Raw genomic sequence first — 288,358 nt, forward strand, 5'->3', positions numbered from 1 at the left:
ATTGCTCTTACTCTTAGACTCGCTATGGCTTCCGCCATTACCTTTGTAAAGGTTCTTGGAGCTGAGGAGATCCCAAAAGGGAGACACTTGAATTGAAAATGTTGAATGTGTCCTTTTAACTCTATTGCAAACCTCTTTTCTTGATGACCTGTGTAATGGGACATGATAATAGGCATCCCTTAAGTCTATTGTGGCCATTACTGCGTCCTTTTTTTATAAGCTTTACTGCCGACTTTAGAGTTTCCATTTAGAATTTTTGATACTTGACAAATTTGTTTAGGTATTTTAAATTTATTATAACTCTGGATTTCCCGTTTAGTTTTTTTTTATTATAAAGAGACTGGAATATAATCCTAGTCCTATCTGCTCTTCTGGGACAGGTTCTATTGCGGCCAAGCTTAACAAATCTTTGATGTCGTTTTTTAAGGTACCAATTTGACATGTAGGAAGGGTAGTAATAACACATTTTTGTGGAGGGGGAGAAACTAGCTCTATTCTGTAACCCTCTTTTACAATGTTTAATATCCACACATTGTTTGTTTTGTGCGCCCAAGATTTTTGAAAGGAGCGGAGCCTTCCCCCTACTGGTATGGCGTCATTGTTTGGTATAAGTGGAGGAGGATTCTGCTCGATTGGGGTTGAAAAGGAAATTCCTTCCCCTGCATCCTTTTGCATAGCTCCACCTTCCGGACTTCCCTTTATCTTTCTTATTTTCGGGTTGATAATGTCGGTCACGAAAAAACTGCCTTTTTTGTTTGTATCTTTCTTCTGGGAATCCCCTTTTTCTATTAGTAGCATTCTCTAAGATTTTGTCAAGGTCCGTTCCAAAGAAATATTGACCATGGAAGGGGAGCGCGATTAGTTTATTTTTGGAAGCAATGTCTCCTGACCAAGCTTTGAGCCATAGAGCCCGTCTCGCCGTGTTGGATAAAACGGCTGTACGGGCGGACTATTTGACAGACTCTGCTGCTGCGTCTGCTAAAAAAGAGGTCGCCATCTTCAATAAGGCAAGCTTTCCAATATCTGGTCGTGTGGAGTTTTATTGAATAGGTGGATTTCTAGTTGCTCTAGCCATAAGTTTAATGTTCTAGCTACACAGGTTGAAGCTACTCCTGGTTTGAGAAGGGCTGCTGTTGCCTCCCAGGTTTTTCTTAAAAGACTTGCTATCTAACAGGTCTTTTAGTTGTGCTGAATCCTCAAAGGGTAGAGCTGTATGTTTAGCCACCTTAGCTACTGGTGCGTCTACTTTAGGGATGGTTTCCCAGTCAGTGCAGTCATCTAGGCTAAACGGATAACGCCTTTTAATCCCCCTTGGAATAAAAAATCCTTTGTCTGGTTTCTCCCACTCAGAACGTATCAACTTCTGGACATTATCTGGTACTGGAGAGACCGCGTTTTTCCTTTCCCCTAGGCCCCCAAAAATCTGTTCTTGTGTTGACCTAGGTTTCTTTGGTATTTCCATTTGAATGGTAGCTCTGATAGCTTTGATCAGCTCGTCAATGTCATCCGAATTGAACAAAAATCGTTTATATTCGTTATCTTCATCTGAGGATGCAAATTGTTTTTGTAATGATTCAGAGTCTGAAACTGCCAGACCTTCGGAGTCTGAGTCAGAAATAAGTAAACGATTTCCGCAGATGTCTTGAGGAGGAGTGATTATTTGGGGTGTTGGTTCCTTAGATGTTAAGGCCAACTGAACCTCCTCTTTAACTACTTTTCTAATATCGTCAAGGAAGCTGGAAGATTCCGATTTAACAACATTGGATGTGCATTCCTTACAAAGGGGTTTAGTCCCTGTATTGGACAGTCGTTTATAGCAGATACCAAATTTCCTAGCTTTCTTAGTGGTAGTAGCTGAATCCTTTTCTCCCTGAAAGGTAAGGGAGGGAAGGATGAGCAGACCAACCCAGCATTACATAGTCATGTGCCTGAGAGCAGGCTACTCACAGTCCCTGGATTTGTTGCAGGCTAGGTTCCAGAGCCCGGCGTGAGGGGGGTGCTCATCTTGACTCCCGACCGCTTTCCAGAGGTGCACTCCTGATAGGGAAAGCTGCGCTGTGCAGGGCACCATTCTGCAGGTCCTGTAGGTTTTTATAGCTTCCTTTGCCCTGCCAGGGACTGCAGCGCATGTTAGTGACGTTATGATGCTTTGGTCCCCTCAGCAGCGGCAGGCAGCCTCAGCTTTTTGCTTGCAAGACTTTGCTGCCTGCCGCTTCAGTAGGAAGAGCAAAGCTACACAGCCATACAGAAGATGACGAGATGATCTTGATCTCTTGCCTTGCAGTGATGCTGGCGGCTGGTGCTGCCATCTTTTAGTGGGCGGCAGGACCCGCCTCTTGATACATGTGGTGCGGTGCCTGCGTTTCCTTCTCACTCCCTGCGCTGCAAGCACGCTGCGTCCTCACAGAGCCCTGCTGCCCGCCCATATTCTAGAGTCTGCAGAGCGCTGCGGCGGGCTTTTACTGTGCTCCTGAGTGTGCAGACGTGCTGGTGGTGCTGAGTCCCCCATGAAACGGAAGCTGCCTGTGACTCAGTGGTGGACATCACAGGCTGCCGCTAGTCCCCCAAGACAGTTTAAAATATAGGTAAATCTATAGTTTAATAAAAATATTATTTCACATTTTACTGCATTCTGGAAATTACAACTCCTAGCATGCAATGTGAGATGCAAACCTTCAGGACCTGCTAAGAAGTTGTAATTTTTCTGCAACATGCTGTAATTTTATATCACAATTACATGCTACACAAATTTGAATAAACATTGCTAAAAAAAAAAATGTAATAAATTTGTATAAAATTATAAATAACAGAAAAAAAAAGAAAAACTGACATATATTAGGTATCGCTGCGTCTGTAACAACCTGCTCTATAAAAATATCACACGATCTATCCCCTCAGGTTAATGCCATAATAAAAACTGTGTCAAAACAAAGTCTAATGCCAAGTAATCTAAAAATCAAATGTACTCCGAAATAGTACCTATCAAATTGTCACCTCATCCTGCAAAAAACAAGCTCCTACATAAGTCAATCGCCCCAAAAATAAAAAAAATATGGCTTTCAGAAAATGGTAGCACAAAAAGATATTTTTCACTGTGTAAAACCTAAAGGGATTGTCTTATCTCAGACAATGGGGGCATATGGCTTGTCTTATCGATGTGGCTCCCACCTATATTAGTAATGGAGCCCCGCAAGGTGGTGGCTGGAGGACTCCGGTCCTGCCACCACCAAGCCGTCTGCCCATAGAAGTGAATGGGAGCGCACTGCTCAGGAGCAGCCACCGCTCCGATTCCCTTCTATGGGTCCGACAGAAATAGCCGAGCCAGCGCGCGGCTATTTGTGGTGGCCCCATAGAAAATAAATGGAGGCCACTTTCAGGGCTTTGTTCTCAATATAGGTGCGGGTCCCAGCGGTGTGACCCGCACCTATAAGACAATGGGGGCATATCCTAGCAATATGCCCCCATTGTCTGAGATGATACAATCCCTTAAATAGAAATAAAAAAAAGATAGACATATTAGGCATCACTGCGTCTGTAACTAACTGCTCTATAAAAATGACATGACCTATCCCCTCAGGAGAATGCCATTAAAAAAAAGCCATATTTTAGTCCCCTTGCCCCAAAAACGTGTAATATTGAACGATCAAAAAATCATATGCACCCAAAAAATGCAACAATAAATATTTCAACTCTTCCTGCAAAAAAGGAGCCCCTACACAAGATCATTGGCAAATAAAAAATATATGGCTTTCAGAAATGGAAACATAATTTTTTTTAAATGCTTTATTATGTAAAAAATATAAAGATAGACATATTGTCACAGTTGCTCGCTTTAGTAGCTCTTGGGCGTAATGGCTGCGGTATATGCAGTGTAGGCTGATTGCCTGACAAACGAAACGCTCATTCATTGGGTACCGTAATTCGATCGTTTGTGCGCACATAAAATTTAGCATTTACTGGAAGTAGATTGTGCTGTGTAATTGTGTTCACTGCCCCCCATACAATAGAGATCACTGCATGTAAATACAGCGTTCTCCTCCGTTAAAGAGCAGGCAATTGTCGGGAAGGAACGCTTCCTTCCCAACAATCTCCTGCTCTGTCGCCCTGTGTAAAGGGATCTTAAGGGTCCATTCACACGTCCGCAAAATGGGTCCGCATCCGTTCCGCAATTTTGCGGAACGGGTGCAGACCCATTCATTTTCAATGGGGCCGGAATGTGCAGTTCGTATCCGCATTTGCGGATCCGCACTTTCGCATCCGTGTTTCCGCCAAAAAATAGAACGTGTCCTATACTGGCCCGTAATTGCGGACAAGATTAGGCATTTTCTTTTATAGTGTCGGCGATGTGCGGTGCGCAAATTGCGGAATGCACGTTGCCAAAGTCCGTGTTTTGCGGATCCGCAATTTGGACCCTAACAGATTAGGTTATCAACTACAATAAGCTGCTTAATGAGAGACAATTTGATATAGTGCAGTGCACAATACTGTTCTGTTTTGCACACTGTATTGTGTGCTAAACTGCAAATATTCATGTGCATGAGCCCGAAAAATGAACAAGTAATATTTATTTTTGGTAGCTGTAGGGCGGGCCCCTTGAATAATTTCCAATGGTGGGCCCTAGACACCCCAGTCCGACACTGAGTGTTACATTAGTGTAACGAGCCCTTGTAAGGCCTAGTTCACACGAACGTATGGCTTTTATAGCTTTTTGCGGTCTGTTTTTCGCAGATCCGTTGTTCCGTTTTTGAGTTCCGTTGTGTTTCCGTTTCCTTTCCGTTCCATTTTTCCGTATGGCATATGCAGTATACAGTAATTACATAGATAAAATTGGGCTGGGCATAACATTTTCAATAGATGGTTCAGCAAAAACGGAACGGATACGCAAGACATATGGATGCATTTCCGTATGTGTTCAGTTTTTTTGCTGACCCATTGACTTGAATGGAGCCACGGAACGTGATTTGCGGGCAATAATAGGACATGTTCTATCTTTAAACGGAACGGAAAAACGGAAATACGGAAACGGAATGCTTACGGAACACATTCCGTTTTTAATGCAGAACCATTGAAATGAATGGTTCCGTATGCGGACTGTATACGGAACACAAAAAAACCGGTCCGTACACTCGCAAAAAAAAAACGTTAGTGTGAACTAGGCTTAAATCTGTGGGACCTGAAGAAGGTGGGCAAATATTTTCATTCTCACTGACAGAATGGCATCTGTATTGTGTCATGCAACCAATTACCAGGGTACATTTCTGGCAGCATGGCTTGTACAAGTTGAACACAGTTTCAACATTATTTGACCTGTACAAGCCAAAAAGCCCAAACCACAAAGCAACAACACAGTTTTAGAATGCACCTAAGGCTAATTTCACACCTGAGTTAGGTGCGGATCCGTCTGGTATCTGCACAGACGGATCCGCACCTATAATGCAAACGCTTGTATCAGTTCAGAACCGTTTGCATTACCATGAACAAACGGATCCGTTTTGACTTGCACTGAAAGTCAATGGGAGGCAGATCCGTTTTCAATTGCACTATATTGTGTCAGTGAAAACGGATCCGTCCCCATTTACTTACATTGTAAGTCAGGACGGATCAGTTTGACTCTGCATCGTTAGGAGGACATCAAAACGCTGCGTCCACCTCCAGAGCTGAATGGAGGCTAAACGGAGGCAAACTGATGCATTCTGAGCGGATCCTTATCCATTCAGAATGCATTGGGGCTGAACTGATCCGTTTTGGGCCGCTTGTGAGAGCCTTGAAACGGATCTTACAGGCGGACCCAGAAACGCCAGTGTGAAAGTAGCCTTATATGTAAAGTTTTTTTTTCTCATTCAAAAGTTTTATTGTATTTTAAGAAACATTACAAAAAGTACACGTCAAGAAGGACAGGAAGTAATAATAACCTATACAGCTGAATAATGATAAATACTCATGAGAGAGCTCGCCTGCTGATCCATGATGGACGTGACTGAGAGAAAAAAAACATGCAGGAGAGATCTCTGTGTGTTTCAGACACAAAAACGTAAAATGACGGAGTGAATAGGGCGGCTCACCTGTTCACCAGCAGGATGCAGGTGCTCAAATCAGTATGGTTCACCCACACACAAGGTTTAGAATAGTTCAGAAAATGATTGGCACTCTCTCTGGATTCACACCAAAAACCTATGTTCTTAAAATATAATCAAATTTATTGTTTTTTGTGTGAATCCAGAGAGAGTGCCAATCATTTTCTGAACTACAAAAATGTAAAAGGCAAAACATAATGAGTCAAATAATGTAGATGACAAAGAGAGAAGTAGGTGTTGGAAAGAAAAGGGGGGGGGGGGGTCCAGGGGGATTCGGCCTACCGATGTTCCCTCAAGTCTGGGTGGCGAGGGGATGCACAAAATGTGTCTCAAGTAGGGATGAGCGAACTCGAACTGTATAGTTCGGGTTCGTACCGAATTTTGGGGTGTCCGTGACACGGACCCGAACCCGGACATTTTCGTAAAAGTCCGGGTTCGGGTTCGGTGTTCGTCGCTTTCTTCGCGCTTTTGTGACGCTTTCTTGGCGCTTTTTGAAAGGCTGCAAAGCAGCCAATCAACAAGCGTCATACTACTTGCCCCAAGAGGCCATCACAGCCATGCCTACTATTGGCATGGCTGTGATTGGCCAGAGCACCATGTGACCCAGCCTCTATTTAAGCTGGAGTCACATAGCGCCGCCCGTCACTCTGCTCTGATTAGCGTAGGGAGAGGTTGCGGCTGCGACAGTAGGGCGAGATTAGGCAGATTAACTCCTCCAAAGGACTTGATTAACTGATCGATCTGCAGCTGTGGATCATTGAGCTGCTGATCCTCAATTGCTCACTGTTTTTAGGCTGCACAGACCGTTTGTCAGTCTCATTTTTCTGGGGTGATCGGCGGCCATTTTGTGTCTTGTGGTGCGCCAGCACAAGCTGCGACCAAGTGCATTTAACCCTCAATGGTGTGGTTGTTTTTTGGCTAAAGCCTACATCAGGGTGAAGCTGTCACACCAAGTGCATTTAACCAGCAATAGTCTGTTCATTTTTTGGCCATATACAAAATCAGGGGCAAGCTGCGCCTGTCACCAAGTGCATTTAACCCTCAATGGTGTGGTTGTTTTTTGGCTAAAGCCTACATCAGGGTGAAGCTGTCACACCAAGTGCATTTAACCAGCAATAGTCTGTTCATTTTTTGGCCATATACAAAATCAGGGGCAAGCTGCGCCTGTCACCAAGTGCATTTAACCCTCAATGGTGTGGTTGTTTTTTGGCTAAAGCCTACATCAGGGTGAAGCTGTCACACCAAGTGCATTTAACCAGCAATAGTCTGTTCATTTTTTGGCCATATACAAAATCAGGGGCAAGCTGCGCCTGTCACCAAGTGCATTTAACCCTCAATGGTGTGGTTGTTTTTTGGCTAAAGCCTACATCAGGGTGAAGCTGTCACACCAAGTGCATTTAACCAGCAATAGTCTGTTCATTTTTTGGCCATATCCCAGTCTAATTCTGTCACTAAATCCATACCGGTCACCCAGCGCCTAAATACTAGGCCTCAAATTTATATCCAGCTAAATCTGTCCCTAGTGCTGTAGCTGGGCGAGTTATTTAGTGTCCGTTCAAGCACATTTCTTGTTCTGGGTTGAAATACAATTCCCAATTTAGCAATTTCATAATTTAGTGGTTCCTGCTATATCAGAGCTCTTTGAAATCTATCCCAAAAAGGGTATATAATATTGAAGGTGCACATAGGGTCATTCAGAGTAACTTCACACACACCCGCTACTGTGTATTTCCAAGTCTAATTCTGTCACTAAATCCATACCGGTGACCCAGCGCCTAAATACTAGGCCTCAAATTTAATTCCCTCTAAATCTCTCGTTACCCACCGCTGTACTGTTGTTGCTGGGCAAGATATTTAGTGTCCGTCAAAGCACATTTTTTGTTCTGGGTTGAAGTACAATTCCCAATTTAGCAATTTCATAATTTAGTGGTTTCTGCTATATCAGAGCTATTTGAAATCTATCCCAAAAAGGGTATATAATATTGAAGGTGCACATAGGGTCATTCAGAATAACTTCACACACACCCGCTACTGTGTATTTCCAAGTCTAATTCTGTCACTAAACCCATACCTGTCACCCAGCGCCTAAATACTAGGCCTCAAATTTAAATCCCTCTAAATCTCTCGTTACCGTTGTCCTGTTGTAGCTGGGAAAGTTATTTAGTGCCCGTCAAAGCACATTTTTTGTTCTGGGTTGAAGTACAATTCCCAATTTAGCAATTTCATAATTTAGTGGTTCCTGCTATATCAGAGCTATTTGAAATCTATCCCAAAAAGGGTATATAATATTGAAGGTGCACATAGGGTCATTCAGAATAACTTCACACACACGCTTCTGTGCATTTCCAAGTCTAATTCTGTCACTAAATCCATACCGGTGACCCAGCGCCTAAATACTAGGCCTCAAATTTAATTCCCTCTAAATCTCTCGTTACCCACCGCTGTACTGTTGTTGCTGGGCAAGATATTTAGTGTCCGTCAAAGCACATTTTTTGTTCTGGGTTGAAGTACAATTCCCAATTTAGCAATTTCATAATTTAGTGGTTTCTGCTATATCAGAGCTATTTGAAATCTATCCCTAAAAGGGTATATAATATTGAAGGTGCACATAGGGTCATTCAGAATAACTTCACACACACCCGCTACTGTGTATTTCCAAGTCTAATTCTGTCACTAAATCCATACCGGTGACCCAGCGCCTAAATACTAGGCCTCAAATTTAATTCCCTCTAAATCTCTCGTTACCCACCGGTGTACTGTTGTTGCTGGGCAAGATATTTAGTGTCCGTCAAAGCACATTTTTTGTTCTGGGTTGAAGTACAATTCCCAATTTAGCAATTTCATAATTTAGTGGTTTCTGCTATATCAGAGCTATTTGAAATCTATCCCTAAAAGGGTATATAATATTGAAGGTGCACATAGGGTCATTCAGAATAACTTCACACACACCCGCTACTGTGTATTTCCAAGTCTAATTCTGTCACTAAACCCATACCTGTCACCCAGCGCCTAAATACTAGGCCTCAAATTTAAATCCCTCTAAATCTCTCGTTACCGTTGTCCTGTTGTAGCTGGGAAAGTTATTTAGTGCCCGTCAAAGCACATTTTTTGTTCTGGGTTGAAGTACAATTCCCAATTTAGCAATTTCATAATTTAGTGGTTCCTGCTATATCAGAGCTATTTGAAATCTATCCCAAAAAGGGTATATAATATTGAAGGTGCACATTGGGTCATTCAGAATAACTTCACACACACGCTTCTGTGCATTTCCAAGTCTAATTCTGTCACTAAATCCATACCGGTGACCCAGCGCCTAAATACTAGGCCTCAAATTTAATTCCCTCTAAATCTCTCGTTACCCACCGCTGTACTGTTGTTGCTGGGCAAGATATTTAGTGTCCGTCAAAGCACATTTTTTGTTCTGGGTTGAAGTACAATTCCCAATTTAGCAATTTCATAATTTAGTGGTTTCTGCTATATCAGAGCTATTTGAAATCTATCCCTAAAAGGGTATATAATATTGAAGGTGCACATAGGGTCATTCAGAATAACTTCACACACACCCGCTACTGTGTATTTCCAAGTCTAATTCTGTCACTAAATCCATACCGGTGACCCAGCGCCTAAATACTAGGCCTCAAATTTAATTCCCTCTAAATCTCTCGTTACCCACCGCTGTACTGTTGTTGCTGGGCAAGATATTTAGTGTCCGTCAAAGCACATTTTTTGTTCTGGGTTGAAGTACAATTCCCAATTTAGCAATTTCATAATTTAGTGGTTTCTGCTATATCAGAGCTATTTGAAATCTATCCCTAAAAGGGTATATAATATTCAAGGTGCACATTGGGTCATTCAGAATAACTTCACACACACACGCTTCTGTGCATTTCCAAGTCTAATTCTGTCACTAAATCCATACCGGTCACCCAGCGCCTAAATACTAGGCCTCAAACGCAGCCGCCTGTCTACAGCCAATGTGGACAAGCTGACGTTCATAAAAATGAACCAGGCATGGATCCCACAGGATCTGTCCGTCCCTTGTCCAGATTAGACATTAACTACCTCCCCTTAACCATATATTATTGGACTCCAGGGCACTTCCTCATTCAATCCTATTTTTATTTTCATTTTACCATTATATTGCGAGGCTACCCAAAGTTGAATGAACCTCTCCTCTGTCTGGGTGCCGGGGCCTAAATATATGCCAATGGACTGTTCCAATGTTGGGTGATGTGAAGCCTGATTCTCTGCTATGACATGCAGACTGATTCTCTGCTGACATGAAGCCAGATCCTCTGTTACGGGACCTCTCTCCTCTGCCTGTGTGCTGGGCCTAAATTTATGAAAATGGACTCTTACAGTGGTGGGTGACGTGAAGCCTGATTCTCTGCTATGATATGAAGACTGATTCTCTGCTGACATGAAGCCAGATTGTCTGTTACGGGACCTCTCTCCTCTGCCTGGGTGCTGGGCCTAAATATATGCCAATGGACTGTTGCAGTGGTGGCTGACGTGAAGCCTCATTCTCTGCTATGACATGCAGACTGATTCTCTGCTGACATGAAGCCAGATTGTCTGTTACGGGACCTCTCTCCTCTGCCTGGGTGCTGGGTAGTGTTGAGCGCGAATATTCGAAAAGCAAATTTTTTTCGCGAATATCGCAACTTCGCGATTTCGCGAATATTTCGAATATAGTGCTATATATTCGTAAAAACGAATATTCGTTTTTTGTTTTTTCCCCCCCCCACAAAATTACAGTACACATATAATTGATTGTTTCCCAAAGGTCCAACAGCTCAGATCTTACTCACATTGCCTAGAAAGTGATTGAGGCGCGAATCTTCGTAAGGCGATTTTATTAGCGCACATGCGAATATCGGCACGTCCCAGAACAGAGGCAAAGGGCTTTGCATTCATACATTAGTGAATTGAGTTGCGAATCTTCGTAAGGCGATTTTATTAGCGCACATGCGAATATCGGCACGTCCCAGAACAGAGGCAAAGGGCTTTGCATTCATACATTAGTGAATTGAGTTGCGAATCTTCGTAAGGCGATTTTATTAGCGCACATGCGAATATCGGCACGTCCCAGAACAGAGGCAAAGGGCTTTGCATTCATACATTAGTGAATTGAGTTGCGAATCTTCGTAAGGCGATTTTATTAGCGCACATGCGAATATCTACACTTGTCCCAGAACAGAGGCAAAGGGCTTTGCATTCATACATTAGTGATTGAATTGAGCTGCGAATCTTCGTAAGGCGATTTTATTAACGCAAATGCAAATATCTACACTTGTCCCCAGAACAGAGAGGCAAAGGCCTGTGCATTCATATAGTATAGCACCATATTCGCGAATACGTAGAACTTCGTAAAATTCGATTTACGAATATTCGTATTTTTTATTTTACTTTCCACCTTACAGATTACATTGATCTGTACTCTGTCAACTACTGTCATCACCCCCCACTGTATCTCGATTGATTCCCAAAAGTCTCACATTCCCTAGAAAGTGATTGAGTTGCGAATCTTCGTAAGGCGATTTTATTAGCGCACATGCGAATATCTACACTTGTCCCAGAACAGAGGCAAAGGGCTTTGCATTCATACATTAGTGATTGAATTGAGCTGCGAATCTTCGTAAGGCGATTTTATTAACGCAAATGCAAATATCTACACTTGTCCCCAGAACAGAGAGGCAAAGGCCTGTGCATTCATATAGTATAGCACCATATTCGCGAATACGTAGAACTTCGTAAAATTTGATTAACGAAAATTCGTATTTTTTATTTTACTTTCCACCTTACAGATTACATTGATCTGTACTCTGTCAACTACTGTCATCACCCCCCACTGTATCTCGATTGATTCCCAAAAGTCTCACATTCCCTAGAAAGTGATTGAGGTGCGAATCTTCGTAAGGCGATTTTATTAGCGCACATGCGAATATCTACACTTGTCCCAGAACAGAGGCAAAGGGCATTGCATTCATACATTAGTGATTGAATTGAGTTGCGAATCTTCGTAAGGCGATTTCATTAGCGCACATGTGAATTTTGCATAGCATATGTATTATGCGATGCGAAAATTCGAATTATCGCATATGCGAAATAATAACGAATTTGAATAATCGCGAATATTTTACGAATATTCTTTCGAATATTCACAAAATTTCGCGAATTCGAATATGGGACATGCCGCTCAACACTAGTGCTGGGCCTAAATTTATGACAATGGACTGTTGCAGTGGTGGGTGACGTGAAGCCTGATTCTCTGCTATGACATGCAGACTGATTCTCTGCTGACATGAAGCCAGATTGTCTGTTACGGGACCTCTCTCCTCTGCCTGGGTGCTGGGCCTAAATATATGCCAATGGACTGTTGCAGTGGTGGCTGACGTGAAGCCTCATTCTCTGCTATGACATGCAGACTAATTCTCTGCTGACATGAAGACAGATTCTCTGTTACGGGACCTCTCTCCTCTGCCTGGGTGCCGGGGCCTAAATATCTGAGAATGGACTGTTCCAGTGGTGGGTGACGGGAAGCCAGATTCTCTGCTATGGAACCTCTCTCCAATTGATTTTGGTTAATTTTTATTTATTTAATTTTTATTTTTATTCATTTCCCTATCCACATTTGTTTGCAGGGGATTTACCTACATGTTGCTGCCTTTTGCAGCCCTCTAGCTCTTTCCTGGGCTGTTTTACAGCCTTTTTAGTGCCGAAAAGTTCGGGTCCCCATTGACTTCAATGGGGTTCGGGTTCGGGACGAAGTTCGGATCGGGTTCGGATCCCGAACCCGAACATTTCCGGGATGTTCGGCCGAACTTCTCGAACCCGAACATCCAGGTGTTCGCTCAACTCTAGTCTCAAGTAGATCGGGTATGTAAATATTTAGACATGTCTGCACGGGTGGTAGGTTTTTTTCCACTGATGCCTTTCTGAGAAATGGACATTAAAACCGGTCCGCTGCAATTGTATGGGGGCCACCTGTCTGTGAAAACAAACAAAATAGGTCACGTCCTATTTTTTTACATCCATTATTCACTGGCCATCAAAAAAACATTTGTGTGAATAACCCCATGAACTATCATTGTTCTTTAAATAGACGTTTAACAGCTATTAAAAAAAATCCATTATACGTAGGTTTTTTGTGAATTTAGCCCTAATCTGCTGGCGTCGGCAATTTCAGCAGGCTTCACTTTTAAAGGCTGGATTTCTGCCATACATGTACTGCAGAGGTCTGGAAAGGGTTAATCTAGTCCATTATTATAAACATCTGGGGTCATTTATCAAACTGGTGTAAAGTAGAAGTGGCTTAGTTGCCCATAGCAACCAATCAGATTCCACCTTTCCTTTTCTAAAGTAGCTGTCAAAAAGGAAAGGTGGACTCCATTTGGTTGCTATGGGCAACTAAGCCACTTCTACTTTACACCAGTTTGATAAATGACCCCAATTGTTTGTATTTACTCTTGTAAAAAATGCTTATATCCACAAATATTTCAGAAATAATTTTAGTATACCGCCACTTGCTGCTTCTAGTGCACCTCAGTGCTACAGTGAACACACATTCTGTGGTGTAGCGAGGAGGATGCTTCTAAAATTGCAATGTCTTCTGTTTCTCAGAGGAGATATTGAGCAAGTCCAATTACAGTAACTCTGTCTCACTTTAACTCTGTCTCACTTTCTTTGGCTGTTTCCCATGTTGCAATAATGTTGATGGTTTTGCCACAATTTCCCCAACTCAAAGCATTTTCGCTGCATTTTTGATACTCACTTTAAAAAACATCCATTACTGCAACGTGTGAACACAGGGGGGAATTTATCATGAGGAGAAAATGTGAAGTCAATTTTGCTTTTGCACTTATCAAATGTCTCATGTTACTTGTTAAATTTGTCTTAGGCCTCATGCACACGACCGTTGTTTTGGTGTGGACCCATTCACTTCAATGGGGCCGCAAAAGATGCGGACAGCACTCCGAGTGCTGTCCGCCTCCGTTGCTCCGTTACGTAGCCCCACAAAAATAATATAACATGTCCTATTCTTGTCCGTTTTGCGGACAAGAATAGGCATTTCTACAATGGGTCGCCTGTTCCGTTCCTCAAATTGCGGAATTCACATGGGCGGCTTCCGTGTTTTGCGGATCCGCAATTTGCGGACCGCAAAAAATGGAACGGTCATGTGCATGAGGCCTTATCCTTAGACCTAAGTCCCCTTTCAGACTAGCGAGTGTCACGCTCTGGTCTCTCAGCGCAGCTCTCGTCCTGAACTCTCAGCACTGCTGGGTCACATATCATTATATTGATTTATGATGTATGTAACCCTTAGAGGTCTGGAATTTACTGGATAACAGTGACATAATGCTGTCAGTGTTATCTAATACATTCCAGAACGGTAAGGGTTACATAGCATCATAAATCAATACAATTCTATGCGACCCCGGCAGTGCTGGGAGTTCAGGACGAGAGCTGTGATGCGAGTTCGGAGCATGACACTCGCTCGCCTGAAAGGGGTCTAATACTTTTGTCTAAAAAAGCTACTCCAGTTTTCTACTCCACCCTCCTACTGGAGTGAGATTGCGACTTTTAAAAAAAGTCTTAATGATAAATCTGGATTGAAACTCATCAACATAGCTAACCACCCCCACTTTTCCCACCCACATTACAAAACTGGAGTGAGTGTTGTAAAACTGCAAAAAGTCGCAAAATTTTGCGCAAGTGCAAAAAATTTGAGCAATCCCTTACATTTTGTGCAGCTTTTTGACAAAAGAATTCTGGAGTACGATAAATCAGGTCCAAAGTCTTTTCATTTGCTCAACATATCCTCTAAGGAACTTCAGAGGCAGCCAGCTCACCACACCAGGGTTCCCTACACAGACCCTAAGGGCTCTTTCACACGAGTGGATGTCGTGCGGGTAATCCGCTGCGTGAAAGAATGCCAAGCCCCGTTCCGGACAGCAGAGACACGGAGCATTAACATGATTGATAATGGAAAAAACGAAGACGGTGCACTCATCTGGCTATAATGTAGGAGGAGGCATGGACAACGCCGGGAGCCAGGGCCGGTGCTACCATAAGGCAGACCAAGCGGCCGCCGGAGGGCGGAAAAATGTGACATGGAGGGGGAGAAATGTGACATGGGGGTCTGATGGCAGACATTGGGGGCTGATGGCTGGGGGATGATGTCTGACATGGGGTTTTGATCTGAGGTCTGATTAACATTGGGTCTGATTGCTGGTCTGACCTGAGGTGTAATGGAAAATATTTTTTTCTTATTATCCTCCTCTAAAACCTAGGTGTGTCTTAGAGGGCGAAAAATATGGTCCTTAAACCAGCCATTGTCTGAAGCAGAGAGAAGATACCAGGACCACAGAGAGGAGAAGCGAGGGGGGGGGGGGGGGGGGCGCCAAAATGTGGCTTCGCTTGTGTTGGCAAAAATCCTTGCACCGGCCCTGCCGGGAGCCTAGGCGTCAAGGTAGACATCCAAGCAAAGCAGAGAAAAGTCCAGCTTCCAAAAAATTGTAGCAACTTTATTAATTCAGTGCATTAAAACCCAAAAAGACAGTCCATGTCTACGCGTTTCGGATCTAGTAGTGTTGATCCTTAATCATGACAAAGAAAAGACCGCATGAGCTCGGATTAAATATAATAATGGCCTGCTGAAAAGAAACAGGTGGCCATAATTAACCGTAGCCACACCTCCGTACAAATTTTACTAGAATACATAGAGCACATAAAAGCCATAATAACATGATTGATAATACTCTGTGCTTCTCTGTGATCTTTTTACTACAAAATCACAGTGAGATAAAGTTGTCACCGTGATTTTGTAGTAAAAAGGTCACAGAGAGGCACGGTACATTATCAATCATGTTAATGCTCCATGTCACTGCTGTCCAGAATGGGGCTTAGCATTCTTTCACACCCGCACAGCATCCGCTCGTGTGAAAAGGAACAGACACAGAGGCTAGACTGAGCCCCTCAGCACATTTACAAAGCTTGACACAGACGTCTATTCAGTAGAAACAGCAGGGGGTGCTATACTAACATTATTCCTGAAATATCTTTGGTAGAAATACAAAAAATGTTTGTAAGTATGGACTGGATTTGTTTTTAAGTAATATTCTTTTTGGCATAAACCCTTTAAAGGAAATGTATCACCAGAAAAGTACCTATTGTTTAAATCACGCTTTTATGTAACATATTTTGAAATAATTGTTGGTGATGTTATTTTAAATTTTCCATGGCAGTATCTGTATTTAAAAAATAACCATAAAATCCTGCAATTTTTGTGAGGGGGGGGGGGGGGTTTATATTAGTTATATTATCATATATTTGTGATTCCTGACGGTATCATATATGGTGTGATATGGAAGCTTCTGTACTCATCTTTTGTAATGTACAATGATTGACATTGTTTGATACTGTATGTCGATTAATCTTTCTAATAAAAAAAAAGCTTATAAATTATTTTCTTGTACAATGACCTCTCCACAGATCACAGAGCATGCCTAGAAATCAATGAGGTCCCCTCCAGACCATTGCGTCTATGAACCATGGGACATTTTTCTAATGCTTTCTAAATGCTGTTAAGAACAGCTCAGGCAAGATGGCAGCTCCCATAATCATGTTCAGAATAAAAAAAAAAATCTACAATCAAAAAATAAAAAGAGAATTGATAAATATAAAGTAATGTCGCACTAGAGTGGGGTGGAGATCCAGCAGAGGTGCTCCCACTAACAGACAACACCCAGTCTGACAGAAATAAATATAATAAGAAATAGAAGTGAAGGGATCTTTTATTGAACGTAATACACAATAAAATTGGCAATAGTTATCACAGTAAAAATCAACAATATGGTAAAAGTCAGCAGAGGATAAATGGTTAATACTAATGTAAAACAATAAATGCGAATAATATACGAATATTTAAAAGCAATAAGTTTGAATATTCAATGATAATCGAGAGAATGATATTATTCACTGGTGATAAGTCAATGCGTTTTTCCAATGCAAAATATTAATGATGTAGATAGTCGCTTGCTGCCGAATATAATAATCAACTTGTGGCCAGCCTTTGACACATATAAATAATTTTTCCAATGCAAAATATTAATGATGTAGATAGTCGCTTCCTGCCGAATATAATAATCGACTTATGCCCAGTCCTTTAACACACATGAATAGTGATAGCCGAAGTTCCAAGCATATGCAGCCTTAAATGGTTTATGCAGACAATGTTTCAGCTGCTTATATGCACAGCGGCGTCCCGCTGTATTTGTTTAGAAAGTGATCGCCTAAATAGGATATGTGCCATCTTACCAGAAGGTCTTTACACTGGACAGTAAGCCCTCGACTCGGTGTGCTTTCCTTTAGGATTCCGGTCTCAAGGGCTATTTGTTCAAACTCGAATTTGGCGCCAATGAGATTGTTAGCTACACGTGGTCTTGATACCTTTCGTGTAATAGTGATTTCTTGCTTTGGCACTTCGTTGTTCTTATGATAATGTCCAGGCCTCCTCAGTCTAGCAATATCCTTTTTCTTGATGGGGGGATTAATACCAGACGCGTTTCAGGGATTTAAGACAATAGTAGAAACTCCATAAAAGTGACCCCATCTAAGAAAATACACCCCTCAAGGTATTCAAAACGTCGTTAACCCTTTAGGTGTTCCACAAGAGTTATTGGCAAATGGAGATGAAATTTCTGAATTAAAATTTTTGGGCAAATCTTCCATTTTAATCCATTTTCCCAGTAACAAAGCAAGGGTTAACAGCCAAACAAAACTCAATATTTATGGCCCTGATTCTGTAGTTTACAGAAAAAAACCATATGTGGTCGTAAACAGCTGTACGGGCGCACGGCAGGGCGCAGAAGGAAAGGAATGCCATACGGTTTTTGGAAGGCAGATTTTGCTGGACATTTTTTTTTTTTACACCATGTCGCATTTGAAGCCCCCCTGATGCACCCCTAGTGTAGAAACTCCAAAAAAGTGGCCCCATTTTAGAAACAACGGGATAGGGTGGCAGTATTGTTGGTACTAGTTTAGGGTACATATGATTTTTGGTTGCTCTATATTATACTTTTTGTGAGGCAAGATAACAAGAAATAGCTGTTTTGGCACCGTTTTTATTTTTTGTTATTTACAACATTCATCTGACAGGTTAGATCATGTGATATTTTTATAGACCAGGTTGTCACGGATGCGGCGATACCTAATATGTATACTTTTTTTTATTTATGTAAGTTTTACACAATGATTTCATTTTAGTGTTTCCATAGTCTGAGAGCCATAATTTTTTCAGTTTTTGGGCGATTACCTTGGGTAGGGTATGATTTTTGCGGGATGAGATGAAAGTTTTATTGGCACTATTTTGGGGTGCGTGTGACTTTTTGATCGCTTGCTATTACACTTTTTGTGATGTAAGGTTAAGATGAGGTGTAAGGTGACAAAAAATTGTTTATTTAGCACAGTTTTTATTTTACATTTTTTACGGTGTTCATCTGAGGAGTTAGGTCATGTGCCGGACGATACGAATGCGACGATACCAAATATGTATACTTTTATTTTAGTTATGTAAGTTTTACACAATAACAGCTTTTTTAAAACAAAAAAAATTATGTTTTAGTGTCTCCATATTCTGAGCCATAGTTTTTTTATTTTTTCGGCGATTGTCTCAGGTAGGGCTGGATCTCACAGGCTCTTCTTCACTGGAATGCAGCGTGATGCCTTCCTTAGACATCGCGCTGCCTTCCATGCCATCGTGTCCCCCCTACAGCCGCATGGGGACCCGATGGCACCGCCGCCGCAACCGCAGGTAAAAGCTAGGGATCGACCGATATTGATTTTTTAGGGCCGATACCGATACCAATAATTTGTGAACTTTCAGGCCGATAGCCGATAATTTATACCGATATTCTGGGAATTTTCTTTTTTGAAAAAAAAATAAAAATTCCCACAAATCTGCTGAAAATTAATGTTTATTGTTAATGTGTATTTTTTTGTAAATCTTTCTTTTTCATTTATATTTAATATTTAGGTGTTTTTATTTTTATTTTTGTATCTTTTTTTTTTTTTTAAACTAACTTTTAGCCCCCTTAGGGACTAGAACCCTTGTCCTATTCACCCTGATAGAGCTCTATCAGGGTGAATAGGAGCTCACACTGTCCCTGCTGCTCTGTGCTTTGTGCACACAGCAGCATGGAGCTTATCATGGCAGCCAGGGCTTCAATAGCGTCCTGGCTGCCATGGTAACCGATCGGAGCCCCAGCATTACACTGCTGGGGCTCCGATCGGAGGAGCAGGGGAGAGGGGATCCTATTGGGGGGGCGCACTGCGACTGGGGTGGGGGGGCCCTATGTGCCACCACTGCTTAATACTGGGGGGGAGGGGGGGCACACTGCGCCACCAATGCTTAATACTGGGGGGGCTGAGGGGGGGAGGCGCACTGCGCCACCAATGCTTAATACTGGGGGGGAGGGGGGGCGCACTGCGCCACCAATGTCTAATACTGTGGGGCTTGGGGGGGCGCACTGCGCCACCAATGAAGCTTAATCTCTAATTTATTCATATACAGGAGGCGGGAGCTGGCTGCAGGATCACATAGCCGGCTCCCGACCTCTATGAGCAGTAGCTGCGATCCGCGGCACCTGAGGAGTTAACTACCGCAGATCGCATCTACCGCTCATAGAGGTCGGGAGCCGGCTATGTGATTCTGCAGCCAGCTCCCGCCTCCTGTATATGAATAAATGAGAGATTAAGCTTCATTGGTGGCGCAGTGGCCATAGCTCCTCCCCTCCTCTTGTCCCCTGTCCTTTCATTGGCAGCAGCGGCAGCCAGCACAGGGGGAGGAGACACTGCTCCTTCTCCCCTGTGCTGCTGCTGAGGGAACACGGAGAGCGCTGTCAGCAGCGCGATCTGTGTTCCCCATACGCTATCGGAATATCGGCAAAATAAATGCCGATACCGATAGCGTTCAAAATCCTGAATATCGCCGATAATATTGGTAAATCCGATAATCGGTCGATCCCTAGTAAAAGCCGCAAACCGCAGGTCTGAATTGACCTGCGGTTTTCAGCAATCGCCGATACGGGGCGGAGGGTCACATGACCCCCCGGCGTTGTGACAGAATGCCCGCTGAAATCATTCAGCGGGCATCCTGTCACAATTAACCCCCGCCGCAATGTCTGTTTAAAGTTAGGACGTACCGGTACGCCCTGGGTCCTTAAGGACTCGGGAAACAGGGTGTACCGGTACGCTCTAAGTCCCTAAGGGGTTAAGTAAACGTGGCATATACTGATACTGCTCAACCTGGCTTGTCAATCTATCAGTGGGTCTGGATGCTCAGTCAATCAGGTCCCTGGCTCATTGTCCAATCCCAGAACTATGCAGGGGATGCAAAGGGCTTTTGTTATTTACTTTCTGTTACAAAAATGCTCCAGTCACGTCTGCAGTTAGAAGCTGTGACAGTTACAGAGAGAGAGCTGCAGCAGAACGGACACATCTCCTTAGAAAGGACACACACCCTGAGCTGCCAGCCGGAAGAGAATCTAGCTGAGTAATTACAGCAACTAATGAGGGAGAACTGTGGATAAAATGAGTGAATCAACTAGACTAATCAGATTAATTATGAATTTCACAAAAAAATTACACTGCCAAACAAACCTGAACTTTTGACAGATTGCACTGGCAATGAGGAAAACCTGCCAAAATCCTGCCAAAATCCCCCCCTGATTTTGGCAGGTTCATCTCTGGGCTTGCCCAGAAGCCAGAGACCCCATTCTGACCTTAGATTGTGATATGAGAGCAAGTGTCTTGGATGTGATGAGTAGAAAGCAATTACAGACACAAGCCAGCAATCTAGGTGTTGTAGGGACAGTATAGGGACATACTTAGTTAAGTAGATTGAATCAATTAGTAGAAAGTCAGGGTTTTATCAGGGAAAGCATAGGGTAGTCACTCAAAGTTTTGTGTGTGTGTTTCATACTGAGGACAGCTGCTGGCAAGTGAAAAGTTCATGTATGAACTGCAAATTCTGCACTCACCATTTTTTTTTGCTGTACATGAACGACCATTTATAAAGAAAAAAACACGCAAGTTTCTACAATTCATAAATGTTTTAGGCTTTTTCTCAGCACCTTCAACACTAGCTGCATACATTTTGCTAAAAATGCTATGCAATTGCCCGTTTTTTTTTCTAAAAGCAAGTTTCAATTTTCTTACCGTTTATAATTAAGTACTTTAGCACACTTAAAGGGTGACATGTCTACCTGCTGGGATACTCAGCAGCATGATGTATGTGTGGGACTACAGTATCTTCTCCCTACCTGTTCTTGTACAGAACTCCTCTAGTCTCTCAGCTCCTGTGCCCAACATTTGTCTCCTCACTGCTTGCAGCTACTCAGTAAAGCATTCAGCCCATTGGCGGATCGGAGGGGGGGGGGCAACGGGGCAATTGCCCCCCCCCCCCGAGAATATAGTTTCCCGCTGGCTGATTCCCCTCTAGCGCTGGCCGCCACTGCAGCCGCACTTTAAATTACAATACCTGCGAGGCGGCTGCAAGCACCTAATTTCATATAAGGGGGCGGACTCGGAGGCAGAGCCGTGAGTGCGCTGTGTAGGTGCATGCAGCCAGGAGAGGGAGTGGTCCCCGTCCCGTCTGGGCGGCAGAGTTGGAAGGAAGAAGAGCTGAAGCTGCTGCGTGCCTGCTAGTGAGGTGAGGGCTGCCGGCGGCGGCGTGATAGTGTTCGTGACCAGATGCTCCCTTAACTACAAGAACTGTCTCTCCTCTGGATATATATAACAGTAAACGCATATAAAGTATGTACCCTGTTAGGCTGCTACCCCTTCTCGGTTATATTACCACATGTATAATGTACCCTGATACCCCTCAGTGATATCAAGGTACATTATACAGGGGGTAATATAACTAAGGGGTATCAGGGTACATTATACAGGGGTAATATAACTTATATTACCCCTGTATAATGTCCATGATAGCCCTCCTCAGTTATATTACCCCTGTATAATGTACCCTGATAGCCCTCCTCAGGTATAAATAAAGTTAGAGCTGTACGATAGGTTAAATAAAATAGTCAGTTCTATAAGTACCACATTATTTTCTGTCAGCCCCCACAAAACAATCTGGAAGTGCCCCTCCCGAGATCAGGCTCTGGTTCCGCCACTGATTCAGCCCTGAGTCTGTGCAGCTGAAGGGGTTAATTTTTCCTGAAGTATCCAGTGGGAGGGAGACACAGGGCAGGGGGGGCGTGGCCAGCCCAGTGATGTCTCTGTACAGACACATATCTAATCTCTTAGGATTTGTGCACGAACATCATCAGAGCAGGGAGAGAGGCTGACATCACAGGTCATTTGACCCTCAGTGAAATCTGAGAAACCAGCCACTGGAGATAAAGTGAGTCAATTGTAGTCCTTTCATTTGACTAGTTAGAAACATACAAAACACACAAAAAAAACTCAGACAACCCCTTTAAGTACATCTATACCAGGGTGTTCGTAGAAACGGACGTACTACAGTTTTTCTACAGTGTATAATTACAATATGCTAAGCATTTTATCACAATTTACCAGTGTGTTCGTATCAGGGCACGTTTAATTGTGCCTCTTTTTTTTTTACCGAAAAACCAGTTTAAATTTGGCTACCATTTGTAAATGGGCATCAGTGCATCAATATACTAGTTTCATTAAATGCACTGTATTGAGTCAATATAACATGCAGTTTTTTTTTAACACCTTATACTTCATTATTACACTAGTTTCAATCAACGCATTGTATTGCATCAATATACTGTGCAGTTTTATTTAACACAATATACTGCATCAATATACCAGTTTCCTTCAATGCTTTGTATTGTGTTAATATACCATTGTAAATTGTCAATACCAGTGTCCAGTGTGTTTGTAGAAGGGGAGGTACAAACCGGATTCCAAAAAAGTTGGGACACTACAAATCGTGAATAAAAACTGAATGCAATGATGTGGAGGTGCCAACTTCTAATATTTTATTCAGAATAGAACATAAATCACGGAACAAAAGTTTAAACTGAGAAAATTTACCATTTTAAGGGGAAAATATGTTGAATCAGAATTTCATGGTGTCAACAAATCCCCAAAAAGTTGGGACAAGGCCATTTTCACCACTGTGTGGCATCTCCCCTTCTTCTTACAACACTCAACAGACGTCTGGGGACCAAGGAGACCAGTTTCTCAAGTTTAGAAATAGGAATGCTCTCCCATTCTTGTCTAATACAGGCCTCTAACTGTTCAATCATCTTGGGCCTTCTTTGTTGCACCTTCCTCTTTATGATGCGCCAAATGTTCTCTATAGGTGAGAGATCTGGACTGCAGACTGTCCATTTCAGTACCCGGATCCTTCTCCTACGCAGCCATGATGTTGTGATTGATGCAGAATGTGGTCTGGCATTATCTTGTTGAAAAATGCAGGGTCTTCCCTGAAAGAGATGATGTCTGGATGGGAGCATATGTTGTTCTAGAACCTGAATATATTTTTCTGCATTGATGGTGCCTTTCCAAACATGCAAGCTGCCCATGCCACATGCACTCATGCCACCCCATACCATCAGAGATGCAGGCTTCTGAACTGAGCGTTGATAACAACTTGGGTTGTCCTTGTCCTCTTTGGTCCAGATGACATGGCGTCCCAGATTTCCAAAAAGAACTTCAAGTGACTCGTTTGACCACAGAACAGTCTTCCATTTTGCCACACTCCATTTTAAATGATCCCTGGCCCAGTGAAAACGCCTGAGCTTGTGGAAATCGCTTCTTCTTTGCACTGTAGAGTTTCAGCTGGCAACGGCAGATGGCACGGTGGATTGTGTTCACTGACAATGGTTTCTGGAAGTATTCCTGAGCCCATTCTGTGATTTCCTTTACAGTAGCATTCCTGTTTGTGGTGCAGTATCGTTTAAGGGCCTGGAGATCACGGGCATCCAGTATGGTTTTACGGCATTGATCCTTACGCACAGAGATTGTTCCAGATTCTCAGAATCTTCGGATGATGTTATGCACAGTTGATGATGATAGATGCAAAGTCTTTGCAATTTTTCGCTGGGTAACACCTTTCTGATATTGCTCCACTATCTTTCTGCGCAACATTGTGGGAATTGGTGATCCTCTACCCATCTTGGCTTCTGAGAGAAACTGCCACTCTGAGAAGCTCTTTTTATACCCAATCATGTTGCCAATTGACCTAATTAGTGTTAATTGGTCTTCCAGCTCTTCGTTATGCTCAAATTTACTTTTTCCAGCCTCTTATTGCTACTTGTCTCAACTTTTTGGGGATTTGTTGAAACCGTGAAAATTTGAATCAACGTATTTTTCCTTTAAAATGATACATTTACTCGGATTAAACGTTTGATCTGTCATCTACGTTCTATTACAAATAAAATATTGACATTTGCCATCTCCACATCATTGTATTCAGTTTTTATTCACAATTTGTTTAGTATACCAACTTTTTGGGAATCCGGTTTGTATATTTAATTGTGCCTCTGTCTGTGAATTACAGAAAAGCACTTGCAATTTACCTACCATTTAACAATGTGTGTACCAAACCTGTGACTTTTCATTTTTAGATTGCATAATAAAATGTCTGGAAAAGCAGAGACCCGTGCCTTGTTGTCCATTAATCGAAATGTTGGTTGCTGTAGTAGTGCAAACAGCAGTAACAGCAGAGTAGGCACCACACATCCTACCAGTAGCATTTGTAACAGCAGCAGGACACAGTTCTCCACATTATTATTGAGGACAAAGAGGATGACATTGTAGGATGGATTGCTCAGTCACATCAGGATGATGCCAATGTCACTTCTGAGTCTGACACCGTGCCTCTTAGCCAGAGTTCCGTGCATTTCTTCTGCTCCTTTCTCCACCCAAAGAAGTCTTTAATTTCAATCATCTCGGGCGTCACTGCTCCCTCCTAGTTGGGCACCTTTTTTTTCCCTAAGAAAAGGTAAGAAAACTCTGTGCTATGGAAGATACTTACAATAGTCTTCCGGTTCATGACTTGTGTGAGAAGTATCAGTGTCTGGACTGCCATGAGGAGAATGTCTAAGTGGAGGTGGGGGACCTGATGCATAGCTATGTTGGTGGAGGTGGTAGTAGTAGTGAAACTTATAGCCATGGTGATGGCAGTGGTAAGTCAGTAGTAGCTATGGGGACAGTAGCACTTGGGGCAAATACAGAGGAGAAAATTGTGAGTGGGGCCAAGGAGCCCACAATGACATATCACAGTCTGAAAAAAGTGTAGGGAAGAGTAAAGACTATGGTTATGATTTTGTGTTAGGACATGGAAGTTGGATTGGGATTCTGAGGAGGAGGTAACAGGGGAGGAAGGTGGTGGCAGTGGCAGCAATAAAGAGTACAGGCAAAGTATGGCTAAAACCTCCAAAAATACTGCCATAGCCAGATCTGCTTCTGTACTGTGTGGTCAGCTTGTGAACTGGTGATGCTGTTGATACTGTGGGTGTAGGCTCAAAAAGTGCCAGATGTAGGCCAAGCTCGGCTGCTGCTAGCTCTGTAGACATTATTGCGCGGATGAAAGGGTCTGGTACCCCAAATCTATGTAATGTATGTTGCATAAAAAGCCAATTGACTGTCGAAAGCTGTTTCCGCATCTGTTCCGAGAAGTATAAGAGGGAGTTTTTTGTCCGTAGCAGTTTTTATTGCGTTGATGACCCTACAGGGTCAGAAAATTCCCCTCCCTGCCTGCTACAAAACCCGCCTGGTCCGGGTGTATAACTTTAGGGATTATCCTGTTTAACCTAGTCTCTAGTAGTTTGGCCCAGATCTTAAAGGGAACCTTTGATACATATGCAAATGAACCTTAGATGAATCCTGTCCCTGACTCATGTCAGGGATAGGACTCATCTCCGGTTCATATGCATATGTATCAAATCTGGTTTTTTTTACACAATAAAAGCACATAGAGCTATGGGAACTGGGTATTGCGGATGTGCTAGTAGCCATCTAGCAACCCATGTCCTCAGCTCTATACACAAAACCCCGGTGACAGGTTCCCTTTAACACCCAAGTTCAAGAGCGAAATAGGCCTATAATTTCCACAGATCTTTTCATCCTTGCCCTCTTTAGGCAAAATTGTTATACAGTTGCAAGAAAAAGTATGTGAACCCTTTTGAATGATATGGATTTCTACACAAATTGGTCATAAAATGTGATCTGATCTTCATCTAAGTCACAACAATAGACAATCACAGTCTGCTTAAAGGGAACCTGTCACCGGGATTTTGTGTATAGAGCTGAGGACATGGGTTGCTAGATGGCCGCTAGCACATCCACAATACCCAGTCCCCATAGCTCTGTGTGCTTTTATTGTGGGAAAAAAAACGATTTGATACATATGCAAATTAACCTGAGATGAGTCCTGTCCCTGACTCATCTCACATACAGGACTCATCTCAGGTTAATTTGCATATGTATCAAATCGTTTTTTTAAAGCAATAAAAGCACACAGAGCTATGGGGACTGGGTATTGTGGTTGTGCTAGCGGCCATCTAGCAACCTATGTCCTCAGCTCTATACACAAAATCCTGGTGACAGGTTTCCTTTAAACTAATAACACACAAATAATTAAATGTTACCATGTTTTTATTGAACACACCATGTAAACATTCACATGCAGGTGGAAAAAGTATGTGAACCCTTTTGAATGATATGGATTTCTACACAAATTGGTCATAAAATGTGATCTGATCTTCATCTAAGTCACAGCAATAGACAATCACAGTCTGCTTAAACTAATAACACACAAATAATTAAATGTTACCATGTTTTTATTGAACACACCATGTAAACATTCACATGCAGGTGGAAAAAGTATGTGAAGCCTTGGATTTAATAACTGGTTGAACCTCCTTTGGCAGCAATAACTTCAACCAAACGTTTCCTGTAGTTGCAGATCAGACGTGCACAACGGTCAGGAGTAATTCTTGACCATTCCTCTTTACAGAACTGTTTAAGTTCAGCAATATTCATGGGATGTCTGGTGCGAATCGCTTTCTTGAGGTCATGCCACAGTATCTCAATCGGGTTGAGGTCAGGACTCTGACTGGGCCACTCCAGAAGGTGTATTTTCTTCTGTTTAAGCCATTTTGTTGTTGATTTACTTCTATGTTTGGGTCGTTGTCCTGTTGCAACACCCATATTCTGTTGAGCTTCAGCTGGTGGACAGATGGCCTTAAGTTCTCCTACAAAATGTATTGATAAACCTGGAAATACATTTTTCCTTCGATGATAGAAATCCGTCCAGGCCCTGACGCAGCAAAGCAGCCCCAAACCATGATTCCCCCTCCACCATACTTTACAGTTGGGATGAGGTTTTGATGTTGGTGTGCTGTGCCTCTTTTTCTCCACACATAGTGTTGTGTGTTTCTTTCAAACTTAACTTTGGTTTCATCTGTCCACAGAATAATTTGCCAGTACTGCTGTGGAACATCCAGGTGTGCAGCAATGTTTTTTTTGGACAGCAGTGGCTTCCTCTGTGGTATTCTCCCATGAAATCCATTCTTGTTTAGTGTTTTATGTATTGTAGATTCACTAACAGGGATGTTAGCATATGCCAGAGACTTTTGTAAGTCTTTAGCTGACACTCTAGGATTCTTCTTCACCTCATTGAGCAGTCTGCGCTGTGCTCTTGCAGTCATCTTTACAGGACGGCCACTCCTAGGGAGAGTAGCAGCAGTGCTGAACTTTCTCCATTTATAGACAATTTGTCTTACCGTGGACTGATGAACAGCAAGGCTTTTGGAGATACTTTTGTAACGCTTTCCAGCTTTATGCAAGTCAACAATTCCTAATCGTAGGTCTTCTGAGAGCTCTTTTGTGCGAGGCATCATTCAAATCAGGCAATGCTTCTTGTGAAAAGCAAACCCAGAACTGGTGTGTGTTTTTTATAGGGCAGCTGTAACCAACACCTCCAATCTCATCTCATTCATTGGACTCCAGTTGGCTGACACCTCACTCCAATTAGCTCTTGGAGATGTCATTAGTCTAGGGGTTCACATACTTTTTCCACCTGCATTGTGAATGTTTACATGGTGTGTTCAATAAAAACATGGTAACATTTAATTCTTTGTGTGTTATTAGTTTAAGCAGACTGTGATTGTCTATTGTTGTGACTTAGATGAAGATCAGATCACATTTTATGACCAATTTGTGCAGAAATCCATATCACTCCAAAGCGTTCACATACTTTTTCTTGCAACTGTAGTTGCCTCAAGAGCTTGTTAGGTAAATGAGCTTGACACCAGAATGCGATATGTTGGAGAATGGTTGGTAAACGTTTTTTATAGTATCCGGCAGGCAAGCCATCCGGACCCGGCGCCCTGCCAACAGGCATGGAAGTCATAATTTTTGATATTTCCTCCGGTAAGATTGGGGAAAGGAGATAAAAGCTCTCCTCCTCTGTGAAGGACGGTAAATTTAGGTTTTTCAGGAAGTTATCAATCCGGGAGTGATCTGTTGTTAGTTGCGTTTGAGGCTGAATATTGTATAATTGGTGCTAAAAATTGTTAAATTCCTTAGCAATATGACTGGTTTCAGTGGTTATAGAACCTGAGTGGGTTTTAATACTTTTTATGAATTGAGTTTCTTTTCTCTGATTAGGTAGGTCATCAATTTTATTTCTCTTATTTCCGTGAGCGTAATATTTAAACCTCACGTACTGATATGCTTTAGCACACCTGATAATAAGTAATTATTTTAGCTGTTGTCGCAGGACGAGTAATTCCTCCTCTTTTTTGTCCGCTCTGGATCATTTTTGGATAGTTTCTAGCGTTGCTATTTGTGCCAATATTACCAGGGTAAAAGCAGATTCAGCGTCAAAGTACAATCCGAGAGTCAATACCAGGAGAAGCAAGAGTATAAAAGGAGCAAGCAAGAAACTAAGTCAAATAACAAGCTGAAATACAAAAACCAAGTCAAAAGCCAACAGAGTATTCACAAGGCATAGGACCTTAATCATAGGCAACCTGTGGCCAGCAGGCTGTTTGCTAAATAGGGGAGAGAGGGAGTCATGTGACGTGGCCAGCATCACATGACTCATCCCCTGCATCCTGCTGAGCGTCTAATGCCCAGTTCAGCGCTCAGACTTTTCGCTCAAACTACGGGAGCGGAGAACGCCGACCACCCTAAGAAGGCGTGCATGGCGGGGTCCTCTCCGCCCCCCCGGTTGCCCTGGAGACGAGGACGCAACGCTCCAAAGTTATCGCAGGGCGCCGGCAGCACCGAAGGGAAGGAGCACGAAGTCGGCGTCCTGTGACAGATGGGTTATTGTCTTGAAAATAGTGAGTTAGTTTATGTTTGATGTTAATCAGAGCTTCATGATGTTAATCAGAGCTTCATCTGAGTCCAGCAGAGTCTAATTTAGTCTCCATGTCCATACTCTAACAGGTATGGCTGAAAAGGAAAGGGTAGTAGAAAATGGGGCATGGTCTGAGACTGTCATAGGACCTATAGGAGCTCAAAAGCATCTCTAGCTGATTCTCCGAAATAAATACATAGTCTAACCATTGGAATGTGTGGTGATTGTGTGAATAGAATGTAAAGTCCTTAATGGTGGTGTTTAGCGCCCTCCAAGAGTCTACCAAGTGAAATTCCCTAAGGACTTTTTGTATGCCCCCAATTGTTTTTTGGGAGGCAGTCAACATATCCACTGCCGGATTTAGGGAAACATTTACAGTTGTGTTCAAAATAATAGCAGTCAGGCATCACTAACCTGATCAATCACTGTTTTTGGTAGAAATGATATTCTACATGGCAAATAATTTACTAGCAGGTGTAGTAGAGTAATAGATTTCCAACAGACCTAACAGTCATGACATGCATGCTGCTGATTCTGCGTAACTGAATCACTAATTGAAAGGGGCATGTTCAAAATAATAGCAGTGTGGAGTTCAATTAGTGAGGTCATTCATTCTTTGAAAAACAGGTCAAAATTATTGCCCTTATTTAAGGAAGGAAGGCAGCAAATGTACATGCTGGTTACAGTGCATTTCTCTTTGAAATTCTGAGGAAAATTGGTTGTTCTAGACATTGTTCAGAAGAACAGCGTACCTTGATTAAAAGTTGATTGGAGAGGGAAAAACATATAAAGAAGTGCAGAAAATATATATGCTGCTCAGCTAAAATGATCGCAAATGCTTTAAAATGTCAACCAAAACCTGAAAGACGTGGAAGAAAGCAAAAAACTACCATTCGAATGGATAGAAGAATAGCCAAAATGGCAAGGACTCAGCCAACAATCAGCTCCAGGAAGATCAAAGAAGGTCTAAAGTTACCTGTGAGTACTGTTACGATTAGAAGACGCCCTATGTGAAGCCAAGCTATCTGCAAGAAGCCCCCGCAAAGTCCCACTGTTGAAAAAAGACATGTGCGGAAGAGGTTACAATTTGCCAAAGAGCACATTGACTGGCCTAAAGAGAAATGGCGCAACATTTTGTTTTCTATGGCCAGGTGTGTGTTATTCCCTGGATCTTTCCTTTCCAATCTTGACCATAATAACTGGAAGACAGGCGTTTTAATGATTATTAGCGTGGGTCTGTGAAGCGGGAGCACTGCCTCTGACCTCCATCACGCTCAGCGGTCAGGCTCCACCCCGGCTGCTGCTAACTCTATGAAAGTATCTCCTGTATGGCATTTTTTTTTTCTCCGTAAGATCAGCAAACAAAACCACTGCCATGTATTGCTGCACATGAGGCAGCATCACCGGTGAGACAATAGAACTGGCCTGCATTCAGAACATGTTTTTCCTGGTCTTCTTTATGGCAGGCCTTGTCAACATCATCAGCAACATAGACTTTTCTCCTGCATAGACTCATCCTCCATCCTGAGATGCAATTGCTGCCATACCTCTGAGTTTTGGCAAATGTGGTGCCATTCCGCCCCTTTCCCCAAATTTAAAGGGAACCTGTCATACATAGTGTCTGAGCTGACAGCAGCATGCTAAAGAGCTGGTTGAACTGAGCAGATTAATGTATCATTTTATATGAAAAGATTCAGTAAGACTTTTAATTTACAAATTTATATCATTGCTCATTTGGGGTTTTAAAGTCAAGGAGGCAGTCCTATCAATGATTGATACCTATCTCTGTATGCCCAGTCATAGAGGGAAGGCTATACAACTCAACAATCCAGTTGTGAGCAAGCTGAACTCCCACTTGGGCAAGTTGCTGGTGGTGCAGTTGCTGCCACACCACCTAGTTGTGGAAATTGTGGTCCAGTTACACGCCTTCACCCAAATCTTATTCTTCTCTATAGCATTTACAGTGCTGCCCATAATTATTCTTACCCCATGTAAATTTTTACTGAAAGTTACTTTTATTCAACCAGCAAGTCATTTCTTTACGGGAAATGACATGTATCAAGGCCGATTTATTGGCCTGAATTTGTGGGAGGGGCGCCATGCCCCTATATCAGCTGTTCACCTGACATACAGGGGCATGGACGGTAGCAGCGTTCCTGTGTCCAGCCGGCAGTATCAGCGTCTAAGGAAGAGCAGTTCGTCACTTCCGGTTAGCTGTTCCTCCTCACCTCTGCAGGTCGGCGTCCTGTCCTCCTCGTGCGGCGGGTAAGTCACGGCTGCCTCTCACTGCAGCATCGCTACTATAGTCCGGTCGGTGGGGTCGGTCCCTTTAAGGTATGAAAGGGACATCCCCACACCGGAACGGCAGTCTGGCAGCACGCCCCGCTCCCACGTGACTTGCACGCAGGTAGCAGGAGTCAGCGCAACTCTGTTCGCATGTTTCTTTTTTTTTCCGCATAAGGCTCTAATTCTTAGCTGTTGGGGGAGGCATATAGGGGGTAAACTGGCTTACTTTTATCTGGGGGCAAAGTCTAGCACGGGCCGCCGTGCTATTAGCTAGGTAGGGTTATAATGCCATACAGTTGTTTGAGTTAGGGAGATGTGGTGGAGAACACTCTCAGCACCATGATATGTGAATAAATGTGCACATCAGATACATCACATTGTTTAGCATCATTTCATTCCGTTGTCATGGATTCTCATTGGCAGTATTCACATGGGCGTTGTTAGACGCACTTGTTACAGTTTAGCAGTATCTTGTTGACACAAGTATCCGCCATTTTGCATGGGCCCCTTTTCTTAGCTATTCTGTGGACATCGGATGCACCCCACAGTGATGCTCGGTATGTCCGATAGCTATGTAGGTTACTTATGGGTGGCTTGTTGCGTCCGCGCCTAAGGTTACCTGCACTGTGGGCAGGTCTTTTTTAAATCTCAGACACTTGGTACTAGTTACTCAGCGTAAGGGTCACACGGACTCAGGCAGCATCGGTTGTCACTTTAAAAAAATAAATAAAAAATTTTGATGCTTAAATCCGATTACTTTGTGTGGACAGGTCCATTCCGCGGTTGTTACAGAGTCCGTCTTATACTGGCATTGTGTCACGTTCGTCTGGTAAGGTCCTCTCTCAAAGACTTTACATGTTTCTCTGCTTTCCGCAAACACCTTATGTCCGTTTGTTATCCCTCAGCTGTCAGGTTGTCACCAGGGTCGCTTACTCCTTTCTTGCATGACGGTTTCTGCAGTGACAGTGGTGGTGTAGATTCACGAGTATTAGTCAGCAGGTCGTTAGTCTGTCATGGTGACGTTCCGTCAATTTTGCTTGTCTCAACAGTGTGGTCTGATGTCGTGGATGCTTCTGGCGAAGATTTTGGTTCCAGGGTATCGGAATCTGGGAGTATTCCTTTGCGACGCAATTGGACTGTGCCCAAACGTTTATGTCCGAATTAACAAAGAGAGGCATTCCCTTCCCGGCCGCCGCCCGGAAGGCTGAGTTGTATCGGTTACTGGTGTCCACCCCTGTAGAACCTCGTCAGCAAGTGGTCTCCATGACTATGGTTCAAACTTCCTTGACTCAACTCCACGTCATGCTCAATAGTCTGACATCTTCTGTGTCTAATGTACAGTCTAGGTTGGAGTCAGTGGAGTCAAGGGTTACTGGCTTATCCTCACCAGCCACACAGTTACCGGTCGCAGCTGCACCAGTTGCTAGTACTTCAGGTAACTTTGTTACAGTGCCCAATGTCACTCCAGCCCATTTCATCCCGGCCAATATCAAAAAGGACATCCTCGATGGGAGAGACGTGAACCTAGCCTCCCTGTTAATTGACACTCGTGACCTATCGGGCAATAGGGTCATCGCTTGTGGCGATGTCTCTGTCGTCCTGAAGGGTCGCAATCTCAGGCTGAGTAGAAAATTGACAATACCAGAATTTGTACTTGCTTTCAGTCTGTACCGAGACATAATTTGTTCAGTACGACCTGATAGGAGGGAAGAATTTGACCTGTACTTGTTTAGGGTCACGGAGCTGGGGTATAAATACGGTGGGTTTGGGTTTTATGATTATCATTGCTCATTTTCCGCAAAGGCAGCAGCGGCGCTCAGCTAGTTTCAGTTTACCACCAACTGGGCGAATATTGATACAGAGATTTTCTGTAGACACTTCGCAGGGCTGAAAGCCCCCGCGTGTTCCTCATGCCAGTCTATCTACCACACAGACAAATGGTGTCACAATGCTGCGAATACCCCGAGGTCCAATCCTTCTGCTCCCGTCCCAGGTTCGTCAGTTGTTACCCAGCAGAATTCAACTGTAGACAAACTCGGCCGTCCTATCAAGTACCTGGACAGGTCACAAATCTGCAACAACTATAATTTTTCTGCTCGCAATTATAGTCAATGCCGTCTGTTGAACATTTGCGTCAACTGTTTCCGGGCTCACCCGAAGGTTGCTTGCTCATTAAAGACGGATAAACATTGCATGAGCGTTGTGAATGTGGATCTCCTGCAATTTTACTTGCAGGGGCACGAGAATGCTTGTTTTTGCAACTTTCTTGTATCTGGTTTTACTGATGGTTTCCACACAGGCCTCGTGGCTTTGCCGGATGACACCTATGAGTGTAGAAATTTGCAGTCCGCGTTGCATAACCCTGGGTCCATAGATAGACTGTTCCACTGGAGTTAGACAAGGGTTACATTATCAGGCCTTTTTCAACATCCCCATTCGAACGGTGGAGGGTCAGTCCTATAGGGGTGGTCACACCTAAATTTAGTAAAAAAGAGAGACTGATATTCGATTTGTCTGCACCTCACGGTACACATGCACCTAGTCTGAATTCACTCATACCGGCTGAGGAGGTCAGCATGGTATACGCCTCTATCGATCAGGCAATTGCGCTTATTCTAGCAACAGGTCCCGGGGCGGTTCTGTCCAGAGCGGACATTTCGGCCCTTAGATTTTCGATCAGCTGGCAAAAGCATTGCATTGGATCCTCGAGAACAAGTTCGCTTGCAAACATATCATACATTACTTGGACGACTTTCTGCTGATCGAGTCTCCACAGGGCTCGCGGGTGATCTCCAAAGTCTCTTAGCGTGTTTCGCGCAGTTAGAGATCCCCGTTTCCCCCAAAAAGGCGGATGGTCCTGCTACCACCATTACCATCCTGGGCATTGTTTTGGACACCGAGAGTATGTCCGCCAGGTTACCGGTAGACAAATTGGTCAGGGTCAAGGAAATCATTTACACGTTCACAGTTGGTAGGGTCACCACGAAGGTGGAGCTACAATCATTATTAGGCATGCTTAATTTTGCGATGCGCGTCATTCCTCAAGGTAGGTCCTTTGTGGCTAGGTTGTTACCACTCCTTTCAGAAGCCCCCTGTCAGGATAGTCCAGTGTTCCTGGATAGTCAGGCGCAAGCAGATTTAGGTATGTGGGACCTACCTTTGTGGCTAGGTTGTTACCACTCCTTTCAGAAGCCCCCTGTCAGGATAGTCCAGTGTTCCTGGATAGTCAGGCGCAAGCAGATTTAGGTATGTGGGACCACTTTTTGAATCACTGGAACGGTGTGTCTATGTTCGTTCCAGCAGTCTCAGAGAACTCCCCTATTATATTTTTGGCCCCCATTGGCTGAACGGGACATGGCCAGTGGAGATGTTCGTGGCCACAGGAGTTTTTAAATCCACGGAGGCGAGGGACTTGTATCCCATGGTGTCAGCAGCTTGTGCTTGGGGTAGCCATTGGGCCAGCCGTACCGTGATCTTACCCTCCGATAGTTCCTCCATCGTCGGTGTCCTGAGCAGTGGCAAATCAAGGTCTCAACTGGCCATGTCTTTTTTGAGGCGTTTGGTGCAGTTGTCGCTAGTACATAACTTCCTGTTCTGTGGCTCCCTCATACATGATGCGCAGGTGGTAGCAGTTGATGCCCTAGCTAAGCATAATTACTCTCTGTTTTCCCAGGTCTGCCCCGAAACCGATACGTCAAGAACTCCGTCTCCTCATCTTGCCTCGCTAATTCTCAACTAAGCAAACACTTAGCCGCTGCCCATGGGCTGTTTTCCAGGTCTCTCTTGGCCAATACCACCAGAGCGTACAACACCAGATGGAAGTTGTACTGTAAATTCCAACAAGAACACGCACAAGGCGGTCTTGGTCATATTGACCACATACTGTCTTTTATCGGGTACTGTCATGTGCACATGCACCTGTCACATGGCACAGTCAGAACTTACCTGTCGGGGGTCCAACACCATTTGTCACTCTCCCATCCAGAGAGAATATCATTATTTTCCAGTCATGTGGTCAAGGCCACGTTGAAAGGTTTACAGAAAAGTACTCCAGGTTTAAGCTCCCGTAGACAGCCCATTACGACCCGGTGTTTAGAGGAATGTTCGACTTGTTGGATTTGAGTCCTTTCGGGGTGCGACAAAGCTTGGTAGTCAAAGCTGCCATCTATTTGGCATTTTACGGCTTCATGAGGCCAGGAGAGTTCACCTCTTCATCACCTAGTAGCCCATTCCTAGCCCGTCGGCAGTTGATCCCCAGCTCAGAGGGCTTTGTCCTGTGGTTACCCGTGACTAAGACGTCCCCCCACTCAGATTAAATTCTTCCGCACGACGCACAAATGGTGTCCAGTTCAGGTTTTACAGGAATTGTCAGGGGCATTGGCCGACCTCGGCACCAACACTCCTCTTTGGGGCAGCAGCGTTGTCCACCTCCCAGTTCGTCTCTCATGTGCGTATTTTGGCGGTCAATTTAGGTTTAGACCCTCTCACTGTTTCAGGACATTCTTTTAGGATAGGTGCAGCGTCAGCTGCTTCCAAGAATCGAGTCCCAGCCCACATTATTCGTAAGTTGGGCCGGTGGCGCTCGTCTTGTTTTAATTGGTTGGGGAAATTTCATGTGCCTTCCAGTCTTTGGCGTTGTAATGTGTCAATAAATATGTTTTGAACTTCATGCTGGGTTTTTGGCCTCTTTCAGGTGTACTCTCGACGGAAACGGTTATGGCACAACTCAAACAGTTAGCATCTGTTATGATTAATTGAGGAGGTAGGTTCTTTTACACATAGCCCCGATCACAAGTATCAAGGCCAATATATTGGCCTGAATTTGTGGGAGGGGCGCCCTGCCCCTATATCAGCTGCTCACCTCACATACAGGGGCACGGACGGTAGCAGCGTTCCCTCCCTGCCCGCCCTTTCTCTTTACTCTCCCACAGGGTATGCCCTCTTTCAGGTGTACTCTCGACGGAAACGGTTATGGCACAACTCAAACCGTTAGCACCTGTTATGATTAATTGAGGAGGTAGGTTCTTTTACACATAGCCCCGATCACAAACAGTAGTTGTCTCCCAAAAGATAATAAGACGATGTACAAGAGGCATTATTGTGGAAAAAAAAATTCTCTGCTTTTATTTACATTTGAGCAAAAAGTGTCCAGTTGGCATAAAAAAGGAGAAGCCTTCAACCCAAAGAACACCATCCCCACTGTCAAACATGGTGGTGGGAACCTAATGCTTTGGGGGTGTTTTTCAGCCAATGGACCAGGGAACCTAATCACAGTAAACGGCACCATGAAAAAAGAGCAATACATGAGGATTCTCAACGACAACATCAGGCAGTCTGCAGAGAAGCTTGGCCTTGGGCATTTCAGCATGACAATGACCCCAAACACACAGCAAAAGTGGTGAATAAATGGTTAGCAGACAGCAACATTAACATTTTGGAGTGGCCCAGCTAGAGTTGATTGCTGCAATAGCCAATAAAGGCTTTTCTATTGATTATTGAGAAGGGTATGAATAATTTTGCACTGGACACTTTTTGCTCAATTGTAGATAAACGCTGCAAATTTTTTTTCCACAATAATGCCTCTTCTACATAGTCTTATTATCTTTTGGGAGACACCTATGTAATTTCCCGTCAAAAAATTACTTGCTGGTTGAATATAAGTAACTTTAAGTCAAAATTTGCCAGGGGTATGAATAATTATGGGCAGCACTGTATACTTTTAGACAGCTGTCCATAAAATGTGTCTTGTCATTTTGCTAATGTGGTACACTTCTTTGCCTTCACTAAAATTTAATTTAGCAGGTATGACTATCTCTGGCCACGGTTTTGTCATTGTTTTCCTAATGTTGCACAATTCCATGCCTTCAACCAAATTTTATTGTTCTCTATGGCATTTATACTTTTTGCCAGCTGTCTGTAAAACTTATCTAATCATTCTCCAAATGTGGCACAGTCCCACGCTTTTACCCAAATTGTATTCATCAAGCAGCATTTCTCCTGTACAGCAGTCTAGTAAAATTATCCCATTTTGTAAATGACTGTGGCGTTTCTGCTCAACATACCCTATTCCCTGACACTATGGACTTCTGTGGAGACAGATTGGAACAGTGGCTCCAGTTTGCTATTGCAGGACTGTCTTGTGCAGGCTCCACTGAACTATCAGAGAGGGTTTTCAGCACAGCAGGTGGCATCGTCATACCTAAACTGACAAAGCTGTCCTCCACAAGTGTACAAAACATTACATTTGTCAAAAGGAATGAGGCATGGATCTGAGAAGCGTTTCACACACCTCCAGCTGAGGCCAATGAATAGATCTGCAATTACTGACTGCGGCTATTTATCGCCAGCACGATAATGCCAATGCTGCAGTCTGTCTGCCTACTATGATGTTCCATGTTGTATGGCTGCTGTTACCACTGCCGTAGCTGCTACCCCCTCTACTGCCACTACGATTACCCCTACACAGCTACTACTACCACCCCTACACCAATATAGACAAGGTTTCTGCATGGTGGAAAGTCATAAAACTCATCCATCTCCTGAGTGGGCACCAACCCAGGTAACATCACAACATGACCAATACCACTAAAAATCCACTGAATAATGTTACCATTCTGCTTCTGAACAGAACTCACAGTACATACAACTGTCACTACATAGTTGCTGAAGATTAACACCATACTATTACTGAATAAAATCTACTATACAAAGACTATTATTACCCCCATACAATGACCACACAGTGGTAAATATTGGTGTTACAAAGGCACTCTGCAGACTGTATAAGTGAAGGCAGTGTGTCGTGCCACCCGACAAGTGCAATAAAATCAGTGGCTTACAGTTGACACACGTTATCTGGAGTCATTTACTTTTCCATCTGGCCCAGACCACAGTGATGACATCTTCCATGCACGACTTCTGCACAGTTTGCAACATCTTTGGCTCCTCACTTTGCTATAATCCTCCCTGCCTTTTTTCAACCTACATCCTCCCAACCTGCTGATATCCCCCAGAAAGTAACAATGCCCCTGGTGTCAGTGGTGTAGTGTAGGTTATCAAGCCAAGTACTGCGTCCCCGTAACACATGATCGCCAGATCAACCGGAGGATGGGGCGTAGCAGCTTCCTCCATTCACCACATAGCACTCATTAACCACTTAGTGACCACTAATACGTCTTTTTACTGACGTAAACAAATGGGGTTTTAGCTAAACAGCTGGCTTTAATCAATCATTACATATACCCAAAATAACTTGTCCTGCAAAAAAATAAATAAAAAAAATCATACAAGTACATTGATGAGAAAACACAAAAGTTATAGCTCTTGGAATGCGATTTAAAAAAAAAAGGTGTGTGGTCACTAAGGGGTTAAGCTCTATGCACTTAGCAAAGGAGAGGGCAGAAGCAGTAATAAACCGCTTCTGTCTTCTCCTTGGGTTCCCTAACAGCTGGAGACCCAATCTGCTAGATTCCCCTGGAAGCAGTATTGTCCCCTGAAAACTGCTATCCCACGAGCAGCAGTATTCTCCCCATATGTCTCACCACTCTTGGAGACTTGTAGGACAGGAGCAGTGAGGCTGGTGTTAGAGGGAAAGAGTTTTCTCTGCGGTTCTGGTAAAAGTTAGAATGGATTAGGTAAAAGGAGGTGTGATGTTACTGTTCACATATCTCCAATGGTTAATGTGACCTATAAACTGTACCACTCAATTGAAAAACAAACTGAAGGCACAAAGCGGGGGCGTGGCCAGCTATGCAGGAGTGAGGACGTGTGTGCTGCGAGCTCCTCCACAGCACCGGAGATAATCCACCGCCAGCGACCCTCTAACGATGGGCAAAATACCTAAAAAGACCAGGACCCGCTCCGTGGCCCCCCTCACAGGGGGACATACCCAGGCTTTTCGCCAGGCAGCCTGCAACACCGAGCCCCGACATGTCCGAGCGCGCCGAGCGCTTTCAAGATGGCGCCGCCAGCCCTGATGTGACTCCGCTGACAGCGGTACTAACGGAGCCTGGATCTGGGCAGCACTTACCGGATTGACTGAGAGCCCGGTCCGCATCCGTGCCGTCTTTGGGCAGCAGCCCCGACCAGTTCCAGGTGCCTCATGCCCAGGAAGAAGAAGGCCCTGGACCGCACGCTGATCCCTCACCTTCGGCCCAGGGAGGAGGCCTGACAGCCGGCACAATGTCCCCCGGTTATCTGGCGATTCAGGTCAGTGAGGAGGAGTTCCACCCGCTACAGAGGGCTCCTCAGTCAGCCTCTCACCTCGTCGCCTGGGGGCATGGAACCCCCAGCCCGTCTGCAGCCTCATTGCATCCAGGGGTGGGATCTCCCACTGGGTCCCCCTGGTCGGGCGCCCCAGCCAGCTATATGGGACATTCCCTGTCACAGGGAGACACTTCTCACCGGGGGCAACCTGGAATGGCGAGTAAAACGGCCCCAAACTCACCACAGGCTGTGACCTCTTCCCCGTGCACGCTGCGGGAGCCTCCCTGACCCCGCTCTCCTGAGCCGTCCCCCGCACTGGTCCACAGGCTTGTTATGGGACGGATCCCATCCATGCCATGATGGCGCTGCTTCATCAGGCACACAGACCCTGGCCGCCCCTGCAGCGTCAGCCTCCTGGGGCTCTCCACCATTGCCCCAGAGATCTGTGTCTCATGCTCCTCTGTCCGACAAGGACTCTCGGCCACCTACCATGGCAGACTTGCGCAACCTGATGTGCTTGCTTCCCACCAAGGCAGACCTCTCTAGCTTTGAAGCTAACATTTTACAAGAATGTAAAAGAGAATTCACACAAGTGTGCTCTGAGATGGCCTTGATTGATACAAAGGTGGACGCTGTTCAACAGGAACATGATTCCCTGTCTGCAGATGTGCAGGTATTGAAAGACAAACTACAATCCCATGATGCGCAGCTATACGCCTTGCAATATCATCTGGATGACGTTGAGAATAGGAGCCGTCGCAACAATATTCGGATCAGAGGCCTCGCTGAGTCAATAACACAGGCGGTACTTCTACCTACCATTTTGAAAATTTTCAATGACCTCCTGGGACGTCCGCCAAGCTCCAACATCGAAATCGACAGAGCCCATAGGGCATTGAGGCCCCCTAATCCTGACCCCTTAAAGCCAAGGGACGTCATCTGCAGAGTCCACTTTTATGCCATCAAGGATCAGATTCTGCTCAAAGCCCGACAGATGTCGTCTCTGTCCTATGACGGCGTCCCCTTTATCTTGCTACAGGACTTATCCCACTATACCCTAGCCCAGCGCGCTGCTTTGCGCCCACTCTTGCACCTCCTCAAAGAGCGCAGTATCTCTTACCGCTGGGGCTTTCCTTTTGCCCTACTTGCGGGCCCCAAAGATCAAGTCGTCACCCTGCGGGACCCTACAGATCTTCCCCACTTTCTGCAGCAGCTGGACTTGCCGCCGGTTGATCTGGGGTCCTGGCCATCTCTTCTCCCACCTGCCTCTGAGTCGACGGGACGACAGCGTTCATCGCCTGCTGAAAGAGCGTCCAGATCTTCTGCTCCGACCTCAAGAGGACGACGCCAGAAAGGACCAGGCTACTCAAGTCACAGATCCCCACCTCGCCCTATAACCTGAGGGGCTTCCTGCTTAACCTGTCTGGGACTCCTAAAGCCTTAGCTTGCTGAATGTTGCTTATTGGTTCTTAGTTGTTTTCCCATCCTCTTTCTCTGTCTTTATGCTCTAAACCTGCTGGTGCTTATAAGTTTCTATTTGCATCCACCGGTGTTGTGGAGGGTCAGCTCTTGTCTGGCTGACACTTTCTCCCCCAAATAAGTAGAGACTTTCCCTTGGGGTGTCTGCCCCAAGTGACAGCCTCTTTGGACCTTTGGGTCACTTAAAACCACTCTACCTTCCCTTCTCCCTGGTTTCCTCCTACTTGTTTACTTCAAATTGTTTTTTCTCTTTGTTTTTTGTCGGTCGTTTCCCCGTTCCTCCCTTGTGTTTTTTCCCCTTTCCCCCCCACAGCAATGGGGTCACTGAAGATTGCATCATTCAACGCGAAGGGTCTCAACACTCCTGAAAAAAGGGCCCAGGTACTTCACCACTTCCATCGACAAAAGGTACATGTTATCTGTTTTCAGGAGACACACTTTAAAGAGGGTAGCGCCCCGAAAATACGAAATCGACACTACACCACCTTGCACTTTGCAAATAATGTGGTAAATAAGACTAAAGGAGTCACCATAGCGATCCACAAGTCTTTACCCCAAGTGATGGGATGTACTGCCGACCCAGATGCGAGATATCTGGCCCTCGCATTACTTATTGGAGGCCAAGAATTAACCTTCCTTAACGTGTATGCCCCCAATCAAAATCAAGCTCCCTTCATTGTAAACCTTATTAATAACGTCATACCGTTGCTCCGGGGGACTGTTATCTTATGTGGTGACCTTAATCTGACGCTTGACCCGACACTTGACAATTCGACTGGACATGCCTCCCTCACATATTCCACCATTAAAAAGGTCAAACAGGCACTGCTCCAATTGCAATTGCGAGACGCCTGGCGGATCCAGCACCCAGCTGATAGGGATTACTCCTTTTACTCTGCCCCCCATGGCTCATATAGTCGCATTGACCATATCCTTATTCAGCAATCGGCCCTATCCTGGCTTGACTCCCCACAAATAGGAAACATCCTTTGGTCGGACTACGCTCCCATATACTGTTCCCTGAATTTGCCCTTCCTCTCTAGGCAGGAGTGGACATGGCGGTCAAACGAAAGTCTCCTTCTTGACGCGGGGTGCGCTGCTGACTTCGCTAGCAGTATAACGAACTTTTTGTCAGATCACAAGGAGGATACTACCCCAATACCGATCTAATGGGCGGCCTTGAAGTGTGTTCTTCGAGGCGTGCTCATTAAGCATTGCTCCCGTCTCAAGAAGGAGAAAGCCCACTCACTTAAACTCGCTCTTCAAAAAGTCACCTCCCTGGAACTTGCCCACAAACGAGCACTTACCCTGCAAACCCTTCGTGATCTTCAGAATGCGCGTATGAAAGCTAAACGCCTCTTAGATGTATCCTACAAACGTATGGTACAAATCTGCAGGAGTAAATTCTACGAATATGGGAACAAAAGTGGCCGTATGCTGGCAGCCTCCCATATTCCCGCTATCCAAAACTCCCAGGATCGTATGATTCACACAACCACTGATATCGCGGCTACTTTCCATTCCTTTTACTCAAAGCTCTACAACCTGCCCCAAACATCCCCCCCAGTAGTGGATAAGTCTCCCGGCCTACCTCTCCTACTTCCCAAGCTTTCTGCACTTGACTCTGCCACTATGGAGGCTCCATTCACAGACACTGAACTTCATACGGTACTTAAGTCGCTCTCGGGTGGCAAGAGCCCGGGCCCTGATGGGTTTATGGCTAGGTTCTACAAAACCTTCTCTTCCAATCTTTCTCCTATTATGCTCCAGGTCTTCAATGGAGTGTCTCCTGGGCTCCCCTTCCCGGCGCAGACCACGGAGGCGCATATTATGGTCATCCTGAAACCGGGAAATGACACACACCTGTGTGCCAGCTATCGTCCTATCTCCCTTTTTAAACGTTGGTCTCAAGAGCTTCGCCAAATTAATGGCGAATAGATTGAACACTCATTTGCCTTCCCTGGTTTGCGCTGATCAGGTTGGGTTTGTGCCGGGAAGGGCAACACTCTTAAAACCTTAGACATCATCCACTATGCCAAATCTAAGAAGGTCCCCCTTATGGTGCTGTCCCTAGACGCAGAAAAGGCCTTTGACCGGATATCTTGGCGCTACATCCATGAGGCTCTCTCACATATAGGCTTGGGCCCGATATTCCTGTCAAAGATCCTGACACTGTACCAACATCCCACCGCTAGAGTCAAAGTAAATGGTACCCTCTCCCCCCTCTTTCCAATCCATAATGGGACACGGCAAGGCTGCCCATTGTCCCCCTTACTATACGTTCTAGTCATGGAACACCTGCTGGACTCCATACGTGCCAATCCAGACATAACAGGAATAAAGATTGGATCACAAGAGTATAAGTGCGTGGCGTTTGCTGACGATCTCCTTCTCTACATAACCAACCCACGTATCTCTCTACCATCCTTACTTCGGGAGATATCTCAATTTAGTGCTTGGTCCAATTTCTAAGATTAACATGTCCAAGTCAGAGGCCCTAGACATCACTTTGCCAAGCGACCTGACCCCCGTTCTTAAGGCTTCTTTTTCCGTTTGCTTGGCCTCCTAGAGGCATAACATATTTGGGGATTAAAGTGACAGCAGATCTCTCGCGACTTCATAAATTGAACTTTGCGCCCCTTCTCCTACAGTTCCAAAAAGACTTAGACGGATGGCGTAAACGAGACTTCTCTTGGTTTGGTAGGATTAGTATATTAAAGATGACCCTCTTGCCAAAACTACTGTACCTTTTACAGACTATCCCCCTCCGCATCACATCCACATTTTGGTCCCAACTCCGTAGATGCTTCACACAGTTTGTATGGGGCCCTGGTCGACCGCTGATAAAATGGGAGATAATGACTCGCACCAAGGAAACAGGTGGGGTGGGTCTCCCAGATTGTCGACTGTATTATCACTCTGCAGCCTATGCCCGACTGTTGGACTTGACACGTACTGATACTTCCCAGGCGTGGGTGCAAATAATAAAGAAAAACAAACCAAAATCTTTAGGTAGAGGGAAGAAAAAATATACAAATAAAATAATATGGTTGCATAAGTGTGCACACCCTTAAACTAATACTTTGTTGAAGCACCTTTTGATTTTATTACGGCACTCAGTCTTTTTGGGTATGCATCTATCAGCATGGCACATTTTAACTTTGCAAGATTTGCCCACTCTTCTTTGCAAAAACACTCCAAATCTGTCAGATTGCGAGGGCATCTCCTGTGCACAGCCCTCTTCAGATCACCCCACAGATTTTCAATCGGATTCAGGTCTGGGCTCTGGCTGGGCCATTCCAAAACTTTAATCTTCTTCTGGTGAAGCCATTCTTTTGTTGATTTGGATGTATGCTTTGGGTTGTCGTCATGCTGAAAGATGAAGTTTCTCTTCATGTTCAGCTTTCTAGCAGAAGCCTGAAGGTTTTGTGCCAATATTGACTGGTATTTGGAACTGTTTATAATTCCCTCTAGCTTAGCTAAGGCCCCAGGTCAGGCTAAAGAAAAACAGCCCCAAAGCATGATGCTGCCACCACCATGCTTCACTGTGGGTATGGTGTTCTTTTGGTGATGTGCAGTGTTGTTTTTGGGCTAAACATATCTTTTGGAATTATGGCCAAAAAGTTCAACCTTGGTTTCATCAGACCATAACACCGTTTCCCACATGCTTTTGGGAGACTTCTGATGTGTTTTTGCAAAATGTAGCCTGGCTAGGATGTTTTTCTTTGTAAGAAAAGGCTTTTGTCTTGCCACTCTACCCCATAGCCCAGACATATGAAGAATAATGGAGATTGTTGTCACATGTACCACACAGCCAGTACTTGCCAGATATTCCTGCAGCTCCTTTAATGTTGCTGTGGTGGCCAGTGCCACGTTCTGTCCTCCTACTCCTGTTGCCGCGGGATGGCAATACAGTTGAATTTAGGAAGTCAGAAGGGCACCTGTTGCTGCCAGCCAGGTATACTTACCAACATTTCAGCTGGTAAGATTCAGTCATATAAGCCTGGAAACACCCACTTATGGGTGGAGTTTTTGTTACCCAAGCCCATTTTCGACCCAGGACAGTGCAAATTTGCCACAGGGGCAGTCCCTGCAAATTCGAGACAGTAAGTATGCATAGGTACTTGACACTCCCAGCTATTGGATGGCGGTCATGAGGAGGGCTCAGGTAGCCTCCTGGGCATCGGCCCACCAGGAAGTTTCCCTGGCCAGTCCGCCCCTGGAGCTGGTCACCGCTGTTTGGCACTCGGCTGTTGACTGTATATAGCCACCTTTAGATAAAATTTGTCAATTTGCCTCCATGCTTAATACCATGTAGCATCTACATAAACGTTTGGTGGCCATCCTCATGAAGATGGACCCACAGCCACAAGTAATGACCCCCAGGAGCCTACTATATATGCCTGTGCTCAGCATTGTGTGCCGTCTGCCACCTTCCCCCTGTCAGTCACAGACTGTACCACATCCTTCTCTAGCACAGGCTCCCGCGCTCTGCTGCTGAGTAGTAGACGCGACCACTTAGAGATAGGTGGTTGTCATGGTTTCTGGGGTCACATGTAGCTGCGGGCTCCTCTTTGGCGGATACAATACGGCGGTGACTGCGGTAGGCGGAGGACGCTCTGCCCTGAACCCCGACTCTCTAGTCACTGGGCTGTGTGTGCAGCGGCCGGGATTAGGAGTACAATGGTGAGGAGGGCGCAGTGTGCAGGCGGCTGCTGATTACGGGTTGTCGGCGCCTCCCGCGGCTTTTCTTTAGCCACTGTCTCCCCGGGAAGTATGTGAGCCGCGGCGTGTGAAGGTGGTCGCTCTATTACTTGTGGATTGGGCCGTCCTCCTGTGATGCAGCGCGGCCTGCTTTGTGTCTTCTAGAGCCCATGGAAGTTCCGCACATCTCCGGCATTGCACTGATTAGAGAGCATCGTGCTTAGGTGTATGGCGAGCAGGTGACGGTGCCTGCACCATTGCAGTGGTCACCCCCGTCTGCTCACGCTCATTCCCTGGACCAGCTGCCATTGTGCAGCCGCCTCCCAAACCCTACACCCCCCATCACCCCCACTGACCGTCGCCCCAGGGATGAGTATAGAAATCCCAGAGGGGCTGACGGAGCTGCTGCAGAGCTTTACCGTGGAGGTGCTGAGGAAGCAGCCGGAGGACCTGCTGGAATTCGCCCTGCAGTACTTCACCCAGCTAAAGGAGAGCCAGGGGGCTGCCCTCAGCCATGGCACCCACCTACCCTTCAGGCATGCCAAAGGGGTCAACTTTGCTGAGGAGCCCATGCAGACCGACTCTGAGAACGGGGACGAGGAGGATGACGAGGAGGAATTTGTCGGTGAGTCTCACTGCTGATGGAGGTTAGCAATTCAGAGAGAGCCTGTGTACTGTGTATGAGATGTGTGTATATTATATATGTGTACTGTGTATGAGATGTGTATATTATATATGTGTACTGTGTATGAGACGTGTGTATATTATATATGTGTACTGTGTATGAGATGTGTGTATATTATATATGTGTACTGTGTATGAGATGTGTATATTATATATGTGTACTGTGTATGAGACGTGTGTATATTATATATGTGTACTGTGTATGAGGTGTGTATATTATATATGTGTACTGTGTATGAGATGTGTGTATATTATATATGTGTACTGTGTATGAGATGTGTGTATATTATATATGTGTACTGTGTATGAGGCATGTGTATATTATATATGTGTACTGTGTATGAGATGTGTGTATATTATATATGTGTACTGTGTATGAGATGTGTGTATATTATATATGTGTACTGTGTATGAGATGTGTGTATATTATATATGTGTACTGTGTATGAGATGTGTGTATATTATATATGTGTACTGTGTATGAGATGTGTATATATATATGTGTACTGTGTATGAGGCATGTGTATATTATATATGTGTACTGTGTATGAGATGTGTATATTATATATGTGTACTGTGTATGAGATGTGTGTATATTATATATGTGTACTGTGTATGAGATGTGTATATTATATATGTGTACTGTGTATGAGGCATGTGTATATTATATATGTGTACTGTGTATGAGATGTGTATATTATATATGTGTACTGTGTATGAGACGTGTGTATATTATATATGTGTACTGTGTATGAGACGTGTGTATATTATATATGTGTACTGTGTATGAGACGTGTGTATATTATATATGTGTACTGTGTATGAGGCATGTGTATATTATATATGTGTACTGTGTATGAGATGTGTGTATATTATATATGTATATTGTATATGTGTACTGTGTATGAGATGTGTATATTATATATGTGTACTGTGTATGAGATGTGTGTATATTATATATGTGTACTGTGTATGAGATGTGTGTATATTATATATGTGTACTGTGTATGAGATGTGTGTATATTATATATGTGTACTGTGTATGAGATGTGTGTATTATATATGTGTACTGTGTATGAGGCATGTGTATATATATATGTGTACTGTGTATGAGATGTGTATATTATATATGTGTACTGGTATGAGATGTGTGTATATTATATATGTGTACTGTGTATGAGATGTGTATATTATATGTGTACTGTGTATGAGATGTGTATATTATATATGTGTTACTGGTATGAGCATGTGTATATTATATATGTGTACTGTGTATGAGGCATGTGTATATTATATATGTGTACTGTGTATGGAGATGTGTATATTATATATGTGTACTGTGTATGAGACGTGTGTATATTATATATGTGTACTGTGTATGAGACGTGTGTATATTATATATGTGTACTGTGTATGAGGCATGGTGTATATTATATATGTGTACTGTGTATGAGCATGTGTGTATATTATATATGTACTATTGTATATGTGTGTAAGTATAGATGTATATTTAATATGTGTACTGTGTATGAGATGTGTATATTATATATGTGTACTGTGTATGAGATGTGTATATTATATATGTGTACTGTGTATGAGATGTGTATATTATATATGTGTACTGTGTATGAGATGTGTGTATATTATATATGTGTACTGTGTATGAGATGTGTGTATATTATATATGTGTACTGTGTATGAGATGTGTGTATATTATATATGTGTACTGTGTATGAGATGTGTGTATATTATATATGTGTACTGTGTATGAGATGTGTATATTATATATGTGTACTGTGTATGAGACGTGTGTATATTATATATGTGTACTGTGTATGAGACGTGTGTATATTATATATGTGTACTGTGTATGAGATATATGTGTAATATTATATACAGTCAGGTCCATAAATATTGGGACATCTACACAATTCTAACATTTTTGGCTCTATACACCACCACAATGGATTTGAAATGAAACAAACAAGATGTGCTTTAACTACAGACTGTCAGCTTTAATTTGAGGGCATTTACATCCAAATCATGTGAACGGTGTAGGAATTACAACAGTTTGCATATGTGCCGCCCACTTGTTAAGGGACCAAAAGTAATGGGACAGAATAATAATCATAAATCAAACTTTCACTTTTTAATACTTGGTTGCAAATCCTTTGCAGTCAATTACAGCCTGAAGTCTAGAAAGCATAGGCATCACCAGACGCTGGGGTTCATCCCTGGTGATGCTCTGCCAGGCCTCTACTGCAACTGTCTTCAGTTCCTGCTTGTTCTTGGGGCATTTTCCCTTCAGTTTTGTCTTCAGCAAGTGAAATGCATGCTCAATCGGATTCAGGTCAGGTGATTGACTTGGCCATTGCATAACATTCCACTTCTTTCCCTTAAAAAACTCTTTGGTTGCTTTTGCAGTATGCTTTGGGTCATTGTCCATCTGCACTGTGAAGCGCCGTCCAATGAGTTCTGAAGCATTTGGCTGAATATGGGCAGATAATATTGCCCGAAACACTTCAGAATTCATCCTGCTGCTTTTGTCAGCAGCCACATCATCAATAAATACAAGGGAACCAGTTCTATTGGCAGCCATACATTCCCACGCCATGACACTACCACCACCATGCTTCACTGATGAGGTGATATGCTTGGGATCATGAGCAGTTCCTTTCCTTCTCCATACTATTCTCTTCCAATCACTCTGATACAAGTGGATCTTCGTCTCATCTGCCCATAGGATGTTGTTCCAGAACTGTAATCTGGCCTTCATGTTTTTGAGGCTCATCAGTGGTTTATATCTTGTGGTGAACCCTCTGTATTCACTCTTGTGAAGTCTTCTCTTGACTGTTGACTTCGACACACATACACCTACTTCCTGGAGAGTGTTCTTGATCTGGCGAACTATTGTGAAGGGTGTTTTCTTCACCAGGGAAAGAATTATTCGGTCATCCACCACAGTTGTTTTCCGTGGTCTTCCGAGTCTTTCAGTGTTGCTGAGCTCACTGTTGCCTTCCTTCTTTTTAAGAATGTTCCAAGCAGTTGTTTTGGCCACACTTAATTGCTATCTCTCTGATGGGTTTGTTTTGTTTTTTCAGCCTAATGATGGCTTGCTTCACTGATGGTGTCAGCTCTTTGGATCTCATCTTGAGAGTTGACAGCATACTGATGTATATGAGATATGTATATATGTGTATATTATATACCGTATTTTTCTCCCCATAAGACGTATCTGCCCATAAGACGCACCTAGATTTTTGAGGAGGAAAAAATAAATAAAAAAAATAAAAAAATTGGGAAACAAAAGGTGTGCTTTTGATGGGTTTTGAACTATGGACACTATTATAGGGGATCTGTGGATGGCACTGTTATGTGGGGGAGGATCTCTGGATGACACTGCTATATACACTACGTGCAGAATTATTAGGCAAATTAGTATTTTGACCACATCATCCTCTTTATGCATGTTGTATTACTCCAAGCTGTATAGGCTCGAAAGCCTACTACCAATTAAGCATATTAGGTGATGTGCATCTCTGTAATGAGAAGGGGTGTGGTCTAATGACAGCAACACCCTATATCAGGTGTGCATAATTATTAGGCAACTTCCTTTCCTTTGGCAAAATGGGTCAAAAGAAGGACTTGACAGGCTCAGAAAAGTCAAAAATAGTGAGATATCTTGCAGAGGGATGCAGCACTCTTAAAATTGCAAAGCTTCTGAAGCGTGATCATCGAACAATCAAGCTTTTCTTACAAAATAGACAACAGGGTCGCAAGAAGCGTGTGGAAAAACCAAGGCGCAAAATAACTGCCCATGAACTGAGAAAAGTCAAGCGTGCAGCTGCCAAGATGCCACTTGCCACCAGTTTGGCCATATTTCAGAGCTGCAACATCACTGGAGTGCCCAAAAGCACAAGGTGTGCAATACTCAGAGACATGGCCAAGGTAAGAAAGGCTGAAAGACGACCACCACTGAACAAGACACACAAGCTGAAACGTCAAGACTGGGCCAAGAAATATCTCAAGACTGATTTTTCTAAGGTTTTATGGACTGATGAAATGAGAGTGAGTCTTGATGGGCCAGATGGATGGATTGGTAAAGGGCAGAGAGCTCCAGTCCGACTCAGACGCCAGCAAGGTGGAGGTGGAGTACTGGTTTGGGCTGGTATCATCAAAGATGAGCTTGTGGGGCCTTTTTGGGTTGAGGATGGAGTCAAGCTCAACTCCCAGTCCTACTGCCAGTTTCTGGAAGACACCTTCTTCAAGCAGTGGTACAGGAAGAAGTCCTTCAAGAAAAACATGATTTTCATGCAGGACAATGCTCCATCACACGCGTCCAAGTACTCCACAACGTGGCTGGCAAGAAAGGGTATAAAAGAAGAAAATCTAATGACATGGCCTCCTTGTTCACCTGATCTGAACCCCATTGAGAACCTGTGGTCCATCATCAAATGTGAGATTTACAAGGAGGGAAAACAGTACACCTCTCTGAACAGTGTCTGGGAGGCTGTGGTTGCTGCTGCACGCAATGTTGATGGTGAACAGATCAAAACACTGACAGAATCCATGGATGGCAGGCTTTTGAGTGTCCTTGCAAAGAAAGGTGGCTATATTGGTCACTGATTTGTTTTTGTTTTGTTTTTGAATGTCAGAAATGTATATTTGTGAATGTTGAGATGTTATATTGGTTTCACTGCTAAAAATAAATAATTGAAATGGGTATATATTTGTTTTTTGTTAAGTTGCCTAATAATTATGCACAGTAATAGTCACCTGCACACACAGCTATCCCCCTAAAATAGCTAAAACTAAAAACAAACTAAAAACTACTTCCAAAAATATTCAGCTTTGATATTAATGAGTTTTTTGGGTTCATTGAGAACATGGTTGTTGTTCAATAATAAAATGAATCCTCAAAAATACAACTTTTCTAATAATTCTGCACTCCCTGTATGTGTCATCCACAGATCCCCCCCTATAACAGTGTCCCCCAATACACAGGGCCCTCTCACAGCAGTCTTCATATCTAAACTGTAATCCTTAAAGGGTTTCTTTCACCTATACTGACCATTATAGAACACTAACACCATTATCAGCATTATAGTCCCATATGTGAATGCTACTTACTGTTTAGCTGTCTGTCGCTTATTTTCTTCAAAAAACACTTTTATTCAATATGCAAATTAGGCCTGAAGGTGCCCTGGGTCTGCGTTCAAGCAGCCAGTGCCCAGGCCCCTCGTCGCTATTCATATGAAACCCCTCCCCTTTCACCCCTCTGGCCCGCCCTAGGTTCTTCAGAAATCCAGCGCCGTTCACAAGATTTGCAGCTCCTGCGCACTTCATTCCCCATTATGGGCAGAGGCACAAGAGCGTTTAATGCGCAGGAACTGCAAATCTTGTGAACGGCGCTGGATTTCTGAAGAACCTAGGGCGGGCCAGAGGGGTGAAAGGGGAGGAGTTTCATATGAATAGCGACGAGGGGCCTGAGCACCAACTGCTTGAACGCAGACCTAATTTGCATATTGAATAAAAGTGTTTTTTGAAGAAAATAAGCGACGGACAGCTAAACAGTAAGTAGCATTCGCATATGGGACTATAATACTGATAATGGTGTTAAGTGTTCTATAACCTGTCAGTATAGGTGAAAGACTCCCTTTAACATCTTGGTAACGTTAAAGTAGCGCTATCCCGTGTACTAGTACCTACTATCAAACTCCCGTAGCATGCAGGGCGGCCGGCAGCGTAACGTCACTCACGTCATGTGCCTGCTCCATCTGCTTCATTAAAGTGGGAGGAGCAGGCGCATGACGTGAGTGACGTTATGCTGAAGGCCGCCCTGGATGCTACGGGAGTTTGATAGTAAGTACTAGTACACGGGATATTGCTATTTTAACTAATGTTACCAAGATGTTAAGGATGATTACAGTTTAGATATTATACTGATGTGAACGGCAGGGCCCGGAGTAAGAGTACAGTGACTGCACTGGGCCCCTCCTCGATTCCAACAGCAGTTTCCGGCCTCCAGCTTCTCCTCCCTTCCCGCTGATACTGCACTGTGCAGCATCACAGCCGGCGATGTATCAGTGTTGTTAGCATAGTAAAAATGGCAGCATTCGCCCCATAAGGCTGAGTTCACACGAGCGTGACAGATTTGGTCCGGATGCGTTCAGGGTGCGTTCAGTTAAACTCGCACCATTTTGCAAGCAAGTTCAGTCAGTTTTGGCTGCAATTGCGTTTAGTTGTTCAGTTTTTTCCGCGCAGGTGCAATGCGTTTTGACGCTTTTTTCACGCGCGTGATAAAAAACTGAAGGTTTACAAACAACATCTCCTAGCAACCATCAGTGAAAAACGCATTGCATCCGCACTTGCTTGCAGATGCAATGCGTTATTAACGCAGCCCCATTCACTTCTATGGAGCCAGGGCTGCGTGAAAAACGCAGAATATAGAACATGCTGCGATTTTAAAGCATTGCAGAAGTGATGCATGAAAAAAAATGCTCATGTGCACAGCCCCATTGAAATGAATGGGTCAGGATTCAGTGCAGGTGCAATGCGTTCACCTACTGCATTGCACCCGCGCGGAAATCTCGCCCGTGTGAACGCAGCCTAAGGCCTCGTTCACACATCAGTGTTTAGTCAGTGATTTCCATCAGTGATTTGTGAGCCAAAACCAGGTACAACTCTAAACACAGAACAGGAGCAGATCTTTCCCTTCTACCTCATGTCTGTGTAGGATCCACTTCTGGTTTTGGCTCACAAATCACTGATGGAAATCACTGACCAAACACTGAAGTGTGAATGAGGCCTAAGACACACTGCCATTCCCCCCCCCCCACACACTTTTGTGCGTCTTATGGGGCAAAAAATACGGTATGTGTATTGTGGACATACTTATGTGTATGAGATATGTATATGTGTATGTGTATATTATATATGTGTATTGTGGACATACTGATGTGTATGAGATATGTATATTATATGTGTATTGTGGACATACTGATGTGTATGAGATATGTATATTATAGATGTGTATTGTGGACATACTGATGTGTATGAGATATGTATATTATATGTGTATTGTGGACATACTGATGTGTATGAGATATGTATATTATAGATGTGTATTGTGGACATACTGATGTGTATGAGATATGTATATTATATGTGTATTGTGGACATACTGATGTGTATGAGATATGTATATTATAGATGTGTATTGTGGACATACTGATGTGTATCTGATGTGTATGAGATGTGTATACACTGAACAAAAATATAAACACAACACTTTCGGTTTTGCTCCCATTTTGCATGAGCTGAACTCAAAGATCTGACACATTTTCTACATACACAAAAGACCCATTACTCTCAAATATTGTTCACAAATCTGTCTAAATCTGTGTTAGTGAGCACTTCTCCTTTGCCGAGATAATCCATCCCACCTCACAGGTGTCGCATATTAAGGTGCTGATTAGACAGCATGAATATTGCACAGGTGTGCCTTAGACTGCCCACAATAAAAGGACACTCTGAAATGTGCACAGTTTTGCCTTACCGGGGGGGGGGGGGGGGGTCAGAAAACCAGTCAGTATCTGGTGTGGCCACCAGCCTCACGCAGTGCAACACATCTCCGTTGCATAGAATTAATCAGGTTGTTGATTGTGGCCTGTTGGTCCGCTCCTCTTCAATAGCTGTGCGAAGTTGCAGAATATTGGCAGGAACTGGAACACGCTGTCGTATACGCCAATCCAGAGTATCCCAAACATTCTCAATGGGTGACATGTCCGGTGAGTATGCTGGCCGTGCAAGAACTGGGATGTTTTCAGCTTTTAGGAATTGTGTACAGATCCTTGCAATATGGGGCTATGCACTATCATGCTGCAACATGAGGTGATGTTCGTGGATGAATGGCACAACAATGGGCCTCAGGATCTCGTCACGGTATCTCTGTGCATTCAAAATGCCATAAATAAAATGCACCTGTGTTCGTTGTGCATAACATACGCCTGCCCATACCATAGCCCCACCTCCCCCATGGGTCACTCGATCCACAACGCTGATGTCAGCAAACTGCTCACCCAAACTACACAACACACGCTGTCTGCCATCTGCCCTGAACAGTGAAAACCGGGACTCATCCGTGAACAGAACGACTCTCCAACGTTCCAGAAGCCTTCAAATGTGAGCATTTGCCCACTCAAGTCGGTTATGATGACTAATGAGGAAGAAGAGCATGCAGGTGAGCTTCCCTGAGACGGTTTCTGACAGTTTGTCCAGAAATTCTTTGGTTATGCAAACCAATTATTGCTGCAGTTGTCCGGGTGGCTGGTCTCAGATGATCATGGAGGTGTACATGCTGGATGTGGAGGTCCTGGGCTGGTATGGTTACACGTGGTCTGCGGTTGTGAGGCCGGTTGGATGTACTGCCAAATTCTCTGAAACGCCTTTGGAGATGGCTTATGGTGTAGAAATGAACATTCATTGCATGGGCATCAGCTCTGGTAGACTGCACATTTCAGAGTGGACTTTTATTGTGGGCAATCTAAGGCACACCTGTGCAATATTCATGCTGTCTAATCAGCACCTTGATATGCCACACCTGTGAGGTGGGATGGATTATCTCGGCAAAGGAGAAGTGCTCACTAACACAGATTTAGACAGATTTGTGAACAATATTTGATAGTAATGGGTATTTTGTGTATGTAGAAAATGTGTCAGATCTTTGAGTTCAGCTCATGCAAAATGGGAGCAAAACCGAAAGTGTTTATATTTTTGTTGAGTGTATGTGTATATTATATATGTGTATTGTGGACATACAGATGTGTATGAGGTATGTATATTAGTATATTTTATATATGTGTATATGATATGTGTATTCTATACAGACTGATGTGTATATATGTGTTTAATATGTAAAGTCTGTACAGATGTGTATTAGGCCTGCACAATATATCGCCAAAGCAATCGCAATTAATCGCCATATCGCAATCGCCAATTGGCCGACCCAAAAATGCTGCAATTATATTACCATATTTTTTGCTTTATAAGACAAACTCCCCCCCCCCCCCCAAAAGTGGGGGGAAATTGGCAGTGCGCCTTATAAAGCGATGGTTGACTTTTTACATGGCTGACACGGATGTATCATCGGCCGCTATGCTGCACAGCGCGGCCGGCGATACATCAGTTACAGTGCGGGGAGGGAGGAGAGGGGCTGGAGGCAAGTCGTTATTTTAATGAACAAATGTTCTTTTATTTATTCTATTTTATTTATCTGTTCTGTGCAGCGCTATTAAGAAAATGGCAAGTTTTGTATTTTGTACTTTTGCAGTAATGCAAATATGTTATTTACTTTAGTAAAAGATTTTTTATTTTGAAAAACACTGTGCATTTCAGTTCTTGAGTTAAAGGGGTTGTCCGGGTTCAGAGCTGAACCCGGACATACCCTTATTTTCACCCCGGCAGCCCCCCTGAGCCTAGCATCGGAGCATCTCATGCTCCGATGCGCTCCGTGCCCTGCGCTAGATCGCGCAGGGCACAGGCTCTTGTGTTTTCAATAACACACTGCCGGGCGGTAACTTCCGCCCAGCGGTGTGTTCGGTGACGTCACCGGCTCTGAGGGGCGGGCTTTAGCTCTGCCCTAGCCGTTTTACTGGCTAGGGCAGAGCCAAATCCCGCCCATCAGTGCCGGTGACGTCACCGGGCTTCCTGTCAGCCCCATAGAGAGCCCCGGTACGTCACCGGAACTCAGAAAAATGCCTTTGCCCTGCGCGATTTAGCACAGGGCAAAGGAGAGCATCGGAGCATGAACTGCTCCGATGCTCATGTCAGGGGGGCTGCCTGGGTGAAAATGGAGGTATGTTCGGGTTCAGCTCTGAACCTGGACAACCCCTTTAAGCATAACTAAATTTCAGCATTATCAGTAATTTGTGTGTGCTTTTGCCTTGAAAATCCAAGCAAATAGACCTCTAGCACAATTCCCTTAAAATATCGCATCGCATATCGTTATCGCAATTTTTAGGGCCCTAATCGCAAAATTCCCATATCGTGCAGCACTAATGTGTATATGTCTGATATGTGTTTTCTATACATACTTATGTGTATGAGATACGCGTGTGTGTGTGTGTGTATATATATATATATATTGTATAATCGACACTAGGGCTGCACGATATGGGAATTTTGTGCGATTGCGATTAGGGCCCTAAAAATTGCGATAACGATATGCGATATTTTAAAGGAATTGTGCTAGAGGTCTATTTGCTTGGATTTTCCCATATGAGCCGCTGACGCGGCTGGGTATGACATAGTTATGGGGGATCTGTGGAGGGTGCTGTTATATGGGGGATCTGTGGAGGATGCTGTGTTGTGGGGGATCTGTGGAGGACGCTGTGTTGTGGGGGATCAGTGGAGGACGCTGTTATATGGGGGATCAGTGGAGGACGCTGTTATATGGGGGATCAGTGGAGGACGCTGTTATATGGGGGATCAGTGGAGGACGCTGTTATATGGGGGATCAGTGGAGGACGCTGTTATATGGGGGATCAGTGGAGGACGCTGTTATATGGGGGATCAGTGGAGGGCGCTGTTATATGGGGGATCAGTGGAGGGCGCTGTTATATGGGGGATCAGTGGAGGGCGCTGTTATATGGGGGATCAGTGGAGGGCGCTGTATATATGGGGGATCTGTGGAGGGCGCTGTTATATGGGGGATCTGTGGAGGGCGCTGTTATATGGGGGATCTGTGGAGGGCGCTGTTATATGGGGGATCTGTGGAGGGCGCTGTTATATGGGGGATCTGTGGAGGACACATAGGGCCATGAGGGGGGCCAGCTTAAGACATATAGCATCCCCCTCATGTGTCCTAAACTGGGCACATAACTGCCTTTTGCGTGTAAAGTGTTTTACTAGTGTGTGTGTGGGTGAAACAATCTCTCTCCTAACAGGTCCGGCCTCTGTACTCACTATGAATGCAATGCACTGCAGCGAGCGGCAGCGAGGTGGTCGGCCGGCGCGTGACTGACGTAACTTATTAACGCTCCTGCTTCCTGAAGTGGGAGGAGCGTTACTAAGTGACGTCAGTCACGCATCGGCCGGCCACCTCGCTGCCGCTCGCTGCAAAGCATTGCATTCATAGTGAGTAAAGAGGCCGCCGGACCTGTTAGGAGAGAGATTGTTTCACCCACACACACACTAGTAAAACACTTTACATGCAAAAGGCAGTTATGTGCACGGGGCCCCTTTTATATATTATCGCGGCATTTTCCGGTCGGCCAAATCGCCGTATCGCATTTGCAGATTATCGCGATTCGATTATTTTTTCGATTTATCGTGCAGCCCTAATCGACACATGTGTATATGATATATATGTGTAATCTATACATACTTATGTGTATGTGACTTTGTATGTATATGATACTTTTTTTTTTTTTTTTGCATACCCATAGAAATTAATAGGTCTGGACACAGCATCCCAGTGTCCGAATGCCAGTCAGACACAGATAAAAAAAAAAAAGTGGTTGTGTCCGTGTTGTGTGCAAAATATATGTACTATTTGTGTATTCTCTATACAGTATGTGTATAAGGTATTTTTTTTGGGGAGGGGGGGCTTGTAAAAAATTAAATAAAAAAAGCCATTCATTTCGTAATGTACATTCTTTTTTTTTTTTATTCTTCACACAGTCTTTGCGTGTTTATTTTAGCCATTTTTCAGTCTAGTTAGTATGGTTGAAAAATGTTTGTCCATCAAGTTGAGCCAGGACATAGGAAAGGGTGTGTATACGGGAAACAGGTATGATTACATTTTCTAAATTTTCTTTCCTCTGATCCAGGGGAAGGTAAAAAGAATAATATAAGGCTCAAATTAATCTCCCATAAAAGAGACACATTCCCTTACTGAGTTGTGGAAGAGATGTAACCTGGTGCAGACATTCCTGGGAAACCCTTGTGTGTGGGTGAGCATTATCCTGCTCCATGATGCCAGTTGGATGCCCTGCTGTAAGAGGCAAGACAAGTGGCCACAGGATGTCTTGCACATATTGTTGAGCGGTTAGTGTTCGTTGAATTACTACTAGGGGTGAGCAGGGATGCACCTAGCCTTTGTGCTGCCTGTGGGGAAAACTGAAACGGCGCCCCCCCCCAATGCCAATTCCTTAACCTAACCCCTTTGCCACAATGAAATCGCTCATTGCCCATGGCCCTTCTGCTGCCCCCCTCTTGCCCCTACCTGGTGCTGCCTGAGGCGATCGCCTCACCTGGCCTCATTGGTGGTGTACCAACTGTAATATGTAATGGTTTCCCAGATCATCACACCAGCATTTGGACAGTCAGTCACACCACAGCAAAGGCAGGATTGAAGGACTCACCACCAGGCCTCCATACTTGAAACTGACCGTCGTCGGATCCTAAACAGGCGTGTAATGAAGTGCCACCTGTGTCTAGATGGTTGGCAATGAAATTATAGGATCTGCTTGTGCTTATTGGTGGGTAAAAGATCCCTGAGCCTGTTCATCGTGAGCGAGTACTCTCATGTAACCACTGCTCCAAAAACTTCCTAACAATCTTTATTACACATAATCATGTCCACTAAATATTGCACAGAAAGTATACAATGTAAAATCAGCAGGTAAGATCTATGGAGCAAGAATCCTTATCCGTTCAGAATGCATTAGGGCAAAACTGATCCATTTTGGACCGCTTGTTAGAGCCATGAACGGATCTCACAAACGGAAAGCCAAAACGCCAGTGTGAAAGTAGCCTGAGAGAAAAGCAAGTTGTGCAAAAAGTACTGAAACATTTGAACATGTGCATTCAGACGTTTAGAGAAGGTCTCATTAAGTTCATCTGTAAAGATTAGAGTGCATTTTAGTTTCGTCCTGAAATTTCAAACACAAGAGAAATATCCCAAACTTTTTGAGTGGTGTTTATAGAAGGTATAACTAAATTATTTGCCTATGATCCATCAGAATCATCTACATTCACATGGGCCCACAGATCCCTAGCAGGAGGCTCTATCTAACATCTTTATCAGGTTGGTCAGAGTTTGGGAGATTCAGTTCATCAAAAATGTATTTATTATGAATATATTGTATATGGCACAGCGGGTGGTCATTACATTTAATTATATGGGATCATGAGATATACTGTGTTCCATGTATTTTATGCTATAGGATTTTATAGTACAGTGCCTGTTACAATGGACTCATGGTATAGCTGTATGGACTATTTTGCTGTGCATGTATTAAAAATGCATATTTCCATAGCATCATCACGACGGCATACAAGGAGATTGACCCCTGACCTCTGTAGGGGCAGGAACAGAGAAAGGTTAAATACCCTCCTCCCACCACCAACACCAGTGTTTCCTGTCCCTACAGAGGACAGGGCAGAGAAAGGTCTCCCTGTATGCAGGGAGATGAAGCTAGGAATTCAGCGTGGATACCTTAAGAAATCGCCGGCATCCTGCATGGCGTCCCCCTGCCCTCCCGCGGTCCAGTACTAACGCTGGGCAGGGGTGTGGGGCTCTACCTCGTCCCGATTTTCGGGGCCTGTTCCCCGGCGCAGTCTCCCCTCCGGCATCAGCGGCAGCTGGGTGCGCGCCGGCGCATTGGGCGCATATGTATGACGTCACGCCCGGCGACCCGGAAGTGACGTCAGTGGCGGCAGCATGGAGCCTAATTTAAAAACCGAGGCCTGCTCCGGACAAACGCTCCCAGGATCGGTCCCCCACTGTGCGGTACCCTTACCTTTTGGGAAGAAGCGACCATGTCGGTACCGGAGCGGTCCCCCAGAGCGGAGCCGCCGCCAGCACTGCTAACTGTGAGTCCCCTTCGGGGGTATTTATGAATGGGTCAGGGAGTCTGTTGATCCCCCTCTCCCACGATGATATAGGGGGGGGGGGGAGAGGAGGAGGGGGCTCTTGCTCCACGCTCAGTGCAGCTACGGCAGGGCGCAGGCCCCTACATCCACCCGCGTGCCCCCCCCCCACCCTCCTCTTGGTGGGTCATATTCCTTATACTTGCCGTTTCATCTCTTTTAGGCAAAAGAAACCCCGAAAAAGATGGGGAAGTCACTCAAATGTGTCTCCTGCTCTAGTAGACTCCCTGACGGCTACCCCAAAAAATTGTGCAAACCTTGTATCTCAAATATCGTACGGGATGAGGCACCCTCCCTAAAAGAGGAATTAAAAACTATGATTCAGGAGGAGATCCGTTCATCCCTGGCCCACCTGTCCGCTAATCCCCCCGATTTGCCGCAACCAAAGAAAAAGCGGGCTAGATCCCCATCCCCCTCTGATATAGAAGTCGTTGCGGAGGAAAGTGCCCACTCTGTTAAGTCTTGGGAGGAGGGGGAGAGAGTCTCTGACTCAGACGACGATGGACGTAGATATTATTTTTCTACGGAAGAAATATCCGACCTTCTGAAGGCCGTAAGGTCGACCATGGGTGTGGAGGAGGTACAACGTACCCATTCGGTACAAGAGGAGATGTTTGGGGGCCTGAGGGTTAAGAAGACCCGTGTGTTTCCCATCAATGAAAACATTAGGGATATGATCCTTGATGAGTGGACAGACCCAGAAAAACGACTGGGAGTCCCGGCAACGTTCAAAAATAGGTTACTATTTGATCCGGAGGAATCTAAAATTTTTAATGAAATTCCCAAGATTGATGTGCAGGTGGCCAAAGTGAACAAAAAGACGTCCCTTCCATTCGAGGATGCCTCCCAACTCAAAGATTCGATGGACCGTAAGGCGGACAGTCTCCTCAGGAAATCCTGGGAGGCGTCCATGTTTAACGTTAAAACCAATATTGCGGCTACTTCAGTCGCCCGGTCCATGTATCTTTGGTTGGGAGAATTGGAAACTCATATTAAAGACAGAGCGTCTAGGGAGCAGATTCTGGAGTCTCTTCCCCTTTTAAAATCGGCCACGGCTTTCCTGGCGGATGCCTCTGCCGAATCAGTTCGGTTTTCCGCCAGAGATGCAGCACTCTCCAATGCAGCTAGGAGAGCCCTCTGGATGAAGTGTTGGTCGGGGGATAAGACATCTAAGCTAAAGCTATGCTCCATCCCCTTTTCCGGAGAATACGTGTTTGGCCCGGTGCTAGATAAGATCCTAGAGAAGGCCGCGGATAAGAAGAAAGGGTTTCCGGAAGATCGCCCTTCCAAACGCCGGTATCCTTTTCGCCCCCCCTCGGGTCAAGAAAAGAGCTACAGGGGAAAAGGGAAATCAGGGCGTTGGAGTTACCCAAAAGGAGGAAGAGGAAGAGGTCAGTCCTTCTCCCAGCAAAAACCTTCAGATAAGCAATGACGGCCGAGTGGGGGGAAGACTCTCAAGATTCCTGGGGTCATGGGAATCCATCTCCCAGAACCCCTGGATTTCCAAGGTAGTCGGTACAGGCTATCAGATAGAGTGGTCTTCAAGACCCCCAAACAAATTTTCTCTGACACGGTTCCAAATGAACCTTTGGCAAGGAGTCCAGAAACTTCTTCAGATGAACGTAATCTCTCTGGTCCCACCTCTAGAAAGAGGCAAGGGTTTTTATTCAACTTTATTTTTAATCAGGAAAAAAGAAGGTACCTTTCGGACGATCATAAACCTGAAACCTCTAAACAAATTCATCCGTTATCAGAAATTCAGGATGGAGACCCTAACATCTACAATCCCTCTGTTAAGCAAAGACGTCTTCATGTGCACTATAGACCTGCGAGACGCTTATTACCATATTCCCATTCACGCCAGCTCCCAGTGTTTTCTCCGGTTTGCAATCCGGGATATATCAGGAAACGTCCATCACTACCAGTTCAGAGCCCTTCCCTTCGGGATTTCGTCTGCCCCAAGAATATTTACCAAAGTGGTGGTAGAGATGGTTGCCTTCGCCCGAAGACAGGGACTCATGATAATCCCCTATTTGGACGATTTCCTTCTGGTCAGCGAAAGTCGCAGACAAATCAATTCAAATCTGAAGGTCTTTCTCTCCATCCTAGACGACCTGGGGTGGATCGTAAACGAGGAAAAGTCCGTCCTCACCCCCTCAAGGGAGGTTCGTTTCTTAGGGATGATCCTGGACTCCCGAAAGCAAGCAGTGTTCCTACCTCAGGACAAAATATCAATTCTCCGACAAAAGGTCAGGTCCTTTCAAAAGAGAAGATCTTGCTCTATCAGAGAGGCGATGAGCATGCTGGGTCTGCTGACATCTTGTATTCCGGCAGTCCCCTGGTGTCAAATACACTTCAGACCCCTTCAGTCCTGGATACTGAGTGTCTGGAACAGGTGCCAATCCTCTCTAGATCGCCAAGTAAGTCCTCCATCTCGGATTCTGCAGTCCCTGAATTGGTGGAAAAACCACGAGAACCTATCTCGGGGAAATCCCTGGCAGAAGACTCCCCAGTTGCAGGTAATAACAGACGCAAGTCTGTCCGGCTGGGGCGCAAAGGTCGGGGACCGTATATTTCAGGGCACTTGGCCAGATTCGATCAGATCCCAATCATCGAATTTCAGGGAGCTGAGAGCAGTCTGGGAAGCATTGAGGGCGGCAGAGGAAATGTTGTGTCATCATCATATAAAGGTACTATCGGACAACACTACAGCCATTGCCTACCTCTCCCATCAAGGGGGAACCCGGTCCGTAACCCTTCAGGCACTGGCAACAAAGATCTTTGCTTGGGCAGAACAGAAGGTGGCCTCTGTGTCGGCAGTTCACCTGAAGGGGATACTAAATCAAGAAGCAGATTTTCTCAGCCGCCACAGGATCGATCACACAGAGTGGTCTCTAAGTCCAGAAGTCTTCAGGTTAGTGGTAAGGAAATGGGGGTTGCCCGACGTAGATCTGTTCGCCACCAGGGCCAACTCAAAAGTGGAAACATTCTGTTCCCTAAACCCCAGGGACAGGCCTCATACATTAGACGCCTTCGCCGTCCATTGGCATTGGAACCTATGCTATGCCTTCCCTCCACTTCCTCTAATCCCGAAGGTGGTGCAGAAAGTTCTCCAGGACAAGGTCACGGTGATTGTGATCGCTCCCCTGTGGCCAAAGAGAAGTTGGTTCTCATCTCTCCAGAGACTTTCTCTACAGGATCCATGGCCCCTTCCGGTACGGGAGGACCTACTCCAGCAGGGCCCAGTTCTACACCCAAACCCGCAGTTTCTGAAATTAGCAGCTTGGATCCTGAGTTCCAAACCCTGAAACTTCAGGGACTATCAAACGAAGTTATTGCTACTCTGAAAGCTTCCAGGAAGAAGGTAACGTCAGCGATTTACCTTAAGATCTGGAGACGTTTTTGTTCTTGGAGTGGGGATGAATCGCCACATTTACATAAACCTAACATCCAAAGAATACTGGACTTCCTACAGCGAGGTCTAGATCTGGGACTTAGGCCCTCTACCTTGAAGGTCCAGATCTCAGCCCTGGCTTGTTTTTTTGACCAAGATATAGCCGGTCATCGTTGGATCAAAAGATTCATCAAGGCAGCGACGAGGCTCCGCCCAACGATCACCGCTCGTGTCCCTTCCTGGGATCTGAACATCGTTCTTACAGGCCTTACCTTACCGCCCTTTGAACCCATGTCTGACTGTCCTATAAAGTTATGGTCCTTGAAAACGGCCTTCTTAATTGCGATAACTTCGGCCCGCAGAGTAGGAGAATTGCAAGCCCTATCGATCAGGGAACCCTACCTCCGTATTCTAGATGATAGATTAATTCTCCGTCTGGATCCGGGGTTTCTCCCCAAAGTGGTATCAAATTTTCATCGGAGCCAGGAAGTTACCCTACCTTCCTTTTGTCAACACCCTGCTAATGACAAAGAAGCCACATTTCACTCTCTGGATGTTAGACGGGCAGTCTTAAACTATATCTCTGTGACGAAAAAGTTTAGGAAGTCGGACAGCCTACTAGTTCTCTTCGGAGGAAGACTTAAGGGCCAGAAAGCCTCCCGGTCATCTATAGCCAGATGGCTCAAAGAAACTATTAGTCTTTGTTATCAACTACAAAATCTTACATGTCCAGTCCACATTAGGGCCCATTCCACCCGGGCCATGTCCTCCTCTCAGGCTGAGAGAGCTGGGGCTTCTCTGGAGGAAATCTGTCGTGCTGCCACTTGGTCCAGCATTCATACTTTTATAAAGCACTATCGCCTGGATCTTTCCAGATCATCTGATCTGTCCTTTGGGCGGAAAGTCCTCCAGGCTGTAGCCCCCCCTTAACTGATATATTTTTTATATCTCCTTGTATGCCGTCGTGATGATGCTATGGAAAAACCGGAATTAGACTTACCGGTAATTCTATTTCCATGAGATCATCACGACGGCACGTTATTCCCTCCCTTGATTCAATTTATTTGACCTACCCAGGTCTCTAGAAGGTATGGAGTAATACCTTTTTTCTTGTTTTTTACTGTTCACCACCACCGGGTTGCTCTGTGTGATTTTGGAAACACTGGTGTTGGTGGTGGGAGGAGGGTATTTAACCTTTCTCTGTTCCTGCCCCTACAGAGGTCAGGGGTCAATCTCCTTGTATGCCGTCGTGATGATCTCATGGAAATAGAATTACCGGTAAGTCTAATTCCGTTTTTTTTTGCGTGACAAGTTGTACTTTCTAATGGCACCATTTACGGTTGTATCCCATGTAGTAGGGAGCGGGAAAAAAATTCCAAATGGGGTAGAATTGAGAAAAAACGCAATTCTGATAAAGTTATTTTTTTTTCTTTTCTTTACACTGTACGCTTTGTGGTACAATTGACCTGTTATCTTCATTCTCCAGGTCAGTACGGTTCCAACGATGCCACACTTGTATAATTTTTCTTGCGTTTTAATACTGAAATTTATTTTTTTAACCTTTTGAAGGAAACATATATTTTTTTTTCATAACCATATTCTGACCCCTATAACTTTTTTGTAGCTATGTGAACGGGGCTGTGTGAGGGCTCATTTTTTGCGGGAAGATCTGTTCTTTTCAGTGATGCCAATTTTAAGTGTGTGCGACTTTTTGATCACTTTTTATAAAAAAATTATTGGGTAGTTGAAGTGACAAAAAATGGCAAATTGGCTTTTTTTTATATTTTTTGCCATTTGCTGTATGCCATTAATATTGTTATCTTAAAGAAAGGGGGGTGATTTGAGCTTTTAGTATTTTTTTTTTAGTTTTTGTTATATTTGTGAAAACATTTTTTTTTTTACTTTTTTTTTTAAATTTTTTTACTTTAAGTCACCTTGGGTGACACGGGCGTTGCGGGTGACGTGCGGGAAAATGCACAATTTTTTTTTCTCCACGAGTGCAAAGCCTTTTAATGTGTTTTGCACACGCGTTAGAAAAATCGGCATGTTTGGTACCCAAAACCGAACCCGGACTTCTTCACAGAAGTGTAGATTTTAATGAATGCTTAGTAAAATAGGGATGGAGGGGTTAAAAAAAATAATTTAACTCACCTCATCCACTTGTTCTCCCGACTTCTCTTCTGCCTTCTCCTTTGATGAGCTGGGAGGAAAAAGACCTTTGGTGAAGTCACTGCGCACATCACATGGTCCATCACATGATCCATCAGCACGGCATCTGCACAGACCGGAACCGGAAGTCGCTCGCTTCCGGTCCGGTAACAACGTTCCCCAGCTGAGATCGGGGGACCTGTTACCTCCATCTAATTGACTGAAGCCTCAAGCCGGCTTCAGAGTCAAATAGATGTTCATATCAATACTGGCCACTAGGTGGCAGCCTTGTATTGATATAGTGCAAATGAAGTCTTCAATGATGGCTATTTAGCCATCACTGAATACTATGAGCAATCGAATGATTGCCAGTTAGGCTGGGTTCATACGGGCGTTGCGGGTGACGTGCGGGAAAAGATGCGGGTGCGTTGCGGGAAAATGCGCGATTTTGAGTCGGTGCGCTCGGCTATTTTCGGAAGTCCAACAGAAATGAATGGAGATCGTACAGCGCAAGCACAGCTGCCACTCCATTCACTTCTGTGGGACTTCTGGAAGTAGCCAAACCAATGCTTTGCTTTTTTTTGTAACTCCCATGGTCAAAGAGATGGGACCTGCACTTGTCTGACATTGGTGGCATAGCCTAGTTATATGCCACCAAAGGCCGAGTTGAGATAACCCCTTTAAGAAAGACTTTTGCTGTTTTGATTTATATTCTTGTTTTTATGCTGTGATACTCATTGTGGTGTTCTACTGTCCTGTTTTCTATAAAATCTGATACACAAATAGACACATACAGACATATACTCTTAAGAGAAATCCCCTGGGGGGACAGTTTGGGCCCCTTTAAGTCTCTTCTTAGTGATAACTGGGCAGGGAACCACACTGTCCTCCAGTATAGCTGACATCTTTCTGCAGAGCCATGTGGAAAGAAGACAGAATATTCAAGATGTGCACACCAGCAGGTACCCTAAAATTACAAGTCCCAAGCTATGTTCCACTTACATATTTCAGTACAGCCATCTGCAGCGGGTGCCCCATTCAGAATTCTTCTTCTCCTTGGCTCTTCCATCTGGTAGTTATTTTAGTAACCAGATCTGCAAAACCTTGATTCCATTTTGGAGACTGTCATTTGTGTTGTTAGGTCTGGAGACGGGCCCAAAAAAGGCTGGTCACTAAGGGGTTAAAGTAAACCCTTTTCACAGTTGGGGCTCATGCGCGCAAATTAATTTTTTTGTCCACATCCAATCTGCATTTTGGACTCATTCAGTTTAATAGGGGATGCAAAAAATGCAGAAAGCACACCATGTGCCATATGTCCGTTCCATGACATCTGCAAAAATATAGCACATATCCTATTTTTTTCCACATTATGGACAAGGATAGGATGTTCTATTATGGGCCGGGTGGCACACGGCTGGTATCCGTGTTTTTTCGGATCTGCAATTTGCAAAACGGCTATGGCCATGTGCATGAGCCCTTGAAGGGAGTCTGAGTAGTTTTAATAATGCTAAACATGTGACAGCAAAGAGTTTGATAGAACAGTACAAACAAATATTTTGTGGGGCTTTTAGTATAAGGAGTAGTGAGAAATATATTTTATTGTGGAAAAAAAAGTACACGTAATTCCCTTGATGGTCTCAAGCCTGGCTTTGATATTTGTACAGTAATGAAATATGGCTGGTGGAGTAACTAAATATGCTCCATGTTGGGAACATACTTTCCCTGCCATGAGCAGTGGCCTCATAGATGTACTGTGAATGCACCTTAACCATAATTTCATGACTCCACATGTGCCACCGCCCTTCTTAGTGCTGGAGACAGCAAGATAGCTGAACAGCAGAGACATCCATCAAGGGCAGAGTGTCTTCTCCAGGTACCACGCTGTACTGTTCAGGATGTATGTAGTGTGCTCTCTATGACCTGATGCTGCACGCACTCAGGTGACAGTGCAGCGCGTGCCAAAAGAAGATTAGGGAGCGTTTCTGCAGCAGAAACCACCGGACCTGGAGAGTAGTGGTGGGGCAGAAAAGGTAAGTGAAATTATTTTATTTCTGATGGGCATCTGATGTGAGGACTGATATGGGGTGTCTGATCTGAGGTCTGACATGGTCTGATCTGATATGGGAGTCTGATCTGAGGTCTGATAAGAAGTCTGAAGATTAAGGGTTTAGTTTAGGATGTGCTGAAGATTGGGGGCCTGTTCTGAGGTCTGATGAAAAATATTTTTTTCTTATTTTCCTCCTCTAAAACCTATCATCATGTGTGTCTTATGAAGAGAAAAATACAGTAATGAATTTTTCAGCAGGTTGATACAATTATAGTTTTTTTTTTATGTTTTACTACTTTTGCATCATAAAATCACCTTTTTTAAATAAAAAATCTGTTGTATTTTTGCATCGCCATATACTAACATGTGAAACATTTTTATTTTCCATAAATGCAGTTGTGTGAGGGTCTGTTTTTTGGAGATTTTTCGCTATTTTTAAAATGAGAATTTCTTTGCTTTTAAGACGGATAGTGATACTTCATAAAATAGTTATCACTTTATATTCCCCATATGTCTACTTTATGTTGGCATCATTTTGCAAATGTAATTTTTTTTTTTTTTTTAGGAAGTTGGAAGGCTTAGAATTTTAGAAGCACATTTTTTACATTCGTAAGAAAATTTCCAAAACTCACTTTTTTTAGGACCATTTCAGTTATGAAGTCACTTTGTGAGGCTTACACAGTAGAAACCACTCATAAATGACCACATTTTATAAATTGCACCCCTCAAGTTATTCAAACCTGATTTTATAGACTTAAGCCTCATGCACACGTCTGTGAAACACGGACCGTGTGATACCGGCTTGAATTTCTTCTGAGTGCAGGAGCGCATGGCATCATACCAGTGTATTACTGTACTGTGGCGGCAGCAGGAAGCGCACTGCGTCATAGCAACCAATGACTCCGTGCGCTCCTGCACTCAGAAGAAATCCAGGCCGGTATCACATGGTCTGTGTTTCACAGACGTGTGCATGAGGCTTTATTCAACTATTTAGGTGTTTTTTGGGGGATACATTAACCATTTAAATCCAATTTTCCTGTAACACAGCAAGGGTTATTTGCCAAAGAAATCTCAATATTTATTTCCCTGATTCTGCATTTTACAGAAACACCCCATATGTGGTCCTAAACTGCTGTATGGGCGCACTGCCGGGCACAGAAGGAAAGGAGGGCCATATTGTTATCTGAGGGCAGATTTTGCTGGAATGGTTTTTAGGTGCCATGTCACACCTTCAGATTTATACGTTTTACCCTTTACAGTATATAATTGAAGAACATTTTAGGGTTAGTTTTACTTTCTTTGGCAATGAATCTCTCTAGTTTGGCTGCTTTTATTTGTCTTTTACATATTTTTTCCTTATTGAATTCAGTGCTTCCTTGCTAACCTCCTGTTTGAGTCATTTATTGCTTCCTTTATGTATCAACATTGTTATTTTTTCTTGTTCCTCACTCTTTTATTCTCATAAGGTATCTACTTCTCACAATTAGGCCTAGTTCACACGAACGTTTTTTTTGTGGGTGTACGGGCCGTTTTTTTGTGTTCCGTATACGGTCCGTATACGGAACCATTCATTTCAATGGTTCCGCAAAAAAAAAACGGAATGTGTTCCGTATGCATTCCGTTTCCGTATTTCCGTTTTTCCGTTCCGTTGAAAGATAGAGCTTGTCCTATATTTGGCCGTAAATCACGGGTCGTGGCTCCATTCAAGTCAATGGGTCCGCAAAAAAAAAACGGAACACATACGGAAATGCATCCGTATGTCTTCCGTTTCCGTTCCGTTTTTTCTGAATCATCTATTGAAAATGTTATGCCCAGCCCAATTTTTTCTATGTAATTACTGTATACTGTATATGCCATACGGAAAAACGGAAAGGAAACGGAAACACAACGGAACAACGGATCCGTGAAAAACGGACCGCAAAAAACAATAAAAGCCATACGGTCGTGTGAACTAGGCCTTAGAGTGTAGAATGCTTTTTAAAAATATCGCATTTTGTGGCTGCATTTTTATTTTTGAGGACATTGTCCCAGTTAGTGTGGCAAATGGCTTCTGTTACCTGGCCAATTATATATTTTTTTTTTAAGTTTGGTATTTTTGTGCCTCCCTGAAGAAACACTAAGTCCAGTGTGGCTGTCCCTCTAGTCGGGTCCTGAACCATTTGGGAAAGGTAATTGTCTTTGGTTATTGCCAAGAACCTGTTTTCTTAATAAGATGTACAGGTTTCAGTTTCCCAGTCTACTACTTTGGGTAGTTAAAGTCCCCCATAATAACGACCTCCATTATGATTTGCTGCCTCGTCTATCTCCTTTAGGCCTCATGCACACGACAGTATTTTTTCACTGTCCGCAAAACGGGGTTCCGTTGGTCCGTGATCCGTGACCGTTTTTCCGTCCGTGGGTCTTCCTTGTTTTTTGGAGGATCCACGGACATGAAAAATGAAAAAAAAATCGAAGTCAAGTTTGCCATTGAAATGATAGGAAAAAACGGACACGGATCACGGACACGGATGACAATCTTGTGTGCATCCGTGATTTTCACGGACCCATTGACTTGAATGGGTCCGTGAACCGTTGGCCGTGAAAAAAATAGGACAGGTCCTATTTTTTTCACGGCCAGGAAAAACGGATCACGGATGCGGCTGCCAAACGGTGCAGTTTCCGATTTTTCCACGGACCCATTGAAAGTCAATGGGTCCGCAAAAAAAAACGGAAAACGGCACAACGGCCACGGATGCACACAACGGTCGTGTGCATGAGGCCTTAGGCCTCTTTCACACTACAGTATGTTGCATTCAGTGTTTTGCGTTCCGTTTTTCACGGATCCGTTGTTCCGTTTTTTGCTTCCGTTGTGGTTCCGTTTCCGTTCCGTTGTTCCGTTCCGTTTTTCCGTATGGCAAATACAGTATACAGTAATTTCATATTAAAAATTGGGCTGGGCATAACATTTTCAATTGATGGTTCCGCAAAAAACGGAACGGATACGGAAGACATACGGATGCATTTCCGTATGTGTTCCGTTTTTTTTGCGGCCCCATTGACTTGAATGGAGCCACGGACTGTGATTCTCGGCCAAATATAGGACATGTTCTATCTTTTCAACGGAACGGAAAAACGGAAATACGGAAACGGAATGCATACGGAACACATTCCGTTTTTTTGCGGAACCATTGAAATGAATGGTTCCGTATACGGACCGTATACGGAACGCAAAAAACGGACCGTATACGGAACGCAAAATACTGTAGTGTGAAAGAGGCCTTAGTAGTAGATTTTCTTTGGATTCTGGTATATTAGGTGGCTTATAATAAACTCCTATCAGTATTTTATTACTGTTTTTGCCTCCATGTATTTCTACCCATAGTGACTCTACATATTCATGTCCCCCACTTATAGCTTTATAGGAAACGATTCAGTATAACTAAGAATTTATTCAGTTAATTTCCTGCTCATTCTAGGTTCTGAAGTTCAGGAGGTGGTCCCATCCGTAACAGCCTTCCCTCTAGGACTGTGTATACAATCACTGATAGCACCGCCTCCTCAACTTCAAAGACCAGAATAAGCAAGACACACAGACCAAACATGGATCCTTCATAAACATCTTCACAGATTAAACAGATTTTTCAATGGACGTCAAATGGACACAGAAATGTGAATGAGGGCTTACGGCCAGGTTCCACACAGCTAGCAGATGATCATCAGAGGACCCAGCAGAGTCATACTTTGTGATAAGATTTTGTCTGGAATTTTTCAACACTTGGGGATTGTCCATAGTGTAGAACTCCTTTGATGTGTTTATCCTCTTGCAACGTTTGTGCACCATCTATCCCAGTTTGTGCCCTTCTGTGAAGGAAATAACACAAACCTTTGTAATATATCTTCAGTTTCTTGGCAATATGGATTCAATCTTCAACAATAGAAGATAATTTTTGTGACTCTAATCAAACCCATAAGAATTGATTCTCCAAAAGAACATTATTTTGTTCTTGCACTTTTATTTCTTGTTAGATACTACGGTTCAGTGAAAAGTGTGTGTGTAAAATAAAATGCACCACCTGGACTTTATCCTTTTGGAAGGCTTGTCAAGTTCAAGTGTTGGGGAGATGACAGATTTTTTGGCCCTTCTTTAAATCAGTGCTCTTCAAATCCTTCCATTAAAAGACTTCATCCTGGATAAAACAGTAATGACTAGGACTTCGGACCTGATTTATTATTCCTTCACTTAGAATTCTGGCGTCAAAAAGTCACGTAATCGGGCTTTTGTGACTTTTTGCACTCGTGCAAAAATTTTGCATTTTATTTCACCACTCACTCGTGAGTGTGGTTAGCTGTGTTTAGCTATTTTAAAGACTTTCAATCCAAATTTATCATTGAGACTTTTTTATTAAAGTCGCAATCTCACACCAGTAGAAAGGTGGAGTAGGAAAACTGGAGTAGCTTTTAAAGACGAAAGTGTCGCGTTTAAGGCCTCATGCACACGACCGTATGTATTTTGCGGTCTGCAAAAAAACTGATCCGCAACAAATACAGATGACGTCCGTGTGCATTCCGTATTTTGCGGAACGGAACAGTTGGCCCCTAATAGAACAGTACTATCCTTATCCGTAATGCAGACTACAGTACCCTGAAAGATTATTAAAATTAGGGCTATTCACTTTAGGAAAAAGACGACTGAGGGGAGATCTAATTAATATGTATAAATATATCAGGGGTCAGTACAGAGATCTATCCCATCAGCTATTTATCCCCAGGACTGTGACTGTGACGAGGGGACATCCTCTGCGTCTGGAGGAAAGAAGGTTTGTACACAAACATAGAAAAGGATTCTTTACGGTAAGAGCAGTGAGACTATGGAACTCTCTGCCTGAGGAGGTGGTGATGGTAAGTACAATAAAGGAATTCAAGAGGGGCCTGGATGTATTTCTGGAGCTTAATAACATTACAGGCTATAGCTACTAGAGAGGGGTCGTTGGTCCAGGGAGTTGGGGGTCCATTCACACGTCCGTTGTTTCTTTCCTGATCTGTTCCGTTTTTTGCGGAACAGACCTGGACCAGATCTGTACCCATTCATTTTCAATGGGTCCTGAAAAAAAATCTGACATTGTGCTGTCTGATTTTTTTCAGGACCCATTGAAAATGAATGGGTCCAGATCTGTTCCGCAAAAAACGGAACAGATCAGGAAAGAAACAATGTGTGAATGGACCCTAATTCTGATTGCCTGACTGGAGTCGGGAAGGAATTTATTTATTCCCCTAAAGTGGGGAAAATTGGCTTATACCTCACAGGGTTTATTTTTTTTTGCCTTCCTCTGGATCAACTTGCAGGATAACAGACCGAACTGGGTGGACAAATGTCTTTTTTCGGCCTTATGTACTATGTTACTATGTTACTAATAGGACGTGTTCTATTTTTTTGCGGAATGGAAATACAGACATACAGAAACAGAAAGCACACAGAGTAACTTCCGTTTTTTGCGGACCCTTTGAAATTAATGGTTCCGTATACGGAACAGACATGGAAAGAAAATACGGTTGTTTGTAGGGCAGTTAAAGAATAGTCTACTGCTGTGAGCAGCGGGGCCGCGGCTGTTATGGGGCGGGAGATCTGTAGATGGCACTGTATTGGGGAGGGGGGATCTGTGGATGGTGCTGTTATTGGGGATCTGTGGATGGCGCTGTTATGGAGGGGATCTGTGGATGACACATATAGCATAGGATGCTATATAGTGTCATCCATAGATCCCCCCCCCCATAGCATGATCATCCACAGGTCCACCTCCCCATACCAGTGCCAGCCACAGATCCCCCTCCCCATAACAGTGCCATCCACAGATCCCCCTCCCCATAACAGTGCCATCCACAGATCCCCCTCCCCATAACAGTGCCATCCACAGATCCCCCTCCCCATAACAGTGCCATGCACAGATCCCCCTCCCCATAACAGTGTGTCATCCACAGATCCCCCATAACAGTGTGTCATCCACAGACCCCCCCCATAACAGTGTGTCATCCACAGACCCCCCCCCCATAACAGTGTGTCATCCACAGACCCCCCCCCCATAACAGTGTGTCATCCACAGACCCCCCCATAACAGTGTGTCATCCACAGACCCCCCATAACAGTGTGTCATCCACAGACCCCCCCCATAACAGTGTGTCATCCACAGACCCCCCCATAACAGTGTGTCATCCACAGACCCCCCCCATAACAGTGTGTCATCCACAGACCCCCCCATAACAGTGTGTCATCCACAGACCCCCCCATAACAGTGTGTCATCCACAGACCCCCCCCATAACAGTGTGTCATCCACAGACCCCCCCCATAACAGTGTGTCATCCACAGGCCACGACCCCCCCATAACAGTGTGTCATCCACAGACCCCCCCCATAACAGTGTGTCATCCACAGACCCCCCCCATAACAGTGTGTCATCCACAGACCCCCCCCCATAACAGTGTGTCATCCACAGACCCCCCCCATAACAGTGTGTCATCCACAGACCCCCCCATAACAGTGTGTCATCCACAGACCCCCCCCATAACAGTGTGTCATCCACAGACCCCCCCCATAACAGTGCGTCATCCACAGACCCCCCCATAACAGTGTGTCATCCACAGACCCCCCCATAACAGTGTGTCATCCACAGACCCCCCCCATAACAGTGTGTCATCCACAGACCCCCCCATAACAGTGTGTCATCCACAGACCCCCCCATAACAGTGTGTCATCCACAGACCCCCCATAACAGTGTGTCATCCACGGATCCCTCCCATAACAATGTGTCATCCACAGATCCTCCATAACAGTGTAATCCACAATTTGTTTTAATATGGCCTTTGAACCAAACTTTTCAAGTAAAATCATATAAACCCCCTTTTTGGTGTTTTTTTTCCCTGATAAACCGATGAAATTATCGACAACTAATCGAATATTCAAATAATCGTTAGCTGCAGCCCTAGTCGTGTGCAGGCCTAAGGATAAGACAAATTTATCAAACAACTTGTGACATTTAAGAAATGTGACTTAAAATATTATTCTCATGATAAATTCCCCTCTATATTTTCTGTACCTTACAAAAGCTTTTTGGGAAGATGGGTTGTGACATTCTGCCTACAGTTCTGCAGCATGTTGGTCCTGCTAAAGAAAAAATGGGATTTCATCTGAAGGCCAGGTTTGCTTGGAGCTATTTGTGGCAGTATTTTACTGGAGAGGCTGGATGTGCACTGTTGATAAATGGGAAGGCATGAAATCCCAATGACAGTTTGTATTACTAAAAACCCTCACTTGTGCAAGTTGCAGTCAAAATTGTGTGATATTTGCTAGAATGAGATGGAACCATTCTCTTTTCCACAGAAGAGTAGAGTGCTTGGAAAAACTAAGATGCTCCTGAACAATTGGATTTTTACAGACAAAGTCCATACCACTGGAAAATCTAAATGTGGCAAACATGTCTAGAAAAATAGATCATGTCTAAACTTTTATCTGAATTCAACTGTCCAAATTAGGGCTGCAACAATTAATCGATGTTATCGATAATTTTCGATAATGGGATTTTATCTCTCCAATGTATTTACTGAGTAAATAAACTGTCAGATGACATGCAGAATGTAAAAATAAATTCCCCATTAAAAGTGTCCTTTCTGACCCAGGAAGAAGTACAACAGCGACTTAAAAAGATTAAAATAGATAAATCGCCAGGTCCAGATGGCATACACCCCCGTATCCTAAGGGAATTAAGTAATGTCTTAGCCAGACCCTTATTTCTAATATTTGCGGACTCTATACTGACAGGGAATGTCCCACAGGATTGGCGCATAGCAAATTAGGTGCCAATATTCAAAAAGGGTCCAAAAACAGAGCCTGGAAACTATAGGCCGGTAAGTTTAACATCTGTTGTGGGTAAACTGTTTGAAGGTTTTCTAAGAGATGCTTTCTTAGAGCATCTCAACGGAAATAAGCAAATAACGCCATATCAGCATGGCTTCATGAGGGATCGGTCATGCCAAACTAATTTAATCAGTTTCTATGAGGAGGTAAGTTCTAGACTTGACAGCGGCGAATCAATGGATGTTGTATATCTGGACTTCTCCAAAGCATTTGACACTGTACCACACAAAAGGTTATTATATAAAAGGAGAATGCTCAGACTGGGAGAAAACGTCTGTATGTGGGTAAGTAACTGGCTCAATGATAGAAAATAGAGGGTGGTTATTAACGGCACACACTCAGATTGGGTCACTGTCACTAGTGGGGTACCTCAGGGGTCAGTATTGGGCCCTATTCTGTTCAATATATTTATTAATGATCTTGTAGAAGGCTTGCATAGTAAAGTATCAATTTTCGCAGATGACCGTAAACTGTGTAAAGTAATTAATACTGAAGAGGACAGTATACTACTACAGAGGGATCTGGATAGAGTGGAGGCTTGGGCAGAGAAGTGGCAGATGAGGTTTAAAGGGAACCTGTCACCGGTATTTTGGGTATAGAGCTGAGGACATGGGTTGCTAGATGGCTGCTAGCACATTCGCAATACCCAGTCCCTATAGCTCTGTGTGCTTTTATCATGTATAAAAACCGATTTGATACATATGCAAATAACCCTGAGATGAAGATCACACGACTCTTTTATGTTAATTTGCATATGTATCAAATCGTTTTTTTTGACACCATCAAAGCACAGAGAGCTATGGGGACTGGGTATTGCAGATGTGCTAGTGGCCATCTAGCAACCCATGTCCTCAGCTCTACCCCCAAAATCCCGTTGACCGGTTCCCTTTAACCCCTTAAGGACGCAGGGCGTACCGGTACGCCCTATTTCCCGAGTCCTTAAGGACTCAGGGCGTACCGGTACGTCCTAACTTTACATCGGGATTCCGGCGCCCCAGGGGTTAATCTGAACAGGATGCCGGCTGAAATCATTCAGCCGGCATCCTGTCACAACGACAGGGGGGGGGGGGTCATGTGACCCACCCGTGTCGGCGATCGCAGCAAACCGCAAGTCAATCAGAAACTTTTGAGGTGGGGGCGTTGCGGGAGGCGGGCGGTGCAGCAGGCGGGATCGCGATCCCCCGCCCGCCTCCCCTTGAAAATTTGTTGGTGTCTAGTGGTTGTACCAGGGTGTCAGCACATTGCTGACACCCTGGTATAAACGGCTGACATCTGTGCAGATGTCAGCCGTTTAACCCTTTCCATACCGCGGTCCATACGGAAAAGGTTAACTGTCATCGTTAAGGGAGCCCCCCGACAGCCCCCCTTAGCCCTGTGCTTACCCTTCCCCGTCTGCAAAGTTGTGGCAGACGGGGAAGGTTCCCATGGCAACAGGACGCCTTCTCAGGCGTCTTGCTGTCCATGGTGCTGAACAGATCTATGCTAAAAGCATAGATCTGTTCAGTGTAGGTAAAATACAGTACAGAACCCTATATAGTGTTCTGTACTGTATTATACAGACATCAGACCCACTGGATCTTCAAGAACCAAGTGGGTCTGGGTCAAATAAAATGAGAAAAAAGTTAAGATAAAAAAAAAACATTTATCACTGAATAAAATAAAAATAAAAAAATACACTACACATATTGGGTATCGCCGCGTCCGTAACGACCTGATCTATAAAACGGTCATGTTACTTTCCCTGCACGGAGAACGCCATAAAAATAAAAAAATAAAAACTATGAGAAAATTGAAATTTTGCCCACCTTACTTCCCAAAAAAGGTAATAAAAGTGATAAAAAAATAGTACCAATCAAACCGTCATCTCATCCCGCAAAAAATGAGACCCTACTCAAGATAATCGCCCAAAAACTGAAAAAACTATGGCTTTTAGACTAAGGAAACACTAAAACATGATTTTTTTTGTTTAAAAAATGAAATCATTGTGTAAAACTTACATAAATAAAAATAAAGTATACATATTAGGTATCGCCGCATCCGTATCGACCGGCTCTATAAAAATATCACATGCTCTAACCCCTCAGATGACCACCGTAAAAAATTAAAAATAAAAACGGTGTAAAAAAAGCAATTTTTTTTTTTGTCATCTTACGTCACAAAAAGTGTAATAGCAAGCGATCAAAAAGTAATATGCACCCCAAAATAGTGCCAATCAAACCGTAATCTAATCCCGCAAAAAATGAGACCCTATTCAAGATAATCGCCCAAAAACTGAAAAAACTATGGCTCTTAGACTATGGAGACACTAAAAAAATTTTGGGTTTTAAAAATGAAGTTATTGTATAAAACGTACATAAATAAAAAAATTGTATACATATTAGGTATCGCCGCGTCCGTGACAACCTGCTCTTTAAAATTACCACATGATCTAACCTGTCAGATGAATGTTGTAAATAACAAAAAAAAAGTGCCAAAAAAGCTATTCCTTGTTACCTTGCCGCGCAAAAAGTGTAATATAGAGCAACCAAAAATCAGATGTACCCTAAACTAGTACCAACAAAGCTGCCACCCTATTCCGTACTTTCTAAAATGGGATCACATGGTGTCAAAAAAACCAGTCTTCCAAAAACCGTATGGCATTCCTTTCCTTCTGCGCCCTGCCGTGTGCCCGTACAGCAGTTTACGACCACATATGGGGTGTTTCTGTAAATTACAGAATCAGGGCCATAAATAATGAGTTTTGTTTGGCTGTTAACTCTTGCTTTGTAACTGGAAAAAGAATATTAAAATGGAAATTCTGCCAAAAAAGTGAAATTTTGAAATTGTATCTCTATTTTCCATTAAATCTTGTGCAACACCTAAAGGGTTAACAAAATTTGTAAAATACGTTTTGAATACCTTGAGGGGTGTAGTTTCTTAGATGGGGTCACTTTTATGGAGTTTCTACTCTAGGGGTGCATCAGGGGGGCTTCAAATGGGACATGGTGTCAAAAAACCAGTCCAGCAAAATCTGACTTCCAAAAACCATACGGCGCGCCTTTCCCTCTATGCCCTACTGTGTGCCCGTACAGTAGTTTACGGCCACATATCGGGTGTTTCTGTAAATGGCAGAGTCAGGGCAATAAGGATACAGTCTTGTTTGGCTGTTAACCTTTGCTTTGTTAGTGGAAAAAATGGGTTAAAATGGAAAATTAGGCAAAAAAATGAAATTCTCAAATTTCATCCCCATTTGCCAATAACTCTTGTGCAACACCTAAAGGGTTAACAAAGTTTGTAAAATCAGTTTTGAATACCTTGAGGGGTGTAGTTTATAGAATGGGGTCATTTTTGGGCGGTTTCTATTATGTAAGCCTCGCAAAGTGACTTCAGTCCTGTAGTGGTCCCTAAAAATTGGGTTTTTGTAAATTTCTGAAAAATTTCAAGATTTGCTTCTAAACTTCTAAGCCTTGTAACATCCCCAAAATATAAAATATTATTCCCAAAATAATTCAAACATGAAGTAGACATATGGGGAATGTAAAGTCATCACAATTTTTGGGGGTATTACTATGTATTACAGAAGTAGAGAAACTGAAACTTTGCTAATTTTTCCAAATTTTTGGTAAATTAGGTATTTTATTATGCAAAAAAAAATATTTTTTGTTGACTTCATTTTACCAGTGTCATGAAGTACAATATGTGACGAAAAAACAATCTCAGAATGGCCTGGATAAGTCAAAGTGTTTTAAAGTTATCAGCACTTAAAGTGACACTGATAAGATTTGCAAAAAATGGCCAAGTCCTTAAGGTGAAATAGGGCTGAGTCCTTAAGGGGTTAACACTGACAAATGTAAAGTTATGCACATGGGAAGGAATAATGCAAGTCACCCATACATACTAAATGGTAAAACACTCGGTAACACTGACATGGAAAATAATCTAGGAATTTTAATAAACAGCAAACTAAGCTGCAAAAAACAGTGTCAGGCAGCTGCTGCCAAGGCCAATAAGATAATGGGTTGCATCAGAAGTGGCATAGATGCCCGTAATAAGAACACAGTCCTACCACTTTACAAATCGCTAGTCAGACCACACATGGAGTACTGTGTACAGTTCTGGGCTCCTGTGAACAAGGCAGACATAGCAGAGCTGGAGAGGGCCCAGAGGAGGGCAACTAAAGTAATAACTGGAATGGGGCAACTACAGTACCCTGAAAGATTATCAAAATTAGGGTTATTCACTTTAGAAAAAAGATGACTGAGGGGAGATCTAATTGATATGTATAAATATATCAGGGGTCAGTACAGAGATCTATCCCATCATCTATTTATCCCCAGGACTGTAACTGTGACTGAGGGGACATCCTCTCCGTCTGGAGGAAAGAAGGTTTGTACAAAAACATAGAAGAGGATTTTTTTACGGTAAGAGCAGTGAGACTATGGAACTCTCTACCTGAGGAGGTGGTGATGGTGAGTACAATAAAGGAATTCAAGAGGGGCCTGGATGTATTTCTGGAGTGTAATAATATTACAGCCTATAGCTACTAGAGAGGGATCGTTGATCCAGGGAGTTAGGCCTCATGCACACGACCGTTGTGTGCACCCGTGGCCGTTGTTCCGTTTTCCGTGATTTTCTGCGGACTTTCAATGGGTCCGTTGAAAACTCGGAAAATGCACCGTTTGTCATCCGCCTCCGTGATCCGTGTATCCTGTCCATCAAAAAAATAGGACCTGTCCTATTTTTTTGACGGACAACGGTTCACGGACCCGTTCAAGTCAATGGGTCCGTGAAAGAACACGGATGCACACAAGATTGGCATCCGTGTCCGTGATCCATGTCCGTAGGTTACTTTCATACAGACGGATCCGAAGATTCGTCTGCATAAAAGCTTTTTCAGAGCTGAGTTTTCGCTTGGTGAAAACTCAGATCCGACTGTATATTCTAACACAGAGGCGTTCCCATAGTGATGGGGACGCTTCTAGTTAGGCCTCATGCACACGACCGTTGTGTGCATCCGTGTCCGTTATTCCGTTTTCCGTGATTTTCTACGGACCCATTGACTTTGAATGGGTCCGTTGAAAACTCGGAAAATGCACTGTTTGTCATCCGCGTCCGTGACCTGTGTTTCCTGTCCGTCAAAAAAAATTTAAGTCAATGGGTCCGTGAAAAAACACAGAGGCACACAAGATTTTCATCCGTGTCCGTGATCCGTGTCCGTTTTTTTCCTATCATTTTCAAGGCAAACTTGACTTAGATTTTTTTTTTTTTTTTTTTACTTTTCTGGTCTGGTGATCCTCCAAAAAGCAAGGAAGACACACGGAAGAAAAAACGGACATGGATCACGGAACATCGTAACCCCATTTTGCGGACCGTGAAAAAATACTGTCGTGTGCATGAGGCCTTAGAATATACAACGAACTGTGTACATGACTGCCCCTTGCTGCCTGGCAGCACCCGATCTCTTACAGGGGGCTGTGATCCGTACAATTAACCCCTCAGGTGCGGCACCTGAAGGGGTTAATTGTGCGTATCATAGCACCCTGTAAGAGATCCGGGGCTGCCAGGCAGCAGGGGGCAGACCCCCCTCCCTCCACAGTTTAAATTTCATTGGTGCGGCCCCCCCTCCCTCCCTGTATTGTAACATTGGTAATAACATTGGTGGCACAGTGTGCGCCCCCCCCCTGGCCCCCCCCCCTTCCTCCCTCTATTGTAATAAGAACATTGGTGACAGTGTGCGGCCTCCCCCGGCCCCCCTCCCTCCCTCTATTGTAATAAGAACATTGGTGGCAGTGTGCGGCCTCCCCCGGCCCCCCATCCCTCCCTCTATTGTAATTAGAACATTGGTGGCAGTGTGCGGCCTCCCCCGGAACCCCCGGCTCCCTCTATTGTAATTAGAACATTGGTGGCAGAGTGCGGCCTCCCCCGGGAAGTCTGGAGTCCCTTTTATACCATCGGATCAGAGTTTTCTCCAATCCGATGGTATATTTTAACTTGAAGCGTCCCCATCACCATGAGAACGCCTCTATGTTAGAATATACTGTCGGATATGAGTTACATCGTGAAAACTCATATCCGACAGTATATTCTTACACAGAGGCGATCTCCCCCCATAACACTGCCATCCACAGATATCCCCCATAACACTGCCATCCACAGATATCCCCCATAACACTGCCATCCACAGATATCCCCCATAACACTGCCATCCACAGATCCTGACAATTAAGACAGTTCCGAAGGAGATAATGTTGTGCAACCTAGACTTTGGTAAAATCTTTTTTTCTTTCTAATTGTATGTTATTTCTTTTATTTACTGGGTGGCTCCAAAATGAATATTTGAATTACTCTGTCACTGCAGTATCTTCTGACTCCTGATATTATTTTGCTGATGAAAGTGGTTTTCCATGCTTATAAAACACATAACGGTACTTAAGTCTGGCTGAATGCTCACCAGATGATGTCATTACCCAGTAGCTTAGAAGTAATCATTTTTTTATTTTCATTATCTTGCCCAGCTCTGATTAGCTGCTTTGTTTCGATGCTGCCAGGGCTTGCTGTGGCTTTTATTACCTATGTGAAGAATTGCAGTCCCTTACACAGATTTTGTCTGAGGCCCCTTTCAATTCCGCGCGGGTGCTATGTGTGAGGTGAACGCATTGCATCTGGACTCATTCACTCCAATGGGGCTGTGCAAATGCGCAGTGATTTTCACGCATCAATTGTGCGTTGCGTGGAAAATCGCAGCAAGCTCTACTTTTTCACGTAACGCAGGCCCAATAGAAGTGAATTAGGCTAAGTTAAAAACGCAAGCATTCGCAAGCAAGTGCGGATGCGGTGCGATTTTCACGCATGGTTGCTAGGAGACGATCGGAATGGGGACCCGATCTTTATTATTTTCCTTTTATAACATGGTTCTAAGTAAATTAGGAATGGATGGGTTAAAAAATGTTTAATTAAGCTCACCTCATCCACTTGTTCGCGCAGCCCGGCTTGTCTTCTTTCTTCTTCTTTGAGGACCTGGAAGGAAAAGGACCCTTTGGTGACGTCACTGCGCTCATCACATGGTCCATTAACGCATTAAAACGCTTTTCATTCGCGCAGAAAAATTGTGCATTTTCCCGCAATGCACCCGCATCTTGTCTGGCCCTCACACGCGACGCCCGTGTGAAAGAGGCCTAAGGGTACTTTCACACTAGCGTTATTTTTTTCCGGTTAAGTTCGTCCTAGGGGCTCAATACCGGAAAAAAACAGTTTTATCCTAATGCATTCTGAATGGAGAGCAATCAGTTCAGTATGCATCAGGATATCTTCAGTTCAGTCACTCTTAGGCTGGGTTCACACCTGAGCGTTTTACAGCGCGGTCCTACGCGCTGTAAAACGCTCAACAAGAAGAAACCAATGATTCCCTATGGGAATGGTTCTCACCTGGGCGTTTTACAGCGCGTACGATCGCGCTGTAAAACACCCGACACCCCAAGAAGTACATGAGCTTCTTTGGGGCGTCTTGTCACGCGTTCCCGTACATAGACTTTTGGGAACGCGCGACAATGGGCGTTCGCTTGTCTCTGTATGCGCGATTGCAAACACCGGTACAATCGCGCATGCAGAGCGCTCCTTTCAGAACGCTCAGGTCTGAACCCAGCGTTAAGGTATTTGTCCGGAGAAAATCTGGCATTATTTTCCATTGAAATGCATTAATGCCAGATCCGGCACTAAATGTTCCGGCAAAACGGATCCGGTTTTCCGATCTGCGCATGCGAGGACCTTTAAAATGAAAAAAATAAAAATAAAAAAATATAGAAAAAATTGGATCCCTTTTTCCGGATGACACCAGAGAGACGGATCCGGTGTTTCAATGCATTTGTTAGACGGATCTGCATCTGGATCAGTCTACAAATGCTCTCCGTTTGCACATGGATGTCCAGATCCGGCAGGTAGTTCCGGCGACAGAACTGCCTGCCGGATCTTCGCAACGCAAGTGTGAAAGTACCCTAAGCTGCCAACAGGCCCTTCTATTAAAAGGTGTAAGGTAGTGCTGTAAGTACTCACAGCACCAATCTGGTGCACCAGGTATGGCTATATGACTGCACATGAGACAATAACTGTACAGCTTTTATCTAGGGATAATGTAATACGTTTTTATACAAAGAATAGTTATGCTTATTACCTTCTTCTATTGTCTCTGTTGCCCCATGTCATTGTTATAGCACATTTTCCCCATCCTTATTCCATTAAGCCACATAGAAACAACACATACATAACTATATCAAACAACTTCCTAACATTTAAAAACCCTTAGTGACCACTAATACGTCTTTTTACTGACGTAAACAAAGGGGATTTTAGCTAAACAGCTGGCTTTAACCAATCATTACATGTACCAAAATTGGTGCATTAAAAACCTTAACTTTTCCTGCAAAAAATAAGACCTCATACAAGTACATTGATGAGAAAACAAAAAAGTTATAGCTCTTGGAATGCGATTTTAAAAAAATGTGAGTGGTCACTAAGGGATTAAATTATTTTCAACTTCTTAGGCTACGCTTACATCTGCAGCAGCGGATCTCGCAGGCAGCTCAGGCAGAGATTTCTCCATATCCAGCATTGCCAGATTCCTCAGTTTACTGACGGATCCCCATTGACTATAATGAGGTCGGGTGGTGATCTGACCACTTTCCGGCTTAAATGCTGGGTTTTGGCCAGACAAAAACCGATGTATAAAACGTTTTTTTTTTTTTTTGTCTGGTTGACAGACAGCATTTGTGCTGGATTAGACTGCCAAGTCAGGCATGCCACACATGTTAACATAGCCTTAATGGGTTTGTGTCACTTCAGCAAATAGCATTTATTATGTAGAAAAAGTTAAAGGGGTTGTCTAGGGGTGCACCGAAATGAAAATTCTGGTCCGAAACCGAAAATTCAGGATACCCCTTGACCGAAACTGCCTTTTTGCCCAAATACTTTTAAAAGACCCCCCACCCCATAACAGTGCCATCCACAGACCCCCACCCACCCCATAACAGTGCCATCCACAGACCCCCCCCACCTCATAACAGTGCCATCTACAGACCCCCACCCACCCCATAACAGTGCCATCCACAGACCCCCACCCACCCCATAACAGTGCCATCCACAGACCCCCACCCACCCCATAACAGTGCCATCCACAGACCCCCCCACCTCATAACAGTGCCATCCACAGACCCCCACCCACCCCATAACAGTGCCATCCACAGACCCCCCCCATTGTACAATTAATAGAAAATAGCGGGGAGGGACTGGGAGGAGGAGCTGGGGGCCGGTGCGTTCACTGTGCTCCGACCGCCAGCTCCAGTAGTTATAAAAAGTGTGCAATTAATACGGATTCTATTCATGAGGCCCCCCTCTACATCCTACTCACAGGGCTGTTATCTTAATGCTGGCCGGCCGGGCAGACGAGCGGCAGCGTCACGACTGACGTCACATGCCTGCGCCGCCTCCTTCATTCAGAAAGTAGGCCGGGCACATGACGTCAGTCGTGACGCTGCCACTCGTCTGCCCGGCCGGCCAGCACAGCCCTGTGAGTAGGATGTGCGTAGAGGGGGCCTCATGAATAGAATCCGTATTAATTGCACACTTTTTATAACTACTGGAGCTGGGGGCCGGAGCACAGTGAACGCACCGGCCCCCAGCTCCTCCTCCCAGTCCCTCCCCGCTATTTTCTGCCGATATGTACAAATATCGGCCGAAATGGATTAGGTGCATTTTCGGCCGATATTTTCGGCTGCCGGAATTTCGGTGCACCCCTAGGGTTGTCTCACCTTATAAAATGGCTCCCAGAATGTCCAACTTGTCAATAGAAGCCACTTCCTAATATAGATCCTTTAGTCAAACTTCCTACTTTTAGCTAATTTCTTAATTATTCTACCCCTTTATTGATTACTTCTTGTCAGGGGTTATGGCCACTGCCAGACATGCCTCTGTCCTCTATAGTGGCCGGGACACACCAGCTCCTGCCCCGCACTGGGATTCCTTGTAGAACTGCTTCAGGGTATGGGCAGCAGTACTACACAGCTACTTCCCCGGCAGCTCTTAGCTGCTCACAGACAGAAAGCATTGCAGGTGCGGGATCTGTAATACACATTATCATGTGACTGATGACATGTAATAAACGCTTTAGCCCTGGAAGTTTACTATACAGCAAGACAGAAGGATCGCAGCTGCTAGTATCAGGGGTCCCTTGGAAGCACCGTTATCTCTATGCAAATGTAGAGCTAAGTGTGCACTTGTGTTACACTAACCACTAGCCGCTCTGGGAACGCGCAGGCACAGCTTTGCCTCTGCCATCAATCAAACTAGACGTCTCCGCTGCAGGACACAATATCGCTCTGGCCGCCCGCCCAAACCACCCAATAACAAAGCTCCTTGCTGTGCGGTTATTGTATATTTCAGGCACCAGCCGCATCACTGTGCTGCATGTGCCGTCCACAGCGCGTCCTGCACTTTTAAATGGCAGGGAAAAGTCTAACATGTATTGGTACGCATTAGACTTTTTTTTTAGGGAGTAAAAGGCGTCTATGATGCTTGAACAGGAGTTTTTGAAATCTCTGCTTGACCTCATACAGATTCATTGTTTGTTGGCATCAGAGACCCAGGGCAGTGTGCTGCTCACAAACAATAATTTTGGGTGTTGGCTGAAACATACTATCACAAATGACTTATCCCCAGTATTTGGCCTGATGTTGGGCTCGTGTAAAGGGCTTAGGGTACTTTCACACTAGCATTGTTAGAATCTGGCAGGCAGTGTACAAACAGGTAGCTTTGTTTTCCGGATCCGGTGATATACTGGGTCCGTCTCATCCGGAATAACGGATCCGGTATTTACATTTTTTTCAAAGATCAAAAGCCCGGCGCATGAGCTGACCGTAAAACCGGATCTGGCGATGTGGCAATTTCCAGAAACTTGGTACCGGATCCGGCGTTAATACATCTCTATGGAAATGAATGCCGAATCCGGCAAGTGCAGCATTTTTCTGGGATTTTGTCCGGTCAAATACCGTACAAGGGATGGAACGGAAGACATCCTGATGCATACTGAACTGATTGTTTTTCATTCAGAATGCATTAGGACAAAACTGATGCGTTTTTTCCCGGTATTGAGACCCTTTACCGGATTTCAATACCGGAAAAGAATAATGCTGGTGTGAAAGGACGCTTACTTAATGGTCATACAGAATTTGTATAGGTTGTCAGGCTGGAATGCAGGCACGATAACATCTCACTTTAATGGCATGAGGTTGACCTTCTCCTTAGCATGGTAAATAAGGTTACATGTGTACTATATAAAATAGCAGGTCACAGCAGATATTTCACTTCCAAAAATGGCTTGTTCTAGATCAGGGATGCTCAACCTGTGGCCCTCCAGCTGTTGTAAAACTACAACTCCCACGATGCCCTTCTGTAGGATGATAGTTGTAGGCTGTCAGGGAATGATGGGTGTTGTAGTTTTGCAACAGCTGGAGGGCCGCAGGTTGAGCATGCCTGTTCTAGATGGAAGACACTTGGCATGCTGCATCTTCTAGTACTCATATCATCTTCTTTGAACTGCTGGCCTTCAGAAAAGTCGGAATGTCTGCTACAGTTCTACCTACAGTGATAAGTAGCCGACGATTTTACGTATTTTAGACCAGTAGATATAAGTCAGCATTGTCATATTCTGAGGCCTGAACCCTCCTAACAGCTGGAAAATTGTAGCACTTTTACAACCTCCATTTAGTTCATATGATAATCCTTATGAGAGGATACAAGATGTCCAGGCTTCACAAGATGTATCATCCCATTGTTATTGATGTGTAACCTGAGTTCTCCTTGGCTAAAAATACATTTAGTACAGGAAATATTGAACAAGCCATACTTGACAGTTTATGCTTCACAGTGAGACAGGCAGATTCTTCAGGCTGCAAATTGCTCCTGTATTGTCATTGTGTTAGGTATGTAATTAATGAAGATCCCTAGCTTTGGATTGGCTGTAGGATACGTGCCTGGTGATCCTAGACACAGTTAGGTTTGAATACGTCACAGTCCATGCAGTCGCAAAACCTGATACTGACATTGAAGAGAAAAGAGTGATGATCATGCTTAGGGGAATCAATGCAATTGTCCAGTTTTACTGTTAGAAATGACTTCTAAATCTGGAATTAACAACATGAAAAAGGACACCCCATCAAATGGTGAGTGTGGAGCGATTAAGGGTCTCCGGGGAGCGTGGTTATTCTTGATGCAGCCTTTCAGTTGTTTCTTATCGTCATTTTACATAATTTACTTCCGCATGAATATATCTGTGTATGTTGGGAAGAAAGAACAGGAACTTTGCTGTCTTCTTATGGTAAATGTGTATAATTATTATTTTTTATTTGATTATTATGTAGCTATACTGAATTAACCCCCTTTCTATATGTTAAAAAGAGGGAAAATAGTGTATTTTTCCTTGTTTTTGTTTTAGTATGCTTTCCTTTGTTTTATATATTTTTTTTCTACAGTGCCATGTTATTGTTTTAATTTATTTTGAAAAAAATATATAAATATTTTCACAACTTTACTATATTGACTATTAGTGTTACTGAAATAGAAAATTGTATGTTCTGCTAGTATTAATTGAGCAGGTAACTAGTTAGCTTACACGGATTTTGTTGGCGTAGAAGTTGGATGCATCGTGGTCTACTTTTTCTGATCAAAGCCAGCTCCTGTGAATTATCAGTAGAAATTTATGGAGCTTATTTTGGTGGCTTAAAACAATAGATTTTTTTAATCTGCCACTTTGCATCATACCCAATGCCCATGTGTATTTTCATACTGCTATATTCTTGTTCATTTTTCAAAGCTGATCCCATATTTGAAGCTGCGTTCTCTACGCGCTGTGTGTGTGCTCATCCGGTCTTTGAACTAAAAGGCGTAGAGCTAACACTGTTTGTATTACCGGCCTCTATAAATTGTCTTGTTGGGGAGTTTTCGATCACCAGAACATCCACAGAGTTCAATTAGTTAAGACAAGATTATTTGGATTTTCTCTGTAACTCATGTCTTTTCCTGTCTCTTACTGCCATAACATTTCTCGGTTAGTTTCAATTATACATTGTTTCAAAATCAAAATGTATAGTAAGTATATGAACAGATGATACATATGCAGAGAGGGGGCGACAAGTTCATGAATGGTACCAAGTAGTACAGGGAAATGTTCTACATTTGAGAAGGAAGGTCCTTCCAGGGATGTACCTACAGCATATACCGTATCTTCTAGTGCAGAGGTTCACAGATGGTTTCGGTCCAAGGTCCACCTTGTCAGATTGAACCACTCCCAAGAGTTCCAGTAAAATGTAAAGGTTTCCTACCATCATAAGACATGTGTTATAAATGTCTGAACCCTGACTCTCCTTCTCCCCCATTTCTTACCCCATAGAGGAGGAGATCATGCATGCTGCAGGAACAGCCTAGCATTTCACGACCCCCACAATCATAGATGGCTATTCTGGACTGCTAGTGGTGTGCCCACTAGACATTCCCTATTTTCTTTCTTTTTTTTGCTGTCAGGTACTTGCAAATTTGTACATTTTCTGGAGCAACCCTTCATTTTTTCAGTTCTTTACACCATTATCATGGGATTGTGGATTGTTATAGACATTTACAGCGTTTCCTCTAGACATGGCACTGTTACTGTAACACTACTGGTATGTATATTTTCCTTATTACTGACAACCAAGTGTTTAACCAAACTTCAGCTTCATTAAAAGATGAATTGTCAGTACCACATTTGCATATTAAATAATTTGATTTGCACGAAGCCACAAGTAGGTCTGCTTCAAAGGAGGATTATCACACCATGAGTCTCCACTATGCTTGCTGTGAGAGTCTGTAAATGTCACTGCCTATATTTGCTCCTCAGTTCTTCTATGCCATTATGTTCTACTGCTTCCTGTGCGCCCGGCATGGAGGAAGGTGCTTTAAAGTATAAGCTTCTCTCTATGTGAACCACCTGGCTCTGCTTCAGCACAAGGCACAGACTGCTCTATTCTCTGTGACCCCACGTCTTAGTAACATAGTACATAAGGCCGAAAAAAGACATTTGTCCATCCAGTTCGGCCTGTCATCCTGCAAGTTGATCCAGAGGAAGGCAAAAAACCCCTGTGAGGTAGAAGCCAATTTCCCTCACTTTAGGGGAATAAAAATTCCTTCCCGACTCCAATCAGGCAATCAGAATAAATCCCTGGATCAACGATCTCTCTCTAATAGCTATAGCCTGTAATATTATTACGCTCCAGAAATACATCCAGGCCCCTCTTGAATTCCTCACTCACCATCACCACCTCCTCAGGCAGAGAGTTCCATAGTCTCACTGCTCTTACCGTAAAGAATCCTCTTCTATGTGTACAAACCTTCTTTCCTCCAGACGGAGAGGATGTCTCCTCGTCACAGTCCTGGGAATGAATAGATGATGGGATAGATCTCTGTACTGTCCCCTGATATATTTATACATATTAATTAGATCTCCTCTCAGTCGTCTTTTTTCTAAAGTGAATAACCCTAATTTTGATAATCTTTCAGGGTACTGTAGTCCCCCCATTCCAATTATTACTTTAGTTGCCCTCCTCTGGACCCTCTCCAGCTCTGCTATATCTGCTTTGTTTACAGGAGCCCAGAACTGTACACAGTACTCCATGTGTGGTCTGACTAATGATTTGTAAAGTGGTAGGACTATGTTCTCATCACAGGAATCTATGCCCCTTTTGATGCAACCCATTATCTTATTGGCCTTGGCAGCAGCTGCCTGACACTGTTTTTTGCAGCTTAGTTTGCTGTTTATTAAAATTCCTAGATCCTTTTCCATGTCAGTGTTACCGAGTGTTTTACCATTTAATAAGTACGGGTGACTTGCATTATTCCTTCCCATGTGCATAACTTTACATTTGTCAGTGTTAAACCTCATCTGCCACTTATCTGCCCAAGCCTTCAATCTATCCAGATCCCTCTGTAGTAGTATACTGTCCTCATCAGTGTTAATTACTTTACACAGTTTAGTGTCATCTGCGAAAATTGATATTTTACTATGCAAGCCTTCTACCAGATCATTAATAAATATATTGAAGAGAATAGGGCCCAATACTGACCCCTGAGGTACTCCACTAGTGACAGTGACCCAATCTGAGTATGTACCATTAATAACCACCCTCTGTTTTCTATCACTCAGCCAGTTACTTACCCACTTACAGACGTTTTCTCCCAGTCCGAGCATTCTCATTTTATATACTAACCTTTTATGCGGTACAGTGTCAAATGCTTTGGAGAAGTCCAGATACACGACATCCATTGATTCGCCGCTGTCAAGTCTAGAACTTACCTCCTCATAGAAACTGATTAAATTTTTTTGACATGACCGATCCCTCACGAAGCCATGCTGATATGGCGTTATTTGCTTATTTCCGTTAAGATACTCTAACATAGCATCTCTCAGAAAACCTTCAAACAGTTTACCCACAACAGATGTTAAACTTACCGGCCTATAGTTTCCAGGCTCTGTTTTTGGATCCTTTTTGAATATTGGCACCACATTTGCTATGCGCCAATCCTGTGGGACATTCCCTGTCAATATAGAATCTGCAAATATCAGAAATAAGGGTCTGACTATGACATTACTTAATTCCCTTAGGATACGGGGGTGTATGCCATCCGGTGCTGGCAATTTGTCTATTTTAATCTTTTTAAGTCGCTGTTGTACTTCTTCCTGGGTCAGACAGGACACTTTTAATGGGGAATTTATTTCAACATTCGGCATGTCATCTGACAGTTTATTTTCCTCAGTGAATACATTGGAGAAAAAAATATTTAACAACTTTGCGTTCTCCTCGTCGCTCTCTGCGACTCCCCCCTCATTACTCTTTAACGGGCCGCCACCTTCAGATTTATACTTTTTAACATTTATATAATTGAAGAACATTTTAGGGTTAGTTTTACTCTCTTTGGCAATTAATCTCTCGGTCTCTAGTTTGGCCGCTTTTATTTGTTTTTTACATGTTCTATTTTTTTCCTTATAGTTTTTCAGTGCTTCCGTGCTACCCTCCTGTTTTAGTGTTTTATATGCTTAAAAAAACACAAAAACAGTGTTTATTACATATAGGCTAATAAGAAGGATTAAATGTAAGTGAGAAGTGGCTTAGGGTACTTTCACACTGGCGTTTTGACTTTCCGTTTGTGAGCTCCATCATGGGGTCTCACAAGCGGTCCAAAACGGATCAGTTTTGCCCTAATGCATTCTGAATGGAAAAGGATCCGCTCAGAATGCATCAGTTTGCCTCCGTTCAGTCTCTGAAGGCGGATACCAAAACGCTGTCTGCAGTGTTTTTGTGTCTGTCTGACGAAGCAGCGCCAAATCCTGGCACACAATGTAAGTCAATGGGGACGGATCCGTTTTCTCTGACACAATCTGGCACAATAGAAAACGGACCCGTCCTCCATTGACTTTCAATGGTGTTCAAGACAGATCTGTCATGGCTACAGAAGTCATAATACAACCGGATCAGTTCATGACGGATACATGCGGTTGTATTATTGTAACGGAAGCGTTTTTGCAGATCCATGACGGATCCGCAGAAAACGCTAGTGTTAAACTCGCCTTATTTGATTGTTAAAGTTTTCTGGACGTGTTTAACCAGAAGAAAGTCCACATTTTGTGTTACCAACTCTTCAAATCATGGATGTAATTACAGTTCGATTGGTATTTCATCTTTCGACCTCAATAAGGTGCTGTACGCAGCTCAGCTTTCCCTTCGGAGTGGTTCTCCAATGCAGTTTTCAGCATGGGGCGAACATGAGAGTTGTAGTTTTGCAACATCTGGAGTGTTGCAGTTTGGGTATGCCTGTCCTAGAGGCTTTGTTCTCCCTGCTGCTGCCCTGTCCCCTGCACTTTGACAGGGCCTGGCAGTGTAAACGTCATCACACGCAGTGTGCAGCGTTTTGTGTCCAGCTGAATCTCAGCATATTTGCCAGGTATCATCTGGATCTCTGTGAGCCCCCGTTATAGTCAGTAGAGTTTGGTAGACAGGCAGCAGTTTCTGACAATGCCAGATCCGGAGAACTATGGCAGCCGAATCACCGTGACTATTGTGCAGTTGGCTGCTGAAAGATGTAACTGTATCATGAACGGATCAGGTTGTATTATGTCTTCTGTAGCTATGACGGATCCGTCATGAACACAATTGAAAGTCGATGGGGGAAGGATCCGTTTTCTATTGTGTCAAAGAAAACGGATTGGTCCCCATTGACTTACATTGTGTGTCAGGATGAATCCGTCTTGCTCCGCACCACATCGGGGGGCTTGCAGCGTTTTTCTGTCCGTGATGGTGGCGCAACCAAACGGAACGGAATTCATTTTGGTGCGTTCAATTCAGTTTTGTCCCAATTGACAATGAATGGGGACAAAATTGAAGCGTTTTCTTCCGCTATTGAGATCCTATGACGGATCTCAATAGTGGAATTGAAAATGCAGATGTGAAAGTAGCCTAAGATTTAAAACTGGAGATATACTGTAAGACAAAATCACTTACATGTATTTCCTGTTGTACTTACTGTGGATGTATAAACAGTACTGTCAACTGCAAGGGAATAGATTACTGGCCTTGAAGGGGTTGTCCAGGATTTTGATATTGATGGCCTATCCTCAGGATAGTTGGGGGCCTGACATCCCATACTCCTGCCAATCAGCTGTTGCCTTGTAGCTCTGGCACTACAGAGTTCTGCCCATTGTGTAGTGGAAGGAGCTTTTACCTGCAGCACCGCTCCCATTCGAGTGGATGCTCGCAATATTGGACCCCCACTGATCTGGTGGTCATTGTGTGCAAGTCTTCATAAAATGTACGATCTCCACAGCATGACGTAGTAGTCTAATTACTGAAGAAATGTCATTAGGTCTGTGATTAGAAGACAGCACAATTGTTTCAACAGCTGTACGTGAATTACCACTCTGATGCAATTCTTGATTTTTTTAGTTTTACAGATCTAACTTCTTAAAGGGACAATAAAACTATAGACCAGGGGGCGCACAACCTGTGGGCCGCAGAGCCACGGTTTGCGGCCCCGTCCCGTCCTTGACAGACACAGCTGATCATCTGCCTGCGTGTTCAGCTGTGTTTCTGAACACAGCATCGCACAGCGCTGGACTAAAGCTCCCACAACTTAGCAGGTTGGGTCCTCGGCTTTAAATTAAATATTGCAGTTCTCCCCAAATAATCCGAAAAACATATTAAAAAGTCCTGTACGTAACGGAAAAATGTTGCTAAATTATTTTGGCAGTCGAACAAATAAAAAAGTTAATACCATTAAACCACCACATGTGCTAAATCATGAAAAAGTGCTTGTTCATTAAGGCCTTTTCAGACCTTGTCATTAAAGGCTATGTACAGGGCCGGCTCCAGGTTCATGTGGGCCCTTGGGCGATAAATCTCAGTGGGTCCCCTTGTGGCATTTGTCAAATGTCACCACGGCATCTGAGAGTGTTAAAAAACAGAAGCGCAGGCTTTCTGCTCAGACGTGCCTTCCCCCAGCGGAGATCAGGGAAAGCACCCTGTTCTAAAAGTGAACCCCAGCCTGTACTAGTGCCACTTATGATAGGGCGTCACGTGAAATCTGAGAGATTTTCCCCCAAAAATGCGGTATTCTTCTACTGGACCCCGACTTGAGAGAGGTGGTGTGTGAATATCCACACCTCGCGTATCGTCGTGGCCGTAGTCTCCGTGACAGGCTGGTTTCCACATGGTTAAAATCTAATGTGAAAGGCTGCTATAGGGGCAGTGGTTGTATCGGTTGTATCAAAGGCTGTACGTATATTATGGCTACAAACCTCAGTAGTAGTTTCCCACATATTATGCATACATATATATCATATTTTTTTTTTATTTTTTTTGTAATTACACTTTTATTTTGTGCCATAAATTTTTTTACAATTACAAAAAAAAATATAACATTATACTTCTGCTGTATAGCAATACCTAATACATGAAAAACTACTATGAGGTTTTTCTAGCATAGTTTAGCATTAAGCTTCATAGCTCAGTGGTTAAGGTTCTTGCCTCTAATGTAGAAGGTTGTGAGTTTAAATCATGGCAGAAACATTTCAGAAATAGAGGCTAAATTAAACTTAAATACGCTGGGTGTCCCCAAGCATACTGATAATGCTTGGCGATATCCCCTTCATGTTCATATCACTGACTCCATATATGGACATAGCCATATGTGGAATCAGAGCAGAGACTCCTAAGCTGGGAACTAGAGTCCTGACTTTTCAGTAACACTGGGGGATTCCCGATACAGCGGATCTTCAGTAGCACTGGGGGATTCCCCGTACAGCGATCCCATGTTACATATGTGCTCGCTATGCTGAGAAAAATGAAGTTTTAATATATGCAAATGAGCCTCTGGGAGCAACAGGGACTTTACCATTACACCTAGAGGTTCTGCTCTGTCTGCAACTGCAGCACCCTCTCCACTTTGATTAACAGGGCTAAGCAGGTGTGATGATGTTTTCACTGCCTGGCCCTGTCAATAAAAGTGGAGAGTGAGTGGCAGTTGTAGAGTCAGCTGAGCCTCTAGGTGTAACGGCAACGCCCCGATTGCTCTTAGAGGCTTATTTACATAATTTTTCTTAGCATTGGGGGCACATATGAACATGGGACCAACACAGATACCTTCATCTGCCAAGCGCACATGTAACAGGTCAGCCAGTTTCAGGTACAAATCTGCTGATGCACTTTAACCCTTTCATGACCAAGGGTCATTGATGTCCCAGTGTCAAGGTCAAAATTTACAAATCTGACATGCGTCATTATATGTGGTAATATCTTTGGAACCCTTATTTATCCAAGCCATTCTGAGATTGTTTACTCGTGAGACATTGTACTTCATTACAGTCATAAAGTTGAGTCAATATATTTCACCTTTATTTATAAAAAATAAAAAAATTAGCAGTTTTCTACATTTCAATTTCTCTGCTTTTAAAACAGAAAGTGATACCTCATAAAATATTTATTATTTAACATTCCCCATATGTCTATATCATGTTGGCATCATTTTGTAAATTTCATTTAATTTTTTTAGGACGTTAGAAGGCTTAGAAGTTTAGAAGCAATTCTTAAAATGTTTAAGAAAATTTCCAAAACCCACTTTTTTAAATACCAGTTCAGGTCTGAAGTCACTTTGTGGGGCTTACATAGTGGAAACCCCCCATAAATTACCCCATTGTAGAAACTACACCCCTAAAGTTACTCAAAACTGATCTTGCAAACTTAAACCCTTTAGGTGTTCCACAAGAATTAAAGGAAAATGGAGATAATATTTCTAAATTTCACTTTTTTGGCAGATTTTCCATTTTAATACATTGGCTGTTAACCCTCAATGTGTTAAAGAAAACAAACAAAACTCTATATTTATTACCCTGATTCTGCGGTTTACATAAACACCCCACATGTGGTCGTAAACTGATGTAAGGGCACACGGCTGGGCGCAGAAGAAAAGGAGCGCCATATGGTTTTTGGAAGGCAGGTTTTTAGATGCCATGTCCCATTTAAAGCCCCCCTGATGCAGCTTAACTGGCCCACACCAGTTCCCTAAAAATAGTTGATTTTCTGGAATCTATCTATTGGTATCCATATCAGAGCATTATGTAATACATATAAAAGTTGAGGCATCATCTTTAAAAGATTGACTCTCCCCACCACTGACAAAAACTACTTGTACCATGCCCTGGTCTTTTGTCAAAATTTAGCGAGTACTCTGCTATTTTTATGTTTATTGATGCCCCCCTTACGGCACAATTCTTACTTTTGTAATATGTAATTTGCCTTTGGGAGCGGGCATTGCTCCTTTTCATAGAGGCTCTGTTCTCCCACCAAATTCCACGCCCTGCCGTCCTTGATTGACGGGCCAGCGTTTGTCTTCTCCTGCCAGTCCTGTGTGCTGGGTAAGTCTCTTGCCTGCGCAGTGCTGTTTAACCAGCACACAGGGCCGGCAGGAGAAGATTAACGCTGGCCTGTCAATCAAGGATGGCAGGACGTGGATTGAGGTGGAAGAACAGCCTCTAGGAGCAAGAGCAACGCCCCCTCTGCTCCTAGAGGCTAATTTACATATTACAAAAGTAAGAATTGTGCCGTAAGGGGGGCATCAATAAACATAAAAATAGGAGAGTTAGATTCTGCTGACATTAGCACATCGCTAATGTCAGAAAGTTTAAGAGGGTTAATTCTGGTGACAGAAACCATTAACCAGTGGTCCCAACACCTCCTAACAGCTAGGTCAGAATGGCCTAGATGGTGGACAGTTCATCAAAATGACAATCCTGATTCTATCATTCCAATTACTTGCCCCCTCTTAAAGTCGGTCAGCTGGGTAAAATATCTTGTGGTGCGTCGTAGAGGCATGTCTACCAGTCAACCATCTCTCACCAAGAGGTACGCTACCCAAAGGTAGCCTCTAAGTGCCTTTTTTTTATACCTCTTACCCATTTCTTTTCTTCTGACATAGGACCCCTCTATTCAAGAGAGGAGCGTTTTAATGGTCATATCCCATATTTTGCAGAAGTGCTGGTTTCCTCCTATAGAATATGTTACCTTTTAAATACTAAAATGACGAGTTTTTGAATTATATGCCTCATTTGTGCATATGAAGGTGGTCCAATATTCCCATCTTCACTTTGCTTGCATTCATGTAGTCTGAATATACATATAGTCAGAAGTTACATGATATTGTATTGCGTCCAATTTTACATAATAATTTAGTCACCTCATATAAACAATTTGTTAGCATTGGGCGATACCACAATCCTTACAATAAATCCACCTTCTGTTTACTAGAGGTTGTCTGGTTTCAAGAGGAAACTGAACAACTCGAGATCAACCTGTAATAAAGAATAGATGACTACTTATCTGACAGATCCTGCACCACAGCTTTGATTATTCTGGCAGGGCTCTGTTCAGTCAGCTGCAGTGGTGACAACGTATGACCGCAGCAGCCAGTCATTGGCCTCAGAGGCGCACTGAAATGCGGCGGCTCGGGATTTGTCAGGTAAGTAAATATCCCTTTTATTGCTTTAGGTTGAGTTTCTGAGTTGCCTGGTTTCTTCTTGAAACCGGACAACCCCTTTAAAGAGAAGTTCTCACCACAAAATGCAGTGTAATCTGCAAGCAACAGGTTATAGAGCAAGAGAAGCTGAGCAGATTGATGTATCGTTTTGTGGGAAATGATTCAGTAAAACTTGTACTTTGTACATTTAGATCTTTGCACTTTCTGAGCTCAAAACAGGCCATTCTGCTATCAGTGCTTGATAGCATTCTCCGTGCAAGTGTGTATAGAGAGATAACTGTTAGTCACTGATAAGACGACCCCCATGTACTCTCAGAAAAAGCAGAGACATCAAACAGGCATGCTCAACCTACGGCCCTCCAGCTGTTGCAAAACTACAACTCCCAGCATGCCTGAACAGCCTACAGCAGGGCATGGTGAGATATGTAGTTTTACAACAGCTGGAGGGCCGCAGATTGAGCATGCCTGGATTAAAAGATCAGGCATACGATTTTCGGGAAGGAATTGTTCCTTCCCGGTAATCGCCTGCTTGTTAGTGGAGGAGACCAGTGCATTTACATTCAGCAATCTCCTCCACAGTATGGGGAGGAGCGATCGCTAATGCCATTGCTTGTCCCCATACTGGCTAGTTGTTTGCCAGAAGTGGATCGTGATGTGGCCTCGGGACCACTAGTTGTGCATACCTGCATTAAAGTCTATGATAAAACATAGAAAGGTACATTGCATAGCATTTTGTTTTTTTGGGCGGCATTTTGTCGAGTTTTTGGCCTTAATGGTGTTTTTATCAAATGCAGCACATCCTAGGCATGACATGTTTTCTGGCATTTTTCACTACAGGCTTTTCTCTACAGTATTTTATTTTTAAGTGGCTGTACAAAAAGTTTAAAAATAAAAAAAAAATCTCCAAAAATGCATATAAAAATGCCAGAAAAGCATTTCAAATGCTTGGCGTTTAAAACGGGGAAAATAAGCAACTTATTCTTTCTGTGTATATTTATTAGAAAATATCCCAATGTTCAACAAGGCAGATAACTGAAGAAAGATAGTTGTTGTTTTGTATGTAGAGGGACAGGGAAGTGTGTAATCAGGTTTTTTGTCTGAGCACTCATAAATAGGACACAAATTACACCACTTTGTCAGCGAGGTTTGCAAATAATGGTGTGTATAATTATTGTAATGGCCTAACAGCTTCTTAATTATTAATATTGCACACTGCACCAAACTATTAGCTGCTGTTATCAAGATTTAAAGTCTTGGAGCGTCTTTAGTTTAAACGGCACCTATCTGTGCTGATTTCTGCAGTAAGGCTCCATCCTTCACCTCTCCACCAGATAGTACAAATGGGATTCTTTATGGAACGGTGGCTTACATTGATTGTGGCACAAAACGAAGCAAAGCGATCCTGTGGTTTTACCATGTAGTCAGTCTCTGTTTAGTATTCTGGTCACACAAATAGAGAATCAGAGAACTGTACACTAATCAGTGTATTTTGGAAAATGCTCTGGTTTCTTACAAAGCACCAGTAAGTACTCTATAAAGGGCTTGTTTCACTTCAGCAAGTGGCTTTCATCATGTAGAGGAAGGTAATACAAGGCACTTACTAATGCATTGTGATTGTCCATATTGGCACCTTTGCTGGCAGGATTCCTTTTTCCATCACATTATAAACTGGCCGTTTCCATGGTTACGGCCACCGCTGTGGATCAGATATGAGGTGACTGGGACAGGAGCTGCGGCATATCCATGGCTATAGGGAAAACCACCAGCTGCTACGGTGGCCGGGACAGGGAGCTCACATATTCATCTGTGCTGCAGCAGTGGTTGTAACTGGTTTATCCAGCTGGCAAAGGAGCCAATATGGACAATTACAATACATTAGTAAGTGCCTTGTATACATGCTAAATGCCGATGGTTGAAGGGAGACAACCACTTAAAATTCTGGCTTAAAACAATATACTTACAGTATATTTGCAATTGGCCATATATTTCTTTTCTTTTGTCTTTGAGGCTAGCAGAATGTAGATGAATCTAGACCAGGGGTCGGCAACCTTTTTTGGATGGAGTGCCGATAAAAAAAAAAAAATCTAAGTTGAAGCACTCAGTGTGCCAGACAATACAGAAAAGTCTTATAAAACAAACTGTATGTGACAAAAAACAAATAATCAGTTTACCTTACTACTCAATGCGACCCTTGTTCCTGAATTTCTTTGCAAAGACGATCCAGCTTTAGTTCAAATGAGAAGACTTTTAGGTCCCTTTGGCAGTCACATATAGGCTCACTAAAGTGTCAGAAGCTTGCTGCCCATCCCCCCTCAGCAATAATATGTAGGCTCACCATTCTCCCACTCCCCAAAGTTGTCAGAAGCTTGCTCCATATTGTCCCCCCATAACCCCTAGCAGTCACATGCAGACTCACCATCCTAAACCCACTGCCAATTTAGTCACAAAGCTTCTCCCATTCTCCAAGCTCCCTATCAACTTTCCATCTGACTGCCCCATCACACCATCCCCTGCTGCCACCTGTGCCACTACTACTCCTAACCCTCTGCTGTCACCTATGCCACTACTACTCCTAACCCTCTGCTGTCACCTGTGCCACTACTACTCCTAACCCTCTGCTGTCACCTATGCCACTACTACTCCTAACCCTCTGCTGTCACCTATGCCACTACTACTCCTAACCCTCTGCTGTCACCTATGCCACTACTACTCCTAACCCTCTGCTGTCACCTATGCCACTACTACTCCTAACCCTTTGCTGTCACCTATGCCATTACTACTCCTGCAACAAGCAAAATTCTGGGAGTTGTAGTTTCCCAGTCGGCAGTGCCCTCTGCCAGCCGGCCTCTACATCCAGTCACACACACCATAATAATGGTATCTGGCGGATGACAGTCCGCTTCCAGGCTGCACATGTGGGCTCAAGTCACTAACAGGAAGTTCCAAGGGGAGACAAACACACATCCTGCTGCACGGGAACCAATGTCACAGTCAGAACGGCCCCCTGGAAACAACATACGGTTTCTCTAGTTCCGCGGCCAGGAGTTCCCAGTGGAGTCTGGTAGCTGGTTGGCACTGCGGGAAGCATGTGGGGCGGGCCTAGTAGACGCACCTGAATTTAAAAAAAATTAAAAGGTGCAGTGCGTCGTGGTGCGTGCCAGTCAAATATGACCTGCGTGCCATCTCTGGCACGCGTGCCGGGGGTTGCCGACCCCTGATCTAGACTAAATCCCAAGTTTTATACTCTTGTTTAAAAAATCCCCTAAGTGTAAAGCACTGCGGAATATGTTGGATTTATATACCATATTTTTCGCTTTATACAATGCTCTTTTTAAACCCCCAAAAGTAGGGGAAAAAAATGGACATGCTCACTAGTATGTATTAGGTGCAGGGAGTGAAGCGCTGTGAGCACCTCCTGTATTCACCCTCCCTGGTCTTCTTCCCTGGGGCTGCACTGCACTGCAGGTCCTGACTGAACCAGTGCTGCACGCAGTCAGATGACAGTGCAGCGCGGTCCTGGAGAAGACAAAGGAATGCAACTTCTGCAGAGACCGCCGGACCTGAAGAGTAGCGTTGAAGCAAGAGATGTAAGTGAGGTTATTTATTTTAAAAGTCTGATGGGGGTCTGACATGGAGGTCTGAAAGGAGTCTGATATGGAGCTCTGATAGGGGTCTGGCATGGAGGTCTGGTGGGAGTCTGATCTGTGGTCTGATGGAGCCATAATTACAAAGACATACTGGGGCTTGTTTTTTGCGTGACATACAATGTAGTGGGAAGCAAGAAAAAAATTCTAAATGGAGTGGAATTGTAAGAAAACACAATTCTGCCACAGTTTTATGGGTTTTATTATGCGGTAATTACAGCGTTTCCTATGCGGTAATACTGACCCGTTACTTTCACTCTCCAGGTCAGTACAATTACAACGATACCACATTCGTATAGTTTTTCTTGTGTTTTAATGCTGAAAACAAAAAAACTTTGGAAAAAATGATTGTTTCTTTGCCTCGCCAAGACCCCTTAACTTTTTTTATTGTTATATCTACGGAGCTGTGTGAGAATCTGTAGTTTTCATTTATACCATGTTTATACCATGTTGGAATGTTTTTCGGGAGGTGATGTGACAAAAGGTGGTAAATTGGCAATTTTGATGTTTTTCCATTTGCCATATGGGATAAATAGCACTGGAGTCTATGAGAACTTTGCTATGTTCCTGTGGAGCCCTGCCACAGGCAGGATAACAGTGGCAGCCTCGGATCGTTCAGGAGGACCAGGGCTGGCACAGACACCGTCCGGCTTTCCTGATCCTCGCTAGAGAGAACCGGTGCGTGGCCAGGAGCGTGCACACCCAGTTTTTGAGCTCTCAGATGCTGTGGTCACATTTCACCACGACATCTGAGGGGTTAAATCCCTTGTAAGCAGGTGCCATCTTTAACCCCTTAACGCCCAGTGCCGTACAGTCACTGATAGCTGGACCCCTGCTATATGCACCAGCGCATTAACCCTTGCACGGCCGTGCTGTGGCGCGTGTGGGCTTCAAACAACGTGTGCAGTGTGTCCATCGGGTCCCCGCGCTGCTGTGATGGGGACCCGATGGCATTGTGGTTACCTTCCGGGAGAGCCACCTGGATCTCACAGGCAAGCAGGCTGTAAGTGTATTACGTTCTGTAATACACTTACAGCCAAAGCATCACCCCAAAAGTTGAAGTCCCAGAGTGGGACAAAAAAGAAAGTGGGAAAAAAAAGCGTCTTTTCCCCACAATAAAGTAAAAAATAAAATAAAAATAAAAGAATAGGGGAAAAAAAGAAAAGTAGACATGTTAGGTATTGCAGCGTCCATATCAACTGGCTTTATAAAAGTATCACATGACCGAACCCCTAAGGTGAACACTGTCAAAAAAAATTAAATAAACTGTGCTAAAAACTTTTTGGGGTCACCTTACATCATTTAAAAGTGCAACATCAAGCGATCAAAAATGCATATGCCCCCCAAAATACTACCAATCTAACCGTCAACCTCATCCTACCAAAAATGAGCCACTACTTAAGACAATCGCCCCCCAAAAAATAAAAATAAATATGGCTCTTAGACTATGGAGACACTAAAACATGATTTTTTGTTTCAAAAATGCTTTTATTGTGTTAAATGTCAAAATATATTAGTTATCGCCGCATTCGTAACAACCTGCTCTATAAAAATACCACATGACCTAACTCCTCTGGAGAACACCGGAAAAAAAATAAATAAAAAATGGTGTAAAAAAAGCCATTTTTTGTCACCTTACATAACAAAAAGTGTAATACCAAGAGATCAAAGAGTTATACGCACCCCAAAATAGTACCAACTAAACCGTCATCTCATCCAGCAAAAAATGGTAGCCTACCCAATAACCTCAAAAATGCTGTTATTGTGTAAAACATAAAAAAATAAAAGTTAACATATTGGGTATCGCCGCGTCCGTAACAACCTGCTCTATAAAAATACCACATGATTTAACCTGTCAGATGAACGTTGTAAATAACAAAAAATAAAAACTGTGCCAAAACAGCAGTTTTTTTGCTATCTTGCCTCACAAAAAGTGTAATCTAGAGCAAGCAAAAATCATATGTATCCTAAAAATAGTACTAACAAAACTGCCTGTAGTTTCCAAAATAGGGTCATTTTTGGAGGGAGTTTATACTTTAGGGGAGCATCAGGGGGTCTTCAAATGTTACATGGCAGCTTAAAATTATCCCAGTGAAATCTGGCTTTCAAAAACCATATGGCGTTCCTTTCCTTCTGCGCCCTGCCGTGTGGCTGTACATCAGTTTACGACCACATATGGGGTGTTTCTGTAAACTTCGGAATCAGGGCACTAAATATTGAGTTTTGTTTGGCTGGTAACCCTTGCTTTGTTAGTGAAATTTTTTTATTAAAATGGAAAATCTGCCAAAAAAGTGAAATTAATCTCCATTTTCCATTAATTCTTGTGGAACACCTGAAGGGTTAACAAAGTTTGTAAAATCAGTTTTGAATACCTTGAGGGGTGTAGTTTCTAAAATGGGGTCATTTTTGGATAGTTTCTATTATGCAAGCCTCACAAAGTGACTTCAGACCTGAACTGGTCTTCGAAAAGTGGGTTTTGGAAATTTTCTGAAAAACTTAAAGATTTGCTTCTAAACTTCTAAGCCTTCTAACGTACCCAAAAAAATAAAATGGCATTCACAACATTATCCAAACATGAAGTAGACATATGGGGAATGTAAAGTAGTACCTATTTTTGGAGTTATTACTATCTATTATAAAAGTAGAGAAATTTAAATTTGCAATTTATTTTTATTTTTTTATGAATGAAAATGAAGTTACCACAATATTACCACATAAAGTGACACTTGTCAGATTTGCTAAAAATGGCCTCGGCAGAAGGGTGAAAAATATCTTGGTCCTGAAAGGGTTAAATTACCCCCCCCCCCCCAAAAAAAAAAAACAACTAAAAAAAACGTGTATTTACGCTGGGCTGTGCAAAGTGGTTAATAAGATTGGCGTTTCATATGCCAGCTTAACCAGAAGTGCTTTGGAGTAAGGGCTTGTTCACATTTGCATCAGAGGCTCTATTTGCAGCCTCCGTCACAGATTCCGTCAAAAACAGTGGAGGGAAACCTCCTGCATTCATAATAAAGCAGACTCCTCAACTGAAGCAAAACTGACCCATTATAGTCAATGGGATCTGCTTGTCTGCGCTCAGGGCGTGGTGGTGTGCCTCAGCCTCAGATGTGCCAGATTTATCAAGAGGCTCAATTTGCTGCACTTTCTGGCAATCTGTGTGCCAGAAGAGCAATTCTGCATTAGCTTTGAGCTGGCATATATTTGTGCTATAATTAACGCTAGTTTCTGGCTTAAATTATAGTACATCTGTTGAGTTGTACGAGACCCTGCCCCCTTTTTTTTTTTTTCAAAGTGGCGAAAACAACATGAAAATCACAAAAGTCGTACATTTCTGCACAAAATGTGCCACGAAACTGTCATACAGCCCTTGACATATTCCCTCCATTATGTCAGCAGTTCTGTCAAGCAATATGTGCTTACAGAACTACGTAAAGTGTACAAGTGTACACAAGCAGTGCATTTGCTAAAAATAATGGGGGTCATTTATTAAACAGAAATACACCTAAATTAGGTGTATTTGTGGTGTAGACTTGCTTTGCAAAGGTCCTTTGCACTGCAATCTGTGACTTTTCCCCGCTCACATCAGGTCTAAAAAAGTGTGTGGGTGTAGAAAATGGGAAGCTGTTTTACATCTAGAAGCGGTGGTGGAAGTTATGAAGAGGCCAGCGCCTGTACATAACTCCGTCGGATCCACCACCAGCTATAGGGGTTATTAAAACACTGATCTTAATAAATGTGCCCCAATGTTCTGCTGTGTTTTTTATAGGGAACCTGTCACCTGGGTTTTGTGTATAGAGCTGAGGACATGGGTTGCTAGATGCACGGCTAGCACATCCACAATACCCCGTCCCCATAGCTCTGTGTGCTTTTATTGTGTAAAAAAAATAAATGATTTTATATATATGTAAATGAGGCAAGTAAGAAGCCCAAGGATCTGTTACTAATGTTTCTGGAGCCCAGCCATGCCCACTGTGAAGAAGCCCAGCCCTGCCCCACAGTCTCTGAATCTCCTCCTTGCTCCCCAACGTCACAAAGCTAGAGCGCCGTAATTTTTTTTTAATTAAAACACAGCATTCAAAATGTATCATGGGTTCAGGAATAGAGATTTTCTTCCATAGAGATTTTCTTCTGAAATGTTTGGAAAAACACTTGTACAAAAAGATCCAATAAAAAACACTAAAAGCGCATGTAGAAACCATAGAAAAAATGCTTCCTATATGAAATCTGCTCCAAAACAGCATATGATTTTTTTTATTTAAATGGAAGCTGTCAGCTGGATATTTAATCCCCCCCAGCCCTTGAGCCTGGTGGTGTCCTTAAAGGGGTCCACCAGTAATTAAGAAAATAAAATTACAAAAAATAAATTAAATGTCTTGTTTTGTCTAGGGAGCAGTCCTCGGGAGAAATAAAATGGCTGCCGTCCTATTAGTACACACAAAACCTGTCTTAGGCTACTTTCACATTAGCGTTCGGGGCTCCGCTTGTGAGTTCCGTTTGAAGGCTCTCACAAGCGCTCCCGAACGTATCCGTCCAGCCTTAATGCATTCTGAGTGGATGCGGATCCGCTCAGAATGCATCAGTCTGGCACCGTCTGTCCTCTGCTCCGCTCAGCAGGCGGACACTTGAACGCTGCTTGCAGCATTTGGGTGTCCGCCTGGCCGTGCGGAGGCAAACTGATCCGTTCAGAGTTACAATTGAAGTCAATGGGGGCGGATCCGTTCGAAGGTGACACAATATGGTGCATTTTTCAAACGGATACGCCCCCATTGACTTTCAATGTAAAGTCTGGACGGATCCGTCTGAATACAAATTGTACTTAGACTTTTTTAGTAAAATATAATGCAGACGGTTCCGTCTGAACGGATACCATCGTTTGCATTATAGGAGCGGATCCGTCTGTACAAATACCAGACGGATCCGCTCCGAACGCAAGTGTGAAAGTAGCCTAAATCACACAGCCTTACAGGTTACTTCAGAACACTAAGTTAAAGAGCCGCCACAGCCTCCTCTTTGCTCTGCTTGTCAGGAATTATGTTTATGAATACAGCTGATAGGATCTTCAGTTGAATCTCTGTAGGAGTCTGTTGAAAATGGAGTACCGCACACCATTGTTGCTGGTGCTAGAAAGGACTTGTGAGTCATAATCCAATAGTAGAAAATTGCAGCACACAGCTTTTTTTTATTTGCCGTTAAGTTACGTTTTAATAGTATTTCATCATATGAAAATCATGATCTAGTGCAATTACAGGATGTGTAGGAAAGTCATATACCGTACATTTCAATTTGGCGACCGGACGTTTCGGCTCGTCAGGGCCTTCTTCAGAGGTCTATGATCTGGGGATGGCTTCCTGTCAAATGTATATGACTTTTCTACACATCCTGTAATTGCACTGGATCATGATTTTCATATGATGAAATACTATTAAAATGTAACTTAACGGCAAATAAAAAAAGCTGTGTGCTGCAGTTTTCTACTATTGAATCTCTTTAGGAGACATGAAGTACAGAGAGGACCGTGGGGATGTAGATAATGAGCAGCAGCACTTGTATGCAGTCTCCGTTCCCACAGCCCTGCATTACCACAGTCTGTCCTCTCTGTACTTCATGTCTCCTCATGAACTCCATTCCTACAGAGATTTGATTGAAGATCTTATCTTCTGTATTTATGATCATAATCCCTGACAAGTAGGAGAGGAGGATGAGGCAGATCTTTAGCTCAGTGTTGTGAAGTAACTGGTCCTCATATGTGATAAGGACCGATTCTGAGAATGCAGCAAAGCTCGCAGTACCACTGCAGCCTTCTCACAGCTTTCCCTATGCCACTGACGACACATTCATCGGTCACGTGGCCTAGGCACACCTGCGATACCAAGCACAGCCACTATACAATGTATGGCACTGTGCTTGGTAAGCAGAGAAAAGGCAGCGGCACTCACAGGAGCGCTGGTGCCTTATCGAACAGTTGATCGGTGGGGGTCCCGGGTGTCTGACCCCATTGATCAGATGCTGATGGCCTAATTCATCAGTATTAAAATCTCAGAAAACTCCTTCAGGAAAATGAAAATACTTAAATATTACTTTATGCCTCATTTCATGAAAAATCCACTTTAATTACAGATCACATTGTTTGCAAATGAGCATTTTGGAGTAAAAGGCATTCGGGTAGATTTATCAAAATTGGTGTAAAGAAAAACTGGCTTAGTTGCCCATAGCAACCAATCAGATTCTACCTTTTATTTTTCAGAGATCCTTTGGAAAATGAAAGGTGGAATCTGATTGGTTGCTATGGGCAACTAAGCCAGTTTTCCTTTTTCACTAGTTTTGATAAATTTCCTCGGTTGAGAAATCAGGCCAGGCTTGCTGCTCCCTAATCCCTCCACATCATTCATGAGGACAGGGAACGTTATCAGCAGCCCTCTTGAGATCCTGCATTTGTGCCTTTGTGTCCTATACATGGTGCATGCACAGTAATGCAGCGGCACACGGCACATGTGCTGTAGAACAGGCCAGTACATCCTCCTTCACTGCGCATGTGCTTAGAAGAGGACACAACAAGGCAAACAGGAGATCTCGGGAGGGTTGCTGATGATGTTCGCTGTCCTGAGGGATGTCAATCAATGGATTTTAGCTCATTAAGGGTACATTCACATCTGTGGCATGCCTGATCTGGCATAAATGCCTGTTGTTGACTAGACAAAAATCGTTGTGTGCAACGTTTTTTGTCCGTTGGAAACCTGCCATTTGTGCCAGAACGTGGGCAGACCCTGTTATCATCAGTGGGGATCTGGTGAACTGTAGAATCATGCAGTGACAGTGTACCTGGAACATCCTGCCGGATATGCTGCCGCAGCTCGCAGGGCTGTGGAGTCGGTAGATAAATGCTCCGACTCCGACTCCTCAGTTTTTTGTACTTCCGACTCCTCTGTATTTAATATGCGAATGTATTTTATACATTCCTTGAAGGAAAGAAAGGCAACATACATGTCATTACCAAATGACTACTGGCTGAGAAGCCAACAGTCTACTGTATTGAACAGTTTAAGCAAAAGACAAACACAATGAAAACAACAGTTTTATTCATTTTTTTTAATCAAGTGGCTGGATAGTAGCAGCAGGCATAAACATCAGGAACTTTACAAGTTAAAAAATACAAACCACATTATTTGGTTGTTTTAGAACAAAAACAAAGCTTATCTATATGAACCAAAAACAAAATCTGTAAAACCTAGAAATGGTTTATATTAATCTTAAAATGTAGTTACAGGCTTAGCAAATGCAAATCAATTCAATGTAGAGTTCTAAGGAAGAGAATTGCCTCTGCCAGATCTTCTTTCATAGAGGCTCTTAAGTCAGACTTTATTATTTTTAGACCGGAAAATAATCTTTCGACACTGACTTGGGTGGGTGGCATTGCAGTAACAATTCTGGCCACATCACTAACGTTCTCTGGATAAACAAGGATGGCTTCTTCAACAGTAAGTTTTGATGAGCGATCATACTTTTCAACTTTTTTTAATGCTTTATAAAACTCCTGTTGGAATTTTTTTATTTGGACATTTACTGGTTCTCTCACGCTTATGCGACGTCGCTTTCCTTTAGCAACTTCCAATTTGTCCAAGAAGGAATCAAAGTCTAATTCTTCGTTAGAAGATGATCCTGAGTTACCACTATTGCTTAAAAGAACTTCATCCTGTGAAGGTATTTCAGGTCGTAATCCCTTCATGCGAACTGCTACGTCAAAGAGGGCCTTTTTCCTAGTAGCAGTCTGTTCGCTGTTCAATAAAAGTCGGCTCATTGGGTCGACATAAATAGCCGCTAACAAGAGTTCATTTTCCAGCAATAGACTCTCTCTTTTCATCATTGAAGATGCAATGCCCTCAGCTATTAACCCTCCATTTTTGTTCAGGCGATATAACAGGCTCTTCCATTCCAAAAAGAATTTACCAGGGGTTAGATCGTCACATTGCAACCTCTTGGTGACAGTGAAGGGGTGAGAAAGAAGGTTCTCCAGCTCTTTTGTTTGTGTCCACTGGCTTTCAGTTAATGCAAGATTTTCATTGTCCATTTCTTCTATGAAGTCTTTAAGTTCAAGCAAACGCTTCACCATTAAATAAGTGCTTCCCCAGCGAGTTGTTTGATCCAAAATGGCTCCTTTTCCTGCACGTCTTTTCAAAATTGCATCTGTTTTCGGGGCCCTGGCTGCAACAGTTACTTGCCGTAATTTGCTAATTAGTGTAGCTGCATGGCGATCCTTTAATCCATCTCTTATGGCAAGTTGCAGTGTATGAACAGCACATCGCATATGATGAATAAGTAGCAAGCTTCAATGCTTCTTCAACAAAGTTGTCTAAAAAAATTTCAGCATTCTCTTCAGTTTCTAAACTTTCTCCAATACTTGCAGAGCCGTCTTCCTCTAACATCTGTTTGCTAGTTTCTTCATCTACATTCATCTTCTCAATTGTGCTCAACATGTTAGAAGCATTATCTGTCACAACACATAAAATCTGTTCCTTTTTAATTTCAAAATCTTCTAGAACACCCTCCACTAACTTCTGAAGGTAGTCACTGGTGTGATGTGCTTGAGTGTCCTTTAATCCGAGGGTCCGTGTTATTGTTTTGTTATTTTCATCCACAAATCTAACATTAATAGCAAAACAATTGACTCTGTGACGTGTGCATGCATCCATTTTAAGGAAGACAAAACGTCCTTTCAGAACTTTCTGTAGTTCTTCCTTTTTACATTTGGCCTCCTCAATTACAAGTTTCCTTATACTTTCTCTTTCCAGAGAAACACCAAGTTTTTTTTGCCATTTTCTCCATTTAGGCCCAAAAAGGCTGGCTGTGAAAAGAAGGATAGTGGTACACTATTCTTTACTACCATTTCAATAATGTGGTGTTTGAATTTTTCTGGTGTCATTGTTATGGTAACTTTGTGATTGTTCTCCAGTAGATTTCTGAACATTTTTTGTCCCAGAAGTAGATGCAATGTTTTCATTGCTATCTTTCTCATTCACGGCTTCTAACACTTTGGGATGAAAACGCTGTAAGTGTCTTTTCAAATTTGATGCTCTTGTAGGTGCATTTTTATCAGGCCCACGGAAACTGCTAATTTTTGCATCACATTGTTTTTCACCATCATCATCTTTTCTAATACATTGGCACACGTAATGTTTTCCATCACTTGATAATGCAAAGTGCTCATAAACAGTAGACTTTGTCGTGTTTGTTGTTTACAGTCTTTTTGCCATTGTTTAGGATGCCTCTTTCCCTAAAATATAAAATATTATACTAACTGGCATATAATTGGATTTTTAATATCAACATACACATACATAGTCTTGTAAGTTGTATGTACATGGCTTTATACATACAAATAAGCTATATAACCCAGCACTAAACCTAAATATGATTTGTCCTATACAGAAAAACATGCACAGACGTACTATACACACACAACAAAGAGCCTACATTTTAGTACTAATATAATCATATAAACAGTCTGCACTATACATAAACTTTCATACATTCCTGCACCACACTTACAAACCTACAGATAGCCAGTTTCCTCCAGAAACATGTACACATGTTTCCCTCATACAGACAAGGAATTAAAATAACTATAAACACTTACAGTTGAATCCAAGAAGCGGTTCCACCAAGTTCTTCTAAGCTCTTCTAGCACAGCGAGGTAGTTGGGCAGAAGCTGCTGCCTTCTCCTTTGTGTGCTGATCTTCTGCTGAAGATCGGGCAGTGGGAGGATCCAGGAAGGGACATTTATTTTAAAACATGATTTCCCTAGAAGAATCCCATAGTCATGTTTAAAGTTTAAGACAACATTCTGAGTTTACACGTTTTATAGCCTTAGCTGAATGACAGCAGTTTTTCCAATGGTTTACAGCTTCAGTCTTGAACTATTGACCCTCCATTCCCTTCACTTATACAAGTGTCTCTAGTCCTGCAAAACACATATTTACTTAATCCCTTATCAGTGAGAGGCTAGGTAAACCATGGGCATTGTGTTCCCTGTAACATCAGAAAACAACACAATGGAAAGTATATGTATTGCCACTCCTAATTGTGCATTGCGTGCCATGTAGTGAAGCATATGAAAAGCACGCTACTTCACATCACTGAACGCGTTTGTTTTGCGGTTACGTGAGGCACTGCATGCATTGGCCTTTATTCTTACAGTAGAGAAGTCATTAATTATAACTGTTTATGAATTCGGACATTTAAACTTGCTTTTTTTATTTTTTTATTCCAATTTAAATTTAGTAGGAGTCGGAGTCGGTTCATTTTTTGCCGACTCCGACTCCAGGTACCCAAAATTGACTCCGACTGACTCCACAGCCCTGCGCAGCTGTAAACGTGCCCTAAGCTTGACTTCAGTTCTGAACGTCACCCTCTCCATGACTGCAGACTACTCATTTGCATTTGGCATGAGCTGTGATTAAGGTCTTGTTCACACGACCGTATTGCTTTTTCAGTGTTTTGCGTGACATTTTTAACGGATCAGTTTTTCCAGTTTTTTTTGTTTCAGTAGTGTTTCCGGTTCCATTCCGTTTCTCCATTCTGTTTTTCGGCACGGCGTATACAGTATCTATCTTTGAACCGAAATAGGGAAACGGAATGCATACAGAGTACATTCCGTTTTTTTTTTTTGCGGAACCATTGAAATGAATTGTTCGGTATACGGACTGTATACGGAACTCAAAAGACGGCCCGTCTACGGAACTCAAAAAACGTTTGTGTGAACGAGCCCTAAAATGAATTGCAGAACAGTCAGATGCTAATGGTGTTTTCAGTTCTCTTTAGATTTCTCTAGTTATTTAATAAGTAAAATTGGAATAGACGTAGAGTAGTTCATCATCGTTTGCTTCTTAGATATGCACTTCTGGATAGTAAACGTTTCCTGAGCAGCTGGCATTGCCCTGGAGTATCACTTATGATCCGCATAGTAACAGGGCAGTCATCATTCAGAAACCACACTTTGGTCTTGCTGTATCCTCTAATTAAAACATTAGCAAAGGCAGCTGTCTGAGCCAAAGTAGTGGAGGAATTAGCGGAACCTATTACATTCTGAACTCCAGATCTTCTAAGATTTTATTCACAATTTCATTGTAGAGATTTTCTTTTCACTGTTAAGCGCTTTATAAATTTGCTTGGATGGATGCTACATCCAAAGTCGCTTCTATAAGAAATTTGTCATACTGTAAGGCCCCTTTGACAAGGGCGAGAATTCCGCGCGGTTGCAATGTGTGAGGTAATCGCATTGGGTCTGGATTCAGTGCCGGTGCATTCACGTCTATGGGGCTGTGCACATGAGCTGCGATTTTCACGCATCACTTGTGCGTTGTATGAAAATCGCAGCAAGCTCTATACTGTGTGTTTTTTCACCCAAGGCAGGCCCCATAGAAGTGAATAGGGCTGCGTGAAAATCGCAAGCATCCGCAAGCAAGTGCGGATGCGGTGCGATTTTCACGCATGGTTGCTAGGAGACAATCGGGATGGGGACCCGATCTTTATTATTTTCCCTTATAACATGGTTATAAGGGAAAATAATAGCATTCTTAATACAGAATGCTAAGTAAATTAGGGATGGAGGGGTTAAAAAATAAAATTTTAACTCACCTCATTCACTTGTTATCTTTTCTCTTCTTCTTTCAGGACCTGGGATGAAAAGGACCTTTGGTGACGTCACTGCGGTCATCACATGGTCTGTCACATGGTTTATCACCATAAGCACAGTGACGTCACCAAAGGTCTTTTTTCTCCCAGGTCCTCAAAGAAGAAGAACGAAGACAAGCCGGGCTGTGCGAACAAGTGGATGAGGTGAGTTTAATTTTTTTATTTTTTAACCCCTCCATCCCTAATTTACTTAGCATTCTGTATTAAGACAAACACCTAACCCAAACCTGAACTTCTGTAAAGAAGTCTGGGTACCAAACATGCCAATTTTTCTCACGTGCGTGCAAAACGCATTAAAACGCTTTGCACTCACGTGGAAAAATTTAGCATTTTCCCGCAACGTATTCGCATCTTGTCCAGCCCTCATGCGCAACGCCCATGTGAAAGAGGTCTAAGGAGATTCGTCTCCTTACAGTATTAGAATGTTTGGGCTCCGATGAGCCGAAGTTAGTTATTCATGAACTCTCGCATGACTTCGTTGAATAACTTTGGTAATTGATTATTACAGTGAAAAACCTTGGAACGAACTCTGCTTCGGTTCCAAGGTACCACTTGAAACCAAAACCGAGTTTGGTTCCAAGTTTTGAGAGGTTTTTTATCTGCAAATTTTAAGGCGATTTGGCGACCATTTTGGTCGCCATCTGGAGCGCTGAACTTGTATTCAGAACTACTTTGTTAACCCTTTAGGTGTTCCACAAGAATTAAAGGAAAATGTAGATAACATTTCAGAATTTCACTTTTTTTTGCAGATTTTCTATTTTAATAAAAAAATTTCAGTAACAAAGCAAGGGTTAACAGCAAACCAAAACTCAATATTTATTGAACTAATTCTGTAGTTTGCAGAAACACCCCATATGTGGTCATAATAAACTACTGTACGGGCACACGGCAGGGCGCAGAAGGAAAGGAACGCCATATGGTTTTTGGAAGGCAGATTTCACTGGGATAATTTTAAGTTGCCATGTCACATTTGAAGACCCCCTGATGCACCCCTAGAGAGAGAAACTTCCCAAAAATTACCCCATTTTGGAAACTACGGGATAAGGTGACAGCTTTGTTGGTACTATTTTAGGGTACATATGATTTTTGGTTGCTCTATATTACACTTTTTGTGAAGCAAGGTAACAAAAAATAGCTGTTTTGGCCCCGTTTTTATTTTTTGTTATTTACAATGTTCATCTGACAGGTTAGATCATGTGGTATTTTTATAGAGCAGGTTGTTCTGGGCACGACAATACCAAATATGACTACTTTTTTGGTTGTTTGTTTCAGTTTTACATAATAAAGCAATTATTTTTTTTTTTTAATTGTGTCTCCATAGTCTAAAAGCCATAGTTTTTTTTTTTTTGGGCAGCAAGGTTCTTACGGACACGGCGATACCTAATTATGTATACTTTTTTTAATTTAAGTTTTACACAATAACAGCATTTTTTAAACAAAAAAACATCATGTTTTAGTGTCTCAATATTCTGAGAGACTTTTTTTTTTTTTTTTTTGGGGCGATTGTCTTAGGTAGGGTCTCATTTTTTGCAGGATGAGATGACTGATTGGTATGATTTTGGGGTGCGTATAATTTTTTGATCGCTTGGTATTACACTGTGATGTAAGGTGACAAAGAAATGGCTTTTTTGACACCGTTTTTATTTTATTCTTTTTTTACAGTGTTCACCTGAAGGGTTAGGTCATGTGATGTTTTTATAGAGTAGGTGGTTACGGATGTGGCAATACCTAATATGTATACTTTTTATTTATTTATTCAAGTTTTTCACAATATCATTTTTGAATAAAAAAAATCATGTTTTAGTGTCTCCATTGTCTGAGAGTCATATTTAAAAAAAATAATAATAATTTGGGCGATTGTCTTAGGTAGGGTATCATTTTTACAGGATGAGATGACAGTTTGATTGGCACTATTTTGGGGTGCATATGACTTTTTGATTGCTTGCCATTACACTTTTTGGTGATGTAAGGTGACAAAAAATTGCTTTTTTGACATCGTTTTTATTTTATCTTTTTTTTACGGTGTTCACCTGAAGGGTTAGGTCATGTGGTATTTTTATAGAGCAGGTGGTTACGGACTCTGCGATACCTAATATGTCTACTTTTTTTTTTTTTTTTTACATTTAACACAAAGCATTTTTGAAACAAAAATAATCATGTTTTAGTGTCTCCATAGTCTGAGAGCCATATTTTTTTAAATCTTTTGGGCGATTGTCTTAGGTAGGGGCTCGTTTTATGCGGGATGAGGTGACGGTTAGATTGGTACTGTTTTCAGGGACATACGCCTTTTTGATCACTTGGTGTTGCACTTTTAGTCAATGTAAGGTGAAAAAAAATGTTTTTGTTTTATTTTTGCCTAGTTTTTATTTAACATTTTTGACGGTGTTCACCTGAGGGATTAGGTCATGTGATTTTTGATTTTTTTTATAGAGCCAGTCGATACGGACGCGGTTATACCTAATATGTCTATTTTCTTTTTCTCCCTATTTTACATTTTTTATTTATTTACTTTATTTAGGTCCTTAAGGGGTTAATGGATTATTTCTTTATATTTCAGTATTTTAAAGGGGTTGTCTCACTTCATCAAATAGCATTTCTTATGTAGAGAAAGTTAATACAAGGTACTTACTAATGTATTGTGATTGTCCACATTGCCTCCTTTGCTGGCTTGATTCATTTTTCCATCACATTATACACCGCTCGTTTCCATGGTTATGACTGCCCTGCTATTCAGCATTGGTGGCCGTGCTTCCACACTATAGGAAAAACCATCAACAAAGCGCACTTTCACGTTCCCGGCCAGCAGGGAAGCCAGCGCATTTTCCAATGGTGTGCAAGCATGGCTACCACCGCAGGATTGCAGAGTGGTTGTGATTGTAACCCTTGGATTTAAGCAGTGTATAATGCAATTTTAAATTTGCTACAAGAATCAAAAAACATTTTTTAATCTGTTTTGTTTCAGGATTGTTTACGCCACGTGTGTGTGTGTGTGTGTGTATGTATGTATGTATGTATATATACACAGTACAGACCAAAAGTTTGGACACACCTTCTCATTCAAAGAGTTTTCTTTATTTTCATGACTATGAAAATTGTAGATTCACACTGAAGGCATCAAAACTATGAATTAACACATGTGGAATTGTATACATAACAAAAATGTGTGAAACAACTTAAAATGTCATATTCTAGGTTCTTCAAAGTAGCCACCTTTTGCTTTGATTATTGCACACTCTTGACCTTCTCTTGATGAGCTTCAAGAGGTAGTCACCTGAAATGGTCTTCCAACAGTCTTGAAGGAGTTCCCAGAGATGCTTAGCACTTGTTGGCCCTTTTGCCTTAACTCTGCGGTCCAGCTCACCCCAAACCATCTCGATTGGGTTCAGGTCCGGTGACTGTGGAGGCCAGGTCATCTGGCGCAGCACCCCATCTCTCTCCTTCATGGTCAAATAGCCCTTACACAGCCTGGAGGCGTGTTTGGGGTGATTGTCCTGTTGAAAAATAAATAATGGTCCAACTAAACGCAAACCGGATGGAATAGCATGCCGCTGCAAGATGCTGTGGTAGACATGCTGGTTCAGTATGCCTTCAATTTTGAATAGATCCCCAACAGTGTCACCAGCAAAGCACCCCCACACCATCACACCTCCTCCTCCATGCTTCACGGTGGGAACCAGGCATGTAGAGTCCATCAGTTCACTTTTTCTGCGTCGCACAAAGACACGGTGGTTGGAACCAAAGATCTCAAATTTGGACGCATCAGACCAAAGCACAGATTTCCACTGGTCTAATGTCCATTCCTTGTGTTCTTTAGCCCAAACAAGTCTCTTCTGCTTGTTGCCTGTCCTTAGCAGTGGTTTCCTAGCAGATATTCTACCATGAAGACCTGATTCACACAATCTCCTCTTAACAGTTGTTCTAGAGATGTGTCTGCTGCTAGAACTCTGTGTGGCATTGACCTGGTCTCTAATCTGAGCTGCTGTTAACCTGCGATTTCTGAGGCTGGTGACTCGGATGAACTTATCCTCTGCAGCAGAGGTGACTCTTGGTCTTCCTTTCCTGGGGCGGTCCGCATGTGAGACAGTTTCTTTGTAGCACTTGATGGTTTTTGTGACTGCACTTGGGGACACTTTCAAAGTTTTCCCAATTTTTCGGACTGACTGACCTTCATTTCTTAAAGTAATGATGGCTACTCGTTTTTCTTTACTTAGCTGCTTTTTTCTTGCCATAATACAAATTCTAACAGTCTATTCAATAGGACTATCAGCTGTGTATCCACCTGACTTCTCCACAACACAACTGATGGTCCCAACCCCATTTATAAGGCAATAAATCCCACTTATTAAACCTGACAGGGCACACCTGTGAAGTGAAAACCATTTCAGGTGACTACCTCTTGAAGCTCATCAAGAGAACTGCCAAGAGTGTGCAAAGCAGTAATTAAAGCAAAATGTGGCTACTTTGAAGAATCTAGAATATGACATTTTCGGTTGTTTCACACTTTTTTGTTATGTATATAATTCCACATGTGTTAATTCATAGTTTTGATGCCTTCAGTGTGAATCTACAATTTTCATAGTCATGAAAATAAAGAAAACTCTTTGAATGAGAAGATGTGTCCAAACTTTTGGTCTGTACTGTATGTTAGTATTGAGTAATTTCAATTACTTCTCCATGAATAATGGGAATTTTCTGAAAATGTATTCTATATTGTGCCATATTTATTTTCCACAAAAAAATTACTCAGTGGAAAAAGTTTTACTGTCGTTATGATCATAATTATGCTTTTAACAACATGCTCTTATTAATCTTGTCTTTTTTTAATTTATTTATTTACAGCTCCAATCATAAGCAGATTTGCAAGGCGTGCATCTGGTAAGGCCTGATTACATTTTACATGTAAAAAATGTATTTAACAGACCTCTTTCTACAGGATCATGTTATACCAGCCATTATGCCTGTTAGGGCTGACCGCGCTGATTAAAAGCATAACTCTCCGTTGCTTTATTTAGAAGAAATAAGTGTTTTAAAAATATGCAAATTAGGGCTTAAGTGCACTTAGGGTGGACCCTAGCCCCTCATCACACCTTAACTCTTTTGCTCTGCTTTATTGGACACACCCCCTTGGCTGATTGACAGGACAACTAGGTGTAGGGTGGAGTGGCTAGTAAAGCAGAGCTAAGGAGCTAAAGTACAATGTGTGCCTAGGGCCTGCGGCTATATACAACTTCGGAGGCAAAAAAAATTGATTGAATTTTACTAATTTTGGGCTAAAAATCATTTTTTTTAAAAAAATATTGAGCCGTTCCGTTACAAAGGGTTAACTGTTTTCTATCTGTGTGAATTGTATTTTTTACTTTCACTTTGTGCTGTTCATCTCATAATCCTCGTCTTTGAATTAATAGAGGTCATAAACGCCACGTTCTTTTCAGTAAGATAAGAACTGAGCTATAATGAGTGTTTATAATGTCAGAGAGCAGAGATAAGGAGCCCATCAGATTAGCTGGCTGACCTGACGAAGCAGAGATTATTCAGATCCCTCTATTAGAGCATCTCAGCTCTGTACAGAAAGAAAGGGTTCCATTTTTGTAAAAAATACCAATTTAAAAGATGATATTTAGCTTAAAATGAGTACAATGCAATAATAATAATTATTATAATAAAAATGCTCCCAAAGGTGTACATAGTCCATATTTTAGAAAGCAGTTATTTCTCCTAAACGAAGCAACGGATCAGAGGAACAATGGTATGTTTATCTTATCCTCAGGGTCAACCTTTCCAGAGATTATGGTCCGTTTACTATATACGTCCTGGCAGTCTACACGTGAAACTCGAAAAATTAGAATATCGTGCAAAAGTATTTTTATCTCAAAAAAAACAACGGTGGGATGACGTGAGTACGTCGCGTCTCGCTCTCCCCTCTGTGCTGGTCTCCTCCCTCCAAGCTCCGATGCTCTGACGCTGAACAGCTGATGTTGGCGTCCTCCCCCCAAGTTCCGACGCTCTGTGCCGAACAGCTGATGCTGGCGTCCTCCTCCAAGCTCCGATGCGCTGAGCCGGGCAGCTGATGATGAAAGCAGAGCTGCGCGCCTGGTCTGACTTTTGTACAGCTCCTGTTTCCGCATGCTAAATAGAGGACGCTGCCGGCGGACGCCTGGATGCTGCTGCTGGCTGCGGCTGTCTCGTCCTCTGGGGCGTTCTGGGCTTTTGGCCCCTGTGCTGCTCCACCTGTTTGATCCTGTGAGCGGCTGTCTGGCTCCTCTTCGCGGCTCCCGACCGGCTGGTTATTGGCCTGTTTGCTGCCTGCTGCTTCGCTGCTCTGTTTGACGCCGGATCGCTGGACTGCCTGCTTTTCCGGATTTTCGGTTTGCCGGTTTTCTCTTGCCTCCTGCCTGCTGGTGTGCCTGCTGCTGGACTCCTGGACTCCCTGCTATTTGCCTGCTACTGGACTCTCTGCCACCCGGACGGATATTTTACATCTATACTGCGGCTTGGACTTGCTGCTACAGCCACGGCGGATACTGGGACTACAACGCCGGCCACGTGAGAACTGAGCTTTGATTTAGTTGTTGTACTCGCCGTACTGTTACTGTGCTGTGGAGATAGCTTCTGCCGAAAATTGCTTTTGCTTGTGGTCAAAAAAAAAAAAAAAAAAGGGGAAATAGAATTTAGAGGAAAAGGAGAGAAAAAGAAAAGAAGGAAACAAAATTAAAAAAAAAATAAATAAAGGGGAGGGGAAAGGAAAAAACAAGGAAAAAATAAAAGGAAGGGAAGGGGAGAAAGTGGAGAAAGAGAAAAAGAAAGAAAAAAAAAAAAAAAAAGAGAAAAAAATATATATTATACAAAGTGTGGGAAATGGCCCCAAAACGACGCTCAATTGATTCTTCCGCTATTAAGCTGGGGGCTAAGACTCCAGAGAACAAAATTGATAAATTTTTAAAATCGCCCTTCTTAGCTGAAAAAAACCCAGCCAAAATCAAACCCCCAGCCAAGATGAAAAAACTGGCGAATACTCGTCAAAATGTTGATCTCTCTGAGGATGGATCAGAGGACGCTGACCAGGAGGGAGGCGAGGAAGGCTCCTCTGCACAAATACGAACGGAATGCGATCCATTTGTTTTGGACAAAATCCTCTGCGCTGTGGAAAATAATGGCACTTTGGTGCAAGGAATGTCCACGCAATTGGGGTCAGTGCAGAGTGATATCTCCTTAATAAGAGAAGATCTAGGAAAGATAAGGGAGCGAGTCCTTAGCGTGGAAAAAACCGTTGACTCTTTGCAAACAGGCATGGGCACGTTAAAATCTAAAATGATAATTTTGGCCTCAGAAAATCAAGCACTTCAAAATAAGCTAGAGGACCTAGAAAACAGGTCAAGGCGTAACAATGTTCGTATAATCGGTTTTCCTGAAGGAGTTCAGGGCCGACAACTAGAGGAACAAATTAAAGATGTGGTCATGCATAGTTTTGGGAGCGAGAACTTTTCCCCTATGTTCCAAATAGAAAGAGCCCATCGAATACCAGGAGGGAAGCCCACACCAGGGAGACCGCCGCGTGCAATCTTAATCAAATTGCTACTGTCTGCTGATAGAGACATGATTTTGAAAAGAGCAAGAGAATGTATACCCGTTGAATATCAGGGCACTAAACTGCTCTTCTTTCCTGATTTTGCGCGGCAGACCCAGGAGAAAAGAAGAAATTTTATAGAGATAAAGAAACGCTTGGCGGCTAAGGAGATCAAATACTCTCTACAGTATCCAGCGAAATTGAGAGTAATCCATAATGGGACTTCACTTTATTTTGAGACACCACAGCAAGCGTTAAACTGGTTGGAGCAAATGGGCATCTGAAATCTTGCATCAGCAGGAATGAAGGGAAGGAAGGGAGGGAGGGGCGTCCAAGGATATTAAATATTCGCTATAGCACCCAGCGAACCAAGAGTGATCCATAAGGGAACTGCCCAATCCTGTCTAAAGAAAAAAAAAAAAAAAAAAAAAAAAAAAAGCACAACAAGCGTTAGAGTAGATGGAGAAAACGGATATATGGAAGTGTATAATATTATTATGGAAGGGAGGGGCTAGGGTAAGGGAGAACGGCCGGGGGCTTAGAGGTTCGCTGACCAGATCGGGCGGATCAATGGAGAGGGGAGTGGGGAGGGGGGGAACCCACCTTGCAGGTTTGGGGAGTTTTTTTTTTTTTTTTTGTATAGTGAAGGATGTCCACTAGGATTGTAACTTGGAATATCAGAGGGCTTGGTGAAAGGGTCAAAAGGCAAGCTATTATGGATGCACTTAAACGATACCTTCCAGCAATTATTTGCATGGTAGAAACCCATCTTACTAAAGAAACCGTGTCCCGCTTGACAACGGGATGGTATTTGCAATCCTATCACTCTACTTTTAGTAGCTCCTCTAGGGGTGTTTCAGTTTTGATCCATAACTCTGTGGACTTCACCCTTATCAAATCCTATATAGATGACCAGGGTAGATTTATTTTTTTGCATGGTAAGCTGTATGGCCATAGCTACATCCTCGCTTTTTTTTATATACCTCCGCCATTCTCAATGTACCCATTGGTCCAGTTAATACTCTTTTTTGAAGGGAGACCAGAATGCCGGCTAGTTCTGATGGAGGACTTTAATGCAGTAATGGACCCCAAGAAAGACAGATTCACATTAGATGCAGAACGTGGGAGGAATTTATCTGCCTCCCCGCTGCCACAATTCTGCCGGGAAGTTGGACTGGTGGATATATGGGAACATCTTGGCGGAGGTAAGCGAGTATACTCTTGCGTTAGCAGGGGTGGCAGAGCTATGTCTAGAATTGATTTAGCATTTACTAATGAGTATAATCTCTGCAACATCCGTAAGATACGATATGGGGTAAGAACAATCTCGGATCATTCACCGGTACTGATTGAGGTTTGTACTGGGAAGAACAAGGATAATAGGGGGCTAGGATTTAAGTTGAACCCATATTGGTTTTCTATTATGGATAATTTTCAGCCCACTAAATCATTGATATCCTCCTTTTGGGAAGTGAATCGCCCCTCTGCTAACATCAATATAGTATGGGATGCCCTGAAAGCATATCTGAGGGGGGTCTTCATAAGTGAGATTGCTGCAGCAAAGAGAACATTTAAAAAAAAAGAGGAGGAATTGACCAGGGCTGTTGCATGTACAAGTGAGCGATTTATTGGCCAACCTACTGAGTATAATAGGGAGGAGATGCAGAAGGCCAGCTGCTCCTTGGATAAATACATAACAGAGAAAGCAAACCATAGAGTATTTTTCAAGGGTTTAAAATATTTTTCGGAGTCTGGACGTCCTGGCAGGCTGCTGGCTAGGATAATTTCACAACAAGGCAAGAAAAATCAGTCTATTGTTTCGATCCGCAATACAGCGGGGGAAATTATAACAGATTCAGAAGGAATTAGGGACACCTTCCTACAATATTTTACCCAGATATATAGTCCCTCTTCTGGCCTGCCGCCCGACCTAGCGACGCGGTTCCTCGAGAGGATCTCACTTCCTGCTTTAAACGAAGCCCAAATAGAACATCTGGAAGAGGAGTTATCCCTTTCGGAACTTCAGGAGGCTTTGGGATCTGTCACGGGGAACTCGTCGCCGGGGATGGATGGCCTTCCATATGAGGTTTACCGCAAGTATAGCGATGTGATTCTCCCTCAACTATTAGAGGTCTTTTCTCAGGCAATACAGGGAGGAAACTTACCATGCACTATGATGGAGGCTCTTATTGTTTTAATTCCCAAAAAGGATAAGGATCCGATAGAAATGAGCTCCTATAGACCAATCTCGTTACTAAACACAGATGCTAAGCTACTATCTAAAGTTTTGGCTAGGAGGCTTTCACAGGTTATATCAACTATTATTCACTCAGATCAAAATGGCTTTATGCCAAAAAGGGGCACTCACCATAATTTGCATAGGCTATTTATGAACATTCAGTCTCCGGGGTGTGGGGCCCGCTCCATCCTGTCGCTGGATGCCACCAAAGCCTTCGACAGGGTGGAGTGGACTTTTCTCTGGGCGGTAATGAAAAAAATGGGCTTTGGCCCTAGATTTATGGCGATGGTTCAGCTATTATATAGTTCCCCAGCTGCTAGGATCAGGATTAATGATACGATCACAGAGAGCTTTTCCCTAGGAAGAGGCACCCGTCAAGGCTGTCCTCTTTCACCCCTTCTTTTTAATATTTATATTGAACCTTTAGCAGCCAGCATAAGACAGGATCCGCAGGTGGCTGGCTTTGGTTTAATGGGGAAACATGACCGTGTATCCCTCTACGCAGATGATATCTTGGTTTTTCTTCAGCAAACAGAAACTACTCTCCCTCGCATAATGGATTTGGTTGGTTCTTTTTCTGCTCCGTCTGGCCTGGAGATCAATTGGGAGAAGACTGCTCTCCTTCCTATAGACGAGCTGCGAGGTAATTGGGATAATCAGTTAACTGTCTCTGAATCAATAAAGTACCTGGGGATCTCAGTTTCTGCCAAACCTTTGGAATATCTACAACTTAACTTGATTCCCCTGCTGATAAAGCTGAGGGTTAAATCCAAGATATGGCAAAAAATTCTGCACACAAGAGCTGATAGAATTTCTTTAATAAAAATGGTAGTGCTGCCCCAGGTTCTTTATGTCCTGCGCAACTCGCCTGTATGGATCGCAGATAAGTACTTTAGACTAATTGAGCGGATGCTTAACGATCTACTATGGGGGAGGAAGCGTGTCAGACTGAAGGCGCTCTACTTCTCTATGCCCTATAGTCAGGGAGGCCTTAACCTCCCTTACTTCAGGGGTTACTTCATGGCCTCTCAGCTTTGCCTTTTTAGCGACTGGGAAAATAGCCATTTCTGCAACAAAGTGGTGAAAGACTCAGGCTTTACGGATTTTTTTACTGTATTGGAGTCCGATTACCTACTAAATATACAGACCGGGTATACACTTTTTTGCAGAATGGCTACAAAGACCTGGCGGGTCATCAGGAGCTGGTGTGGAGTTAAGGCATCACTTATTTGCACCCCATTGTGGCATAATCTAAAGCTTGTGAATTTAAGGGACTTGAAGTGCTGCCAGTATTGGAGGACGAAGAAAGTTCAGTATTTACATCAGGTGGTTAGTGGCGGACAAATTCTGTCCTCAATGGAAATAGGGCAGAGGGCAGATTTGGGCGAGGTGGCTTGGTATGCATATTTCCAATTGAGGTCTGCACTCTCTAGCACTTTGAATAGTCACCTTCTTCTTATAGATACTCCTGAATTCCTACACGATCTTATTATTAAGAAAACTGCCACGAAAATTAAAATATCATATTGTTATAGACACTTAATGAAATACTTTTTTATGGGTCTTCTTTCTCCAGGACAGAAGTCCTGGTCTTTGTTACTTTCAGAGGTGGGTCCCCCAGATTGGGAGACTATAGGGGAAAGTTTAAAATATGTTTCACACAATTTCAATCACACTGTTGTACAATTTAAAATTTTGCACAAAATATATGTGACACCTATGTGGTTATATAGAAGAGGACTTAGGGCCTCCTCTGATTGCCCACGTTGCGGCGACTCCGAGGCAGACCACCTACATCTGTTCTGGGATTGCCCAATGATGGGTAGTTATTGGAGATCAATCCAGACCACCTTGGCTTGTAAACTGAACATGGTTGTTCCTCTGTCTCCCAGGATATGGGTCTTGGGAGACCTATCGGAGGTTAACTATCAGCCCATAAAACGTCAATTACTGATTAAGGTTATGTTCTTGGCTAGGCTTATTGTCGCTAGACTATGGTTTAGCTCCTCCACTCCAGATTGCAGCAACTGGCTGGCTCTGGTTGAGAAAGTGAAAAACTATGAGAAGATTATGCACAAACAAAGAGGAGCTTATTTAAAATGGAGTAGACTGTGGGAAGAGTGGGACATGGTTTAATAAATTTGGAAATTTTTTTTTTTTTTTTTTTTTTTCCCCTGCAAGGATGGGAAGGGGGGGATAGGTGGGGTGGGTTGGGGATGATTTCAGCATTTATGATATTATAAATGTCATGTGGATATGTATTTTTGTATTATAAATAAAATATGGAGATTCAAAAAAAAATTACCCTTTGAACAATTAAAAAAAGGAGAAAAAAAAAAAAAAAAAAAAAAAGTATTTTTATCTCAGTACTGCAAATTAAAAGGAATTGCATTAATGCAGCTTAAAATTAGAATTTTGTAAAAAAAAAAAAAATTAAAAAAGGTTCAGTATTCTAGGCTCAAAGTCAGCTAATTAATCCATACCCCCTGAGCAAAGGGTACCTGAGATTGTGGGTTTGGGATTTCATAATCTGTAAGCCATAATCCTTCAAATTATAACCAATAAAGGCTTGAAGTATCTCGCTTTGCATGTAATGAGTCTATGACATATGTTAGTTTCACCTTTGAAGTTGCATTAATGAAATAAATGAACTTTGCACGATATTCAAATTTTTTTAGTTTCACCTGTATGTCCTCAATAATGTGCAGTGAAAAATTATAAAAGAAGCACAAAAATATTAAAACATTAAGTCTGAACTAAATAAAAAATAGAATTAAAAGTGATCAAAAACACCATACCATAAAAACTACAGTGCACCCTGGAAAGAAATGTGTCCCCACACAGCTCTGTAGATGGAAAATTAAAAAAGTTATGGCTGTCAGAATATGGTGATGCAAAAGAAAATCAAGGTTTTTATTTTTCTAAAGCAGTAAAACATAATACCATATAAATTTGGTGATGACCTGCAGAATACGATTGTTATGTTATTTTTAACGCACCCTTTTTTTTCCTGCTTCTTCTGCCATTCCCTCCCCTTAAGATTTTGAAAAACGAAAATAGGGGTGGGGGGAAGGTACAGGAAAGGCGCCAAACCGAGCAAAAATAAAAATAAAAAATGCACTAAAAATGTTTTTTGTATCAAGGTGCTAAAGTGCTAGCATATTATACATATAGGTCAAAAACTATTAAACCTAAAAAACTTTTTATATAAATAAAAAACTTTTTTTATAAAAAAAGAAAGTTGAAAATAAAATAGTTGAAATAAAATGAGGTCCCTGCTGTGGTGAACACAGAGGGTTAAAGGTGGAGGTTAAAAACCAAGGTTAAAAGCAAGGAATAAAATGGATGAACAAACATCCAATGAGGCACTTACTTCACTGGGGGGTCGTCAGCAGGATAAGCATAAAACACCTGTGACGATTCCCCCCTGGCCAGGATCGTGTGTAGAGTCTCAGTGAATGATGGCAGCAAGGCAGTGTGCTTCTGATCAAATCACCTTTATTAGCAGATATGTGGCTCAACGCGTTTCGGGGATCAATGTTTCCCCTTCATCAGGAGCAAGTGGCTAGCCACCTTTTGCGGACAAGAATAGGCATTTCTACAATGGGCTGCGTGTTCTGTTCCCCAAATTGCGGAAGGCACACAGGTGGCTTCCGTGTTTTGCGTATCCGCAATTTGCTGACCGCAAAAAAACGGAACGGTCAAGTGCATGTACTACGGTACACTGTAAAAACCAAACCCAAAAACCCTTGGCGGAATTGCATGTTTTTTTTTTTTCAAACAACTACGATTTTTTTTATTGAATGTTGCCATTAAAAAATACTACCTATCCCATAAAAACTGAGCCCACATATGGCTATGTGAATGGAAAAGGCACAAAACATCTGGTATACAGACATTACATATGCAAGATGAGACAATAAAGATAGATCAACATCGGTGTTGTCAGAATTACACAAAGTCAACATATGAAAAGTATGCATAATACAGAACAGAAAGGGAAAACTAAACAAAACAAAAGGGCATGGTATAAAAGAAGTGAGCCACGTTGCCACAGATAGGACAAGTTAATTTATGCAGTCAGTATGAGACATGATAGTAAGCATAGTTACAGGAAAGGGTCAGTGGAACCCCCTATATTGTTTCAAACAGGACCAAATGGCCAGAGGGAAGACTGGGAACGGAGTTCCCAGTGGGAAAGTTCTTCCAACCTGTTGATCTGGTCCACTTTTTGGACCCACTTCGCCACAGCTGGGACCTCAGGGGAGAGCCAAGAGGATGCTACCAGAAGTCTGGCTGCAGCTGGAAGATCAAGGAAAAGAGATCTCCACCATTTATTCAAACCCATGAGTCCCAGGCTGAGGAGAGTTAGGTCTGGGGTGCAGGTAAGGGTCGCCTGGCATATGTGGTTGCAGTTTTTCACTTTTGTGCACCACCAGTCATTAATAGATTGACACGTCCACCAAATATGAAAAAAGGAGCCTTTAGAAGTCTGACATCTCCAGCATAGGTTAGAGCTATTTGGAAAATAGGGCGACATTGACTCAGGAGTCTTGTACCATGTTGTCATTCTCCTGAATACGTACACATCTTGATATTTTGTGAGGGGTCCCGCTCCCAAATTCCAATTATTGCTGGTTTGACAGGAGATACGGGAGTTTTCAAGCGGCTATATAAAGCTGAGATCGTTCTTTTGGGAGGATGTTTTGCACCAAGTGCTTTGTCAAACCAGGAGGACAGGTGCTGCAAAGGGGTTAACTTAAGGAGGGAGAGGATTTCTGAGTTAAGGAAACCTTGTAGAAAAGTAAGAGTTATGGGGTTTCCTGAACCGTCACTGAAATCCGACAGGGATCTAACACATCTTTCGTTGTCTGATAACTCTGATAAGTGCGTAGACGAGAGTCTAATTGGGAGAGGGCCGCTCTCCTTTAGAGCACCAGGGGCTAAATCGACAATATCTCTTAGAGTGAGAAGGGGTGAGGGCGTTGTCAACTGTTTACCGTGTGAGGTGAACCAATCCCAGACTGATAGCGTGCTCTGTATCAAAGCGTTCGGGACCTTCTGCGGGAGTGGGAGGGTCTTACCGGTTAGAAGGAGGAGGAAGGGAGAAAAGTATTCTCCATGTGGATCCATGCCTTGTGAAGGGAGGATCTGATCCAATCCACTACTCTGGCTAGATGTATGGCTCTCATGTAAATTTCTGGGTCAGGTAGGCCAGTTCGCCCCATTTGTTTAGGCTTGGTCAAAGTGTCGAAGGAGATCCTAGAAAGTCTTCCCTCCAAATAAATTTACGAATAAGTCTATTGAAAGAAATAAAAAAGGGGTGGGGAGGACAAAGGGTGCAAAAGATAGGTGCATGGTCGGAAAGCGCCATAACACCGATTCTAGCTGAGGAACAAAGTTGCAGATGCTCCTTCAACACAAATATATAGTCGATTCTGCTGTAGGAGTTGTTAGCTGGGGAGTAAAAGGAATAGTCAGTGACATTTGGATTCAAACATCTCCATACATCAATTAACCCAAGACTGAACAATCTAGCCAGAGTAGCTCGGATCGCCCTAAAAGATATAGCCGACTTCTTCAAGGAGGTGTCAAGCAAAGGATTAAGAGCTAAATTCAAATCACCTTCTTAAATAAGGACACCTTCCTTGTGTATCTCTAACAAGGAAAGAAGGTCAGCAACCAACTGGGGTTGATCAATATTGGGTGCATAGGCATTGACAAAGGTGTAAAGCGTCTGGCCTACACGGCCTTTCAGGATAATATAACAACCATCCGGGCCCTGAATATGGTTCAAGTATGTGAAGGGAATGCCTCTACGAAACCCCATACTGACTCCCCGCGAAGCTGCGCAATTTGCACCGCAATGATATCATGTTGGAAATTTATAAAAGGAGAGGTTTGGGTAGTTGTTATGTTTATAGTGGGTCTCTTGGAGGAACACCACCACTTATTTCCTTCCTCAGTAGAGAGAATATTTGGCATCGTTTAGAGGGAGACCTCAAACCCTTTACATTGTAAGAAACCACATTTAAATCAACCATATCTCATCTGATCAAAGGCATTAACCAATTCTGAGTATATGTATTGTGGCAAGTATAGAGAGCCCAACACGCAAACTAAGAAAAAATCAACCGAAACTAATAACCATGATGAAAGGAACAGTAACATGATATGTAGTTGCACAAGCAGCAATGGAAGGTTAAGAGGTGGTAAATGGTAGTACACATGAAACCTGCAGTAAGGTGGGGGATTGAAAGCGCAAGAAATAACCGATCACAGATGAGGGAAGGTGGGTAGGAAAAAACAAAAAGTGGACATAGAAGGAAAGAAGTGTTAAGGGGACAGAAAGAAAGAGAGGAGGGGAGGACCAGGGTGAACAGAGTATGCAAGGTAAGACAGGTAGACAGCCATTTAGTTACTCATCACAAATAGTGAAAGGAGGTGAGCTGAGGTAGAATCAAATCAGAGACACCTGAGGGGTTCAAACAGTGATTGGGACGAAGAAAAGTCAGGAATCATGCTGTGGAACGGGCGGCTTCTTGGGGGTCGCAGAGTCCTTGACTTTCTTGGTCTTTTGTTTCTTTGGGGTAACGGAGAGTTCCCAGGGTTGAAGAACTGGAAGTGATGGCAATGTGGTAATGTCTTGCACTTTGCCCCAGTCCACTATATCCAGTGAGGAGACCTCCAGAACATTGTAGGCTTCTGGGAGATCCGTAAATGAAGAGATGTTAATCCTCTTACCGGAGACAGGGAAGGACTTGAGGAGGGAAGTAAGGGGTTGCAGGGCCCTTCTCTTTTGAAGAGTGGATGGAGATAAGTCCTGGAAGATCTGGATAGGGGCCTTGTCCAAGAGGATGGATGGCGCTGATCTAGCCGCTTTGAGTATTGCCTCCTTATCCTGGAAGTTCAGGAAACTACATATAATGTCCCTCGGTGGTTCAGTGTCCTTAGGGCGCTGGCGTAATGCTCAGTGGGCCCGTTCTATGATTAGCGTGTAGGGATAAAAGTGCCCAAGTAAGGAGGCGGCTATCCTCAGGATCGCTGACGGGATATCTGCAGCTGAAACCGATTCGGGGAAGCCCCTGAACCGGAGATTGTTCCGCCTGCCCCGGTTCTCCTGGTTTTCAAGGGAGGCGTAAAGCAGATTAATATGCGCTTGGCAAAGTGAAAGGGATTGAGTGACCGCAGCACTATGGTCTATCGTAGCGGCTATTGCAGCTTCCAGCGAGTCCACCCTGTGGCCTATCTGCTGGACGTCATGGGCCACCTCCTGTAGCTTGGAATATATAGGGCTTAAAGCCTCTTCCAGGGCTTATTTAATAAAGCGGAGGGAGATTGGGAGGTTGTGTGACTCACCGGCTTCCCTGCAGTCACCCTCGCAGTCAGATTGCCCCGAAGCGTGGGAGCAATGAGAGTGGTGGCCATCTTGGGGTCCTTAGTTGATCCAGCTACATGCTGTTTTTTCAGGTATTTAATCGTGTCTGCCACAGCAGGGGTCACTTTGGCTTGAGGGGCAGGTTCCCCGTGCTTGGGTCCACCATACTTGACCATTCTGTGATCCGTCAGCTCATAAATGCCGTCCCCAAAGCAGGTTGAAAGCAACTATGAGACCTGGTGTACACGTTGAGTTTTAAAAAAAAAAGTTAAAAAATTCATGAATTAGTATTTTGCGCCTACCTTTTTTTCTGTGATTAACAGATTTTTAATGCAACAAAAACAAGTGTAAACCCACACTTATTAGATGTTTTGTGTTAAAGACTTTACCTACTACATAAGAGGCCTGTTTCTAAACAGAAGCATCATTTAGCAATGGCCTGTACTATGACGCTATACCACGATGATAGTTATTCCAAGGAACATACAGTACTTTGAACTATTTTCAAGTTTCCGTTAACAGATGGAGATCCAGAGAATACTGCAGTTTCTGGTTAACTTTATTCGCATCTATCAATCGTTTATAGCATTTTATCAATTAACTGTTTAAAGGGAACCTGTCATCAACTTTATGCTGCCCATACTAACGGCAGAATAAAGAAGACAAAAGTGAGTTGATTTCAGAGGTCTGTCATTTATAAGTTAAAAGTAAGTGGTTGCCGAGAACCAACATCGCAATCATTGCAGACTGGGCCTGGAAAAGAGTCACTGCCACCTGAGAAGAGTCCTGGGTATTCATGACTTCCTGCTCTCCCTGCCCACCAGCTGATGACTGACAGTCTCCTACCTAGTTGTCCCCCTTTCTCTCTAGGAGAGAACTGCCAATCATCAGCAGATGGGTGAGAGTGCAGGAGATTATGAATAACCATGACTCTTCTCAGGTAGATTTGACTATTTTCAAGGCCTGGGCTGCAATGATTATGATGCTGGTTCTCAGCAACCACTTACTTTTAGCTCATGAGTGACACACTGCTGAAATCAGCATTTCTGTCACTAATTTAGGCCTCTTGCACACGAACGTGTGTGCCCCGTTGCCATATTGCGGACCACATTTGCGGATTCACAATACACTGGTGCCATTCCGTGGGCATTCCGCATCACAGATGCGGACCCATTCAATTCAATGGGTCCGCAAATCCGGAGATGCGGAATGGAAGCACGGAACATGTCCTATCTTTTTGCAGAACGGCTGGATCACGGACCCATTAAAGTGAATAGGTCCGCAATCCACTGCGGCTGCTCCACGGATAGTGCTCGTGCATTGCGGCCCGCATTTTGTGTGCAAGAGGCCTTATGCTGACCTAACTGAGGGCAGCATAAAGTCGATGACAGGTTCCCTTTAACTGTTGATTTGATTTTTAACATTTGTGATTCAGAGGAGATTTGCAAAGCCTTTTTCACACGTCAGTGTTCGACGTACAGCACATGTCTCCATTCATTTTAATGTGTGTAAGCATGCAGGTTCTTAGACATTTGCGTAGATTATAAGCGGATATAGCATTGTGCAGGAGACCCACTTGCCGACTGAAGACTTCCAGAGGATGAGGAAGCTATGGGTGGGGGTGGTGTATGGCTCAGCGGCGGTAGATAGGAAGGCCGGGGTCTTAATCTTGATAAGACGTCACCTGTCACATGTCGTGCTCTCGGAGGAGGTAGACTACCTGGGGAGAATGGTGAGACTTCATATCACAGGTCCATTTGGGGATCATGGTCTGTACAATATTTATGCACCGAACCAAGGCCACAAGGCCTTCTTTGAATCATTGTGTACCAAAATATTGCAGGATACACATAACGCTAAAATAGTTAGTGGGGACTTTAATGCAGTAATGAACCCGTGGGAAGCCAGGAAATCTGGTAGTGACCAGAGTCAGCGATTCACCCTGGAAGACTTTGCTGAAGTATTGTCTCTAAATGATGGGTGGAGACTATCCAATCCCCAGGGAAGGGAGTTCACACACTATTCTCATGCCCATAAGAGCTGGTCCAGAATAGACTATCTGTTTCTATCACTGCTAGTGTTACATAGGATGAATGACATTGTGATAGGGGATATGGTCATTTCCGATCATTCTCCGCTTCTGCTGGATCTTAGAGACATGTATCCATGTATTCATTTGGCGGTTTCCTAACTATTTGGTGCAGGATGATGAGTTTGTGAAACTTCTGAAAGGTTGGTGGATGGAATTTGTGGATGACAACAGGGAACATGTGGATACCCCAGCTCTGTTATGGGAGACTGCCAAAGCAGTTCTAAAGGGGTCGGTTGCTGGCATATGTATCCTCCATAAAGAAAACAGCTAGGACACAGTATGAAACGGCTAAGAGTGACTTCAATGCGTGGGCAGAGAAACTGGAACAGTTAAAGCGGTCTCAATTTGATGCCCGGCTCCATAGATTTGGCAACAAATCGGGGAAACTACTGGCCTCATTGGCTAGAGGGAGGCGCCCTCTGAATCATATTCAAGGAGTGAGGGGAGGTGATGGAACCAGGGAGTACAGACCTCAGCAGATAAATAAGTTATTTGGGCAATACATGGCCAAATTTTATCAGGGTAGGGGGGACAGACTAGCAGAGGGAAAAGCCTTCTTGGAACGTGCTTCCTTTCCAGTACTGACGGAAGAGCAGGTGATTGCCTTGAATGCCCCTTTGACGGCAGTGGAAATACAGACCACTATAAAATCCTTTCCAGCTGGTAAGGCCCCTGGCCCCGATGGCTTTGCGTCTGACTTCTATAAAGGTATGGACGCTCAGGTTGCTCCGTTTCTTACCCCTCTTTACTCTTCTGTGGTTGAGGGGAGTGAATTACTGGAGCAAATGATCATGGCTCATATCACATTACTTCACAAGGCTGGTAAGGATCCAGAGGGTTTGGCCTCATACAGGCCGATCTCACTGATCAATCATGACCTTAAAATTTTGTCAAAACTATTAGCCAATAGGTTGGCTGCTGTTCTTCCCTCTCTGATCTCTCTGGTGCAAGTGGGCTTTATAAAGGGGCGTGCTGCGGTCTTATTTGCCCTTTCAGTGGCGGGGTCGCCGGCGTGCCAGGGGAGAGACCCAGCCATTCTCACTTTAGAAAGATGCTGAAAAGGCTTTTGATAGTATTAACTGGAGATGGCTGGGTCTCACCCTGGACTCTGTGGACATTACAGGGATGTTCCGTACGCTTCTGGATGGCTTATATTCCAGGCTGAGAGCGTGGGTTTCTACAGGTGGTTATTTGTCTGACCCATTTGTACTGCAGAGGGGAACTAGACAGGGCTGCCCCTTGTCCCCGCTTCTGTTTGATTTGTTGATTAGAGCCCTTTTCACGGTGGCTGGACTCGGAGGAGCTATTCGAGGGGCTGAGGGTGGGCGCAAAGCAGATGAGGGCGGCATTGTTCACTGATGACATCTTGTTGTTTATGGCAGACCCGCATAAGGATGTGGGAAAGGTGATGGAAGCATTGGAGGAGTTCGGCCATTTCTCGGGACTTAAAATTAATAAAACCAAAAGTGAGTTCCTCTTCTTGAAGAGGTGGAGACAGCGTGAGATAGGGAGTTCGCTAGGAGACATCCCAATAGCTCATTCTCACATAACTTATCTAGGCATTAAAGTAGGGATTACCTTGGGGACGTGGCTAGTCAGGCATGTGAGCGGCAGCAAGTTCGCTGAGCTCCCGCACTGACCCGGCATTTTATCCTGTGGACGCACTTATAATTAAACTAACTGCACCTTACTGAGCCGCTGATATCACACGGCAGTTGGGGAGATAAGTTCCGCTGCCCAGAGACGCTGATCCTGATGCTATGTCCATAAAAAGAGAAGGACGAGGTGCAGGCAGAGATGTCCAAGATGGCGCCGGACCCGACACGCCGAGCCGCCGGGAGCGCGCAGGCACAATACAGAGAGAGGCTGCAGTTAAACTCGGCAAGTATGCACGAGATACCACTCTCTCACAAGCTGCAGGGGACAGGAATAAGCGGGCTTCAACTGCAACTGGCCGACTTACTAAGGAGGAAGAGGTTGGAGCAGACATAAGAGAAGTCTGCAGCCCCAACAGATATGGCCCTCTGCTGACCTGTGATGCGAACACCGGGGTGGATGCTCCTGACTCAGACACCGAGGAACCCACACTTAAAGATGTTACGAGAGCTATTGCAAAATGTGGTAAATCATTAACTGCTCTTAACATGCAAGTGGGGACTATAAAAGAAGATGTGTCCATTGTGCGGCACGATTTGAAGCGTTTGGCAGAACGAACCACTGCCCTTGAAGATCGTGTGGAGGATGCTATCACACCTCTTAAAAGCGAGTACAGTGACCAAGCGCGCCAGCTGGATTCCCTCATGGCCAAGCAAGACGACTTGGAAAATCGCCTGCGCAGAAATAATGTCAGACTGGTGGGGGTGCCGGAAAAAGTGGAAGGGGCGAATCCTACTGAATTCTTTGAGAAATGGGTGAAAGATCAGTTTGGACCTGAGACTTTAACTCCTCTCTTTGCGATAGAGAGGGCCCACAGGGTCCCTACCCACCCTCTACCCCCAGGTGCTCTGCCAAGGCCTGTACTTATGAAAGTTCTCCATTACAGGGATCGTGACATCATCATCAGAAAAGCTAGAAAACTTCCGGAAATATTTATTGACGGGCACAAGGTGTCATTCTTCCCTGATTATTCTATGGAGGTCCAAAAAAGAAGGGCGAGATTCCTTGATGTTAAACGGCGGCTGAGAGGACTTGACGTCTCCTATTCCATGATCTAGCCAGCAAAACTGAGAGTCGCAGCGTTGGGAAATACCTCCTTCTTTGAAGACCCCAAGGAAGCTCTGCAGTGGTTGGACCACCATAAACATCAGTTACGCGAAGCAAGACAGAATGCGGATGGAGACTGAGCTGCTACAATTCTTGGGGTCCCTGGCTGTATAAGTATACCTGGGCAGGGTGTGTGACTGAGTGTGTGTTTACTGTATACCTCATAGAGTCTCACTGTAATGTAACCCTAAGTGATATTAGTTTGTTATTTTTCTACTAAGATCCAATTCAGTTGTTAATGTTCATGATAGGATTGTTCTGAGTGCATACTGTCCGGGAATCGGGCGGGAGCTCGGATACTAATGGTTTAACTGTTTAAGCTTGGTTATTCACCATTCTATTGTGCACAGTAGTGCGGTTAACTATGTGCTTGCCACCCCTCCTCTGGGTAATATTTGTTACCCCTGGGCCTGATGACGCCGACGGGTTCTGTTTTTCTTTATGCCTCCAGTCCCGTTATGGGAATGCTAGGAGGGAACTAGTTGGCGAACTCAGGTAACCCACCTAAGCGAGTTTATGTTGGGTTTAAGTGGTTCTGGGGAGTTTGTTTAATCTTTGCAGCCATGAGAATGTTATTTGTGGGGAATCCTGTTTTGGAATCTTGTATTGTCTTCTAAAACTGACACTGTGAGGGAGAGGTCCTTGACTGGGCTGGCGAAATACTCAACATCGGGTATGACCAGCTCAGTTAAATTCCTAAGTTGGAATGTCAGGGGTATTAAGGACACAACCAAAAGGAGGGCGGTCATAGATAGCCTAAAGCAATACCAACCATTAATATGTTGCCTCCAGGAAACCCATTTAACATCAGATCAAACCCGTCTGCTTACTCTTCAGTGGGTCGGGCAATGCTTTCATGCCACGTATTCTACATATGCCAGGGGTGTGAGCATTCTTATGCATAGGGTCATCCCATTTGAGTGCACGACAAAACATGTGGATGTGGAGGGGCGCTATATACTGGAAAATTGTATGGCACTGAATGCATTATTATTGGTGTGTATGTACCCCCACCCTACTCCCCGATAGACCTTAAAAAATTGATATCACTTATTATAGATCTCCCGAGCATTCCCGTAGTCTTACTAGGAGATTTCAACAATATGATTAACCCTGCACTAGATAAATTTAATACTCCCACACTAGCGATTAATAGTGACGTAACCCCCTGTGGGCGGCTATTACAGGAAGCTTCCTTACTTGACTTTTGGAGACTTAGAAACCCGGATGCTAGAGTATATTCGTGTTACTCCAGCACTTATGGATCACTATCTAGGATAGATATGATCCTTGGTAATGAAGAAATGGGCCGACTACTCCGCGATATTGTGTATCTCCCTAGGCCAGTGGTCAGCAACCTGCGGCTCTAGAGCCACATGCGGCTCTTTAGCCCCCTGATATTGGCTCTTCCAGGTGCGGGCTCACATGTACAGTGCGATAGGTAGGAGGGTGAAGACCAGGAAGCGGTGAAGGCTCTGTACTCACCGCTTCCTGGTCCTCGGTTGTAGGCTGTGCAGGGCTGCGCACAGTGTGAGGCGCTCTGTGACGTCACTCTGTGCACGCCAGTTCACAGCACAGCCGACAGCAGGAGGAACACAGAGCGCGGGTGGTGAGGAGCAGCGGCATCCAGAAGCCGGAGAGGTAAGTGCTTTTTTATTTTATGAAACTTGGGGCTGATCTGAGGCAATGAGGTGATGAGAATCATAATGGGGGATATGAGCGGCATCATGGATGATGAGAGGCATCATGGATGATAATGGTGATGATGAGAGGCATCATGGTTGATAATGGGGATGATGAGAGGCATTGGGCTCTTATCTGAGGTCTGATTGAGGGGGTCATTTACTTTGGGGTCTGAGCTGACATCTGATCTCAGGGAGGTCTTATTCACATTGAGGTTCTGCTTAAGTGCTTGAGGCATAAGGTCACTGACTTTTTGAATGTTCGTATTGCGCTTCAAACAATACCTTCATGGAAATAGGGGTTCTAAGTTAGTCTCCAACCTTATTAAGAACCAAAGAAATAAATCCTTTATTCAAGCCATCAAATCAGCCTCAGGCCCCCGACTTATTAATACTCCAGCGATAGCTCAGGAGTTTTGCTCCTTTTATTCAAATCTGTATAACCTCCCAATAGCCCTCACCAGCCAGCAAATCGAGACACGCACGTCGGAGTTCCTTAGCTCTATTAACATCCCAAGAATTTGGATAGGGTTAGCTGGGCCTATATGGAGAAAGTACTACAAGCCTTTGGCTTCCCTGAAGGCCTCATCAGAGCTGTCTATACTCTATACTCTGCACCATCTGCGAGAGTACTAGTCAACGGCACCCTATCGAACGCCTTCCAAATTAGAAACGGTACTCGTCAAGGATGCCCATTATCCCCCACCTTGTTTGTACTCACCCTAGAGACGCTTCTTCTTAAGTTCCGCCAATCCCCCACGATCAAAGGAGTGAAACTAGGCAGATTTACTGCTCCTGATGATTTACTGCTCCTGTTGTCAAATCCTGAAGAGGCTTTGCTGGAGGTTATGCAGATTTTCGAAACTTTTGGGGTTATCTCAAATTTTAAGATAAATTTTGATAAGTCGGAGGCCCTTGGCGTTTCCCTCCCAGCTGTCCTGCGTACTAAGGTCAAAGCCCTCACACCATTCAAGTGGCCTACACAAGCAATAAAATATTTGGGGGTGACGATCCCGATGGACCCCAAGTTGTTGTTTAGTCTTAATTTCCTCCCGCTACTCTCCAAAGTCACCTCTATTCTCTCTAAGAGCAGCTCTCCTTTCCTAACCTGGCTAGGCAGGAAAAATGTCCTCACCACCTACATCCTGCCGCTGATAATGTACACCTTGAGAGCCCTACCCATATCGGTACCTGTTAGTTTCATTAATAAACCACAATCCATCATGAGCAGTTATTTGTGGGATAAGAAGCGCACTAGAATGTCCTTTCGCCTTCTTTCCCGAAGAAAGAAACATGGGGGTATCTCCCTCCCTGACCTATCAACCTATATACAGGCTATTAGTTTGGAATGGTGGCTTAAACTGGCCAGACAAGAGACATTCTGTATGCATGTAGATTTAGAATTGGCCCTGTTGGGTAAGGAATTGTTCCATAGGTTATGGACACCTGAGAGGACAGGAGAAGGGACCAAAGTAGATAGCGTACTCGCCATAGGAATGCTGCATATTTGCCATAAGTCTTTGGTGTTAACATCTGCTCAGGACAAGATTTCTCCCTTAGCTCCTATCTCAGTTATCCCCACACTACTGTTCCCACAAATTAAATCTCCATCAGACATTTGGCTATCAATGTCACATCACAGATTAGGAGGTTTGAAAGGGTTACAGATCACTTCCGACTTCTATACTGCTCTCTCGGGTGTACCTGCCCTTGGTAAAGATTTCATTCAAAGAAATGACTTTGAGAATGCTTGTAGGCAGTTTATGATTTCCAAATTTACCCCTCTCCCTGATCCATCATGGTTGGAGAATTATGTTCTGCTGCCAAATTTACCTCATAAATGCACCACCCTCATTTATAGGCAGATTCTAAGTGAGAGCTATTCTAGCGTACCGCCCTGGGTTGCTGAGTGGGGAAAAGAACTCCACCTTGAATTTAGTGACACTGACAGTAAATGGATTCAGAAATCTTCGCACGGCTTTTCCAAGTGCATAAAAATTCAAGAAAACTCTGTTAAGACAGCGTTGCGCTGGTACAGAACCCCCGAGTTCCTTTTTTTCAAATTTCAAAAGAGATTTCAAACATTGAGGTTCTGATTAGTGGTCTGACCTGAGGTGTAATGAAAAATATTTTTTTCCATATTGTCCTCCTCTAAAACCTATGTGCGTCTTATAGGGTAAAACGTTGTGGAGTGAAAGAAGATGTAGTGTCGAGGATTGAGAAAGGTATGTTCAGATGGTTAGGAATACCCTTATGAAGTAAATAACAATGTACCTTCCTATATATTTGAAGTTTAAAAAATTTGGCTCTCAAAAAAATAAAAATCGCTGTTTTGTCGATATTTGGCTAATTTTACTAATAAGGTTGCCCACCACTGCCCTAGGCGATTATCCGATCATTCTCCAATCCTACTAACTATTTGTTTAGTGTCCCCTTTAGTTCGGGGAGAAAGATGCTGTAAATTTAGCCCATACTGGTTAACTGTCCTGGCTGATACATCTCATATTAAGGAGGAATTGGCTGAATTCTTCGAATTCAACTCACACACATCCTCCCGACTTGTAGTGTGGGACGCCATGAAAGCCTTTTTAAGGGGCATATTGATTGCCAAAGTTAATGGGAGGAGGAATGAAAGTAGGGCTAAAGTGCAGGAACTGCTACAAAGGGTAAAAAAACGCTGAGACTAATTATGTGATGGCCCGTTCTGGAGAACACGAATACCAATGGAAGGAGGCTCAGCAAAAGTTGAATGAGAGGCTACTTCTAAATGCACAAAATAGAAGGTTCTTTCAGCAACAGAAATATTACGATGAAGGGGAAAGAGCAGGGAGACTACTTGCCCTGCTAACCAAGGCTCAACAGCAGACTAATTTTATAGCAGCACTGCGTGATTCTAGTGGGGCGTTACATACTTTCCCGGAACAGGTAACTCAGATCATGTACACGTTCTACTTCTTCCTATATACATCTAAATCTGCTGCCCTTGAGTCGGAGATAGAAAGCTTCCTCCACCCGTTACGCCTTCCCACTCTCACAGTTGAGCAACAAGCCATATTGGATGCTCCTGTTTCCCTGCGGGTATTAGAAATGGCTGTAGGCGATATGACTAATAACAAGTCACCAGGGGGTGACGGTCTACCTGTTGAGGTTTATAAAACATTCTCGTCTGTGCTACTACCTCAGCTATTAGAGGTGTTAAAAGAAGCCCAGCAATTGGGCAAACTCCCTGCAACTATGAATGAAGCGATCATAGCGGTGATCCCAAAACCGGGAAAAGATGTCCTAGAAGCCAAGTCTTACCGTCCTATTTCTCTATTGCAGGTAGACGTAAAATTTTTGGCGAAAGTCCTGGCCAATCGCCTGAATTCAGTAATCACTTCATTGATACATACTGATCAAGCTGGATTTATGCCCAATATGTCGACAGCGGTAAATATTAGAAGATTATACCTTAATATCCAGGCAGGCCAGGTTCGCGCCTCGGATGCGGTGGTCGCATCTCTAGATGCGGCCAAAGCATTTGACAGCGTGGAATGGCTGTACTTAATATCGGTACTTAAGGCTATGGGGGTCGGGGCAGGATTCATACAATGGATTAGGCTACTGTGTGCTTGTCCTACTGCCAAAATTCAAGTGAATGGAAAATTATCGGCCTCCTTTAGATTATATAGGGGGACTAGGCAGGGATGTCCTCTATCGCCACTGCTGTTTGCAGTGGCGGTGGAACCGTTGGCTGCTGCCCTTAGAAAGGCAAGTGAGGTGAAAGGTATGGTGTATGGCACACTAACTGAAAAGGTCGCTCTCTATGCTGATGATCTGTTACTCTTTCTAGAGAACTGGCGTTCATCCCTCCCAGCGGCCATGTCGATCATTAAAAATTTTGGGAAGCTGTTGGGCTTGTCCATTAATTGGTCTAAGTCGGTGATTATGGCACTGTCTCCAAATCTAGAGATTGACTCCTGCCATGCAGCAGGTTTGCAAGTGGTATCAACATTTAAATACTTAGGCATTCAAGTATCAGCACAAATTAATGACTTTGCTAACCTCAATGTGTTGCCACTCCTAGATAAATTTAGGAAAAAGGTTCAGGTGTGGTCTAAATTACCCTTGACTTTAATTGGTCGCACTAATCTTTTAAAGATGATCCCTATGCCGCAACTTTTATATGTCCGTCATAATGCACCGACTTGGATACCACTTAAAATCTTCTACACTGTTAACACGATATTCCGTGACCTTATTTGGAAGAAAGGGATTCCACGCATAAAGCTTGCTACTTTATGCAGATCTAAGACCCAGGAAGGTCTGGGCGTCCCGGATCCTTGGGCGTATTACTTAGCGGCCCAATTGCAGCATATTAGAGGTTGGGGTGAAAGTGATGCTGTTGACACAGTGGGAAGGATTGTGCAGCACCTTATTGGCGGTAGATGTATAATGGCAGCTCTGAAGGACGGTACTTTTGAAAAAATGGGAGGACATTATGGCCTACTGCGTGTTATTCATAAGGTTTGGTGGAAAGCTAGGAATATAGCGGGAATTCGTGGATACACAAGTTTTACCTCGATATGGCCAAATTATGTCTATAAGGAATTAGATAAGGTTCCGAATGCCAAGGCCTGGGAAAGATATGGTCTTGACCGAATGTATAAGTTATATACAGAAAAGTCCCTTAAGAGCTTTGTTACGCTACAGCAGGAGTTTGTTACCTAACTCTCTCTTCTATGTTTACCTACAAGTTAGACATGCTATATAGGCACAGGAAAAGCAGGAGGAAATAATACCTGCTGGAAAACATATTATGATAGATCTTACTTCTTCTAGAGGGGGGTAATTACGCTTCACTATTTGAGCCTTATGGAAGTGATCCACAAATCTCAACCATTAAAGTTGTATGAGAAATGGAAGCAAGATATTACTGGTCTATCAGTGGAGCAGTGGGAAGATGTAGTGGAAAATTTTCCGAATGTGGCAGTAAGCGAGGCTCATAGTCTCTCAACTCTTTCTATTACATAGGGTGTACAGAACACCGGTTTTGCTGTTTAAAATGGGGTATCGGTCGGATGATACATGTCCACAGTGTGGAGCCCATAATGCGGACCTAGTTCACATGATGTGGAATTGTCCGAGACTTCGACGCTATTGGATGGATGTCCGGGAATTAACACTGTATATCACGTACAGATTGACTTGTCCCCTTTAGTATATGTATTAGGTCATGTAGGAGATATCCCCATCACTAGCGAATTGAAGCTGGCTGTCCTGAGAATATTGTACCAAGCTAGGAAGTTGATAGCTTTTCACTGGATCGCTCCTGATCCCCTACTCTTATCACAACTGATAAACAAACTACAAACTAGAAAGCTACTTGTATCAGAAAAGAGAGAACAATAAAAAATTTTAATAAAATATGGTCTATGTGGATAAACCATTACGATATCTTAGTCTAGTGTCCTGAGTATAATAGGAAAGTAGGATTTTGAAATTTGGGAACTTAAGAATGGTGATATTCTGTATAGTACTGCTATGGATGGCTGTAGTGAGTGCATGAGAGGGTACTGTATGCCGTGATGATGGAGTCTGGGGAGCCCAGTGGAGGACATACTTCTGCTTTCATGGTCGATTTGTGATCGATAAGAAGACATAAAGATGGACCCTTGAACTCTGATTTATACTGTTCATTATAATGGCTGCAAGATTGGGTTGGGGAGGGAGGGGAAGGGTGTGATTGCGGGAGGGTTGGGGGGAGGGGTTTCACATTGTATTGTATTGTTTACTTTAAACTGCTATAAAATCAATAAAAAAATATTTGATTTAAAAAAAAAAAAGTTGGGATTACCTTGGAATCGCTATATAGGCTTAACTATGTTCCCTTGATAGCCAAAATAACTGGAGAACTGCGGAGATGGCATGACCTCCCGCTGTCTTTACTGGGACGAAATCATCTTATAAAGATGATGTCAGTCTCCAAGCTCCTTTATCCCATGCAGACTACATACCTGTCACAGGAAGGTAGTGAAAGCTTTAGTTATTTTACCGTATTTTTCGCCGTAGAAGACGCACTTTTTCCCCCCCAAAAGTGGGGGGAAAATAGCAGTGCGTCTTATACAGCGAATGTAGCTGATTTTTGCCTTGTTTTCAATGATACACCCGCCGCGATGCCGTGCGGCGGGTGTATCAGCTGTGAGGGAGGAGGGGCTGGGGGCGGCATCTGCATTTATAATGACAGCGGGGCCCGTGCAGTGACTGTATTCTACTACACGGGCCTGCGCCGCCCACTTTATAAATGAAGCAGGCGGCGTGGGCGCATGACGTATGACTCACACTGCCAGCGCCCGTCCTCCCGGCCTGCCTCCTCCCTCCTCTCTCCTCTCTGCTCCGAACGGCGAGCGCTTCTAATTGTAAGTAATACACAGCGCTCATTAACGCTCATTATGCTTTTACATGCATACAACAATTAACTATTAGGGATATGATTATACAGTAAGCGGGGCCCGTGTAGTAGAATACAGTCACTGCACGGGCCCCGCTGTCATTATTAAAGCAGATGCGACCCCCACCCCCATTATAAAAGCAGATGCGACCCCCACACTTATGGAGGGGATCTGTGGATGACACATAGCATAAGATGCTATATATGTGTCATCCACAGATTCCCCCCCATAACTGTCATACACAGATCCTCATCCTCATAACAGTGCCATCCAGAGAGGATCCCCCATAAGTGTCACCCACAGATCCCCCATAACAGTGCGTCACCCACAGATCCCCCATAACAGTGTGTCACTCACAAATCCCCCATAACAGTCCGTCACTCACAGATCCCCCATAACAGTGCGTCATCCACAGATCCCCATAACAGTGCGTCACTCACAGAGCCCCCATAACAGTGCGTCATCCACAGATCCCCATAACAGTGCGTCATCCACAGATCCCCCATAACAGTGCGTCATCCACAGATCCCCCATAACAGTGCGTCATCCACAGATCCCCCATAACAGTGCGTCATCCACAGATCCCCCATAACAGTGCGTCACCCACAGACCACAATTAGTTCAAAAACCACCTATTTTCCTCCTCAAAAACCTAGGTGCGTCTTATAGGGCGAAAAATACGGTATTTACATCCACATGCTTTAAAAGAATGGGGATACATTCTTTTAAAGCATGTGGATGTAAATAAAATAACTAAAGCTTTCACTACCTTCCTGTGACAGGTATGTAGTTACTAATAACCTGATATTCCAGAATCAGTTACTATTAGACTGACTTACCCCATATTTAATAAGATTCAGCCCTTAGCAACCAGTCTGCATAAAACTACAATTTCACTATTCAGTTAAGATGGCCGCCACTGCCCTCACCCTGAGGCGAATCCCGCCTGCCCTCACTAGCAGTAGCCCCCCAAAAGTGTCAGTAACCAGAGCCCTCCCCCTAAAGGGATAATCTCCTGCAGCACAAAGGGGTCCTCTTACCACATGTTGCTTTCATTTATACACTGAGCAGATGGCAGATCTTCCTTCCCTGGTCTGCGCTGCTCCAACTCTACTTCTCCAGCTCTGCTGAGTGAGGGAGCGTCTGCCAAGCGCAGGGACAGGGAGAAGTGCACACTGTTATCAGCTGCTGGGGAGGACCTGGCTTTAATCATTTACTTACAGTCCCTGGCTGTCAGTAATCTGACCCTGCACGCAGCGTGCTTCTGCGTCCTCCGTCCTTCAACACATAGACGGACCATGCCTAGCAACCTGATTTTAAGCACAGGTAAAAGTAGGCTGTACGGGGAATAAAACTGTGGAATTAAGGGGTAATTGAATACACAGTGAAAAGTTGAAATAGGGCCACCAAGGAGATATTAATCACCACAATCCAATACTCCCAAAAAAAAATACGACAGTTATACTTTAATGTTTTATGTTTAATACCCTCATATGTATTTTCTTTTGATTTACTTTTATTTTACTTTTTGTACTGTAGTTTGTTCACCACTCTGTTAGTTGTACAGTCTGGCTGTTTAGTATGTAAATTAAATTTTTTTTTTTTTTATTTGCACTCCTATTTCATAAATAACGCAGACATTACTTTTCTAGAGCATTCCATCTGATAAATGCACCTCAGTGCAGTTTATTGTTTGCGGCATTCATGAACCGGCGTTCCAGAACGGCATGTTACCAAACAAAGTTCTCCTCTTGACCTCCTATACAGAAAAACACAAATATTGTGAATTCTGATTTCAGTTTTCCATTTCAAAACATGTTCGGTTCCTTCCAATGGAGCAGGTTTTGCTAATCAGGCCATCTGCACATTGCTTGTATTCCAAGAAACACTCCGCAAGAATATTCCTGAACTCCGCATTCAACACCGTGCCATTTCAATTATTGAGTAGGATCTGTCACCAGACTGGTGTTTTTAAATGAGTGATTTATTAGACGCCCAAAATACAGTAAGTTACATTTTGCTATTGCACCCACTAAATGCCCCTTCAACCCATATTACTAGCGGGCTGTGAGAGCGTACATCATATCTGGAACAGCTCCCATTAAAAGAGGGATCACATCACTGTCTCCTCGATGATTGTATAAGGAAGACACAATAGAGTGGGCAAAGTGATTGCCAAAAGAGATGCATAATTGTATCAGTAGTGCTCATTCTTTTAGGCCCCTTTCACACGGGCAAGAGTTCAGTGCGTGAGGTGAATCCGGACCTATTCACTTAAATGGGGCTGTGCAGATGAGCGGTGATTTTCACGCATCACTTGTGCATTGTGTGAAAATCGCAGCATGTTCTATATTCAGCGTTTTTCACGCAACGCAAGCCTCATGGAGCTGTATGGGTCTGCGTGAAAATCGCAAGCATCCTCAAGCAAGTGCGGATGCGGTGCGATTTAAACTTATGGTTACTAGGAGATGATAGTGATGAGCAACCTCGGACCCCATTAAAGTAAATTCAATGTATTATTTTCCCTTATAGTGTAACGAAAATAGCATTCTTAATACAGAAAGAATGCTTACAAAAATGTGGATTGAGTTAAAAAATAAAAAAAAATTACTCTTGCACTGGCATAGTCTTCTTGTTTCTTCTTTCAGGACCTGCAAAAGGACCTTTGATGACGTAATAGCGCTCACAATGTGGTGAGCACAGTGACGTCAGTGCAGGTCCTACTGAATGAAGATAGAAGATCCTATAATAAAATTAATAGAACACCTAAGGCCTCATGAACGTATTTTGTTTCCGTGACCATTCCGTCTTTTTTTTTTTTGCAGATAAGATGCGGACCCATTCATTTCAGTGGGTCCGCAAAAAATGCAGACAGCACACCGTGTGCTATCCGCATCCGTATGTTCTTTCCGTAGCCCCGCAAGAAAAAAAAAAAATAGAACATGTCCTATTCTTGTCCATTTTAGGCATTGTTAAAATGAATCGGCAAAAAACTAAAAAACAACTGTGGGTGCCATCCGTTTTTTTTTGCCGATTCACAATTTGCGGACCGCAAAACACATACGGTTGTGTGCATGTAGCCTAACCCAAACCCGAACTTCAGTGAAGAAGTCCGGGTTCGGGTCTGGGTACCACACAAAACGCATTGCACCTGCGTGATAAAAACTAAACATCAGAAAGCAATCGCAGTCAAAACTGACTGCAATTGCGTGCCTACTCGCGCGGATCGCAAAATACTTAAAAAGCCATACGGTCGTGTGCAAGAGGCCTAAATCATCAATTTCTGCCAACTTTTCTCTTGTGTGTATGGGCATCTTTAGTGGTGGACAGTCATGTATGTATTAGCACTCATTAGCTTATTGTTGTAAATGCTTTTATTAGAACGGAAGAAATATAAAATGAATTATTGTTCTGCAAAATCATTTATCTATACTACGCTCATTAATGCTTATAATATCAGATTTGTCTCATTTGATTTGATTCTGCCATTAATGTCTATGGAGCTTTGTAAGGACTCCGTTTGAAGGCTCTCACAAGCGGCCCCGAAGGAATCCGTCCAGCCCTAATGCATTCTGAGTGGAGGCGGATCCGCTCAGAATGCATCAGTCTGGCAGCGTTTGGCCTCCGCTCCGCTCAGCAGGCGGACACCCGAACGCTGCTTGCAGCGTTCGGGTGTCCGCCTGGCCGTGCAGAGGCAAACGGATCTGTCCAGAGTTACAATGGAAGTCAATGGGGGCGGATCCGTTTGAAGGTGACACAATATGGTGCAATTTTCAAACGGATCCGCCCCCATTGAGTTTCAATGTAAAGTCTGGACGGATCCGTCTGAATACAAATTACACTTTTTTCTGAAATATAATGCAAACGGTTCCGTTCTGAACGGATACTATCGTTTGCATTATAGGAGTGGATCCGTCTGTACAGATACCAGACGGATCCGCTCCGAACGCAAGTGTGAAAGTAGCCTAAGATGGGGAAAGGAAGTGATTAGATTTTTTTTTGTATATTTTTTTTAAAAGTTTTTATTTTAGTCCCCCAATGATTTGCCTTCGTAGTCTTTGTTAAAATTGCGATGTTCCTATTAAGCCCAGCCTTAAGCAGGGCTCAGTAGGAACTTTTACTAAGGGCTCATGCACATGAACGTATTTTTTTTCTGCATCCGTTCCCTTTTCTTTCTTTTTTTTCTTTTTTTTTTTTAGGTCCGCAAAAACAACGGAAGGTACTCTGTGTGCATTCCGTTTCCGTATTTATGTTCCGCAAAAAAGTAGTGCACGTCCTATTGTCCGCACATCACGGTCTGAGGCTCCATTCAAGTCAATGGGTCCACAAAATATACGGAACGCACATGGAACACATCCATATGTCATCTGTATTTTGTGGATCCATACTGTAGAAATGCTATGCCCAGCCCACATTGCTCATGTGTTTGATTAAAAGTTTACAGTTTCCATTTCCGATCCGCAAAAAACGGATCACATACGGAAACCAAACGGCTATGTTTTGTGGAATAACGGAATGGAAGAGGACTTAAATCAGAGAAGGAAAAAAATCAGACGTAACAACAGATCCGTGAAAAATGGACCGCAGAACAACAACGGTCCTGTAGATGAGCCCTAAGGCAGGCCTGGGAACACTTCACAAGGCTCCCATAGCAACTGAAAGTCACTCGCTCTCCAATTGACCATGGCATCTAAGGGGTCGGCCACATATCCTCTGTTTGCCGCTGTCTAGGCTCAGCCATAATCATCAACATTAGGCCTCATGCACACGAGTATTTTTTCATGGTCCGCAAAACGGGTTCCGTTGTTCCGTGATCCGTGTCCGTTTTTTCTTCTGTGTGTCTTCATTGATTTTTGGAGGATCACCAGACCGGAAAAGTGAAAAAAAATATCTAAGTCAAGTTTGCCTTGAAAATGATAAGAAAAAAAACGGACACGGATCACTGATGTGGATGACAATCTTGTGTGCCTCCGTGTTTTTTCACGGACCCATTGACTTGAATGGGTCCGCGAACCGTTGTCCGTCAAAAAAATAGGACAGGTCCTATTTTTTTGATGGACAGGAAACACGGATCACGGACGCGGATGACAAACGGTGCATTTTCTGACTTTTCAACGGACCCATTGAAAGTCAATGGGTCCGCAGAAAATCACGGAACAACAGACACGGATGCACACAACGGTCGTGTGCATGATGCCTTAAAGAAATAAAGGCTTGAAATAGATCACTCTGTGTGTAATGAATCTATAGAATATGTTTCACTTTTTGAATTGAATTGCTGAAATAAATGAACTTTTTGATGATATTCTAATTTATTGAGATGCACTTGGTGTACTGTAACTCTCTCCCCCAGTGCTGCTCTTCAGTGCTCCGAGGCCCTCCCTCTGATTTGGGATAGAAAAGTCTGTGGCTGCTATGGGGAAACCTCACGTGGGACAAGTGTCATCGAACTCACGTCAGGTCACAGCGTATGGCAGCATTCCCGTCGGGAACTGTATGCAGGCCAGGTTTTTCCCCTAGAACCTAACGGAAAATTAGAATTTGCACAAAACATCTTCAGTGGGATAAAATGAACTCCAAACAAAAGCAATAGATATGTACACCTATATAATAGCTGTTTGTATTCTATTATGCAGAGGTTGAGGCCAGGGTCTTCACAAATGATGATAAATGACAGTTCCTGCTGTCGTATGGGGAGAATGTATAAAAACGCTTTTACCTCATCCGACAATCGGTATTCATAACCTCAGCCCGCTTGGTTATTGCTAATTTTGTGTAGTGCAGTTTGCTAGAGCTAAAAACGGCGCAGTCAGGGGTTAATGGTTGAATTGCCTGCTGACAGGAGAAAAGACCATGTATTATTCAGCACCCTGCCCCGCATGCTGTGACTGTGCCACTGTTTTTCTTATCATGTAGATGGAAATCCTGCTTCTACTATGTCAGTGAGTTACAGTAGCTTCTGTAGTAATCATGGCCGGTGCATTTACCATGTATTTCGTGAATCTGTTATCGTGATTACTGATTAAATAGACATGTATTGAACCTCTTTCTTACACAATGAACATCATTTAGTGCAGCATATGGGCCTTGTAAAAAAAAAGAAAAAAATACAAAGAACAGTTTTGGAATAGAGATGTTTTGTGAAAAACGCAGATTGGATAGCAGTGATGCAATACCAAGATCAATACCAAATTATCAAAAACAGGAGGACCTCCATAGAAAGGGAGGAGGAATGATAATTAAAACTTAGCTTTTAATTAATTAGTTAAAAAATGCCACAAAAGACAAAACTCTAATTGATTGCACTTAAAATTGCACCTAAACTGCTGACAGTATATTATATACCAGACTGTATGATGACCTTAATAGGGTCCTTAGCAGCTATAATGGTAAAAACTAAACAGTCTTACTGGATCCATATGCAAGTACTCCTAATCCGGTATTGGTCCTTGAGGAAAAGGTCCTAAACTTGGTTTGAGGAAATTCTCTGTTGTCAAAAAACGTGGTCCAGGTTTCTATATGTTAGGAACTACTTCAGGGGGTAATTGTCCCTCGATAACCCTAGGGGGAACTAATATACCCTGCCTATCAATACAGAGCACCGGTCCAGAAAGGGGTGACCCCAGCCGGAACCTGCCCCTGTATCAGCCAATTCCCTAGTCATTCCTCACTCCCAGTTTATACCATTAAAGCTGATCAGGACCCCATTATGGGCATCATGCAGTCTGGTATATAATATACTGTCAGCACTTCAAGTGCAAGTTTAAGTGCATTTGATTATTTTGCTTGCTTTTTTGTCTCATGTAGTTTTTACCTTTTTAACTAATTAATGAAAAGCTACATTTTAATTAGCATTCCCCCTCCCCTTCTATAGAGGTCTTCCTCTTACAGATGTTTTCGACCACACTTCAGTTTACAGTATGGCCATAACCCAGAAATTATTTGAAGCAATTCCGAAAATTTAACATTCTAAGGCCTCATGCACACGACCGTTCCGTTTTTTGAGATCCGCAAAAAAACTGAAGCCACCCGTGTGCCTTCCTCAATTTGGGGAACGGAACGTGTAGAAATGCCTATTCTTGTTTGCAAAACGGACAAGAATAGGACATGTAATATTTTTTTTTGGGGGGGGGGGGGGCACGGAATTGAGCAACTGATGTGGACAGCACACGGAGTGCTGTCCGCATCTTTTGTGGCCCCATTAAAGTGAATGGGTCCGCATCCGAGCCGCCAAAACTGCGACTTGAATGCGGACCAAAACAACAGCCATGTGCATGAGGCCTAATAATAATAGTAGACAGTGTCCATCCCAGAATGACCCGTTTTTTATTTAGGATAATCCTCGACCACGTTAGCACCAAGTTTGCTGAGTGCACAGTGATGAGTCCCTTATACATTATAAAGGGAGGGTAAAATTCTGCCAGTACCAGCCTAGCAAGCAGACAAGGTATGGCATCAAAATGTGTGAGAGTACCTCTAGGTACACCCCTAGGTTATGGGTTTATGAAGGGAGGCATACCCAGATTGAACTGCCAGAATGCCGCACTCCCCCCTTCCTAGGAGTTAGTGGAAAAATAGTGTGGGACAGTGCACCCACTAACTAGTACAAAAGCATAACACTATTTAAGTCCCTAATTTCCAGTGGTACTGTAGCCTGTGGCACGGTACACAAAGATCCCTGCTCAGGCAGCCACTCAGAAAGGGCCACAGCAGAGCTCTCAGCAATGAGAACATGTTGGTTAAATACAAGGACAAGAAGGATGTCCTTGTACTGAGCACAGTTGACGTTAACACCAGCTCCCCTGCCGTTGTACAAGGTAACACTATCCCCAAGCCAGACGGCATCCTGGACTACAATACGAAAATGGGAGGAGTGGGTCTTTCTGGTGCCGTACAGTTCCATGCAGTACAAAAAGCTGTCCATGCGCATTTTGTATAATGCTTACGTGTTATTTCAATGTGCAGGCCATATGGGGGCCTTACTTCAGTTTCAAGAGATGGCGTTTAAAGCCCTAATTTTGTTTTTAAATCAGGAAAGGGAGGGCCCCGGTAGTTTTAGTAGTGAAGGTGCACGTGTTGTACCAGGGCATCATTTCCCTGACGAATTCCCCCAAACAGCAAGGAAGGTAAGGACCTAAAAAAGATGCAGAGTGTGTTTCAAAAGGGGAATATGAAAGGACACCATTTATCACTGCGAAACCTGCCCTGGAAAACCTGGCATAGGCATAAAGAATTGATTGCTTCAAAGTGTACCACTCATTCATGGATTATTAATTTTATCCTTTGTGCACCCTGTAATTTTACCACCCTATTACACTCATCTATTCCAGCTGATATGTTTACTTTTCACCATCTACTACACATTTCTGGAAAACACCTGTGGGGTCAGAATAATAACTACACCCTTTGAAAAATTCCTTTAGTGCAGGCATGCTCAACCTTCGGCCCTCCAGCTGTTGCAAAACTACAACTCCCATCATTCCCGGACAGCCTACAGCTATGAGCCTACAGAAGGGCATGGTGGGAGTTGTAGTTTTACAACAGCTGGAGGGCCCCAGGTTGATCATCCCTGCTTTAGGGGTATAGCTTCCAAAATTTGGTCATTTCGTGAGGGTTTGTGCTGAATCAGGATCTCTTTAAATGTGCATGGCACAGCTAAATCTGGCCTCCAAAATCCTTATGGCGCTCCAAGTGTTTCTAAATTCTATGAAATACCTGTGGGGTCTAAGAGCTCAATACACTCCTTGAAAAAGTTCTTGGGGGTGAGGTCTCCAAAATGTTGTCACTTGTTCGGGCTCTTTTTCATTTCTCATCAGAACCTCAAAACCTTATAGCCAATACTTTGTAAACCACCTAATTAGGCCTCAAATGCACATTGTGCTTTTTTACTTCGAAGCCTGGTCAGCCACACATAGGGTGTTACTACAATCAGAAAACACACTATAATAATTAAAGAGTTAACTTTTCACAGTGGTGCCGAATATATAGGGCATATCTGTGGAAAAATAGGCATTTTCATTTTTATCTTCCAGTACACATTCATTTCTGTGGGTTAAAATGCTCACTACACCCCTTGAAAAATTCATTGGAGGTCTAGTATTTTGGGGGTAAACCATGATGGGGTACCTCAGGGTTTCTTCAAATGTGACAGCTCCTCAAAACCATTTCAGTAAAATCTGCCCTCCAAAAACCATATGGCGCTCTTTTAATTCGGAACCTTGTTGTGTGCCCATATAGCAGTTTAGAAGCACATATGGAGTATTGCCATATTCAGGAGAAAATGGGTAACAGATTGTATAGCAATTTTCTCCTGTTCTGAAAAACGTGGACCCAAAATTAGGGGTGCGCCGAAAATATCGGCCGAGAATGCACCTAATCTGTTTCTGCCGATATTTTTACATATCGGCCGGAAATAGCGGGGAGGAGCTGGGGGCCGGTGCGTTCACTGTGCTCCGGCCCCCAGCTCCAGTAGTTATAAAATGTTGTACAATTAATAAGCATTCTATTCATTTGGCCCCCCTCTGCAGTATTACATTCAATACAGCCACATCCTACTCACAGGGCTGTGCTGGCCGGCCGGGCAGACGAGCGGCAACGTCACGACTGACGTCACATGCCTGCGCCGCCTCCTTCATTCAGAAAGTAGGCCGGGCACATGACGTCAGTTGTGACGCTGCCGCTCCTCTGCCCGGCCGGCCAGCACAGCCCTGTGAGTATGATGTGGCTGTATTGAATGTAATACTGCAGAGGGGGGCCAAATGAATAGAATGCTTATTAATTGTACAACATTTTATAACTACTGGAGCTGGGGGCCGGAGCACAGTGAACGCACCGGCCCCCAGCTCCTCCTCCCAGTCCCTCCCCGCTATTTTCTATTAATCTATTAATTGTACAATGGGGGCTGTGGATGGCACTGTTATGGGGTGGGGGTCTGTGTTTGGCACTTTTATGGGGTGGGTGGGGGTCTGTGGATGGCACTGTTATGGGGTGGGTGGGGGTCTGTGGATGGCACTGTTATGGGGTGGGTGGGGGTCTGTGGATGGCACTGTTATGGGGTGGGTGGGGGTCTGTGGATGGCACTGTTATGGGGTGGGTGGGGGTCTGTGGATGGCACTGTTATGAGGTGGGGGGTCTGTGGATGGCACTGTTATGGGGTGGGTGGGGGTCTGTGGATGGCACTGTTATGGGGTGGGTGGGGGTCTGTGGATGGCACTGTTATGGGGTGGGTGGGGGTCTGTGGATGGCACTGTTATGAGGTGGGGGGGTCTGTGGATGGCACTGTTATGAGGTGGGGGGTCTGTGGATGGCACTGTTATGGGGTGGGGGGTCTTTTAAAAGTATCTGGGCAAAAAGGCAGTTTCGGTTTCGGTTTCGGTCAAGGGGTATCCTGAATTTTCGGTTTCGGTTTCGGACCAGAATTTTCATTTCGGTGCACCCCTACCCAAAATAAATGATATCTTATTGTAAAAAATGAGGTGTTTTTGTAAACTGCAGTATCAGGGTAATAAATATTGAGGTTTGTTTAGCCAATTCCCCTTGCTGTGTACCAAAAAATTTGTAAAAAATGTTTTCAACCCCTATTTTACTTTCATTCCTGAGGAACACCTAAAGGGTTACCAAAGTTTCAAGAATTATTATTGGTGGTTTCTATTGCGTAATCCCTTCAAAATCACTTCAAAACTGAAGTAGTTTTTAAAATTCTAAGCAGTTTTAACACCCTAAAAAATAAAATGACATTTGAGGATGCCAACATAGGTTAGACATTAAAATTCCAAAAAGAAAGCAAACCTGGATCGCACATGCACAAGCTCTGCATTGATCGGTTGCTTCCAAGCACAATTTACATTATTTTCAGCATAATTACTAGTATGCAACCTTGGGTTGTTGCAGGTATCGAAATTTCGATACCCAATAGATACTTTTGTCCAGGTATCGTTACGATACCGGGATTTCCATTTTTTCCGATACTGGCCTGCGCTGCTGCGCGGTCTAGTATCTCTGAACACTGGCCTGCGCTGCTGCGCGCGCGCTCATGTTCCATCAGCAGCACAGGGGAGAAGGAAGCAGTCTCTCCCTCCCCCCTGTGCCGCTGCCACCAATGAGAGCGCAGAGGGGCGGACGAGGGGAGGGCGCACTGCGCTACCTATGATAGGACGACCTTTTTGATGGGTTCTGGCTTAGTTAAGTTACCTGGCTACATAGAGCTGCAGCCAGGGATCTCCCTGCACCTACTATTATTCCTGGGCGCGCTCCCTTCGCCCGCTGTGGGCCAGTTACCGTCTCCTGCTCCGTATGCTAATTACTATTATCGGCGCAATGGGTAGGAGACATCAACTTCTCTCCTGGGTGTTCCTTCTCCCTGGCTGTAGTGCTGTCCAACGTCACAGCCAGGGAGAAGGAACGCCCAGGAGAGAAGCTGATGTCTCCTCCCCATCGCTCCGATGGTAGAAATTAGTATACGGAGCAGGAGACTGTAACTGGGGTACAGCGGGCGAACGGAGCGGCGCCCGGGAATAATAGTAGGTGCAGGGAGATCCCTGTGACGGCAGCAGAATCACATAGCCAGCACCCTGCCTGTGACAGGGAGCTGCTAGCAGCAGTTAACCCCTCAGGTGCGGCACCTGAGAGTGGTTAACTGCCGCTGATTTGCTGCCATTACCTGCCGTCTGTATTAAAGGTTAATTATCATTGGTGGCGCAGTGCGCCCCCCTCCCCCCCAGTATTAGAATGATTGGTGGCGCAGTGCGCCCGCCCCCCGTCTTCCCCCCAGTATTAAAATCATTGGTGGCTCAGTGCCCCCTTCCCCCTTTAACCCCCCCAGTATCAAAAGCATTGGTGGCTCAGTGCCCCTTAACCCACCCAGTATTAAAATGATTGGTGGCAGTGGTCACAGGGTCCCCTCCTCTTTATTGGTGGCAGTGGCAGCTTCTGATCTGAGCCCCAGCAGTGTAAGCCTGGGGCTCCGATCGGTTACCATGGCAGCCAGGACGCTACTGAAGCCCTGGCTGCCGTAGTTGGCTACCTGCTGCTGTGTGAACAGGACAAGGGATGAAAAAATCCCAGGTTCTAGCCCCTAAGGGGGGAAACAGTTATTAAGTAGAAAAATGAAAAAAAAAAAAAAAAAAAACCTTACCAAAATATTAAGTATAAATTACATATAAAATATATAAACAATAAATAAATAAACATATTGCCACTTCCAAAAAGTTTAAACTATTAAAATACAAAAAAATCTATCCGGTGAATGCCGAAACAGAAGAAAAAAACCGCGATTTGCTATTTTTTTTTTTTTTTTTATGCGGAGTGCACGTGGCTTTTTTGGTTAATTTTTTTCAAGTGGTATCAAGTGGTATCGAGTATTGCAATACTTTTTTATGGTATCGAAACCGAATAGAAAATTTAGTATCGCAACAACTCTAATGCACAGTCCACTTAATGTACACAAGGCCAATTGTATACATTTTGATTAAAGTGCATAAACCCACTCACCACTTCAAGGTTGCCTCTTTCGAGTGGTACCTACTCTAATTTGGCAAAGCACCACGTGGCAACCACCACTGCCAAAACACAGCACCCAGCGGCAAGATCCAGCAGTCCAACAGTACCCCTGCTGTCAGTTTCCAAAATAGGGTCATTTGTTGGTGGTTTCTATTCTATTATGTAAGCTCTTCAAAGTCACTTCAGAACTGAAGTGGTCTTTAACAAAATTGGTATTGGAAATTTTCTTGAAAATGTGAAAAATGTATTCTAAGCTTTCTATTGTCCTAAAAAATAAAATTACATTTGATAATGCCAACATAGAGTAGACATATGGTGAAGTGATAATGCCAACATACAGTAGATATATGGTAAATTACTATTTTATGAGGTATCACTATCTGCCTTAGGGCTCGTTCACATGACCATTGCCCCTCCGTGCCGCCTGTGCTGTGGACTGCAAATTGCGGTCCGCATTGCACGGGCACCAACTGTGGGCCAGCGGCATGCGGATCGCGGACCCATTCACTTGAATTGGTCCACGATCCGTCCGTTCCGCAAAAAGATAGGACACGTTCTATCTTTTTGCAGAACGGAAGTACGGAACGGAACCGCACAGAAGCACTCTGTAGTGCTTCCGTAGGGTTCTGTTCCGTGCTTCCGCTCTGCATCAAGTGAATGGGTCCGCATCCGTGATGCGGCATGCCCACGGAACGGTGTCCGTTTTTTGCGGGTTCTGCAATACGGAAACGGAACCCATACGTTCATGTGCATGAGGCCTTAAAAGCTGAAAAATTCATATTTTTAAAATAATTTTTCTAAATTTTATGTAAATTTGGGATTTTTTTTCAAATATAGGTAAAACATGTTGACTCAAATTTACTACTACATGAATTACGATGTGTCATGAGAAAACAATCGCAGAATGCCATGGATAAGTAAAAAGCATTCCAATGTTATTACCACATAAAGTGATACGTCAGATTTGCTAAATTAGGCAGGGTCAGAAAGGTGAAAAATGTCAGGGTCCTGAAGGGGTTAAAGGAAACTGATCCCGTGCACAGAATATCTCTTTCCTGTAATGTATTTTAAAATGGATGGTCAATCTGTTACAGGAATTAGTGCCTTCTGCTCAAGGAGACTAAGCGGCTCAGAGCTTTAGAAGCAATAACGAGAGAGAAGCGGCAAACTCAACAATTCTTTCTTTCTAAAAGGCTTTATTTTAGGTTATTTAGACTTTAGAAATTAGATTAAAAAGGTAGAGCTTGTACAAGGTAGATACTTAGGGTCACTCTGCATTTTAAAATATCCCTTTATTTTAAAGATCCTATTTAATTTACACAAAAGTATGCTGTCCAAGAATGTATGACACAGAGCTGCAGGTTTGGTCGACCAGGCTGTTTTAGGCCTTAAAGGGAAACTGTCACCCAATTTTGGACCACAAATTTTTATTTTCCTGCTGTCCCATTTCCCCGCTGTCACCGTTCAGAGCATTGAAATACATTGTCAGGCCTGCCATGCATGCAAAAAAACTGTGACCTGGACTCCTTATCTGCAGTACTACTCATGAATTACTGTGGTTAATAGTCCAAAATTGGGGTGACAGATTCCCTTTAATGACCAAACGATTTTTGTAATTTTTTCATTGCCACATTCCAAGAGCTATAACTTTTATTTTTCCATCGATGTAGCTGTATGAGGACTGGCGCAAAATTTGGCCTACACATAACTTACTGATTAACTTTTATTTACCCTTTTTTTTGGGGGGGGGGGGGGGAATAATTTTTTTTTTAACATTCCAGGCTGCTTCTGGTCTCTGCAGGACTAGGAATTGGCTTGGTCCTGTGACCTATGCGGTCAGTCACAGGCCTCAGCATTCACGTCTGCCTGGACAATACGTCACTGCTTAGAAGGCTCATAGACTCCTATTAGTGGTTTATTATTGATCGCATTCATCTGTAGTAAGGTAGTGTGCATGAGGCTTTGAAGAATGTCCACGCAAGAGGTAAATTAAGCTGAAAAATCTGTATGAGATCCGGGGTGCACCACCAATGAGGCCAAGTAAGGCGATCACCTCAGGCAGCACCAGGTAGTGGCAAGAGGGGGAGGCAGCTGAAGGGCCATGCGCTGAAGTGAAGGGGTTAGGTTAAGAAATTGGCTTTGGGGAGGGGGGTGCGCTGTTTCAGTTTTCGCCTCAGGCAGCAAAAAGTCTAGGTGCACCCCTGTATGAGATACATGCGGATTTGTCGCAAATTTGTCATGGATTTTATCATGTGTGTAATAAAAATCCACTGTAAAAGTCCGTAACCTAACTTGACATGCTACAGATTTAAAATCAGATTTTGTATGGTTCTGCTGCTACTATAAAACACTGTGGCTTTTCCTGACATAAAATCTGGACAGAAAATTCAATTACTAGTTGAGATGTCTCCCCCGTATTTGCGCATAAGGGCTCTTTCACACTTGCGTTCTTTTCTACCGGCATAGAGTTCCGTCGTCGGGGCTCTATGCCGGAAGAATCCTGATCAGTTTTATCCTAATGCATTCTGAATGGAGTGAAATCCGTTCAGGATGCATCAGGATGTCTTCAGTTCAGGACCGGAACGTTTTTTGGCCGGAGAAAATACTGCAGCATGCTGCGCTTTTTGCTCCGGCCAAAAATCCTGAACACTTGCCACAAGGCCGGATCCGGAATTAATGCCCATTGAAAGGCATTAATCCGGATCTGGCCTTAAGCTAAACGTCGTTTCGGCGCATTGCCGGATCCGAGGTTTAGCTTTCTGAATAGTTACCATGGCTGCCAGGACGCTAAAGTCCTGGCAGCCATGGTAAAGTGTAGTGGGGAGCAGGGGAGCAGTATACTTACCGTCCGAGCGGCTCCCGGCTCATGGATGACGTGATCGCATGGCACGTCATTCTGGAGCGCCCCGGGAGCCACACGGATGGTAAGTATACTGCTCCCCCGCTCCCCACTACTATGGCAACCAGGACTTTAATAGCGTCCTGGCTGCCATAGTAACACTGAACGCGTTTTGAAGACGGATCCGTCTTCAAATGCTTTCAGTACACTTGCGTTTTTCAGGATCCGGCGTGTAATTCGGGCAAATGGAGTACACGCCAGATCCGGACAACGCAAGTGTGAAAGAGCCCTTAATAATGTTTTTTCATATACTAAACCTTACAAGAGATACATATACTAACACAATCCACTTGCAGGCTGTCAAAAGTCATGCTACGATTTATATACATTATATCTAGTTGACCCACATTTGCAGAAACCTGTTGCCTAAAGAAAATCCTTCTTCCAGACAAAACGTAACCTTTGGTTGCATGTGGAACATCATCTTGGGCCCTAAGGGCTCATGCACAAGAACGTATTTTTTTTTCCCCATGCCTGTTCCATTTTTATTTTATTTTTTGCGGCCCGTATGCGGAATCATTCACTTCAATGGGGCTGCAAAAAATAAATAAAACACGGAAACTACTGTGTGCATTTTGTGTCCATATATCTGCATGGCCATTCTGCATAAAAATAGAACATGTTCTATTATTGTCTGCATTACGGACAAGGGGCCGGCTGTTAGGGGCCACAAAATGCAGAATTCACATGGCCGGTATACGTAATTTGTGGATTCCCAATTTGCGGTTTGCAATACAGCCAATGGTCATGTGCATGAAGCCCTAAATTGGTTGCATCGTATTCCAGCAATTCTGCAGTGGCTTTGAGGGGCCTATATATTAGAAATACTTGCACCACTCAAAGTATTTAAAACAGCATTTAGGAAGTTTAACAGGAACCAATGCAAAATGGGCGTAACATTTAAAAAACATAATTTTTGTGGATTTTCTATTTTCTCGAAGTAGAACACTGATGCCCTAATATCTGATCGTCAGGGACTCCAGGCACCCACAGTGATCAGCTGTTTGAGGAGGCTGTGGAACTCGGGTAAGCACGGCAGCCGCTTCCTAGACCAGTGATGTCTCGTGGCCAATGTATCTCAATCCATTGTATGGGGCTGGGTTGAAGTATAAAGCACAGTTGCAATACAATGTACAGTGCTGTGCTTGATATGCTGTGAGGAGGCCAGAGCACTGGAGCCTCTTCAGACAAATGATCAGTGGTGGTGTCAGGAGTTGGACCCCCGATCAGATATTGATAACCTCCCCTGAGGATAGCTTATCAATACTGTACTTCTGGAAAACCCCTGTAATCCATTTTTACACAGCAGGTGTTCAAAGAGAAATAAAACTCAATACTTTTTACCCCTATGTTGCAGGGGTCTCAGTGGGCTCTAGACGGCCATGGCACGTAACGGACTCTCAAGTTATATCTATGGCAGTTTATGCATTTCCACAAATGAACGACACATTACTTTCCCATCTATGTAGCATCTATACCATTGTAATTTTGCAGAATTTACTAATTATTTTCTCTACCCGCCATGTTTTGTATAGGATGTGTGTACCATCAGTCTATAGATAGTATAACATATCAAGGCTAAAGCAGAAAATGAGTGACACTCAAAGCAAACCTAAATCTGCCAGATATATACTGTTTAAAATGTTGTGGGGAAGAACACAGGCCTGGTCACGGATGACCCATGTGTACCTTTCAGACCCTTCAAATGACTGAAAACCTCTCCAAATGTCTGTGCTGTTATTTAACATAGTCTGGGGCTCTGACAATTAGTGGTTTAAACAGTTTATTCAACTGGTGCTGAGACTTTCATGTAAAGAGCCAATGCCTGATGTTATAGGATGTAGACGAAATGTTGATCATATGGAAGTACTTTCTTTTTGTATTGTGACTGATCATTTTTTGCATTTCAGTGTGTGCAGAAGCATATAATCCAGATGAAGAAGATGATGAAACAGAAAAAAGGGTAATGTTCCAACCAGTTTACTGGAGAATGCATAGACAGATTTATTGTTCAGTTGGAATGTTGAATTAGCCCAACTCTTTGATAGGATTGCATGTGAAATCACAGTATTTTCAATAGAGCAGTAGTCTTCTTATTGCATAAAGATAGAAAGGTTGAACATATGAGGTCTATACCAAGTGATATTACTGTCTTGGGCTACTTTCACACTAGCGTTATTCTTTTCCGGTATTGAGTTCTGTCCTAGGGGCTCAATACCGAAAAAAAAAAAAACTGATCAGTTTTATCCTAATGCATTCTGACTGGAGAGCAATCCGTTCAGGATGCATCAGTTCAGTCCCTCTTACGTTTTTTGGACAGAGAAAATACCGCAGCATGCTGCAGTTTTCTCTCCTGCCAAAAATACTGAACACTTGCCGGTATGTCGGATCTGCCATTAATTCACATTGAAGTGTATTAGTGCTGGATCCGGCAATAGGTGTTCCAGCAAAACGGATCCGGCTTTCCAGTCTGCGCATGCGCAGACCTTTAATTAAAAAAAATTATACCGGATCCGTTTTTTTCCGGATGATACCGGAGAGGGATCCGGTATTTCAATGCATTTGTCATCCGGATCCGTCTGACAAGTGCTATCAGTTTGTGTTTGGATTGCCGGATCTGGCAGGCAGTTCCGGTGACGGAAACTGCCTGCCGGAATCCTCTGCCGCAAGTATGAAAGTACCCTTACGTAGTAAAGACAAGGACATCAGTATTGGTTATAATTCCAAGAGTCAGATTTAAAGTCACAATGGGGAGACTGTTTTTTTACCTCAATCTTAATGAAAAAATATGCTGCCTTAGATGCACCAAAATTAAGATACCTCTTAATAGTTTTCGGGCATCTTTAGAGGTCCATTTGGCCGAAAATGAAATGTTTGCTAGCAAGGAGCACATGTTTAATTTATGTAATGTTTCTGGCGCAGGTTACATTAATCGACCCCTCCCGTCCATGCGCCACACATTTTAGAATGGCTGCTCCAAACCACCGTTAGATATCATTCATTAGAGATCATATGATAGTTTAAACTAGCTGTACACATGTCTTTGGGCATGTTGGATTGCAGCATGTACCTTTTTGAGTAAGCATTTACAGAGGTGGCTGATGTGTCATTACCCACTCCCTATTGATTTAAACATGGACGCTCTTATATGTATAAACAGCATTAATGTCCTTAATCTCCATATCTGGTGAACAGGCGATTGGAGAGTAGCCAATGGATAAACTGCTATTGAATACTCAAACATATTAAATGTTAATTCTCTGTTATACACAAAAATTATGTAAAAACATGCAACACAATGTCTGAGTAGTTTGGGTGCTATATTTCAGAGTATACATCAATAAATCACTGCTGACGTGGCTACTTGTCAAAAACAAATTGATCTTTATATATTTTACTGTTTAGATCATCAACCCAAAAACAGATGATCAGCGACACAGATTGCAAGAAGCTTGCAAAGACATACTCCTTTTCAAGACCTTAGATCAAGTAAGTATAGATACTCAGCTAAATAAATCAGACACATGTGCGTCTTATGGAGTGAAAAATACGTTAAATATGTGAGACATTCCCTTTAAAGACCTACGTTGGAATATAATGTGTTGCATTAGGTGAGTTCTCCAGACAATATCATATTATTATTATTATTATTATTATTTATTATTATTAAAGTGCCATTCATTTCATAGCACTGCACATATGATAAGCGGTGCACATACATAATACAGACAATTGCACTAAGCATAAACAAGACGAGTTACAAACTGGTACAGAAGGAGAGAGGGCCCTGCCTGTGAGGGCTTACAATCTACATGGTATGGGAGAAGGACACAGTAGGTGCAGGTGAAGCTGGTCATGGCGGTAGAGAGGCAGCAGGGTCACTGGTTGAAGGCTTGTCTGAACAGGTGATGAGGGCATGTATAAACATTTTCACAGATTCAAAGTTAAGGAAAGCGCGGATATGGGAGATGTTTTTGCATTGGAGGCGGCAGGTGGTGGAAAGGGCTTGGATGTGTGGTCGGAAGGAAAGCGCAGAATCCAGTGTCACTCCAAGGCAGTGGACTTGGTTGACCAGGGAGAGTGTGCAGCCATTGATCTTGATAGATAGGTCTGTTGGGGGGAGGTTGAGCAAGATGGGGGAAAAGATGATGAATTCTGTTTTATCCATGTTAAGTTTTAGAAAGCGAAAGGAGAAGAAGGATGATAGACATTGTGGGATTCTGGATAGTAAGGTGGTGATGATTTCATTTTCACCAATATATTCTCATATTAAGAACCCCGCACCCCGTCAAGGTATCTCAAAATAGCACGGGACCTAATGCTAACCTACCTATGCCGTATGGACAATTTATGATAGGTGCATAAAGTCTGACACACAGCCAGCAGCTCCCAGTTACCTCCAGCGTGAAATCACACATACAATGGGAGGAGGGAGGAGGCTGTGAGTCCCACCTATAACTGGCTCATGTGACGCAGGCTGCCCAGGTGCACCTAAATGTTACCCATAGATAAAAATCAAGGCACATTCAAACCTGAGGTTGCCCCACCTCCAGGCATACATATACAGAATAAAGTGGTCTAAAAGGCAAAAGATGCATGCAATGGAAGATGCCGGCAGCGGACCACATGTACCACACAAATTTGTGTGGCACATGTGGTCCGATGCAGGCATCCCCTATTGTATGCATTTTTGCTGGGGATTGCTGTTAGCAACGGATCACATGGGCAGGATTTGCTCCCCCGAGTAGAAATGCACAACAGCATTTGGGTCTTGAGCATCTTTTGCCTTTTAGACCACTTTATTCTGTGATTTTGACAATGAAGTCTTACCCCTGAAAAAGTAGAAAATATATTTTCCATGTAATGCAGTTACTGGATTTGGGAAATTCTTTTTATTTTTATTTCTGTTATTTATTTTGGAACCTAAAAGGTCCACGAAAGTTGCTAAATAAATTGGTTTTCCTCAACTCCTCCGGATAGGTCATCAATATCAGACTGTTGGGGGTCTTACACACTGCACCCCACCAATCAGTTGTGTGAGGCATGCCCTGGAAGCTATACAAGTGATGGAGCTGGAAACAGAATCCTTTATCGACTGTGTAGTGGCTGTGAATGGGGTACTGCAACTCAGATCCAATTCATATGAATGGCAGCTGTACACCAATGCTGCAGTGGACGGCTCCATTTACTATAGTTTCCTCACCAGCGGGTGCCTGAAACCATTGATTGGTGGGAGTGCTGGGGACTGGAAGCCCACAAATCTGATATTGATAACCTATCCGTAGGATAGGGCATCTGTTTATAAGTCCCGCCTTTTCAGGGCTCATGCACACGGACGTATTTTCTTTCCGTGTCCGTTCCGTTTTTTTGCGGACTGTATGTGGAACCATTCACTTCAATTGGTCTGCAAAAAAACCTGAAGTTACTCCGTGTGCATTCTGTTTTCGTATTTCCGTTCCGCAAAAAAAAATGTCCTATTATTGTCCGCATTACAGACAAGGATAGTACTGTTCTATGAAGGGCCAGCTGTTCCGTTCTGCAAAATACGGAATGCACACGGATGTCATCCGTATTGTTTGCAGATCCGTTTTTTTGCGGACCGCAGAATACATACAGTCATGTGCATGAGCCCTAATTATGTGAATGGCCACTTCTTTCTTTTCATTCATTGAGCAATGTGTATAGAATAGAGGCAGCATCGCTACAGCTGTATGTATTCTTCCTAACGGACGTGTGATCACGTGATCACCAGGATTGCGGTTTCATGAGGCTTCTGCTGGGTTTTACTAGACCCAGCACGGCTTTAGCAGTGATAACTGTAAAGGAGCAATTACCTCTTGAGTACTTGAGGCTGCTGTGTAAAAAATTTTTTTTTTTATAAATTCTCCCAATGGTCTTTTCTGACCTTTGAGAGACAGACCATAAAAAGTGCACAAAAAATTACTTATAATACCAAGTTGGCTGGCTCACAGTAATTTGCATCAACATATAACAATTACACTTATATGTGGTAATTCACATCAACTTTTTACTAACATACTAAAATTACACTCTTATATAAATCATAAACATCAGTTATTGAACTGTCCCTTTAAATGCGGAGCTCACGCAAACATTGTTAAAAAAAATAAAAATAAAAAAATGTAAATTGCCTTATAATCTTTTCTTTTTGGGCATGTGATCTATCATATCAGATGTTGAACTGTTTTGGTGACTTTTTAGTTTCCTCTCTTCACTTATATTGTGCTTATTGTACACCTTTGTTAAATAGTTAGATTAGGTCCATTCATAATGTGGTATTTATTGTACGTCTTGTTAAATATTGTCCAGTTAGAATATTATTTGTGATTGGCGATACGTGCACACATACAAACCTGGTTATTGCACATTTATCCAGTTGTCCAGTTTCGTTATTGCACACTACCGCGTGTTACTTACAGCCACCGTCGGTCTATGTGTCCACTTAATCAGTCACAACTGATTTCGCTGCTGCCGCTACTACACACATCTGCGTCTTACTCACACAATATCCCCGATATGTGCTTCCGCTCTGTTGTCTGCCTCGTGTGCCGTCGACTCTGCTTCTCCTCAGAGCATACTTTCCGGGAGTGGTTATCTTCGTTAGTCACTATATATACTGTATATCGATGTTCACACTGCTTTTTCCTCAACCAGACGCGTTTCGAAACTATACAGTTTCTTCCTCAGTGGTATAACTGTCACGGATGGTGTTGCAGAAAGCTGGAACTTATAAATAAACATCCGACTGGCTTGATTCCAAACTAAGGAGCATATGGGTGAGCCCTATAAAACCCCTAGAGCTCTCCCTGACTGCTATGCCCATGCAAAGGTCTTTATGGTAGACGATTGCATGCCCACGTACCTAATACTCGATCCGCATCAGTAGTACATGCACAATATTTTTGCGGTGCGGAGGCACGGCCTGAAACACCACGGAAGCACTCCGTAGTACTTCTGTGGGGTTCCGATCCGTGCTTTCGCACCCCATCTCCGAATTTGCGGACCCATTTAGGCGAATGGGTCCGCATCCGTGATGCGGGGTGCACACAGCCGGTGCCCGTGTATTGCGGATCCGCAATAATTATTTTGCCACTGATTCACAATTTGCACATAAGGATTAACACAATGTTCACTTAGTGGAGCTAATCTTTGCAGTTTCTGCAACAAATAACTGATATGCCAGTGTGTGAGCATAGCCTATTTGATCAAGTTTTATCCAATTATCTCTTGGCTGTCAGTTTTATACAATGTTATGTTACTCACATTTGATGAGCAATTACTTTTTTTTTTTAAAGCAGAACCTCAGAAAATCATAGAATCCTACACTTTAATGTCAAATTATGATTGAAATGTGTGTACAGTTGCATGGCATGTACCATACTTAGCCTTGCTTTTAATGTAATTTGCATGGGGTCTTGAGTTCTGTCTTTTTTTTGTTTCAGGAACAGATGTCTCAAGTATTAGATGCAATGTTTGAGAAGTTGATCAAATGTGGAGACCACATAATAGATCAAGGTGATGACGGGGACAACTTTTATGTAATTGACAGGTACAGAGTTCTTAACACTTGGGGAAAGGAGCTGAGTATTAATACTGCCACGCATATATGTAACCTGTAGCTGCATGTGCTAGTATCATTGCATGATTTTGTCTAATATATAAAGCTGAATGTTTGTGTGTGTATGACCACTAAAGGAATCCGCACCGTCGCATTTACAATCATGAAATTTGGCACACAGGTACATCAGGTGTCCGGGAAGGTTTTTAGACCGGGTCTCAGCTCTCTAGCACGTACCGTTCCTGAGCGATTCACAAAAATGCAAATATGGCACATCACATGACGAAGCAATAGAAGCCTGCAGGTCTTTCTCCTCATATCCCATCTGCCATACACACGGTCACATGTTCCTTATCAGCCAATAGAAGGTCGCAGGCCATGAGTCTCCACAAACACACAGGACTTAAAAACCCCACCCCCAGGTCCAGCTAGGCCACACCCTGATCCAGTTAGGACACGCCCCCTTCCACTCCGCAGCTGAAGGGAATAGAAAAAATGAAGGTAAAAATCAACTTCTGTCAGCTGCAGGGGTGTGAGGGACAGTGACTTTCTCCCTGCATCTCATGCTCAGACAGCACAGTGCCGCTGTCTGAGAGTAAGCTGTTCAAAAGTACATCCCTGCGTCCGTCCAGGCCCTGCGCCGGACGGACGACAGGGGGTCTGAAAACCGGACTGTCCGGCCTAAAACTGGACCTCTGGCTACCCTAGGGGCAGGCTGCTCTGGAGGTCACAGTTAAGGGGACGGTCCGCTATGGAGGTCAGTGTTAAGGGTCAGATTGCTGTAGAGGCCACTGTTAAGGGGGTGGGGTGTTATGGAAATCACTGTTAAAGAGATGGGGTACTGTGGAGGTCACTAATAAAGGGGCGGCCACTGTGGATGTCACTGTTAAGGGGGTAGGATTCTGTGGAGGTCACTGTTAAAGGGGCGGGCACTCTGGAGGTCACAGTTAAGGGGGCAGGGAATGGTGGAGGTCACAGTTAAGGGGGTCCACTATGGAGGTCAGTGTTGAGGGGCGGGGTGCTGTAGAGGTCACTGTTAAGGGGGTGGGGTGTTGTGGAAGTCACATTTTAAGGGAACGGAGCTTTGTGGAGGTCACTGTTAAAGGAGCTGGTTATTGTGGAAATCAATGGGGCAGGCCGCTGTGGAGGTCACTGTTAAGGGAGGAGGGGACTGTGGAGGCCACTATTAAAGGGGCAGCGGGGAACTGTGAGGTCACTGTTCAGGGAGCGGGGTCCAGTGGAGGTCACTATACTAATAGACTTGGTGCTGTTTCTTTTTGCACTACTATCCTCACTCAGGAGCTTATAAACTATTTATTCATGATCTGAGTGTGCCTTAGCAAAAAAAATAATAATAATAAAATATAACTTTTATTAAGATTCTCTTAAAATTGGTAAGGTAATGATTAAAATAAGTCACTTAATAGGGATTGGGTCACTGGGTCTCCTTTCTTGTTTGAGGCGGGGGTCAATATAACCTGCGGCTCATCTACGGCACTGTAGTTTCTCTCCCTTTCAGTCCCTAGTCTCAGGTTAGGGAAGAGTCTAGTGGCTGTATGTCAGAGCACTCGCCCTGAAAAGTGCGACCCCCAGCCTCTGGATACCTCGGGCCTAGTCTAAGTCAGTCTGGAAGTGGACAGGCATTTATATAATTGGAGTCACAGTTGAGATAACACGTCCAAATTTTAATATATTTAAAATTAAAACTTTAAATATGTGTATATACACAAAATAGTTACAGAATTGGTCTCCAAATGGTAATAAGAAATAACAAATGAGAAATTTTGACATTGACAATACCATAGGTCAAGCTCCTATGCTGTCTCGGCCATATGATACCGTAATGGAGACAGTCTCACTTTTAAGTAACAAGAACATGAAAAGAGTATAAAAAAAAACAGGCTGCAATACCTAAAATATTTATATATTCTGTTAGGGATAATCTATATTGGTCCCAATAACAAAAGTATTCCTTCTGTCTTCATTCATATGCTGACAGTCTTGTTTAGTGTGTAAGTATTGGGTTCAATATTAGTATAACCCTGATGTCCCGCATAAAATAATCCTGAAAACCAGCTTAATATAATCAGTACCGGTTGGATACTCACGTATTAGAGTCCTATCGAGGGTTAGTAGAGAGTTAATAGTCTCTTAATTATTCTGGATATCTTGCAGTGGTCCCTGCCTTTATTCTGACGCTGGGACTAGAGATACTGCTTCCTGAAGAGCCTTAGATGTTAGGCGAAACGCGTTGAAGCCTTCTAGTACAAGCAGTCTCTGCATTTGAATTACTTTTATATAGGAAGGGTATGATTTAGACTAGGCCCGAGGTATCCAGAGGCTGGGGATCGCTCTTTTCAGGGCGAGTGCTCCGACATACAGCCACTAGACTCTTCCCTAACCTGAGACTAGGGACCGAAAGGGAGAGAAAGGACAGTGCCATAAATGAGCCGCCCATTATATTGACCCCCGCCTCAAACAAGAAAAGGAGACCTAGTGATCCAATCCCTATTAAGTGACTTATTTTAATCATTACCTTACCAATTTTAAGAGAATCTTAATAAAGGTTATATACTTTTTTTTATTATTATTTTATATATATATATATATATATATATATATATATATATATATTATTATTATTATTATATTTTTTTTTTGCTAAGGCACACTCAGATCATGAATAATACAGTGGAGGTCACTGTTAAGGGAGCTGGGTACTGTGGCAGTCACTGTTAAAGGGGCAGTTGCTGTGGAGGTCTCTGTTAAGGGGGCTGGGAATGGTGGAGCTCAGTTAAGGGGACTGTAACCTATGGTCAGTGTTAAGGGGCGGGTGCTTTACAGGTCACTGTTAAGGGGGTGGGGTGCTGTGGAACTCACCGTTAAAGGGGCAGGCTGCTTTTAAGGTCAAAGTTAAGGGGGTGGGCTGCTGTCAAGGTCCCATTTTAAGGAGATGGGGCACTGTGGGGGGGGGGGGGGGGGGTCAGTGTAAGGGGTGAGGGGCTGTGGAGGTCACTGTTTTGGGGGCGGGGTACTGTAGATGTCACTGTTATAGTGGATAGTGTTGATATCTTTTAATGACACACACAAACATTAAATGAAATAGATTAAACACAGTATACCTGTGCAAAGCCGGGTCCTTTTGCTAGTATCTTTTTTATAATTAAACCTTACAGTTTTGGGTACTTTAAAATAAATTATCTAACATTTCTAAAATGGCACCTTTTTGAAGCTTTTCAGAAAACATTTCAATAGCCTTTTCTTTATAGTGACACATTGTAAGTGATTATAAAGTAAATTAAAATGTATAGTTCTAATCAGTTAGGCCCCTTTCACACGAACAATACGGATTGGCTCCAGATTCGTTATTGATGCGTTCAGTGAAACTCGCATCATTTTGCAAGTTCAGTCAGTTTTGTCTGCGATTATGTTCAGTTTTTTTCGCGCGGGTGCAATGCGCTTTGATGCGTTTTTCACGTGCGTGATATAAAACTGATGGTTTACAAACAACATCTCTTAGCAACAATCAGTGAAAAACTCATTGTATCCGCACTTGCTTCCGTATGCAATGCGTTTTTCACTGAAGCCCCATTCACTTCTATGGGGCCAGGGCTGCGTGAAAAACGCAGAATATAGGACATGCTGCGTTTTTCACACCGCAGAACTGATGCGAGAAAAAAACGCTCATGTACACAGACCCATTGAAATGAATGGGTCAGGATTCAGTGTGGGTGCTATGCGTTCATGTCATGCATTGCACCCGCGCAGAAATCTCGCTCACGTGAAAGGGGCTTTAGGAGGATAGGTGACAAATGTCTGATCACCTGCTTGGACACCCACCAATCACAAGAATGGGGCCTCCATGTTCTCTGTGTGAATGGAACGGCGGTTGAACATGCATACCGCTGCTCCATTCAAACGTTATAGGACTGGCGGTGATTGGCGAGTGTATGCTCCAATGCCGCTCCATTCAAGGATGAGACACATGACTCACATTCTTGTGACTGGTAGATATCCCAGATTTTGCACACCCACTGATCAGATAATATTCTCCTATCCTATGGATAAGTGAAAACACTATAATAAACTACTAAATAGTTCTAATGCAACAGATGCTGGGATTCGGATTCTTCTGCCTTTATGTAGCGATTTACCTACCTCCTGATCCGCTCTGTTACCTGTACTTGGCAATATCATAGTTTTTACCAACTGCAATGTGTGACTATAAGTTTTGATTAATCCGAATATGTGAACATGAATGAGTGCGTCATTATGCTCTTTTGTTACTTTTGCAGGGGGACGTATGACATATATGTAAAGGTAGATGGTGTGGGAAGATGTGTTGGTTGTTATGACAACCGAGGAAGTTTTGGGGAGTTGGCATTAATGTATAACACACCTAGAGCTGCTACAATAATTGCTACATCAGTTGGGACAGTATGGTGTCTGGTAAGTACCCCTTCTTTATTTCGGGAAAACAAAAGGATTTTTTATTTATGTATTGGAGGGGAGGGAGAAAAAGGAATATATTCAATTAATTTTCTGTCCATATTGTAGCTATAAGGCTACTTTCACACTAGCATTTTTGTTTTCCGGCAATGAGTTCCGTCACAGGAGCTCAATACCGGGAAAAAACTAATTAGTTTTATCCTAATGCATTCTGAATGGAGAACATTCCGTTCAGGATGCATCAGTTCAGTCCCTCTTACGTTTTTTGGACGGAGAAAATACGCATGCGTAGACCTTTAAAAATGCAAAAAAAATAAGAATAGCGGATCTGTTTTTCCAAATGACACCAGAGAGACAGATCCGGTATTTCAATCCATTTGTCAGACCACATCGGGATCCGTCTGACAAATGCCATCAGTTTGCGTCCGGATTGCCGTAACTGCCTGCCGGATTCTCTGCCGCAAGTGTGAAAGTACCCTTAAAGGGGTTCTGCAGTTTTTAAACTGATGATCTATCCTTTGTTCACTGAGCTTACCCACGCCCAGGCCAGTGATACTAGTCATGACGTCACTGGGCCTGCGGTAAACAGCGAGAAGGCCACGGCGCCACTGCCTTCTCAAACAGCTGATGGGCAGGGGTCCTGGGTGTCTCCACCACTTAAGGCCTCTTACACACGAACGTGTGCGCCCTGTGGCTGTGCTGCGGGCCACAATGCACGAACACCCACTGTGGGGCAGCGGATCGCGGACCCATTCACTTTAATGGGTCCGCGATCCGGCCATTCTGCAAAAAGATAGGACATGTTCTATCTTTTTGCGGAACAGAAGTACGGGACAAAAACCCACGGAAGCACTCCGTAGTGCTTCCGTTGGGTTCCGTTCCGTGCTTTCGTTCCGCACCATTCCGCATCTCCGGATTTGCAGACCCGTTGAAGTGAATGGGTCCGCATCCGTGATGTGGAATGCACACGGAACGTTGCCTGTGTATTGCGGATCTGCAAATGCGGTCCGCAATACGGCCACGGAGCGCAATAAGCCTGACTGCTTCTGCCCCGGGTGAGTTTGCGCTTTTTTTTTTTTATCTCCGCCTTTCAGTTCACATAGCAGTATAAGAGCTTGTTTTTTAAGGGACAATTTGTACTTTCTTTTGGCACCATTTACTGTTGCATACAACTGTTGCATAGTGGGAGCTGGAAAAAAATTCCAAATTGGGTAGAATTAAAAAAAAAAAAATAATTCTTCTATATTCTTTTTTAGAATGCTCCAATTTACAGCTTCCATGGTAACTGTATGAATTCCTATGCACAGAGCTCTCCTTAGTGGTGGCTTCAGGAAGACTGTTTTATAATACACTGAATGAGGGAAGCACCTGAAATAGAGCTTCATGGGGTGATTCATGGTGTTCCACTTTTTCATACATAGATCTTGGGGAAAGTGGGTGAGGTTGAGCACAAGTTTTTTTTTTTTTTTAATTACAAAACTCATCTACTTGATAGAAAAAGTATTGGCAGAAGTCTCACAGTGGGGAGGGCCCATGGTAAGTTTTGCTGTGGTGCTCTTTGATATCTGTGTATTCCCCTGAAGGTATCCCCTATAATATTTTTACTAATTAAAACCATATAGTAAAACGTATTTCTTATTTGTGTTCTGTTTTTATTTTCTGATTGTAAACGTTTGCTTCTGGTTCCTGTACATGATTATGAGGGTAACCATCTTGCCTGAGCTGCTAACATCATTTAGACATATGCTTTACAACAGCCACATGGACCATAGGCACAATAGACTAAAGATTTTCATAGATTTATGTGGGAGAAGTTCAGGGCATGCTCCATTGGGAATGGAGTGATCTTGTATTATGTATGTAGGTGTTATCTTTGATTGTAATCCTGTCTGTGATGATAATGAGATGACTTCTGAAAAGCGATGACATCCATGTGCTGTCGGCATCATATGTCTATTCCCCAAATTATAGGCCATGTTCTATTCTGGTCTGCAAAATGTGTCCACAGACCCATTGATGGAAATAGATCTGCAAAATAATGCAGATGGCACACGGACAGTATCCGTATTTTGTGGATCTGAGGTTTGTGGACTGCAAAAAACATACGGTCATGTATATGCAGCATTAACCCCTTAACGCCCAGCACTGTACATGTACGGCGCAATCGGATGTGACCTAACACCCAGTGTCGTACATGTACGCCACGCTGATCAGACGGGTGCAGGCGCTGCGCCTGCACGATCCATGGCATGGGCCCGGCAGTCACTGATGGCCTGACTCCTAGTGTATGTGTCGGGATCGGTGAAAACACTGATGCCGGTGCATTAACCCTGGATTAGCCAGGACTGACTGCGGCACGTGCAATGTCCTTGCGAGGATCGGAGCAGCCATCGGGTCCCCGCGCTGCTGTGACGGGGACCCGATGGAAGGGAAGGAAGCCCTGTGTCTTCCTTAGGCATCGTGGCTGCCTTCCATGACAGCCTGTGAGATCTGCCCTTTTCCCAAAATAAAGTAAAAAAAAAATATCACATGACCTAACCCCTCAGGTGAACACAGTCCAAAAAATGAAATAAAAACTGTGCTTAAAAAAAAGGTGTTGCACTTTTAGTAATGTAAGGTGACAAAAAAAATGTTTTTATTTTTTTCAGCACAGTTTTTATTTTTTTGACGGTGTTCACCTGAAGGTTTAGGTCATCTGATATTTTTATAGAGCCTTTTTGTGATGTAAGGCGGTCCGGTAGTCACCTTACACTTTTTGTGATGTAAGATGACAAAGAATTTGACACTGTTTATTTTTATTTTTTATGGTGTTCACCTGAGGGGTTAGGTCATGTGGTATTTTTATAGAGCAGGTCCTTACGGACGTTGCAATGCCTAATATGTCTACTTTAAAAAAATATATATTAACATTTAACAGAATATCATTTCTGAAACAAAAAAAATCTATTTTTTTTATTTTTTGGGCGATTGTCTTAGGTAGAAGCTCATTTTTTGCTGAATGAAGCGACGGTTAGATTGGTATAATGAAAAATATATTATGATTTAATACCCATTGTGACAACCATCCGCCAATAACGTCATACTATGCCACAGTTGCCATACAGGTCTCGTCCACTAGAGACTTCTGGAGGCGAATCCACTGTGAGCGCAGTAGACGTTTAAGATTGGTTGGTGTGCCCATACATGATACAATAGCGATTGTATGTACAATTGGTAATATACAATTATCGATTTTGCGCTGGAAATCAAATTAATTTGCTACCACCACTCTTCGTATTGAATCGGGGTGAAGAGACTCGGGCTAGCTAATCCTAAAGGGAAGAAACGGTTATTTGCAACCTAGCTAACCAATCAACAAAAAAAATATGTATAAAAATAAGACAATGCAGTAGTATGTCTCTTCTGAGGAGTTCTTAGCATAGACCAGATAATCAAGTAACAGGGGCAAAGCTAGAACGATTAAATTGTTAGTTTTATTCTAAAAACTATACACGAAAAAATACATACATTAAAACTGACAGATAAATATACCTGCCAGTCGAACAGATTGGTTGTGTACAAATAGGTAAGAGGCGGAAGGGAATAGAATGTTTGCAAGTTCAGAATTACCGTTGTAAAGTCCAGTAAAAGATATAATAATAATTCAAGATGGCTGGGTGCCCATGTCCAGCGGGCGGTCGTGATGTTAGATGAAGGACCAGGAACTGAGTGTGTCCCTGTGTTTTACCCACTCTGTAGCTGGGAGTGGCTGTGACACGTACAAGTCCAGCCTTGTGTAATTGGAAGAGGGGCAGTTCTTGCCCTGAGAGGGAGAAAATCTGGCAGAATCTTGGCTTTGCCAGTTTCTCCGTACCCGTAGGTCAAATTAAGAAATAGAGTCCATATTTATAATCAGTACCATTTTACGCATCATCTGATACCAAATATGACTGGGATATAATACAGTGTGCCTGGGAACCTTTATATCCCAGAGAGGGAATTTCCGATTTGTTTGCAGATTTCCAGGAAGGTGTGTTAGAAGAACCAAAACAATCTCTGAAGAGATGGTTCCTTTTATATTAACCTAACCCATGAAATACTAAGAAAATATGGGAAAAATATGAAGTCTGTGGATTGGAGGTGACTTTCAGGTCATCCTCCTTCCTGTACAACCAGCTGTGTGATAAGGATCTTCTCCTTTTTTTCTGAAGCTCGCTGCCCAGGCTAAAGGTGTGAGACCTCCTGCGATGCCGGAGCCACACAGACTGGGAAGATGCACGTTTTATGAGGTTTTGTCATGATGATATCTGATCGATGGATGTATCCTGGCGTAGGGGCAGGAAGATTCTTTTGGCACGGATGTGCTAAATTTACTGTGATCTCTGAGCTGTGCTAGCAAGTTGAATTACTTCTGGGTTGAAAAAAGATTTTAACTCTTGTGATTTCAAAACCCGATGCATTCGCGATTTCTTCGTATTGCTGAGATCTCCAAGCGTCACACCCATATATTACATTATCTGAAAATATACACTTGGCAAAATGTGAAACTACCACCCAGCATTTTAACTTTCCTGCTCACCTTCATGCAATTTAGCATTAAAACTTTCATTAAAAAAAAAAGGCATACAAAGTCATGTATATGGCTAAAAGTTTGACCAATCAGAGCTTGAGATACACAATACCTCCTAAAAATAAAAGGTCAGGGTATGCAGGGTTCATACATATCACTTATGTCTATGTCTAAATTTACCAGAACTAAAGAGAACGAAAATCTCTGTGATCCAGAGATAGAGATTAGGTCCTGATTAGGTACACGGGTAATTAGATAGGTAACCGTACATCTGCTCACTTCTTCAGCAGAAAAAGAGACCACCCCCCCCCTCCTATGTGTGACAGAGAGCACATACTCCCTCCCTTTAGTAATGGAGGGTGATGGGTGATCACATGAAGAAAAGCTCATGTACCTGGAGGCTGTAAAGGGGGAGATAATGACGATAACAAGAATGATCTTTCTTCCTGCTGAGACTTGCAGTTTTCTTCCTTCCATCCACCTTTACAGACCTAAAGAACCAAGTAAAATTTTTCATGCTGCTCCCAGACTTCAAACAATAACTACTACAGCCCAAATAATGCATCTAGAATATTGAGTCTGGTATCACTTTAAAGTTCTAAACCTAATGTTTTAGCTACAGAAAGTGCTCACATATTATTTACATCCTTTGCAGTTAAAGGGGGCACTAACATTACTCATTATGCCTATCATATAGAAAACATGATTCAGACAAGTATCATAAAAATATACAGTATAAACTTTACTGGAATAGGTATTAGTATTTAGTAGTTACCTGCGGATACCTCTTTTAGACAGAACTGAATGGGAAATGTTCAGTAATGTAGCTACAGTACGACATTTGTGATGTTCATTGTTGTATGTGAGATGCAGGGTGCCGATTAAAAATGTCACAGAAATCCGATGTTTTGCAAAGGCAAATACTTCACTTCAAAGAGGCACAATGTCAATGGTTCTCTCACAAGAGCCAAACTCGCATACAGGTTACAGTTAGCACTGTCCAGTCCAGGTTACTATTCTCACAATACAATAAAGACAACTCTCTAGTCCATATAAGATGTCAGAAACTGCACTACAAGTCCTTCTGGCCATATGTGTGTGACCTGGTGTTGCCACGACATGGATTATAGATGAGGTTACAGTCCTAGCCAGGAAAGATAACACTCCTCAGACTGTCAGAGGGGGAACTACTTCTCTGGAGGCACACTAGCACAATGTCGCACCAGCTCTTATGCGTTCTCCTCTTCCAGCACGGTCTCAGCAGGGAAGATCAACAGGTTAAGGCTCAGCTACAGCAGAACCTATGCAGTCTCTGTTTTCTGCTTAAGTTTGATTCCCACAAGTGGACCTGCACAGCTTAAAGGCTATGTAAACCTTGGGGACAATTTTTTTTTTTTATGATTGCATTTTATTCATTTTAAGCAAAAAAAAAATATAGAAAAAATAATTTTTTTAAGTTGGTCTTTATTAAAAATATTGAGCCGTTCTGTCAAGGGTTAACTGTTTGTCTAGCTGTGTGACTCCTACTTTCTTTGAGGGTCATCTAATAACCCTTATCTCTAAATTACTAAAAGACACTTTAAGTCACATTCTTATCAGTAAGAAGAATTGAGCCATAATGAGTGTTTGTTTATAAGGTCAGAGATAAATCAGCTGAGTTGCCTGATGGAACAGAGTAAACGTTCAGAGCCTGCTACTATACAAACTCAAGGCTGCACAAAGATAGTGGTTCAGTTTTTTTTTTTTTTTTTTATAAAGACCATTTGAAATAAATATTTTTAGCTCAAAATGAGTACAATGCAATATTACTACAAAAAAATTGCCCCAAAGGTGTACATAGCCTTTAACTTAGCCTGTGGAGAAAGATTTAAAACACTTAGCATTTTAATGAATATATATTAATATTCCCACCAAGTTCATGGTTTATCAGCCTGAGGATTGGCCATCACATAATAAAAGCTGGACAACCCCTTTAAGGTCTTATGCACACATCATGGATCCCTACTGCTACAATTATTCTCCCCTAGAAGAATACTTGTGTAATATGGCATTATTTTCTCATGAAAATCACTGTGTATAAAATTAGAGATATGCAGAGATACATTATGTAGACTGAATGTGTGCGATATGATGGATCTGTACAGCACATATTCATAGTACGGTCATATGCATGAGCTGTGATACTGAATGTAGTTGTATTGCACATGCAGAGTTCAAGACTGAATGATTAATCTTTATTTTTTTTAATTTTTTTATGAATTAAAGGACAGAGCGACTTTCCGAAGAATTATTGTGAAAAACAATGCTAAAAAAAGAAGAATGTATGAAAACTTTATTGAATCCCTGCCATTTTTAAAGTCTTTAGAAGTAAGTTTTGTGGCCGGAAATGGAAATCTGTAATTTGATGTGCAGCAATTATATTTCTCCTTTTTATTTCATCTTCAGCTGTCAGAACGCTTAAAGGTGGTAGATGTTATAGACACCAAAACCTACGGTGACGGAGAACAGATTATCGCTCAGGTATTTCTTTAACTCTTTAATTTCAGAAACCAGTCTTATAAGTGTCCATTCCAAAAGAGAACCAGAGTTTATCTTGCCATAACACAGTGGTAGAAATTGTTACTATGAATCTTTGACTGTGGTGACTGCAAGGGGCAGAGAGACGTGGAGAGCGTTCCTCTTATGGATATAGGGGACTCCTAGTGAACCTGTCCCTGTAACATGCTGATCTAGTATGTAAGTGTGTTCTCGCCACATACAGTATGTTTTATTGTTTAATGCATAAAGAATTTCATTTGGCATTTTTGTTTCTGACAGAAGTTTTGATATGGTCCATTATGTTTCTTCCCACAGGGTGATGGAGCAGACAGTTTTTTTATTGTTGAAACGGGGGAAGTGAAAATAACAATGAAAATCAAGGTATTGTTAATATTGCTCTCTTCCATTTCTATACAAACAACCATAACTAATGAGCTAAACTTGTAAGCCGTTACCTGTTTAGTTAACTTTACTGTTAAATGTGATATTGTTTTACACCTTTATGGCTTATTAATTTCATGTGCTGTAAGTCTGATAGTTAGGGGCCAGCCTTCTGGGAATCACAACAGTACTGAGAAATTAATGGAACTGAGCGTCATTTCAGGCCTAGCCGCTGTATAATATACGGCGCTGTGCTTGGTAGCACGGAAAAGGCTGTCTCGCTTACAGGAGCATCGGTGCCTACTCAAACAGCTGAACGGTGAGGGTCCTGGTTGTTGAACCCCCATCGATCAGATACCGATAACCTATCCAGAGGATAGGTCATCAGTATCAAAGTCTTAGAAAACCCCTTTAAGGACTTCTGTTCAAAACATGTTGGTACCTGTGCTACACACGCAATGTTACCTGGATGTTAAACTGGTTTAATAAAGGACATTTTTATACTTTTGCTGCTCATGTTGCTGAATAACTAACTTATTTTACCCATTGACTAGAATGGGTAAGTGGTCTGTCCTGGTGCTGTCCATTGTACACTTGTGCGCATCTTGCGCGTGCGTGTCTGCGTGTGACATTCTGCTGTGATACCAGCACATGAGGGGGACACCTATAGTTTGTAGTGTAAAGACCCTCATGTGCACAGTTTCTGTAGCTGAATAACATGCTGAAGTGTGTCATAAATTCCTAGTTCTAGTTTTATTTGATATCACTACTCCTCAAGTAAGGCTACTTTCACCCTAGCGTTTTTACTGGATCCGGCAGGGTTTAGCAAAAACTGTTATGAACGGATCTGGTTGTATCTTTAACATAGTCAAGACGGATCCGTCATGAACTCCATTGAAATGTCAATGGAAGATGGATGCATTTTCTTTTGTGGCAGAGAAAACGGATCTGTCCCTATTGACTTGCATTGGGGGTCATGCCAGATATGTCTTGCTCCGCATCCCAGGACGGAAAGCAAACTACAACATGCTGCAGTTTGCTCTCTGGTATGGGAACGCAACTAAACGGAACGGAATGCATTTTGGAGCAATTCGTTCTGTTCAGTTTTGTCCCCATTGACAATGAATGGGGACAAAACTTAAGCGTTTTTTTTCCGGTATTGAGCCCCTATGACTGATCTCAATACCGGAAAACTAAAACACAGTGTGAAAGTACTCTAAGGCCAACTTTTACAATAATCTGCTATAACAGCAATAGAAAAAAGAGACCAAAGGATGACACAATGGTGGGGGTGGAGAGTATCCACCCAACAAAACCATGGGCCACCTATACAAATGACTCAGTACCAGCTCCCGAGTATAACAAGCGAATAAACAGAAAACGGAGCTCCCAGTACCGTTATAAAAATATAATTTTTATTGTGACATGATTAAAATATATATATAATATATATAGTGAGCTGTTAAAAAGTAAAGAAGAGTGACAGAAAAAGCGCCATCCTGGCGTGGAACACATGTCAAAAGAATAACAGGCGTATGAAAATGTAATATAATTACTAAATGTTTAAATATATAGTAAGTTGTACATATAAGGGATATACAAGATGAGTCTCAATAACAACGGCTGCATGACTGAGGGATTAGGAAACACATTCATGTGCTAAAGTGCATAGACTGGAATAAATTCACAGTGATGACTGGGTATAAGAAATCACCTATATCCAATGCCAGTAGGGCCAAAAAACAGAGACTCACCTAATAGTGACAGTGTGCTGTACCAACCAGGATGGCGCTACCCTGACGCGCGTTTCGGCGTACAAAAGCAATAGCAACATTTTTCAAAGATGAAAATCAGGTTCTTAGTATACATTTTTATCAAATGTTCTAATCTCGCTATCTGGGCCAATTCATTGGCACTGGTCCTCAAGAGCACACATAGAAGAAGCAGTTAAGCTGCACTCATTTAGCTTGTCAGGTAAGTTCACCCTATCAGGGTGGATATGATTCTTGCTCGGTGGCACTGTATTTCCTGCTGTATCCCAAAGTAGACAAAATAGGGCACCAATATTTTTGAAAAATAAAAAAAAAGGCAAGGATATCACTCTGAAAAGCTCTAAAGCCTTACGAGCCATCTCATACTATAAGGTAAGCTAAGTATTCCTGCTTTGTTCTCTTTAAAGCATCAACGAGCTTTCAGAAAACTTTTGATATGTCTTAGCGATTTAATTCACATAAAATAAATTATGAGAATATGTTGCTTATTGGAGCGGAGCCTAGCCGATGTGTGAGATGGACGCGTGAGCCTGCAGCTCCCTCACAAAGGCACCTCTGAACCACCAGATTAGCGAGCCAAACTTTCCCAAACCTCTCATAAGATGGTCAGAACGAACAAAGAGCGACTGGGGGATCCACCGAACACCCCGAAAATGCCAGGAGCCCAGATGAACCTGCAAAAATGCTGGAAGAAGCAGAATACACTGCAGACAGGGGACTAATTCAAGATGGCGCCTGAGCTGGAGAGAGGGGGAGAACATGCAGATTCGGACAGAGACAGCATTGCTGATACCAACTGGAGTGAGTCGACGTCTGCAACGTTCCTCCAGGCCATGAGGCCTGTGATGGAAGAGCTAGCAGAAATAAATGCAGACCTGCGCCATTTGGACCATCGAGTGGAAGGCCTGGAAACGGGACAGGTTAGCATAGTGGCTTTCTCGGAAGAAGTGGCGTCCCGATCCTCACACCATGCAGAATTTATCAACAATGCCCACCTGCTGATAGAGGACCAAGAAAATAGGAGTAGAAGGAGGAATGTAAGAATCAAGGCCCTCTCTGAACAGTTTGCCAATGAAGCCTTGAGGAAATTTTCAGTGCTCTGCTGGGCCCCGACAGAGTGGCGGGAATCGTTATTGAACGCATACATAGGGCTCCATGCCCCAAGCCAAAGTCGGGAGAACCGTCGCGGGATGTCATCTGCAGTCTGTTATCTTTTGTGGACACTTTGCAAATACTTACAGTTGCTAGAGAAAAGATCCCTTTTCAATACAGTGATTACACCTTACATTTCTATCAGGACATTGCACCATCCACTTTGGCAAAGTGCCAAACCCTGAAGCCATTACTGGAGATCTTGCGGGAGAGGAATATACAGTACACCTGGTTGTTTCCGTTTGGCCTAGCGATTTGGTCTAACAGGCGACGACTGACAGTGCATACGCTCTCAGATTTGAGCAAAATATGGGACACATTAGGGATCTCACCGGTGGAAATACCATCATTGCTCCCAATGTCGGATGAACCGGGCCTTCCGCAGCCGTGGATAGTGGAGCATAAGAACCACTCACCGAGACCCAAGAAGAGACCACCTCAGATGGCAATTTCACCCACATGATTTGAGCGATCGCCTAAGATCTTATCCTGACATGCAGAGGACTACTACTAACCCGAGTTGACTCTGATCATCCCGGAACCTATTGGAGGTTTTGAGACCACCATTTCAAGTCTCTTAAAGATCTCGTTGATGAGTATAGTATTCGTTATTTACCGTTAGTTGTGCGATATTGCTGTGCTGTTATTGTTAAATGCTTATTTTACTTTTTGCCTTATAAGCTTAATGCCGGGTCTAGGATAACACCTAGAGTCTCTTAAAGATCTCGTTGATGAGTATAGTATTCGTTATTTACCGTTAGTTGTGCGATATTGCTGTGCTGTTATTGTTAAATGCTTATCTTTCTTTTTGCCTTATAAGCTTAATGCCGGGTCTAGGATAACACCCCCCCCACACTTCCCAATCTTATGACATCTCGCTTATAGCCACATAGTGGGTGCAAAATATACAATGCTTGCCCTTTCTCGCAGTGTCTTGCAGCTCATTGGAAACCCTTGTTTGTCTTGTCTTGTCTAATTGTCTCACCTCTGTTTGTCTACTACCACTTCCCTATTTGCTAACCCACCCTTCCTCTCACAATCTATTGACCCATCTCTAGCCTCTGTTAACAGTTGCTGCGCCCACCTGTGCAAATAATCCTTTTTCCTCCTGGTACATCCGCAGACCAACCAACAAGGGTCACTGATCTATCACGAGGCACCATGACAGATATAGTGATCACTACATTTAATACGAAGAGACACCATGTTGTTTTCCTTCTACGCAAGCTTAAGACTAATATCACCTTTTTACAGGAAACACACTTCAGAAAAGACAAAACCCCGAAACTACCTAACCAATATTTTAACCAGTGGTTTCACAGTTGCCAGGACTCTTCCCGCACGAAAGGCGTGATAACAGCAATACACAAGTCCGTACCATTCCAGATCTCACAGCAATACTCTGATGCAGAAGGTAGAGTCCTCTTTCTCAAGGGTACTATTGCTTCTAGCAAATACACTCTAGCGAACATATATGTGCCAAATACAAAACAAGTCTCCTGGATTTTGCAGGTCCAAGAGACTTTAAAGCTATTTGCGGAGGTGCAAATTATCTTAGGAGGAGATTTAAATCTTGCCCTAAACCCATTACTAGACTCTTTCTCCCAAAGCTCCCATGTAACTCAAAGAGCAATTGGGAGGCTTCACGCCAAATTGCACGAGATGGGCTTAATTGACATCTGGAGGCAACTCCACCCACACACTAAGGATTACACCTTTAATTCAGCTACACATGGATCCTTCCAGAGACTGGACTACATCTTAGTCTCCAAATTACTATTGCCGCAGACACAAGCTGCTTCTATTAGAAGCATCACTATTTCAGACCACGCACCATGCCAGATCGCATTAGCTCTGAAGCAGCTATCTAGGGGGGGAGTGGTCGTGGAGGCTAAATGAGTCCCTCCTTAGCAATGAGGACACTCGCCAAGAAGTAGGCAAACACTTACAAGAATATTTCATGCTTAACTCATCGCCAGAAATAGCAGCACCAATTACCTGGGAGGCGCATAAATCTTTCATCAGGGGTATCCTTATATCCCTGGGTTTAAAATTAAAAAAGGCCAGACAAAAAGAGGTGGATAGCATCTTGCAACAGATTGTGGCTGTTGAGCGAGTTCAGAAAAGATCCAAAACTGTTCTTCTTCAGAAAGAATTAGCAACACTGAGGGTTAGGCTACTTTCACACTAGCGTTCGGGCGGATCCGTTCTGAACGGATCCGCTCATAATAATGCAGACGGAGGCTCCGTTCAGAACGGATCCGTCTGCATTATATTAGCAAAAAAAAGCTAAGTGTGAAAATAGCCTGGGACGGATCCGTCCAGACTTTCAATGTAAAGTCAATGGGGGACGGATCCGCTTGAAGATTGAGCCACATTGTGGCATCTTCAAACGGATCCGTCCCCATTGACTTACATTGTAAGTCTGGACGGATCCGCACGCCTCCGCACGGCCAGGCGGACACCCGAACGCTGCAAGCAGCGTTCAACTGTCCGCCTGTCCGTGCGGAGGCGAGCGGAGCGGAGGCTGAACGCCGCCAGACTGATGCAGTCTGAGCGGATCCACTCCATTCAGACTGCATCAGGGCTGGACGGCTGCGTTCGGGTCCGCTCGTGAGCCCCTTCAAACGGAGCTCACGAGCGGACACCCGAACGCTAGTGTGAAAGCAGCCTTAAGCTTAAAACTTACCTCTCGTCCAAGGCAGCAAAGAAGTTTCTATACTTCAAACACCTTATCTATGCACACGGAGACAAAGGTGGACACCTGATGTCATCTCTCCTTAAGAAGGTGAAGGCAAAGTCCTTCATACAAAAAATAAAAAACACTGGAAAACTGGTTACCTCGACAGAGGACATTGCTATTGCTTTCCACCACTTTTATTCTAACCTATACAATCTTGAATCCTCAGTAGAGAAGAACTCAGATATAAACACCACAAAGGCTGCCCGGAAGTTCATACTCCCCTTAAAACGCCCCTGCATTTCCCCTACAGTAGCCACGGACCTGATCCGCCCATTCACTGTGGACGAAGTTAGAGGGGTCTTAAGTAGCTTCTCCCCCAATAAAAGCCTGGGCCCAGACGGTTTTTCCCTATAAAATACTTTAAAACCTTCCAACAAATCCTTCTTCTCCAGTTCACTAGGGTTTGTAATGCCCTACTAAACGGAGGCTCCCTGCCTAGACAAACTCAAGAAGCTTTTATTACACTTATCCCTAAGGAAGGGAAAAACCCTGCAGAATGCGGTAGCTGTAGACCAATTTCTCTTTTAAATCAAAATCTGAAGATCTGGGCCAAGCTTTTAGCAAATAGATTCAGACCCATCATTCCTTCCCTAATAGGACCAGAACAAAGAGGCTTTGTCCGAGGTAGGGAAGGGAAGACAAACTCTGCGAGGCTGTTTCACTCAATTTATGCTGCCCAATCCTCTTGGACACCTTTAGTCCTTTTGAGCATTGATGCTGAGAAGGCCTTTGATAGGGTCAAATGGGCATTTATGGAAGCAACCCTCGACAAGTTTGCGTTCCCGAAACCTCTAATGCATGCTATTTTTACACTCTACCAATCCCCCCGCGCTCGACTTAACATCAACAACATGCTGTCACCGACCTTTGAAATAACAAATGGAACGAGGCAGGGTTGCCCACTCTCTCCTACCCTTTTTGTTCTAGTAATTCTTTTAGATATCAGAGCCAGAATCCGGTCTCTTTCATGTGTCACTTCTGCTTCAGGAATTTGGGGACCTCTCGAATTTTAAGTTAAACTCTGCCAAGTCAGAGATACTCAACATATCTGTGCCTCACTCGCGCTTACCCAGGCTAAAGTCCAGTACGGATTTTGCTTGGGCCCAGTCCTCAATCACTTACCTGGGGGTACGTCTCTCGAAAAACCTCTCCGAGCTTTATCAATTGAACTATACTCCGCTACTTGGAGAAATCTCAAAGATGCTAAAAGAGTGCGGCCCCATGTGGATATCCTGGCTTGGCAGAAGAAACTTGCTGAGGACCTACATAATGCCGAAAGCATTATACACTTTACAGATGGTCCTGATTTTATTAAGTCCTGCATTCTTTGCTTCTGTTAGAAGCCTATTCTCCAAATTCCTATGGAACAATAAAAAAATAAAAACACGCATGTCACACTCAATGCTGATTAAAAAGAAGGGGGTGGGAGGGCTGGGGCTCCCGGATATACATGCTTACTATAAAGCGGTACAGCTACACAGATGGCTGCAATTAGTGTTCCCATGCAGAGAGGTTGACCCTTATGCGATCTCTCCCTCACACAGGGTTTATAAGGAGCTAGAATACATGTGGATTCCCCACTCTAACACCAAAACATTGTCAGATCTCAACCCAATGCTACATGGCCCTATAGATGTATGGTGTCAAATAGGACAAACATTGGCCCCACGACCCTCCCCCCTAACACCGATGGCTCTGCTTCCTGCACTTGTCGTTTCCCCCGATTCGGCCAAGGAAGGTTTATGTCACACTCTGAGGACACTAGCAGACGCTCTTGATCAGAGCTCTACTCCTGCCATCGAGGCTTTTAGATGTTATCTTCCCTCAGACATATCTTCGACAACTACTTCCTTCTGTTATGCACATTTCATATATATCTGTTCTAAATTCCTTTTCTTATTTCCCACCACGAGGAGCCTCACAGTCTTTAAACAGCTAATGCTAGGGAATACCCCTAAAACCAGGAACATTTCACACTTATATCACCAGTTTATTTCACTCACTAGTGTTTCGAAACCAAACTTTCTCATGACTAGGGAGAAAGAGTTAGATATTTCTCTATCGGATACAGAAATCCACTTTATCCTATCATATTCTCAAGGGTTCTCTAGATGTGTGCGGCTGCAGGAAAACCACTACAAAGTATTGTGCCGTTGGTATAAAACTCCTGAGTTCCTCTTTTTACACAACGCATCCGATACAGATGTTTTTTTTGGAGATGCCGGGACACTAGGGGCTCATACTTGCACATTTGATGGAATTGCGACAAAAGCAGAACATCCTGGAAACAAATTGAATTAGTGATCCAGGAAATATCCAAATCACCCTTGATTATATCGCCGGACATGATATTCCTGGCGAGACCTAGTGACACGTACCGCCCTTCTAAGACGGATCTTGTCACACATCTCTTAGCGATAGCAAAGATGCTGGTCCCGCTCCATTGGATGGACTGGACTCTTCGCCACCCTCAATGTAGGAATGATTGGTGAAAGTCGACCAAGTGTGCAACTTTGAGGAACTTATTAGCTGGACGGAGAGGAGACATGAAAACTTTTAAAACATTTGGTCCCCATGGAGGACCTTCAGAAAACATTTCATAACCCCCCCCCCCCCCCCCCCACACACCTTACCTCTTTTTCCTTTAAGTCTTCTGAAATAATTACTCCTAAATCCCTTTCCTCAGATACTGAGGTCAGGACTGTGTCAAATATTCTATATTCTGCCCTTGGGTTTTTACGCCCCAGGTGCATTATCTTGCACTTATCCACATTAAATTTCAGTTGCCAGAGTTCTGACCATTCTTCTAGTTTTCCTAAATCCTTTTCCATTTGGCGTTATATGTTGCTTATTTGTTTTGGTTATTTTGATAAATTTACTTATAGTATTGCACTTTACACTGTCTAAGAATAGGAATCATAGTCTTAATATTAGACAAATTTACTATAAATATGGAGTAGTGTAAATTGTGCCATATTTATACTACAGTTCTGTCCATGTGGCAAAAAATGTTAGTGCGCCCAAAAACTGGCTAGTCTAAGTGTACGCCACCCATAAATGGTATAGTTTTACTCCAAAAATGCCCCAAACATTTCACGCAAAGGCCCTTCCTCGTGTTGGGCTAACAGTAAAAAGCTTAGGAAAGTGTCAAACAGTTGGTAAATGTGATACAAAGCATGCATGCAAGTTTTATGGTGCAAAGTATGAAAAAATTAATTTGAATTGTCTATTATAATACTAGTATTTATAGTCTCGTGTGAATGGGGCTGCTGTGGCAATGGTTTGTGATTAAATTTTTTTTCTTTCTAAATATATATATATATAGTTTATTATATATATATATATATATATATATATATATATATATACACACACTCACCTAAAGAATTATTAGAAACGCCTGTTCTATTTCTCATTAATGCGATTATCTAGTCAACCAATCACATGGCAGTTGCTGCAATGCATGTAGGGTTGTGGTCCTGGTCAAGACAATCTCCTGAACTCCAAATGTCAGAATGGGAAGGAAAGGTGATTTAAGCAATTTTGAGCATGGCATGGTTGTTGGTGCCAGACGGGCCAGTCTTAGTATTTCACAATCTGCTCAGTTACTGGGATTTTCACGCACAACCATTTCTAGGGTTTACAAAGAATGGTGTGAAAAGGGAAAAACATCCAGTATGCGGCAGTCCTGTGGGCAAAAATGCCTTGTTGATGCTAGAGGTCAGAGGAGAATGGTCCGACTGATTCAAGCTGATAGAAGAGCAACGTTGACTGAAATAGCCACTCGTTACAACCGAGGTATGCAGCAAAGCATTTGTGAAGCCACAACACGCACAACCTTGAGGCGGATGGGCTACAACAGCAGAAGACCCCACCAGGTACCACTCATCTCCACTACAAATAGGAAAAAGAGGCTACAATTTGCACGAGCTCACCAAAATTGGACTGTTGAAGACTGGAAAAATGTTGCCTGGTCTGATGATTCTCGATTTCTGTTAAGAAATTCAAATGGTAGAGTCCGAATATGGCGTATGAGACCATGTACCCATCCTCTGATGGCTACTTCCAGCAGGATAATGCACCATGTCACAAAGCTCAAATCATTTCAAATTGGTTTCTTGAACATGACAATTAGTTCACTGTACTAAAATGGCCCCCACAGTCACCAGATCTCAACCCAATAGAGCATCTTTGGGATGTGGTGGAACGAGAGCTTCGTGCCCTGGATGTGCATCCCACAAATCTCCATCAACTGCAAGATGCTATCCTATCAATATGGGCCAACATTTCTAAAGAATGCTATCAGCACCTTGTTGAATCAATGCCACGTAGAATTAAGGCAGTTCTGAAGGCAAAAGGGGGTCCAACACCGTATTAGTATGGTGTTCCTAATAATTCCTTAGGTGTGTGTGTGTGTGTGTGTGTATATATATATATATATATATATATATATATATAGTACATTCAGTTTTTTATATGTACTGTATACTTTTTGTTTTGCAGTGTAACTAGGGCATCCATGGGGGCCAGAGTTACAGGAGAAAACCTGTCCTCTGTTATGACATGAGTTATGATTATTAGGGCCGACTCCAGGTTCATGTGGGCCCTTGGGCAATAACGTCTCAGTGGGCCCCCTTACACAGTGATAACTCTCTGAGTAGAGATAATATAGTAGATATCACCTGCAGTCCTATGTAACAACAGATAACACAGTGATGGCTATCTGAGTACAGAAGATGTAGTAGTTTTACCTGCAGTCCTATGTAAAACCACAGATAACACTAGTGCTAATAATGTGTGTTACCTGCAGTCCTATGTAAAACCACAGATAACACTTGTGCTAATAATGTGTAAGTGTTACTTGCAGTCCTATGTAAAACCAGATAACACTAATGCTGATAATGTGGTAGTGTTTCCAGCAGTCCTATGTAAAACCACAGATAACAGTTGTGCTAAGAAGTTACATGCAGTCCTATGTAAAACCACAGATCACACTAGTGCTGATAATGTGGTAGTGTTACCTGCAGTCCTATGTAAAAAAACACAGATAACACTAGTGCTGATAATGTGGTAGTGTTACCTGCAGTCCTATGTAAAAACCACAGATAATACTAGTGCTGATAATGTGCTAGTGTTACCTGCAGTCCTATGTAAAAGCACAGATAACACTAGTGCTGATAATGTGCTAGTGTTAGTCTACTTTCACATTGGCGTTTTGGTTTTCCGTTTGTGAGATCCGTTTAGGGCTCTCGCAAGCGGTCCAAAATGAATTACTTTGCATTCCAATGCATTCTGAATGGAAAAGGATCCGCTCAGAATGCATCAGTTCAGTCTCCATTCCGCTTTGGAGACAGACACCAAAACGATCCTTGCAGCGTTTTGGTGTCCGTCTGATGAAACTGAGCCAAACGGATCCATTTTGGCACACAATGTAAGTCAATGGGGACGGATCTGTTTTAACTGACACAATATGGCACAATAGAAAACTGATCTGTCCTCCATTGACTTTCAATGGTGTTCAAGACGGATCCGTCTTGGCTATGTTAAAGATAATACAAGCAGATTCATTCTGAACGGATGCAGACGGTTGTATTATCTGAACGGATCCGCACAAAACGCGAGTGTGGAAGTAGCCTTACCTGCTATGTAAAACCACATATAACACTAGTGTAAATCATGTGGTAGTGTTGCCTATGTCCTTAGTGTGCCTCCCTGTATCTCTCTCTCTCTCTCAAACTCCATGCTGGAGGGGCTGCCTCCTCTTCCATCTTCTTACCCGCACAGAACATCCTGATGCAGCTTCGTCAAGGCATAGGAACACTGTGGACTAGGGATTGGCGATATAGATTTTAGTTATATCGCCATATCGCGATAGATGACCACGGAGCGGTAGTGAATTGAAGAAGCTTCTTACTCACTGCTCCGTGGTCTCCCGACTTTGCAGGGCCTTGCTTTCACACATTGTCAGCACGCTGGCTGACGCTGTGTGTGACGACAGGTCCCTCGCAGTGCATGCTGGGAAGAAGGTGCAGCCAGCCGTGCAGGAAAGGTAAGTAGAAGGAGCCCGAATCTACCGGGGGGTTGGATGGCTATGGCATCGGGCTGATGGCGCTGGCTGTGGGACATGATAATGGTGGTAATGGCATGGGGCTGATGGCGCTGGCTGGGGGGACATGATGATGGTGGCAATGGCATGGGGCTGATGGCACTGGCTGGGGGACATGGATGTTGGCAATGGCATGGGGCTGATGGCGCTGACTGGAGACATGGATGATGATGGCCATGTAATTTGTATACATACAGAAGAAAATAATATATTGCGATATATCGTTATATCGCATATGCTTCGAATTATATAGCGATATAGATTTTAGGCCATATCGCCCAGCCCTACTGTGGGCATGGTGATGGTGACATACACACACACACACACAGGGACAGATATACACTCAGACACACACACACACTGACAGATACACAGGGACAGACGCACACACGGACGGTCAAATACACACACACAGGGACAGTCAAATACACACAGGGACAGATATATACACACACACACAGGGACAGACACACACAAGGACGGTCAAATACACACAGGGACAGACATACACACAGGAACAGACACACGCACATACACACAGGGACAGACACATACACACAGAAACAGACACATACGGACAGACACTTATGCGATGGTGAGATCGTCAACCAATTTCTATCTAGTGTGGCCACTGATTCCCAGTACTGAGGGGACATGGACTGGGGTTTAAAAAGGAATTATCAACATGTACAGCAAGGTGGTCTAAACTGTTACCCATTAGGCACTGGCTTGACTGTGGTATAGAGTCTAAGCAATGCCTTAGACACACACACACAGGGGCACACACAGGGACAGACACATACATATGGACAGACACATGCGATGGTGAGATCGTCAACCAACTTCTATCTATCAATCACTGATAAGGCTGCCCACTGGACTCCTAGGCCAGGAATGAGATTTACACTACTGAAATTCAAGTTATACTAAATATTTCCCATAAACTATATATCAATCTGTGCAGCTCCGTGACATGCCGCTCACAGGTGAGACTTAATGTTCAGTGTGTCAGGTCCCCTTTAAAGTCTATTTATAATTTATAATATAATTATAGTAATGACTAATATTGCATGTTGTTTAGCTGTGCTTTGCTGAAGAAATGTTAATAGATTATTAATGAGGGATTGGCATATACTTTACTGGTTTGAGTGTAACTTAATTCTATAGTATAGACGTGAGAAAATTTTTCTCTAGCCTAGGGCTACACAGCGACATGTGTCGTGTGACAATGTCGCACAACCAAAAGGGTACAACTACTCTGTGACATGTAGCACCAATGTCGCGCAACATATATTAGTCAATGGCGTTGCACTGCGACATGCAGCATGCCACAACTGCGATGCGACAGTCGCACAAAAATCCAGTTTGGATGGATTTTTTGTTACTATTGCAGCATTTCGCAGTGCGACACCATAGACTTTCATTACAATAAATGTCGCGCGACAGTCGCCGTGTGGCCCTAGCCTTATTTGAATTGGTCTAAACATAAGAGTGTTGTTTTTATTTTTCAGAGTAAAGCAGATGTAGAACAGAATGAAGCGGTTGAAATCGCTCGGTATTCCAGAGGGCAGTATTTTGGAGAACTGGCCTTGGTGACCAACAAACCCAGAGCTGCCTCAGCATACGCTGTCGGGATCGTGAAATGTTTAGGTAACATAAAACGCTATTCTCTTCTACCACAGTACTATCCATGACATAATTAGTCTTATGCTATTCTAGACAAGGTTTTCAAAATTGTATAATTTATGTTAAACTGAGTAATAGAAAACAGGCCTTACAACCAAATTCTCCTGAAGAATTAGCCACTGTGTATTCTCCTTTCCGCAGCCATGGACGTGCAAGCTTTTGAAAGGCTCTTGGGACCATGTATGGAGATAATGAAAAGGAACATTGCAAATTATGAAGAACAGCTGGTTGCACTGTTTGGAACAAACATGGACATAACTGACCCAAGTTCCTGAGTAAAAATGGCAATTCTGAAGACATGAAGAGAAGCAAAATAGCACAGTTGTGGTCAGTCCACAGAGGATGTGTCTGTTTTTTTGTGTAGATGCCAAGCATATTCTGTGATTTTCTTTTTTTTTTTTTTTTTTTTTTTTTTAACATTAGCCCCTTTAGTGGCAGAAGAGCTTGCAATCCATGACTGCTTTGCAATAGCTTGCTTATCACACTTAAGGTTGTGACATTTTTAACAGATTTTTTATTATTATTTTTTTTTTTGTTATTACACCAGGTTTCTCTGTGAGGAAAGTTGTGATTTTCTAGACAATAGACTTCATTTGCAATTTTTCCTCAGTAAACATTTAGATAAAAAAAAAATAATATATCAGTATTCTGGTATAGATGGACCAGCGCTATATCTTCTCCAAACTGTAGATGCTAAGCTAATGGGTCAAATACATCTGCTACTGGTAGAGTAATCATACGTAATGGCAGTTATATCAGTCAGGTAGGCTTAGCATGGTTTTGTGCATTACCTCATTTAGAATGAAAGTAAATCCAGTAAATGAGCCAGTAAGCATGCCACGTCATTGAATACAGGACACCACTTTTCTATAGGTTTTATACACTGTGACTGTACTTTATTTTCAAATTGTTCGCTTTCAGAATCAGGTTTAGGCCTCTTGCACACAACCGTATGGCTTTTTCAGTATTTTGCGGTCTGCAAAAAAACGGATCCGCAAAAAATACGGATGACATCCGTGTGCATTCAGTTTTTTTGCTGAACAGAACAGCTGGTTGGTCCCTGATAGAACAGTACTATCCTTGTCCGTTATGCGGACAATAATAGGACATGTTCTATCTTTGAACAGAATGGAAATGCGGAAACAGAATGCATACAGAGTACCTTCCATTCTTATTGCGGATCCATTGAAATGAATGGTTCCGAATGGTCCATATACACAAAAACAGAACGTAAACGGAAAAAAATAAAAATGTTTGTGAGCGAGAGGCCTTATTCTTACAAGGGACTCATATGGGATCAAGACAGCAAGTAATAAACACCAGAAACAAATATCACTGAAACCAATCAGCACATGAACAGACAGTATCAAACAGCACATACACAACGCTAAAAGAGGTTTGAATCCACAGTGATGTTATTTTAGTTTTTTAAACAAACCTTATATTTCAGATATATCAGTGATATCACTGGGATCAGTTGACTGTGTAAAAACGTCATTAACTTTAGTACAATGAAAGATGAAGTCTCCAAAATTAAAATGGGGCAGATCGCCACCTATCTGTGTTACAAGGCACTGCGGCCAGGCCCAATTTAATATAAATGGAAGCTTTCCTGATTTTTTTTATGTAGACTAACTTAGTGTGTACTTGTGTGTGTCTTCACATACACCATATTCAGGATATTTAGGGGACAAAGCATCTGCCTTTATTAACTATTTACCTTTTAAAAGTGGTTTCAACTTTATGCTAAACTAGTCAAAAGACCCCTGAAAAAAGTCTTTCTGCACAGGTATAAGCGAAAGTTGAAAAACAAATACTGTGTAATATAAAGCTTAAAACAATCTTTGGTAGTAATCCTTTTCTTTTAAGAAAGATGCTATAGCTGCCCATAGACTTACACTAAGTGGCAGTTCACCCATGATCTCTGCCATCAAACACTGATTGCTATGGACAGACACCTCGGACATCACTCATGTTGTTGGTAGAGGATGCAATTTTTTTTGTCCAGAGAGCTGATGCCAGTAGGGCTTTGGCAGCCCCCATTTACATTATATTGCCAGACAGGTCCACCAAAAACATCTACAAGAATGTTATGTTTATAGGTGCTGTTATATAATTGTCAAGCATTGTGCTGGAATTCCTTGGGAACACTAATCAAAGCAATTCTGAGGGCTCACCTTCTAGCTACACAGAACACGTGTGCTTCTACCTTAAAGGGATTACCCAGCAGCACAAAACTATCTAGCATTGATATTATTATGTGAAAACAGGGCACATACTCATTTAGTGGTGTTGTGTGGATCCACTGTTCAGACACACGGCACAGGAAGTACAGTAGCTTCTTCCTGCACTGTGACGTAGCTACACTGCCACATGATGGTGGCCTACCCCACTTGTATGTGTCAGTATGTCGCCACAAGGGGCTTGCCAGCCACTAGTCATTATCTAAATGCTGACAGGCCAATATAAACAAAAGTGGGAGGCAAGGGGATAGCTTTAGACGAGTTGGTGGCTTCTAGACAGTGACTACGCTAGGAGCGGAAAGGAAGAGACAGTGACAGAGGCTAGGGTTGGCAGGGGAAGGAGGAGAAAAAAACAAAAAACCTTGGTGATGTAGTTTTAAAGCCTGAACTGAAAAAACAAGTCCCTCATAAGAAGCAAAAGTAAAACCAACAATATGAGGGTTTGGGGAGTAACACACAAAGTGAATGACAGGTACCCCTGTGTGAGGATGTATGAAAGTACTCTGGATAATATTTCTTTATTTTGTGCACAGGATAACCCCTTAAGTTGCTTATCATTGCACAAGCTGAACATCTCATAAGTAAGGCTACTTTCACACTAGCGTTCGGGCGGATCCGTTCTGAACGGATCCGCTCATAATAATGCAGACGGAGGCTCCGTTCAGAACGGATCCGTCTGCATTAAAATGGCAAAAAAAATAGCTAAGTGTGAAAATAGCCTCGGACGGATCCGTCCAGACTTTCAATGTAAAGTCAATGGGGGACGGATCCGCTTGAAGATTGAGCCACATTGTGGCATCTTCAAACGGATCCGTCCCCATTGACTTACACTGCAAGCAGCGTTCAGCTGTCCGCCTGGCCGTGCGGAGGCGAGCGGAGCGGAGGCTGAACGCCGCCAGACTGATGCAGTCTGAGCGGATCCGCTCCATTCAGACTGCATCAGGGCTGGACGGCTGCGTTCGGGTCCGCTCGTGAGCCCCTTCAAACGGAGCTCACGAGCGGACACCCGAACGCTAGTGTGAAAGTAGCCTAAGGTCTCTTAGGTAATTTCTGAATCAACCTATAAGAAAAAGACCCTAGAGGCAAATTATTGGCTCCGAAATGCGGTTGTTTTCTACTACATGTTTAGAGCCCTATTGTATTAGAGGACCATTACTGTGTCAGATTTAATAACTGAATAGAAGAAAGTGAATGAAGACATTATAGCTGCTCTTAGCTGCACCCAGAAATACAAGACTAATGTGGGTGAGTTTGTATATAAATCACTCTGGTCAGACCTCTGAACAATGTGCTGTCTGCTGTTATTCATCCAAAACACATGTACGTTATATGTGAATGCAATGAATTAATGAGCTCCATTAATGCATTATAATGAAATATTCTACATGATCGAATGGCCAAAAGAAAGAGACCAAAACTCGCTGGTAAGGATTGAGAACCTCCAGCAGACAACGCAAAATGGCATTATGAATTATATTACTGTCACTTTCTATATTTCTGCTTCTGTTGTGACATCCCAGATTATTTTATAGTTCTGTGCCAGAAGGAGGGGTCCAAATTCCATTTGTACTGCTTACAATGATATCTTAAAAGGTTTTTAAAGCTAGTCATACTTATTTTCATAAGTCATCCAAACCCACCTTCTGTCTAATGCCCATGGAGCTTCCCAACTGTCCCTAATCACAGAAAAAAAGATAAAAAATTAAGATAAAAACATCCTGCACGATATGATAAATAAATATGCGGATGTTTATAGCTACATTTATGAAAAAAAAATAATAATGCACTAACACAATAGATGCAAGCATTATATATAGACTAAGCCCTTATTCTGATATAATAAAATATGAGACTCTTAGCCAATATATTTTGATCAAAACGCATATGTGCCCACCTACCTCCGCCAAGGTGGTCTCAGTCAGGCAGGCCAATATATTTTGATCAAAACACATATGTGCCCACCTACCTCCGCCAAGGTGGTCTCAGTCAGGCAGGTCCTAGTCTATATATAATGTGTGCATCTATTGTGTTAGTGCATTATTATTATTTTTTTCTGTTATTTTTTTATTTTTTTCAACTCTCCCCAATGCCAGATGCTGGGAAGAAGAGTGATACATATGTTGGAGATCAACACTCCCAAGCCATAGTTCTAGAGGGAGAAGGTGCGTGTTTATGGGGAAGTTGAGTGAAATAACTTTCGGCCAACAGTTACCTAATGTGTATGGACATTGTAAAAGGATGATGCAGGACAGATGCGGTTTACACATATATACCTTGTGTGTAGAAGTTCTATGGCATATACACAGATTATTAAGCGGGCCGCCGAATAAAAGCTAAGTACAACCCAGTACACATGCATACACATGTATGATACACAATAGAGCTGCTATCTAATTTCTTTGGCAGATGATGCTAATGAACTCATTCATTACAGAGATGTGAGAGCAGAACCTCAGTAACAAGCTGCAGGAGTTTTACCAAGTAACACCTTTTATTAACTGTAATTAGTTTGACACAGTCGGTGGATAAATACGCACATTGCACAAGAGTATAGAGTATGTGCCAGTTTTGTTTCCCGTTCTTTCTCCCCATCACATTTAAGAAATGACCTAGTTCTGTCTTCACAAAGCTCCTGTATTATCACATCTGCGTTGTGTCCTAGTGAGCGCTCTCCCAGATAATTACATGCTTCCTGTCAGGAATCTAGTAAACCACATATAACCAAACTGGGCAGAGCGTAATGTGAATGCTAACATAAAAGCACAGCTGACCAACTGGTCGTTTCACACATCACTCCAGCCACAAAAGTAGAATCCACCTCTGTCATGGTTTGGAGGTCCATATAGTGACCATCTACTCTAGGATAGTATGAGAGAGATGTCCTAGATTATGTAGGCCTGTCGTGGTGATTTGTTTTATGACGAAGAAGACAATAAATATTATAAGACATACTAAGCAAATAGAATGTGGAATGAGCAATGTAAAAAATAGTACATGTTGATTGACGAGAAGCTGTATTGTTGAAGACAGTGGAACATGTAGCTGAGCACTGTGTGAGAAAGTGAGCCCTATTGAGGGCCACCTGCAGATATAGTTGTGCATCAATGGCAAATTAAGGCTGTAGAAATTCGCACTTCTGTGGAGTTTTAAAGCTTTTACAAGGACCATCCCAGCAGGTAATTATCGGGAACAAGTCATTTGTTCCCAGTAAATGCCATTTACATGAAGCAGTCATCTTTGCTGTATGGGGACTAATGGTCACTACAGTAATTGCTTGTCCCCATACACATTCATTTTCTGGGCAGATCTTGTAGTTGATAGTTGAGGGCATCAGCGATCAGTGACACCTTTATAAAGGGCAGTTATCAGGAAGGAGTCTTCTTAGTCTTGCATCTCCCAATAACTGCCCCAATCATTGGCCTGTGTAAAGGGGCCTTTACTATGAGACAACTGAAGCATGATTCTCCAACATACTACTTGTTATGTACAGTAGAATGAGAAGGGAAGTAAGCTACTTTTTTTAAGAGCAGTTTTAGGGCTTGTTCACACATTCTGGTGTTGACAAGGAGTGATTGTGCGCCTAGATCCTTATCAAATCTGCTAAAATTCCACATTTAGTAGACTAGAGTAAGGTATTTTATACTCCATTACCATGCAGTGGAAAAAAAGTTCTGCATACATTTTTGTCCACCCCACAGGAAAAAAAAAATCATGTGCTAAAAGAATGAGTATGTTTATTCTAGTAATGAATTCTGCATGGAAAATAACATTCTTCTCACACAGATTCATTGGGGAGAACCCTTTTGTGTCTCCTCCAGCATAGCCGCTGCACATCCGCAGTAGAAATTGGTGATTATCAGCTGTTGATTCTCTTAGTAATGTACAGGTGAAACTCGAAATATTAGAATGTCGTGTAAAAGTTCATTTATTTTAGTAATGCAACTTAAAATTAGAATATTGTGAAAAGATTCAATATTCTAAGCTCAAAGTGTCTCACTCTCTAGTCAGCTAATTAATCCATACCCCCTGAGCAAAGGGGACCTGAGATTGTGACTTTGGGGTTCCATAAGCTGTAAGCCATAATCATCCAAATTCTAACAAATAAAGGCTTGAAATATCTCGCTTTGCATGTAATGAGTCTCTCTCATATGTTAGTTTCACCTTTTAAGTTGCATTACTGAAATAAATGAATTTTGCACGATATTCAAATTTTTCGAGTTTTACCTGTATATGAGAATTGCTATAGGCAAATGCAACATGTTTGAACATACCCCAAGTTTCTTGCAGTTAAAAACCTATGTCACAAAATGAGTCAGTGTGCCAAAATGTGTTTTTTATTTTCCTAATCTGAAATGTCCAGATTCTTAAAAGGTTAAGGGGAGAGGGCCACTAATATCATTATTATAAAATTGTACACCATGCATCACATAATTTTTCATTACTGTTATTTGTTCCAGATATCTAATAATTAAGATGTGAGTGTGTTCTGCTCAGTGCCAGGGTCACACAGAGTTGTTTGGTGCTAAAGAAAGGAAAAGTATAAGGCCTCTTTCAGACGGGTGTTGCGGGAAAATGTGCAGTTGCGGGAACACCCGCGATTTTTCCAAGTGAGTGCAAAACATTGTAATGCGTTTTGCACTCGCGTGAGAAAAATCGCGTGTGTTTGGTACCCAAACCCGAACTTCTTCACAGAAGTTCGGGTCTGGGATCGGTGTTCTGTAGATGGTTATAAGGGAAAATAATAGCATTCTGAATACAGAATGCATTGTAAAATAGCACTGGAGGGGTTAAAAATAAAGAAAAAATAATTGAACTCACCTTAGTCCACTTGATCGCGTAGCCCGGCATCTCCTTCTGTCTCCTTTGCTGAACAGGACCTGTGGTGAGCATTCATTGCAGGAACAGGACCTGTGGTGACGTCACTCCGGTCATCACATGATCCATCATCATGGTAAAAGATCATGTGATGGAACATGTGATGACCGGAGTGACGTCACCACAGGTCCTGTTCAGCAAAGGAGACAGAAGAGATGCCGGGCAGCACGATCAAGTGGACTAAGGTGAGTTAAATTATTTTTTATTTTATTTTTAACCCCTCCAGCGCTATTTTACTATGCATTCTGTATTCAGAATGCTATTATTTTGTAATAATAACTTTGAATGCCTTATAACCATGTTATAAGGGAAAATAATAATGATCGGGTCTCCATCCCAATCGTCTCCTAGCAACCGCGCATGAAAATCGCACCGCATCCACACTTGCGGATGCTTGCGATTTTCACGCAACCCCATTCACTTCTATGGGGCCTGCGTTGCATGAAAAACGCACAAAGAAGAGAATGCTGCGATTTTCACTCAACGCACAAGGGATGCGTGAAAATCACCGCTCATGTGAACAGCCACATAGAAATGAATGGGTCGGTATTCAGTGGGGGTGCAATGCGTTCAACTCACGCATCGCATCCGCGTGGAATACCCGCCCGTGTGAAAGGGGCCTAAGAATTCATGCACACAATCATATTTTTCTTCAGGGTTTTTCACACACGCAGCTCACTGACCCATTCATTTCAATAGGTACATGCACATATCCATGTTTTTAACTGCTCCCTGTGCCAATCCACACATTTCAGGTTATATTCCTCTCCATATTTGTGGATGACACTAACCCTTTTGCAGAATGCACATGGAAGCTATCATTTTTTTTTTTCACAGATCCAATTTGTGTGCAGATCAAAAATGAGATGCACTGTGTACATGAGGCCATAAAGAAGGCTACATATCATATAAATTGGGGACATATATATTACATTAATATTTGATTAAAAAGACAGCTAGAAATGTACCTGTCTAGGGTAAGGATGCTAATACAAACATATAATTTAAGGCCACTGCAATACATATACAGTACATACATTTAATGTTAGGCTGCTGCAGTACATTTCAATATTTAGTCCATACCGGCTCTCCCATGTACTTTGGTAGATGCTTCAGTATAGAAAACGGATTATTAGACTTGATGATATGATAGTGTAAATTCTGCTAATATTAGGTGCATGCAGCTGCCACGTTAAGGATGTAGCCGCACACACAATCCCCGTCATGGGGTATGATGTAGACGACCATATATCCATTTATAGTCTATTCAGTTCAAGGCACTTAGACCCTATCTGTGACCCAGGATATATTCAATTTCACACATCCAAAAGCCAAAGGCTTTCCCACTCCTGTTTCAGGTCATTTTTCCTTATGATTATTATAAAACTTAACATTTAATATATGTATTCAAAATCAATGTCTATTACCCAGAGTTTAAAAATGATAGGTGACCATCTGAGTGTGTTTTTTTTCCTTTTTACAGTACTTTGTTCAGACAGCGATGAGGGGACCACTAGGGTATTACTTTCATATCCCTTATAGTCACTCTGCTGTGGTTTAACTCACTTAGTATCTACTTTGTAATGATTTGTATTATCATTAGCTGCTGGTATTGCAACTAAATGACAGTCCTAGCTATCTAATTTCCACAGCAACTATAAGATCTCTCACTGATTGTATAATATAATGCCTAGCTCTATTCTCTCCTACTTACCTAATCTTATAGTTGTGACTAACTGTCCCTCATCGCTGTCTTTATTTCCTCATTCACACCTTGCAGTACACCCTGCTGCTTTCATTCACTCATTTAGTCACTTGTATTAAAAGCTATGTAAGCAGCTCCCCCAACATGTTTTGCCGCATTAGTGGCGTCCTCAGAGGAAAATGGAGCTACATGTAACACGAGCGCTTACTATACACATTGTTTCTCTCACCTCCGATAGCCGCTCACCCTTGGTACCTGCAGTGCGCATGTTTTCTGTCTTGGATAATTTGCATCTCCAATGCATTTTCCCATAGTTTTCTACAGAGGATATGACATTACAGGGGGAGATAAATACAGGGGTGCTTGAAAGTTTGTGAACACTTAAGGCAAGTAGCACTTGCGTTCGGAGCGGATCCGTCTGGTATCGGCACAGACGGATCCGCTCCTATAATACAAACGATGGTATCCGTTCAGAACGGATCCGTCTGCATTATATTTCAGAAAAAAATCTAAGTCCAATTTGTCCAAAATTTGACTTTAAACTACATCATATTTTCATATAAGTCCTAAAAAATTGCTAAAGTTAACCAAATAAAACAAATGAGTCAAAAATATAGCACTTGGTCATATAACAAAAACACCAGGTGCACAAAAACACTTGTTGGCCATAACACCACAAACACACCTGAAAAATGCACAAGTCAGGCCCCCACGGTGCCCCCTGGGGTGTTTTGTATTTTTTGAGGAGGCAAAAAAAATAAAACCCATAACAAAAACCTGTCACCAGAAAATGCAGTGCAGGCAGCAGGGGCGTTCCTAGATTAAAACATTCGGGCCTGGGTCCCTGATGTTTTGTCCCAGGCCCCAAATGTATTGCCTGCCTGCTAGATACAACTATATTGCCATCCTCAGGACAGCAATACAATTGAATCTAATGCCCTGCAAGAGCTGAAGGACCTGTGATGACACCACAGGTCATGTGATCAGTGCTAAATGCAGTTGCTGAAAACGACTTGCGATTATGTCACCATCATGTGACCAGTGCAGGAGAGGACGGCTCAGCTGTGAAGAGAAGTCCTGGGAAGAAGCTGTGGTGAGGTCTGCCACATGAGGAGAGGTAAGTGAAGGGGTAGATTTTTCAGTGAGAAAGGCAGAGCAACGTTGGGAGTTGTAGTTATTTAACTGGGACTATATGTTAGGGCTGAAGGGAGGGAAGTTATTTACATGGGACTGTGTGGTGGAGTGATGTTATTTACATGGGTCTGAAAGTTGAGGGAGTGATATTATTTACATGGGAATGCATGTTGGCGGTGGCTGGGGCAGGGTGATGTTATTTACATAGGACTATATGTTTAAGGCGGCTGTGGGAGGGAGTGATATTTACATGGGACTGCATGTTGGAGGTGGTTGGGAAGGGGTGATTTTATTTACATGGGACTGTATGTTGAAGGCAGCTGGGGAGGGGGGAATGTTATTTATGTGGGACTATATTGAGAGGGAAGGAGACATGGTGTGATGTTATTTACATGGGACTGTATTTTAGAGGGGGCTGTAGATAGAAAGGGATGTTATTTACATGGGACTATATATTGGAGAGATGGTGTGATGGTATTTATATGGCACTCTATGGCGGAGAAGGGAAATAATGTTATTTACATGGGACTCTATGGTGGAGGGGCTGAGGAATTATAATTTTTGAGGACAGTAAATGGAGGAGTATAACTACAGGGGGCATTATAAATACTGGGAGGGCTTCAGGGCGAGCATTATAACAGTAGGGGGCAATATAAATACTGGGGCACTTCAGGGTGAGCATTATAACAGTAGGGGGCCTTATAAATACTGGGGCTCTGTGGGGGGCATTTTAAATTCAGGAGACATTAGGCGTTCTTATTACTACTGGGGGCTCTATAGGAGGGACCTATAGATCTGCATTGTGGGAGTCTTATTACTACTGAAGGGTCAGTAGATCGCTTTATTACCACTGGGGGGAACAATAGAGAGCCTTATTTCTACTAGGGGCTCTGTAAGGGCATTATTAATACTGGAGGACTCTTCAACTAATGGGGGCACTCTTGGAGAGCATTATCACAGTTGGGGGCACTGTAGGGGGCAGTATTACTAATGGGGGCATTCTAGAAGAGAACTACTATTGGTGGGACTATGGGGGGCACTATTACTATGGGGGGCACTAATTCTTCTTGAGTATAGTATTTAGGGTACAGAAAAATGAGGAAGCTAAGATGTCTGTGTGTCACACTCTGTAGAGACGAGGCTCGGCTGAGAGAAGATGATGACAGAGAAGATCTACATCAGAGGAGACAGTCACCTAGGAGGAACTGGATGTGAGAGGTACGTGCTGCTGTATAGCTATAGCGGGCTTATGGATCGACTTAGTGAATTGGGCCATATGCATTGGGGCTTCGGCCCCAGATCTTTTGAGACCCTAGCAACGCCCCTGGCAGGCAGCATATTATAGAGCAGAAGAAGCTGAGCAGATTAATATATAGTTTTGTAGGAAAAGTTCAGTAAAACTTGTAATGTATACATATAACGGCTGCATTACACAACCCGATATGGCAGACGATTGTCAGGAAGGAAGTTTTCCCTCCTGGCAATCACCTGCTCGCTAGCGGAGTAGACCACTGCTATAACTTGCAGTGATCTCCGGGGGGGGGGGGGGGGGGGGAAGTGATCGCTATGCAATGGCGCGTCCCCATGCTGTATAATGGTTTGCCAGTGGAAGATTGTTATTAGACACCACGATCTGATCTGCCACCTGCAAACAATAATTTTGTATCGGACAGTGTAATAAAGGCTTAAATCTCTGCTATTTCTTCATTGTTCATGCGGGAGGTCTTATCATTGATTGATAGTACTCACTGTGGAAGTGTGTATATAGGGATAGCTGTCAGTCACTGATAGCACATCCTACATGAACAATGAAATCAGAAATAGCGAGATTTAAATTTTATATACCGTACAGTTAGGTCCGTATATATTTGGATAGTGACACAAACTTTGTTTTTATTACCTGTTTACTAAAACATATTCAAGTTTTAGTTATAAAATACCCAATACAATAAATCCCAGCTGCCTTACTTGCTTCAATGTTGTATCTTTATTTGTCAAACAACAAAAGTCCTCAAACGGATGCTTTTCGGCACATATTGCCTTCCTCAGGCTGATATAGATACAACATTAAAGCAAGTAAGGCAGCTGGGATTTATTGTATTGGATTTTGTGTGGGGACCCCTCCCCTTTTCCCGCGCAGCCGAAGTTGGATCTTGAGCTGTTGATTTTAATTACTATAGTTATATAATGGACATGGACATAAAGTCCAGACTTTTAGCTTTCATTTGAGGGTATCCACATTAAAATTGGATGAAGAGTTTAGGAGTTTCAGCTCCTTTACATGTGTCACCTTGTGTTTAAAGGGACCAAAAGTAATTGGACAATTGACTCAAAGACTTTCATGGGCAGGTGTGAGCAATTCCTTCATTCTCAATTATGCACATACAAGGCCATTCTTCATCTGTGAAAACATAAAAAACACATCCGAGAAATACACTATTAGGAGTGGCAAAATCTACAGTTTGGTACATCCTGAGAATGAAAGCACTGTTGACCTCAACAATGTAAAAAGACCTGGACGCTCTCAGAAGACAACAGTTGTGGATGATTGCAGAATAATTACCATGGTGAAGAGAACCCCCTTCACAACCAAGTGAACAACACTCTCCAGGATATAGGCATATCAATATCCAAATCTACCATAAAGAGAAGACTGCATGAAAGTAAATACAGAGGGTTCACTGCACAGTGCAAGCCACTGATAAGCCTCAAGAATAAGAAGGCTAGATGGACTTTGCTAAAAAACAAAACAAAATAAACAGTACACCTCTGGGAGAACATTCTTTAGACAGATGAAACCAAGATCAACCTCTACCAGAATGATGGAAAGATAAAAGAATGGCAAAGGCATGGTACAGCTGATGATCCAAAGCATACCACATCATCTGTAAAACACAGCGGAGTCAGTGTGATGGCTTGGGCATGCATGGCTGCCAGTGGCACCGGGTCCCTAGTGTTTATTGATGATGTGACACAGGACAGAAGCAGTCGGATGAATTCTGGGGTTTTCAGAGATGTACTGTGTGCTCAAATCCAGCCAAACTGATTGGTCGGGGTTTCATAATACAGATGGACAATGACCCAAAACATAAAGCCAAAGCAACCCAGGAGTTTATTAAAGCAAAGAAAATTCTTGAATGGCCAAGTCAGTCACCTGATGTGAACCCAATAGAGCATTTCACTTGTTAAAGACTAAACTTCAGACAGAAAGGCCCACAAGCAAACAGCAACTGAAAACCGCTGCAGTAAAGGACTGGCAGAGCATTAAAAAGGAGGAAACACAGCGTCTGGTGATGTCTATGAGTTCAAGACTTCAGGTAGTCATTGCCAACAAATTGTTTTCAACCAAGTATCTGAAATTTACATTTTATTTAAATTATTTAATTTGTCCAAATACTATTGAGCCCCTGAATTAAAGCTGAAAGTCCGAACTTAAACTGCATCTGAATTGTTTTGTTCAAAATCCATTGTGGTAATGTAGAGAACAAAAATTAGAAAAATGTCTCTGTCCAAATATATATGGACCTAACATATATATCTGCTCAGCTCTTCCTGCTCTATAACATTATCCTTCAGATTGCACTGCATTTTGTGGCAAAAAGCCCTCTTTAAGGGCGTTCATTAATACTTTAAAACTGCTGCTATCTTAGCACTGAAAGCATATTCTAAAGTTAGGCTACTTTCACACTTGCGGCAGGATGGATCCGACAGGCTGTTCACCCTGTCGGGTCTGTCCTTCCGCTATTTTGCAGTGCCGCCGCTCCGTCCCCATGGACTATAATGGGGACGGGGCAGAGCTCCGGCGCAGCATGGCAGTTCGCGATGAGAGGCTGCCGGACTAAAAAGTCGGACATGCAGGACTTTTAGTCCGGCGGCCTTTTGCCGTGCTGCGCCGGAGCTCCGCCCCGTCCCCATTATAGTCAATGGGGACGGAGTGGCGGTCCGGCGAAATAGCGGAAGGACGGATCCGACAGGGTGAACAGCCTGTCGGAGCCGTCCTGCCGCAAGTGTGGAAGTAGCCTTAAATGGTCACTAATTTTTGACACAGCTTAACATTAATACTAAACACGACCATAAGAAACTTTATAATACACCTTGTCAGTGAGAAATGTCTAGTTCTCATGTTATCAGCTGTTTGTCTTAATGCAGAGTTTGTTAAAAGATTAGGTACACTTTAAGTTAAATTTTTCACATATTGGCTGTATAGATTGACATATTTGTCATAGTGGCCTATCAAAGGTTTTTATTGGTGAGGGTACAATTGCTGAGACCCCCGATGATTGTTAGAGTGCTCTGTCTCCTCATTGCTAAGGAAAGTCTGTCTCAATAGAAAGTCTATGAACCCGTCTCCAGTCTGTCTACGGCAGCCAGGAGAGACAACGCTATACTGTATGTGAATGCTGTCTCCTTATTTTAGCAATCTGCGGGGGTCTAGGCACTTGGAACCCCACCAGTCAAAACCTTTGATATATCACTATGACATATGAAAAGTACAGATACGGTTTAACACATTTAGTGCTGAAACAAATAGCAGGAGTTCTGTTGAGGACAACACATATTGCACATAAATTCATATAATTAAAATCCATGTGTATTGGTAAATTGTTTTCAAATGCACTTCAATGGGAATGAATGCGTTATTCATTAGTAGAGTTAACATAAACTTGTACACAGGTATAAAGAGTGGCACCCGATCACTTTTCCATCTTAAAAGTACAAGACTATATTACCACTGAACACAAGGGGTTTCTCAATAAGGCCTCTTGCACACAAACTTATTTGTTTACGTTCAATGTTTTGCGGTCTGTATACGGAACCATTCATTTCAATGGGTCCGCAAAAAAAAACCTGAATGTACTCTGTATGCATTTCGTTTCTATTGCGTTCAAAGATAGAACATGTCCTATTATTGTTCACATAACAGACAAGGGATAGTACTGTTTTATCAGGGGCCAGCTGTTCCATTCCGCAAAAAAACGGAATGCACACTGACGTAAAAAAAATACCTTACGGTCGTGTGCAAGAGGCCTCAAGGCACATTCACCCAACAGCGGGGAAAAAAACTGCTATTAAAAATGGAAACACTGTCAGTTTCTTGTGGCCATTTTGTATCCATGTGTGCATCAATTTTCTGTCTGTCTATGTGTTTTAATGGTTCTTTTGCATTCGTTTTTAATGAGCATTCATTGCATTGAAACTATGCCCCCCATAGTGCCCCCTTGACATCAAATGGCTCCCATAGTGCCCCCCTGGACATCTAATGCCCCCCATATCTCCCCCACTATCAATAATGCCACCCATATTGCTCTCAGTATTAATATTCTCCCCCCAGTCCACACCCCAATATCAATAATACCACCCCATTCTGCTGGTGCCCAAAAAAAAAAACACCTCTTGCTGATCCGTGGAGGCAGCAGGACCTGACACTCCCAGCGAGACCATGTGACGTCACTATGCTGGGAGCATAAGGCCCTGATGCCTCCAGTGCGGTGCAAGTATTTCCGCACCTGCAAGTGGGGAGGTGAGGTATTTTTTCTGAAAAGCTCTTTTTTCCATAATATACTCATTTTTAACAGCCATTAGAAGGGTGCACTTCGGTCTAAACGGCCATTAAAAACAAGCCCATTGATTTCAATGAGGTCTGCCTGGCTATTCACTTGCCTTTAAAAAACAGCCATGTGCATAGCCCCATAGACTTTAATTAGTTCTGAAAAAAGCCGTCCGTCACACGTGTCTTTTGTGAATGCACTCTTCACAATTATTTTATAACTATTCTACAGGGAATATGTTGCCTAATACAAATAGTACTAAAAGTAAAGTTACCCATAGCAACAACTCTGATTACTGTACTTTTTTCATTTACCAAACTGTTCACAGCAAGTATTCTGTCTATACAAATTGCACTTGCTGTGTACCCCATGTTCCTTACATGTTACAGCTGATCTGATTATGGCTGCAGGATATGAAACCACACAAACGAGAGCATCTTACAAATAATACAGCACTGTTAGAATTATTAGCTTCTGTCCACATGGTAAGATTTATTTGAAGACTAGAAATGTAATAATTGATCCATTGATTCATATGCCTATTAGAAATATTGTATATTATAGCGCTAAATTTATGTTTATTATCGTTCATCTATCTGTGTATTGGATTACAGGAGTATTATCCTCTCACAATAATTAATCATTACATAATGTCTATAAATAAACAGCACTTTTATTACAGAACCTTTCCTATTGTATATTCATTCTTATAAATGTTCTTTTTTTATTGGTGCTTTAAAGATGAGTCATGCATCTGTTTATGTCACTGGCTATTGATGCAGTAAAATGCATGATGTACAGTACACTTCAAGAAACAGTCAAATCAAAGTTAGGACTGATGATTGTCCAGGTATGTATTTCCTTGTCCGCTGTTCAGTCGCAGAAGGTACTTTGCCTCTCCTCACAGCAATTTGATAATTTGATGGCTGACAAACTGACACTTCAGGGTTTTTCTTGCCTGCTCTGTGATCTTCAGCTTCTAGCCCTGATTCCGCTGTGGTCTACTACAACATCTTGCCCAGTTGAGAATAAAAACAGGCACACAGCTGGTAGCACAGGAGCTCACCTCTGTCCTCTGTGCACTTGTAACATCCCAGAGTGGGGTTACTAACGCTTTTACCCTGCTACAATCTGCTAAAAGCATTAATATTGTCAGCTGATGTGATTTCCTCATGTCATTCACTACTGTGCAGTTGAAACCATTTTAAATGTTATATTTTCCTTTGTAATGTTTCAGGTCTACCAGCAGATGGCAGCATCGTTGGTAGGCATAGTTTTAATATTATGACCATTTGGAATGGAACATTCCAGTTCTGTTCTGTTCCCCCCTGCTTAAGGGAAGTGGAGTTTTCCACGACCTGTGGCAAGGGAGGGAAAAACCAGTTAGAGAGTTTTGTCCAGCTCTCCCTGCAAGGGGAAGGCTGTGTTAGTAGGAGCTCAGAAACAGGTATCCCAAGACAGGATCGAGCCTCGGCTGAGGCAAAGATCACTCTTCCCAGCCTGAGCCATCGGCCTCAGCTGGTTGACAAGAAAAGCTGCCACCTCCAGCCTCCAGGAAGAAGCATTCCCTGTGAGCCAAGCTGTGAAGTACATATCCAGAGTCCAGGAGAAGTCAAATCCCTCCTCAGCTAGTCAGGCCCATATCAAGCAGAAGATAGATACCTGCCAGATTCTCCAGGCACATAGTATAGAAGCAGAAGAGATACTGATCCCTGCCATACATTGCCTATACCTGCTGGGACCCAAGACTATTGCTGTACTCATATAGATTTATGCTGCACCCATTCAGTAAAGACAAGTTGGATCATATTAACTGTTTGGATCTTATTTACTGCTACCAAAGTTCCTCAATTACTCCTATTAACAAGACTCAATTTATTGCAAGTGAGCCAGGATCCAGGAGTCCAGCCGTACCAAGGTAGGAGACACCGTTGACACTACCATATCTGCTATACAGAGACATTATCCCCCTCTGGCATTCCTCACCTGGTACGTGAGCTATAACATCTTAAAGGGCCCTGCTACAGTACCTGCGCAAGCTGCAATTGGCGTCACGAACAAACTATAGACTTATACACACATATTCTGACCCACTGCATTGTACTAGTGTCCTGCTCATTGCACACTCTTCTGGTCATCCTTCTGCAGCCAGGTGTTACATCTGCCAACCAGCCTCACAGCCCTGCACCTCCACCACTTGCCTTCTCTTCTCCTCCATGCTCAAGCCATGCCCTCCATTATGCAATCTGCCTCTTCAAACTGTGGTGAGGAGGCCCCATGTGTCAAGGAGCGGTCGATCCACACTGGTATCGGCTGCATTTTCTGGCTCCTGGCACTGGCAGTGACCCGAGCCTCACCAGCCAATGAGGTGTGTGTGCCTCACTCTTTGAGAAATGCTGGTTTAATAGAGCCTAAGATTTAATGCAGTAATAGTTTGTGTCTATCTATAACTTGATATTTTTTTCAGTGATATCACAGTAAGTAATGTTTTTTTGGGATGATTATGCTCTGTATTATGAAGAATTTTCCCAATGTACATCTGTTCTAACACGTCAGATAACTGGGTGAAAGGCAATAGCACTGAAAGCTTGTGCAACACAGTGATTAGTTTCTTTGACATTTGGTCCTGTGGGTGGTACAGTAAAAGAATATGAACATATTAGAGACTGTAATATCCTGAACCATGAAATCTACTAAACTTGTAAATATATGAATAAATAGACAAATGAAAAAAAGGAATATACTTTATGATTTTAGAATGGGCGGTAGCATTTCAGTTCTTCTGGCCTTGTAAACCAGATTTCAGGTTGGTTTCCTTTTATCATACAGTTTCTAAAGAGCCTGACAGTCAGGTAAGTTCCTATTACCGTTTCTAACAACCAGGAAGGCTATTCAGTCAGCATTTCTTTTTATTATAAACGTCAGGTTATAGAAAGCGAAAATGAAGCTTGTGTATCTTACATGCAGCAAAATGCCAACAGTGTCTGTAAAATGAAAGAAGAAATACATTCCAATCCCAAAATACCAGAATGATTTAGCAATCATCAGTAACTGGAACACATTTGAACAAAGTCCAGTGTAGCAGATAATTAATTAAACATACCAAAACTTTTCAGAATAACTTGTAGTGTGTATGTGAGGAATAGCACAATTTCTCACCATTCTGAGTTGTATTTTTCACCAGTTACTCCTCTGCAGGCTCCAGAACTAATTGTAAACTTTCCCTGATCTCAGCTTGAGTGGACAGAGAGTAATTACTATGATATTTTGCATACACAGCACACATAGAGAAGATATTCTGCTTTTCTTCCTTTCTGTAGCACATCCTTAGGCCTCTTGCACACAAACGTATTTTCTTTCCGTGTCCGTTCCTTTTTTTTTTTTTTGCGGACCGTATATGGAACCATTCATTTCAATGGGTTCCGCAAAAAAATAGAACATGTCCTATTCTTGTCTGCATTACGGACAAGGATAGTACTGTTCTATTAGGGGCCAGCTGTTCCGTTCTGCAAAATATGGAATGCACGAGGATGTCATCCGTATTTTTGGCGGATCTGTTTTTTGCGGACCACAAAATACATACGGTCGTGTGCAAGAGGCCTTAGAAGCAGCAGCAGTATGGAAGATATTATGCAACAATACTGAGCCATGTACCTGTGAATCCAGCATTGGGGGGGAGATAAAACATCTGATAGCTGCTGCAGCAGCATCTCTGTGTGTCTCTGCTCCCTTTTCTTCCTCATCCTGCCCTTTGCATAGACTTCTATTGACCGCAACTGTAACCTGATCTCTCAGTGTACAGACTCCTGTGTATGAATTCTATCAGTGAATTTAAAGTTAAAGGGGTTATCCCATCTTAGACAATGGGGGCATATTGCGAGGAGGTGAGACCCACACCTACAAGAAGAACGGAGCAGAGAAAGTTGAGGAGGGCGCACTGCGCATGCACAGCCATCCTCAATTAATTTCTATGGAGCCGCTGAAAATAGCCAAGCACTGGCTTATGGGTCCTCTATTGTCCATTCTATGCAGGTTCATTTTTCCAGGATCCTGGTAAGTTTATGTCACCACAATTGGCGGTGGTCACGTTAGTTGATAATTCTCTTTACTAGTCCAGGCTTCACGTGGCGATCCACATAGCGCTTGCCAGTCCACATGGGAATGCATGAGGATCACGGGGTACGCAGTGGGTACCAAGGTTCACTCGGGTGGTTCTCTTTGACTGGGTCATGTACGTCACTGTTCAACTTCACTGCATGCCCAGATCTACGGTTCTGACCGCCACGCCGGTAGGAGTGTGCATGCACTTACTCTTCCTCTGGCAACTCTGTGATAGCTCACTCACCAGGTGGTGGTGTTATGCTGCCGAGTTTGTCCTTAATCTCAGTTATTGTCCGCAGTTAGACATGTCGCATTCCCAGACTTACGTCAGAACTGTTAAAAAGGGGTATCTCTATCTCTGCCTCTGCTAGGAAGGCAGAGCTGTACCGCTTACTGGTGGCGAGTACAGTGGGTTAGGGCTGCAGCTAACGATTATTTGAATAATCGATTAGTTGCCGATTAATTTCTACGATTAATTGGAAAAAACAACAAAAAGACAAAATAATGGGACTACCGTATATACAGGGAGTGCAGAATTATTAGGCAAGTTGTATTTTTGAGGATTAATTTTATTATTGAACAAAAACCATGTTCTCAATGAACCCAAAAAACTCATTAATATCAAAGCTGAATATTTTTGGAAGTTGTTTTTAGTTTTAGCTATTTTAGGGGGATATCTGTGTGTGCAGGTGACTATTACTGTGCATAATTATTAGGCAACTTAACAAAAAACAAATATATACCCATTTCAATTATTTATTTTTACCAGTGAAACCAATATAACATCTCAACATTCACAAATATACATTTCTGACATTCAAAAACAAAACAAAAACAAATCAGTGACCAATATAGCCACCTTTCTTTGCAAGGACACTCAAAAGCCTGCCATCCATGGATTCTGTCAGTGTTTTGATCTGTTCACCATCAACATTGCGTGCAGCAGCAACCACAGCCTCCCAGACACTGTTCAGAGAGGTGTAGTTTTCCCTCCTTGTAAATCTCACATTTGATGATGGACCACAGGTTCTCAATGGGGTTCAGATCAGGTGAACAAGGAGGCCATGTCATTAGATTTTCTTCTTTTATACCCTTTCTTGCCAGCCACGCTGTGGAGTACTTGGAAGCATGTGATGGAGCATTGTCCTGCATGAAAATCATGTTTTTCTTGAAGGATGCAGACTTCTTCCTGTACCACTGCTTGAAGAAGGTGTCTTCCAGAAACTGGCAGTAGGACTGGGAGTTGAGCTTGACTCCATCCTCAACTCGAAAAGGCCCCACAAGCTCATCTTTGATGATACCAGCCCAAACCAGTACTCCACCTCCACCTTGCTGGCGTCAGTCGGACTGGAGCTCTCTGCCCTTTACCAATCCAGCCACGGGCCCATCCATCTGGCCCATCAAGACTCACTCTCATTTCATCAGTCCATAAAACCTTAGAAAAATCAGTCTTGAGATATTTCCTGGCCCAGTCTTGACGTTTCAGCTTGTGTGTCTTGTTCAGTGGTGGTCGTCTTTCAGCCTTTCTTACCTTGGCCATGTCTCTGAGTATTGCACACCTTGTGCTTTTGGGCACTCCAGTGATGTTGCAGCTCTGAAATATGGCCAAACTGGTGGCAAGTGGCATCTTGGCAGCTGCACGCTTGACTTTTCTCAGTTCATGGACAGTTATTTTGCGCCTTGGTTTTTCCACACGCTTCTTGTGACCCTGTTGACTATTTTGAATGAAACGCTTGATTGTTCGATGATCACGCTTCAGAAGCTTTGCAATTTTAAGAGTGCTGCATCCCTCTGCAAGATACCTCACTATTTTTGACTTTTCTGAGCCTGTCAAGTCCTTCTTTTGACCCATTTTGCCAAAGGAAAGGAAGTTGCCTAATAATTATGCACACCTGATATAGGGTGTTGATGTCATTAGACCACACCCCTTCTCATTACAGAGATGCACATCACCTAATATGCTTAATTGGTAGTAGGCTTTCGAGCCTATACAGCTTGGAGTAAGACAACATGCATAAAGAGGATGATGTGGTCAAAATACTCATTTGCCTAATAATTCTGCACTCCCTGTACTTGAGTATGACGAGTTTTTGGGCACATATTTTTGTGCTCAAAAAGCCCCCTCGTCTTATACTCGAGTCTAGGTCTTGATTGCGAATATTCGCTAAAAAATCGCATTCAAATTTTCACATAAAAATTCGCATGAACTGGTATTTTCCCAAAAATCTAATATTCGCTTTAGTTGGTTTTTGTACTGTTAAAGCTATTGTTGATACCATATTGTTTTTCTTTGAAATAAATATTCAAAAACCTTTAACCTACTGATGCCTCAATTAATGTAATTTTATTGGTACGGTATCTATTTTTATTTTTGAAATTTACCAGTAGCTGCTGCATTTCCCACCCTAGTCTTATACTCGAGTCAATAATTTTTACCATTTTTTGGGGGTAAAATTAGGGGCCTCGGCTTATATTCGGGTCGGTTTATACTCGAGTATATACGGTATGTCATTTTACTTTAAAAAAAATATGTATAAAGGCCCTATTAAAACAATTTTAGGAGTTACATAATTATAAAAATGTTGCATTAAAATGTAAAAAATACAACATATCCATATGGTCAGGGCTGAGGCTAGCTCTCTTCTTACACGCTATGTTGCCCGTTGCTGAGAAGAGACGTTCAGATGGTGTGGATGTACTTGGGATAGACAAGTATGATTTTGCAAGTTTAACCAATGTAGGATACCTGTCTTCGTTAGACTTCCACCAGCTCAAAGGGTTGCCATCATTGTGGAGAGGCTTCTCAGCAAAATAGGACTGTACTTCATTTCTGACAATATCCTCTTCCATGTGTTGTCCCTCTGTGTCCTCTTCACTGCTGCCACCAGACTCGAGGAGACTCTCCAGTATGGATGTTCTTGATGTTGAAGGGTCCTGGCTCAGCATCAGCTGTCGAAGTAGACGTGCTAGTTTCCTGCTGCTCTTCTAGGATCTCGGTTCTTCTTAGCGCAAGCAACTCTGTCTGCACTTTTGCCTGCACATTTAGAATTTGTTCAGGTGTCAAAAACTTCAGCTTCCTAAATCTTGGGTCCAGTGCAGCGGAAATTATGACAAGATTTAGAACCTGTTCTGATAGGATATCACGCCATCTGCTGTGAAGCTGGTCATGGCCGCAGTTTCAAAGGAAGCACGCTCAGTGGACCTCAACAACCCTTTGACAATTGCAGGCAGTGAAGCTAGAGATAGATACTCTTGCCCACTCATGAACACTCAAAAGGCTTAAGTGCCGTACAATGCTCCTCAAGAACAGTCCACTGTTCTGGCTTTAGATCACGATAATGTTTGGCTTTTATGGTAACTGATGGGTCTGACAGGGTTGCAGTAACTGGCCACCTTTGCTCAAGGAGTCTGTCAGCCATATAGTAAGTGCTGTTCTATCTGGTGCTGACATCTTGCAGAAGCTTATGTTCTGCTGTACCCTTCTGCTTCTCTTTCAACTTGGTGCTGGCTAATTCACTTTTTATAAAGTGTTCAACCAGTCCTCTGGCAGCACTGAGAGCTCTATCAATACCTGCATTTTTCATTGCACCATTAATAATAAGCTGCAAAGTGTGGCCAGTGCACCGGATACTGGACCATCCATGCTTCTCCAGGATGTTCGCAGCAGCCACCATGTTTGCAGCATTGTCATGGACAAGGGCAATAATTTTTTTAGGTGGAATTTGAAATCTCTCCATAACCTCCTCTAACCAACCTGCAATGTGTGCAGCTGTGTGTCTCTCCTCCAGGATCATGGTTGTCAGATGGAATTCATCTTCCAATCATCCCCTATGTAGTGGCATGTTATGCCAAGGTAAACCTCAGTTGCTACGCTGGGCCATATGTCTGCAGTCAATGCTATTCTGCTCTCATTATGGTGAATGGTATCTGTCACATGCTGAAAGGTCTCCCTGTACTTCCTCTCCATTAGTGTGGTGAAATGGGTTCTTGATGGGAGCTTGTATGAAGGATTTAGTGCACTGACCATGCTCTGGAATCCTTTGTCTTCAACCATGGGCAGTGGTCGCATGTCAGTGACTAAAATTTGTAATACAGCATCTGTGAGAACAGAAGCTTGTGCTGGTGTACATTGGGGATTTACATGCACAAATTCAATCATGGAGCGCTACTTCTTACTGAAAATGATTGAAAAAGAAATATATTAGTAAAAATCTATTTCTGTCTAACTTACTCACATAAATGAGTAGGTTTGACAGAGCTTTTTACCTGCATAAATTAATACAGATAATGTATTATTACTTACGGGGTTATTCCTCTGTGACGCCAACGTGTTTCCTTCTCAGGTGCTCGTTCATGACGGTTGTGCTTCCGTGCCACGCCAGCGCTGTTGAGTGAAGTGCTCCCATGCCTTGCATGACTTTGTCTGCCCGCTTTTATCAGGGGTCACAGTCTCACCAGCATCAGCCATAATGCAGTTCTGTTGAAGCAAATGCTTAAAATTAGTGCTGGTGGGAGAGGGGTTTAGTACTAGGGCAAGCAGGAAACCTGTAAGTAGCATTACACAACTAAAACTTACACAGCAGAGCTGTGTACACCTGTCTCTCACAACCGCAGTCCCACACCACTGGACTCTGGAGGTAGTAGACCTAAGGACAGGAAAAAGAGCAGCAGAATATTAACAAAAATGTATCCACTACTGACTCCCCACACCTGACCCACCACAGCCCTTCCTCACCTTGCAGTGTCTCTCTCAGGGGGATACTTGTACTGCACCGCACCTCTGGAAGTAGTAGACCCTACTAGACCATCAACTAATAGGGACAGAAAAAGCAGCTGTGACATAATGAGCCCTGAGCAGTCACATTATACAGCGGGCAACTGGCCTACCGATGGCAGATGGGCTTAGCATGGTAGTACAGGTGAAGTCCTCCAGGGCAGGCTGAGGCTCCATAAACTAAACTGGATTGGACAGCAGCAGCACCACCATATTCTGTATGGGCACATTGGGCAGGCAGCGAGGCACAACAAGATATTACTGTATATGGGGGACACAAGGAAACATGACGCAACTGGAGACATTATGAGTCAGCAGACTGCTACTGCTGCCCTCATAATATGTCTCCTTGTGGCCCCCCATACAGTATACCAGTAGACCGTCTGCGTGGCTGCTGCCCCCACTGTCTCCTATTGTGGCTGCTGCGCTCATGCCTCATATCATGTCTACAGTCCTTTTGGTCCCCCCATACAGTAACTGTAGGTGCTGCGCTAGTGCACTGTGCACTCACTGCGTCTGCCACCCCCCATGGCAGTCACTACCAGTCGGAGGGAGTCAGCGACTCATCCCCATTCCCCACTGCCTGCCATTTCAAATTTGCAGTGGTGGTGCCTGCAGCTAGTTGCAGGCAGGCAGGGAGCATGGAGGACCAGCCCTGAGTCGGACACGGCAGACATAATTGGGGCCACGTGCCATCATCATACATGCAGACATTACCTTGAGGGCCAGTCCGGAGGGAATGGGACTAAGCTGAGGAGACTTTAGCGCCGCTTACACACTGCGCTCAGAGGCCCTATGTCACGTGACTCCAGCGTTCAGCGTATATGAGCGGAGTCTGCAGCAAGTGAGGAGGAAGAGGCTGAGCCTGGGTGGCCGTTGCGGACGGCGATGTGTATGTAAGTCTGATAAAGGGGAGGCGAAAGCGGGTAAACGGTGTCGCCAATGAATCGGATGATTATTCGATAACTGGATTCGTCGGCAACGAATCCAGTTATCAAATATTATCGATTAATCGTTGCAGCCCTACAGTGGGTTCTTGTCGACCGTTGTTGTGTTCTGTTCCGCAAAATGGGGTTCCGTTGTTCCGTGCTGTTTTTGTTTCCATGTGTCTTCCTTTATTTTTGGAGGATCACCAGACATGAAGGAAAGTTAAAAAAAAGTCTAAGTCAAGTTTGCCATGCAAATGATAGGAAAAAAACAGACGCGGATGACAATCTTGTGTGCCTCCGCGTTTTTTCACGGTCCCATTGACTTGAATGGGTCTGCAAACTATTTTCAGTGAAAAAAATAGGACAGGTTATATTTTTTTGACTGACTGGAATCACGGACGCGGAAGACAAACGGTGCATTAGCCGAGTTTTAAATGGACCACCTATTGATAGTCAATGGGTCCGCAGAAAATCACGAAAAATTGAACAAAGGACACGGAATGAAACAACGGTCGTGTGCATGAGGCCTAAAGCTGACCTCAACACTGGCAATTTACCGTAAGTCCTCTTGATTCGGTAACCACACTTCTAGCTAGTCACCTGTGCAAGACACTAGGGACAGAACTTTTGATATCTAATTTTGCTGAAGGCTATTTTACCAGATCAACTAGTTAAAACTAGACCATGCTCTTGGAGAAATAGTTCAAGGATGTAAGAAGAATGTCAACAATGCTTCAGGTTAGCCAGATTCATTACTTCTACTAGCCTGTTCATTCTAGACGTTTTTAGTTTTATCTAAGACACACAAGAAAAGGATATTAAGACGGCATGTCAACTGTCCTTGCTCCTATTAAATGGAAAGTATCGTTAGAAAATAATACAACCATTTTATTACACACTTATGCTTTTATTTCACTAGCCATAGTTAATTACAATCTTTAGACACTGTCATGGGACTATTTTGTCTCTTAGTTGACTGCCCCTTCTCTTTTTGGCCTAGACAGCCATAACGATTTCTCCAGGCCACAACTTACCTCTGCAGAGGCATATTCAGCATATTTTCCTCAAGATACCTCAAGAACCTTTTTTTTTTGTTTGAGGGCCACATTGTCAAACTGAACTACTCCCAAGGAAATACGTCTACACAATGACATTTGTCGTGCGACAATAAGTTGCATTAATGTTGTGCAACATTTTTTATAATGACAGTCTATAGTGTCGAACGGCAACATGCGACACGACAATCGCACTAAGATCCATCCAAGTTTGATATTTGTGCGACTGTCGTGTCACAGTTGCAATGCGACACCTTAGACTATCATTACAAAAAAAGTTGCGCAATATTACTACGACACAAGTCGCACTGTAGTTGAACCCTTCTTGCACGAAAAACCCTAAAACTTAGGCCTCTTTCACACTTGCGTTGTCTGGATCCATCGTGTACTCCATTTGCCGGAATTACACGCCGGATCCGGAAAAACGCAAGTGTACTGAAAGCATTTGAAGACGGATCCGTCTTCAAAATGTGTTCAGTGTTACTATGGCAGCCAGGACGCTATTAAAGTCCTGGTTGCCATAGTAGTAGTGGGGAGCGGGGAAGCAGTATACTTACCGTCCGTACGGCTCCCGGGGCGCTCCAGAATGACGTCAGAGCGCCCCATGAGCATGGATGACGTTTCCATGCGATCACGTGATCCATGCGCGTGGGGCGCTCTGACGTCACTCTGGAGCGCCCCGGGAGCCGCACGGACAGTAAGTATACTGCTCCCCACTACACTTTACCATGGCAAACAGGACTTTACCGTCCTGGCAGCCATGGTAACCATTCAGAAAAAGCTAAACGTCGGATCCGGCAATGCGCCGAAACGACGTTTAGCTTAAGGCCGGATCCGGATCAATGCCTTTCAATGGGCATTAATTCCGGATCCGGCAAGTGTTCAGGATTTTTGGCCGGAGCAAAAAGCGCAGCATGCTGCGGTATTTTCTCCGGCCAAAAAACGTTCCGGTCCGAAACTGAAGACATCCTGATGCATCCTGAACGGATTTCTCTCCATTCAGAATGCATGGGGATAATCCTGATAAGGATTCTTACGGCATAGAGCCCTGACGATGGAACTCTATGCTGGAAGAAAAGAACGCAAGTGTGAAAGAGCCCTTAAAGGGAACCTGTCACCAGGATTTTGGGCATAGAGCTGAGTACATGGGTTGCTAGATCGCCGCTAGCACATCCGCAATACCCAGTCCCCATAGCTCTCTGTGCTTTTATTGTGTCAAAAAACGATTTGATACATATGCAAATTAACACAAAAGAGTCATATCTTACTTGTGTGACCAGAGAAGAGTCATATTTTCAAGCTCTGACTCATCTCAGCTTAATTTGCATATGTATTAAATCGGTTTTTATACACAATAAAAGCACACAGAGCTATGGGGACTGGGTATTGCGGATGTGCTAGCGGCCATCTAGCAACCCATGTCCTCAGCTCTATACCCAAAATCCAGGTGACAGGTTCCCTTTAAAGAGTCACTACTATCTGAGACAGATTGTGCATCCCTGCTTTACACAAATTCCTTTTATCTTACTGCTACCCCAATCCTGTGCCTACTGCTACCTCATTATTTTATCTGCTGTACTTTAGAAATAAATAATAGGGCCACACAAATAGTAACCACCAAATAATAGTGGCAGATAGTGCACTACAAAATAATAAAGCCAAACAGATAATCCCTGAAATTGTGTCCCAGATAAAAGTAGTACCCTCACCACAGTAATATTGCCCCTTTAGGTGCACCTCATGGTACCCACTACTTCTGATGAGATGATGTAACTCTGCTGTGCTGCACCCCAGTCTATTCTTATGCCAGGAGCTCCTCTTGCACTTCCTCTCTGTGCTTTTTCTCTAAATTTGCCCCTCCTTCCAATCTAGTACCTCTCTGCTTCTCTCCAACTGTGAGGGACAACGTTCCTCCTCACCAGCTGTTTTTCTCTCCTGGTGCTCTTGACATCACCTGGGATTCCTCCTGTATGTCCTTTGCTTGCCAGACAATTGTAGTACTGGTCCTGCTCCACTATGTCCACTTCCAGCGAATGCAAGCACAGTTAAAAATGGCTCTACCGTCTGGGGGGTCAACTGCTGGGAGACCATTTTTCCTATGGTTAAAGCGACCCTGACCGTAACATGTGTGCAGGTCCTGAAAGGGCAGTGCATGGCACAAGGAATCTTTTGGTGTTCTTTGAATCCCTGTGTTATGCTCTGCTCCCTAAAACTCTTCGCTAGCCGCAACATAGTGTATCAGCTTTGCCAAGAGTTCCTTAAATGGGGTTTTTGCTTTGGACATTCCCTACTTGTTAGAAGGGTCCCTTCAGAATAAACAGACCACAGTGTCCACCTGCTGGGACCCCCACTGATCAACTGCAGTCTGTGGGGAAACCGGGTGTTCAATTTGACTGCTATTACACAGTGTCCATAGAAATCATTGGTTGTCTGTGTGAGGGCTGATGCACACAGCCGTAGCACCTGCAAAACAGACAAGAATAGGACATGTTCTATTTATTTATTTTTTTATAGGCCCCATTGAGATTAATGGGTCCACATCTGAGCTGTGAAAAAATGCGGATTGGATGCGGACCAAAACTACGTCCATGTGCATGAGCCCTGATACAGGACAATTCCTCCAGAGAAAGTAGATGGCCATACACATTCAATAGATGTGAGCCAAACAACAGTTATCTCTCCAGACTCCCCCATATACGTTCAGCTCGGCCGAACGTGTACCGTATGTGTATTCAATGGAGAGAGCAGAGAAAGCCGCTGACAGACACTTCTGGAGGCACATTATCTCCTGGAAAAAACTAAAATATTCACTTTGCCTAATGAGATGCTCCGATGCTAGCCTCAGGGGGGCTGTCTGGGTGGAAATAAGGGTATGTCCAGATTCAGCTTTGAACCCGGACAACCCCTTTAAGCCCTCTCCACTCTGGCCAAAAGATAATCCTATACAAAAGACTTCAATGAGCTCCGAATTACTAATAGAATATATGAAAATGGGTTTTCTGGGAGAATGCTTTAAAATACCAATAGATGCATAATGAAATTTTCATGTGTCATTTGTGACACAGTGAGAGGTTTGGTCTGAGAAAACAGGTATTTTCCTCCCAGCATGTGCTGCTGGGCTGATTTACAGCCAGGTGAGGGCAAATACCGGACCGGATTTTAAATGCCGGTCCGGGTTTCGGCAGCACCTGGCTGTCCTTAAATAGGCAGCTGGGCTTAAATGCCATGTCTCTGTGTTGGGATCTGGGAGCCTTGTGTCTGGATGAAGGCTTGCTACCTGTTTGGTGTGAAAACAGTTTGGTGTTGCTATCAGCAAGGACTCTTTGAGGCAGAATTGCCGCATTGTTTGAATTACCACCAACAAAGCAAGGTGACTTTTTGTTTGAATATGACTGCTTGTTTGAGCACTTGCCTAAAGTGTGAATAAAACACTGAACTGTTTGATCCAAAAAACTTGTTGTTGCCTCTATACTGCGTCCGCTAATCCTGTCTACCAGAGGAAGTACCCACACATTTTAGCTTCAGTGATATTGTCCCAGGGGTGTGGTACAGTGCAGAGGAAATGTTTACCTGCCTGTAATTATCCTTCCAAAGACGTCTTCACTTTCCCTTTCATTTTACTATAAAGTAGGTCTATTCTGCACTAGCATTTTTAAAATTAAACAATAAAACAGAATAAAAAAATGTACATATGTGGACCTTGTGATGGATCTTTGTTCCTTTCCACTAGACAGCATTGTAGGTGACTGACAAACTGCTGCAGATCCATAGTTTTTCAGTAAAGAAATCCCCACTGAAAATGAAAAAATATTTCTTGTATAGGGGATTTTTCATTTCCTCCACGCCAGTTTTCTGTTGAAAAAAGTCACAAACACCCTGTTTCATGGCAAGGGCAGCATGCACACTTATCTGCTTTTCCGCCAGTTTTCTGGTGTAAAAGAAGGCTGAAATCTATGCCACCCAGAGGCGCACTGGCTTCCTGAGATGTGCCAAATGTTTGTTCTTTTGTGCCCTCCCATACGTTAAGGTTGCCCCTTAGTGCTTTCCCTCACAGTACAGGTCCCCCCTTAGTGCCCCAAAACAGAATGTCACCTTAGCATCCCCTCACAATAATGATGCCCTTTAGTACCTTCACAAAGTAAACATCTCAGACAATATGATGTCCCCTTGGTGACTCCCATGCAGCATGATGCCCCCTGGTGCCTCCAAAATGAATGATCACTTAGCCTAGCCCCTCTACCACGACAAATTCAGCTCATCCTTCAGTGCAGGCTTCTTGCGGCCAAGCTGCTCCCAGTAGCTAACACATGGTGACTGGTGGACCAGGGAGCGAACCCCTTTCTGCTTCACCATTGTGTGTCTGCTTCTTAGGACAGAGATACAACTGAAATAGGGACATGCAACAGCCTTCCTGGGACAATGCCTCAAATCCAGGGGCAGACTGGGAACTTAAAATAGCTCTGGGGGGAAAAAAAAACGAAAAGTGGCCCCATGTTGTAGGCGGGTTCAAAACTGACAGTAGGCAGGGACAACAAAAATAGGTTGGGTCAGCAATACTGTAGTGCAGCTGTCCTCACCACAGTGTTCTCCTGTGTCACCGTACTGAGGACAGTCATATCGTTGAGTTCAGAAGGGCACCTGATGATCCGAATGTTATGTACCCAGCCGGTGGCCGTGAAGAGGGTTTGAACGGATGTCCGGACATCGGCCCACTTGGAGATTTCTTTGTAGGGTCTATCCCTGGGGCTGTCCCACCGTGATCCAGGACGGTTGGGGGGGGGGGGGGCGGCATATCTCCATGTCAGTGTTCCATGAGACAATCACACATACCAAAGTAGTGTGTACCCTGAGCGGAAAAACAGAGGCGTGACCTGCACCCTTTACGGGTTTGAATTCTTTGCATGCGCAGTCCATTGCGCATCCATGGGTACCACATGGACAAAAAATATGGCGGTCTGCTTCTAGAAGGAAAGCAGACCCCTTTTGATTCGTGTAGAGGCACGTCATGTACCAGTTTGTTCATGCTTAGTGCGATTGTCTGTATTATGTATGTGCACCGCTATGGAATGAATGGCGCTCTAATAATAATATAGTCACTGGCCGTTAGTGATCCCACACAAGCTAATGTTTAATACCTTATGTTTTAAGACTCTTCGAACTATCCATAGGGCTATATATAGTAAAATGGTGGCGGCCACAGCAGCTGTTACTTTCTCGCCCTGCCAGTGGAAAGTATGAAGACACGTCAAACCAGCGCCCTCTTTCAGCTCATTCTCAGAATCATAACAAGCACAATATGATACACGTGTCCCAGTGACTCTTGTTTACAATCACTAACCCAGCCCGCTATGCATTGTGTGACATGTAGTCGCCTACCGCCCTAAACACATACACATGAGGCGACGCTCAAACTACATTCCCCATAAGCCCCGCAGTCCGAAAACTCCGATCAACGTTGACAAAACATTCCTCAACTAGCCAATCGGATTGCCAGGCTCTAATTGATTGTCATGCAGCTAGGCCAATGAGCGAACGTCTCCTCGTCCACTGTGGTAGCCAATAGCTGACAGGCATAACTTTTCGCCAATCAGAAGTGCGGTTTGCCTGACAGATTTACTGTGCAGCCAATGGGAGTTCAAGTTCTCGTGTAACGCCTGCCCCCCAAGTCATTTTATGGGGGTAGCGATTAGGTAATGGCGACGGGTTTGGTAAGTAGATAAAGAAAGTTTGTGTTGACAAGTGCGGTTTGTGACATGACACAGGCCGGCGGGCGGGGACCGGGCTGCGGCTGACGCGGGGCACGGTGCGGTGCGGTGCGACGGGGAGGCTGGCAGTCGTTGCGCGCTCCTAGACGCAGCCTGTGACGTTCATTGTTTTTGTCGGTGTTGTCGGCTCCGCTTAGGAAAGTTCATTCATTTCCGGGCAGTGTCCGGCAGGCTCCGTGTACAGCGGGCGGCCAGCCTCGTCCTGTCCGCCTCTCACAGCTGCTCATTCATCCCCGAGCCTTCCCCTCCGCTGTGCCTCTGCCGGCCCGGACATGCCCCCGCAGTCTATAGCGCTGTACTGGGAGCGCTAACGCAGCGTTACCGGATAATCCTTCGTGTTTTACAGTCGCGTCTCTTTCCCCAATGGCGTTCAGTCTGGAATGAACGCTCTTACCATAGGGGGGCGCTATACAGCTAGTTCGTCCTTTCGTTTGACTACCACTAACCCCGCACGGGGTCTGTCAGTGGGGGGGATTCTGTAAAGACCTCCCCGTCTACAGGCCGTCAGTTATGGCGCTGCGGTGATATCGGCAGCGATTCCCACATACTACGGTGAAGTGAATGAATGGAGGAAGCGTGTGCGCATGCGCGGCTAGGTTATAAACAGCGCGGTCACGTGACGAGAGGAGCTGGCTAGGTTCTAGTTTCCTGATTGTCGTTCTACTTCAGTTCTCTGCCCCTTCAGAGCCCCCACCCTGGATCCCTGCGCTGACTCTTCTCCGGGGAAAGATTTCTCTACTCAAGTTATTTATTGCTCCCTTCAGTTTTATTTTTTTAGATGTTTGCAGTTTATCAGCCATTTAGGTTGATGTGGTGAAATAGGTCACCAAGGCTGAGTCTCTTATGACCGCCTTTCTCTATGCTAAGAACCGTCTCACTAGCGCCACCTTCTGGAAGTGGCTCTTTATGAATCAAAGGCTGTGTTTTTTTGTTTAACAATCCTAGGGACATGATGAGGGAAATAGCCAAGTCCAATACCCATCTGCAGACCGCTGTTTTAGGGTGGCTGCCCCTCGTCAGTACGGAATAGGGTTCTGGCTGGCAGAGTGCCATGTCTTGGATCTCTTTCTCTGGGAAATACCTCTGCTAGGGATCAGTGAACCTCTGTTTTCCAGTTCGGCGTACAAGGTTTGGGTTATCCTAGAATTCTGTTATGGATGAATTATAGTCCATGGTAGCGGAATCTATAATGGAATTCTTAGATAACATTAAAAACACAAGTTCGCTCGACACTACTCTTTGCGTATTATTTTCCCATGGTGCATTGCCTCTAGGTCTCCAGTGCCTTGCCTTAGCGGATTTCAGGAAACCAATGGCAGCTCTGTTCCTTCACCGAGCATGCAGAAAGCCTTTCCCCAATGACCTATACATTGCATAGGAAAGAGGCTCTGTACACCATGAGCAAGGTTTTTATTTGATTATATTTTAACAGATTTACCTATGTTGTCTAAAAAAAACACTTGCCCATGGCAACCAATCACAGTGCAGCTTTCGTTTTACCACAGCAGTTTAAAGTGAAAGGGGGAGATTGATCAAAAGTGGTGTAACCTAGAACTGGCTTAAGTTGCCCATAGCAACCAATCAGATTCCACCTTTCATTTTCTAATGGAGCTGTTGCTATGGGCACATCCTTTCTGCAATTTTGCCCACAAAAAAAGAAAGAGCATTTTTATCATAGGGAACCGTGTTTTGCGGATGCGTAATTTGCTGGCTGTGAAAACCTTGTGTTAATGGTCCCTTATTGCAAGAATAAAATCCTATTGACTAAATATTAACCACTAGGGGTGGCTGTTGGATTAGGAGCTGGCGTATTTTTCCTCACGCTGTGTTAAGCTCACACTATATATAGCTTGAGGTTCCCTTAGGTGGAGGATTATTGTATCAGGTGATGCTAGAGAATAGACATGTGGAGAGATGACTAGTATCCTGACTGAGCCACGCAACCTGGTTCCTGCTGTAAGTCAATAGCTTTCTATGAATCACATTGTGGAAGACCTCCGGTGTATGCCTGGGGTCACCCATGGAGAATGGCATACATACTACGTTTTGGCAAGAAATCCACGCTCCTGAATTAGAAACTCAGCCACGAGGAAGACATGCAGCTAATACGTCCAGACAGTTATATAGATGTCATGTATCTCATGGCAGATTTTACAAGGGTGCCTTCACCTGTGGCAGATTATTATTTTTTATTTTTTTATTTTTTATTTTGCAGACATTTCTGCGACTGAAAATCAGTTCCATTCATCTGAATGGGTTGTTTAAAGAGGACCTTTCACCAATTATGACACTGTGAACTAACTATACAGACATGGAGAGCGGCGCCCGGGGATCTCACTGCACCTACTATTATCCCCGGGCACCGCTCCGTTCTCCTGCTATGCCCTCCGGTATCTTCGCTCACAAAGTTATGGTAGGCGGAGTCTGCCCTTGTTCTGCTGTAGCGCTGGCCAATCGCAGCGTAGAGCTCACAGCCTGGGAGGTTATTTTCTCCCAGGCTGTGAACTCTGTGCTGCGATTGGCCAGCACTACAGCAGAACAAGGGCAGACTCCGCCTACCATAACTTAGTGACTAAAATCTCCGCCTACTATAACTTAGTGAGCGAAGATACCCGAGGGCATACCGGGAGAACGGAGCGGCGCCCGGGGATATTAGTAAGTGCAGTGAGATCCCCGGGCGCCGCTCTCCATGTCTGTATTCTTAGTTCACAATGTCATAATCGGTGGAAGGTCCTCTTTAACAGCATGTGCATGGATTTCTGCAAGCCTCATTCAGATGAATGGAACTGATTTTCAGTTGCAGAAATGTCTCCAAAAAGTCTGCCGCATGCTCCCTAAATCTGCCTCAGTATGTTCTCATCTTTTCTAGTCTGACATGTATCAGCGTCTACCAGCTTGTCTGAAGGAGCATCACCAAGGGTTAATAAATATGTAACGAACAGTTATACACCCCTGTAGCATCTTTCTCTATCACTTCCATATGGATCATTCATTGGGGACTGTCATCGTGATAAACCAAGCCAAAAGGAAAACCAGCTTTTTCCCTTTCATCCTCCATGACGGCATACCATGAGAGATGACCCGCCTCCAACCAGGTAGGGACAGGAAGTATAAATTTGACTCTCCTCCGGCTCCTCCTCAGTGTCTTCCTGTCCCTCCAGGTAGGAGATAGGTTTTCCCTTATGGTCGCCGACCATGAAGAAAGAAGTAGATGCCATGTGAGGAGGCAGCAGAGTCCGGTCCCCTATTGGGGGAGTCGGGCTCTGAAAGACCTGTCTCTTACCTGCTGCTGGCGCGGGCAGACAGGTCCACGTGGGGCCGGACACTCAGGGAGTCCCTCCGGTCGGTTTCCTTAAACTCCACACTGCGATCCGGCATGGCCGGCGCTCACAGTGTCGTCACCGGAAGTGGACGCGCGCCATGCGTTCCACAGCTTACTTCCGGTATGGGGCCTGAGAGCACTTCCGGGCGGTGGATCGCATGCCGGCGGCGGCGGGAAAATTCAAAAAACGCGCAGGATTATGGCGGAGGTCGTCCTCTGATCTGAGGTCTTGAGGTAAAACTATTTAAGGGGGGAACAATGACTCTTGTTACCCTAAAAAAGATCATGCTGGATCCAGGTGAAATTATGGAGAACACTCAGACCGTACCAGTGAGTAATGTACCAGGACAAGGGTAAAGGCAGTATATTCTGTTAGATTAACCCTTATGTATTTTCTTTCTTTCTGTATGTGTGCAGAGCGAGAGAGAGTGCTCAGAAAGCAAAATCTAGTCAGAGGGCAAAAAAGTGCAGTCTCTGTTCTATTAAACTTTCTGATTCTTCTGCTAGGAAAGTGTGTAAAAAAAATGCACGGACAACATTTCTAAAGATTTAGTTCCGTCCCTAAAAGAAGAACTTAAAAACACAATTAGGGAAGAAATCAGGGCTGCTATGTCAGACACCTCATTAATCCCTTCCTGCTCCAAACAGGCGCAGGGACCAGCGACAAAAACATCTGATTTAGAATTAGAGGAGGATTCAGAATCAGGTGAACTCGGGTCTGAAGATTCTGGGTCAGATTCAGAATTTAAAAACTATCTTTTCATCTGAGGATACTAGAGAATTAATTTAGGCAGTTAGAGCCACTACGGATCTTTCTGACGAAAAAATCTGTAGATCAGTCCATGACGAGATGTTCAGTGGATTTGAGCAGAGATCTAACCGAGGCTTTCCGGTACATAAAAACATGCACAATCTAATTAAAAGAGAATGGAGGTCCCCGGATAGGAAACTATTCATTCCTAAGACAATAAGGCGACGACTCCCCTTTTCTAGCGAAGATGAAGCTTTGTTAACTACCTGTCCCAAGATAGACGTTTCTCTATCTAAATTAGTGAAGGGTCCTAATGCCTTACCATTTGAAGACATGGGGTCATTAAGGGACCCCATGGATAAAAAGACAGATCAGACTCTTAAAAAGACATGGGAAGCTTGTGCGGCCCTGTTCAAACCAAACCTAGCTGCAACTTCAGTATCCAGATCATTAAAGAAATGGCTCACGCAGTTAGAATCCTTACTGAGAGGCGGAAATACATATGGTGATCTTAAAGATTCCTTTCCTCTCTTAATCAAAGCTGTGGATTTCCTATCGGATTCCACTGCGGAATCTGTCAGGATAGCTGCTAAGGCATCTGGGTTAGCGGTCGTGGCAAGAAGGTCCCTCTGGTTAAAATCCTGGTCAGGTGAGGTCAGTTCAAAATTAAAATTATGTACCTTACCTTTTCATGGTAATTTATTGTTTGGAGAGGATTTAGAGTCTATCCTAGAAAAGGCTTCCGATTCTAAGAAGACCTTTCCCAGAGATTCTGGGAAGAGGAAATTTCCCTTTCGGAGAGTTAAAAAAGGGACCCCCTTTCAAGCAAAGAAAACGAACAGGGACTCAGGCTGGTCAAGGGGAAGAAGCCAGAAGAATAGAGGGTACCTGTTTTCTACAAAGAATACAGAACCGTCAAAGCAATGACGCCAGTGCTCAGGTAGGAGGGAGACTAAGTTCTTTTTTAGACTACTGGGAAAAGATTACAACAAACCCTTGGGTCTTAAATACGATATCAGAAGGCTACAAAATAGTTTTCAGTCTTCCTCCTCCCTCAAATATTTTCAGGGTAACTCCCATTCAAAAGACAGCTGTTCTCCAAACAAATCTGGAAGAAGGGATTCGGAAGCTACTGGCTCAAAAGGCCATAATTCCGGTTCCCTATTCTCAAAAAGGTCAGGGATATTATTCAACCGTTTTTCTAGTAAAAAAAAAACAGACGGAAAATTTCGGTTAATAATAAACCTAAAAAACTTAAGTTCATACAGTACAACAAATTCAAAATGGAGACAATAAGATCAACCATGAATCTGCTGAAAAAGGGAGACTTTTTAGCCTCCCTAGACTTAAGAGACGCATACTACCACATTCCGGTATGCAAACAGTCCCAAAAATTCCTGCGGATAGCGGTTTATTTGGGGAAAGATCTGTTCCATTTTCAGTTCCAGGTATTACCCTTTGGGATAACCTCGGCCCCCAGGGTCTTCACAAAGGGGATGCTGGAACTGGTGGCCCACCTGAGAAGGAGGAATATCTTGATCATTCCGTATTTAGACGACCTACTGATAGTAGGCGAGTCAAAACAGTCACTAGAGAACAATCTCTTTGTGACCTGCCAGACGCTGTATCTGGCGGGATGGCTAATAAATTGGGAAAAATCAAAGCCAGTCCCGTCCCAGGAAATAATTTTCTTGGGTCTCTCCCTAGACACCACTCGTCAGAGGACGTCTCTTACAGAACAAAAAGTCTCTGGAGTGGTAGAAAAGGTCTCACGGTTTCAGAGTCGTCCATCCTGTTCGATACGAGAGGCTATGAGACTACAAGGGACCCTGACCTCTTGCATCCCTGCAGTAAAGTGGGCTCAGTTCCACTCTCGAATTCTACAGCAGTGGACACTGGCCTGCTGGGACAGAAGCCAGAGCTCATTGGAACAGACAGTTCTGGTTCCTGTTTCGTTGAACCAGAGTCTTCAGTGGTGGAAACAAGTAAACCACCTACGCCAGGGAATTCCGTGGAATACGGAGGAACAGGTTTTCATCACTACAGATGCAAGTCCTTGGGGGTGGGGAGCGCATTACTCTCATCACTATTTCCAGGGGGCCTGGGCAAACCACCAGAAGATTTTGTCCTCAAACCAAAAGGAATTGATGGCAGTTTGGGAGGCCATAAAAGTGGCGAGTCAAGACATAGAGGGAAAGGATGTCCAAATAAGATCAGACAACACCACAGTGGTAGCGTATTTAAACCATCAGGGTGGAACAAGAAGCCTATGTCTGAGCCAAATAACAGAAAGGATTTTTTCCTGGGCAGAAGGAAATATAAGATCCCTTTCAGCAGTCCATTTAAAAGGAAGCTTAAATGTAAAAGCAGACTTCCTAAGCAGGGTCAAGATATGTCGAACAGAGTGGAGTCTAAAGGAAGAAGTTTTTCTCCAAATAACCCAAAAGTGGGGAGTTCCCCAAATAGACCTCTTTGCATCAGCCACAAACGCAAAAGTAGACCGTTTCTTTTCCCTCAATCCAAGAGACAAAAGCGAAGGCATAGATGCCTTTTCAATAAAATGGAGGTTCCATCTAGCTTATGCCTTCCCCCCCTGCAACTAATGTCTCGAGTGATAAAGAAGATAAGGCAAGACAAAGCCCATGTTATTTTGATAGCCCCCTTATGGCCCAAAAAATCATGGTTTCCTCTTTTGAAGATCATGTCAATCCAAAGTCCATGGATCCTTCCTTGGGATCAGGATTTGTTGTCGCAGGGTCCACTTCTCCATCCCGAGGTGGAAAAGCTGCTTTTGGCAGCTTGGAACCTGAAAGGTTGATCTTAAAAGCTAAAGGCCTGACAGATCCCGTCATCAATACTATGTCGGCTAGTAGAAAGGAGACAACCTCTAAGATCTATAATAAGGTTTGGAGAGCCTTTAATACCTGGTGTGTAAAAGAAAAAGTATCCCCTGAAAATTTTTCAGTCCTTTCAGTTCTAGGTTTCTTACAGTCTGGGCTGGAGAAAGGTCTTCGTCCCAATACTCTGAGGGTTCACGTATCAGCCCTTAGTGCAGTTTTTGATGAAAAAATTGCCAATCATTCTTGGGTTGTCAGATTCCTTAAAGGGGCAGATAGACTGAGACCGTCATTGAAAGCTATGACTCCACCATGGGATCTTAATTTAGTTTTATCAGGCTTAACAGAAAGCCCCTTTGAACCTTTATCATCTGTCTCTATAAAATATATAACACTTAAGACCCTGTTCTTAGTAGCAATTACATCAGCCCGCAGGGTTAGTGAAATCCAGGCCCTGAAAATTAATGAACCTTTCTGTGTTATCTCTGCAGATAGAATTACGTTTAAATTGGACAACTCCTTCCTTCCCAAAGTTGTCTAATTTTCACAGGCAAGAAGAAATATTGGTTCCCTCGTTTTGCGACAATCCGAAAACAGAAGGGGAGGAGAGGTTTCATAAATTGGATGTGCGGAGAGCAGTGCTTATATATTTAGAGGCCACGAAGGCTTTCAGAAAGACTGACTCCTTGTTTGTTCAGTTTCTTGGCATAAACAAAGGGCAGAGAGCGACAAAAAATACCATTTCAAGATGGATTAAGACGGCGATCTCAGATTCATATAAAGCGCTAGGGAAATCACCTCCAGAAGCCTTTACAGTCCATTCTACGAGATCGGTTTCGGCCTCTTAGGCAGAGAGGGCTAACGCTTCATTAGAGCAAATTTGTAGGGCAGCCACCTGGTCTAGCCCTAATACTTTTATTAAACATTACAGAATCCATGTTAAGGCAGGTCAAGATCTAGCCTTTGGGAGGAAAGTCCTTCAAGCTATAATCCCCCCCTAAGTTGTTAATATGTTATATCTCATGGTATGCCGTCATGGAGGATGAAAGGGAAAAACCAAATTACTTACCGGTAATTCCCTTTTCATGAATCCTCCATGACGGCATAGGGGTTTCCCACCCTAAAAAAAATAAAAAAATATATATATATATATATCAAAAATTATATGTAATGTATATACGTTCATAAGAATATGATAGGCCTACACATAGGTGATGGTGTGCAAAAAAAAATAAAAAAATAAAAAAATAAAAGATTCGAAAGAACACTCTCTAGGCTGTCGATCCAGAAAGACACTGAGGAGGAGCCGGAGGAGAGTCAAATTTATACTTCCTGTCCCTACCTGGTTGGAGGCGGGTCATCTCTCATGGTATGCCGTCATGGAGGATTCATGAAAAGGGAATTACCGGTACGTAATTTGGTTATTTGCCCATAGCATTCAGATTGATCCTTTTATTTTCCAAAGGAGCTCTGAAAACCTAAAGATGGAATCTGGTTGCTATGGGAAATTGTCACTTTTCCTTTGCACCAGTTTTGATAAATCCCTAAAGCTGGGTTCAGACCTGAGCGTTTTACAGCGCGTTCCTACGCGCTGCAAAACGCTCAACGGGCAATAACCAATGATTCCCTATTGGAATGGTTCTCACCTGAGCGTTTTACAGTGCGTACGATCGCGCTGTAAAACGCCCGACGCCCCAAGAAGTACATGAGCCTCTTTGGGGCATCTTGTCGTGCGTTCCTGTACATAGACTTCCGGGAACGCGCGACAATGGGCGTTCGCTTGTCTCTGTATGCGCGATTGCAAACGCCGGTACAATCGCGCATACAGAGCGCTCCTTTCAGAACGCTCAGGTGTGAAAACAGCGTTAGTCTTGTAGAGCTAGCTCAGCTGAATATAATGATTCCTTTCACTTAGTGATCCGTTCCTTCATTTTGGAGAAAAAGTACTTTTAGTTAAGTGCACCGAGGGCGGGCCCAAGCCACTCTGTGCACACTTTATTGACATTGCAAGGTTCCTTCATAGTTCTCTTTCCTGGCTCTGCCAATCAAGGAGATTGAAAGCCTGGCAGGAGGAGCAAGGGTGCACCAAGTTGCTTGGGTCTCGTCTTGGTACACCTAACTGCTCATTTTGCATATGAATTCCAACTAATCACTAAAGGCTGATGTTTCAGACAATTATCAGCAATGAACCAACCTAATTGTCAGTGGAGGTGAGGGATGCATTTACATGTAGCAATCCCCTCCACTGTGTGGGGACAGGCGAGCAATACATTGATCTCTTGTCCCCATAGAAGCGGATTATTCCTGGTCATGTAAGTGCAGCCCTCCTCGCCGCTGATAATCCGCAGTTAGTGGGAGCATCTGCTAGGTTCCCGATCGGTCTATGTAAAAGGACTCTTACAATGCCCATCCCAGAGAACTGGCCTGATTATTATTACTACAAAGCATTACGTGTGGTTTAATAGGGAATTTCCTGGTAACAGGTTCCCTTTAATGTTAATACAAAAAATCTGTCTGCAAAGGGGACACAACTATATTGTAACTGTATTGATGCTTCCAACATGTTGAGGGTGGTTGGCTGTGGACCAGATGTAATGTGATTCTACAATGTATGAATACTTCAAGAATCACCTACAAATAGGCACCCCATTGTTAAGGAGCTGGCCAGTATGTTCCCAGCGACACACTTCTACACAGCCCCTCATAGTGTATGGAGGCTTCATGGGTAATGCCTCTATGTTCTCCTCTAACGTTGTGTTTCACCCTATGGAAAAGGATCCATCCTCTGTGGCCACTTCCAGACCGCCATAATGCAAGCACAGTTTAGTTGCTGCTAAACCTAGTCCTCCATATGTTCAACTGAACCAGAAAGAGATCACCTTTGGGTTCTATGATGATCTAAGTTTGGTTCAGTTGACCCATGAGCAGTCCATGTTTGGCAAGTGCTGCCTCTGCTACATTCAAGATGTCAAGTCCACAACAGAAATTGACAAGTCGGGGTTTCTAGTAATATTTATAATGTTCATACATACCTGCTCCACAATGCTTCAGGCGTCTCTGCAGCCTCCTATCCCCGCACTATTTACATCCGTTGGTGCGTGGTCATGGTCACATGCACCGCTCCAGCCAATGACTGGCTTCAACAGTGATGTGACCACAAGCAGCACGTCACCGCTGAAGTGGGGGATGTGACCATTAAGAAAACAGTGCAGGGACCAGAAGATGGAGGCAGCGAGGAGGACTGGAGCGCCTTGGAGCAGGTAAGTATGAATGCTATACTTCAAGGGGCAGGCTGCGAGTACTTGATAAAACATCACTATTATCAGAAAGTGCCTTTAAAGGGAACCTGTCTTCTTGGAAATGTAAAATAATCTGCAGGCAGCACAATATAGAGCAGGAGGTGGTCCTATCAGTGATTGACAGCTATCTGTGTATACATAGCCATAGAGGGCAGGCTGTCAGTCACCGATAGGACCGGCTTCTTGACTTCAGAGCCCAGAATGAGCAGAAATATACATGTATGAAATAACAAGTTATAGTGAATTTTTCCCCATAAAACTATATTTCTGTACCGTAGTGTAACGGCCTGTGTGGAAAACACTCACATTTATCAATGTTTATTTGCCTTTCTTGGCGCATTATACTGTAAAATGGATGTAGTTTGCAGCTTGGCCAGGATTTAGACGCCTTTATAATATCTACTCCACACAGACCCTGACATAAAGACAGTGACCTACTTTGTAGGGAATCTGTCGCTAAGGCCTCATGCACACGACTGTTGTTCGGGTCCGCATCCGAGCTGCAGTTTTTGTGGCTCGGGTGTGGACCCATTCACTTCAATGGGGCCGCAAAAGATGCGGACAGCACTCCATGTGCTGTCCGCATCCGTTGCTCCGTTCCGTGCCCCTGCAAAAAAATATACAACATGTCCTATTCTTGTCCATTTTGCGGACAGGAATAGGCATTTCTACAATAGGCCCCCCGTTCCGTTCCTTATTTTGTGGATCTGCGATTTGCGGACCGCAAAACACACCACAGTCGTGTGCATGAGGCCTAACTCTCAATAAAACCAGTTGACATGGGAGATATGCCCTTGTCATCTGAAACTAATGATGTTGGTACCATCTCGTAAGTGAGTCCCTGGATGCCCTAGTTCGTGCCGCCCACTCCTACAGGCTGCGCCATCACCACCTTCACAGGGCCAGGCATTGAAGACGTAATCACATCTGGCCACAAAGTCTCCCACCTTCCCTCCATGTTTGGTACAGAAGCACCCCAACCGATGGGCACATCTCCCAGCTGGTTATATTGAGAAGTATTTAGTGACAGATTCTCTTTCTGTCAGTGTAAAACGTAATGGCAGTGGTGTATGGTGTGATGGTTATCAGAGCAGGTAAGTATGTCACAGAAGACTAGTTATGACTGAAATGGTGCCTTCTTTCATAGATGTTCATGGTTGTCTGAATAGTCTCTACCTCTTTGTATTGTACTTTTATATTGTAAATTGGACCTTTCTTGCTTTTTACTTAGTCTATGCTGTTGTGGTGATTTCATTTGTACATCAGATCAACACTGCTTTCTTTTTCTATGGTCTCCTTAGTTTAAGTGCTATAATATGGTGTGGGAAGTGAAGACAAAGGACATGCCCAATACAGTACAGAAAGTCCAGTTGGTAATGGACAAAAGACCTACAGCAATGGATGAATCTCTGGAAGTGCTGAAGTGTGATGAACGTCTCCCATCTTCGCCAGGTTACGAGTCTTCTGATGATCACATGGAACTTGGTATGGGTTTTGCTAATAAATGCATTTTATAGTTTCCATATACTGTATAAAACATATATTGTCATCATTTCCCAAGATATATCAATCTGCTTTATTCCAATTTATTCATCAGTGTTTCCATTCGCATCAGTGGACGCCTTACTAATTTCAATGGCATCTACAGTACGTTTAATTCTTTTGCTCTGAATAAAGCAAATATGGAGTGATGTTTCCTGGATGAAAACATGATTGGGGGACCGGATCAGATTTACTAATCCTACAGATGCCATAGGCTTAGACCGCCTTTGTAGCCCTGCACTGGATTTATCACTGGGGCTCAGGCTGGAGCAGAGATAGACACTTTTCTCTGACTCTGTACCAACTATTGGTTGGATTACTTTGAGACTGATTTTTTGAGTAAGAGTAAAAAAGTTGTAGAAACCCTAGTTGCGACAATTTGCATCACTTTTTAGACAAATACAAGGCACATACATGTTAGTAATTCTATACAAAAAAACGCTGCAAGAGTGCTATCCTGTGTGAAACCCAACCAGGTAATGGTATCCACAGAATGACTACAGAGGTGTGCACCCCCGGGCACAACTCTAGACAACACGTGTGGGCTGCCTTGAACTGGCGACAGCTGCAAATCCACTCCCTGGAATTCCATCGAATCCCACCAACAAACGCAGAAAGGATGAGGATAAAAAAAGCAGAGTGCTGCTACTATAAAAAACTGCTTTATTTGGGAAACCATGAAACAATAAAAGCTAAGGTCATGAGGAGATGAAAATAGGTAATACAGTGTAACGTGTTTCGAGAGAGTGGTACACGATCAGACATTTATCACCTAAGGTGACAGTGTTAAATGTTGTTTGTGGGGTAACCCTTTTATCCTATCCAATATTGATTGCCTATCTTTAGCATAGACATTGGGCAGAGATTCCCAGCACCCTGCTCATCAGGGGTTAATCCATTTTATAAATGCTGTTTTTAGTACCGTATGTGCTTTCTTCTCTCATTGAGATTGGAATGCTCTATACCTATTCACATACACACATATATATATATGCAGTCAGAAGTCAACTCTGATTTACATTCCCTGCTGCTAATGTTGAGCACTTCAGGTTGCCTTCAAGGGGGATTTCAGCAAATTGTAGAATAGAAGCCTTACCCAGCCAATTCCCTGCCATTCCAACACCACCAGTTGGGTGTTCCCCTGCAATCCTTGTTTCTAGAGCTGCAGCAATCATGTCCCTAACTACAATTAATCATTGGCCTCAGTGGTCACATGTGGTAGTCAGAGACGTCGTCGCTACAGCACAGGTCTCTCTACAGCGATGATTTGCCCACTAGCCCATGGCCTTGAACTTGGTGGTCTGTGTCCGGTGGCTTCTTACATGTGTTTTCCTTGTCAGAGAGATGAGGAGTGATGCTTAGTGCAAGAACAAGGACATGTAACTACCACTGCTGTGCTGTGTGACCATCTCTGGGATCCTCATGTGTTTGCTGAGCGATCGCCATGCGGATGTCTTCACTATAGCTTCATGGGAGTAATGAAACACTTGGTTGTTTTAGTAACTCTCAGAAACTACAATGGAGAGAGCCACATGCATGCAAGGGCTCTTTAAACCCTATTTCAGTCTGACAGTGTGGACAAAAAAAGGGTGTACATCCCTGCTTTATAGGTAGGAGACAGAGTATGGAGCTTGCACATTAAACGGGTTGTCCAAGTTATATTTGTTGATGACCTATCCTCAGGATATGTCATCAATATCAGATCTCCTGGGGTCCGACACCCGGCACCCCTGCCCATCAGCTGTTTGAAGAGGAGGCGCGTGCCATGCCAGCGCCGCCTCCTCTTCACTGTTTACCTTCTCGCCATTGCATCTGCAGCGGTCAGCAGGTGTAATTACACCTAACCGTCCCATTCATTTCAATGGGACGGATCGTTCCCATATACTTGTAAAGGAGTGATCCGTACCATTGAAATGAATGGGATGGCTTGGGTGTAATTACACCTGCTCACCGCTGCAGATGCAACAGCTAGAAGGTAAACAGTGAAGAGGAGGCGGCGCTGGCACGGCGCGCGCCTCTTCAAACAGCTGATCGGCGTGGGTGTCGGACCCCAGGCGATCTGATATTGATGAACTATTTTGAGGATAAGTCATCAATAAATATAACTTGCACAACCCCTTTAAGCTATACCTTGAATCCTTTTCTTTAGATGACCTTCCAGAACTGCAGGCTGTTCAGACTGACTCTACATCATCACCAGAGGTTTTCCACCTTGATGCAAATGTATCACATCAAGAATATACAGTGCCTTCATGGAGTCAAAATACCTCAAATATGTCAGAAAGTGCCTATTCTTATGGAAATGGGATGAACTGGTTGACTGAACTGGCCAATATTGCCACAAGTCCACAAAGCCCATTAATGCAATGTTCATTCTATAACAGGTAAGACCTTTTTTCTTGCTTCTCCATTCTACCAAGCATGTACTTGGAGTATTCCAGTTTCATGAAATTGACCACCTATCTTCAGGATATATAGGTCATCAATATCATATTGGTGAAGGTCTGACTCTCAGCACCTTTACTGGGCAGCTGCTTGAAGGGGCTTTGGCGCTAGTGCGAGAGCTGTGTTCTCTCCATTGCTTACCTATATGTCGTCTACATTGTAGTGGTGGTACAGCTGCAATTACACTGCAGTACCCCTATAACATTCTGATAATATATCAATGGAAATATTTTGAATTTTCTTGTTTTCCTGCTTTTGTCAGTTCTGAAATTGCCGGGTCCCCACCACACACACACACACACACGCACAACACAGTATGTGGTATATAGTATAAAAGAAGCTGGGTCAAATTATATCAAGTTGTAATTTGTATCTCCATACTCACATTTTGATACCATGCTTCTGCAAACTGGCAGTAATCCTCTATTCTTTGAGTGTGCGCTCGGGAGTCCTATCGGTGCAATTTAATGCTGATTTGCAGAAGCACAGTGTCAAAATGTGAGTGTACAAATTACATAATTGGACTCGGCATCATTTACGCTACGCACCTCCTTCTCTAGTTTGCAATTTTTTTGAAGCTGACAAATTGCCTGTAACCGCTTCCTGGCTGCACCACATAAATATGTAGTTTGGTATATTGAGTGGGCTCACAAATTATGTACACTCCATACATGGCTGGTGCCAGCTGTGTAATACAGCTTAGCTAGATGGAGATAACTCTGATCCTGATTGTTTAACCCCTCTGATGCTACAGTCAATAGTGCGTGTCTCATCTAAGAGTCAGAGGTAAGGGGCATAATGCATGTGTGTGCACCCCGACTGGAACTCACTGCATCATAGTGTTTTATTGTAGCCACACATGATGATATGAGCACAGTGCAATAAACCCAAAATCAAATAGGGAATGAATGTATTATAAAAAGCAATGATGCAGTCAGTTCTGGTCAGGGGAGCTGCGAATAACAAATGGAATGTGTTTCCTGGATCGAACATGGTCATGTGAATCAGCCCTTAGTGGGGTTTACCAGGTGCTTCTGAACCAAAGTTTAGAATTTATATTTTATGTTAAAAATGTACTAATCTAAATTTGTTCAGCTGTTGTATACAGTATGGCTCCCTGTAGGACTGGTGGTTTATGGTTGTTTTTCTCATTTTAGATCATCACCTGTTCACATAATAGCTACCAGCAAAAGTTTACATTCCTATGCCCGTCCTCCACCTGTTTCTACAGAAAGTGAGTCAAATGTATCCAAAAGTCATTGGAAGGAAGAACGACCAGTAAGACATGAGCGAGTGAGTTATTATTCATTGCAATGAGCAAAATAGTCTGATCGAACATGTTCCTAATAAGTATATTGGTTCAGATGAAAGTGTCACCTCTTCAGATTTTACATAGATACTTTTCATATAGTTTTACTTAAAGGATTTTCCGGGTTCAGAGCTGAACCCGGACATATCCCCATTTTCACCCAGGCAGCCCCCCATGAGTTCATGCTCCGATGCTCTCCTTTGCCCTGCGCTGAATCGTGCAGGACAAAGGCAATTTCTGACAAACCGGGCTCTCCTTAGGGCTGCCAGGCAGAGGCTTCCGCCCAGCAGTGAGCCCGGTGATGTCATTGGCACTGATGGGTGGGCTTTAGTGCTGCCCTAGCCTGTAAAACAGCAAGGGCAGTGCTAAAGCCGGCCCATCAGAGCTGGTGACGTCACCGAACACACTGCTGGGTGGAAGCCTCCGCCTGCCAGTGTGTTATTGTAAATAAAAGTGCCCTTGCCCTGCGCGATCATGCATTTTATGCTCCGATGCTAACATCACGGGGGCTGCCTGGGTGAAAATATGGGTATGTCCGGGTTCAGCTCTAAAATTTAGAAATCTCTTGATATTTTACCCAACAACAGATGTTGGCAGACAATATTAGATTGTAAAATAATCCAACTTCACTGACATGCATGGCTGTATTAAAGGGGTGGTCCATTTTCAGATCCCACACTGCATTTCAAGTTCTCCTGACCAGATTTTTTTACCCATCTGCAGCAGTGACATCAAATCGACGACATGTGACCACTTACAGCCAGTCACTGGCCTCAACAGTGTACCTGACGATGCCAGTGATTGGCTGCAGCAGTGACATCACGTGTTGTTGACATGACGTCTGTCAGGTAATTACTCACCTGTTCTTTATTTCGGATGGATGCCAGGGGTTGTCTGTTTTCTCCTGAAACCAGACAACCCCTTTAAATCAGCTGCACATGTCACACAAGATGGATCCACTGACAATCTAATGCTGTCAGTCAATGTTTGTTGTTGGGAAATACAAGGATTGGGCATGTTTTAACCATTTGGTTCCACAGAAGTGAAGATGGGGATTTCTGACAGCCCTTAAATTACTTATGGCAGTAAATGTGAACATTGGGTCATGGATTTTTTTTCTAGCGAGCATACCATCAAAAGGGGCATTGGATGCCCTAATAAAAGGAAAGCAGATCTGACTGCTGAAGTAGCTAGCTGAAGGCTGAGGTTTCACAGGAGCCTCCATTGCAGATTGTAGGTATTTGTGCCGGAAACTCAGGAGACCCATTATAGTGAACGGTATCTGTCAAGTGCTGGTGGTGTCCGGCATATGCTGGATCTGGTGATTCCAATATTCTTTTCCTATGCTGGAATTTTGGCCACAGATGGAAACCTAGTAGAAGAGTCACACCTACAAAGGGAAAACATGTTTTTGCATTGCCAATTTGCCATATTTTAATTTTATGAAATCATCATCTTCTGGTAGATCCATTATAGTTCATTATAGTACTTTTTTTGTATAATACATAGTTGCGCAATTTTTGAAAATGATGTGCGTTTTTTAACCCCTTCCCAGTTGCAATTTGATTGTAGTAGAAGGGTAAACTTTTATAACAGTACGTTGCTGCTCATACATGAGGACCCTGCTCCATTCATTCCCAGTACTTGGGATCCCCATTCTCTTGATTGGTGGGGTTCCCTGCGCTCGGACTCTCACTTGTCAGATACTCATCTCCTATCCTGTGGGGATAAGTTTAAAACTTGGGACAACTTATTCACCTAAGGCTACTTTCACACTAGCATTTTTACTGGATCCGACAGGGTTCAGCAAAAACGCTTCCATTACTGATAATACAACCATCTGCATCCGTTATGAATGGATCCGGTTGTATTATCTGTAACATAACCAAGATGGATCTGTTGTGAACTCCATTGAAAGTCAATGGGGGATGGATCCACTTTCTATTGTGGCAGATTGACTTACGTTGGGGGTCATGATATATCCGTCTTGCTCCGCATCCCAGGGCGGAAAGCAAATTACAACATGTTGCGGTTTGCTCTCTAGTATGGGACCGCAACTAAACGGAACGGAATGCACTTTGGAGCATTCCGTTCTGTTCAGTTTTGTCCCCATTGACAATGAATGGGGACAAAACTGAAGTGTTTTTTTCTGGTATTGAGCCCCTATGACGGATCTCAATACTGGAAAACTAAAACGCTAGTGTGAAAGTACCCTAAATTGTACACACACAAAAATGATTAATGTATGGAAGACTTGTAATGGAAGAAAAAGCAGATGTGTGCAGCCGAAAAGATAATACATAAGAAATCCAAACTTTCCTAGTACACCAAGGACACAGAATAGCTATTTGAATACATTTGTGTGTGTGGCAGCGCTTACACATTTGTGAATTATTAGCAGTGCTTTCCTGTCGGTAATTCATTCTTTGTATGAAAGAAACAGAACAAAGGGCCGTATTACAGTATAGCATCAATCGGTGTACCGTTCATTTATATCATAAGCAATGACAGTGACCCTTTAATGTGGCATGCGGCCTGCAACACTTCATATTTTATAGCAAGAGTTTAAAACATTTAACTCACAGTTGCCCAAGCAGGCAAACGCTATTACTAGATGTTTTCTGATTTAACATGTTACTCATACTCAGTGTAGAATTTCTACAATATGAAATTATTCTTTATTTCAGGCAAACAGTGAGTCGGAATCTGGCATTTTCTGTATGTCATCCTTTTCTGATGATGATGATTTAGGGTGGTGTCACTCGTGGCCTCACACCATTTGGCACGGTTTTCTAAAAGGTGAGTAATGCCCCAAAGATTGTGATGCATGCCTCACCTTTTCCTTTATTGGGGGTGTATTCCCATATGGCAGATTTGTTTCAGAGATTTCATTTTCTGGAATGTTTGCTCCATAAAGCTCCTGAGCCTGTGCCATCGCTGTGATGTACTACTAATAGTACACCAGCGAGCGCGGAGGGGTTAAAGATGATGTTAAATGGCCTAAAATGCCAGAATTGTGCAGGACAGAGACAGTCTGTAAGCGGAGTACATTATTTTTGTCCTGTTCACATTACTGGTAACCCGATGTACAGTAATAATTCCCATTTTAGCAGTTGCCTGGCCATACAGGGGGCACTTACAGGAGAGTTATTCCACTACTTATCCTTCAGATAGATACAGAGTTCTGCGTTTCTCTACCCAAGACCGTATGAGTAGCATTTCATAGTGTATCCTTTAACATGTCTACCCAAAATAAATAGTACTCAGAAATTCTCCTTATTGCTTTTTTTTAAAACATAAATTCCAGCAGAAAGTGTTTTCAGTACAAGTAATGAAAATGGAATTAAGCGGGATTCACAGTAGCATGGCATTTATTGGAATACAGATTGTAAATATTAAATGCCTATCATTTTTTTTTGCTTTGATATGGTTTCTTTCTACATAGGCTGTCATTTATTATGTGTTATACGCCACTTTTTGGCGTATTTAGGTAGCAGATTTTGTCTCAGAGGTGTTTTGCGACAAAATCTGTGACTTTACCCCCGCCAGCCCATCTCATTCATCATTTTCCACGCCAGCATGTCACATCTCAATCGCCGGTCTTAATAAATGTTCCCCATAGTTTTTTGTTATACTTTTTTTACTCCCATTATTTTAGGTGTTTTTCCTGTCCTATAAAGAAGCCTATGGAAAGGCACCTGGAAAAAACACACTTCCTCTAGACCATGCTGCATTTTGAAAAAAATAAATAAAATGCAATTGACCCCAAAACACACCAAAAGTGAAGAAAACCGGCATAAACAAACATTTTTTTTGTAGTCCATTTTGTTTCAGTTCTGTTTTTTTAGCAAATGTCTAGGCACAGTGTTACAAAAAACCCACCCTAGGTTAAAAGTATTAGATGTGTAACCAGACGATATAGAAAAGCACCATGGCATTTATGCTGTAGGCAACATGTTCTACCATCAGCCAATCCTTAGGAGTGAACCGGGACTATAGTAGATGTTAAATTGCGCTTGAGCCCTTAGCTGCCAATTAGACTATTCATCCCCTTGTGGGCACATTTGCCAAAGTGTAATTATTTGTCAAGATGCACTAGACAATCAAGTAATCACTATCAAGTACAACTAGCGCTTGATTGAGCTATTGCGGCCTCCATTTTACTGTACTTGGATTGGAGCATCAGCAGCATGGGGTCATAATGAATGCATCTCTATCTATATATAGCTGTCATTTTAATTCTGCACTTCTGACACGTTCCTCGTCTTGAATCTTGTTCAGGCACACGTCTGTGTTTTCATAAAGGGCGCAAGAAAGTATGGCAGGATGTGGAAGACTTTTCCAAAAGCATGCGCTATAGATCACAGCATGATGCCAACGCTGTCACCCAGAAGGTAGTTTTCTAGATAAATTCCAGTTATAAACCTTGTTTGTACATACAGTATGCACCCATATGATGTTTTGTGTAAAGTGCAGTATTTTTCAGTGCATATATGTGCAGTGTTCCGCTCTTTACCCTTTCAGGCCTTTTTGATGAAGTGGAATCATTGGGGAAGTCTGCCTATCCACTGCCGATCACACTGACTGCAAAAGCATCTTTTTTTATTTTAGTCTCGTTTTAACCGCAGTCATCAGCTCATTTTTCCCCATGGGAGTCTGGACTCCAGCATGGAGATAACAAATACAAACAATCCAGCAGTGGGTATTTGTGGCCATGTCCACTAGACTGGTACAGAATGCTGCAGTCACTCACTGCTGCAGTATATTAGGCTCTGTTAACATTGATGAACTACTTCCCATTGAATAGTGTTTTACTGGAATGTTCTGACATGCCACCGCCTGGTAGTACGCCTTGCGCTCGGCATGCGTACATGTTGTACCATTTTCATGTGTCATTTTGTACCATTTGTAGGGTTATGGATCAGATGGTTTGAAACTGATTTCTCATGAAGAGAGTGTGTCTTGTGGGGAATCTGTTCTGCAGCTGACGTTTGACCCAGGTACACAGGAAGGCTTGCTTACAGTGGAGTGCAAATTGGATCACCCATTCTATGTAAAAAATAAAGGTAAGGCTACTGTGGAGCGTCTGTACCATGTACTATGTTCATATACAGCAGTCGTGTTGTCTGTTCTTGCCTCTGTTTGATGTCTCTCCCTTAAAATCTCATTTACAGTGGGGTCCTTTTGACCTTTTTTCATGAGCTTGTTACCTTCCATGTACAAGTACTTATTGATACTGAGTTTAAAGGGGTTTTTCAAGTGTTTTATACCCACCGATTAGTTATTTGAAGAGGCAAACTCCCTCTTCCTAGGCATGTGACATCACATTCATTGGTCACTTGGCCTATTCAAGTAAATGGGGCTGAGATGTGATACCAAACAGGGGTCAAGTCCTGGGAAAAAAAGTGTGGGAACTCACCCAAGATCCACTGCAACCCCCCCCCCCCCCTCCAAAAAATAAAAAAGCACAGAAAATCTAGCATGCTGTAATTTGTGTCGCTGCGGACTAAAAAATAAATTAAAAAAATAGCACTTTTAGAAAAGTTTGTCCTGGGATTCGATCTCATGACCTCTACACAGCAGAAGCAAGGCATATGCCCTCACAGCTATGAAAGCTGTCTAGCTTGCTACTTAAAAAAAAATATATATAAGACTTCTACTGTAGGTAACTTTGCCCACTGTGTATGGATGTAGCAGAGCTGGGTGTGTTGGGGCAGCTGTCATGTGTATGGTTGTACACTAGGTATCAGTACACAAGGTATCAGTAGAAGTATCAGAAAAAGAAAAAAAAACACTTTTAGTTTGTCCTGGGATTCGAACTCATGACCTCTACACATTACAGGCAAGGCATTTACCCTCACAGCCATAAAAGCTGTTGAGGTAGTTGCTTAAAAAAAAAAAAAACTAAGACTTCTACTTATACCTAGTACCTAGTGTACTGATACCTAGTGTACAACCATACACATGACAGCTGCCCCAACACACCCAGCTCTGCTACATCCATACACAGTGGGCAGCTGTCATGTGTATGGTTGTACACTAGATATCAGTACACTAGGTATAATTAGAAGTCTTATATTTTTTTTTTTAAGCATTTACCTAGACGGCTTTCATGGCTGTGAGGGTAAATGCCTTCCTCTGATGTGTAGAGGTCGTGAGTTCGAATCCCAGGACAAACTTTTCTAAAAGACATTCTAAATGATCTCGTAGTGAAGGAGATGATGTCATTAGGGGGCGGGGCGCCATGAGAGGAGTCGCAGGCAGCGGCACCGCACAGACAGCTTCCTCTCAACTGAAGCCGCCCCTCCTCCCTTAACCTGCCCTGCACAGTGCGCTCCGTCTCCCCCTGTGAATCTGATTCAGCCGTGTTCTCCTGGCTTGAGGCTGAAAGGGAAAAAAGTGCAGGAACGCCGTTCCCATGCGTTCCCCCTCCACCCGACCCCTGATACCAAACACAGCCACTGTCCAAAGGATGGGATGGTGCCGTGCTAGTTAAGCTGTGAGGAGGCCACAATTTCCTCTGTGCTGTGTGTCAGAACCCCACGATCAGATTCTGATGATCTATCCAGTGGCTAGGTCATCAGTATATGAAACTTGGGAAACAGCTTTAACCTCTAGAGAACCCGCGTCATACATGTACGGCGCTGGTGGACGTGACTTAAGGTCCAGTGCAGTACATGTACGGCGGGCTGATTGGCCGGGTGCAAGAGCTGCGCCCGCCCGATCAGCAGCACGGACCCAGCAGTCACTGACAGCTGAACCCCTGCATCATGCCGGCGTATTAACCTCTTGTATGCCACGGTAAAAGCTGACTGCCACCTGCAGAAGGTTTGCGGAGCGTACGGCTTCCCTCCGCTTCCCTGTTGGGTCCCCGCGCCGCAGTGACGGGGACCCGATGCCTTCCATAGGCATTGGGGCTTGCCTTCTACGGAAGCCTGTGAGATCCAGCCCGGGCTGGGTCTCACAGGCAGGTTGTCAGCATAAAAGCTGACAGGCAATGTATTACATAACAGGATGTATTGTAACACATTGCATAGGGGATCAGACCCCAGAAGTTGAAGTCCCAGAGTGGGACAAAAATAAGTAAAAAAGTGTTTTTCATAATAAAAAAAAATTTAATAAAAAAAATAAATAAAAATGTAAAAAAGACACATAAAATTGTAAGAAAAAAAAAGAAAAACAGACATATTGGACATTGCCGTGTACATAACGACCGGCTCTAAAAAAAAATATCACATGATCCACCCCCCTCACCTGAACGTCTTAGAAATAAAAAATAAAATAAAAACGGTGTAAAAAAAAAGCAATTTTTTTGGTCACCTTACGTCACAAAAAGTGTAATACCAAGCGATCAAAAAGTCATATACCCCCCCAAAATAGTACCAATTAAACAGTCATCTCACCCCTACCTAAGACAATTGGGCAAAAAAAAAAAACAACTATGGCTCTCAGAATATGGAGACACTAAAACATGATATTTTTTTGTTTCAAAAATGCTTTTATTGTGTAAAACTTAAATTAAAAAAAAAAGTATATATGTTAGGTACTGCCACGTCTGTAATGACCTGCTGTTTAAAAATATCACATGACCTCACCCCTCAGGTGAACACTGTAAAAAAAGAAATTCTATTTTTTGTCACCTTACATCACATAAAGTGTAATACTAAGCAGGTCAAAAAGTCATACGCACCCCAAAATAGTACCAATTAAACCGTCATCTCATCCTGGAAAAAAAAATCAGCCCCTACATAAGTCACAAAAAATAATAAAAAAAAATATATATGGCTTTCAGAATATGGGGACACTAAAAATTTTTTTTTTCAAAAATGCTTTATGATGTAAAACTGAAACAACCAATTTTTGGTATTGTTGCGTCCGTAACAACCTGCTCTATAAAAATAGCACATGATCTAACCTGTCAGATGAACACTGTAAAAAATAAAACAAAAATAAAAACCTGTGCCAAAACAAATTTTTTGTGAGACACGGTAACAAAAAATTGCTAATATTAGGCAAAAAAAAATCATATGAACCCTAAAATAGTACCAACAAAACTGCCACCTTATCCCGTATTTTCTAAAAAGGGGTCACTTTTTTGGAGTTTCTACTCTATGGGTGCATCAGGGGGGTCTTCAAATGGGATATGGCAAAAATCATATGGCGTTCCTTTCCTTCTGTGCCCTGCCGTGTGCCCATACAGTTGTTTACAATCAGAAATGGGGTAATTCTGTAAACTACAGAATCAGGATAATATTGTTTTGGCTGGTAACCCTTGCTTTGTTACCGTAAAAAAAAATGGATTAAAATGGAAAATCAGCCAAAAAAGTGAAATTCTGAAACTTCAATTACATTTTCCTTTAATTCTTGTGGAACACCTAAGCGGTTAACAAAGTTTGTAAAAAATTTTGAATACCTTGAGGGGTGTATTTTCTAAAATGCTGTCATTTATGGGTGGTTTCTAATTCTAATAAGTAAGCCCAACAGTGACTTCATAACCAAACTGGTCCTTAAAAAGTGGGTTTTTGAAATTTTTCTGAAAAATTTTAAGATTTGCTTCCAAAGGTCTAAGCCTTCTAACATCCCAAAAAAAGAAAATGTAATTTACAAAAGGATCCAAACATGAAGTAGACATATGGGAAATGTAAAGTAATAAATATTATATGAGGTTTCAAAGCAGAGAAATAGAAATTTGGAAAATCTCAGAATGGCTTAGATAAGTAAAAGCATTCCAAAAATATTACCACATAAAGTGACACTTGGAGAATCTATTATAATAAATATATGTATTTGATTAACCATATATCAAACATGATTAGTAAAAAAAACAAACATCAAACTAAAACATAAAAAAATCACTATTACATATACTATAATGGCTATAGATGTTTCCATGTATTAATACTTGGGTATACTTATTAAATGTGTGGCAAGATTACGCAAATGTATAGTATAATTGCTCCAATGTCAATTTAAACTTTGCTACTGCCCCACAGAAAATAGTAACCCACCACTTAATTGTACAATAATGATCACCTGTTTCAATCTCTTCTTAATAGCTCTTAATAGAGTAGTAATTTGACACCCAAAATTAATAAAAAAATGTATAATCTTAAAATAGTCATAAAATGTCCACGCACATAATCTATATGATCCTGCTAATGTCTTAGGGAGTAGTCTGATATAATATTATTACATAAAAAAGTTTGTTTGTACTCCTTTCGATGCTATACCCGCATGAACTCATATTTAGTTCAATTGCGATATTTGTATAGGCATTCTGTATTTCAAGACTGTCTGCTTTTCAATGATGGCAGTCAGTTATGCTTCCCAGAACTTACTCACAATACATTGCCTGTGTCTGCCAATCGTGGCGTCCCACGTGGTGGCCAGACATTAAAGTCCTCACCTCACCGCTTCCTTATTATGTAACGCTCTCTCCAAGCCCGGCGTCCCACGTGATTGGGTTCTTTAGTACGGCGGGCGGTTCACTTGGAAGCGGGAGTGCTTTGTGTGAAGCACTTCACGGTAGCTCCTGTATCGCAGCAACTATTCAGTCACCAGATGTCAGTGGGTGAATTGTCATTTGCAGGCAGGTTCTGAAACACCAAACGTGTTTCGGAGTTTACACTCACTCTTTCATCAGTGGTAGAACCTGCTGTGGTCCTCCTCCCTTTATATAGCCATCCTATAAATCACCCTAAAAAAATCTGGAATGGATCTTAAAATAATTGGAATTGCTCCATGCGGTTGTAATGCGTTTTTACTAGTTCTTGTGCGTTTTTTTTTCTCTATTGTTGCTTTTTAAATCTTATGGGCAGCAATATATAACTGAGCTAAGCAAGTTTTAGGCAAAAAAAATTATATTTCCTCATTTCCCTGGTTTTCTTCTGGCCCTTTTGTTTACCTGCAATAACAACAATCTCTGAGATTTTCTTATGAATATTTGTGCTCCTCCCCCTGCTCTGCAAAGGTAGTGAATAAAAGTGCTGCCCTGAGTGCCATATCTCACTGCTGGGATACCCAGCAGCATGTTGTATGTGTGGGACTACAAGTCCCAGCTGTACAATGACACTGTTGATACACGCAGGATCTTCCCCCTACCTGTTGTGCAATGCTCTGCAGAACTCCTCTGTCAGCTCCTGTGCCCAGCATTTGTCTCCTAACTGCCTGCAGCTACTCAGTAAAGCCTTCAGCCCTGAGTGTGCTGCTGAAAGGGGTTAAAGTTTCCCCTGAAGAATCCAGGGAGAGCAAAAAGCAGCAGCTCAGCCATTGCAGGAGGGAGTGGCCAGCACAGTGTGTACAGAATCATATCTGCTCTTTCAGGCTAGTGCACGAAACATCAGAGCAGGGAGAGAAGCGGACATCACAGGTCATGTGACCCTCAGTGAAATCTGAGAAAGCAGCCACTGGAGATGCAGTAAGTGCATGGTAAAGCCTTTACAGTTGATTAATTAGAAACATACAAAGAACAAAAAAATAACTCTGACAACCCCTTTAAGGTGAAATTTGGCAGGGTCCTGAAAATGTTAAGGTGGGTCATCAAATCGCCTTCTGTTACAATAGCTGGCAAGGAAGCAGATAATGGGAATTCTGTAAGATATTGGTGTGAGCAGCTGACCCCAAAATTTTTTGTACAGCATAGTCTAGTAAAATAATGTAATTTTATTTTTATTTCCAGGCTGGTCATCATTTTACCCGAGCCTAACCGTGGTTCAGCATGGCATTCCCTGCTATGAGATGCACATTGGTGATATATGCCTACCTCCAGGACATCCTGATGCCATAAATTTTAATGATTCTGGTGTTTTTGATACCTTTAAAAGGTGATCTTCAGTAACCATTGACTTGTTTGTGTGTGCGTCCTTGTATACAGATCATTTATTCTTCTCTATACTATTAGACTACTGTATATGGACAATTTTCATATACAACATATTTTTCCCTTGTTTTGTTTCCAGTTATGATTTCACGCCAATGGATTCCTCTGCTGTGTATGTGTTAAGCAGTATGGCACGTCAACGTCGGGTTTCCTTATCCAATGGTGGCGCAAGCAGCCCAGATTCAGAGAAATCGGACTACAGCAAGGACTGTGCATCTCCACAAACTTCTTACACTTCATTATATAATAAAACTGGCAAGAGTCACAGCTCAGGGACTGCTAACTCTGTGATGGCCACATCTCCCAATAAGTGCAAACGACCAATGAACGCCTTCATGCTTTTTGCCAAAAAATATAGGGTTGAATACACACAGATGTACCCAGGAAAAGATAACCGGTAATTTCATAACTGATGTTTATACCTTCCTCTACAGAAGAACGCTGCATGTGTTTTATGTAGAAATATTTTATTCCACCTACAGTTCCTGCTATAGTCCCTTTACCTGCACTGTTGTTGCAGCTCACAATGATCTTCTAGGTGGGCAGTCCTCTTAAAGAAGATATCCAGTATACATGGGGTATGAGGGAATGAAAGACATTTATAGCAGCTCTGCAGGATGTGCCACACATGTCAACCTGAGTCCCTTAGTCTCAGAGGCTAACTCCAGACAGAGTTTGCCACAAAGGCAGTTGCCTCTATGGGATCACTTCTTGCTGTATTTATACAATGCGCTCATTGTCTTCATATGAAGCTGTATGAATCGGTCATTTAGTAAGCTCCCCCTAGTGGCGGCTGTGTAAGGGAAGTAAAAGATTGGAGCTCTGTATGAGAAAAATGCTAGGGTGCATCAAACCCTAGAAAAAGATTTACCGTATAAAATGAACAGGTTTTTTTCAGGACAAATTGTACTTTCTAATGGCACCATTTAATATTGCATACAGTGTAGTGGGAAGCAGTAAAAAAAATCGGAATTCCGCCAGTTTTATTGGTTTTGTTTTTACAGCGTTCTCTGTGTGGTAAAACTGACCTGTTTCCTTCATTACTTTGGGTCAGTACAATTACAGCGATACCACAATACTTTTTCTTGTATTTTAATGCTTTAACAAAATTGGCAAAACATTGTTTTTCTTTTCATCCCCCATAATGAGCTGTGTAAGGACTCATTTTCTGTGCAGTGATTTGTATTTTTCAGGGACACCATTTTTGGGTGTGTACTTTTTATAAAAATTCTGGGGGAGGTGAAGCGAGGAAAAAAACTGCAAATTGTTCTTTTTTTTTTTTTTTCGTTACATTATGGCAATCATTAAATTGTCCTTTCTCAAAATTTGATTTTATACATTAAAAAAATTAACTCGGAAATTCTGTATATTCCAATGTAGTGCTGCCACCTGCAGGCCTACATTGGAATATACCCATGATACGCCTGGTAGCCTTGTAGAGGCTCAGAGCCCACCTGATGGTCATGTTTTAAGCAGGTGATATAATTTGTATCAATACATCAGGACTTACCACAGGTATTCATTCTGTGGGATATTTTCAAATCCTGACTGGCAGGTGGGCCCTGAGGACTGGAGTTGGGGAACACTGCTTTAGGGTCCATTCACACGTCTGCAATTTTGTTCCGCATTTTGCGGGCCCATTCATTTCTATGGGGCCGCATGATGTGTGTCCCGGCTCCGGAAATGCGGACCAGCACTTCCGGATCTGCATTTCCGTTCCTGAAAAAAATAGAACATGTCCTATTCTTGTCCGCAATTGCGGACAAGAATAGGTATAGTCTATTAGTGCCGGTGATGTTCGGTCCGCAAAATGCGGAACGCACATTGCCGGTGTCCGTGTTTTGTGGATGCGCAAAACACGTTACGGACGTGTGAATGGAGCCTAAAAGCACCCACGTGGACCATGGACACAACTGACTGGAGATGTTCATTGACTTATGTAAGAGAGTTTTGTAGACAGTTGACCAGTGTGCAGATAAGGCGTATATGTAATCTTTCATTGTATGCTGCCCGTGAGGATAATAAGATGACTGCTGAAAAGTGATCTGTAAGGAACAGGAAGTGTCAGCACACTATTGGTGTTTTTTTTTTTTTTTTTAAATAACATCACTTAATATAAGCTTAAAGATGTTGTCCCATCTTAGACATTAGGGTCATATCGCTAAGATATGCCTCTAATGTCTGACAGGTGTGAGTCCCATCTCTGGGAACCACACCTATCCTTAGAACAGAGACTGCAAAGTGATGGGGTGCACACTGTGCATTTGCGACTGCCCTTCATTCACTAGCTTGGCTATTTCCGTAAAGCCAATAGAAGTGAACAAAGGGAAGGCTGCGCTTGCGCTGTGCGCATCCCATTCATTTCAATAGGACTTCCGAAAATAGTCATAAGTGCTGCACGGCTATTTTCAGCAGTGCACCAGAATTGAATGAAGGGCAGTTGTGCATGTGCAACTTCATTCTAAGGATAGGTGCGGGGCCCAGAGGTGGGACCTGCACCTATCAGACATTTGGGCTATAGCCTACCAATATGACACCAGTGTCCAAGATGAGACAACCCTTTTAAAATAAATATAAGAAACTGTTTTCTGTTGACACATTCCTTTTAAAGGGGTTAGCCCATCTGGGAGATTGATGGTATATTGCTAGAATATGCCATCAACGTCAGGTAGGTGTGGGTATCACCTCTCCTATCTCCGGAACGGGGCCTCCAAACTGAAGGAGGGCACAGTTTACATGTGCGGCGTGCTCTCCATTCATTGCTATAAGAATTGTGAAAATAGGTGAGAACCATGCTATAAGAACTGGAGCAGCTACACTGGATGTGCTAGGTAAGTACAGCTCACTTCAAGAAAGGGGTTTTCCGAAATGATGATACTGATGACCTATCCTCAGGATAGGTCATTAGTACCTGACCGGAGGGGGTCTGACACCCGGGACCCCCGCAAATCATCTGTTGGAGAAGGCACTGATGCTCCTGTGAGTGCCTTGTGGCCTTCTCTGTGCTTACCAAGTACAGCGCCGTACATTGTAGTGACTGTGCTTGGTATCCAGGGTGTTAGGGTACTTTCACACTTGCGGCAGGCAGTCCCGGCAATCCGGACGCAAACTGATGGCATTTGTCGTACGGATCTGGATGCAGATCCGTCTGACAAATGCATTGAAATACCGGATCTGTCTCTCCGGTGTCATCTGGAAAAAACAGACCGGGTATTAATTTTTTTGCATTTTTAAAAGCCGGATCCGGCACTAATACATTTCAATGTAAATTAATGCCATATATGGCATTCCGGCAAGTGATCAGTATTTTTGGCCGGAGAGAAAAAGAAAACCGCTAGTGTGAAAGTACTCTTAGACCCCCACCGATTAGATACTGATGACCTACTTGTCATCAGTATCAAAATCTTGGAAAACTACTTAAAATAGGCATGCCCTCTCCCCCTTTACATGTTTAAAGATATCAGTGTAGCGGTATGTTCATTATATCATTTGCCTTTGTCTATACTCTTTTTATGTGCTGAGTGGACATTTTCTTCCCACATTGTTGGATAGATCTAGAATACAGCATGCAATAATTTGTCTGAAAATCCGGGATGGAGAACAAGAAGCCACACTTAAAAATAAATAAATAAAATGGACAGGAGACATCGGGAGGGGGGGGAGGGGGGGGGGGGGTGACAGATTTATCAATGCAGTTACACCAGGCTTTAGCATAATTACCTCATTTATCAAGTTCACACATTGCATAACATGGGGACAATTTTGTAGCCAGAAAATCCCATTCGGCCGTAGGTCTAAACACTTGAACTAACAGAGTTGGTCCTGTATTAATACTAGAGAAACTGGGGTTGTTGTCATAGCAAACAGAGATCCCAGCTTCATGTGTGGTTGCTATTGGCTGCAAGACCACCGCATGTTTTTTTCCTAATATAAAATAATTGAGTATCGGAGGAAGAACCCTGCTGCAGGGAGCGCAACTGTAAGGGCCAGTTCTCGAGTTTTTTGGCGATGGTTTCTGCTCTTAAAATCAGCTCCAAAAAAACGCCTCCAAACAGCCTCTCATTCATTTCAATGGGAAGCAGCGTATCCTACAGTATATAGGGGCAGAATCTCCCATTTAAATGAATAGGAAGCAGAAAAAAAACAGCTCTGTGAAAGTCCATGTATATTTTTGTGCATTTTTCCTTAAGTTTTTTGGCGCAGATCTGCTAAAGAACACTCAAGCTGAAAATTCAGCTTTGTACTGAACACCCGTTGGTTTAAAAAAAAAAAAAAAAAAAGACACGTCAAAAAACGCACAGAAAAACAACTTTTCTTGTGCTGCAAAAGATGTGTATTAAAATCGGTTGCGTGAACCGGCCCTAAGGCTGCAGTGTCTGCTGGGAGGATTCACAGAAAGCATGGGTGTGTGCATTTCCCAGATGCCACTGAGTGACATCCATCCCTCATAGAGGAGTGTGGGGGAGCAAAACCCATATACCACGTGGTACGCTTTTCGTTTCTACTGGATTTGGTGTCCATCCGAGCTATGTTACAATACTCCAAGCACATACATTAAAGGTACACTGCAGGACACTGCAAGACACAGTTTCACAGCAACTATTTTCAGGAGAAATGTTCTTGAGAACATGGTAGTGGACACTGCTCTCTAATATGTGGAGAGTTGGACGGTAGACGTTGCAATTTATACATTTATGTTTTAGACAAGTGCTAAATCCATGTAAAAATTATACGCGCGCCATGGAGGGGGAGGGTTATTGAATTGTTGTAAAAGCAACCAATCACAGGCCAGTTTTCATTTAATACTTTGCTCTTGGAAAAGTTACGCTTTATTCTGATTGGTTGCTGTGTTAAACAGAGGTTTCTGCCCCTATTGCGGAAATATGGCATCCAATGGAGCATTACGCACTTAAAAAAAACAAAAAACATTATTATCCCTTTGTATGAAAGTCAATGGAAGGAGCTGTTTATGAGCGCTGAATGTAATCAGTGATGGATGAGGACTCATGTGAACATCAAAGCATCTAGTGGTTGAGTAGAAGTCTTGGCAGACCTTTCAGCAGACAATCTAACATCTATAGGACTGTCATAGCCTGTTGAAGTTTGGAACTTGATCTGACAGATTAGACTTTACCCGCTTTATCGTGGTGGCAGCTAGTGTACACATCTTCAGGTTCAGTGAATAACACGTTCTGCCAAATGAAAATCACATGTTGATGGTGGACTTAATGGCTGTCTTTATATAGACCTCATGAACACGGCAGGGAACAGTCTAAGGCCCCTTGCACACGGGCGTCACAGATTTTGTCCGGGTGCATTGTGGGAAACCCGTGCTGTCTGCGATTGCGTTACGTTGTTCATTTTTTTCCGTGCAAGCGCAAAGCGTTTTAATGTGTTTTGCACACGCGTGGTAAAAAACTGAATGTGGTACCCAGACCCGATCCCGGACTTCTTCACTGAAGTTCGGGTTAGGTGTTCTGTAGATTTGATTATTTTCCATTATAACATGGTTATAAGGAAACATAATAGCATTCTTTAATACAAAGTGCTAAGTAAAATGTCCCTTGAGGGTTAAAAAAATAATAATAAAAAAATTACTCACCTCATCCACTTGATCGCGCAGCTGTTATCGTCTTCTTTCTTCTTCTTGCAGGGCTTGCAAAAGTACCTGCGCAGACGTCATCGCGCTCACCACATGGTGAGCGCGATGACGTCAGTGCAGGTCCTGCAAGAAGAAGTCATTTTTTTAAATTATTTTTTAACCCTCGAGGGACACTTTACTTAGCACTTTGTATTAAAGAATGCTATTATTTTCCATTATAACATGGTTATAATAAAGTGAATGGACCTCATCCCTATTTATTATCATCTCCTTAGCAACCATCTGTGAAAATCGCATTGGATCTGCACTTGCTTGCGGGATGGTATGCGATTTTCACGCAGCCCCATTCACTTCTATGGGGCTTGCATTGCGTGAAAAACGCAGATTATAAAACATGCTGCAATTTTCTCGCAACGCACAAGTGATGCGTGAAAAACATCTCTTATGTACACAGCCCCATAGAAATGAATGGGTCAGGATTCGGTGCGGGTGCAATGCAATCACGTCACGCATTGCACCCGCGCAGAAAACTCGCCTGTGTGAAACGGAGCCTAATAGTTGTCGTTTGTCACATACTGACTTTGTGGTTTTCAGCAAAAAATTCTTCTGAATAACCCATAAAGTCCTTATGTAGCAAAGGGTTTATTCCAGACTGGTTCATTACAAGCAGAGGGGCTGGCCCACAGTGGTGACCTTAATGTGTTGTTATAGAGCATCCTGGGGGGATTTGGGTTGAATATAGAAACGGTCAAATTGCTTTAGGTCAAATAGTTAATGTCAGATAAATCTGCCTGCACTTGCTGAAGAGGTCACATAATTGAGTTTCCATGATTACTAATTCTCTGAAAAACTGCTAGGCATCACAATCTGGATGTCCTTTTAACAGATATGCTGGAAGCTCCAGATGTGGTACGCAGCTAAACAGATTTGTAAGGTTTGCAATAGTTTTGCCAATAATCGATCTGTACTTGGATAAGAACAGCAAATACTAAGCGAATCAGAACAGAAAAGTAAAGAAAAATCCTGCGACATTCTGCTTTTAGTAATGTCACCTATCATTGTAGGGGATATTACTGATGAGTGGTGATGATAGTACAACTTTATTTTTCCCCAGGGAGACTTGATATGACTTTAGTGTGCTATAGTGTAGGCCATTCCTTGCATACATTTGCCTTATAGGAATCTATGGGGAATTTACAATATCCATGTTTTTTTTACAGTATACAAATGTATGTGGCCCAATACACATGACTATATCCGTTTTGCGGTCCACAAAATATGGATGCAGTCTCGGTTTCATCTGCATTTTTTGCTGATCCATTGACATGTATAGGACATGTTCTGTACTTTTGCGGAAAGGACATACGGATGCAGAAAACACACTGATAATCTCTCTGCATTGCATCCATAAGTCCGTTCCGCAAAGAGATAGATTATGTCCACAAAATGCAGACAGCATGCAGATCTCATCCGTATATTGCAAATCCATCATTTTCAAACCACAAAACATATATATGTTTGTGTGCATGGGGCCTATGTCAGATGCACCGGCCAACCTATAGGGTGACCACAGTCATAGCTGTGTGTAAAATAAACTTCTGATCTTTAGCTCTGACATGCTTTCTTCTTCCAGAGCCATAAGTGTGATTCTTGGTGACAGATGGAAAAAGATGAAGAATGAGGAAAGGAGAATATACACAATAGAAGCTAAAGCCCTGGCTGAAGAACAAAAACGTATAAATCCTGACTGTTGGAAGAGAAAAAGAACAAATTCAGTATGTAGTCTGTCGTAGTATTCTCTCCCTCCAAAATACTGGGCTGATTTCTGAATGTCCATCAATTTAAATTCCTTGTACAATAAGTGTTCCTTGTGACCAAATACAGATATATACAGTATTTATATAAGGGATTCATGAACAGAATATTAACTGTTCAGGTCACCGCCTGCAAGCATGAGTGTACACTTCTTATCTCATTGCAATAATATGTCTGCAAATTACTTAATGACCCTTTACACTGGCCAATTTAGCTCGTCAGTAAAGGAGAGCGCCGCATTTACATGCAACAATCTTCTCCACAGTATGGGGAGGAGCAGTCGCTAATGCCATCATGCTACCCCATACACACTTGTTGTTTGTCGGCAGCAGATCGCATTTACACAGCACGATCTGCTGCCAGCAATCAATGATTTAGGTGCCTACACAAACTATCCAATCACCTGATGAAGAGCAAGTGATTGGCAGCACCTTTAGGCCTCATGAACACGACCGTGGTGTGTTTTGCGGTCCGCAAACTACGGATGGTGTCCGTGTGCATTCGGCAACTTGCGGAAAGGCACGGACAGCCATTGATATAACTGCCTATTCTTGTCCGCAAAACGGACAAGAATAGGACAGGTTATATTTTTTGGCGGGTCCACGGAACAGAGCAACGGATGCGGACAGCACTATCTTTTGTGGCCCCATTGAATTGAATGGGTCCGCATCCAAGCTGCAAAAAACTGCAGCTCAGATGCGGACCAAAACAACGGTCGTGTGCATGAGGCCTTACACCGCCAGATAATCGCTAACTTTAGCAATTATCTAGCGTATTTCTGCAAATCCTCTGTAAACCAGTTAAATTCAGAAAAAGTTTCATGCTCTTTTTATAGCACAGCCTGACAAGAGATACTAATTACGGGTGATTTATTCTGAAATTCTGATTTTTCAGGGCTCACAGCAACATTAAATATGAATGTAGCGGGATATTGTGTCGAAACATGCGGTTCGGCTGGCTGGAAGAAGAAAGTCTGACATCACCGTGTTGTGAATGTGCTCCGAGACTGTACTAGCAGCAATGTCACAGAAGTAATCTGACATGAATGACTGAAGGCTTTCCTGTTTTAAACATAGCATTACATATGCAAAAATATCAATATTTTAAACCAAATCGCCTTATTTTTGAAAAATTATATATCAGGTAATATAGGCTTGAAAAATCGATATCCTGTGGTGCTACAATGAGGTGTGTATCAGCATATTGTTTTTAAAAACAACCAGGTTAATAAAAAATGGGAATTTATAGAACATATAACTGCTGTTTATCGACCCTACTGCTTATTAATATGTATTGCACAAATGTAATTATCTTTACGTTAGAATGTGTAAGTTTCTGACGTGATATGTTAATGCAAGGTGCATGAGCACTAACTGACTATTCATTGCCACTGAGCTCCATTTATATTTTGGCAAGTGGATCATTAGCTTCCTTATAGACTGAGGGGCCAGCAATTTCCTACAGACCCCTCCAAATGCCAAGGTGTTGAAGCTTAAGATTTAGTAATTTAGGTTGCCACAGAATCTACAGATATAGATTTTATTTTGCTATAAAAATGTCATTATTGATGGGGGGGTTGACTTTGCACTTAACTCTGGTGCAACACTTGCACTTTACTTTTTCTTGTGTCTGTCGGAATAAACAGACGCATATATTGTTCTGTGTTGCGGCTGTAGGACTGTGATGAGTGGAAATCTTGGCTCCTGAATTGCAGCTGTAATACAGTTTGTCAGCATCATCTGCCCCAGTAATTTTTGCACACTATATTCTTGTATATTTCAAATAAATGTTGTTGAAATGGTCTTGTTCCCAGTCCTTATTACGCCAACTTCAAGACAACTCAAGTACAAAGGAAAGATTTTATTAAATGATTCTCTGTGAACTACAATTTCATATTCATCATTAGCAGCTGAGGCTCAGCGATGTTTTCCATATACATTTATTTTACAAAAATCACTGCCAAATTCTCCTTGCCACTTGTTTGGTTTTAGTTGTCAGGAGGGGGTTAGAATTATTGGCCCAGATTTAATGTGCCTGCACCAAAAATCTGTCTAAAAAGTGGCACAAATTGGCACATCTAGGATTTCTACCGTTTTTTCAGATGCACAATTGTTGTGTAAATATCTGTCTATACCAACTATTGGCTTACTTTGGAGTCAGAGAAAAGTGTCTAACCCTGCATCAAATTTACCATCCACCCGGAGCCCCTGTGATAAATCTGGTGCAGGTCTGGACAGCCTAAGTTTACGCTATTTTTATGATTGGTAAATATGGCCCATTTGCACTGCCTATATGCCATCATAAGATACCAGGGTGGTCCTGATGGGGCAACCTTTTTAAGACCTGAGTAATGTGGAACAGATTGATTGCTAGGAAAAGTTGCCTGACAATTCCAATAGAGAAAACATGGTTGTTTGCCATTGTGGGTGCTAGAGGTATGGTACCTGACAGCAATCATAGCAAAGAAGGAAAAAGCTTGGTAGTATTCCCAATGTGTCAATCCCATCTCAGCCTTCATTATTATTACCCAGATTTTCAACCTCCATACACAAACAGGTTTGGAATGGCCACTGACACTAACATAACATTTTATTTGAAAGCACACACTACTTAGCATTTGCTAAATAAAAAATATAATTACTTTGCATTTATCAAAACTGGTGTAAAGGAAAACTGGCTTAGTTTCCCATAGGAACCAATGAGATTACACCTTTTTTCCAAAGGAGCTTGGAAAAATGGAAGGTAGAATCTGATTGGTTTCAATGGGTGACTAAGGGCTCATGCACACGACCATATGCCCTCTGAGACATACGGTCCATGAGCGGCATACATAGTGCGCACAGCTTCATAGGTTACTATGATGCTATGCGCATCGGGCCGCCCGCCGGACTATTGTCCTGCACTCATGATATTAGGGCATGAGCGCTAAGCCAGTTCTACTTTACACCAGTTCTGATAAATCTCCCCTATTTTATGAACCCTTTGGTTTACAAACAGAAAAATAGTCCAGATGGGAAGATCAGGGAGGTAAGGAAGTGTAGCTTCACACACACTGCTGTGGAACTAGCCTGCTAATCCATAGCTTGTGTATGTTACATGCGGATTTGGCCACAGGTCTCACACTTTGCTATGGGTGAAATACACAGAAAAATTCCATGATCAGGCATCCTCTGTACTACATTGATTTATTACAATATATGTGACCCCAACCCAAGAAAGCTAACATAATGGGGGTCATTTATGAAAGCTTTGATATCCCCTGCGTTGCCAGAGGATGCCCTTAATTTATGACGAGGTGCAGGCTTGGTCATAAATTAGGTGCATCCTTCAGTAGTCCATGTGCCTAGATTAAAATTACTCCAGCCCCTGACTGGAGTACATTTCAAATAAGTCATTTAAGCCTGGAATTTGCTGGGGTCACAGCCATGCTACTTTTTATGCTATAAACTGGTGTACGGGAGTCATAACAAATCACTCCCAATGTATCTGAATAGAACCGTATACAGGTGTGCAGAATAGGGTACAGAATAAAATTTTGATGAGTTGGATTTAGTTTGTATAACATGAAATCCCTAAAACCATAAATTTAGGGTACTTTCACACTAGCGTAAGAAGAATCAGGCAGGCAGTTCCGTTGCCAGAACTGCCTGCCATAGCCGTAAATCCGTATGCAAACTGATATCATTTGTTTCCTCATCCGGATCAGTATGACAAATGCATTGAAATACCACATCTGTCTCTCCGGAAAAAACGGATCCTTTTTTCCAGAACACTAGGTACCGGATCGGGCAATAATACATTTCAATGGAAATTAATTCCGGATCTGGCATGAAAATGGATAGCATTTGTAGACGGATCCGGATGTGGATCCGTCTCACAAATGATCGGGTATTAATGCATTTCAATGGAACATAATGCCGGAAAATAATGCTCGATCATTCCGGCAAGTGTTCCGTCAAAGGGACTGAGCTGAAGACATCCTGATGCATACTGAACGGACTGCTTTCCATTCAAAATGCATTGGGACACAACTGAAGCGTTATTTCCGGTATTGAGCCCCTATGAAGAAACTCAATACTGGAAAACTTTAACGCTAGTGTGAAAGTTCCCTAACTGTCCCATTTGGTCTTTATCATTACATTAGTTGTGCAGATTTTTTTTTGTCAGTCTTTGAAGTTATTGTACAGATGACATTGCCTTCTGAAGAAGCTGGATCATGACTGGATACACAGGTGCAAATTCCTTGCCTTCTCTGGCCTTTACTGATTGTACGTAGGCTTCCAAAGCACCCCTGCAAAGGTAAGGAAATGTATTAGAGAAGCAAATATTCAGCATCCAACCTGCCCATCACCTGCATTGTCTATAGCAGGGATGACCAATCCGGTGCCCTCCAGCTGTTGCAAAACTACAACTCCCAGTATGCCTGGACAGCCTACAGCTATTAGGGCATGCTGGGAGGTATAGTTTTGCTGCAGGTTGAGCATCCCTGGTCTATAGGAATTCAAGGACACAAGTGTCAAATACAGGCACAAAAGATGGAAGAACTATGGTAACATGGTAAGTCAACTAGGTATTATTCAGAAGTGTCCTAGTTTGAAGAGGATTTATTAAAGACCATTTCGGTTTACAGTTAAGGCCTCTTTCACACGGGCGTGTGAGGGCCGGACAAGAGGTGGGTGCGTTGTGGGAAAATGCGCGATTTTTCCGCACGAGTGCAAAGCGTTTTAATGCATTTTGCACGCGCGCGAGAAAAAAAATCGGCATGTTCGGTACCCAGAACCGAACATCTTCAAAGAAGTTCGGGGTTTAGGTTAGGTGTTCTGGTGATGGACCATGTAATGAGCGCAGTGACATCATCAAAGGTCCTTTAGCCAGGTCCTGAAGAAAGTAGAAAGAAGAGGAGATCCACTACATGACCAAGTGAATGGGGGGAGTTAAATTTGTTTATTATTTTTAACCCCTCAATGGACATTTTACTAAGCATTCTGTATTAAGAATGCTATTATTTTCCCTTATAACCATGTTATAAGGGAAAATAATAAAGATTGGGTCCCCATCCCGATCATCTTCTAGCAACCGTGCGTGAAAATTGCACCGCATCCGCACATTCACTTCTATGGGGCCTGCGTTGCGTGAAAAACGCACAATATAGAGCTTGCTGCGATTTTCACGCAACGCACAAGTGATGCGTGAAAATCAATGCTCATGTACACAGCCCCATTGAAGTGAATGGGTCCGGATTCAGTGCGGGTGCAATGTGTTCACCTCACGCATTGCGCCCACACGGAATTCTCACCCGTGTGAAAGGGGCCTTAGACTGCAGATCCCATCTTCACATAATCTTAGGGATGAGCGCTGTTTCATGTTGTCTGGATCCCTGATAGCAGTAGCCGACAATGTGGCACTATATAGTAATGCCACATAGCATGCTCACTACAAACAGTGAGGGTAGATGGGGCAAGTCACATAGTTGTGGGGTAAAATAAAATTACAATCTCAACCAATATTTCACAGTTTAAATGTACAGTTAGGAAGGGCTGGGCTATATGGCCTAAAATCTATATCGCGATATCATTTGAACTATGTGCGATAACGATATATATCGCAATATATTATTTTCTTCTGTATGTATATCATCCATGTCCCCAGCCAGCGCCATAGCCATCCTCCAACCCAACCTGATGCCAAGGAGCGGTGAGTGAGAAGCTTCTTCAATTCACTACCGCTCCGTGGTCATCTATCGCGATAGGGCGATCTAGACAAAATCTATATTGTTGCCCAAATGTATATAGTTTATATCGCCAACTCCTACAGTTAGGGTACTTTCACACACTGTGGATTTTGTTGGATTTCTTGTGACTGGCACAGCGATCCATTCATTTCTATGGGATCACCACAACTCAGCGAACCTGGCCACAACAGCTGTCGCACAACCAGTGTTGCTGTGTAGCCCTAGCTTTAGACAGGCAGATTATTGGGAATGAGGGTTCATCCCCTATAATCTGCCCAACAGTCGGCCTGTGTAAACTCGCCATAAGCTGTTTTAGCCCTATGACTGCCTTCTGGCAAGAAAAACCATAAGCAGAAATCTTATGGATGTTAACAGGGAGAAGATATGTGATTATGAGAAGAGGAGGTATTTACAAAGGTATTCAACATTTAAACTGAACGAAGAGAGGTATGTAATGTGTATGATCATGTAGTGTGGCTTGTAGATCTTAGGGTACTTTCACACTTGTGTTGTTGGATTCCGGCAGGCAGTTCCGTCGCCAGAACTGCCTGCCAGATCCGGAAATTCGTAAGAAAAAGGATGGCATTTGTAGACGGATCCGGATGCGGATCAGTCTCATAAATGATCCGGTATTAATGCATTTCAATGGAAAATAATGCTGGATCATTTTGGACGGAGAAAATACAGCAGCATGATGCTGTATTTTCTCCAGCCAAATACCGTTAGATTGACTGAACTGAAGACATCCTGAACGGATCACTCTCTATTCAGAATGCATGGGGATAAAACTGATCAGTTTTTTCCCCGTATTGAGCCCCTAGGACGGAACTCTATACTGGAAAACTTTAACGCAAGTGTGAAAGTACCCTTAAGCTTTCTGTATTGTCATTGTAATACTTTGTACTGAACCAATAAAGCAAATTTTTTCAAAATATTTCGGGAATTAAACCATTTCCCCTACTTTGGCATTACCGCTCCTCAAACCTGTCTCAGATGAACTGTGTTATATGCATGGTTAGTGCTGCTTTACTCGTCACTTCTACAGACACTGGGCCTCATGTATACAAATATAGGAGGAGATTTATCAAACTGGCTCAGTTGCCCATAGCAACCAATCAGATTCCTCCTTTCATTTTTCCCCAGCTCCTTTGGGTTAGTTGCTATGAGCAACTAAGCCAGTTCTACTTTACGCCAGTTTGAGCAATCTCCCCCATGGTGTAGAAAGTTTCCCTAGTAATCCATTAGATCACTACTTTGAACCTACCTTTCCTAGCTTTAAACAGCACCTACACAATGGGCTTATTCTTACGTTGTGGTCAAAGAGTGGCTTTTGCAGACTTTTTCAAGCATTACCCAACTTTGTAGTTTTGCAAAATTCACAAATCCAGCAACATGTGAATACACTCAAGTTCTTACACTAGAGCGCTTGATTTCACGTAAAGTGACATATAGGAGAAGTGAGGTATAGAAGTCACAAATTATAACGCCCAACATATTTGCGAACAAGTGGATGGGGCTTAGCAGGAAAGCATGGTGCCTGTCAGATTTACTATAATATAAACCGGATAGTTCACTGGCTCATAGCAGATGTAGATTTGTTTTTCTGATGCACAGTGAGAAGATGCGCCAAGTTTATTAAGAGGCCGATGCCTCTTTGGCTCATTTTGCGCTGATGGACTTTGCACTAAGACTGACAGTGTAACTGCCCCACAATCTTTTATGCATGGTACATTCATTTGATGAGGCTTATGATACTTGACAATCTAGTTTTCACTAATAGCAAGCCTGCTGACAAACACCACGTCACTGCTTCCATAACAACTTATTAAGAAAAGAAAACAACACTACTCGGAATAAGCCCCAGACTGTATACAAGCATGTATGAGAAAGACTGTTATGTAGAATAAACTATACACTACTGAAGACAGAGAGTGCTGCGGTTATCAATTTTTTCTATGCTTCCATAACAAGGCACATGGCTTATCCCAGTTTAATATTGCAGTTTGATTAAAATAAAATTAAAAAATCAAAGTAAGACAGATAGGCAGAGGAAATTATTTTTAAAAAGATGCAGTACAAAAGAGAGGATAAACATGCAATAAGAACGATAAGAAAGATCTCATTACATAGAAAAGCTGCTCATGTCTTATGCTGCTCTGAAAAAAGTGCATTATTTTTCATTACCAAACCAACTAAATGCTGAAAATGGTATATATTAAATTATACATTTCCCTGCGTGTAAGCAAAATATTGAAAGAGTACAGTGCAGATTCTAAAAAGATGATGACATACATGTACATTAATATGCAGGGATTTTTTTTGGTACAAAAAACTAATATGCTTTTTTTTTTTTTTTGGGTACAAAAACATATCAAACTACCAGAAACACCAAAAACGACAATAGGGGTTACAGACAGCTGCATCTCTAGAACTGAAGTCTATGGATATGAAACATCCCCAATAACTTCACAGATTTAACATATCGTGTTTTAGGGAAAAACTGCACCAGTGCCAAAAACAGCCCAATATAAAAAGGTCTGCTGGGAGTCAACAGAATATAAGGTTTCCTACACAGAAACATCTGATGGCTGTTTTTATAGGAAGCAAAAAACTGCTGGAAAAATGCCACAAATACCCAAAGTGTGAATTCAGCAAATGGCTCTCACAACTGGAGACACTCTTCTGGCCCTCATATCACCAAGTCTACTGAATAACACTAGAAACAGCCTCTTCTAGACTGCAAGGCTCTTTTACACAAGCGTGGAATCCGCTGCGTGAAAGAGTGCCAAACTGTGCTCCGGACATCAGAGACACAGAGCATTAACATGATCAATGTGACCTTTTTACTACAAAATCACGGTGACAACTTTATCTCACTGTGATTGTGTAGTAAAAAGATCACATAGAGGCACAGAGCATTATCAGTCATGTTAATGCGCCGTTTATCTGCTGTCCGGAACAGGGCTTGGAACTCTTTCATGCAGCGGATTCTACGCACGGCATCCGCTCGTGTGAAAGAGCCCTTAGACTTTAGACACAGCTAAGAGCTTTGATCCATTGACTTGACTCCAATACTGGAAGTTTACGCCTTTAAAAGCCAAACTGAATAGGGACTGCAGCATCTAAGTGGCTAGACAGTAGGTAGGCTATCACCTTGTGAATCCATTACCCCAAACCCAACTTCTATCCCACCATGACACAATCAGTCCTAACCTGTACATATGCCTTTGGCAGGGCCTAACAGCTCTGTCAGTTTTCCCTGTAACTAACATAATACACTGCAATATAGACCACAGGGTGCCAATGCATTGTCATGGCAGCGAAGGGCCTAAGGAAGGCCCCCATGTCCACCAACTTTGTACACACATTAGACCTTAAAGGACCCTAATAGGATTCCTGTTAGACTTAGGTTGAATTCAGATGGCCTTTTGTTTTATCAGCTGTTGTCTAAAACCATGGCAATAAATTACACATTGGCAGCTTTGAGCACTCGGGGTGTAGTCCAAGAAAATCTTGGACTACCCCATAGCATAGACTATTTTTATCCAAGCCTCGGATCAAGTAGGATATGCTCTGAAGTTATTTTGACATGGACCCACGTTCCGCCTAAAAAACCTGATGTCTTAATGACCTCACTGATTACCAATAATCAGTGAGGTCATTGATAAATTTGTTATTACTGAAATTATGCTGGCCCAAAGAATAAAGGCAACATGTTATCTGTCTCAAAGTGAATGTTAAAAAAAAAAAAAAAAAAGATTTATTTTATTTACTCCAGAAAGAGTTAATACAAGTTAATTAATAAGTTAAATGTATAAAAAAAATGTAATAAAAAAATAACAAAAACCAGAGCCGGCTCTATATGCAGTGGGTTCCACATGTGTGCTCGTCTCCAATCCTGAACATTTAAACTCTCAGGTGCCACAGTCAATAACTGAGGAATCTGAGAGGTTGGGTCCCCAAATCCAGGCAGCAAAATCATGGGGTGCCGATTGAGAGCTATGGCAGCCATAGGCCTTGTGAAAGCTCCTAGACTTGCCACTGTAAACTCCATGTTAAGGGTACCTTCACACTAGCAGTTTTCTTTTCCGGCACTGAATTCCGTCATAGGGGCTCAATACTGGAAAAGAACTGATCAGTTTTATCCCCATGCATTCTGAATGGAGAGAAATCCGTTCATGAGGCATCAGGAGGTCTTCAGTTCAGTCATTCGTGTTTTGGACGGAGGAAATACCGCAGCATGCTGCAGTATTATCTCCGTCCAAAATTCCGGATCAGTTGCCAGAATGCCGGGTCCGGCATTAATTTATATTGAAATGTATTAGTGCCAGATAGGGCATTAAAAATACTGCAATGTCGGATACGTCCTTCCGGTTGGCGCATGTGCAGACCGGTAAAAATGTGAAAAAAATATATTACGGATCCGTTTCTCCGGATGACATCCGGAGAGACAGATCCGTTCTTGCAATGCATTTGTAAGACGGATCCGCATCCGGATCCATCTACAAACGCTGTCCGGCGACGGAACTGCTTGCCAGATCACTCTGCCGCAAGTGTTAAAGTAGCCTAAGCCCTGCCTCCTGAAGGGCTTAATAGTAAGTACTGGGGACACCCTAGACTGCAAACGTAAACTACTGCAGTCTATGAGACAAGCGTGTTCTATGGTATATTCCACTGTCAAGTCTGCTAGGGAGTAAAACATTTTTTTTCAAAAGCTAAAAACAATTAAAAACCAAATCACAACTTTTCCATTTTTACATATAAACAAGATCCTATATGTCTGAACTATTAAAATGTAAAAGGTTTTTAACCAGCATGGTGAATGCCGTAAAAGGAAACAAAATCAAAATAGTGAATGATCGTTTTGTGATCACTTTGCCCCTGAAAAAAATAATTAATTAAAAGTGATCAAAAAGTCATAACTACCCCATGGTACCAATAAAAATTACAGCCCTTCCTGAAAAAAGCAAGCCCTCACACAGCTCTGTACACAAAAATATAAAAAAAAGTTATGGCTTTCTGAATATGGCGATACAAAAAAAAAAAATATTAGATTAGTAGTAGAACATAAAACGATATAAATTTGGTATTGTCAAAATTGTACTGACCCACAGAAAAGGGATGCCATATCATTTTTTAGCGCATCGTGAACACCATGAAAACGAAATCCAGAAAATGCCAGATTTCTTTTTTCAATTTCACCCCGTATAATTTTTTCCCATTTTTCAATAGAAACCATGGTAAATAAAAAAGTGGCAATAAAAAAAGAAACTTTTCCTGCCAAAAACAAGCTGTCATATGGCTATGTGAATGAAAAAGTAAAAAAAGCTATGGTCTTTGGAAGGCGGGGATGAAAATATGAAAATGATCCTCATCTCAAACAGGTTTAGGACTCATGCCGTATGTTTGGTCGACATCCAATCTTGTTTGCTGATTGGATACGGACCCATTCATTTCAATGAAAAAGACAGAACATGTCCTATACTTGTCCGTTTTGCAGACAAGAATAGGACATTTCTATTGGAGTTGGGAAAAAAATTTCGGCATGCAAATGACGGTATGTTTTGCGGATTGCAAAACTATTAAGACCATGTGCATGGGACTTAAAAGTTTAATTCCACATTACATAAACTCTGGGATAAGACATGTCCTGCTAATTCTGCATCCCTGGTTTTCAGCACTGCTTGTTAGGGCCCATTCACATGGCCGTATGAACGGGTCTGAACCCGTTCTGCAACTTGGTGGAACAGGTGCGGACCCATTAATTTCCGTTCCACGGAATAGAGCATGTTCTTTTCTTGTCTGCAATTGCGGACAAGAATAGGCATTTTCTGTGATAATGCCGACCATGTGGGGTCCGCAAATTGCGGAACGCACATGGGTCGGCATCCGTGTTTAGCGGCTTCGCAATCTGCGGATCTGAAAAACACTACGGTCGTCTGAATAAGCCCTTAGGCTCATGTTTATGTCCACTGGATACAAACGAAAGCCATGCAGTACTATCTGTCTAATAGATATGAGCATATTCAGTACAAGAATACCATTACAAGACTGAAATCCATTACTATCTAATCACAGCCTGGTGACATTTAATGTGTAGCAGAGATGGAAGAAAGGTTTCTCCTGTAGACAAATGCAGGATTCCATTTATCGCAATAAACACATCTGTTTGTTGAATCTATTGCTTTTTGCTTATGATGAAATTGCAAATAATGTTCAGCTTCCTAGAAAAGTTAGAATAATTAATGGGATAATAATGTTCTTCTGATCACGAGGCTGTGTAATTCTTGCAGTAGAGATTGCATTTTACAGAAAAGGGTAAAGCAAAGTCTTTAGTTATATGAAGGTGTTTATAAAATCCAGAGGAGCAAAGGAAACAGTGCAAGTCACATATCTAACCATGTAGACAATAATTCACCCAAAACATAAAAGCAGTGCAGTTAGTATGTTAAGCAGTTGCCCACAGAAACCTATTATCTGACCACTTTTCCATCTGAACCCAAAAAATTTGAGAATCAAATTGATTACCAATCACAGATGCAGAGATCTGAATCATGGTTGTCAAAAAGGCCAAATGCTGTCTCCTTTGTTCAGCAACACCCTTCACCATAGTACAGTAAGCTTAGAACCTTTACCACAAGGAGATACATACGGTATGTCCTTGGAGACAGAAAGGACTACTCTGTACCATGGACACCTTTTATCTAGTCCTGGTCGTGAGGTCTGATGATGCCACTGAAGTAGGTGCCTTGAATATGTCCCTGCTGTTGATGTCATCAAAGTTGGGTTGTTAGGAACATGGGCTGGTGTGTTGTCCGTAGGGCACCAGATATTATGAAGACAATGACTTTGCCTGACATGTTCCCACTAACTCTCCTTATTACAGTTTATTATGCCATAAGTGGAAATATGTAGAGCAGCGAAATCACAAAGGGTGCCAAACCTGGAAATTAAGTGTAGGCACCTAAAACAGCAATAGTGGTTGCAGGGGGTTGGCAATATCATTGCCATGGTGACATCATGGCTGACTGTGTCATTAGTGGGATTGTAGTGCATATGGTAATATCATGGACACTGTGAGTAACTTTGATGTGTATAAGGCCCCAGAATGGGGAGGTCACATGGGAGGTAAAAACGACATAGGTGTAGGTGTGATGGGCAGGGTTCTGGCCCGATAGACTGACCACTGAGACCTGCTGGTACCAGACATCCGCTGTGTGTAGAAGCAGGAGTAGCCTATGACACAGTGTGTCCCTTTCAGGCTCCAACATTGGATGCCCAGTGCTTTTGACAAGGAGGTTATCCAGAGGGTATCAGACATTCTTCTGTTCTCACGGTTTATGAGCTTTGTATGTGAACTTTTATGTGAATGTCTAATGGATTTGGATGATTGGGAAGAATTTGCTGTTATAGGTCAAATCCTACATTAAAAACCTACAACCATACCTGGGTTCTTTACGGGGAGAGGCCAGAAAGTAGTACTCCTTATCACAGACACCACTAAGCTATCTGTACAGCAAATCCTCATAGATCCCCTTGCAGATTTCTGCGCATTTCCACAGCATAACCTCACCATAAACTGCATGTGTTACTTGCAGTTTTTGGTGTGGATTAAATGTGTCTCACCCTTCCATTGAAAAGGGTGAAATCTGTACTAAAAATCACACAAAGGATTAACATGCTGCGGATTTCAAAATCGGCACAGCAGGCAAATTTCCGCATGGAAGAAAAAAGTAAAGTGTACAGGAGATTTATCTGATCTCATTTACTTTGCTTGTGCTGTATTACACTGTGATTTTTCCGCACAAGAATCCACAACGAGTGCAGGTAGCCTTAAAGGGAACCCGTCACCATGAAAATGCAGGGCAATTTGCAGGCTGCATGTTATAAAGCAGGCGGAACTGAGCAGATATATAAGATATTTAGTATATAGATATATTGATATTGGAAATGATTCAGCAAATATTATAACTCCTCCAGTGGGAGGCCCTACTGATTGTGTATACTCACTCATAGGGAGAAGGCTGTCAATCGCTGAGTAGGACCGCCCACATGACTACAGAGCTGAGCAGGAGTTTATTTGAATAAAATACAAGTTTTACTGAATCTTTTCCCAGAAAACTATATATCAATCTGCTCAGCAGCTCCTGCTCTAGAACATGTCTATAAAAACCTAATAATACAAGTGTCTATGGTTAGATTTCAAATTTCTGACAGTGGCCTAATAAATAAATAAAAAACTCATGAAAGGTAGGTTGCTGTATCTTTTACCTTATTAGAGCCAGCCTGTCCTTTTCAGCTGGGTGATCATCCAGCCACTGGGAGTAACGAGCAATTGACCATTCAGCCCTCTAAAGAACAACATAGAAGAACAGTTATAACAGAAGGGGTTTGGTAATTCTGACTTATTTTTGTCCAATTTTTGGTAATAATCAGTTTCCTGCAAAGTTGCATGGAGGTGTTCGAATGTATTAACCCCTCAGTGACCAGCCTGTTTTGGGCCTTACTGACCAAGAGTTTTTCTTCCTTTTTTATTTTTCCATCTATATAGCTTTATGAGGGCTTGTTTTTTGCGGGACAAGTTGTAGTTTTTAATGGTGCCATTTTGGGGTACACATAACTTTCTGATTAACTTTTATTAACTCTTTCTGGGAGGGAGATGGGAAAAACGGCAATACTGCCACTGCGTTTTTACATAATAAATTTGACGGCGTTCATTTTTCGGTATAAATAACAGAATATCTTTATTCTATGGGTCAGTACGATTACAGTGATACCAAATACATATAGTTTTTTTTACGTTTTACTACTTTTTTGCAATAAAACCCCTTTTTTCGTTAAAGGAAAACATGTTTTGAAATGCCACTTCCCAAGACCCATAACTTTTTTATTTTTCTTTATATGGAGTTGTGTGAGGGCTTGATTTTTGAGGGACGACTTGTATTTTTCATTGGTAACATTTTGGAGCAAATGGCGCTTTTTGATCGCTTGTTATTCTTTCGGTGGCAACTAAGAAAAATTTTGCAATTCTGATTTTTTTTTTACGGTGTTCACCGTAGGGGATAATTTACGTGATATTTGTGTAGTCAGAGTCGTTACGAAACATTTGGGTAAGATTTTGCAGTTTTTTTCATTGAAAAGTGTATTTTCAATGAAAAAAAAACTTAATTTTTTTTTACCACTTAATAGTCCCACAAGGGGACTATAACAGACAGCTTTTTGATTGCTTTTAAAATGCAATGCATTATTCCCTATAGTGCATTGCATTTTAATGGCAATGCTATTCTGACATTGACCAGCAGGCTGCACCAGAGAGGTGCAGCCTGCTGGAACTTACTCAAGGCTGGTCTGGGGCCTACATCAGACCTCAGGCAGCCTTCACACACATCGGCACCCGGCAATCGCATTTGCAGGGTGCCGATGGGAGACAGAGGGAGTCTGCAACCTCTGTCAGCACTTTACATGTGGCAGGCGCCATTGCCCACGGCATGTAAAGTGTTAAACAGCCCGGTTCGGCACTCCTGCCGGTCCGGGTTGTTAGAGCAGGGCCGCCGCTCTCATGTGAGAGCTGGGTCCCCGCGCCCTGCTGCAAGGGGGACCCCTGCAGCGCTTCGACTAAGCCGCTGTAAAAAAGTGGCAGCCCAGCCTAAGGCCCCTCAGTGACCGCTGTAAAAAGGCATATGGGAGGTCATTAAGGGGTTAATTATCGGGTTATATTTTTATACATGGTATGTTTTGCACTGTCAGAAAATGTAGATTTTTGGTATAAAAGATGCAGTTTGCCGTGTAGAGTGTACATTTTTAACACATATGTGGACAGTAACCGAATATTACATGGCCTCTGTTCCAGAGTTTCTAAGGGTACAAGCTCTCGTTGATGTATATGCTTGTGGTATATATGAGACTTGCACACCTTAATATAATACACATTTACTTTATTTCTATGTGTACATTTCTGCTTGGATGTATGTTTTATGTGCAAACATGTGTTTCCATGCTTTTTTAAAATAATTCCTGTTTGTCACAGTTACATGAAGGTGGTTGCGTGTATTAATTATCAGGTTATATTTTTATACACAGTATGCTAAGCACTCGCCGAATGTTGACGGTTGTCAACAGGCCATCAAGGCAACTGCAATCATCAGGTCTGCTTTCAGCAAATGTATTGGTTTTGGGGTTGCACTTCATTTTCAAGGACCGTAATCCTTGTATTTTATAGGTTGCTACTGATGAAGATTTGTGCATGTCAATTTAGGCCTAAATGGTAATTATGAACCCTGCAAATGTTAAAGGCTATGTATTTTGTTTCATGATTGCATTTTTCTTATTTTTGGCTAAAAATCATATTTTCAATTGGCCTTTAATAAAAATATTGAGCCATTCTGTCAAAAAAAGGTTAACTATTTTTCTAACTGTGTGACTGGTCCTTTCACTTTGTGCCGATCACCTAATAGCTCTTATCTGTAAGCTGCTAAAAGGTCCTAAACACCTATTTACACCACATTCTTATTAGTAATATAAGGATTCAGCTTTAATGAGCGTTTAAAAGGTCATAGAGCAGAGATAAGGAGTCTGTCTGCTCACCAGATGACGGAAAAAGAGAGAAAATCCACAGGCTGCTATTACAGCATCTCACCTCTGTACAGAAAAAAGGATTCCATATTTTTAATAAAGACCAATTAAAAAAATGATTGTTAGCTCAAAATAAGTACAATACAATAATGAAAATAAATGCCCCCAAAGGTGTACATAGACTTTAAACATTTATCTTTAAGAGGTGTGGTCAATATAACTTTCTGCTTGGGTCACACCTTTTACCCACATATGCAATTTTAATGAAAAATTAAAGTTGCATGACGGCGTCTGTATCTACTGTATAGAGTGGCATTTTGACAAAGTGACAGGTGTCTACTTTGAGAAAATATATAGTTATGGGGGTTAGTATGTTTTCTTATTTTGTAACTTAGGGTTATTTATACATGTCAAAACTGTGAAAATTGTCCTGACTATGCAAAATGCCAAAACACCCTGGTCAGCAAAAGGGTTAATACTAAACAAATAACATTTTTTTAAAGTACATGAGCAGCAAGATAATGTCAATATGAACAATGTCAAGTACCACTGGTATTGTGTAGTCTACTGTCACAGTGCAGACAGTAACCTCAAGTGCATGTTAAGTAGCCTTAAAGCAGTTCTCCGGGAATAATCTATATATTTTTTTTTTTAACCAAGCACTAGTAGCCTGCCTCTCTAAACAGAAGACTCATACTTACCTGCTCCATGCCGCTCCAGTCCTCCACACTGACTCCACTTTGTCCATATTCACATCTGGCACAGCATGGGCATGGTCACATGCTCTGCTGAAGCCAATGACTGTCTTCAGTGTAGTAGTGCTTGTGGCCACGTCACTGCTGAAGCCAGTCATTGGCTGCAGCGGAGCATGTGATCATGTCCATGTGACACTGGATGTTAAGATTGCAGGCACCGTAACATATGTCCATGTAAATAAAAGAAGGATGATGGTAAGGACACCCCCAAATCATGCAGCATTGATCATCATCCTCCACAAAAGGCCAATGCAAGTGACAGCTGCCATGAATAGGCAATAATCAATTGGGGCTTTTAGAGTTCTTTCACATGGGCATAAGATCTGGAATGAACAATGCTGTTCCTGACCATTGGCCCATGTGAATGTGTCGGTGTTCATCAAACAGGTTATCGCATCTTTCAAGTGGCACCAAAAATAAAATAACTCATTTGTTGGTAGCAAATTGTCTGTGTAAATGTTAAAGGGAGTCTGTCACCTCCATATGGCCATATACAGCGCTTACATGGCTCTGTAGCACACCTATACAGGATTGTAACGGTACCTTTTGTTCTTTTCTTTAGACTTGCACCAGCAGGAAAACGAAGTTTATTTCATATGCAAATGAGGACTCGCAAGTGCCCAGGGGCGGCATTCAGTGTGTAGGTGCCCAGGCTGCTCTGCCTTCTTTTCACTTTACTCCTCCCCAGTCCTCTGCCTTTGCCCTATCGATGAGGCAAGAGACTTGGAGGGCGAGCAAAGGCAGAGGCTGGGGAGGAGTAAAGTGAAAAGAAGGCAGAGCAGCCTTGGCACCTACACACTGAACTGCCGCCCCTGGGCACTTGCGAGTGCTAATTTGCATATGAATTAAACTCCGTTTTTCCTGCTGGTGCAAGTCTAAAGAAAAGAACAAAGGTGCCGTTACAATCCTGTATAGGTGTGCCTACAGAGCCATGTAAGCACTGTATATGGCCATATGGAGGTGACAGACTCCCTTTATGTGCTGCCAACAATAAGCAAAATGAATGGTAATAAACGTGTGTCCCACAAATCAGCGTGCAATGGGCTGTGAAAAAAAGAGCGCTGGTCAACCTGAATATCATTGATCAGTGCTGGCACTGAGCCAAAATTATTCTGTATAAAAAGACCGTTATCTTGGTTAAAGGAGTTCTGTGAGAATGATTTAAAATGGATGCCAGCAACCAGTCTTAGAATGTGAGCAAGAGTGGTTGCTTCCACTTGCAGAGCTGCCTAATGGGTAGTGGGCAGGACCTCACTCGCCACTACACTGCTCTACAATATATAGTAATGATGTGATCCTGCCTGGGATATGTCATCATGGCTGAGCAGCCTGACAGGAAAACTTTCCCATGTGTAGTATATGCAAGTGTCAGAATGTAGTGTGTAGTGAGGCCCCATCCACCCTCCCAGGCAACCAGTGGAGGCAACGAAAATGGAGGCAACCAGTCCTGCTAACATTCTGGGATGGTTGCTGGCGGCCATTTTAAATAATTTCCGGAGAACCCCTTTAATGGAGGCTTGTGTGCAGCCTGCATCACTTATAATGTACATCCAGCCTGCATCTACAGGGAGGATCTTGCATTCTGGAGGATCAGAATCTAATACTAAATGGATGACCTATGAAAGCCGCTTCTCAGTGACTGTGTCCAGAGTAATAGCAGAGTAGCTGTTCTTGTGATCTCTTTTACAACCCGGGACCAGCAGTGCTACCAGACTAATTACATACCAGGCAGACACAAGAAATAAAACTTACCACACCTCAGCCTAGATTGCAGGAGCCGGCAGTAGCTCTGACAAGGCAGCAATGGCCTGAGAGAGAGGGTGGCGGGGCCAGCATACACTGAGTGCTACTGCTCTGCGTGACTAGCTTCAGGCCTGCCTGTGCAGGGGCAGGGGTACAAGACTCCTTCATATTTAAAAACTTTACTATGGAATATAACAGTAGCAAGTTGAGCGGCCCACACTCTATGACCCGCTGCTGCAGCCCACTGGACATCAGCCCCGGTAGGACACATTAACAGTCTGAGCCTGTGCAAAATAACCTTGTGCCTTCATGCTGTTTTGTCTTGTAAGGACAGTGGTCCATAGTACCTTGTGTATAGCTATATTACCTGATAGGGGGATTTTAGCTCTGGGGGAGCCCTGGTGAAGAGAAACTGGAGGATGACGCTGTAAGGAATGATTTCGCCTACAGAAGCACTGTTGGCGATATGCTCGCTGGTCTGAAACAGTAAAGGCCTAGAAAAAAATGTTAAAAATTAATATACAGTATATAACAGGCGGTATGACAGCTCCATATTATTTGTATTGATTGCACCCTCTAATTATTCTATATTATATCCACAGCCTTGTATATTATTTTACTATACCTGTACAACATAGCAGAGGATAGGATTTACGTATATGGATGAACAGCCTACCAACAGCTATTCCTTATGTATTACAAAACACATGCTGCGCAGGCGTATCGGATGGTTACACCATATGCAAATAACAGAATGGATCATATACCCCGACTGGGATTTTATCACATTTATATTATAATACAACGCAATACAATAAGCTCTCTGCTTGTGATCCCATCCTAGTGGGATAATAGTGGACTAATGCGCCTCATAAAGCAATATTATCACGGAAGAGGTCACACAATACACAATTTGCAGAATAACCTGCTCCTCAGCTTATGTTAAGTGCCATTTTTGGACATTTTAATGAACAATGTCATTTATTCATAAATAAAAGCTGCTCCTTGAAATAAATAACTGCTTGTTGAAGCAGCGGCACAAAGATTGCTACTAACAAAACAGACTAATTGTGCTATAATTGTGCATTGCCTTCATTTTTAGCCTCTCTTCCAATACGTCTAAGATTTCCATGCATCTAAGGGAATATAATGAGTGGAAATGAATGAAAAACTGCTAATTAGAGACAGAAAAGTAAAAAATGCTTAAAATACAGTTTTTATTTTGGAGTATTCTGGGCCTAGATGTCCCACTCATTAAACAGGCTGTAAGCTTCCAGTGCAGCATTGACAATGTCACATTAACAGGTTGGGTGCCATAAAATGTAGATAGTCACCATAACCGCTTACTTGCACACATTGTATATATGCTCATGGGGTCCTTCCCCTTTAACTGTTCTTCTGTGACTTACAGTGGTGCTTAAATGTTTGTGAACCGTTCAGGAGCTGTGTGAGGGCTATGATTTTGCAGGATGACTTGTAGTTTGCATTAGTATTATTTTGGCATAGATACCACTTTTTGAGAGCTTTTTATTCTGGAGTTTTTTTGGGCAAATAGGAAAAAATATGCAATTCTGGCTAGCTTTTTTCCCCCGGCATTAATAGTGCGGGATAAGTTACGTGATAATTATATAATGCCGGCCGTTTACACAGTACAGTGTATTATACTATCTGTACTGCACTATCATAGAGGCGCAGCCAGTGAGGCATACAGTACACTGCAGGCAGACCTGGGGACCTTCATTAGGCCCCGGCTGCCGCACTAAGACCGGCACCCCACAATCACATTTGCGGGGTGCCGATGCCTGAGAGAAGGAGCCCATTCCCTCTAAAACACTTAGATGCCGCTAAGGGGTTAAACAGCCTGGATTGTCACTTCTGCAGATCCAGACCATAAGTACAGGAGCCCAGCTGTCATATGACAGACCTGTGCAGCACTTAGACTAGGCCGTCGTAAAAAGGCAATAGCCTAGCCTAAAGCCCATTCGTGACCGCCGTAAAAGGGTGTACTGTCGATCACTAATGGTTCCATTTTGGTCTCATCCATCCACAAAACACTGTTCCAGTGGTGTTCTGACTTGTCCAAGTGATCTTTGGGAAACTGTTCATTTTGGAGATCTATGGCAAGCAGCGTTTTGGTGTCCGCATCCAGAGTGGAATGGAGGCGCAACAGAGCCAAACTGATGCATTCTCAACGGATCCTTATCCATTCAGATCGCATTGGGGCTGAACTGATCCGTTTTGGACCGCTTGTGAGAGCCCTGAACGGATCTCACAATCGGAATTCAAAACGCCATTGTGAAAGTAGCCTTAGATTGATAGTATACACATTTATATGATGAAAGTTTCTGAACTTTCCTAAATTCTCATTAAAGTAAATATGCAGCCAGTTCTGCATTTAATCGATCAGTTATACAATACTTATAGTATATTTAAGACTCCACAGCCCTGGAGAAGATTATTGGAGGGACTTTTACAATACCGGACATGTGCATTATGAATTCCAGATTGTTGTGTTCTCGGAGCAAGAAGAAGCTCAACCAGATAAAAGAGTGGATGTAGAGTAAGTGTTTCTGCATGTCAGTGTCAATTACCTGTCATCATCACGGGTCTGATAACAATATATTGTAGTGATGTTCATATCAAATGGAGCATGTACTGTACGCCCACAATAAAATAATATTTAACCCCTGATGGTGTCCTTTATCAGAGGATAATTTCAGGCTGAAAGGTTTTTAAAATTCAAGTAAAAAGTAATACAGGAATAATATTAATATAGGAAACACATACAGTATACATTACATGCACCTATATATTCCCACAGAAAAATGACATATTCCATCAAGTCAGACCTGTGGATATCCAACCACAGATCTTAAGAATAAAAAGTAGCAGCGAGGCAAACCATAACTTGATCATTTTACATAATACCGATTACTGCTATTTGTGGACTCTGTCTATGGTTTATTAAAGCAGACACGTACCTGAAGGATCTCAAAAGCCTGTATGACCTTCCAAGGTCAGCAACTCGTCTGCACAGAGGAGCCACTGCCAATTCCATCTGAAAGAGGACAAATATTCATGTTTGTACTACATCATGATTTCCATACAAATCTCACCATTTTGCTCATGTTTCCCTTCCCAGGGTGACTTTCCAGTAAAGGTTCAACCCTTGTAAAAGAGAAACTAGCATTTTCAGAATGTACTGCAGAAGATGTCTGTGCCTAATCCGGGGTGCACCACCAATGAGGCCAGATGAGGCGATCGCCTCAGGCAGCACCAGGTAGGGGCAAGAGGGGGGGGGGGCAGCCGAAGGGCCATGGGCTGAAGGGAGGGGTTAGGTTAAGAATTGGCATTGGGGAGGGAGGGGCACTATTTCAATTTTCGCCTCAGGCAGCAGAAAGGCTAGGTGCACCCCTGATTAGAATGTATGGACTCTGATGAGCCGAAGTTATTTATTCACAAAGTCGTGCATGACTTCGTTGAATAGCTTTGGTAGAACTTGGAACCCGAACCAAACTCGGCTTCGGTTTCCAGGTACCAGTCTGTTTTATATACAGTAAGATATGAATTATTTTCCAGATATAAGTAGAACTGGTATTCTACATATCCTAGAACTTTGTAACCATGGTCCAAACAATTCCTAAGAATACATTTCCATTTCTTGCCTTTGTTGTTTGGCCATAAAATGCATCCCAAGAATTATTTGTTACCGAGACGCAATAAGCTCAGATGAAACTACAGATCTGACAAAGGTGTCAACATCCCGGAATGGCAAACAGCAATAAGTCTGATTCTATTAACTTTGCATTGGTGAATCAATATATCCGTTATTTTTAACTAGATCTGAAAGGCCAGCCTGATGAAAATGAGAACGGTAATGGAACATACTTGTAGGAGGAATCATTGTTTAATTCAGTAACTCCGCAATGTTTTCTTGACATGCCAAAAACAGATGCAACCCTCGCCAAATGGCATGATGCCCCGTGCTTTAGGCCACTGATCATAGGATAAAATAATTGCTGTTAGCACCCAAGATTACCTTATCCTGTATGCGATTTGTGCCGACATCCTATCAAGAAGGCTGAGAAGTTACTTATTTTGAGGTTACGGACAGTTCTAATACCATAACGAGCTATGATTTTTGGGAAGGTTACGTAATTGTCTGTTAAGTCATCAATACTAGTCTTAACTGATGGTACTGTTATTAAAATGCCAGAGAATCTTTGACTGACCCATAGAAAACGTGTCACATTAGCTACGCACAGTAAAAAGGTTACAACAGAAACACGTACACGAGGCAGACCTCAAGTCTATTTGTGGATGCGGAAACCGAGTTATGCTTGCTGATCATACAGCATGATCACTTCTTTGTACACTAGGCAGTGCTCTTAAAATTTCCAAAAAAGACATCCCCTCTCCTGGCATTTCTGTTTTATTAAATAATTGTATTCCACATGAAATAACAATTATGGAGCTACTATTCATATGAATGTATGTTGTGCTGTTGTTCCACTGTTATTCCTACTAGAAGTTTATAAATAAATTGACAATGGTGCTACCAGTTGGGAGTGTTGGGGTACTGACTGTGGTAGAATGGTAACGCTCAGTAGGCAATTTACAGTTACATACTTAAAAGGGTTTTCCAAGATTTTTTTATTTTTTGAGAATATCTATGAAATTTGTTCACACTTCGTTGGGTGGTAAAAAGTGAATTGCGTTATGGATTCTGTTAGCACGGACCATATGGCGTTATGCATTCTATGACGGAATGCATAACGGAATGCCTTTAGAGGCAATTCGTTATTTATTCTGTCATAATAGAAGTCTATGGGCTGCAAAACGGATCTGTCCCGTTTCCGTTAGGGCTCATGCACACGGCGGGTCCGCAATACACGGGGCACTGGCTGTGTGCACCCCGCATCACGGATGCGGACCCATTCACTTGAATGGGTCCACGAACCCGGAGATGCAGTGCGGAAGGTTTCTAGCCGTGCCTCCGCACCGCAAAAAAGTAGTGCATAGTGCATAGGACCTCCACCAATCAGTTGTTTTGAGAAGGCACCGATGCTCCTGTGAGCACTGCTGCCTTCTCACAGCTCACCAAGCACAGCGCAGTACATTATATAGCGGCTGTGCTTGGTATGGCACTCAGCCCCATTCACTGTGGGGCTGAGCTGCTCCTAGGCCACGTGATCGATTGGTGTTGTTATTGGCCTAGGAAAAGCAGAGAGAAGGCCATGGTGCTCATAGGAGTGCCACTGCTTTCTCAAACAGCTGATTGGCGGGAGTCCAGGGTGTCAGACCCCCACCCATCAGATACTGATGACCTATCCAGAGGAGAGTTCATCAGTAAAAAAAAAAAATCTCAGAAAAACCCCTTTAAGAATTTTAAAAAGTTATTGCAGTGGAGCATATAAGTAGTTACTAACACATACAAGTCAGGAGAGGTGACAGGTCCTCTTTAACCTCTAGTAAAGTTATCCGTCTATGAGCCATAGAAGAGATCTGCCCTGGAGTACCCAGCAACATGTATTACAACCATATCATATGCAGTAGGCCTAATGAGCTGGAAAAATGAAAGTCTATGCAGGTAGCAGAAGTCTGCTTTGTTCCATGTTTTCCATCTTTCTGTGTCTCTCTCTCCATCTTGTTCCCTGGTCTCTCTATTAATCCCTACTGAAGTGAAACAAAACCTATGCTAGTAGTGAATTTTATATAGTGAATTAGATATCTTGTAATTTGAAGATTACCTAGCACAGTTTCCCACTTAGCAATCACACACTGATCCACAAATAAGACCCATCACGCTCATTAACACCACTGCTCAAGAACCAGGGTGTATTGACAGATTTACTTGATACACCAGCAGTGGCTTCAAATCGTCCTCTCTTATGCCAAATTCACAGCGTCAAATCTTATAAAATTCTCAGTAGACCCCATGCTACTTCCATTTCCCACTATGAGCAATTAGTGATCATGAAAATCAGATGTAGGCATAGTAATGGGCCTTGTCCATAGGATTGCCTTGTTTGTATTCTGAAACCAAAGATGTCTACTTTATACATATTTTACGCACTTATATAGCTCTACTATATTCCGCTGCGCTTTACAGGCATTATCATCACTCTCTGTCACCAATGAGGCTCACAATCTATGGTATATCAGTATGTCTTTGGAGTGTGGGAGGAAACCGGAGAACCCAGAGGAAACCCACACAGGGAGAACATACAAACTCCATGCAGATCCATATGGCTCAGTCAATAAGATCTTGCTATAAATATAAATGGACTGTATTTCAGGATACCACTTCTAGGATGCCCTAAATGTGTACTGGGGCTCCTGTTAGTGTCGCAGCCTTCTTCGTGCTTACCAAGCAAAGTGCCGCACATTGTATAGCTGCTGTGCTTGGTATGGCAGCTCAGCCCCATTCCCTTCCCTTTGCCTAGGCCACCTGACTGAAGAACGTGTTGTCACTGCCTTCTGAAACAGCTGATAGACTGGGTCCCAGGAGTCGAACCTCCACCCACTAGATACTGATAACCTATCCAGAGGAAAGGACATCAGTATAAAACTCCTGAAAAACCCCTTTAACGCCACTAAATATTGGACTAGAAACAAACTCAGTGAAGATTATATATAAAGGAAGAGGTGAAAAATAACTCCCAAAAGAACCACCACTTTGAACACTGCAGGTACATGAGGTCTGACAACCTCATGGACACCGCACACGTCAACCATCATTATTAGATTTGTGGCCATCAGCTTTTCAATAAAAGCAATTCTGCTGATTCAATTAGTAGCTGAGTGTTCCCCTAACTTTATCTTCTAACTAGCACAGGAGGTTTTCCCAGCTGCCCGGAATAATCAATGTGCACACAGAGTTTTCAAGGTGACATTCTCTGGTAATTGTGCATGGATTAAGGGAATAAAACTCAGCTCCAAACTACACCTCTGAGACAAAGAGCTGGAGAGATGGATTGAAGGACCCTACAACAGATGCATGAGTGGGTGAATTTATTCATATGGTTATATTACTAATAACTGCAAGACTGCAAACGTCACATAGACAGAATATACAGTGTCTTGCAAAAGTATTCACCTCCCTTTACTTTTTTTGTATTTTGTTGCATTAAAGCCTTAAATTCAATGTTTTATTAATTTGAATTCTATGTTATGGATCAGAACACAATAGTCTAAGTTGGTGAGGTGAAATGAGAAAAATATATAAATAAAACTATTGTATGGAAATAGAAAACAGAAAATTGGCATGTGCGTATGTATTCACCCCCTTTGTTAGGAAGCCCATAAAAAGCTCTGGTGCAACCAATTACCCTCAGAAGTACACATAATTAGTGAAATGATGTCCACCTATGTGCAAACACTGCCATGAAGACCAAGGAACTCTCCAAACAAGTAAGGGACAATGTTGTTGAGAAGTCAGGGTTAGGTAATACAAAAATATTCAAATCTTTGATGATCCCCAGGAGCACCATCAACTCTATCATAACCAAATGGAAAGAACATGGCACAACAGCAAACCTGCCAACAGACGGCTGCCCACCAAAACTCATGGACCGGTCAAGGAGGGCATTTATTGGAGAGGCAGCACAGAGACCTAAGGTAACCCTGGCGGAGCTGCAGAGTTCCACAGCAGAGACTGGAGTATCTGTACATAGGACGACAATAAGCAGTATGGTCCATAGAGTTGGGCTTTATAGCAGAGTGGCCAGAAGAAAGCCATTACTTTCAGCTAAAAACAAAAAGGCACGTTGTGAGTTTGCGAAAAGGCATGTGGGAGACTCCCAAATGTATGGAGGAAGGTGCTCTGGTCTGATGAGACTAACATTGAACTTTTCAGTCAAAGAAAACGCTATGTCTGGCGCAAACCCAACACATTACATCACATCACCCAAAGAACACCATCCCCACAGTGAAACATGGTAGTGGCAGCATCATGCTGTGGTGATGTTTTTCAGCAGCCGGGACTGGGAAACTGGTCAGAGTTGAGGGAAAGATGGATGGTACTAAATACAGGGATATTATTGAGCAAAACCTGTACCATTCTGTGCGTGATGTGAGGCTAGGACGGAGGTTCACCTTCCAGCAGGACAATTACCCTAAACACACTGCTAAAGCAACACTTGAGTGGTTTAAAGGGAAACATGTAAACGTGTTGGAATGGCCTAGTCAAAGCCCAGATCTCAATCCAATAGAAAATCTGTGATCAGACTTAAAGATTGCTGTTCACAAGCCCAAACCATCCAACTTCAAGGAGCTGGAGCAGTTTTACAAGGAGGAATAGGAAATAAATCCCAGTGGTAAGATGTGGCAAGCTCATAGAGACGTATCCAAAGCGACTTGGAGCGGTGACTGCCGCAAAAGGTGGCCCTACAAAGTATTGACTTTAGGGGGCGGGGGGGGGGGGGTGAATAGTTATGCACATTGACTTTTTCTTTTATTTTGTCCTATTTGTTGTTTGCTTCACAATGAATTTTTTTTTTTTAAATCTTCAAAGTTGTCGGCATGTTCTGTAAATTAAATGATGTAAATCCTCAAACAATCCATGTTAATTCCTGGTTGTGAGGCACCAAAATACGAAAAAAAGTCAAGGGGGGTGAATACATTTGCAAGGCACTGTACATAGAAAAATCATGCATCCTTTCTCACACAGCAATTCGGAGAACACAAAACTATTACAATAGAAATAACTCTGAATATATGGGAATGCTCCATTATAGGTGCTATTTAAGAAGACACAGGAAAACTATACTTCAATATAGCACAATGAATAATTCAGAGAACCACAGTGTGAACTTCAGATACCTTATAAAGGGTCAAGAACGGCCAAGTAAAAATATGCATACTACAGACAGCGGCCAATCTACAGTGTCAGAATTACTCTATAGAAGACTGCATTTATATATTGATTTATCATAGGCCAATCTTTGCCAGTGATTGGGGATCTGGACACATTTAAAGAGGACCTGTCACCACTCCTGACATGTCTGTTTTAATAGCTACAAGCATTCCCCATGTAATAACAATTCTGGAACATCTATTCTTATGACTCCATGTTGTGCCGTTCCTTTATTATTTCTACTAGAACTTACTGTATGAATGAATTGCTAGCAGTCTGCAGTAAGGGTACAGAGGGGTGGTAACTAGTTGTGGGAGTGTACCTGCACAGTCTGAAAATGGCAGCACTGATTGGATCAGAGGATTCAGAGCCTGGTCTCGGGAGGGGCACTTCCAGATTGTTTTGTGGCGGCGGACAGAAAATAATGTGATGCTTTAAGAACAGACAATTTTATTTAACCTATCGTACAGCTCTAACACATATAATCTAATAGACTGTCTGAAGTACTGGTAGAGTCTTCTATAAAGATGGCGGTGCGCCGGTCTCTTGTGGATACAGAGTCCCTGGTAATAGTCTTTGACCACACGGGGCAGTAAATATTATTTGTTTTCATTGGGGCCCTCAGATCTGATCAGTTACAAAAACTGGTCTTCTGTAGGTCTTCCTGGGGGTCGGGCGGCTCAGGGCCAGTCTGATCACACTCTGCACTGAGGAGACAGATCACAGCACTCCCCCCGCACCGCAGAGACAACACAGGACCCCCACACCTTACCGCAGACTCACACACAACACCCTGCTGCAGGCGCTCACACATACGCAGGCTCCCGAGGCACGAAGAGAGAGACAGGCAGCGATGTCCCCGTCAGGCTGTCAGTGACAGTGTGAGCAGAAGAAATGCTCTGTCTACAACTAAGAGTATCAGGGTATATTATACAGGGGGTAATATAACAGAGGAGGGGTGTCAGGGTACATTACTCCTTGTGGCGATGTGAACTGTAAAATGCATGGGAAAGTTCCGGAAGGGGGGTATATCTCTCCCAGGTTCCTCAACTGGCTGAGGTGGGTGAAATCCAGAATGACGCTGGCTTCAGTAAATATAGTTGCTGGAGCTATTTTCTTTATTTATTCCGGGCTGGATTTTACTTGGATTGGAATGGTAGGTTTTGGCAGTGGGACCTCCCAATCCACCCCCCCCCCTAGTCCGGGGCAGATTTTTCCCTAGCAGGAAAATGATTGCAGGTAAAGACTGATCTCTAATCAGGCTAGCATAAATCCACCCTCAGTGTGTCAGTCTAGGGGAAATGTGTGTGTGATCCTGGAGCAGAGGCTCTATGTGTGTGGTCTCAGTCAGGAGGACTGAGGGGCCACAAGGCTATGTGAAGCCTGATCTCTCCCCTGTGTGGACTGACGCTTGATGAGCGGAACCTGCTAAAGCTTGGAGCCTGAGACCCTGACCCTAAGCAGTACTTAGAGGTGAGTCAGGGAAACTTATGTGTTTAGGTAGAGCCCAGACGGGCAAGGTGTTTTATTTTGGATTTGTATGTTTTTCGTTATGCTGTGTGCCACAATAAAGCACAATTTGGCCCCTAAATCCTGGTGCCCACGAAGAAGTGTGTGGTTGCGACCCCAGTGAACGAGAGCTACCCCTTACACCCTGTATAATGTCCCCTGATAGCCCTCCTCAGTTATATTACCACTGTATAATGTACCCTGATACCTCTTGATTATCTTACCCCCTGTATAATGTACTCTGTATATAACTGAGGGGTATCAGGCAGGGTACATTATATACAGGGGGTAATATAACTAAGGAGAGGTAGCAGGGTAGGGTACATACTTTATATGCGTTTTATATATATATATATATATATATATATAATCTTAATTATACAGAAGTAGGGACGGGTCTCAGCCAGGGCAGTGTTCTTGTATCCTGTAAGGGAGCAGCTGGGCACGAACACTATAATGCTGTCGTCGCCCTCGCCTCACTAGCAGGCGCGTGGGCCGGGCACGCAGCAGCTTCAGGCTCTTCCTTCCAACTTTGCTGCCCAGACGGCACCACTCCCTCTCCTATGTGAACTTAGTTGCCACCCGCCGCAGGACAAGTATTGTAATTAATTAAAGTGTGGCACTGCGACGGCGGCCAGCGTTAAAGGGGAAAATCAATTGCCCCGTTGCCCCCACCCTGGATCCGTCAATGGATTGGATAGAGTGAGTCTGTACAGGGACATACCCCTCAACTGGTTACCTCCCCTCTGTACCCTTACTGCAATTCATTCAGAACTTCTAGTACAAATAATAAAGGAATGGCTCAACATAGATGCTCGAGAATTGCTATTACATGGGGAATGCCTGAAGCTATTAAAACAGGCACGTCAGGAGTGGTGACAGGTTCTTTTTAATATTCTGTGATATATAACGGAGCATCAGGATTTATGGAATTTCCAAATTGTTTGGCATTGTACTGTATATAATCCATGATTTCAGCTGTGATTCAAAACTGTTTTCACATCACTTTACATTTTTCTGTAGTATTTTTATTTTGTTGTCTGTTAAAAGAACATTTTCAATAAAGATATGTTCATTTGTAAAAGCTCTATAGCAAGGATGGCCAACCAGAGGCTCTCCAGCTGTTGCAAAACTACAACTCACCACATGCCCACAGCTATCAGCCTACAGCAGGGCATGGTGGGAGTTGTAGTTTTACTACAGTTGGAGAGTT

The 288,358-nt window shown here is 43.0% G+C and overlaps 3 protein-coding genes across 5 annotated transcripts in view; 2 read left to right on the forward strand and 1 right to left on the reverse strand.

Moving 5' to 3' along the window:
• The first annotated feature begins 45,923 nt into the window (after positions 1-45,923).
• PRKAR2B (protein kinase cAMP-dependent type II regulatory subunit beta) lies at positions 45,924-193,093 on the forward strand. The gene is made up of 11 exons (XM_044280188.1): positions 45,924-46,729; positions 118,386-118,421; positions 161,003-161,055; positions 162,498-162,581; positions 166,556-166,662; positions 170,967-171,120; positions 177,935-178,036; positions 178,115-178,189; positions 178,523-178,588; positions 191,873-192,011; positions 192,189-193,093. Exons 1-11 carry the CDS (start codon positions 46,474-46,476, stop codon positions 192,320-192,322), a joined length of 1,206 nt encoding a protein of 401 aa, XP_044136123.1. The 5' UTR covers positions 45,924-46,473; the 3' UTR covers positions 192,323-193,093.
• Positions 193,094-224,010: 30,917 nt separating this feature from the next.
• On the forward strand, positions 224,011-259,780 carry HBP1 (HMG-box transcription factor 1). Its single transcript, XM_044280196.1, has 11 exons — positions 224,011-224,120; positions 235,688-235,871; positions 238,078-238,312; positions 239,531-239,666; positions 242,370-242,481; positions 243,964-244,076; positions 244,595-244,748; positions 250,361-250,505; positions 250,641-250,958; positions 257,797-257,938; positions 258,873-259,780. The coding sequence occupies exons 1-11, from the start codon at positions 224,106-224,108 to the stop codon at positions 258,888-258,890; spliced, it is 1,572 nt and encodes a 523-aa protein (XP_044136131.1). The 5' UTR covers positions 224,011-224,105; the 3' UTR covers positions 258,891-259,780.
• A 43-nt stretch (positions 259,781-259,823) lies between these two features.
• COG5 (component of oligomeric golgi complex 5) overlaps positions 259,824-288,358 on the reverse strand; it is a 412,214-nt gene continuing 383,679 nt past the window's right edge. For all 3 annotated transcript variants that reach the window (XM_044280195.1, XM_044280194.1, XM_044280193.1), the window contains 4 exons: positions 279,761-279,837; positions 277,147-277,273; positions 271,981-272,060; positions 259,824-262,269 (listed from right to left, as the gene is read on the reverse strand). In XM_044280195.1, the coding sequence (XP_044136130.1) occupies positions 262,155-262,269; positions 271,981-272,060; positions 277,147-277,273; positions 279,761-279,837 (399 nt within the window). In that variant the 3' untranslated portion in view covers positions 259,824-262,154. The remainder of the gene's footprint in view (positions 262,270-271,980; positions 272,061-277,146; positions 277,274-279,760; positions 279,838-288,358) is intronic.

The sequence above is a fragment of the Bufo gargarizans genome, chromosome 2 (assembly GCF_014858855.1).
Source record: "Bufo gargarizans isolate SCDJY-AF-19 chromosome 2, ASM1485885v1, whole genome shotgun sequence".
Lineage (NCBI taxonomy): Eukaryota > Metazoa > Chordata > Amphibia > Anura > Bufonidae > Bufo > Bufo gargarizans.

Bases quoted from the DNA above. Each gene is read 5' to 3' on its own strand.
- PRKAR2B (XM_044280188.1), top strand. From the start codon at position 46,474: ATGAGTATAGAAATCCCAGAGGGGCTGACGGAGCTGCTGCAGAGCTTT. The intron at 118,422-161,002 runs GTAAGGCCTGAT...TTTGCATTTCAG, and splicing joins ATTTGCAAGGCGTGCATCTG to TGTGTGCAGAAGCATATAAT. The intron at 161,056-162,497 runs GTAATGTTCCAA...TTTACTGTTTAG, and splicing joins ATGATGAAACAGAAAAAAGG to ATCATCAACCCAAAAACAGA.
- HBP1 (XM_044280196.1), top strand. The intron at 238,313-239,530 runs GTAAGACCTTTT...TTCTCATTTTAG, and splicing joins CAATGTTCATTCTATAACAG to ATCATCACCTGTTCACATAA. The intron at 244,749-250,360 runs GTAAGGCTACTG...TTTTATTTCCAG, and splicing joins ATTCTATGTAAAAAATAAAG to GCTGGTCATCATTTTACCCG.